Source organism: Pinus tabuliformis, chromosome 1_2 (genome assembly GCF_031772625.1).
Source record: "Pinus tabuliformis cultivar Carrire ecotype Pingquan chromosome 1_2, CPIR1, whole genome shotgun sequence".
Lineage (NCBI taxonomy): Eukaryota > Viridiplantae > Streptophyta > Pinopsida > Pinales > Pinaceae > Pinus > Pinus tabuliformis.
Window position 1 is genome coordinate 247525624 of NC_142298.1, and position 288358 is coordinate 247813981.

At 39.5% G+C, this 288358-nt stretch overlaps 1 protein-coding gene across 1 annotated transcript; it reads left to right on the plus strand.

Annotated features, from left to right (window-relative positions):
• Positions 1-8801: 8801 nt before the first annotated feature.
• Positions 8802-239988, plus strand: LOC149205299 (ubiquinol oxidase 4, chloroplastic/chromoplastic-like). The gene is made up of 7 exons (XM_089397368.1): positions 8802-8928; positions 9167-9282; positions 148780-148888; positions 188468-188536; positions 238731-238802; positions 239047-239094; positions 239242-239988. Exons 1-7 carry the CDS (start codon positions 8802-8804, stop codon positions 239472-239474), a joined length of 774 nt encoding a protein of 257 aa, XP_089253494.1. The 3' UTR covers positions 239475-239988.
• The last annotated feature ends 48370 nt before the right edge of the window (positions 239989-288358 follow it).

Below are 288358 nucleotides of genomic sequence, written 5' to 3' on the forward strand. Positions count from 1 at the left end.
CCAAATTCCATGTGGGTCATCTTACTTATGGGAGCTGATATTTTTCTTGGATCCCTCCGATCGAGAGGTGTAGGATTGATCTAAAGATCATCCGATTCTGATAAGTATTCATGGAGTTATGAATTTATTTGTGTTATAAGCCAATTCATCAATGTCGGCCAACAACCAAATAAACCCCACATGTGCTCAATGTTTTTGAATAAAAGGAGATGATTTGAGAGTCATTTTTCACACACACTTCTATCTTGATTTCTCTCCACTTGTCTTGGGTTTTAGTGGAAGAGAAATCTAGGAGTGGAAGCCCTAGACGTTGGAGGAAAAGAGGCTGCCCTAGACGCAGATAGAAGGCAGCCCTAGACGCAGATGGAAAGAAGCCCTAACGTTGTCCTAAAGAAGCCCTAACACTGTCCTAAATAAGCCCTAGATGCTGTCCTAAGGAAGCCCTAGCCGCAGTCCTAAGGAAGCCCTAGCTGCAGTCCTAGAATACCCTAGACGCAGTCATCTAAATGAGGTCTGTTCACACTAGGGTAGGCCGCATTTCATAAGGGAAATTCTGGGCCAGATTTGAGGATGGTTAGGGACTGTTGTGTGCCCTAACCAATCCCAGAAATTACAGCAGTAATGAAGTGACAAACAACAACGTTTGTATGGTGTGTTGGCAGCAAAGGAAGATGGGACAGCAAGGTCACATGGTGCTGCAAAGGAAGATGGGACAGCAAGGTCACATGGTGCTGCAAACACAAATGGGACAACAAGCAATCATAGGAGCAGCTAAGTCACCTGACATGGGGATTTAGGATTTGTAGGATACGGGGATTTGAGTGTTGGATTCGGACACGTTGACCCCCCAGAACAGGACACATAGGATTCGTTATATATTATTTTATTAATATATATATATATATATATATATATATATATATTAAAAATTAGAAATTTCTTACACAAATTCTCATTAATAATACAAATTCATTGATTTCAAACATAGATCTTCATCTAGATGTTAGTTTTACTGTTTACAAAGTAAGTTAGTAACATTATAGCATGCATAGTACATACAAAATTCAATATCTGCATAAACCCTCCCAAACCTCATAAAACCTCATAAACCCTCACAAACCTCATAAACCCTCTCTCCTAAACCCTCACAAACCTCATAAACCCTCATAAACCTCATAAAACCTCCCTCATAAACCCTTACTTTTTTGGGATTCGAATCCCAAAATCAGGACACGACCGGGATTTGATGGTGTCTCGTTAGGACACGTGGTGTCCCATTTTTGGATTGGAATTCCCATCGAATCGTGTCGGATTCGTGGGATTTGGTGTTATGAAACCAGCTCAAGAAAAGATAGAAAAGATAGATCAACGCCTTAGAATTCAGCCTCTTCGAGGGGGCAACCTCCTTTACATTACATAAATGAACAATTCTTCGATGATACAAATGACAAAACCTCTTTTCTATATATAGGAATCTAAGGAGTCACAATATAACCCAGCCGACCTAACAATAATAATATAAAGCCACAAAAATAACAATAGAGGGATTCTATGGGGCACAGTAATAACAATATGGGGGCAATAGGGGCACAACAATATTAATAAGGGGTATAACTACAATAGTAATGGGGTAATCACTAGTATTATAGGGACCCAACATGCCCCTCTCCTTCAAAAAAGTGTTGTCCTCAGCGCTTGAGTAGTTCTGGATACTTTTTTATAAAATTCTCATCTTCCCATGTGGAATCTTAATCAGATAAGTTCTTCCACTTGATAAAATACTCCGAAATTGACTGATTTCGTAGCTGTCGAGTTCTTGTTTCTGTGACTGTTTCCGGTTCCAATATAATTTTTCCTTCCTCGTCAAGTTCTGGCAAAATTGTTTGAACTAGGAGCTTGTCGCCTATAACCTTCTTTAAACATGAAACATGGAAAACTGGGTGCAATCGAGAAGCTGCAGGAAGCTCCAATTTGTATGCCATAGTACCAATCTTTTGCAACACCTTGTACGGACCATAATACTTTGGTGATAATTTATTATCCTTCTTAGCTTGCTTGAGGGACATTTGCTTATATGGTTGTAGCCGTAGGAATACCCAATCACCTACATCAAAACTTCTTTCACTGCGATGTTGATCTGCCTGTTGTTTCATTCTATTCTATGCCAACACGAGGTTATCCTTTAAGAGTTGGAGGACTTGTTGTTGATGTTCGATGTGATGTTTCACTGCTTGAACCTTAGAATTTTCTCTTAAATATGATGTGATGGATGGTGGTTGATACCCATAAAGTGCCATAAATGGGGTCATTTTTGTTGCTGTATGGAAGGAAGTGTTATACCACCATTCAGCCAAAGGCAACCATTTGACCCATTGTGTCTGTTTATCAGATACAAAGCAACGAAGATATCCTTCCAAACATTTGTTTACTATCTCAGTTTGCCCATCAGATTGAGGATGATAAGATGAGCTATGAGCTAACTGAGTACCAAGACAAGAAAATAATTCTGTTCAAAAATTTCCAGTGAAAATGGGATCTCTGTCACTTACAATAATATTTGGGTTTCCATGTAGCTTTTGAATTGTTTTCATAAATGCAGTAGAAACTATACTGGCCTTAAATGGATGTGATAATCCACAAAAGTGTGGATAATTGTTTCTCCTCCAATAGTTGTAGCACCCTATCAACATGTTCAACATGATCCTTCCAAGACTTGCTGTAGATTAGTATATCATCAAAAAAAACTAACACAAATTTTCTAAGGAATGGTTTGAAAATTGAATTCATCAAACCTTGAAATGTTGAAGGTGCATTGGTAAGGCCAAAAGGCATGACCAAAAATTCATAATGACCCTCATGAGTTCTAAATGCTGCTTTCAGAATGTCTTCAGTCTTCATTCTGATTTGATGATATCCTGAACGAAGATCCAACTTGGTGAAGTAAATTGATCCATGCGATTCATCCAGTAATTCATCAATGATAGGAATGGGGAACTTATCTTTAATAGTGAGCTTGTTGAGCTCCCTATAATCCGGACACATGCACCATGATCCATCCTTCTTGTGCACCAATACTGCTGGAGCAGAGAAAGAACTTTGACTCGGTTGAATTATACCAGCCTCTAGCATTTCTGCAACCATACGTTCAATTTCACTCTTTTGGACATAGGGATCTCTGTACGACTTGATGTTTGGAGGAACACTTCCTGGAATCAGATGAATAGCATGATCGTGATCACGCATAGGTGGGAGAGCTTTGGGAGTCTCAAATACCTTGGAATGATTGTCCAAGACTTTTTGGAGATCTGGAGAAATAGATGATTCCGATGTGGAAACATCTAGCGAACATAATTGTGCAATTACACCTCTTTGTTCCTTTTTTAGAAGCTTTGTCATACCATTAGAACTGATTATTTTTCCTGGTTTCCCTGCAATACCCCTTAATTCAACTTCCTTTCCTTCCGTAGAAAATTTGATGAAAGGTTCTTGAAAATTAAAAGATATTGTACCCAAGGATTGTAGCCATTGGACTCCTAGTACAACATCAGCACCTCCCATTGGAATGGAAAGCATTGGGCTAGTCAATACATATTCTCCCATGGATAGCTTGATATTATGGCACTTTCCAGAGCAATTTATTGTTCCTCCATTTGCAATCATCACTTGACACTCTGGTGCTGGATATAGGAAGCAATTCAATTCTTTTGCTACCTTATAATGAATAAAATTGTGGGTGCTTCCTGAATCAATCAACACTATTACCTTTTTCTTCTTGATTTGTCCTTCTATCTTGATGGTTTGGGGAGTGGTAATTCTCGCCAATGCATTACAAGATATGGTTGGATTTATTTGTTCTTCATCTAGGCTTTGTTCCTGGAGTATATCCTCTTCTTTTCACCTTTCTTGCTCCTTTTCTTCTTCCTCTTCACAATCTATGTAAAATAATTTCTTCTCAGCACACTTATGACCTTTAGTGTATTTGCTATCACAACTGTAACAAAGCCCTTTTGCTCTTTTTTCTTCCAATTGTTGAGGTGTCAACCTTATAGGTTGTGGAAGACTAGGGGCAACAACACTTCCATCTTTATAGTTGTGAGTGGTATGCTTCCTGGTTGCCATAATTTTGCTTTCCATTTTTCTTGCTAACCTGAATGCCTTCTCTAATGAATCAAGTTCCCAAAGGCGAACATCATGTTGGATATTATCTTTTAAAGACCCTATGAACACATCAATCCTATGCTCCTTTGGAATATCTTTTACCCTTATGTTCAATTTTTGGAACTCCTCAATGTGCTCCATTATTGAACCCTTTTGTTTGAGACTTATCAATTGGCTAAAAAAATTGTTGCTTTTTGTATCCTCATAATGTGCTATCAATTCTTCTGTAAAAATTGCCCAAGTGATAAATTGTTTACGAGAGCAAAGCCATTGATACCATACAAACTGATTTGGTTCCAAATATAAAGTTGCCATACGTACCTTTTGCGTGTTTTGCACATTATTGAGATCAAAAAATTGCTCCATCTGTAATATCCATGTTGCGGGATCCTTGCCATCAAACTTTCTCATATCGATTTTTGGAATATGGTGAGTCTTCGATCCAACATTAGAGTCTATGGAATCATGATTAACATTTCTTTTGTTCGCATCATGAGTTTCCTTTACAACCTTTTCACCATTAGTAAGTATTTCTTGTAGAAAATTTGTCAAATCTGTCTTCAAATCTGCCATGTCTGTTTTCAAATCTGTCTTCAAATCTGCCATGTCTCTCTTCAAATCTGTCTTCGAATCATCCATCTTAGCTTCCATGCCCTTTATCTTAGATTCCACGCCATTTATCTTAGATTCCATGCCATTTATCTTAGCTTCTGTTAGCTTTTGTGAGCGTGATATTTGTTGCACTTCTTCTTGTAATTTTGATATATCATGTAGCATTTCTTCCTCTTCTTCATGAGTCATGCTAGAGCTTTCAGGTTCCATACTTGGTGTTTGCATTTTCTTTCCTCGGGCCATCAGTTACCGATAATAATGCTTTACTATGCCCTTTGAATTCCTTCAAACCAAGCTTATGCAAAAATTTAAAAAAAAAACTACACACCCTTTTTCACTTCGTAGAAGCCTGATATTGAATCTGATATATCTCTGTAATTTCGGATCATCCAGTTCTGAAATTGTGACCTGTAGTAGCCTTCTGCGTCCTCTTTCCAATGCCACCAGTCTGATCCAAATTGGATTTTCCAAGGAAGAGTTATGCAAAATCTCCCACAGTGACCTGCTTATAGACTAGTTCAGTAGAGCCAACTTGTACGACGTGCCACGAATCACTGTTTCAACCTTTGGCTTTGAAAAAATATATACAAGAAACTACAGTCTGTCCTCTTTCTGTACCTTCTTACGAAATTTCAATCCGATGCTCAGAAAGAAAGTTATGACGATTTTCCCTAGGTCACCTGTTTGGAATGTAATTTAGGAGTCTGCAAAAAGACCAACTTCTTCAGATCATATCTCCGCAAATATAGCGCGAAAAGTTCTGAAATTCAGACCCGAGATTCAGCGCGATGTCTTGTCAAATGGGTTTTTTTTTTTTTAGCTTCTGAAACATCGCAGAAAAAAAGTTATAGTGAAAATGCCACGATGACCTGTTGGGAGCAGCGAAACCCTAGAATCCAAGGCTCTGATACCAAATGTTATGAAACCAACTCAAGAAAAGATAGAAAAGATAGATCAACGCCTTAGAATTCAGCCTCTTCGAGGGGCAACCTCCTTTACATTACATGAATGAACAATTCTTCGATGATACAAATGACAAAACCTCATTTCTATATATAGGAGTCTAAGGAGTCACAATATAACCCAGCCGACCTAACAATAATAATATAAAGCCACAAAAATAACAATAGAGGGATTCTATGGGGCACAGTAATAACAATATGGGGGCAATAGGGGCACAACAATATTAATAAGGGGTATAACTACAATAGTAATGGGGTAATCACTAGTATTATAGGGACCCAACATTTGGACACGTGGCCTGTTTTGGATGAATCTGGTTTCATAGAGGAGCAGTAGTGGCACAAGTGGGACAACTGCTAACTAGTGCAACAAAGCATGGGACAACAAGGTACATAGTGCTGTATAAATGCATGGGACAACAAGGTACATAGAGCTGTATAAATGCATGGGACAACAAGGTACATAGCGCTGTATAGATGCATGGGACAACAAGGTACATAGTGCTGTATAGATACATGGGACAGTTGTGACATGGCAGCAAAGGTACATGGGACAGTGGCAAGCATGGACAACATGACAAGCATGGTGCTGCAAGCACATGAGACATGCTGTATGACAACATGGTTATGACACATGGGACAACAGTGCAGCATAAGGTGCAGCAGTATGATGTGTACAACATGGTCATGAGGTCCAACATTGTGATGATGGGTGCAGCATGGTGCAGCACGGTGAGGTGCAGCATGATGACGGTATGCAGCAAAATGATAGGTGAAAGAGTCACCTTGGAGAATCAGTTGAAGTAGCATGTCTTCAACTGATCTCATGTATCATCTTCTTAGAGATGATCTATGCTCTTATCTAGATAAGTCAAAGTGTTGACTTCTGTTGTAAATGTACTATCTCTCTCTCTCTCTGCTGAACTATTGAAGAACATATAAGAAGAATTGATCAAGGGTTTCCCCACATTGGGGTTTGTCCCTGGCTAGCGCCACATCTTGTGTCCTCTTGTCTTGGCTTGTCTTCTGCGATTTATGTTTATGTTCTATCTGCAGTTATGTGATTGCTAATCTGGAAAAGATATTGAGCTAACTGTGAAAATTGATATAAATTGCTCTAAGCATAGAACATACCTAAAATTAACACAATGAAATAGAGTCCTAGGGGTTCAACCAAAAACTCACTATAGTCGCTAATTCTAAAGTGTTTCTCTAAACCCAAATACGAATGTAAGATCCCTTACAAATAATAGATCCACAACTAGCAAGCGACATAACAAAAATTTATATGCACCAACAGAGTATTAAGAGCAATAAATCAATAAGATTTTACGATAGAAGACGGAAGAAAAACACCACCAAGCATTAGCCCCCAAAGACTTTCTTTCTATTACTTAGAAAAATTTGAAGTACATAGTCCAACAAAGCTTCACTTAGCGAAGAGCTCGATTCCAAGTTTAGATGTTACAATGAGGAGCTTGAGCCTCCTTAAATAGAAAAATGAGAGGGATAGATTCCCCTTCCAAGTAGAAAATTGGTCAGGTCCAAGGTGTTACTCAACTTTGACTTGATCCCACAAAGAATTTCGACTTCCTCTAGAAGCCCCTACACAGATCATGGAGAGAGAGAGAGATATTTTGCTTGAAGGAGTCGACTGATTGCCTTGAAATTGATTGCTGGGGTGGTTTGGACCACTAAAAATTATTTTTCAATTTTCCTTCTCGAAAAATTCTCATTTTATCGAACCAACTTGGACCATCTTCTTTGAAAGACCGACTTTCTGGGTCATTAGTTGCTTTTCTGGACCAACAAATTTCTTTTGGGATTTTTCCTTCTTGATTTGTGGAGATTCTTTCACCTTTTGACTTGATTCCTTTCTTGGGAAAGTCCACATCCTTCTTTAAATATTTTCCACTTGGAGAGAATTTTATTTTTCTCTCATTTTATTTTCCGGCTATTTAATTGCTAGTTTTTGCCAAAAAATGGAAATAATACAATTTGAGGGTTATAGACTAGTGTTGCAAAAATCGTGATATAATTGCACAAGTTTTTCCTTGAAATGATTAAATCGACGATATTTTCATTTTGAAAAATCATTTGTATTTTAAATTTTTAATATATTTCTTGTATTTTTTAAATTTTGTCGTTTTTTTACTAATTTTATCCTGATTTTTACGAGTTTTTATTTTTATAGACCCTTGCCGATTTAATCCTGACCGCGATTATTGCAACATTGGTATAGACACATTTTTTGACCCCTAATGTGTGTCTAGATAGAAAGTTGAAGTGTTGATGTCCAATTTTGAGTACTCATACCCTTTACAACTTCTATAGACAACACTTTTTACATTAGATATTACATAAAAAATCTCGTTCAACAGGGGAATTTTGACAATTAAAACTGACATTTATACTCATCCAAATTCTTCGAAACTTTATGCATGATCTAGTATGGCATTTTACGTCAACTCTATACACTAGGACATTGTTTAGTGTTGATAAACACATATAATTAGCTAAGGAGAAAAATCTCCCTAGAGTGACAACTCTTTAGCAAAGATCTTAAGCTACCTAGATGTGTTACATGTCTTTATATTCATCATACTAGAATCATTTTTACATCATCCCTGCAGGGCCGCAGAATTTGGGATACAACATGATGACCTGAAGCTGAATGATGATGATAGAGTTCTGAAATCTGACTGTTGTGACCATGATGGAATGCTCTGAAATGTACTTTGACATGGAGTCTTTAACAAATTCATGTAGTTGACACTTGAGTGGTCAACAATGCCTATAATTTGTTTTCCTAACAGTAGAGTTACAAATAATAATATACAATTATTAGACAGTACCACTTGTTGCCTACTAAATTCACTGGCCTTTCCTTCTTATAATGATATTGGGTGTGCAAGATTGTTATGGTACTCTTCGATCTGAATGATGTTATTATATCATCTATTCTTAATGTCTTTTACTTGGTTGCACCCAGAAGCACTATTCTCACTCGTCCTAGATGTAGGTTCATCAATGAAGATTTACTTATTTATTTGATAACCTTTGGTGAAAATGAAATTGATTGCAACTTGCCTATATTTGCAGGAAACAGTCATAAAGATTTTAGATGCTTTGTACAGTGAGCGGCACTATGCAAGGTTCTATGTATTGGAAACAATTGCAAGGGTACCTTATTTTGGTATGTTTTATATCGTAAGTTATACTGCAATCAGATCAGAGATTTTCACTTTCTTGATATTAGTACACGGTCTTCTTATTCTAATTGCAATAGCTCTTTCTATCGTATAAGAAGCTGCAATGGTTGTGGTAATAATTAACTCGTGTTTATGATCACCTTGTGTCAATTTTGCATGGTGATTGAGATTTGCTTGCATCTTATTCCTTATAACTGATCAATTGAATTGACTGCTTCTCAGCATTTCTATCAGTACTGCACATGTATGAAAGTTTTGGTTGGTGGAGAAGGACTGATTACTTGAAGGTACATTTTGCGGAGAGCTGGAATGAACTACACCATTTGCTTATCATGGAGGTAAGGATTTTGTGCTTTTACACCTGTGATCCATTCTCATTTTGTTTCTTGATAGATCGATTTCTTATACCTTTTCAGGTATCTCCTTTTACCACTTTGCATTCGTGAATTTTATGGAGACGTCATTGCAATCTTTGATTTATTTTCCATTTTGAAGATCTTTTCTTTCATAAGGGGTTGTCTTCACATTTGGAATAGAAGGATTTTTCTCTTTTGTTTTTGCAATCTTAATACTTGAATATTCAAAAAGGACTCACTGCCTTTCCATTTTTTTAACATTTGTTTGTCTCTTAGGCGATATGCATCAAGATATAGGCATAATTTCATCATTCTTGTTGGAACAAGTTTTTTTATTGTGGAACGAACAAAGTCTGTTCTTCAAGTTAAATACTCCAGAAGACTTGGAATATATCGATCTCCATTGAGATACAAGAATTTATATATTAAAATTTATGAATGAGAATGATACAATTGAGAGTGAGGGTCTTGTATATATAGCTAGGTAAGTACCCTTTCACGAACGATCATCTCTGTAGAGACATGCCTCTTCCCTACTAATTATTAGTTAATTAATCATTGTTTATGTCTATTATTATTTATATTATTTTTACTATTATTATATATATATTTTATTCATAACATTGCCTTCCTCCTCAAAAAGCTTTGTCCTCAAAGCTCACTGACGAAAGGTTTGATCTTTTTTTTTTTTTCGAATATCTTCTTGTCTCGGAATTGTCATCTTCGTTGAAACAAGACGATATGATGCTTATTAGTTAATTAATCATTGTTTATGTCTATTATTATTTATATTATTTTTACTATTATTATATATATATTTTATTCATTTTTTTTTCCAAAGAAAAAAATGAACTTTTTATAATCATGATAAAAAGTTACATATCATATGCCGAAGCATTCCTTTTGCTGTATGATTGAGCATCATAAAGTTCTGTAGGAAGGCCATTCTACCTTCCTTCAGCTAAGAGAGATAGAGCTTCCTGAGCATAGCATGAGCCTCCTCTAAAGAGGAAAACAACTCCTTTCCTCGACATCATGAAAAAAGAGAGAGTCAACAGTTTCCCATATGTTTAGAGTCCATGGTAATAAAGAAAACAGTAGCAAGCATCTTTTCCTCGGGTCTCCTCTATCGAGGAAAACAACCCAAAAGAAAAAAGATGCCCAAGTCTTGCATGAAACACGAAACAGATTTATATATATTTTATTCATAACATTGCCTTCCTCCTCAAAAAGCTTTGTCCTCAAAGCTTATTGATGAAAGGTTTGATCTCTTTTGTCCGTTTCGAATATCTTCTTGTCTTGGAATTGTCATCTTCGTCGAAACAAGACGATATGATGCTCTAAGTGATAGAGAAAACTGTCGCACTAAGAATGGATTTGACCATCCTAAATTAATCTTCTGTGGAATCTTGTGCTTACTGGATACTTCGTGTGAATTGTCATCACAAGACTGAATTGTATTGACATTAATAGTCTTCGGAAAATAAGTTTGTTGTTTATGTTCAAAGTGATACAAATTTGTATATTGATTGAGATGTTTGTTCCTGTGATTCAGATATAGATAAAGAGTTCTTTTGGTCTGTCTTTCCCCTATCATGTGTGTGGCAGTGTCTTGATTTACTTCAGGTGATGATGTTGTTGAGTTGGTTACAAAACCTTCACTTGGGGTGTTTATCATCTAAACTGCAACATCTAAGTGCGTCTTTTCTTCAACCAATTTGCCTTTTTCTTGAGTAATGATATTCACTAGATCAGTATTTATTCCTTTCTCTTCAACTTGGACTTCTACATTTGATGCTTCCTTCTCGATAAGCTGTTGTACCTTGTTTTCCCATGACTTCTTGTCCTTTTTAAGCTTCTTAATTTGCGTCAGTGGTTTTTCACTATGGTCTTTAAGTCGCGAAACTTCATTTTTTTCGGCGATGGTCTTGTCAACTTCTCTTTACATATTTTGAAGTACTATTTTACCTTATTGAAAAATCACTTTTGAGATATCTACTATGTCTTCTAGTATTACTAAATTCGGCTTCACTGTAACATCTTGTAGCATTATTTTTTTCTTTTGTAAGAAAATGTCAAAAACTTTTTTTTCGTATTCAGGCTGAAGGAACCCAGGGTTGCCATCCAGGGTGAACCTAAAATAATGTCACCTTGATCGCTCCATAGGGTTTGAACTGTGAATTGTGATACAATTGTATAATCTCCGATGTTTAATTGTAAATTGGTTATGTCATATTTTTTGTTGTCATAATAGTCTAATTTTTCTATTATATTTGACTCGGGAATCACTAATTGGTTTGCGATTTTAGGTTTTATATAATTTTTATCTTCAGTTGGCGAGATAGCGATAGTAACATCTTTTCCCGCAATAGACCCTTTAATTCTAAATAGCACTGAGGCATAGTTATATTTAGTTTATGGGAATCTTCCAACCTTTATTTTTGAACTAGACTACATTTTACTCAACCTTAGGGTTTTAAAAGTAACCCTTTTTTTTATTAATCCTTCCAAACCTAATAATGAATCCTTGATAATCCTTTTTCTTAGAAGAACCAATTTTTTTTTAATATAGTGTTTTTTCTTTCAATTTTTTTTGATATATATATTTTTTTTTATAATGACCAAGGGCTAATTGGCAAAAATGGAGAAACTCCAACATGTGTAGCGAATGCTTTAGTTTTTACCTCAACAAGGTTGACAGAGGATTGATGGCCAAAGGCCAGGATCAAAGAGCGTGACTCTGTGCAACAGTGGAGCGGCAAGAGGATCGAACAACTCTGATACCAAATGGAACGAACAAAGTTCGTTCTTCAAGTTAAATACTCCAGAAGACTTGGAATATGTAGATCTCCATTGAGATACAAGAATTTATATATTAAAATGTATGAATGAGAATGATACAATTGAGAGTGAGGGTCCTGTATATATAGCCAGGCATAGTTATATTTAGTTTATGGGAATCTTCCAACCTTTATTTCTGAACTAGACTACATTTTACTCAACCTTAGGGTTTTAAAAGTAACCCTTTTTTTTATTAATCCTTCCAAACCTAATAATGAATCCTTGATAATCCTTTTTCTTAGAAGAACCAATTTTTTTTTAATATTTTTTTTAATATAGTGTTTTTTCTTTCAATTTTTTTTGATATATATATATTTTTTTTTTTATAATGACCAAGGGCCAATTGGCAAAAATGGAGAAACTCCAACATGTGTAGCGAATGCTTTAGTTTTTACCTCAACAAGGTTGACAGAGGATTGATGGCCAAAGGCCAGGATCAAAGAGCGTGACTCTGTGCAACAGTGGAGCGGCAAGAGGATCGAACAACTCTGATACCAAGTGGAACGAACAAAGTTCGTTCTTCAAGTTAAATACTCCAGAAGACTTGGAATATGTAGATCTCCATTGAGATACAAGAATTTATATATTAAAATGTATGAATGAGAATGATACAATTGAGAGTGAGGGTCCTGTATATATAGCCAGGTAAGTACCCTTTCACGAACGGTCATGTCTGTAGAAACATGACTCTTCCCTACTAATTATTATTTAATTAATCATTGTTTATGTCTATTATTATTTATATTATTTTTACTGTTTTTATATATATTTTATTCATAACATATTGATAACCTGGTTCACACAAATGAAAAAAGAAGGAAATAGAATATACCATTCACAATGCAATAATCACATCGAAGAATGACCATTGGTTGATTAGTGACTTCTAGAGTTGCATGAGGATATGCCCCCATCCTTTAGACTCTAGAGGGTCAGAAATGAGCACATCCCCATATAGGGTGTGTCGGTGCTAGCATTGGGACATCCCCCTCATTTAAGAGAAATTTCCCTGAAAATAGGGGATGCTCCCTATTACTACCCAGATTAGCATCCTTGGCAAGGTTTGGTCAAGGTGCTAATCTGTAAGCACACAAGTGATATACCTACTGTCACTTCAACACAATCTCCTCTCACTTTAGGCCAACTCCTACCATGCCATGGGGGGTTTCCCAATACCTAGAATCTAGATTGCTTCATCAACAAGTTAGAACTTAGTAGACTAGTGCCCAAAAACCCTATCTATGATGAAGTTTAGGAGTTAATTAAAGAAAAGTGCTAAATCTGATTTATAAATGAATAATGCAGAAAATACAAACCAGCTCTTGAGAAATAGTGAAATACTTCAAATAGATACTACCTTTAATGTCACAAGTTGAGGTAAGGGTTCATACACCAAGAGAGACGGTTTATCCTTGAATTCCTTTTGATCGTATGACCAAAAAGAAGACAAACTTGCTGCTGTCCTGCACTTCCAACACCTCTAAATAATGAAAGTCTACATAAAACACAAGGTTGGAGTGCCTTTTAAGAAACCCGAGAGTGTGGAAACACACCAAGATCAAGTATCCATGGTTACTAGTGCTAGGGCTATGAAAGATGAATAAAATAACATCCCGTCAACAGATTTATGCAATAAAATATGAATGTACAACAATTTGAAACATAAATTGCATAAGTCGGAAGGCTAATCCCCCTATGGTCAAGGGAAGATTGTTTCCCAATCAAGGTTTAACACATTCCATCTCTTTGAGAGGTTGAAAACACTTCTAAATAAGATGAATATGCAATAAAAACCAATCAGAAGTGAAACTAGAGTTTGTATGGTTAGATTTCACCTTGTTCTCTTCAAACCCTAGGCTGGGGCTTCATAAATCCTTGTACAAGGTTGCTGTAATTTTATTCCATATTTATGAAGACCTTGGAAAACCCTCAATAAATGATGCTAGATAAAAAATAATCCACAAAAGAAGAGGGCCGCTTTGTTCTAGGCTGCTAGATGTGGGAGAGGCACAAAAGCCAAACTTCCACATTCTATGAGACTATTTTTAGTTTTAATATTTTTGATTTTTTTTGTATTTTTTGTATTTCTATTTTTATGGATTTTCAATAATATAAATATTAAAAAAAATAAGAACTTGAATTTTGTAAAAAATGGTTAGTTTTTGGATTAGGGCTTAAATGCCTTATCTCTACTAGTGCATTTGGGGTCAAGATGAATTCTCCTTTTAAGTTGGTTACTCAATGGTTGTGGATTAGGGCAAGGAAGGTAGAACCCTAGAAGTTAAATTATCTCTGTGTTTAATCAAGACAAGTGATGGAACCAAGGCCTACAAGAAGGGATCCCTCGAAGGGGAAAACCTTCAAACATAAAATCAACTATGGAATGAAATAAAATCAAAACCCTTATTGAGGAAGCCCTAGGGTATGGCCCAACAAGGAGAATTAATTCTTACATCACGCCAACAAGATAGAAGTGAGAGAATTTACCCTAGACATCTCCCTCCAAATGACAAAGTTGTCCTTCAATGTATCGATCTTGATACCCTTGTAGTATTCTTGAATTAACCAAAAAGTTGCCTTTAAAAATATGTAAAGTAGGCAATAAAAAGAGTCTTCAAAGTTGAAATATTACATTATGGAAAAATTGATATCAACAATTCACAACAATTTGGGAGGAGAGTGAGCTTTCTATTTATAGAAGAGGCTGTCATCTTATCTTATCTTATCTCAACATATCACCCCCTTTTTCTCCTTAGTAAATGTCTAAGAAAGCTCAAAAAATTGGTTGACTTGTCATCCACAAAAGTTATGGAGACTAAATCATTACAAAAAATTGATTTTACATAGCTTAAAGCTCTTGAAAAGAGGGAATGTCCCATTCAGAGAGGTTCATCTTGTTTAAAAAGGAGGCCAATTTGCACCAATAGCCCAACATTCCCCTAAAAAATGGCTTGAATTGACTTGGGAGTCAATTTAGTAAGGCAAGGAAGGCTCAATGTCTCTCTTAAGATGCTCAATGCTTGCTTAGAGTTGACCTTCGACCTCCCAACGATTGCATAGAAGATGGAGAGCTCCTTGCTTTTGTCCAACATTTGCTAGCTTTAATGATTTAAAGCTTGGCTTGCTTGCTTTTCTTTTGATCTTGGTCCATGGGAGTGACCCTTGCTTGATGTGACTTTTGCTTTGCTCAAGAAAGGTGCCACGTTGTCCTATTTAACCCTCATGGCTGCCCCAAGAGGGGTCGCCCCACCTTTAGTGATGAAAAAATGCTTGAAAAGGCACTTTGAAGAGAGCATTTTGGGTGCTTTGACTTGGAGATGACTCGGATTGCCTTGGAGAGTGCAATGAACCTTTTTCCTTGCCTTGGAGAATGTGAAGCATTGCCTCATGGAGCACAAAATCTTCGTGAATTACGAGATTGACATGAAGAATGATGTCCATGTCTAGAGAGTTGTGCATTTGTAATGTCCCCATTTTCAGTTTCCTCTATAGTACAGCCAGGATGGATTTCTAGGGTATGTGCTAGCCAGGTCATAGGAGCAAGAGTACATCATCAGAGGTCCCAAATGGATTTTGAGGAGTTTTTTGGGGTCCAACGACATTCGCTTGGCATATTCCATCATCAAGGTCAGTTCCGTACAATTTGCTTTTGGTTCCGATGCATTAAGATAATTCCTGTAAAACGGGGTTATTATTGAGCCCAACTTAATTAATTACACTTAAGGTGGCATTCCAGGAGGAATATTTGATGGAACACCTTAGTGTAATAGATCGTTGGAACAAGAACGAGAAGATCTAAGGGATGGGATGATGATAAGTGACTTCCAATGGCCAGAGAAAGTATGGTTGGTGATTTAATATTTTCTCGGATTAAAAGTGACTTTAATTAATCACTTAATTAAATAAAAGAATGGGAAAAATTAATTAAAGGAAGAAGGCCAAAAGTGACTTAAGTAAATAAAATAATATTAAAAAGTTACTTAGATGAAGTCAAGGGGGAGCTTCTAGAATAATAATAAAATAAAATATTTCTAGAAGATTGGAGATCTATCTATCAAGCCTTTTAAAGGAGGAGGAGGAGATCATTTGGGACGTCTTGGATTTGTGTATTGTCTTTGTGAAGAGTTTTGAGAACTTGGTTCTTAGGATTTAGGTAGCCCTAGGACGGAAACCCTTAGGTGATTTGGTGAGGGTGGGCAAAACCCCTCTCATCATACAGAATTCACAGGTGCACTTGTTGATTTTTCAGTCAATTTTGGAGGCTGGGTTAGCATTGGAGCATATTATTTTGGAGGCCAGTTTATTCATCTCAACGATGTTCATGTAATCTTATATTTAGTAATTAAATAAAGCTGAGTTTTACAGTATTCCTTATGAGTTTACAACATTCGTGGCTTTCACATTGCAAATCTGTTTTATTTTTGTTGTAATTTCATTGTGCATATTCTACTATTGTTTGGAGAAATTTATGGTGAAAATTTTTAAACAATTTTCTGAGAGATTTAGGCAAAAATATAATCTAGGATATTACAGAGGTATCAGAGCTGTGCATCCTGCCAGCCTGAGGGTTTCTTATTTGCAGATCAGCCCGTGGATTATTTTCGGGAGTGCCAAAGAGAAATTAGTTTCGGTGATTCTTTGCAATCACCCTAGCTAAAATCTCGTCAATTGCGGTGGTTCTCTATAGCCACCCTAGTTGGCTTATCATTGGATTGCAGGTGGACTATATCAGATTGAATTGCTTCAGATCTGCGCTTCTTTCTAGAAGATCGAATGCCATTAAAATTTGCGGGAGTATTATGGATTGAGTTAAGGTCAATATTGTTGGAGATATCTTCCTACAGACCTTGTGAATCCTTTCGAATTACTGAGGCTATGGTCAGGTTTATGCTCCCATCAAGCTAATCGAATCTTGATCTATTGATGTGTGAAATTGTCTCTGACATATTAAGTGTTTGACAATTTCTATGTAATCAAATTGTTGAATTAATTTGGCCAAATTCAATGTTTTTAAAACCGGAACCGGTGACCGGACCGGTCCACCTAATGAACCGGTTTACCGACCGGAACCGGTCTAACCGGCACTGGTTTGGTCTAAACGAACCGGTTTTAAAAAAATACATTAAATAATTAATTTTTAATGAAACAAAACTATTTTTAAGATGTAAAACCATGATTCCAAGCCAATAGAGACAAAATATGCAAAGTTTGCTCATTTATATACCATGTAAAGGTGAATACATCAAAATGGCACCGAGTGCAATACATATCATCAACAAAATAGCAAAATACATAACAAATGAGGCTCTAAATGGCCTATAAAGTCCAAAAACATTGCTGCAAGCTATGAGGCCATTGGCCTACTACAAGTCTACAGTATACACATGATCAATCATCAAGTTCATTACCACTACTAGTAGTAGACACAAGATCATCATCAGGAGCTACATAGACATCATCTGGTTCAGAGTCTGAGGATGCCTCAGCCTGATCTGCAACCTCAGTATCAATGCCACCAATGACAATAGAAGTGGACCTAATGGAAGCACGAGTTCGTCGACCTGCATGACTAGTGCCTTCCATTGGTTCCTTGCCTTTCCTTGATGCCGCTATTGATCCTGGTTCTGATGCCACCACATAATCTGCTTCATCCCCCGCCAAAGCCATGTCGATATCAAAATCAGCCTCAAACACAGGTTCTTCAGTCTCCTCCACCCATTCTGATGTTGGATCAATATCGTCCAACACAATGGGATCTAGATCAGGAGTTTTTCTTATCATTTGGAGCTCTAATTGCATTTATTGTTTACCCCCAAACCATGAAATCCTGAAAACCATTAAGTCTGCTGAATTTTGAGTGAAATCTAAAATTCTAGTTTCTCCATATGAAATCCAATGAGGTCGAAACCACTCTCAAACATCCTGAGTCATTTCATGGTAATGTTAAAAATTTAAGTAAAAGGATGAAAATGAAAATTAAAGGAAATGTCACTTTTACTTTAAGAATTTAACATTACCATTAATTGCCAACATTGTTAGGGTTGAAACACCCTTAGTCCCCCCCCAAAACCCCTCAAACACAGTCAAAAACATGTTTTTTTAACTTTATGGTGGTTGTGCCTAAAACCGGCCGGTTTTCACCGGTTAGGGCCAAAAATCGGGCAAATGAAGGGTCTGACCGGGTTTTTAGGCCGGTTCGGACCGGCCAGCTAGCTAACCGGCCGGTTTGACCGGTTACCGGTTTTTCTGAGCGGTTTTTAAAACTATGGCCAAATTATTTTCTTTAAAAAGGAGGTCGAGAGCTAAATTTATATAAAAGGGGCAAATATTGGTCAAGCGCTAAATTTTTATTAAAGAGACAAACATTATTATTATTCAAAGGTTGAAATACTCTTGCTTTTTGAGGGCCACATACCCCAAATCCTTGAGGAGGATGAGTTGGCTAAATCTGAAGCAGAGATCAAATACACTTTTTTATGGCCAGATTGCCTTTGTAATAGCTATATTGAACCCTTGACTGGAAGAGGACCAAGTTTAATTATGAGCAAGTATTCAAATTCTTAAGAGGCCGAGAATAAGAGCAGAGGGTACTGTGTGTATTGCTAGGTTGCATGAAACGGGGAAATGGGTACGAGTCTCCGAAACAGGAAGCGATACGAAACGTGACCTCCCCAATTTTTGGAAACGGGGAAACACGAATATATATATATATATATATATATATATATATATATATAGATGTGCAATCATAAAGCATAAATGATACATTATAATTTATTACACTTAAACATTAAGATTTAATTTACATCACATTTACTCATGAATGATCACATAATGAAAATAAAAATATCGGAATATCCAAAAGCAACCTTTATTATATATCCAAATATCAAAATCAGCCTTTCTTTATATTAATATATGACGCCGCAAGTACAATAAAGACTATAAGGCTGCAAGAGAGAGATCCAAATCAGGATTTTCTACATCCACATCCCATTCTTTAGAAGGACCACTGTTGTATTGGGAGTCTCCTACATAGTCGAACGACCTTAGTGCTTGGTTCCTTTGCATAGAGGGCTTGGTTCTCTTGATTAAATACAAGTTCCATACTCTAGTACATGATAAAATCCAATGGAAAAATTGCATTCCCCCCAATCCTGAAATCCTGAAAAACAGATAAGTCTGCTGGATTTTGAGTGAGATCTAAAATTCTACTTTCTCCATATGAAATCCAATGGGGGTGAAACCACTCTCAAACATCCTGAGTCATTTCATGGTAATGTTAAAAATTTAAGTAAAAGGATGAAAATTCATCCTTTTACTTTAAGAATTTAACATTACCATGAACTGCATATGCCTCAAACTTCCTGATGAACTGCATATCAACACTAGGGCAAAAATTCACTTTTATAACTTTAGACACGCATCTAGAAGCAACTAGAAGTCACTAACATACCCTAAAAATAAATTTAAAAACAAATTAAAACAAAACACAAGTTAATGAGGAAACGTGGGTCGTACGGTCGTGAAACACGTTTCCGGCCGTACTGGCCACATTTCCGTTTCGGGAAATGTGGTAGTACGGACGGAAACGTGTTTCACGGCCGTACCAAACGCATTTCCACGTTCCGTACCAGTTTTCGTACGAAAACAGACCTCTATACCACGTTTCCTGCAACATAGGTGTATTGGTTAAGTTGTGGATTGAGACTCTTGAAGAATAGTACCAAAAAGGAGGAAGGGCGAATTCTAGGTATGAGTAGAACACGAGTTTCACATTTATTTGTTGGACGAGTTCATACACTGGGTCAAATTCCTTTATTATGGGTCAAGTATATAGTGGCGTTTTCTTTGAAGTGTTGGGAGCCACTAGTTGTTGGTATGAGACTGCTTTTCTCACTGTCATATCACATAAAATTTTGCTGAGCGTATAGTGCCAAAAACCCTATTGAAAAGAAGCGATATTAATCTTTGTTTTAGGGTCAAATCTACACTTTATATGCTGGTCATGTTGTCTTGTTGAAGGGTTCATTTTTTACACTAGAACAGGTCGAGTTCTCTCTGTCACTTGCTGGTTGAATGTGCCATCAACAAAGGTCGAAATCCTAGTCACATAGTGAGCCCAAATCAATAAGATTGTTGAAGGGGGCTATCAGAAGGGAGCACATGGTATTGTCCATTTGCTGAAGGTGTCCTGTGATATGTTTGTGGCTATAGCAAAGATTAAATAACAGAGAAATGGAAGGGCCATTCTCTTATGTTCCACGTTGCTGAAGTGAACTTCAAGCTTGAGCTTTGTATTGTTGCCATATCTTGTATCACGTGACGGGTTCCTTTCCTCTGCTATTTGCAATGTATATTCCATTATCAAGTTAATATATGCTTTGTGCACTTTCCAACTTGTTATAGAGATATCCTGTAACAATAATTTGTGCTATTTTTGAAGTATGATATAATGTATTAATTGTTGGTTAAAGTCTAGTTTTCATATTGGTGAATTGTATATTTCCAGTCAGAGATGTTAGACACCTAATCCTCTGGATTAAGGTTGGGTTAGTGTGTGTTATGGTGATCAGTGGTTAGAGTCCAAGAAAACCCAGAAACTGAATCAACGGTTTTCTTGTTGTATTAATATGTACACTATGTACATCATTCATAGACATCAATTAATAATATAGTTGAGTTTGTTTCCAATATTGTCCGTCTTACAATGGTCTTAGAGCACCTTCACCAAAATATGCAGTTGACTATTGGGTGCGCGGTTCATACCATCTTCTGGGATCTTTTGCCACTTGTTATTTGATCACAAACTGATACACCAGCTGCTACACGCAGGACACAACAACGAATTAAGCCTAACCTTCGACCCCAACTTCCGGTTGCTATTCATATAGTTACCTTCGTGGATTTTTTTGTTAGTGAATAAGCAGGGCTGTTTTCAAGTGACACCTTTGCACAAACAATAGAACAAGAGATTCCCTTAGGTGTTGCTTGAAAACGGCCTTGCTTATTCACTAACAAAAAAATCCATGATGGTAACTATATGAATAGCAACCGGAAGTTGGTGTCGAAGGTTAGGCTTAATTCGTTGTTGTGTCCCGTGTGTAGCAGCTCGTGTAGCAACTTGTGATCAAATAACAAGCGGCAAAAGGTCCTTGAAAATGGTATCAACTGTGCACCCAATAGTCAACTGCATTTTTTGGTGAAGGTGCTCTGATACCACTGTAAGACAGACAATATTGGAGACCAACTCAACTATACTATTAACTGATGTCTATGAATGATGCACATAGTCTACATATTAATGCAACAAGAAAACCGTTGATACAGTTTCCGGGTTTTCTTGGACTCTAACAACTGATCACCATAACACACACTAAGCCAACCTTAATCCCGAGGATTAGGTGTCTAACATAAGATGAGAAGACCGAGAGCTCTAAGATTATAAGAAGATGTCGACATAACTTTCGGTGTTTTTATATACAACTTGTATGATTTTTTATCTTGAATATTATCTGTCTTACAAGACAAAATTAAGCAAAAATGATACCTACAACAGTATGTCTTTTACATGTTTGACAAAATTAACCATATAAGACATCCGTTAAACTCAACAAAATTAGTTGTCATTGTGGGGCATTTTCCTAGTGATTCTAAGTAGAACAAGAGGGGTTGCGAGCCTAATTTCCCAGGCCAAGAATACTCCAGGAGGGACCGAGATCTTCATCACTTTGTGGAGACCGAAGTCTTTGAATCCTAGAACGAGGAGTAGATCTGTATTGTGCACAATATTTATAGTTGGAGCAAAGTATTAGATTGGAATTTGAGTGTGGATTAGTGACTTTGAACCATATCATCTTGATGGAAAAATACGTTGTTGAAAGTGTATCAGGTTTCTCATTGTATTTCTCTTGAAGCTGTTATTTGCCCCAAAACAATTACTGTGATAGTATTTTCGCTGCTTATGATTTGTTTGACAAAAGTTGTCATTGAGTTGTCTCTTAAATTCACAGTTGCTCAAACGTTTTCTGAGTTGTTTGCAATCTGTTTGACAAAACTTTGAGTGCAAACTGTTTGTAGAAATTCATCAATGATAATTGTTGAAGATTTTGGAAACATAAAGTTTTTGGCCTACTATACTGCTATTGTACTTTTTAAAGGTTTGGGGCTAAGCAGAGTCTATGCTGAGAGGATGTTGTACCTTAGAGCCTAAGTGATTGCTAGTATGTATTGCTAAAACTAACATTTGAATATATCAAAGAGTGATGACATTTTGCTGAGATTATGCCAGTAATAAAGTTTGTAAAACGCCTCCTAAATCAGCATAGTAGTACCTTAGTGGACTACAATATAGACCAAAGGAAAAAGTATAACAACAAACCCTTCTCAGAGGGGGACCATGCCATTCTTCAACAAGAGCAGCCAGGGGATTTGCAGAAAGAGCAAGAAATCAGACACAAATTCTTTGCACTTGGGACAAATTTGAAATTCATGAGCGCTACATTGAAATCCCTTTTCAAATTGGAAGAACTAGACTCACTCCTTTCCAAGGTAAACCATTTATGTTGGAAGAATTTAAGTTCGGCTCTCAAACTAGCCATGTTTGCTCTATTACAGCACAAGTTCTTGGAGCACCCTTGTGAAGGGGTCAAACTTTTGGTTGCCTCCTGTCTTAGTAAGATCATGAGGCTAATCTCTCATGTACCCCCTTACAACGATGATATCATGAGGGGAGTCTTCCAACTAATAGTAGAAACCTTTCAAAACTTGGATAAAAACATGGGTCCTACCTTTGGGAAAAAGCTCAAGATTTTAGAAATCATGGTTAGGGTCAAATCATATGACATCATGCTTGATCTAGAGTGTGATGATTTGATTCTTCAAATGTTCTGATGCTTCTTTAGCATTAAGGAACACCATCTTGATATGGTCAAAACAAACATGCAGTCCATTTTCTCCTCAGTTATGGGAGACCGTGATGCCATATGCAAGCAACTGCAATTTAAGTTGTTGGCTACTTGGAGGAAGGAACAATTGGTCTCACTTGCTGCTTATGAACTAGTCAAAAGGTTAGTTGAGTAGAACATAAAACTGTTAAGAAGACAACTGACCAAGGAGGATCTGTTGAGGATTTGTGGTGACGACAAGGAAACAAGGGTCTGACCATGCAACAAGAATGAGTTAAGGAGAAAACGTCTTTGATTCATTTTCAAGGAACATTAGGGGCCTAAACACTCATGCTTGAGTGACACAGAGGAGATGATAGTGGTAGATTAGGAGGAGATTCAATCGAACCTTTTTGATGAGGATTCTTCTATTGTTAAGTCCATCGATTTTCATGAGGATACCTTGCAGAAGCATGAGCAGGCGTGTGGAGATGTTGACAACAATCTTGATATGCATCCATGTCTAATGGATGAGTATGAGGAGCAACAAATTGTCTCCATTAATGAAGAAGACTGAGGAGACATTTAGAGTGATGAGCTATGACTGATGATCTAGTAGGGAGAGCACATGTAGGAGTATGAGTTAGATGAGGATGTTATGCATGATGAGCTATCTGTGGAGAGGCAGTTAGAGAGGCTCATGTTGAGCCCATGGTGGAGGAGGATGAGCGACCATTTTTGGGGCCAACCGTTGATGAGGAGCAGACAGATGCATAGGCAACCAACATGGTTGTGATACTTTCAGACGCTAGTTTGTAGGAGGAGATAGAGCATATCAAGACAAATGTTATGATGATGAAGCAACAGATTCAGTCACTCTTAGGCACTATCTTGTAGGAGATCAGTACATTAGAGGAGCTTTGAGTGGCATACGACAGGTCAGGGGCCAAGTTGTCTAGCATTGGGGAATAATTAACATCCCGAACTAGGCAACTAGTGGAATATTTTCCAGAGTTGTAGAGTAGCCCTCTTCAAGGGTACATTAATAGAGCTTGTAGCTCACCTTTATACACTAGAGGGGAAGGGGCAGAGTCGTCCCTATTAGTTGGCCGAGCAGAGAAGCATGGGTGGAATATGGAACAACATCGACATGATAGACTTGTTCCATGTCCAGGCATTCTGGCATTTGATCCTTCTCACCGGATGGATTGGAGGGAGATTATGAGTTAGAACTTGGTATCCTATTGAAGGAGTGATATTCTTAGTCAGGGGCATAATGCAACAAGGGCCCTTAGATACTACAAGCTCCAGTCGACAATGGGATGAAGGTCGAAAGTTCATTAGCTTTTCCATTGCACTAGCCCAACATCAACTTGGTGGGTTTCACCTTGGTCTATGCCTAGAGTTGGATTGGAGAGAAGTTGGTATTCAATTGATAGAGCAAAATCTCTAGCCAGAGAAAGAGCACAATTAGAGCCATGGGGTATGGGCGATGATGATTAGCCATTGTGGCATTGGGATCTATTGGTGGCAAGGTGAGCCAGAGATTTCTTTGGGATCCTGGTATTAAGGGATCCATGCATGATTGGATGACGTGAAGGCATGTGACACGATGGTTTGTATGGGATCCTGGTATTGGTATATAGTTGCCTTTACAATGGTTAGATATAGATTGCTCAAGGGCAAACAATCTTGGCGTGGGAGGAATTGTAATGTCCCTGTTGTTTGCCGCCTTGCACTCACACCTAAGTTAGTGAGAAAAAGCCCTTAACCCCACAAGTGTGGCTTGGTGGCAAAACTAAGATATGGGGTTCTCACCTATTCCTAACTCTCTTCGTTTAAGCTCTCTCCTAGTTAAAGCTAAGGGGGGTGGTCCCTATTACCCACCATTTTGTGGGTGATATCTCTAGGAGATTTTTTTTTTCTCCAAGATGGTCCTCAGCAGGCAGCGAACAACGCCTTACAACCACTAGCTAGCTCATTGTGCCATTTCTCCACCACTTGAGCCAACCATGTGGTCCCTCACCCATCTGCCATGATCGTATGTTTGAAGGTGGGCCTCCCGAACCTAAAGGTATGCCTTGTCATTTGGTAATTGAGTATTGTAGTTTGCTTATCATGGACACTTCTAGGCATGGATTAATGGGGGGATTCGGCGGAAAGAATGGGTTAGGTCTGTGCCCTTGTCCCCTAGACCCCTTTTGGATATTAACCTTGGATTCTAGTCCCGTGGGATCTCTTTTACTGACCATTTGGCTTTAGGGATGGTATTTCACGGGAAACCCCGATTTTGGTTGTGTGGTCCTGCTCCCTCATCCACTTATATTACCCCCTTTCCATGCATTATTACCCCATTCATCATTTCTCCCACCTAGGTCCACATTCCTCCACTAAGTCCACATAGGGTTAGCTTACCCCTTTCCCTTGCCCACACCTTGGGTCAGGCTTGGAATGATGCTTGGAGGTTGATGCGGCGAAAAAAAGACAAGCATATTTGGCCACATTGAATATGAAAATGTACCACAAAATGCAAAAGACGGCCGAGACAAAAACATTTAGCATGTGGGCAAAAGCCAATACATGAGCTCTACCCCATCATCATGGCCATCACCCTAGTACCTGCAGGTTCTACGAGCCTCCTTCATCATATAGGAACCCATGATTGTCCCAACCCCTGGTGGGCAATAAACTGCCCTACCTTAAAAGGGGGTATTCATTGTTATATCTTATGCATCATGCTCTTACCCCTTGAGCCCCGAGCAGTTAATCAAAGAAAATCATGAAAAGGCAAAAGGCATATAAAGAAGGGTGGAAAATCAAGGTCGGGGCATCTCATGTACCACGATTGCGCCCTCTTATACATTATAAACCCAAGTGTGGGTTTCCCTTTTATCAGCTACCCTTGTACCCCAACATGTGGCCTAGGGCTGCCCCTTCTCACCCCCTACTTCATTCACCTATTTGTCACATGCCATCACATGCCACCACCTTTTGAAAGATGTACCTTGAACATATTATCCCCTTTAGAAGTAGAAACTACCTAATAGGATACTTGGTTAACCCCATTTGGAGTTAGGAGACATTGGCACATTTGAAGCCCATTATGGAAGGGCGGGCCATTATAAGTCCCCACCTGTGGTCCATGGTTGGTAAGCTCATTTACTCGATTTCTCTAATGACTTATTGTACTGGAAGGTTAGGGGATACATTGGATCTTATGTAGGATTGCAGATGGTCTCCATCTTGGGTTTGGTCTCCCTATACGGGGTCCTAATCCTCCAAGGGGCTACATTGGCACATGTAGGGTGTGTGTTAAGGGCCATGGGCCTCCATAGCAGTAGACAACACTCCATGGATCCCCGAGGATGGTCAAAGATGCTTGAGATACTCCCATTGAACGAAGAAGATGCACCTGGTTCACATTTGTCCAGTTGGCCCCACAAATGTACCATGCACTTGGCAGTTGACCCAGGACTTGTAGGATGATGTGGCATCCCCTACACCATCATCAGAGCCCTTGCAAATGATCTACAAGCATCTTCGACCCATTTGGAGACCCATGAGGTTATTATTGTGCCCCCACACCCATTGGGAGCACCACAGGTTTATTGTTTGGAGAACAAGGGGCCAACCCCTTGTCCATCACTTTTGAGGGTCCTGCTTTTCATTATGGACCCATGGACCTCATCAGGCCTCTTAGAGGGCTCTACAACATGTAGTATTCATCATTCGACCTCTTAAGAGGCATATTCCTTCATTTGTGAGCTAGTTTGGTGGGCTTGTTACCAAAAGTTAGAATATTAGCACATTATTTTATTTTTGGGGCTTATGTAGGCCAAGGAGGCTAATTCGAACTCCTCATTAGTGTATAAATACAAGTGAGATGAGTTCATTTTCTCATCATCACTTTGGATTGGATCTCTTCTCTCTCTTGAGAATTTCACATGTTTTCTTAGAGGATGAATTGGAACTTTGTGGATGAATTTTGATGTGTGGATTTCGTCTGTCTTATATTGGAGCTTCTCTCTTGTCAAATTGTGGATGGTTGGATATATTCTATTACATGTAAGTACATGCTTTTAATGTTATTCTTGTTTTACTTTGTCATATACATTGGACTGGGATTTTCGCTATTTTTAGGGCTAATTGGTGCATGCATTTATTGCTAAAATTATGAAATTTTGTCTCTATTATAGAATCTCTCAATGTATGGGCCATGTAATGTGAATGAAATCTCCTAGGGGTAATTCTATCAACGAATTTATCTTGATAAGCTATCACCTTTTGCACATCGAAGTATAAAAGCTGCAAGATTGCTTCTCTTTGACCTAGAAGGCTAGCGAAGTAGTCTTGAGGCCTCCTTAACCAAGAACCAAAGGCCCTCACTCATATTCATCATAGACTCCATTCTCCCAAGATTATGACACTGATCTACCAAAAGGTGGTCACCTTAAACCAACTTCTTTCACCTTTTCCTGAGTCTAGCCAAGTTGGGTCACCTAGGGCATCATTTACCCGATGAACTAGCCCCCAGAAAAGTTTGATCTCCTAGCCACTCCTGCACTGGTGTTTCCTCTAGACCTCCTCCAAATTTGAGGCCATCTCGATGGTGGAGTTGTGAGAAAAGCCAAGCCCTAGCTCTGAGATCAAACTTTGCCCTGATATCCCCAAAGGCTAGTACCTTATTGGATCAATTCAACACCTTTAAAGTGAATATTATTTTTTTGATCCTTTCCCCTACCATGTCTAGGTTAAGGAGACCATTGGTTGCTAAACTACTTCCTCTTGACGTACACCAGGTCCACTCGGTCCCGTGTGGTCTTGTTCCTTTGAAAGACAATTCTTCAAGAACCATCCGGGATACCAATTTCAACAAGGATTTCAAGGATTGGGAAACTCCTTCACAAGTCATATTCCATAAACTTAACCCTCAAATGCTCCCTTCCTTTTCCTAGAAGACAGTGTACCTTGCTTAGAAAGCAAGCAAGCTCCATCTTTTCAACTCTATTGGGAAGAGGATTATTTGGGTCACTCCATATCCATTCTTTGATTTATCCTTCATCGATGACTCCATAATATATCAGGTCTCCTCCCATCAGTGAAAATCTGTAAATAGAAGGGAGCCTTAACTGAGGTGACAATGGGCTAAGTCTCCATTTGTTGCTCTTGGTCTAGCATCTTTGCCCTTTAGGTCCCTTGCTAGTTTGAGCGGTAACAGTTCCTAATGGAAAGTTAATAAAAAGGAAAAGTGAATTTCTAGGAGACTAAAGTTAGAGGGAGATGCTTATCAAAAAATAATTTGACTCCAAGATGTTCACAAGCATATAATATATGAGCATTATTCAATAATGTATTCAAAGTATAGAGTAGTGCGTTCAAGTAAATAACAATAGCTTGCCCAAAAATGAATTCAAGATACAATGATAGACAATCTTGCAAAATCAAATGTTAGACCAAGATGAGCATATATAAACATCAATTTCAACTATAAAGGATATAGTACTTGAAAGTAAACGCTCAAATGACAAGATAATGACATCAATGGCTTATGAGCAAAATGATCATTGAAGCAACAAATATATGAAATAACTTGAAATAGGGTTGCACAAATGAAAGATATGCCAACTACAAGAAAGCTAATTGTTGCAAAAGTAAAATATCCAAACACTTGCACTATAAAGCAAATGCCTCTTGAGAAAATGATGATATTTGCAAATATGACTCAAATAAATTCAAGATAGCATATATATGAGAGTTGTATTTGCAAATAAAGTGAAATTGTGATGTATAGATGCTCTTGGTTTATTTTATTAGTTGTATTCTAGAACAAAGTTTCAATTGAACTCCGGTCCCTAGACTCCATTCTCGCCCGGAAATCCGTATCTCACGATGAAGAGTCAATAGGGGTGGAGGGTCCCTAAAGTCTATACAACCAACTTAAGTTGGAGGTTAATTTTTGGAAATGCCAATTAGTAATAAAATGTGCCTAAGTGAGATGCTTGAGTAAATGTTGTTGCTTTCAAAATAAAGTATTTGTGCTTGAATACAATGAAAAATGCTTAAGTAAAAATACCAATATCTTCAAATGGAAATGAAAGTGAAACTTCACAAGTCCACAATTGCTTTGCAAGAAATAGAGTAAATGCCAAATTGCTTCAACACAAGAATGTTCAATAATAACCAAGATGCCACATAAATTAAATTGACAATGATAAAGCAAAGTGCTCAAGAGGCTTGTGAAACCAAGATGGCTACATTAAATTAGTTTAAGCTTGCCAATTGTGTAAAATACTTGCTTGTTTTAAAATAAAAATATTGCATGTGTTGTAATAGAAGATCAATGCAAACACTTAAGAAGTTGATGTAAACAAATGTAAAACTTGTGCTAAAATGAAAATGGATGTGAGTACTATGTTAGAAACTATTCGTGCATGAGTGAAATGAAATTAACAAATAGGAATTAGAGTAACTAAACTAAGATGATTAGTTCACCCACAAGCAAAGATCCTCCCTCTAAATGGGGAGAAGGGATACCATGGGAAAAATCCCAAGCTCCCTCACAAGAAAATTTAGTGTTTTTATTAGTGAATAGTTACAATGAAAAGAGACCTCTCAAGAGACTTCGAAAAGAAAGAAAATATTTACAAAATTTGTGCTTGTGATGCACTAGACTTCCTCCTTAGATGCCCAAAGTAATTGGCAAATGAATGGCATAAAGAAAATGCCTCTAAAGTCTGCAAACTTGGAGAAATGTTTACATGTAAAAATCAGATTGTGAAACTCCCAAATCTGCCCAATGTGTGGACTGTTTTGGTATTCACAAATCAACCACTTTACAATCACAATGCATGCAAGAGGAGAGAGGCTAAGCCTCCTCTAGCTATCGGCCCTTGAGAAAAAAATTAGTAGCCCTCACAACAACCCACAACCTCCCTTGAAATCTAGCCTTGAAGTGAGAGCCCAAGGTCTTGCACAAAACTTGTTAAAAATTTCAAACAATGAATCCCGCAAGCTGCCACAAGAACAAGTTAGAGAGGGCTGCAAAAAAAAAACCAAGTGTTAGCTATGAAATGAATCAAAAAAATTACAAATATATATGTAAAATAGTCTTCAAAGGCTAAGCTAAAGAGTATGAATAAACTCCCCTCTTTGCTTAGCCATAATTTGGCTCTAAAATAGCAAGATTATAGCAAATGAAGCACAATATTTTGAGGAATAAATATTAAATGGATTATGCTTGAGATATGAGCCTTGTTACCCACCATTTTGTGGGTGATATCCCTAGGTGATTTTTTTTTCTCCATGATGGTCCTCAGCTAGCAGCCAACAACCCCTTGTAGCCACCAACTAGCTCGTTGTGCAACTTCTCCACCACTGGAGCCAGCCATGTGGTCCCTCACCCATCTGTTATGATTGTATGTTTGAAGGTGGGCCTCCCAAACCTAAAGGTATGCCTTGTCATTTGGTAATTGAGTATTGTAGTTTACTTATCATGGAAACATTTGGGCATGAATTGATGGGGGGATTCGGCGGAAAGGGTGGGCTAGGTCTGTGCTCCTGTCCCCTAGACCTCTTTTGGATGTTACCCTTGGACCTTAGTCCCGGGGGATCTCTTTTATCGACATTTGGGTTCTAGGGATGGTACTTCATGGGAAACCCTAGTTTTGGTTGTGGTCTCGCTCCCTCATCCACATATATCACTCCCCCTCCATTCATTATAATCCCATTTTATCATTCTTCCCACCTGGGTCTACATTCTTTCATTGGGTCCACATAGGGTTAGCCTCCCCTTCCCCTTACCCACACCTTGGGTCATGCATGGAATGATGCCCCAGAGGTTGATGTAGCTAAAATGAAAACTAAAAGCATAATTGGTCACATTCAACAGGAAAATGTATCACAAAATGCAAAAGATGGCTGGGACAAACACATTTAACGTGTGGGCAAAAGGCAATGCATGAGCTCTATCCCATTCCCATGGCCATCACCCTGGTTCCTATAGGCCCCAGATGAGCCTCCTTTATCATTCAAGAACCCATGATTGCCCCAACCCCTGGTAGGTAATGAGTCGCCCCATCTCAAAGGGGGTATCCATTGCTATACTTCACACATCATGCTCTTATTCCTTGAGCCTCGAGTAGTTAATCAAAGAAAAATCATAAAAGGCAAAAAGCATATAATGAAGGGTGGAAAAATCAAGGTTGGGGTAACTCATGTACCACGATTGCTTCCTCCTATACATTATATACCCAAGTGCCGGCTTCCCTTTATTAGCTACCCTTGTACCCTGACATGTAGCCTAGGATTGCCCCTTTCAGTCCCTTTTCCATTCATCTCTTTATCACATGCCACCACTATTTGAAGGATGTACCTTGAGGCTTGGACATACTGCCCCCCTTCAAAGGTAGAAATCACCTAATAGGGTGCTTGGTTAACCCCCCTTGGAGCTTGGAGACATTAGCACATGCTAAAGCCCACTGTGGAAGGGCATGCCATTATGAAGTGCCTACCTGTTGTCCATGTTTTGTAAGCTCTTTAACTCGATTTCTTTAAATGACTTGTTGTACTGGAAGGCAAAGGGAAGCATTGGATCTTATGCAGGATTACAGATGATCTCCATTTTGGGTTTGGTGTCCTTATATAGGGTCCTAACCCTCTAGAGGGCTACATTGGCACATGTAAGATGTGTGTAGAGAGCCATGGGCCTCCACAGTAGTAGACAAGGTTCCATGGATCCCTAAAGACGTTCAAAGATTGCTCAAGATTCACCTATTGGACGAAGAAGATGCACCTGGTTCACCATGCCCAGCCGACCCCACAGTTGTACCATGCACTTGGTAGATGACCCAAGACCTGTATGATGATGTGGCATCACTTACACCATCATCCAAGCCCTTGTAGATGGTCTACAAGCATCTTCGATCTATTTGGAGACCCATGAAGTTACTTGTGTGCCCCCACACCCATTGGGAGCACCACAGGTTTATTATTTGGAGAACAAGGGGCCAACCCCTTGTCCACTACTTTTGGGAGTCCTATTTCTCATTATGGCACCTATGGACTTCACTAGGCCTCTTATAAGGCCCAACGACATGTACTATTGGTCATTCGACCTCTTGAGAGGCTTGTTCTTTTGTTTATAAGCTAGTGTTGTGGGCTTGTCATCAAAAGTTAGTTATTTTGTACATTATTTTATTTTAGGGGCTAATTAGGCCTAATTAACTAAATCGAACTCATTAGAAGTGTATAAATACAAGTGATGTGATTTGATTTTAGGATCATCACTTGGATTGGACTTGTATCTCTTTAGAGAACTTCACTATCCTTCTTGGAGGACGAATTTTGGAGCATGGAATGAATTTTGATGTCTGGATTATTTCTCTTGTCTTGGAGCTTCTTGATTGGCAAAGTCTTGATGGTTGGATATACTCTTAATATAGGTAAGTGCAATTTAATGCTATTTTCTCTTTCAATTTTTGTCACATACATTCTTAATGAGATTTCGCTATCTAGGGCTAATTTATTGCATCCATTTATGTGAAGTTGTGGAAATTCAGTTTCTAGATAGTGATGCTTCATGTATGGGCCATGTATTATGAATGAATGTTCTTAGAGATGCTTCTTCATTGAAATTCATCTTGATAAGCCATCTATTTTTGCAAAACGAAGTATAAATTTCTTGAAGTTGCTTTTGTTGCTACCCTAGTGCTGTGCAAAGTTGTCTTTGAGGCCTCCTTGACATAGAAAATTCAATATCCATAGTCATAATTCCTCTTGACTCCAAATCTCCGAAAAGGATTAGGCGCTGGTCCACCATAAAGGTGATCACCTTAAACTTATTTTCTTTTTCTCACCTTTTCTTTTCTAGGCCTAGCCCATTAGGTCACCTAGGGCATCATTTATCTCACAAACCATCCACTCAAAAAATTCGATCTCTTGGCATCCTCTGCGCTGGTGTGTTTCCTAGGTACCCTCCCATTTTGAAGAAATTTCGACAGTGGGATTTTGAGATATCTCAAGCCCTAGCCTCGAGATTGAATCTTCCCCTTGGTTTCCTTAGGCTAGAAACCTCATTGGGACCCTCATATTGCCTTGCACAAAAATTCCTTCTTTGGTCCCTTTATCCTTTGGAATGGGTCAAGCATATCATTGGTTGCTAAACCCTATCTCCTTGATTTAATCCTAGGTCCACTTAGTCCTATTGTTGCCCAGATTGTACAGGCACTGCGACAACACTCAAGACGGGGGCTGTCACTCTGATCCCCGTCCACTCCATTCTAGCTATCTCCCAACAACAAACTATGGGGGCTAGTCCCTATGGAATGAAGTGAAGGAAAACAAGTTGAGAATCTACTTACTTGGGAGACACGGATGAGTGGCCTAATCACTTCGTTGAGATTAAGCAAGATTATTGATTAAATTACATTTTCTATTATGAGACCAGTGCCTTAATGGAGTCACAAATTCTTGTTTCTTATGAATTGGAACCAAATGACAGGATGGACACCCGCTGCTTGAATGATTGACTAATCTATATGATATGCAAATCCTAGGACCTATGTGAGATGCAGTGATTTTGGTAAATTTTAGTTAAATGCCTAGTTTAAGTGTAACCTTTTTTTAACTATTTTGAAGTTGGGCTGCAAGGTAGGTTGTGGGAAGGAGGCTAACATGAAGTAGGCTAGGGCTTGGTTAACGATACCTTTTGTTAGACTTCTATCATCCGATGCCTTCGACACTGCAGGGGCTGTGGCTTTGACGACTGTAAGGTCACCGTGTTAACCACCGAAGAGTTGCCGAGGCCCCTCAAGCTAAATAAGAAGGGTTGTCCTGTTTCTATCAATCTAGCTTATGCTAGAGGTAAATTATTAGCGCAAATCTAGATCTAGTATGCTTATGCAAGAGATTATGAGTGAGATTTATCTTGAGCTAAGATTTTCTTAAGTTGTTTAAGTACTTAATTAGAATCCTTTTAAGAGTATTTAACAATAGTGAATTGCAATCTTAAACAAGATAAAATGCTTAGAGATACAAGTGCAAATTTCAATAATATTTCACAAGATGCCAAATGCTAACAATGTTGATCACAGATTTATGATAGTTTATACCAACAATACTACTTCCGAAGAATAAGATCTTATCAATGTATAACAGCAATGCATAAACCACTTTAAATGATGAAACTTGCCCAACACATGAAACATAAAATTTTCAATTTGGCCAACAATGTGAACTAGCTTGTTTAGATCACTTTAAGAGGATGTATTCAATAAAATTTCAGATCTGATTTCTTGATTTACAACAGTAAGCAAAGACAAACCAACAAGATAAAACTGCCAAAAACTAGATGGCTTATATGCCAAAAATAGTAAAATGCACTAGAACTTGAAAATTTCGATTTTAGGGCTTTCAGAGAGTTTGATTCAGCGAATTTTAGAACTGATATGTTTGTTATAACAATGAGTTAACCACAGATAAACAAATTAATCAAGCCAAAACAAAGATGCCCAATATTTCTAAAAATAGAAAATTCAAACTCAAATTCAAATTTTTTAGTCCTTATCAAGCATATATTTCAGACTTGAATTTCAAAGTTACGCAGTATATTACAACAAGCTAAAATGTTAGATCTAGGTCAAATTAGAGATGCCCAAGTGGCTAAAACTTGTGAAAACTTAGATTTTTCAATTTTAATCGATTTTGGCCAATTAAAATATGATTTTAGGGCTTAGATATTAATGATCTAACTGCTGTAATAAAATTGAAGCAAAACAAGGGTTTAAAGCAATGTTGCAGTTATCGTTATCGGGATATTATTGGCGAGGGGAAAAAATTAGGAAAAAATCGTAAAATACAAAAATATTCATTTTTTTTCAATTTTTTTTAATATCTAAAGCATCTACAACATAAAATAAATACATTGACACATAAATGTGATAAAAGAACTAATATATAAGATGTGTAATATCATTTCTAGTGCTACATCCAGTGTTCCACAGGGACTCGCCCCCCCCCCCCCCTTAGGGGTCTAGTTTCCTCGCTCCCCCGCGCTCCGGGGACTTGGGGACGAGTAGGGGACGTTTCCCCATGCTCCCAAAATGGAGGAAACTCGGGGGGACGTGCTAGGGAAACGTTTCCCTTCCCTGAGGGGGCGTTTCCGAAAAGGGGGACGTGGGGGGACGAGAGGGGACGAGGGGGGGCGAGAGGGGACGTGGGGGGACGTGGCACACTTTTAATGCATTAAAAACCATTTTAAATTTTTAATTAACTAAACACTGAACTTAATCTTTAATTAAGAGTTAATTAACGTTTAGGGTTTTGGAAAATCGTTGTTTCATGTTATAAAACCGGCACCCTGAACCATGAACAACACACTCACAGCGGCACAGCCTTTGCAAGTTCGCTGAGCGCTCCACTCACAACGTTGGATTTCATTGTTCGGATTCATCATTCCAGAGGGAGCTGATTTCATCTCATGTGAATATCTAACAGCCAACTGGCATACTTGAGTAAGGCCAGGTATTCATATATACATAAGAATTTTAAATTCAGTTCAATTTATCTAAAATATATATTTGCACATATGATCACTTTATTCTGTTTTTCTGTGTTGAACTTGGTGCAAATATCTAACTTCTCCAAGTTAAGGTCTCGTCTGTACTAGTTGATGTTTATCGAGGCTCTTTCTGAACATAAGATGTGCAAGGTGGAGTAAAGACCAACTTTCATATTTTCAGATTTGCGAATTTGCGGGTGTTTCAGAGATATAATATAATTCTGCATAAAAGCTGACCATATACTGTTTGTGCAGTCTATCTCTCTCTCCAGGTGAAGTGAGGGCCCATTATTAGGTTGCCTTCGTGAAAAGAGATCCATAATATATCATGTTGCGTTTCATTTCTTGCTGGAAATAAAAATCATATGCTTATTTCTCTCTCTCCAGGTGAAGCGAGGGTCCTTATTTGGTTGGCTTCATGAAAAGAGATCCATAGTATATCATGTTACTTTTCATTTCGTGCTGGAAATAAAATCATATGCTTATTTCTCTCTCCAGGTGAAGTGAGGGCCCATATTAGGTTGGCTTCATGAAAAGATATCCATAATATATCATGTTACTTTTCATTTCTTACCGGAAATAAAAATCATATGCTTATTCTGAGTGAATCATTTCACATCGACAATGGTGACATGGTCAGAGTGGACAAACCAGGGATCCACAATGGGAGAAGCACTGTACAAGTATTGTAAATACTAAAAAAGCTATGTTACAGTTCAGAACATCTCAGGCTCCCTAGAAGGTTTTATGGTGCAGTCAGGCTATATTCGAACAAGATAATTATAATAAATTGGAGATTTATATGTCTTACGCTTTTAGTTTTAATCATGTCCATATTTATCTACTACTAACTATTTGTCTTGTGATGCTGTTAAAGGTTGAAGTTTATTATATTGCATGAAACATATCATTGCAGTTAGATACACTTATAACTATTGGAAGCTCAGTGCAATGTTCATTTCAAATTAAAGAAAGTTTCTACAGCTGCAAAATGTGGCTTTTTCAGGGTAATTTCAGCCGTGCCTAATAATATAAAATTGTTTTCTATAAAAATTTAGAGCATATGGGAGCCTTTAGCATTTGGCATTTTTTGCCAATGATGACTCTTGATGTATCAAACTTGACTTTAATCTTTTATAAATTTGGATAATGTCAAATGATATTCATATCAATGATCATGCTTTGTAGCTTTTCAATTCAAACCAAATTGTCATAGTTGACTCAATTAATAAATTATATTTTATATTTATAAATTTTTAAGACCCTGACGCTCCCCCACGTTTTCTAAAAAATGGTAGGGAGCTTTTGCATAGGCCGCTCCCGCGCCCCCTCGCTCCCTCGCCCCCTCGTCCCGGAACCTTGGGGAACATTGGCTACATCACACATAACAGTGAATCATGTCTTGAATAGTAAGTCCTGACCCCTAAGTCCCAACTCAGCCTCAAAATATCAACAAAAAATATAATAATGTATCTCATATCATGAGTCATAATGTCATATACAATGAAATGAACCAAATAACTAAAGTCTAATACTATTGATTTCCTCTGCCCCTCTAGCAGGAAAATGCAATAGCTTTCCCTCTCCCTCTAGATGTAGATGCCAGTGGAGTTGGCAGTGGACTCTGTTGTGCTCTAGAAGCTGAAAAACTAGGAGCTATAGGAGGTAGATCACGTTCTCTACTGGTGGCAGGGGTAGCCGAAGTAGGTGGTGTCACCTCCTCCTCCTGTTGCTCCTCCTCCTCCTCCTCTTCCTCCTCCTGCTCTAACCAATCATCGACAGAATCCATGAAAGGCATCTCGACCTCAACCCTCCATGCAGCAGTGGTGTCAATCCCATCCAATGAGATGGCCTCCATATCAGGTATCCTCTCAAGTTGCCTCACCCACAATCAAAGATTGTAGTAGATGTAGACCATGTCATTAAGTCGCTGGGACTCCAACCTGTACAAAGATCATGAAATAATAATTATAAAAAAGATATTGTTAATGAATTCAAAAAATTATTTGGAAATTTGCAATATTTTAAGTTTTAAGCTTTAAGTTTAATCTGTTGCACTTCTTGATGTGTATTTTTTCAAATACACTCCAGTTGCGCTCGCATCCTGAGGAGCTACATATTTGGCTAAGGATTCGAATGGCAAGTTTTGGCAGAAGGGGTATCCTAGCACTATACATTCTCCACCATGCATCTACAACAAAATTACAAATAAAATTTTAAATAAACATAAGAAAAAAATGAAATTTGAAAGTTGAAGCAAAGTATGAAGTTATGAACTTGAAGAGACAATGAAATTTGAAACAAACTAAAAAATACCTAGCATTTTAGTTGTCGTATCAGTGACAACCATGTCAAAGCCAAATGTGCCACCTGTCATCCTGTATGTCTCAATTTCTTTGGAGATTTCTATACGTTCTGCTGGAGATCGCACCGTCCTCTGAACACAGGTTAAGAATCCATCCATGATCTCAGCATCAAACACGAACCCACATGGGTAATAAAATGCGGGGTTCAGGTAGATCCCTACAGCATGAATGGGATGATGGAGTGTGTTGTTCCATCGTTCATCAATCACTTCCCATAGGAGGAGTTGTCTATGAAACCCCTCATCTCCCTTATTATCATAGTAGGCCCGAATGGATTCTTTGGCCCTGTCCATGGTCTCACACAAATAGCCCATTGCGGGCTTCTCACGAGCAACTAACCTGCACTTCCACCTAGAAGTCTTCCTGGTATGGAACTAATCTGCATATGGCCTCTCCATCTGGTTTGCGGCTTATTGTCAAAGCACGCCACTCCTCTGAAAGAAACATTCTCTTCACATCCCACATAGAATTCAAGAGGGATTGAAGAGTATGAAACTGGTGGCAAACCGTGTAATGGCGGGGCGCACCAACTCTTTGTTGTTGGGGAATTTTCTCATCAAGCTAAAGCAAAAATGTATGACTATATATAAATTTTATAATGCTTTTTGATGACTCAACAATATCTTTGACAAAGAAAATTTTCCCTATGTCCTCCAACATCAAATCAATACAATGTGCAGCATAAAAAGTGTCCAAATTAAAGTAAGATGCCTTTCCATAAGCATCTTGCTAGCAACAACTTAATTTGCAGCATTGTTCGTTATGACTTGGACAACATGTTCTGCACCCACCTCCAAAATAAACACATCCAGCAAATCACATAAAGTTTTTGCATCTTTGATATGTAAAGATGCATCAATAGATTCCATAAACATTGTCCCCATGGGACAACTAACCAAGAAGTTTATAAGGGTTTTCCTCTTTTGGTCGGTCCAACCATCTGACATCACAGTGCATCCTGTTTGTGCCCATGATGCCCTAAATTCCAATCTTTTGGTGCAGTCAACCTTTTTATTTTGAAGAATCCGGCCTCTAAAGTCATCATAAGAAGGGATTTTGTACCCTGGGCAAACAGTTGCAATAGCATCAACAATAGGCTGGAAAAATGGATTATTCCTTGCAACGCTGAAAGGAATATCACTTCAAAGGAAAAGTTTGGCCAACAATTTGTCAGCGTGTTCTTTCTCAGTTTTTTTAAGCATTGAAGTGATAGATGGTTGTGAACCAGGCGTGGTTCTAAGAACAAAAAATGATGAGGCAGCTACTGGGTTGGTTGTAGATATTGATGCTGAAGTAGAACTAGTGCCACTTCTTTGTTCACTTGAGCCTAACACCCTCTTTGCTATTTGCTTTTTCATTTTTTTTGGCCTCTCTATTGTGCTCTAAATTTTCCAATGATCTCATGGATTTTCGGATGATTTCCGGATTTGTATTTGAGCAAGGCCCTACATCAAATCCAGGGATTTGTGCAAGGTGATACTACAATCTATAAACCCTCCTCTGACATATGCTGCCCACACAACTTGCAAGACAAGTTTATTCTATCAAACCCTCCATCTGGTTCATCAAATTCCCACAAAGGGTCTAATTTTCTTGGCATGTTTGTAACTTGGTTAAACTCTTGACTCTTGAGTTTTAAATTTGTAAAATGAAGTTTGAACTTTGAAGTTGAATGGTGAACCTATGGCAAAATAAGGATTGCAAGTTACAAAAATAAAAAAAAAATTACATACATGAGTAACATGAGAAAACACATTGAATTTTTGACAATTTAATAAACAAAAACACCATCAAATCAACTCAAAAATATTTGATAAACCAATGGGTTATCCAAGCCCAACCAAAAACAAAAAAAAACCAAACCAAAACACATAAATTTGGTGCCCGTGTCAGTTTGCCGGAGAAAATTGATCCTCTCCTCCTCAGCGCTCAATCCACTGGGGGTTTTGAGTCGTTTTCTCCTCCAATCAGCACCCAATCGACCAAGGTTTTTCATCTAGGTAACTCCCAATCCATCGCTGCCGCTGTCTGATGAAATGAATATATATATATATTTTTGTTTTGTTGTATTGTGTGGTGTTTATAACCTGTTGTCCGCCAGCCTGACGATAAAAACCACATCGAATTGCAATAAAAACGAAATTATTGCAAAAAAAAAACGCGTAAAATTCGGGCGATTTTATCATTGTTTTTAAAAAATCGCGATAATACGATAAAATTGCGATTTTTCTCATCATTGGTTTAAAGGTCAAACCCTAGGTCCAAGGCCTTGAAGATCCCATCGTTGAAACTTTGGGATCACGCTGCCGCTTGGAAAATAAGATTTTTGAGACCCTAATCCTGCGAAACACCAAGTATTTAGCCTTAAAACTTAAAATTAAGGTTTGAGGTCAATTTTGGGGCAAAAGAGGACAAAAATTGGAGAATGAGGCAAAGGGAAGCGAATTTGCAGGGATAATTAGGCTAGGATGATATATCGGGTTACAAGGATGAAAAATATGGCCAAAAATTGAAAACTTGTGATTCAATTTTTTTTTTTTTTAATCAAATATGAAGTTTTCCATCAAATCTTCAGTAAATGTCCCTGCAAAATTGTCTACAGACTAGATCTTATCGTCAAAGGCCTAGATCTAGCTCTTCTCTCACTTGATTCCTTGATCCAACTTGTAAAAATGAAAATAAAAACACTCAAACCCCAAATATATACAAAATACTAAAAATCCCCAAAACCCAAGTTAAAAAATAATTTGCAAGTTAGATCTACAAAATTATTCACAAGATCTACAAGTATACAAGGGTTTTAAAAATTTTAAATTTTTGATAAATATATTTTTATGGAGTTTTTTCCTTTGAAGAATGACTAAAAATACTTTAGAAACCCCAATGTATACTATAGCCTTAGCGAAGATTTAATCGACCATATAAATATTTGGAATCCAAGCAACAATGATTCTTGCCTAAGTTTGTGAACTTGGAGTCCAAGGATTGATGTACCTGCAAACACTATGAATTTATCTCAAAATAATTTGTTAGATCGCATAGGGAATCAAACTACCTAAGATTAGCCCAAAACTATCAATAGTATGGTTCTATCTCCATCTAATGAAAAAACAAATCTTACCAATATTCAACACAACATAGAGATACTCGTAGTCAAGCACATACCACAAATCAATAAGCAAGAACACCTTGAATTGCACCTCAAAGTCTTTATTATGATTGAAAAATGGTTCCCAGCTTGGACAATAGTTACAATGCTACTTCAATAGAAATTTTCTAGCCATAGATCAAGATGACTAGAGACTCAAATGACTCTCTAATTTATAGATAAAGCCTCCAAATGGAAAAATAACAGCTAGTTTCTTTGATCCTTGTCAAAATATTCTTGGTTGTTGATAAATATTTCAAGATCTTTTAATCTTGATCGTTGATTTCTTATTTTTGAAGAATTTTCGAATTTATCATTTAATTCCATTTTAATTAGCTCAAAATTAATTATTTAGAGCTAATTTCCTAAAAAAATTGACTTTGACTTAACCACCAAGGTCCAAGGGTCCAAATTTTCTTGAAAAAGACAATATTCCCTTGGTGGAGGACCTTTAAAAATTGATTCTTTCAAGACCCACGAATTTTTCCATTTGGAGAATTTATTTTCCTAGACAATTTAATTTTGACTCTAATTAATTAATTTTCTGGCTTAGGATTTAATTTTATTTTGCCAGAAAAATTAATTAATTTACACATGAGGGGATTAATTATTTTTCCAACTCTCCAATATATATGATTTTTCATTTACAAGATTCAATATACACTTTCGTCTTAGACCCTCAAGACATATAACCCATCTGCGACTCAATATGATCTAATAAACCAAGTGAGTTGTAATAAAATAATTTAGCCAATTAACTTAAATTATTCCCAAACCACTTTTACATCAGACTCAACTAAAACATTAGGACTCACCTAGTATTTCGACTACAAATTTCACTCTAGCTTTGGGGTTTTAAGCTGGAGGGAATAACTCTTCTGATTAGCCGTGTCGAAAAACACAGGTAATCAGTGAGGTTAAAAAAACCTCCTAGGATGGAATTCGTCATCAAATTATAGGCTTACCTAGGTTGTTACATAGACTTAGGGTTTTACTAAGATCATTTACAATATATAATTTGCAGAATGGGATGACCATGACAAATCGACTGCTGATATGTGATTCGATCCTTGTTGAAAAAAGTAGGTACTTTCGCTTCCTTGGAACTTTGACAAATCCAGTGCGACAGGTCCCATGTGGTCTCATACACCATTAAAGATAATCTTTCAAAGATCACTTGGAATCCAAGTCTTCATAAGAATTTTAGGGCTTAGGAACCTCCATTATAAGATACAGACCTTGAACCTAAACCTTGAAATTCTCCTTAAGCCCTTCCTTGAGAGCCTTTCAAACTTGCACACCGAAGCAAGAAAGCCACATATTTGAGCCTCTCTTGTGAATAGGCTTCTAGGATCACCCCTCACCCTATCATTGATCAATCCATTTTGTGATCCTTATTATAACGGGTCTCCTCCCATTGGTGAAAGTTCGTAAAGATTAGGGAGTCTTAGCTGTGGTGACAGTGGGCTGTTGCTCCATTGTTGCCCTTAACTTGGTAGCAACCCTTCAAGGATCCCCTTTTAGGACTCCCGCTAGTTTGAGTGGTGACAAGCCCAAAGCCTAAAAGAAATCCCTGCAAGACAAAATTGAAAGATGAGGCTTTGGAAATTGACAAATGTGGGTTCTCCTTGAGTATTTCAAGAGTGGGTTGATTCTTTTGAGAACTTCCCCTCATGCTTGAAGCTTGATCCAAAGGAATATTTTCTACACAACTTCACATAGACAAATTAGATCCTTATGGGGTTAATTACATGCAATAATGTGAAATTTTTAGAGATATATTGGACATCAACTAAAGCATTTTCTATCTAGAGCAAGTAAATAATCCTTATGCTATTGTAAGATAGCTATACATTAACACAACTTGAAAAACATAATGGAAATAATAGCATAATGAAATAAGTAGATAGACAAGCAAGAATATCAAGATATTACCATACAGAAGGAGAATAACACCTCAGATATAACCCAAAATTGTTTTGTATTAATTTTCAAAAGAGTGTACAATCCAATAGTGTATCCTTAAGCCCAATAGCTCGTATCAATCATTGCATAGTGAGAGCCCATTGCTCACTTAAATAGAAGTTTGGGTGCCAATCCCAAGGCAAATGGTGACAATCCCAAGACAAATAGGTGACAATCCCAATGCTCTTTCATACAAATTTGAATTTCCCAAGTGGCAACTCAATTTCTTCCTCAGAGGTCCACACAATCCTTGATGATGAGCTGGAATTAGATGAGAGTATATGTGGGAGAGTGAAGTGGAGTGGTTAGGAAACTGCTCTCCACCTCACTTAGGTAAACTCTAATCCAATCTCAAGTCAACTCATTTTATCTCCTTGAAGCTCGAGTTAACTTCCTCAAATCATGGATCTTGTTAGTGGAACTCGTTGTCTTCTCCACACAAATTTCGATTTGCTTGATTCGTGGCTTATGTGGAGTCCACATCACTTGGTAACTCAACTTTGACCTTTAGATGAATTTCCACCTCATTTCCACACCATTTGAGCATGTGTGGATATTTATTTTTCTCCATTTATTTAATTCTTGGGCTAATTTATTGCCATATTTTCCACAAAACTTAGGAAAAGTGGGTTTTGAGGGTCTAGAACTTATTTTTTACCCGTCAAAGTGTGTCAGTAGAAAGTTGAGGGTGAGAGGTGTAATTTTGAGCACACATACCCCATACAACTTCTCTAGTCATCACTTATTACATTTTACATTTAGATTTTATTCAAATTTCTGCCTTGCAGGAAATTAAAAAAATTAAAAAATTGACCCTTAGACCTAATAAAATTCTACAAAATTTTACGAGTGATCTAGTATGGTAATATACAATGACTCTAGACACTAGGACTCACCCAAAGCTTCGTCATCAAGTCGCACTCCGACTTTGGGGTTATGCTTGGAGGAAAAAGCTCAATTAATTATTAAGTCCCCATAAACACCTAATAATTAATCAAGTAAAAAAAACCTCCCAGAGTAAACTCACTTGATGACAAAGTCCCAAGTTACCTAGGCTTGTTACATGACTCAACTCAGTATACTAGCATCACTTTACATCACCCCCATAGGGATTTTGGAATCTAAGTACACCAGAAGAAGATGAGAAGAAGAAGTTAGAGTTAAAAAACTCTGATGATATATGAACTCTAATGGTACATGAAGCCTCTGACATATCCTCAGGAATGGAGTTTTCAAAAAAAAATTTCAGGTGCAACTTCAGTGGTCAACAGTCCCCATTTTTAGTTTCCTCTATAATACAACTAGGATGGATTTCCAGGGTACGTGATGGCTAGGTCACAGGAGTAGGAGTATGTCATCAAAGGTCGTAGAGGGATTTTGAGGAGTTTTCTAGGGTTCAAAGGTGTTCGCTTGGCATATTTCATCATCAGGGTCTGCACAACTTGCTTTTGGTTTCGATGCATTTTGATAATTCCCATAAAACTAGGTTATTATTGAGGCCAACATAATTAATTAGGCTTAAGGTGGCATTTCAAGAGGAATATTTGATGGAATGCCTTAGTGTAATAGCTCGTTGGAACATGAACGAGAAAATCTATCGGATGGGATGATGAGAAGTGACTTCCAGTAGCCAGAAAAAGTATGGTGGGCGATTTACCATTTTCGCAGATTAAGAGTGACTTTAATTAGTCACTTAATTCAATAAAAGAAGGGGAAAATAATTATTTGAAGGAAAAACGCCAAAAGTGACTTAAGTAAATAAAATAAAATTAAAAAGTCACTTAGATGAAGTCAAGGGGGAGCTTTTAGAATAATAATAAAATAATAAAATAAAATATCTCTAGACGATTGCAGATCTATCTATCGAGCCTTTAAAAGGAGGAGAAGGAGATCTGTGATGAACTAAAAGGATTTATGCCTTAGGGTTTCGGGAGGCAATAGATTTCCCGCTCACCGAATAATTAAATTCAACAAAGTTTTTAACAATGAATTCGTTTGTTTCCAAATGATATGATAACCTTAATATATATCATTCAACAATATCAATATTATATATATTTCCTTTTTTCAACAGGTATACGACAAAAACCCAATACTAAAGTAAATATATTATTCGATAGTTTCCAACAATGCCACAAATATTGACAGGGAGACGTGTCCAACCATTTGGCAGTTTCAATAAAGTTATTATTTGACAGTTTCCAACAATGCCACAAGAATTGACGGAGAAACATGTTCAACCATTCATCATTGATCAATGATACTATTAAACCCAATAGAATCGTGGATTGCACAATTTCTAGATTATTTATCAATTCTACAGGACATAAATTCGCACCACATAGTTCACAGTCAAACATTAATATATATTGCTATCCTAGCCAAAATTTTCTGGTTTCAAATCTATTTCCTTACCTGATTATGAATTGTTCCTGTCATATGCCATCTATTCCACTTCAGAAAATTCGCCACTACTTCAGGTAACTGAATTATGTTATAGGAATATATGGATTGTATGGTTCAAGAGCTTAATTCTTAATTATTTCAACCACTGTTGATAACATTGGCGATATTCGAAAATATCACGATATTTTCGGCAAACGATATATCACAGAGAAAATATCTCGATATTTCTGTTTTGAAAATATTGCGATATTTTCAAAATATCGGCAAAATATCGCGATATTTTGAAAATATCGGCTCTGTTTAAAAATTTGAAAAAAAATATTTTTTTTATGCTTGCCGATATTTGCCGATATTTTGACGATATTGCCGATAAGATATTTTCTGGAAATTGCCGATATTTTGTCGATACCGATATTTTCAACCTGTGTTGCACGGGTACCCGCACCTGGGGGTGGGGTTCTCGAACCCGTCCCGGGTTCCCGCACCCAAGTACCGGATTCGGGTACGGGTTCTTCCCAGACGAACCCAGAAGAACCGGGTTCTTCAAAAAAAAAATTTGGGTTCTTTTCCTTTAACGGGTTCTTGGGTTCTTCGGGTGCTTGGGTTCTTGGGTTCTTCGGGTTCTTTGGGTTCTTCGGGTTGGGTTCTTTGGGTTCTTCGGGTTTTTTGGGTTCTTCATAAAAAAAACTATATTAAAAATTTAATTTTCAAATAATTTTTTTTATTGAAATTTAAAAAATAACTTATAACAAAGGTAAAACTTATAACAAAACCTAAAAAACCCTAAATCAATTCTTGTAAATCAATTTGGAATGAAACATTCTTCCACGGTCCTTACCATCAAAACCTGTGTTGCACGGGTACGCGCACCCGGTTTTTAAAGTTTTTTACAAGTCTTGTTTTTTAAGAATTCTTGTAAATCAATTTGGAATAAAACATTCATTCCCGAGCCAAATAACCATCAAATTATAAACTGTAAATGCACACATACAGGTTCAGACATTTTCTGTCAAATAGAAAGTAGGATTGAGACCAGCCATAAGCGGTAATCAGCTGATGCTGTTAAATGGCGAAGGGCTATTTTGGACAATGGCTAAATTAAGTATCAAAATCTGCCAATTTCTCACAGCATTCTGATAACATCATGTTAAGATTAAAACTAGGAAAATATTCCTAAATCGTATATGGTCTCTACAGACTTGTACACCAAGTAATCTCTAAAAACTGCAAAGATCTTTTATTTTTAGATAATTAATATTCAGGCAGAGCTTCGCACTCAAAGACAAACTATCCCTCAAGCCATCAGATGGCTGCTGTGCATTTTATTGGGAAACAAAGACTGATAAGCGTGTTTTGTGGAAGGGTAAGGCTGCCACTGTTTTTGGGATTGCTTTACCACAGAGCACACCATGCATGGGGCAGGTGGATGATTAGACATCAAGAAAATTCTAGACCACTATCAGGTTGAGAAGAATCTCCTATGAAAAAATTGTGTTTTTATATGGGGGAGACTAAACATTCAAAGCAAAGTTACAAGCTCAAGCTCCAACGAGAATGAGCAATTCCAATGAGGAGAGAAGCTATCTTGAAATTAGAGCAGGAGGCATAAATGCTAACACTCCTTGGTTGTGTAGGAGGAAGGGTTTGTACGACCACAACCTGATTCATTGATAGGCATCCTTGCAAATGAACCTAAGCTGCATAGTTATTTTAAAGCCTGTGTGTGACAAAATCTGTCTCAAGTTTCACCAAAATAGCTGAGTCTAGCATTTATCCTAGTATGTATTTTGAATTTTCAGTGTTAGTAGTAGCCTTGAGCTCTCTCACATAGCTGTCACAGTGTCATGGTTACACGGAAAAGATTCAAAAGAACAGTTTTTTGGTGATAAATTTTGAAATTTCAATGTCAATGTTGAATGTTCAATGATGTGCATGTTTAAATGATTATCATTAAAGTTTTCTTGTTTAAAGTTGAAAAAATATACAAATTCAAATTTCATATATATTATTAATTATAAATTTATAATTTATAAGATATAATTATTAAACTTTAATATTATTATATTACCCGACGAACCCACTCACCCTGTTTCCAAAAATGCCGTCCCCGTCCCAGTCCCCGTCCCCGTCCCCGCACCCATGTTTCCTGGCAACATAGCTATTTCCGAGGCCTCTATTACAGCGCTGTTCAGGGTGTCGGATTACTTCAGACCGTGTGTAATTTTACAGACAACCCTATTGGGCTTTGACCCTCGGTTGATCGTAGTAATATTATCTTATCAGAGAGTTCACTATTCTATAATTTTGCATCTCCTCAGACCGCAAAAATTCGTATGACCCGAGACTATAATTCTTAGACCAGAATCTCGTGTGATATTCTCGTGGCAGAACAAAATTCAAGAACCTAACAAAAAACCCTTGTTGCCCTTTAGACAAAGTTCCTGTGCCAAACAAGGAATCAAACCAACAGAGAATTCGTTGCCTAAAGATGATATTGTCTATGTCAGAACAAAGAAGAAAAGGTAGAATGGTGCAACTAGGGTGGAATCTTTCACCACCAAAATTGACAAGAAGAAAGGGGTCTTAAAACCCTCAGAGCGTCAGGTTTAAAAAAAACAAAGACAGACAAATGATCCACAATTGATGCCCAAAACGAACTCAATCCTTCTTTACTTATAGCTTTTCTAGAGGGGTTTCATCTTCTTAAAAGATTGAGTGACCCTTACTCAAAACCACACATTTGGGTTTATTTGCCCAGCTGCCCCAAAACTCGCCCAGAATTGGAAATTTTGGGGTTTTCCCCTTTCTTGAGGACTTTAGCCTACGGGGATCAATAGGCTATTTCGTTCCTTAGGCCAATTAATCTCTTGGGAACATCACAGTCCCCCCTTCCCGACATTGCTTGACCTCAAGCAATTGCAAACGGGGACACACAACGTCTTCATCCTTGGAATCTACAACCTTGTTGAAATAAGACTTTGAATTTATTACAAGACTTTGAAGTGAAACAAGAACTTGAAGGATGCTTGAACTCACAGGGTCCCATATTTGATTCCTTCTGCCTATCCATGTGTTTAAAAGACTAAGACAAATCTTCCCATTTACATACAGATTGGAATTTAATTGAAGAGCTCCAGAATGATAGTGTATTGATGGTGGAGAGCGAGGATACTCTGTTGGAGGATGTATATCAAAGAAGGAAAGGTCATCTGGATATGGTGTGTCAGCTGCTCCAATAATTACAACCCTAATCAAACCTATCTGGTCCTCATATATTCTATCATAAATTGCATCTGACAAATTCTTTTCTAAGGCAGTCCCTTCTTGTTGTACCTTTTTTGCCCATTGACGCTGATCAGTGGGCTGGCTGGTTTTGTTTAAGAAGAAATGGTCCACGGTATCCTTCACAATATCACGATGCATTACGTATTCAGATTCATTGTTGTCAGCCAAATCAGACAAAAATCCTCCTTTTTCTGCTTCTTATCAGTACTATGTACATTCCCCTGAATCATCTACACACTTTTTGAAACACTGCTCTTGATTGTAAACCCTACAAATAATATATTTTGAATTCTCTTTTGGGGTATATAACTCTGCTTCCCCTTTCCCTTCTAGCATAGATGAGTCATCTATAGGGAACAGTGCATCCATCGATTTCAGCAGATGATACTGTGAACCTCTCATGAATTCTTTTTCCTTGAAAATATCCAATTCAACCCTATCAAGAATATGTTTATGGGCACACTGTCCATGATTACTCAAATTTGATGCATCTAACAACATTATGTATCATCGAAACCCAAGCAAACCCCTGGCAAGCAGTGCAACAATTTTAAAAGCAGCTTGAGAAATTGAAAAAGTTCCACTATTCCCTTGGTTCAATCATTCTTGTGCATGAATAACACTTTTCCTATGTGCAGTAGTATGATCACTGTATGCATCAATCTGGAACAAAGAATATTCCTCAACTTGTTGCTCTTGATCAGGTATAGACATTTCGTCAGAAACAACAATCTCCCAACTAGCAGCATCATTCCTATTATCTGGATTTTCCTCATCAGAGCCACTCTGGGTTGAATCATCTTCATATTCATCTTTGGGAACACCGATAATATCTTGTGGTCTAACATCCAAGACGCCATCCTGCTTGTTGCTCAAACAATGAAGTTTGTGATGTGCTAGTTGGATATATGCAAAAATTGCTTGTTGTACAACACAACCACAGATTGGGATGGTCTCAAACTTGGGAGATTCCTGCATTGCCGTCATTACAATTTCAACAACTGTAGGAAATTCTCCAATGCTATCATGAAGGTTTCTGGCGACATCCACTCCACTCAGCACTAAAAAGTCCTTTTTGGCAGTCTGCTGTCCTAAAGGAAAAATTTATGTAAACCCCTGGAGCTTGCAACCATGTGCATATGTCTCATAGCCTTGAACAGATTTTGAGCTTCTGAAAGTCTTCATTGCTCCTACCACGGATGTAGGGGTTGATTTGTATAGCTTGGGTGGTACTCCAAGCCCTAAGGTTCAGGGTTTGGAGGGCAAAGTGCCACAAGGGTCACTTGTGGGCTTGGAACCCAAGGATGGGGTTTTGCACCCAATTGTGTTTGGGGCAATTTCGGAGGCACATTTCTACATGTGATGGCATGAGACGATAGAGGGCAGAAAGGAGAATCCAATGCTTCGAGAATCATCGAATTCCGAGTTGTAGAAGTGGAGAAATGAATTTTTGAAGTTGACAATTAATTATTGGTTTTCAAGTCATGTAGGCTTGATGTAAAAATTAGCCAATAGATGTGTCTATTCATCTATTCGTTGGAGCCCCTCTTTAGGCTATAAAAAGAGGGTGATGGCATGTTGTTTTAGGCATCCAAAAGTGCAACAAACACTTGATCACAAATTCGTTGAAGAGAAGAACACTCTGATTTAGCCACAGCAAAGGAGGAAGTGACAACGTGGAGTTTAGGGCTGTTTCTAGGGTCTGTTTGAGGGTCGAGTTTGCTGGAAGGGAGGTTGAGGTAGCTCCCTAGAGGGCCGAGGCAGATGTAAGTGTTTTGAGTCTGTTTGGGCACTGTTTTGTGGGCAGATGTCTATCATCTTGCTGGTCGTAAGCTACAGGATTACTGTGTGCTAGGCCGCAGGCCATAGCACCACAATAAGGTGTGTGTAGGGGCAGATTAAGGGCCGATATATGCCTATGACAGCAGCGTGTTAGAGGAGGGGTCTGCTATGACTAGGCCGCATATTTTCGGAGGTTGCTAAGGGCTGTTCAGGGGTCGGTTAGTAGCTGTTGCAGCCGGCAAAGTATGCCTTAACCAGTGATAGTCAAGGGCAGTGCAAGGACAACAGACTTGGAGCGGAAGCTTGATGTGTGTTGGGTCAAGCAGTAACCAGATTGGATCAGTTTGACTTGCAGCCTGTGGGAGCCAATTTGGAGGCTTGTTTGAGTGACCATAAGCTTTCATCGGTGCAGATTCTGTAGTGATTGAATTGGGTACCATTGATCTGATTGGAGGGTAGTGTGTTGGCTACCCAAAGTATCCCTAGAGCAACATATATGAAGGACGTTATTTGGTGTGTGATTGGGTGAAGTTTGCAACCTTATGAGTAGCTCTTTGATGGATGGAAGAGGCTACTAGAAGGTAGATTGGAGCTCAGGAATTAGGCCTACCCAGGGAGCAGATTTATGAGCCTCTGTACATGCAATAGAAGTGACATGCAACATTGTTAGGTGGCAGCCCTCCTGGAGTCTCGATGTGTGTTGGCCTTGATGGACTAAGGCACTACTAGTATGCAATACGAAAACGAAGGATTGACAGGACAAGATACGACATAGAAGTTGCAATGAAGTTTGTCATTGTATCTTGTATAAGATAGACTGTTGTATTATCCAGAATTTGGTTTAATATAACGAAGGTTGGTAATTATACATATTGTACAATTTTGTTAAAACCGTGTATATTTGTGCATATGTGATTTACTGCTTTATATTTCCATTGTGCAAAGTAGTTTATGGTTGAGATTCTTGGTTTGGTAGCGTCTGTGATTTTAAGACTCTAACCTAAACCCAAGGTTTTGGAAATTCAACATGGTATCAGAGCATGTTTGAGCTACTTTGGAAGTCAGTGAATCAGAGTTGTGCGCAACAAAGTACAGTGTGAAAGTGAGTTGGTCACATTGTGAGTGAAGGGTTCACTACAATGTCGAAGTTGCAGGCAGGTCTTTGGTATGAGGATAGGTTGGAGGGGTTGTCCAACTATACTCCTTGGAAGGTAAGGATCAAGTTGGTCTTGCAGGTTAACAAGATTTGTGATTTTGCCACGAAAGGGATCAAGAAGCCAACCAACCCTAAGGAGTTGGAAATATGGGATGATTTGGATGCGAGGGCGAGATTGATCATCCTAGATGGTGTGAAGGATGCCCTAATACCTCATTTGTCCGGGAAGAACAATGCACATGAGATGTGGATGGCTCTTCAGAATTTGTTCCAGAATAAGAACAAGAACCGGGTATTGGTATTGGAGGATAAGTTGAAGTCCACCAAGATGATAAAGCGTTAAAGTGTGACCTCGTATCTGACGAGATTGTCTCAGGTCAAAGATGAGCTTGCTACCATCAGTGTGACTATCTCAGATGGAGATATGGTAAGGATTGCCTTGAAAGGGTTCACCGAGGAATGGAAGCCCTTCATCAAAGGGATCGTTTCCAGGGAGAAGCTGCCAAACTGGGATAGGCTGTAGGACGACTTCATTCAGAAAGAGTTGCAAGATGAGTATCTTCATCTGAAGAAGAGTGTTTCAGATGATGACATGGCACTTGTAGCGCGAATGAAGGGTAGGCAAAAGAAGGACTTGAGTAAAGTCAAGTGTTTCAACTCTGGCGAGATGGGTCATTATTCGCCGAGATGTTCGATGAAGAAGAAGGGAAATGATGAGAAGAAGAAAGGAAAGCAAGTCGCCAGTGTTGCCACTTCAACTGAGATAGATGATCTCTCCAGAAGCTTGGAAGAGAGGACTTTGCTATGTGTTGACCCCTACTGGTCAACTACCCATGCAGTACACCTCCTTTCTGTTGGCAGAGAGGGGTAGCTCCTGAGCAGCATGTCCGTGCCATCCTGCCATCATCAGTAGTTTGATCTTTTTGATTGTAAACCCAGTCTGCATGTATTAACTGTAAATAATCTTAGCAGACATGAAGTCATGTATGTAATTTGCCTAGGTGGACCTAACTTTCTGATGATAATCTACGTCCCGGAAGGTTTTTTGTCTCACCGATCCACGGATCGGCAGAGTTTTCCTTCAAACCTGACCCCAAAGCCGGGATTGATTTTGTCATTTGAACTTTAGGAGAATCCTAGTGTGTTGATCTGCTAGATTATCGTTGTGTCGCAGAGCTGGGTGTTTTGTGAGGGTCTGTATTAAATGGGTTTGTCCCTTAAGATGTAATTTTGTAAAAGTCATGATGTAATGTGTCCTGAGGGTCGAGAAATGTTTTAAATCCCCTCATGAGTCCTAAGTCCTAGGTCCTAGGTGATGTTTCCGAAGGTTTAGTTCAGTGATCCATTTTAAAATGAATTAAAAAATTAAAAAATGAATAAAAATAATAAAATAATGAAAAATAATAAAAAATTAAAAAATCAAGCAAAAACCCTAACTAATAAAATAATAATATTTTAAGTGAATAAATCGACGGATGAGATCAAGAGATGTCTTGATCCTCATCAACGGTCGAGATCATTTCCACATGGATCACTCAAACTAGCCGTTAGGATCATTTCCTTTATATAGGGTCTTAGGGGGTCATTTCAATTCATCTGATCTGTGAGTTTGTACTGAAAAAAACTCTCTTGTAATCTGATTTTCTGGTTAATAAAAAGACTTTGGGGTCCAAATTGTGTTGGTGTTGCTCTCTAGAATTGCTGTGAGATCTTTAATTTTCTGTATATTTCAGTTTTCAGCCATTAATCATAGCTTGTTTTTAGAGTAGTGTGAGCACAGGTATCTTGTTCACCTGCTAGGGTTTGAGGGCTGCTAGGGTTTCTGAAATAATGGCAGGTATCTCCATTATTTCCTGAGATCTAGCAGCTTTCTCTCTCTCTTTGTTGATGGTTGCTTGAGATGTGCAGGAAAACATTTTTTGAAGGAAATTTTGTGGGCGTTCGGGGAAGTTCTCGGCTGAACCAGCCAACTCCCGCAAGCACTTTCTGTGCAGAGCCCAGCTGATTGTTCCCTGGGTTAATCATTAAGAGTTTCTTTTCTGTTTTACATTGAGAGATTTTCTTTCTGTTCACAGTGAAGTTCAAAATTTCTGATATACTGAAAAAATTACTGCAATTATTGTCAAATCTGGCATTTCAGAGGCCAAATCTGTAAATTATTAAGCTGTCTTAGGGTTTCATTTTTTTAGGGTTTTCAAACTTCTGCTTTTCACATTTTTTTCATTAGGGTTTTGTATTTCTGTGTTTTCAGCTACAGGGTTTTCATAAACTATCTGTCAAAGCGTAGCTGCAAATCAGTTTTCAAAGGCTGTCAGCGTGGGTAATATACGTGGATCTGGTCAAAAGATTTAGTGTCACAAATAACGCAGCCGTCCATCTCCAGTGCGGCCAAGCAATACATGAAGGCTTACCATGAACCTGTGAGAGCTTCCAGTTCAGCTAAGTGGCTTTTGTCAACAAAGAGAGGTAGCATCTGCGTATCTCTATTCAGTACGAAAATTTCAAGATCTCAGGTATTTGCAAATCATCCGTAAGGCCAGGTACGCAGTTATCCCTCCACTGCTTGTTTGAAAATTCGGTCACGGTTCAATTACTGTACACGCATCATTTGACCCTCTTCGATTTTGCTGTTGATGAGTCTTGTTATTGCTACTGCGTCCAGTGAATGGTTTTCATTCCTCAGATCAGCTCGTCGTTTTCTATTTTTCTTTTGACTGGAGCTCTGTTTTCAGACTTGATTGAGATATTGATGGCAAGCGTAAATCCAAATGCTGTATCGTATAACATATACGGCTCAGTCCTTTGCACAGTTACGGCTATGGTCTCCCCGTAAAAATTCAGGGCCGCAGCTCCTTCCTCCGGTGGGCTGAGTCATTATCGTTCAGTTTTGGGCAGTTTCAACTGCGTATTACCTCAATTTAAAACTTTGCCTCTGTCGATTGTAAATGAAACACGACCATTTCGCCTGGACACCTTCAGTTCATATTCGTTAGCGTAGCATTTGCGTTTTTCTTGCTCTGCTGTTCTGGTGTTGCTCTCATTCAAGCCGTTCCACGCATCTGGCAATGCGTATAACCCCAACGAAAGCCGTCTCATCGTTCAGCATTTGAGATATTCGTTTGCCTGCGAATTTTAGAGCTGGGTCATGTCGTTTTTCCCTTTTATTTTGATGCGTAAATGGTATCGATTGAGCCTAGCGTAGGTTTAGTTAGGGTATCGTATAGTCTGAAGCTTTGGTTTATAATTAGATTGCAATTCGTGTAGTTTTGTTAGGATTTAATATAGTTTTTTTTTCCTTAGATTTTTTGTATAGTTACGTTTTGATTTAATGTTTTAGACTTTTAGATTTAAATTCTTAGTGAATCGTTTTCTTTTTAATAGATTTCCATGATATAAAAATAAAAAATGAAAAAGATATTTTAGGCATAGCTTTAATTAGATTTTAATGAGATGTTTTATTAGATTTTAATTTTGTTTAACTTTTAATTTTGTATAAGTTTTATTTATGTTTTATATTTTAGTTTTTATTTAGATCTTAATTAGATTAGATTTTTTTTTTTTTTTTTTATAAAAAAAGAAATAAAAATAAAAAGATTTTATTCAGTTTTTAGACTTAGGGTTATATTTTTGTATAGTAAATTTTCTTAGATTTTAGTTGTAGAATAGATTTTAAATTTTAAAATTTTTTAGATTTTTTATTGAAAAAAAAAAAAAAAAAAAAAATTTGAAAAAATTAAAATTTTGTGGAAAATTATTTTGCCAGTTTCAGTTGCTTTCGCGATATATCTTTCATGCTGAGATCTGAAATTTTCAAGTCAAAACACGAAATATGATGTCTGGTTAACAATTCATGGTTCTCAAGCTTTCATCTCTTAAAAAATTTCCAGTTGTCGGATATCATTTTTGGTCATGTGATTTAGCTGATGACAAATGATTACTGCTCACGGTTTATGCTTCTATACCATTTAAAAAGTAGTCATTTAAACATTAACTCCACAAGGCACTGGTCTATTAAAATCTCTAAATTCATCTAGTGCTTATCATATCGTGTGTCGTGTCTCCCACCCAGCTGTTTGGCAGTTGGTCTTCATTATCTCGCAGGGTCTACCCCCCTTAGCCGCGGGAGACAGGCTTAAACGGAGGGATCGGGGATCAGAGTGACAGCCCCCGGTCTGAGCATTGTCGTGTCAATCTGCGCGACAACATTTTTGGCACCGTTGCCAGGGACAGAGTTTTTCTGTTCCTGGGGTTTCATCGACATTCATCTTCTCATCTTCTCATCTCTCATTTGAGCTGGCAGATTCAATATTTTGGCATCTTTTCATCACATATCAGCAGCATCTCTTCGGTGTGTTTCTTGTTTGGGTGGCGACTCCATTTTTTATTTTTTCCCAGACAAGAAGCCTCCCACATATCTGTTTGTTGGTTACTTCTTGGATCTTAGAATCAGTTTTATTGTTCAAGTGGCGACTCCACTTCTTTCATCTTTTGATTTTCTTGAGCAAAGAGCTAGTTCTATCATCCATCTGATCCCTTATTGTTCATCATGGATTATTCATTTAAACCATGTCATTTTACTGATAATCTCCATGATCTTCCGAAAGAGGCCATTGGTAAATTACTTAAGTTCTCGGGTGATGATTCGGTCGCTGTTAAAAGGCATTTAAACATTTTTACTTGTGTAATGATCTTATACTGTAGATTTCCTCAATATAATAATGAAGATTTCAAGATGCGTCTATTTGTCCGTTCTTTAGAGGGTGATGCCTTGAATTGGTTTAATAACTTTCCTAATGATTTTTTCACTTCTTTACAAGACATTCTCAATGCTTTTAAAGATAGATATGATAGTCCAAACAGCTTGCCTTCTACTTCTAAAATTGTTGAACAGAAAGAAAGTAATTCAGCTGTTGAAGAAAGATTTCAAGGTCAGAATGTGTCATCCACCGGAAATATTGCAGATCATCATAGTGAAAAATCAGGGATAAATGACAATGAAAAGGAGGAGCAAAAGCAAATAATACAAGATTTAAAGATGCTGGTGAAAAATCTGGAAAGCAACCAAACTAATCTTATCAATGATGTTAAAACTTTACGCACCCATCTGGAAAAACGTAATAAGGAGATTGAGGACACGCAAAATCAGCATGCTAAGGAAATTGAGGCCATGAAAACTAAACATGAAACGGAAATTGGAAACATGCAAGCGAATCATGAAGAAGAAATAAATTTCATGCAACATTGCTTGATGGACATAGAGGAAAAGAATGATAAGGTAATAAAACACATGCAAGAAAACCATGCCATGCAAATCAGCGCTATAAGGGATGAATGCTCTAGTCAGATGGATGCCATTAGAATACAAGTTCAAAAGATTCAACAATGGTCAGATGATAAGAGAAACCAGGAGCCTTCTCATTTGCCGCAACAAGTTCCATCTTACTATGAGGAGGTCATTAAGTGGATAATTGAAGGTGATCCAGATAAGCTTAAAAACGATAAAAATCAGATGCAAGACACAAAAAGACTTAGCATGCATAACTTACACACTTCATCTGATAGTTTCGAAACAGAAAGTTCCAGATCATCAGTAATTCATCCTGCCAGAAAGAAGAAGCGCAAGAGGAAGAAGATTAGACGAAGATTTGATGCATCAGACGGCCGTGAGCAGCTTGATTTTCGGATGGGAAGGAGTCCTACCATATGCAAAATTGGACATGGCACATCCGACAAGCAGCCGACAGATTTGCCTGAAAGCAGGCAAATGCTCAGTATGCACTATATTGAAAACATTTGATGCCGTAGGGCATCCTTTGTATCGTATTTCTAACCCTACTCCTTGTTTTTTCCGCATTTTCGTTTCTGTTTTAGATAGTTAGTAAATGAAGAGCTTTTTTCTTTTCCTGTGCTTAACGTATATGCTGATCTTTGGATGGACGCTACTTATTTTTGTGTTGTATGGATGCAGATTCTGGATTCTCACATTCCTGCAAGCAGCAACGTGTCCCCAAGTAGAGCCAGATGTTGACCCCTACCGGTCAACTACCCATGCAGTACACCTCCTTTCTGTTGGCAGAGAGGGGTAGCTCCTGAGTAGCATGTCCGTGCCATCCTGCCATCATCAGCAGTTTGATCTTTTTGATTGTAAACCCAGTCTGCATGTATTAACTGTAAATAATCTTAGCAGACATGAAGTCATGTATGTAATTTGCCTAGGTGGACCTAACTTTCTGATGATAATCTACGTCCCGGAAGGTTTTTTGTCTCACCGATCCACGGATCGGCAGAGTTTTCCTTCAAACCTGACCCCAAAGCCGGGATTGATTTTGTCATTTGAACTTTAGGAGAATCCTAGTGTGTTGATCTGCTAGATTATCGTTGTGTCGCAGAGCTGGGTGTTTTGTGAGGGTCTGTATTAAATGGGTTTGTCCCTTAAGATGTAATTTTGTAAAAGTCATGATGTAATGTGTCCTGAGGGTCGAGAAATGTTTTAAATCCCCTCATGAGTCCTAAGTCCTAGGTCCTAGGTGATGTTTCCGAAGGTTTAGTTCAGTGATCCATTTTAAAATGAATTAAAAAATTAAAAAATGAATAAAAATAATAAAATAATGAAAAATAATAAAAAATTAAAAAATCAAGCAAAAACTCTAACTAATAAAATAATAATATTTTAAGTGAATAAATCGACGGATGAGATCAAGAGATGTCTTGATCCTCATCAACGGTCGAGATCATTTCCACATGGATCACTCGAACTAGCCGTTAGGATCATTTCCTTTATATAGGGTCTTAGGGGGTCATTTCAATTCATCTGATCTGTGAGTCTGTACTGAAAAAAACTCTCTTGTAATCTGATTTTCTGGTTAATAAAAAGACTTTGGGGTCCAAATCGTGTTGGTGTTGCTCTCTGGAATTGCTGTGAGATCTTTAATTTTCTGTATATTTCAGTTTTCAACCATTAATCATAGCTTGTTTTTAGAGTAGTGTGAGCACAGGTATCTTGTTCACCTGCTAGGGTTTGAGGGCTGCTAGGGTTTCTGAAATAATGGCAGGTATCTCCATTATTTCCTGAGATCTAGCAGCTTTCTCTCTCTCTTTGCTGATGGTTGCTTGAGATGTGCAGGAAAACATTTTTTGAAGGAAATTTTGTGGGCGTTCGGGGAAGTTCTCGGCTGAACCAGCCAACTCCCGCAAGCACTTTCTGTGCAGAGCCCAGCTGATTGTTCCCTGGGTTAATCATTAAGAGTTTCTTTTCTGTTTTACATTGAGAGATTTTCTTTCTGTTCACAGTGAAGTTCAAAATTTCTGATATACTGAAAACATTACTGCAATTATTGTCAAATCTGGCATTTCAGGGGCCAAATCTGTAAATTATTAAGCTGTCTTAGGGTTTCATTTTTTTAGGGTTTTCAAACTTCTGCTTTTCACATTTTTTTCATTAGGGTTTTGTATTTCTGTGTTTTCAGCTACAGGGTTTTCAGAAACTATCTGTCAGAGCGTAGCTGCAAAATCAGTTTTCAAAGGCTGTCAGCGTGGGAAATATACGTGGATCTGGTCAAAAGATTTAGTGTCACAAATAACGCAGCCGTCCATCTCCAGTGCGGCCAAGCAATACATGAAGGCTTACCATGAACCTGTGAGAGCTTCCAGTTCAGCTAAGTGGCTTTTGTCAACAAAGAGAGGTAGCATCTGCGTATCTCTATTCAATACAAAAATTTCAAGATCTCAAGTATTTGCAAATCATCCGTAAGGCCAGGTACGCAGTTATCCCTCCACTGCTTGTTTGAAAATTCGGTCATGGTTCAATTACTGTACACGCATCATTTGACCCTCTTCGATTTTGCTGTTGATGAGTCTTGTTATTGCTACTGCGCCCAGTGAATGGTTTTCATTCCTCAGATCAGCTCGTCGTTTTTTATTTTTCTTTTGACTGGAGCTCTGTTTTCAGACTTGATTGAGATATTGATGGCAAGCGTAAATCCAAATGCTATATCGTATGACATATACGGCTCAGTCCTTTGTGCAGTTACGGCTATGGTCTCCCCGTAAAAAATTTCAGGGCCGCAGCTCCTTCCTCCGGTGGGCTGAGTCATTATCGTTCAGTTTTGGGCAGTTTTCACTGCGTATTACCTCAATTTAAAACTTTGCCTCTGTCGATTGTAAATGAAACACGACCATTTCGCCTGGACACCTTCAGTTCATATTCGTTAGCGTAGCATTTGCGTTTTTCTTGCTCTGCTGTTCTGGTGTTGCTCTCATTCAGGCCGTTCCACGCATCTGGCAATGCGTATAACCCCAACGAAAGCCGTCTCATCGTTCAGCATTTGAGATATGCGTTTGCCTGCGAATTTTAGAGCTGGGTCATGTCGTTTTTCCCTTTTATTTTGATGCGTAAATGGTATCGATTGAGCCTAGCGTAGGTTTAGTTAGGGTATCGTATAGTCTGAAGCTTTGGTTTATAATTAGATTGCAATTCGTGTAGTTTTGTTAGGATTTAATATAGTTTTTTTTTCCTTAGATTTTTTGTATAGTTACGTTTTGATTTAATGTTTTAGACTTTTAGATTTAAATTCTTAGTAAATCGTTTTCTTTTTAATAGATTTCCATGATATAAAAATAAAAAATGAAAAAGATATTTTAGGCATAGCTTTAATTAGATTTTAATGAGATGTTTTATTAGATTTTAATTTTGTTTAACTTTTAATTTTGTATAGTTTTTATTTATGTTTTATATTTTAGTTTTTATTTAGATCTTAATTAGATTAGATTTTTTTTTTTTTTTTTTTTTATAAAAAAAGAAATAAAAATAAAAAGATTTTATTCAGTTTTTAGACTTAGGGTTATATTTTTGTATAGTAAATTTTCTTAGATTTTAGTTGTAGAATAGATTTTAAATTTTAAAATTTTTTAGATTTTTTATTGAAAAATAATTTTTTTTTTGAAAAAGGATTAAAAAAAAAAAAAAAAAAAAAAAATTTTGAAAAAATTAAAATTTTGTGGAAAATTATTTTGCCAGTTTCAGTTGCTTTCGCGATATATCTTTCATGCTGAGATCTGAAATTTTCAAGTCAAAACACGAAATATGATGTCTGGTTAACAATTCATGGTTCTCAGGCTTTCATCTCTTAAAAAATTTCTAGTTGCCGGATATCATTTTTGGTCATGTGATTTAGCTGATGACAAATGATTACTGCTCACGGTTTATGCTTCTATACCATTTAAAAAGTAGTCATTTAAACATTAACTCCACAAGGCACTGGTCTATTAAAATCTCTAAATTCATCTAGTGCTTATCATATCGTGTGTCGTGTCTCCCACCCAGCTGTTTGGCAGTTGGTCTTCATTATCTCGCAGGGTCTACCCCCCTTAGCCGCGGGAGACAGGCTTAAACGGAGGGATCGGGGATCAGAGTGACAGCCCCCGGTCTGAGCATTGTCGTGTCAATCTACGCGACAACACTATGATTTCCCATTTCTCGCACGGTACTATCAATGAGGATGGATGGTACGTGGACAGTGGTGCGACAGAGCATATGACAAGGTCACAGGAGGGTTTTGAGGCTCTAGCTGAATGGGACTTGAAGTTGCACATGATGTTGGGTGACAAGAGTCAGTTGGAAATCCGAGGATTGGGCGTTGTGCCATTCAGGATGGAGACAAGACGTGTGATGCAGGTCCAAGATGTATTGTTTGTACCAGGACTTAGATATAGCGTGATTTCTGTCTCAATGATCGAGAGGAAGGGGTTTGAGGCCTTGTTCCAAGATTGGAAGGCAAGACTCCGGCCCAGAGGCTCTAAGTTCGATGGGATTATACTTGGAGTTAGAGAGCATGGTCTCTACAGGTTGGCAGGCAAGCCTGTGGATCATGGAAAGAAGCAAGTGGAGTAGGTGCAGGTTCCAAAGAAGTAGGAGCAGGGGCAGGTGCAGATGCAGGGTTCAAAGGAGCAGGTACAAGTTCCTGAGAAGAAGGTAAACCTTCCCAAGAAGATCCAAGTTCCAGAGACTTAGAGGGAGTCTAGTTCGAGAGGGAGCTTGCAGATTCAGAGGGAGGCTCTGCAACCCAAGAAGAGCGCGTGGTCACTGGGGAGAAAGGGTGCTCCTACAACTGGCAAGAAGGAATCATGGAGAGAATGGAAGACGTTACAGGATAAGAAGAAGAAGCAGGGTGCTTCAAGCAGTGACAACGACACTTCCGAGAAGCGCGTAGTTCACTGTACAGGGATTGCTATGATTGTGAGTGCTAGGAGTTGGACAAGTGTTGTGAGCAGTGATGATGACGACGAGTTACTTCCTAGTCTTGGCCATAACTCTCTTGCTAAGAGGGAGTGTTGATTTGTGTAGCTTGGGAGGTAGTCCAAGCCCTAGGGTTTAGGGTTTGGAGGGCAAAGCGCCACAAGGGTCACTTGTGGGCTTGGAACCCAAGGATGGGGTTTTGCACCCAATAATGTTTGGGGAAATTCCGGAGGCACATTTTTACATGTGATGGCATGAGACGATAGAGGGCGGAAAGGAGAGAATCCAACACTTCGAGAATTGTCAAATTCCGAGTTGTAGAAGTGGAGAAATGAATTTTTGAAGTTGACAATTAATTATTGGTTTTCAAGTCATGTAGGCTTGATGTAAAAAATAGCCAATAGATGTGTCTCTTCATCTATTCGTTGGAGCCCCTCTTTAGTCTATAAAAAGAGGGTGATAGCATGTTGTTTTAGGGATCCAAAAGCGCAACACACACTTGATCACAAACTTGTTGAAGAGAAGGACACTTGGATTTAGCTGCAGCAAAGGAGGAAGGGGCAACGTGGAGTATAGGGTTGTTTCTAGGGTCTGTTTGAGGGCCGAGTTTGCTGGAAGGGAGGCCGAGGTAGCTCCCTAGAGGGCCGAGGCAGAGGTAAGTGTTTTGAGTCTGTTTGGGCACTGTTTTGTGGGCAGATCTCTATCATCTTGCTGGTCGTAAGCTACAAGATTACTGTGTGCTAGGCCGCAGGCCATAGCACCACAGTAGGTGTGCATAGGGGCAGATTAAGGGCTGATATATGCCTATGACAACTGTGTGGTAAAGGAGGGGTCTCCTAAGACTAGGCCGCATATTTTGGGAGGCTGCTAAGGGCTGTTCAGGGGTCGGTTAGTGGTTGTTGCAGTCTGCAAAGTATGCCCTAACCAGTGACAGTCAAGGGCAGTGTGAAGACAACAGACTTGGAGTGGAAGTTTGATTTGGGTTGGGTCAAGTAGTGACTAGATTGGATCAGTTTGACTTGTAGTTTGTGGGAGCCAATTTGGAGTTTTGTTTGAGTGACCATAAGTCTTCATCGGTGCATATTTTGTAGTGATTGAACTGGGTACCATTGATCTGATTGGAGGGCAGTGTGTAGAGCAGCATACAAGAAGGACGTTGTTTGGCGTGTGATTGGGTGAAGTTTGCAACCTTATGAGTAGCTCTTTGATGGATGAAAGAGGCTACTAGAAGGCAGATTGGAGCTCGGGAATTAGGCCTACCCAGAGAGCAGATTTATGAGCCCGTGTACATGCAGCAGAAGTGACATGTAGCATTGTTAGGTGGCAGCCCTCCTGGAGTCTCGATGTGTAGTGGCCTTGATGGACTAAGGCACTACTAGTGAGCAGTATGGAAGCGAAGGATCGGTAGGACAAGATATGACATAGAAGCTGCAGCGAAGTTTGTCATTGTATCTTGTATACCATAGACTGTTGTATTATTCAGAATTTGGTTTAATATAACGAAGATTGGTGATTGTACATATTGTACAATTTTGTTAAAAACCGTGTATATTTGTGCATATTTGTTTTACTGCTTTATATTTCCGCTATGCAAAGTAGTTTATGGTTGAGATTCTTGGTTTGGTAGCGTTAGTGATTTTAAGACTCTAACCTAGACCTGAGGTTGTGGAAATTCAACAGTAGGGTCCTGTGGAGCAAGTTGCCCAGCTTTTATCACAGATGTAATGGTCTGTGGTTCAAATAGTGCAGCGGTTGTGGTCACTCCAACTGTCACGGGGACCTGTGGATCAATTACCAGCTTTTATCACAGATGGAGGGGTCTGTGGTTCAAATAGTGCAGCTCTTGTGGCCGCTCCAACCGTTGAGGGGATCTGTGGATCAAATTTTGCAGTTTCTAATGCTGATGCAAGGGCCTGTGGTTCAAGTTGTGTAGTAGCTATAGATGATGCACAGACACATTCAACTTGTGCATCTACCATTGATGCAGGGGTCTGTGGTTCAAAATGCGCCTCTCCTATTACTGATATAGCAGCCTATGGTTCAAAAGGTGCATCTATCATTGCTGATGCAGGTGCCTGTGGTTCAAGTTGAGCAGTTGACATAGCCAATGTTGGGGGTTGTAGTTCAAATGGAGCAGCTCCTATGGCTGAAACAGAAACTTGTGGTTCAAGCTAATCATCACCCTCAACCAATGGTGGGGCCTGTGGCTAAAGTTGAGCAGCTGCTACAGACAATGGAGGGGCCCGTGGCTCAAATTGAACAATCCACAGTCAGAGCAGGGGCCTGTAGTTCAAATTCAACAGTAGCCATAGCCGATGCAAGGACTTGTGTATCGAGTTGTCCAGCTGCTACAAATTCCACTTCCATTCTGTTTACAGTCAGAGACCATTCCCGTTTCTTCTTTTTTGGCACCATATGCATGTCACTCACAACTGTTAGATAATTGTACAAAACTCTTTTGCTGCTTTGTTTCCTTGTCAAGTTTGACAAAATCAGGACCTTCTTCAAGTCCCTTGTGTCCGGGTAAACCATGCCAGAAAGGACAAACTCTTTGCCATTCATTTCGTTCACGAGCATTTACTCTGAAGTGTTCAAATTCTTTTAACTCCTCAATTGTAGGCTGATTTTGTACCACTACTTGGTCTCTGTGGTCTTCTTTACCCCATGAAGATTTCGGCTTACCAGATGTGTGCCTGGTCTCTCTAGTTTCCTCATATGCTGCAGCTTTTCTGTTTGACTTATTAGGAGAATGCTTTGTCAATATCTCGACTTGACCACTAGGCTTTTCCAGCATTTCAGAAGGTCTTGTATCCAGCTTCAACTGATACTATTCAGATTTGTATTCCATTTTGTAACAGTGCCCCATAAACCCCAGATCACTATTTTTAGCATGGAAGCTTCCATTTATAATTGAATTTTTAGAGGAAAATGTATGAACCTCTGTAGTAGATGACAGGAGCCGAGAAGGTTGAAAACTATCTGAAGGAAAATCTTGCCTACAGTGGAACTCTTCGCAGTCCATTAGGTCATCATGCCTTGTCAGTTTTGTGAGCTCTCCTTTCTGACTATGGGGTAGTTCTTGAAGCTTTGGGTTCCCTGCACTAACTACTGATTGACCCCCTAAAGAATTTAGTGAGCATCTGACCATTCTGTTCCATTCTTGCAATCTGTTAATGTTTTCTGCCTGCAACTCTTTCAGCCTCCTCCAAAACTCTGTTTGCCAAAAATTTACTTCTGGTTGTTCCATCTTTAAACACCATCTAGGCTGGCAGGATTTCTGCTCTGAAACCACTGTGGTGAACTAAAATGATTTCTACCATAGGGTTTCGGGAGGCAATAGATTTCCCGCTCATTGAACAATTAAATTCAACAAAATTTTTAACAATGAATTCATTTCTTTCCAAATGATATGATAGCCTTAGTATATATCGTTCAACAATATCAATATTATATATATTTATTATTTCCTTTTTTTCAACATCTATACGACAAAAACCCAATATTAAAGTAAATATATTATTCGGCAGTTTCCAACGATGCCACAAATATTGGCGGAGAAACGTGTTCAACCATTCGACAGTTTCAGTAACGATAATTATTCGGCAGTTTCCAACAATGCCACAAATATTGACGGGAAACGTGTTCAACCATTCATCAATGATACGATTAAACCTAAGTTGCACGAAACGGGGAAACGGGTACGAGTTTCTGAAACGGTAAGCGATACGAAACGCGACCTCCCCAAATTTTGGAAACGGGGAAACGCGAATATATATATATATATATATATATATATTGAAAATATTTAAATATATATATATGTGTGTGTGTGTGCAATCATAAAGCATAAATGATACATTATAATCTATTACACTTAAACATTAAGATTTAATTTACATCACATTTATTCATGAATGATCACATAATGAAAATAAAAATATCGGAATATCCAAAAGCAACCTTTATTATATATCCAAATCTCAAAATCAGCCTTTATTTATATTAATATATGAGGCTGCAAGTACAATAAAGACTAAGGCTGCAAGAAAGAGATCCAAATCAGGATTTTCTGCATCCACATCCCATTCTTTAGAAGGACCACTGTTGTATTGGGAGCGTCCTCCTACATAGTCGAACGACCTTAGTGCTCTTGATTAAATACACGTTTCATACCCTAGTGCCCTACATGATCTTGATTATTGGGAGTTTCACCTGCATAGAGGGCTTGGTTCTTTTCAGGGAAAATTTTAAGAACCCCCCCTAAATTTATAAATATAATAAATGGGCGAATCTCCATGGTATATAGGAAAAATGGAAGGCGATTTTATCAATAATATAATATGTATATATAATTTTTTGGCGAATCTCTCGCCAGGCATGGCGAATATTTTACTCAATTATAAAATCTTGTAAGATCTTCGCGAGTCTTTCACTAAATAATAGAACTTTGTAAAGTCCTAGTGAATCTTAGCATAGGCTACATGCTGGTTTAATTCCCCCATTTAAATAGGCTACATTCCAGGTGAATACCATGGGTCAATACCATGTGCCATTTTGGTGAATACCATGGGTCAATACCATGTGCCATTTTTATTTTTACTAATTCTAATATTAGGGTTAATAATGGTTTTTTGCATGGTATTAATAACAATCTAGTCCATGGTATTTGTCCCATAGTATTTTGGCCATAGGTTTCACCTAAATATAACCCATTTTTTGAGTGTTCGTAAATATAAGGTGAATTATGGAGTAAATATAAAAAAATGTTTTATTTGTTTACCATACCTCTCGTTTATTTATATTTTTATTAATTTACCATACCTCTTTTACAAATATGGTATTTGGCCCATAGGATTCACTTAAATAAAACCTCTTTCTTGAGCCTTCATAAATAGAACGAGGGTTATGGACTAAATATAAAAAGAGGTTTTATTTATTTACGATACATCTAGTTTATTTATATTTTTATTTATTTACCATACTGTTTGAGTAAGTATAAAAATACGTTTTATTTATTTACCATACCTCCACTTTACTTATATTTTTATTTGTTTACACCGTTACATGTATATAAGGTGACTTATGGAGTAAATATAAAAAATGTTTTATTTATTTACCATACCTCTCATTTATTTATATTTTTATTAATTTACCATACCTCTTTTATAAATATGGTATTTGGCCCATAGGATTCACTTAAATAAAACCTATTCTTGAAAATGGGCGAATGGAAGGTTGTAAGTCCTAATTTCAAGGGCTAAATTTACCTTTTTTACCCTCTCCCTTAAAATAAGGTGGGCTATTTGAGGTGATTTGTAAAAATGTACTATGATACAAAATATTCGCCCACTAAAAATTTAAAACCCCTTAATTTCGCCAAAGGGCGAACATTCGCCCCTAAACTTATCCTTGGTTCTTTTGATTAAATACAAGTTCCATACCCTAGTACATGATAAAATCCAATGGAAACATTGCAATCCCTCCAATCTTGAAATCCTGAAAAACAAATAAGTCTGCTGGATTTTGAGTGAGATCTAAAATTCTACTTTCTCCATATGATATCCAATGAGGGCGAAACCACTCTCAAACATCCTGAGTCATTTCATGGTACTGTTAAAAATTTAAGTAAAAGGATGAAAATGAAAAATAAAGGAGAATATCACTTTTACTTTAAGAATTTAACATTACCATGAACTGCATATCCCTCAAACTTCCTAATGCACTGCATATCATCACTAGGGCAAAAATTCACTTTTATAGCTTTAGACACGCATCTAGAAGCAACAAGAAGTCACTAACATACCCTAAAAGTAAATTAAAAAACAAATTAAAAAAAAATTAAAAAAAACACAATGAGGAAACGTGGGTCGTACAGCCCTGAAACGCGTTTTTGGCCGTACTGGCCACGTTTCCGTTTCGGGAAACATGGCAGTACGGCCGGAAACGTGTTTCACGGCCTTACCAAACGCGTTTCCGCGTTTCGTACCCGTTTCCGTACGGAAATGGACCTCTATACCACGTTTCCTGCAACATAGGTAATGACTCTCAGTCAGTATGATTTTGAAATTGAATTCATTCCTGGACATAAAAATTCTATTCACTCTTTATCATGCAATTTTATTAGAAGATCTGAAGAACATGTTGAAATAGAAGGCAGATAGGGATGGGTAAGATATGATATGAGAAAAAGCATTTTATACCATGATGAAACATGGTATCTAGTATCTGAAATTTGCTGGAGAGGAGTTCCCAATCTTTGGACCTAGCATGACCAAGAAATTGAAAATGATCTGGCAATCAGTGAACTAGATTATCTGGTCCATATAGGCAACATTTCCTATGAACTCTTTTACAAAGAAGATGACAATTGGAAATTGCAGGATTACTATTAGGCAGTTCAATAATCCTCTGCAGAGGACTGATTTTGATCTAGAAACGCAGGAGACTGCTTTTTTCCAATGCATGAATTTAGAAAATATTTCCTCTAACTACTTTTATCATCTATAGTTTGATTTCAGGTATGAAGATTGGCCAACTTCCCGAATGAATCATGAAGATCCTTTTCTGGCTTGGTTTATCAGGTGGTGGAAAATCTATGGACTCAGTGCTATCCTGATAAAGCCATATACCTTATGTCGACTAAAGATTGATTGGTTCTCAGAACCAAATGCACACCTGACAGGAATCTTGTACAAGCATGTCGAAGGCATTGTCAGAATTGAAGATGTTGATTTTATCAATGCCCTAAGAAGGTGTGGACATATTCATTGGTTCGTCACTCATGAATTCACTGCACGAATGCTGACACCCAATAGAGATGGGACTCAAATGGAATACAATGAATTCCACCTACAATCAGATCCAGAACAAAATCCTTTCATATCTATTAAATTTTTACAACCACCCAGAAATCACGAGAATGAGATTTGGGAATCTGAAAAAGAAGTGCATGTGCAGTACTTCACAAATTATCTTCTGGAAAGATTCCGACATCAGCACTATACTCATCCTCAGATTACTCATTTCGTACTCTAAATGTATCATGTCTTTTCTTACCGACAGTGGTGTAAGGACGTTTGTTTGTATATTTCTTCGTAAAATGAAATATGCGTCTGTATATTTCTCTTTTCTCGTAGGCTTTTGAGTAAAAGTATCTACTTTGTAAGATCGAGTCGTCCTTGATTCAATCCCAATATCTATTTTGTAAGATTGAGTCGTCCTTGATTCGATCCCAATATCTACTTTGTAAGATCGATAAGATTGAGTCGTCCTGGATTCAGTCCCCATATGCCAAATGGCTTTCCGAAAGGAAAAGGGACAAGATAATGTGAATTTGTCCATTCACATCCGAATCTAGACAATCTTTTGGTGGCAGTTGTTTTTCTTTTGAGTCATCAAGCCGTCTAGTCTATAAAAGAAAGAGGAGCTCATTTTGGGAAGGGGGTTGGTATGAGCGAGGAATGTATTATGGGCGAGTAATGTATTGAGAGTTAAGAAGTTTGTAACTGATTTTATTTTTGGTAATAAGCCATTTATTCAAGGAATCTATGCACGATCAAAATTACTCACATTTGATGAGCTATGGACTAATTGTGTTCAAGAAGAATCAAGATTATTGTTTAGAAATAACTCACAAATTCCATAAAATGAAGAAAAACAAGCCCTTGTAGTTCATAATAGAAAAGGAAAGGCTAGAAAGAATTTTGGAAAATTTGACAAAAAGGACTTTGAAAAATTTAGCAAGAAGAATTTAGGTAGAAGCCCTGCTCAAGATCAGAAGGACATGTCAAAGGTGAAGTGTTTCACTTGTCAAAATTTTGGACACTATGCATCCAATTGTCCTGAAAGAAAAAGGAAGGAAAGGCAACATGCGTCAGCAACCAACATTGATAATGATGATGATGTGCAACCACCTCAGAAGAAGCCAATTTTTTTTTTTTTCCTTCTTCTCCTTCTCTGCTTCATCGCAGTGCTTTAATTCGAATCCAAGAGCTTCTAGCTTCTACACTTACATTTACTTAGATTATAGATGTATTTTCTGCTTTTTAAAAGAAATGTTAAAGGGGACCATTTGGTCCACCGGCTTGGCAAAATGTAATCATTGTAACCGACAATCCCGTTGATCTATTATGGTCATTTGTTGGACATTAATAAAATTATCTTATCTTATCTTATCTTTAGATCTATAAAGGAATTGACAATTCCCTCCAATTCTCAATTGCTTCTTCTTAAATTAACAAATAAGTAATTTTCTCTCCCTTGATTATTATTATTTTTATTTAGTCAACCTCTTGTCTTTTCATTTTTTGTATGGCCTTGATATTTCTTTCTTACTTCCATTATGAATTTTCTTTTTCCATGACCTACTAAACAAGGTTTATGGAAAACAAGTCCCTTGTGAAGACTACCATTACAAGATAAGCGATATGATGTCTATTTCGTGGTGCAGAAGGTGTACATCAAACACCAAAGTTGGAAGAAGGTCAAACAGATTGGGGTTCAAGGCAATAAGTTGTACAAATTGCAGTTCAATTCTCTAAAGGCACTAATTGGCAGCAGCAATAATAATAGCAATAGCAGAGACTTGGAGAGCTATGGCATAGGAGGATGGGACACTTACATCATGGACCATTCAGGTTGCTTAGGGAGACCGTAACAGGATTTCCAGAAGTGATCACGAAACATGACAATGTGTGCAGAAGGAGCATGCTTGGGAAATTTGTGAAAAAAACATTTCGAAGGAGTAACAGTAGAGCCAGTGGTGTGCTTAGTTGATGCACTCAGATATTTGTGGCCTATTGTCTACTAGATCTCTCAGGAGTTGGGGAATATTTCATAATCTTCATTGATGACTTCTCTAGGAAAACCTTGATCTATTTCTCGAAGACCAAGGACAATGTCTTCAGTCACTTCCAAGAGTTCAAGGCTCTTGTGGAAAACATGATAGGAAGAAATATCAAGATGTTTTGGACAGATAATGGAGGCGAGTATACAGATAACGCCTTCACGGGATTTTGTGCAAAGGAGGGCATTAGGAGAGAGTGGACAACTCCATATAACCCACAGCAGAATGGGATCGCAGAGCAGAAGAACAGGATGATAGTTGGGGTAACAAGGGCAATCTTATATGACCACGATATGCCTAAGTTTCTATGGGTAGAGGCATGTAGCACAAAAGTGTACATTTAGAACAGAGTTCCTCATAGAGCGTTGGGAAAGATGACACCAGAAAAGGATTTTACAAGGAAAAAGTCAGAGGTTGGACACTTCAGAATCTTTGGCAATATAACTTATTGTCGTGTGCCAGATGACAAACGCACCAAGTTGGATCACACTGCAGAGAAGGGTTATTTCGTTGAGTACAACGAAAACTCCAAGGCATACAAGATCTATATTCTTGTTAGCAGCAGGATCATCGTGAGATGGGATGTCAAATTCCAAGAGGAGAAACCCTTCAAAAGATCTCACAAGTTGCCAAGAAATGATCAGAGTAGGCCAGCAATAGCCGCCGGGACAGTAAAGCATAAGTACTATTACCAATGTGAGCACTAGCTCAGGTGCAGGTGGTTCGGTGAGTTCACAACAGACAGAGCAGCAGGGGCAGGATGAGGAGCATGAATCTCCACCCAGCACTAGCAGAAGAAGAAACAGGGAGGTGCTTCAGACATTGAAGGATGTGCAAGAGTTCATGGGAGCTCATAGGGCGAGCACCAGAGAGCACAGACATCTAGACTGGTATAAGGTGTCAGTGACAAAGGTCACTGATAAAGAGCTTTCCAGTTATCAAGACGTTGCACAGCGTCAGGTGTGCTAGGATGCAATGGTGGAGTACAACTCCATCCTGATCAATGATGTATGGGAGGTTGTGCCTAAACCAATGGACAGGTCAGTAGTTGGCTCTCGATGGATCTACAAGATCATGTATGCTACAGATGGTAGTGTAGAGAAGTGTAAGACTAGGTTTGTGGCCATGGGTAATGGGCAGACAGAAGGCATAGACTGAGGAGACTTTCACTCTAGTGGCCAGATACACTTCTATCAGGGTTGTATCTCACTAACAGTGCAGATGGGATGGCAGATTCACTAGATGGACATCAAGACAACTTTCTGGAAAGGGGTGATAAGAGAGGAGGTATATACCGAATAACTAGAAGGGTTTGAAACACATGAGAGAGATATGCATGTTTGCTGGTTGAAGAGAGCACTATACGGACTCAAGCAAGCTCCTAGAGCATGGTAGGGTCGAATTGACAGCTACTTGCAACATATGGACTTCGTGAAGAGCGAGGAAGATTCCAACTTCTACTATTTGATGGTAGAAGGTGAGCCACTCATACCAGTACTTCCATTTTTGACAAGGTCATCAAGTTTCATAGAGGGCTGCAAGAGGGACTTGGAAGCTAAGTTCGAGATGAAGGACTTCGGATTAATGCATTAATTCCTAGCACTAGAGGTATGGCAAACAAATGGGGAGATCTTCCTTGGGCAAGGGAGATATACTATGGAAACCTTGAAGAGCTTCAAGATGCAGGACTATAAATCCATGTCTATGCCTATGATTACCAACTAGAGGAAGCTAGACGCATTAGAGGATGCAATAGTGGATCTCTCATGTATTTGGTCAAAGCAAGGTCAAACATTTGTTCGCAGTCAATACTCTTACTCAGTTCATGGTGGAGCTGAAGAGAGTACATTGGAGAGCAGCCAGACATGTATTGCGATATCTACGAGGTACAGTCGATTATGGATTGTGATATGCTTAAGGCGATGGTGTCAGTTTGTTGGGATATACAAATGCAGACTAGGGGCAGGCAGTTCAATGGATCGGAAAAGCACCTCAAGTTATTGCTTCAATATTGGATCAGGGATTGTTTCTTGGTGCAACAGGAAGCAGAAGTTTATGGCACTAAGCTCTATAGAGGTAGAATACATGTCAGCAAGCATGGCCACATGTAAATCTATTTGACTTCAGAAGATGCTAGTGGGATTGTTTAGTCAGTGGTTGGATTCGACCAATATCGACCATGATAATCAAAGTTGCATCAATCTCTCTAAGAGTCCAGTCTTTCATGATAGGTCAAAGAATATCAACATCAGATACCACTTCATCAGAGATTTCATATAGCATGGATCAGTTCAACTACAGTATATTCCCACAGATCAACAGGTTGCAAATATTCTCATGAAGGCCTTGGGTAAGGCAAAGCTTGTTTACTTCAGGGATAAGTTGGAAGTAGTTGAGAACACCTTCCTCGCTAAGAGAGAGTGTTAGCTTTTTAGTAGCTCAGACTGTGAAAATTTCGTAAACCGGAATACCTACTGCAACAACTGATTAAACATTTCCTATTTGTTAATTACTGAAACAAATTATTTAATGCTTTCTACAGCAAATATCGAAGCTAACACAATGCAGCCTACACCATTTAAATAATATGCCCAAAACAAGAACATAACAATAGAGAAAGATACAACACAAAGGACACAAAATTTTTTGGACAAATGTCCTCGAAAAACCCAATGCGGGGAAACCGATGCAACAGCTCTAAGGGTTTTTAATATTATGCAGTAATTTTCTGAATACAACTCTGGATGCCCTCCTGGAAATCCAATTACAGAGAAATACAATTGGCAGAAGAAATTTGTGAGATTAACTCACTCTACTCGACAAGTCACGACTGATACAACAGCTGAAACAACGTGTCCTCGACTATTTCTGCGTTGCCCCTACCGTGGGCCCTGTGTCAGCCTCTAAGGCTTTGCGTCAGCTCTGCGCTAGGTCGATTTGCTCTCCTAGAGCTCTGACGTCAACCCTCTCGGCTCAGACGTCAAACCCCAGAAAATTTTCGGACTTCTACTGGGAGGACTACGCTGCCTCTGCATGAGCTCTTCTGGCTCAGCGTCAACCCCTCTTGGGTACTGCATTGCCTCCTTCTAGTGTATCTTTGCCTCTCTGTTGCATATCCTGGCTTAGGAGAAGACTCTCCAACCAAATTATGTCTGCCCCTCACTGTAAAAGCTCACTATTGAAATTCTCCCGGCAGTTGCTCTGCTTCAGAAAATCGAACTTTTGAACTCTCTCTGTGTGTCTTTCCAAGTGACCCTCAAGCCTCCTTAAATAATCTCCTCGTTGACATTCAACAACCCAAATTAGAATCTAATCAATGGCTAAGATCATTTCAACTTGATCCTCGTATTCTTCTAGAAGTTACACCCACAGTTTATATTAATACCTTTTAACTATTTTATTTTCCTAAGTTTAGACTTAGGGACCCATTAAAAATAATTAATTATTTTAATAAAACTGTCTCCAGATGGAATTTCCAAAAACACTTTCTGGGTTTCTTTGGAATACATGTACCCAAGCCTCCCTGCAAAATTTGAGACTTAGAGCACATCCGATGCTACCAGAAATCAACACTCCTCTTAGTGAGGAACGTGCTGTAGCAATGCCTCCCACTGAAGCATCACCCTAACTTCATAACATCGTCCTCTGCACTATTGATGTCTGACATGTTGTCCACCAACTACTGCGCAAATGTTGCATTTGTACTGTTGTTGACCCTGCCACTGTGAACACTGCATCTGTACTATATCTCCCTCTGAATTTCTGCATACGTGATGCTGCTAGAACTGCCATTGCCAACTACCTCTACACTGCAAACTGTTGTTGTTACTACATCAACAACGAAAAAACATCCCAAATTACTGAACTAACTGTGTTCAGTATGATACCATGTGAATGTTGGAACCTGATTGTTGCTAGTCTCTACACTGACCCTCTGAATCTTCTGCACTGCTGCTGACCTCTGCTCTGTGCCATCTGCACTACTGCCAACTTTGCTCTTCGTTGTTCAGTATTTGGCCCTCCTAGCCACTGCAACGGTCTCTGCAACACTCCTAGGCACCATCTGACACTAGTCCATCCTGCTACTTCTGATTTGGGCTCTTGTAGCAAGGAATTGATCCGAGAGGTGGGTTTCTCAAGGATCCTACCCATCTGTAGCTCTTTCAAACTACAACTCCAAATCAGCTCACCTCCCTCCTAGAGGTATCTCGATTGTCATAGCGAACTCCTCCTCCTCGATCTTCACGGGTGCAGCCTTCGGATCGTGCTTCTCATCTTTGTCCTTCTTCCTAAGAGAACATTGTGTTGTGTAGTGACCCATCTCACCACACCTGAAGCACTTTATCTTCGAGACGTCCTTCTTCCGTCTCTGTTGCTCCTGTTGCCCCTTCCATGCAAGGGTTGCATTCTCCTCCTCCTCCTTGGGCTTAGACCCATTGTTGTTGCTTCCATCAAGCTTACACTTGACTAGATCTCTCCTCAGCTCCTCTTGCTTGAGAGTTGCCCACATCTCATCCCAATTTGGCAAAGTCGCCCTGCCCAGGATACTCTGGACAAAGACTTCTCACTCATCTGAGACAGAATTGAGGGCTAGTCTAACCAAATTGGAATCTTGTGGTGTAGAACCCACAGCTGATAACTCATCTCAGGTCTCTTGAAGCTTCGTGAGGAATGGATCCACATGCTCCCCCTTCTGCATCTGAGCAGATCTCAGTTTCTGCTCAAGGTACATCTTCCGCTACTCAGAAGATCCCTGATACAGCGTAGACAACGCATCCCACATCTCCTTAGCAGTCCCTCTGCTAGCGATGTGACAAACAACATGATCCTTCACTCCGTCGAGGATCATTCTCTTTGCCTTCGCCATTTCTGCCTTGTACTTCTTCAACAGATCTGCATCTGTAGGCACAGGCACCATGCTGTTGACATTCTCGCCTTTCTGATGATGTAGTTGGATGCCCCATCCAACCTGTCCTAATCTCTCAAGCCACTGGTTGCCATTTCTGCCACAAAAATTGTCGAACTGCTCCTCTTCTTATTGTTGTTGCTTAGCTAATAAGAGAACAGACTTCTTGGCGGGAAGTCTTCTGAGGAAAAGTTCCCTCACTATGCTTCTCTTCTCTTCTGACGTCTTTCTGCCTAGCAAAACAGCCTGTAGAAAAATTGCGTCCCATCAGCTCCTCCTCACGTTGAGGCTTCAACGTTGCTCCCTCTGCCATGACACGATTTCAATCTAGAAGCCCTTCTCTCTGTCGCTTCACTCAGAGAGAGACTTGCCTCGAAATTTAGTCCTCCGGCTAGGACTACGCAAACTCTCTGGGGTTTTGAACTGTTGCCTCCTGCAGCTTTTTCGACCTCCTTTCCTGCTCAGTGATGGGTTCTCTAGCACTATTATTCTTGCTTTGCCTGCACTCACTCTGATACCATGTGAAAATTCCATAAATCGGAATCCCTACTGCAGCAACTAATTAAACTTCTCCTATTTGTTAATTATTCAAACAAATTATTTACTACTTTCTACAGTAAATATCGAAGCTAACACATTGCAGCCTACACTAATTAGATAATATGCCCAAAACAATAACAGAATGATAGAGAAAGATACAACATAAAGGACACTTAATTTTTTGGACAAATGTCTCTAGAAAAACCCAATGCGGGAAAACTGGTGCAGCAGCTCTGAGGGTTTTTATTATTATGTAGTAATTTTCTGAATACAACTCTGGATGCCCTCCCGACAATCTAGTTACAGAGAAATACAATTGGCAAAAGAAATTTTTGAGATTACCTCACTCTACCCAACAAGTCCCATTGATCTGGCAGTTGAACCAACGTGTCCCCGGTTATTTCTGTGTTGCCCCTGTGTGGGCCCTGTTTCAGCCTCTAAGACTCTGCGTTAGCTCTGTGTTGTGTCGATTTGCTCTCCTAGAGCTCTGACATCAACCCTCCCGGCTCAGACGTCAAATCCCAGCAAATTTTCGGACTTCTGTTGGGAGGACTACACTACCTCTGCGTGAACCCTTTTGGCTCAGCATCAACCCCTCCTAGCTACTGCACTGCCTCCTTCTGGTGTCTCTCTGCCTCTCTGTTGCGTATCCTGGCTTAAGAGAAGACCCTCCAACCAAATTATCCCTGCCCCTCACTGCGAAAGCTCACTATCTAAATTCTCACGGCAGTTGCTCTACTTCAGAAAATCGAACTTGTAAACTCTCTCTGTATGTCTTTCCAAGTGACCCTCAAGCCTCCTTAAATAATCTCCTCGTTGACATTCAACAGCCCAAATTAGAAGCTAATCAATGGCTAAGATCATTTCTGCTTGATCCTCGTCTTTTTCTAGAAGTTACACCCATAGTTTATATTAATACCCTTTAATTATTTTATTTTCGTAAGTTTAGACTTAGAAACCCATTAAAAATAATTAATTATTTTAATAAAACTGTCTCCGGGTGGAATTTCCCAAAACGCTTTCTGGGTTCTTTGGAATACATGTGCCCAAGCCTCCCTGCAAAATGTGAGACTTAGAGCACATTCGATGCTACCATAAATCAACGCAGACAAGTTTTCTAGTCTCTATTGGTGTCTAAGAGGCTAAGGAACATAGGAGGATAATTATCTCCAAGACCCAGAAAATATTTCCAAGGAAAATGCCTTAATTAGATTACTTAGCCAATTATTAAATATTTTCCTAAGTATAACTTAGGAAAATTAGTTAATTAAATCAGATTAATTGAGGTAAATCAATTTTGCTCTAGAGACTTCCAAAAATGTCACTTGATAGGGTCAAGATGATCTTAGCCATCAGTTGTGATTAGATCATTTCAGATCTCATCTTGGCCATTTATTTCTCAACGAGAGATTATAAAGAAAATCAAAGGGTCAGTTGGAGACACATCAAGGAGTTTGAATCACCCAGTTTGCAGTGATAGCAAGGGCACAATTCGAGCAAGAGAGACATTAGCAGCAGGGGTTTCAGCAGTGATTGAAGATCAGGTTTCCAAAGAGAAAATTCTTCACATTGATTTCCCGATTCTCATTGACAGAGGGAGACAGATTTTCTGCAGAGAGGCCGAATTCCCAATAGTGGTGCAAATAGATCAAGGAGGCCGAGTTGCTGAAGGAAGAACAAAATTCCCAGAAGAAGATTTATTTTCCAAAAGAAGTTCAATTTTCCAAAGGAGTCAGATTTCCAGTGGAAGCCAAGCATATTTTCTCAGCTAGTGTGAGTTGCCAGCAGGGCCAAATTAATTTGTTAGGGTCGCACATGTGAGCCAGATCGAAGCTCTAGAGGGCTGATTTTGAGCACTTACTAGAGCATACATGTAGAGCTCTGATGTAAATTTATTTGTGGGCCACCATAGGATTGTTGGTTGGGTGGCAGTGAAATGAGGAGAAAAATCTTCTCCTATGGATTATCCACTTTTGGTAGGTAACACTTCCCATTCATGTGTGTACCATCTACATCACCTTTTCATTGTATTCTGGTAAGTTTTGCAAAGATGTCTTTCTTTGTCAAACCTCAAAATCTCTTAAAGAAATCATCTTTGAATCTGGCCCAGCTATAATAGCTCACCTTGGTCACAGACTTCCACATGTACCAATTATATGCATGGCCTTCAAGATGCATAGAATCATACATTAATTTTTCCTCATAGAGGTGAACATTATGTATTTCAAGGTATTATTCTCTCTTAATGATCCAAGCCACACTTTGCTTTTCATCTCCATCAAATTTAGGTAACTATGGTTTTACTTTCATTGGGTATCCAAATATTATTTGAACTGAATAGGGTGGTGCTTGGTTGACATTAACAATTGATAATTCATTGGGAAATGTGCTTGGTCACATATTTGTTGCACCCGAAGGACTAGGTTGTAGAGTAGTGGTGCCTGAAGAGCTTGATTGTAAAGGAGTTGTCTTCAGTGGATTTAAGTTGGCCACAGTTTCCTATTGTATCTATCCTTGAATCTATTTTGCCTTGTATTTCCATGTTGATTTCCTCTATTATCTCCATTTGCAGCTTATCCATGCCTTGTCTCAATTCGTTTTTTATATCTATAATGATCTGATTTTTGAGACTGTCAACTCCTGTTTAAGATCATTGTTTTTTTTGTCTAATTTCTCCCCTTTTCTCCCCGTTTTTATCCATTTTTCATCAAGTTCAATGTGATTTTGTTTGTAGTTTCTTTCTAGTTTCTCCATCCTAGAGTTAACATCTACCATTTTTCTAGTTAAGGGAAGTGCTCTTTTGATCAATTTTGATGGAGACAATTTATTGCTTATCCCACCTTTAAGATTCTCTGAAACTTTGGAATTAAGGGGATGATCAGCTCCATTGTACGTAATTGTATGGAATGTCCTAATTACCTGTATGGATTGTCCTATGGAAGCTATACAGAACTGTCAAGTGACTTGTACATGCTGTTAATTAACCTGTTCAGAAATTGCACAGCCCTGTCAATTGACCCATATGAACTATCCTATACTATCAGTTATCCATATAGATTGTCAAATGAGTTGCACAAGCAGTTAATTATTTGTACAGTATTGTCAATTGATTTTTACCATTATCATACAAAGGCAGAAATTCAAAAGGTGTTGACATACAGACTGGTGCATTCGATGGCTGGTATGGATGTCAAGCAAGTACAACAGATGACATCACACAAATTTGGCTACCATACCATTGTACATGTTGGCAGATATACTTACGAGCTGTACAACTTGATGATGTCACACTCCTTTCCTTTTACAGATCCGTAAAATTGGTTCCAATACCAATTGGAGCAACTGCATGCTCACTTTTTAATTTACTAAATGAGACGTGAGAATAAAAGTTTTTGAGATATAAAAGATGAATGAATAAAAGATAATGATTTTACAATGTGAGGGTCCCATATAAATATTCCTAGGCAGGTTCCTTTTTAAAAACCCATGTCACTTAATTAACATATGACCTTTCATTATTATTATTTATTATTGTTACTTAGACTTAATGTAGGTTATCATTGTTACTTAACTTTAGACTTTTGAGACATAAAAGATGAATGAATAAAAGTTAATGATTTTACAATGTGGGGGTCCCTATAATATCCCATTTCAGGGATATCCCTCAAACCCAATCAATCTCTAACCAGATAATCAAACTCTAACCAGATAACACACATGTGATATAGTAGCCGGAAAGATCAAAATAACAGTGATGCATCATACAATAACGTATACACAGAATACAAGCAGATACTCAAGAAATGCAAAGAGAAATGCTAAGCCATTTTAATGGAAAGAGTACAGGAGGTGATCAGGAAGATAGCACCTCGACTTGCACAAGGCGAGTGAAGAAATACACTCAGGATAGTAAGGAAATGTCCCCTCTCTGAACTGCGTCCAAGCTGCCAGAGAACTGTGCTGCTGCTGCTACTGCTGGAATCAAGTGAGTATTTGGGGTTGTTCCCGTCCTCAGAAAATGTTGAAACTTTGGAATCACCCTCTGCTCAATAAACCCAGAAAAGCCCAGAAAGCTTTTCTAAAATAGCTGACCCCCGAAAATCGCCCCCTTGAGGATCCACGCAATCCCTCAAGGCTCTGCGCTGCCACTGAATAGAACCCTCCAAAACTCTGCCTGAAACTCTGCCAAAATCCTCCAATATGCAAGGGTTGATCCCTTGCTCAATCTCCCAGCTCAAATCCTCCACAAAACCCCAATCCGAAACTCCCACCAGAAGTGACTACGTCCCCCTCTCTCAAGACTGCGCAGTCATCAAGTGCTCAGCTCCTCCACAACTCCAAAGATCGATCCTCCTGCAAAAGACTGCTGGAAACTACCTTGCCCGAGCAGGCACTCGAAGTTCCCCGGGGCTAAACAGCCAGCGTGCTCTAAGTCGAAGTGACTAGCTCAAATGCACATAATCGAATGCCAAAATGAGGAGGCTTCTCTCTCCTTTATATCATTGGCCTCTCTCAAACCCTAAGTCCCACCTCCTCCAACGTAGCCTCTCTCTCTTGCCACGTGATTCCCTCCATCTGCACAGTCCCTCCAAGTGTCTACGTGGGCCCCCTTCTACGTGGTCCTTTGGCCCCCCCTGGCTCCCCTTTAAGTTACAACGTTGTGCTACTAGGGAGTGACTTTATTCTAAAAGTGAGTTATGTCCCCCTTTCCTCACCTTTTTATATATAAATAACTATATAAGGCAAAATTGAGCAAAATCGAATATTCCAATTAGCCATGGCTAATTAGGAATATTACAGTCTCCCCCGGTAAAATGTTGCTTGTCCTCAAGCAACTGAAGTGATGGATGATGCAAAATTTTCTCACTCTCCCAAGTGGCATCCTCATCCGGTAAATTCTTCCACCTCACCAAGAATTCTCAAACCGTCCTGCTCCGCAGCTGCCACTCCCTGGTATCAATAATAGCCTCTCGCTACAACACCAAATGCCCCTCATCATCCATGGGTTGCTCATCTGTCACTGTCACCTGCTGCCCTAATGCCTTCTTCAGGCATGATACATGAAAAACGTTATGAATCTTGCAGCCTTGGGGCAGCTCCAACTCATACGCAACTTGTCTGATCCTGCATATTACCCTGTATGGCCCATAAAAGCGGGGCTTGAGCTTATCAACCCCCTTCTGCTTCAGTGACGACTGTCGGTATGGCTGTAATCATAGGTAGACCAAGTCCCCTACCTCAAACTGTCTCTCCACCCAACCCCTGTCAGCAAACAACTTCTGCTGGTTCTGTGCTATAGCCATATTATCCTTGAGAGCTCGGAAAATATCCTGGCTCTCTTGGATCCAAATCTTGGCTCTCAAAGCCTTGGTAGCACCAAACACCACGTCAGCAAAAGATAAAGGATGATATCCATACAGAGCATAGAATGGAGACATACCAATGGACATGTGATGTGTAGTGTTGTAGCAGTACTCCCCCAGATGCAGCCACTTCAGTCATGCTCACTACTGCCCACTGACATAGTTACGCAAGTAGCCCTCCAGCCACTTGTTAACTATCTCTGTCTGCCCGTCCGTCTGTGGGTGATAACTGGTACTCGGTGTCAACTCCGTCCCCACTAACCAGAAAAGCTCCTGCCAAAACCCGCCCATGAAACGGTTGTCCCTGTCACTGGTGATGGTCTTAGGAAGACCATGTAGCTTGAAGATCTCTTTGAAGAACAGCTCGACCACCCGCGCTGTTGTGTAGTGTGCAGATATGACGAGAAAATGTGCATACTTTGTTAGTCGATCAACGACGACAAAGATGCAATCCTTGCCCTGTACCATGGGCAACCCTGTGATGAAGTCCATCGAAATACACTCCCATTTCCCCTTCGGAATGGGAAGAGGCTACAATAATCCTGCAGGATGGCTCATCTCCCCCTTGTTATTCTGGCAAACATCACACTCCCGGACATGCTAGAGTACATCCTCCTTGAGGCCCTTCCATGAGAACCTCTCTCTAATGGCCCTGTAGGTTTTGGTAAATGTTAAAATTGGCAACCAGGGCAAAACTTCATGTGGGTCATCTTATTCATGGCTGATAATATTTTTATTAGATTCCTCTCGTCGAGAGGTGTAGGATTGATATAAAGATCATCCGATTCCGATAAGTATTCATGGAGATATGAATTTATTTTGATTATGGAATTATTATCAAGCCGACCTACAACTCATGTAGGCTCAGAAGCCCAACAGTCGCATCTATTCACCTACCAACGTTGTGTATAAATATAAGAGGACTTTTCCTCATTTGGACTCACTCATCTCATCACATCTCTCTCTCTCTACTATGGAGATATGAGTCTCTTCTCTACTGCGCTGAAATGGGTCTCTCTCTCTCTCACACATGTGAAGCCGGAAGCTGTTGAATTTGAAGCTGCAACTGCAGAAGTAAAGATTGACTTGCGTGGCCTAGAAGATCTCCTCTTTGGAACTGCGCTGTAGGTTCATCTGAACCTCCTTTGAAAGCCGCAACTTTTGGTGGTGGAATGAAGTCAATCCGACGAATGGTTTGCAAGATATCGACTGCCCTAATTTGAAGCCGGAAACTGCTGAAACTGAAGCTGCAACTGCAGAAGTAAAGATTGACTTGCGTGGCCTAGAATATCTCCTCTTTGGAACTACGCTGTAGGTTCATCTGAACCTCCTTTGAAAGCCGCAACTTTTGGTGGTGGAATGAAGTCAATCCGATGAACGGTTTGCAAGATATCGACTACCCTAGTTTGAAGCCGGAAACTGCTGAAACTGAAGCTGCAACTGCAGAAGTAAAGATTGACTTGCGTGGCCTAGAAGATCTCCTCATCTAAACTGCGTTGTAGGTTCATCTAAACCTCCTCTGGAAGCCGAAACTGTTGGTGGTGGAATGAAGTCAATCCGACTGTCGGTTTGTGAGATATGGTCTGCCCTAGTTTGATAATGAAGCCGCTAATGCTGATGCTACTGATCTAGGGTTTGCTACTGCTGATATGAATCAGATTTATTGTACTATTTCTCTCTGCTGAATTATTGAAGATAAAAGAAGATTTGATAAAAGGGTTTCCCCACACGTTGTGGGGTTTGTCCCTGGCTAGCCGCCACATCTTGTGTCTCTTGTCTTGGCTTGTTTTCTGTCGATCGTTTAATGTTCTATCTGCACTTTACTTTATGTACATGTGATTGCTAATCGGCGGAATATAATAAGAAAAAGAAGTAAACTGTTATAAGCATAGAACATACCATAACTTAACACTGTATCAGAGCTGAGGTGAAGACAAAGCCCGAGCAGGAGCAAGAGCAATCATTGAAGCGAAGATTGGCAAGGCTATCCTAAAAGAACTATGGGGTCCTCAACACTCTTTCATGCCGAAGACAAGCTCCGTGAGAAAGCTGACTATCACGGATGGAAGATGTCTATCGATCTAACCCTTGAGAATCAAGGAGTGTTGGAGGAAATATTATTGAGCCTCCATCAAATGCATCCGCTGCTGCTTGGAACAAATGGAAAAATGGAGAAGTCAAAACAATAGAAGATCATCCGGGATTCTATCAACAAGCACTTGGTGGCCTACATCTCTGAACTGGACACCTCCAAGGAAATCTACAATAGACTGAGAAATGGCACTCACAACTCTTGGAGGATTACCATCCGAATGGTACGTGTTCAAGACTACTCTTCTGAACTATAATGTAATTCCTGGTTTCGAGGAATTAATGGCTAGATGCATTCAAGAAGAAACAAGGGAAGAAGTGCAAGAAATGCCCATGCCTAAAGGTCCTCCTGCTGCGTTTTCTTCTCATGCAAAGAAAATAAATAATTCCGGGACTAAATAAAAAGGAAAGGCTGGACCTAAGGCTAGAAGAAAATGACGATGTTACATTTGCGATAAAGCAAGTCACTATGTATGAGATCATGAGCATCATGATGAATGAGATCATGGACATAAAGGGCAACATGAGATCATGGACATATAGGATAGCATGATGATGTTGCACACTAGTTTGAGCAACATTATGATGGATAAAATCATGGACATGGGCAGCATGATGATAATCATGATTAGAGAAGCATGGTACAGTATGTAGTGGTGCAACTCGAAATCCCTCTGATGGCAATCAAAGGAATGGCAAATTCAACAACAAAGGTAAGAGGAGAGCTAGGAATCAAGGAAGAGGGCAAGCATTCAAGAAGGCTAGAATTCTAGGATGTATTAAATGCACCTGACCTCAAAAGGAACCTAGTGTCCATCTTGGAAATGGAAGACAGAGGCTACAAGGTAACCTTCAGCAATGGCAAGGTATGTATATAGAAAAATAATGTTAAAGATGCCTTTACTCTTGGGTTTAGTGTTGATTCATTATATCAGGTCGATGGAAGTCCGCTAGGTGTCATGTCTTGTGACACAACTCTTTAGTCCGAACTTTGGCATCAGAGGTTTGCCCACCTTCATTACAAAGCTCTACCCGATGTAAGACAGATGGTAACAGGGATGCCCGAATTCCAAGTAGAGAAAGAAGGTGTATGTCCGGGATGTGCCAAAGGAAATCTCAAAAGGGGACCATTCCCCTCAAGCCAAAGCAAGACCTCCGATATATTACAATTGGTTTACTCAGGCATACCTGAGGTTGGCATTAAGAGGGAGACTACTACACCACATACTCCTGAGCAGAATGGTGTGATGGGAAGGAAGAACCACACGATGATGGAAGCTGTTCGGGCCATGCTACATGATCAAAGACTTCCAAAGTTTCTATGGGCTGAAGCTGCAAAACTGCCGTATATGTACAAAATCGATGCCCTCATCAAGCATTGGGTTCCAAGACTCCTGAAGAAAAATTCACCGGTAAGAAACCTGATGTTTCTCATTTTAAAATTTTTGGAAGCCCTGTATACTTTCATGTGTCGAAAGAGAAAAGAAATAAATTGGGAGCATCTGGAAAGAAGGGAATTTTCGTGGGCTATGGTGAAAATACTAAAGGCTATAGAATCTATGTAGCCGGTCAAAGGGAAGTCATAATTAGTCATGATGTCACCTTTGACAAAGATGTGGCTCTCAGCAAGGTGATCAATCTTCCGACTTTGAGGAGCTCTCAAGAAGTCGACACCAGGGAACCGAAAGAAAAGGACGATGAATCAATGCCTGATGTAGAAGAACCCATGGATCCGATTGATCCTCCTCCATATGAGCCTTCCTCTTCTAGGAAGAGGCCTTCATGGCTTAAGGGGTTACTTGATGATGTTGAAGGACATGCTGCACCCCGAGGAACCTTTCGTGAAAGTAAGAAACCTAATAGGTATCAAGGATACTTGACCATCATGAGCACGATCATACAAAATGAGCCTTCGTCATTCTCAGATGCCGTCAAGCATCAAGTATGGAAGGATGCTATGACCGAAGAATATGAGTCTATCATAAAGAATGATGTCTGGGAAGTAGTTCCCAGACCCTGGACAAGACAATTGTTAATGGCTCTACAAGATAAAGCATGCAGCAAACGGAAGTATGGAAAAGTATAAGGTTCATTTTGTTGCTCATGGTTTATCCCAGAAGGAAGGTATAGACTATGATATTTGCACCTGTTGCCAGATATACGACAATCTGCTTGATCATAGCCCTTGTGGCTTCACAAGGATGGAACCTACATCAGATGGATGTTAAGACCGCGTTCTTGCATGGTTCTATCAAAGAAGAGCTCTATGTGGAGCAACCTGAAGGATTTGAGATTTATGATTGAAAATCTCATGTATGCAGGTTGAAGAAGGCTCTCTATGGGCTGAAGCAAGCACCCCGAGCATGGTATGAGAGGATCGATAGCCACTTGATGAAGCTGGGATTCACTAGGAGTGAAGCTGATCCTAACCTTTACTTTAAGGTTGAAGATGACAAGCCTCTCATACTGGTGTTCTATGTGGATGACCTCTTTCTAATAGGTGCAAACCCTCTCATTCGCAAATGTAAGAGGGAGATGGCTTCTGAATTTGGAATGAAGGAGCAAGGACTTGAAGTCTGGCAGAAGCCAAGGGAAATTTTCCTATCTCAAGAAAAATATGTGGTAAATATATTGGAAAGATTTAGTATGATGGACTGCAAGCCTGTGACTACCTCGAGGATCTTAACTTTTAGAAGTTATATGGTAATGATGTCGGACCAGTCTTGGGAAATTCCTCTGAGTTTCAAAAACTCATTCGCATTGATGTTCTTGGTGAACCTTCGTCCGAACATATGTATTGCAGTTAGCATTCTGAGCTCATATTTGGTTGAGCCTCACTGGATTGATGTCAGGAATCTTCTGAGATGTCTTCAGGACACAATCTCTCATGGATTAAGATACACTGCCGGAGATGTGAGACTACTTGGATATACTGATGTTGATTGGGCAGGCAGTGTGGTGGACTGTAAGAGCACTTCCGGGTACTGTTTCACCTTGAGATCTGCTTCGATATCCTGGATGAGCAGGAAGCAAAAGTCGGTGGCTTTGAGCACCGCCGAAGCAGGATATATTGTTGCTAGCATAACCTTGTGTGAGGTAGTTTGGTTGCGAAAGCTCTTCAGTGAGCTGTTTGGATTTACATTGGATACTACTGTGATTCTCTGTAACAACCAGAGGTGGGATTCGATTATTGAGGAATCCCGTATTCGTCAATTGCTCCAGCAAATAGACATCATCTGGGATATGGTAAGTCGATGAGCAAGGAAGCTCCATCACATTAAGATGATGTACAGGTTGATACACCTTGTCAAAGTCCCGAGGAAAGATCTAATCTATGATTTTCCCAAACGACTTGGAGTCGGCAAGAAACCCTTGTACAAGGGTCCTGCATGTTGCATACATTGAGCTCTGGGAGCTCTAAGGGCTTGCGGTTCCTACTGGAGCAACATATGACCACAGGGTGACTCACCCTCCCCTAGTGGTGCACACTGGAACAAGATGATTCGCTCTCTTGTGGGACAAGATGATTCGCTCTCTTGTGGAACAGGATGATTCGCTCTCCTGTGTAGCAGGATGATTAGTTCTCCTGTGAGGCCTGGATTGATGTGTTCTCGATGGAAATTGTAGCAGGATTGATGTGTTCTCCTGTGAGGCTTGGATTGATGTGTTCTCCATGGCAGCCTGGATTGATGTATTCTCCATGGCAATTGTAGCAGGATTGATGTGTTCTCCTTTGAGGCCTGGATTGATGTGTTCTCCATGGCAATTGTAGCAGGATTGATGTGTTCTCCTGTGAGGACAGGATTGATTAGTTCTCCTGTCGAGGCATCCTACCCATGCAGTCTGGGACTCATGGGAAGTACCTCTCATCTGATCAATGAGTAGGGAAATGAAGTTAGGGACCATAGTAGTACCGATGGATGCATCGTTGTAACTACTGTACTCCCTACGCTAGGATGACCTCCATTGATCTGGGATCAATGATACTGGTCTGGGACCAGTGGTAGGAGTTGTACCATACTATGACGCTGACTTTGGGTCGGTTGAGACTGGTCTGGGATCAGTGGTACATTCTCTGAGACTGACTTTGAGTCAGTGGAGGATGATATTGGTCTGGGACCATTGGAGTTGTACTCACTATGGCGCTGACTTTGGGTTGGTTGAGACTGGTCTGGGACCAGTGGTACATACTCTGAGACTGACTTTGAGTCAGTATCATACATCCTCGATCATTTCTTCTTCTTCATAATTCGGACAAAAGCAGAGCAGAACAGAACAATGCAAGAGCAGAGCAGAACAGAGCAAAACAATACAGATCAGTGCAGGGCAGAACAAGACAAAGCAGAACAGGCAGAATAGAGCAGAGCAGGGCAAGGGTTAGGCTGTACAAGGCAGTGCATTTGATGGATGAATAGTAACGACCGATAGACAGATTGCAGATGAAGTTCTCCATGGTTGAGAGGGAGTGTTAAAATTGGCAACCAGGGCAAAACTTCATGTGGGTCATCTTATTCATGGCTGATAATATTTTTATTAGATTCCTCTCGTCGAGAGGTGTAGGATTGATATAAAGATCATCCGATTCCGATAAGTATTCATGGAGATATGAATTTATTTTGATTATGGAATTATTATCAAGCTGACCTACAACTCATGTAGGCTCAGAAGCTCAACAGTCGCATCTATTCATCCACCAACGTTGTGTATAAATATAAGAGGACTTTTCCTCATTTTGACTCACTCATCTCATCACATCTCTCTCTCTCTACTGCGCAGATATGAGTCTCTTCTCTACTGCGCTAAAATGGGTCTCTCTCTCTCTCTCACACATGTGAAGCCGAAAGCTGTTGAATTTCAAGCTGCAACTGCAGAAGTAAAGATTGACTTGCGTGGCCTAGAAGATCTCCTCTTTGGAACTGCGATGTAGGTTCATCTGAACCTCCTTTGAAAGCCGCAACTTTTGGTGGTGGAATGAAGTCAATCCGACGAACGGTTTGCAAGATATAGACTGCCCTAGTTTGAAGCCGGAAACTGCTGAAACTGAAGCTGCACCTGCGGAAGTAAAGATTGACTTGCGTGGCCTAGAAGATCTCCTCTTTGGAACTATGTTGTAGGTTCATCTGAACCTCCTTTGAAAGTCGCAACTTTTGGTGGTGGAATGAAGTCAATCCGATGAACGGTTTGCAAGATATCGACTGCCCTAGTTTGAAGCCGAAAACTGCTGAAACTGAAGCTGCAACTGCAGAAGTAAAGATTGACTTGCGTGGCCTAGAAGATCTCCTCATTTGAACTGCGTTGTAGGTTCATCTGAACCTCCTCTGGAAGCCGAAACTTTTGGTGTTGGAATGAAGTCAATCCGACTGTCGGTTTGCGAGATATGGTCTGCCCTAGTTTGATAATGAAGCCGCTAATGCTGATGCTACTTATCTAGGGTTTGCTACTGCTGATATGAATCAGATTTATTGTACTATTTCTCTCTGCTGAATTATTGAAGATAAAAGAAGATTTGATCAAAGGGTTTCCCCACACATTGTGGGGTTTGTCCCTGGCTAGCCGCCACATCTTGTGTCTCTTGTCTTGGCTTGTTTTCTGTCGATCGTTTAATGTTCTATCTGCACTTTACTTTATGTACATGTGATTGCTAGTCGGTGGAATATAATAAGAAAAAGAAGTAAACTGTTATAAGCATAGAACATACCATAACTTAACAGTAAACCCCTGATGGCCGGCCAATGGTGAGTCATGTGACGCCTGAAGTATCTTCTTCTTGAGCTGAGATCCCTCAGTCAAGAAGATCCGGTCCCTGTAGTAGATGATCTCATCGACCACCCTGTACCTATCATCCGCCACCTGACCATCTAAAACCTCACATGCAAATCTGTCCTTGGAGTACTCTACTAAGAGTCGAGCCCTCCAATCTGTATCCAAGCTCATAAGAGACAACGTGGCTGGTCTACGTGAAAGAGCATCTGCTACGACATTGTTCTTACCCTTGACATACTCAATGTCAAAGTCATACGCTTGGATCTTACTAATCCACTTCTGTTGCCTCTCTTGTAGCTGTTTCTGCTTCAAAAAGAACCTGAAGCTGTTGTGATCAGTCCTCACCCTGAACCTGTTACCCACTAAATACTGTCGGAACTTGGCCAATGCATGCATGATGGCCAGCATCTCCTTGTCGTATATAGGATACAACCTCTCGTGCGGAAGGAGCTTTCGACTCTCAAAGGCTATAGGGTGACCTCCCTGCATCAATACTGCGCCGATCCCCTCTCCCGACGCATCACACTCCAAAACAAATGGCTGCGTAAAATCCGCCAATGCAAGCACTAGGCAGCTGCTCATAACCTCCTTGAACCTGGCAAAGGCTCGCTTCACTATATCCGACCAACTGAATGCCCCCTTCCTCGTCAAATCTGTCAGGGGTGCAACGAGCTATGAGAAACTCTTGACGAACTTCTGTTAGTAAGTACAAATGCCAATGAATCCTCGAAGTTCTGTCACGTTCCTCGGCTCCGGCCAATCTCTGATGGCCCTGATCTTCTCCTCGTGGACCCTCACTCCGTCCACCCCTATGATGTGTCCCAAATACAACATCTCTGTCAACCCAAACTCACACTTGGAGAGCTTGGCATAGAACTTCTGCTCCTCCAAGATGCGCAACACTGTCTCAGTGTGCTGGAGATGTTCCTTCCAAGTCCTGTTGTAAATGAGGATATCATCAAAGAACACCAATACAAACTTCCTTAGGTGACTGCGGAAGATGTGATTCATGCGGGATTGGAATGTAGTTGGGGCGTTGGTTAGCCCGAAAGGGCATCACCAAAAACTCAAAGTGCCCATAGTGAACCTAAAGGCGGTCTTGGGAATGCCCTGTTCCCTCACGTGAATCTGATGGTACCCAGATCTCAAATCAATCTTTGAGAAGAACCATGCTCCTCTCAACTCATCCATCAACTCATTGATCCTGGGTATGGGGTACCTGTTCTTCAATGTCTTTTTGTTCAAGGCCTTGTAGTCAATGCACATCCTCAATGTGTCGTCCTTCTTCTTCACCAACACCACGGAAGAAGCGAAAGGACTCGTGCTCGGCCGAATGTGCCCAAGAGCCAGCAACTCTTGAATGGCCCGCTCAATCTCATCCCGATAGGCCTTGAGATGCCTATAGGGGGTAGTAATCACTGCCTGTATGCCCTGCTCAAGCTCAATGGTGTGCTCAAACCCCCGGTCCGATGGCTGTCCCGGCGGAATCTCCCCAAACACTGTGGCAAACTGGACAAGGATGGACTGTATCTCTGGATGCACCGTCTGTCCTGTAGTCCATGCCTCTAATGCACGCAACTCCACTGCCCACTCTATGTCTCCCTTCCGAAAGACTGTCTCCATCCGATGAGCCGAAACAGTCTGAGGCGGATATGTGTGTTGTCCCTGTATCTTCTCATGCCTCCTTATCTTCTCATCATCCCACTCCATCTCTAGGGCCTTCCAATCTGTCATGACCTTCCCTAGAGTGATAAGCCACTGAACACCCAGTACCATGTTGGTGTCGGGAATATTGACCACGAAAAAGTGGTTAGTCAGTGTGTAGGTGCCCATCGTCACTGATAACTCTGGGACATAACGAGCACACACCATGGTCTGATTTCCTGGGACCAAAACTGAAAATCCATCGAAGCTCTTTGTCTATATACCTCTCCGCTCAACCATCTGTGCATCAATGAAGTTGTGGGTTGCCCCACTGTCAACCAAAACTGATACTCGCTGGCCACGTACTGTCCCTCGTACGCATAGCGTCAAATACTTGGGAACTCCTCGTAATGCTGCAAGGGTGCCTCCAGTAGGTGCAAAAGCTGCACCACCTGCCGCTGGTGGTGGGAGTGGCAAAGGATCCCGCGCGGCATGACTATCTCCTGCCTCCACATCATCCTCCTCATCCTCTTCCCTACTGCTCTGAGAGAAGACCTCAATAAAATGTGCTTTGCCAGCAGCACATCTATGTCCCGGTGCCCACGGCTCCTGATAGGGAAAACACAACCGCTTCTTCTTCAGCTCCCTCCTGGCATCATCATCAATCTGTGCTCGTCCTGGATTCCCCTTTGGAGGCAGAATCCTCACATCCTTCCCCTTGGGCTGGAAAGCCTGTCTCTTGGGTAAGGTGTCCAAGTCCTGGGTAAGACATCCTGTAAGTCCCGGGTCCTACTAATAGCATCCTGAAGTGTGGCTGGTCTAGCGGATCTGACTAGACCCCGAAGTGGCTCTGCTAACCCCTCAACAAACATGTAGACCCTCCATGCCGCAAATAGATCTGGCACCATCACTGAAACCCGCAAGAAGTCTGCGATGTAGATCTCTGGGCTCCCAGTCTGTTTGAGCCTTGTCAGCTCAACAAAGTGCTATTCCGCATCCCTCCGGTCAAACCTCTCCATCAATCTCCTGGTGAACTCGGCATATGTCGTCACTGTGGAGTGTCCGAGTGTAACCAACCCATGGAACCACCAGTCCTGGGCCTCACCATCCAAATGTAATGTCGCCACCTTGATGGCCTCTGTCTCCGACATCTGGTTAAGCTGGAAAGAGATGTCCAGCTTCTCCACCCAAGACCTTGCCGAACTGTTTGATGAGCCATCAAATGTAGGCAAGTGGAATCTACTAGCTCTGTGGTGGGTGTCTCCATCATGATAATGCCAGTATCCTCTGTGATCGTCGCGGGGTCTGCTATCCCATTGGAGTTGAACAAAGTCTCTGAATGAGAGGGCATCCCTGAACTCCTGCCCATAGGCCTGGTACTCTGCAAAATAATCGCCCATATGACCGGGCTCTGCCTCCTGCTGGGCTCCGGCCCCTATGTTTGCTCCTAGGAAAGTGTGCATGGTAGAACATGTGCGGGCATGTGAGGCCATGTGCTGAGTAGTATCACGCTGAGTGGCACCCTGTTCTGGAAAATGGTGGGATCACCAACCTGGAAAACCCATGGGTTCTCATGTTGTCTAGCCTCTACTGTCATGAATCTCTGCCCCATCACCTCAATCTGCCTCGACAGATCCTGCGCTGATTTGAGGAGCATGTCCGCAAATCTCTTCCCGTCCTCATCTGCCATCAGATCCTCCTACTCTGCGCCCACCGCAGGCTCCTCCTGTTCTGTGTCCACCACCCGGACACGGTCTCCCTCTCCGTAGGTGTTCTCCAACCTACATTCAATATCTCTACATTTCCTACCTCTGTAACAGATGTAGGGCTTCTCCCTCGGTGTCATAGACTGCTAGCTCCACACGCTGAGCCAAATCTATGCTCTGATACCACTGTAATATCCCGTTTCAGGGATATCCCTCAAACCCAATCAATTTCTAACCAGATAATCAAACTCTAACCAGATAACACACATGTGATATGGTAGCCGGAAAGATCAAAATAACAGTGATGCATCATACAATAACGTATACACGGAATATAAGTAGATAGTAGATACTCAAGAAATGCAGAGAGAAATGCTAAGCCATTTTATTATACTGAGTAATGGAAAGAGTACAAGAGGTGATCAGGAAGATAGCACCTCGACTTGAAAGTGAAGAAATACACTCAGGATAGTAAGGAAATGGCCCCTCTGAACTGCATCCAAGCCGCCGTAGAACTGTTGCGCTGCTGCTACTGCTGGAATCAAGTGAGGATTTGGGGTTGTTCCCCTCCTCAAAAAATGTTGAAACTCTGGAATCAACCTTTGCTCAATAAACCCAGAAAAACCCAGAAAGCTTTTCTAAAATAGCTGACCCCCAAAAATCACCCCCTTGAGAATCCACGCAATCCCTCAAGGCTCTGCGCTGCCACTGAATAGAATCCTCCAAAACTCTGCGTGAAACTTTGCCAAAATCCTCCAATATGCAAGGGTTGATCCCTTGCTCAATCTCCCAGCTCAAATCCTCCACAAAATCCCAATCTGGAACTCCCACCAGAAGTGACTGCATCCCCCTCTCTCAAGACTGCGCAATCATCAAGTGCTCAGCTCCTCCACAACTCCAAAGATCGATCCTTCTGCAAAAGACTGCTGGAAACTACCTTGCCCGAGCAGGCACTCGAAGTCCCCCGGGGCTAAGGGTGAGATCTTCGAACGGAGACACTCGTTGCACTAAACAGTGTTGCAGACAGGCTAAACAGCCAGCGTGCTCTAAGTCGAAGTGACTAGCTCAAATGCACATAATCGAATGCCAAAATGAGGAGGCTCCTCTCTCCTTTATAGTGTTGCCCTCTCTCAAACCCTAAGGCCCACCTCCTCCAACGTAGCCTCTCTCTCTTGCCACGTGATTCCCTCCATCTGTGCAGTCCCTCCAAGTGTCTACATGGGCCCCCTTCTACGTGGTCCTTTGGCCCCCGCTTGGCTCCCCTTTTAAGTTACAACGTTGTGCTACTAGGAAGTGACTTTATTCTAAAAGTGAGTTATGTCCCACTTTCCCCACCTTTTTATTTATAAATAACTATAAAAGGCAAAATTGAGAAAAATCGAATATTCCAATTAGCCATGGCTAATTAGGAATATTATAGTCCCATATAAATATTCCTAAGCAGGTTTCCTTTTAAAAACCCATGTCACTTACTTAACATATGACCTTTCATTATTATTATTTATTTTACTTATTATTCATTATTGTTACTTAACTTTAGACTTAATGTACTAGCAGGAAGCCACACGATCTAGTTTATTTGTTGATATAAGAAGAGTTTAGCATCTCATTTGAATATATTAATAGGGATAGATTCATATAAAGGACTGAAAATAAATATAATTCAATTAAAATAATATTTCATCAGCACTTATTCAAAATGAAAATGAATGCATTTACAAACCAAGAAGTAAATCAACTCTTTTGTATGGCAACCATAGGTTCCCAAATATAAACATCAGTACAATGAACTTGTTGGCTCCCACCTATGACTTTTAGCTCTAAACATTTAAAAAGAAATTGCATTCTTGTTTTTGTCTTACATGTGTTTTGTAATGTTCCTAACCAGGAATATAAGTGATATACAAGCATGCAAACAATCCAGCAATCAGAAAAATGAAATATACATTAAGCACCCATTGCAGTGGAAATAGAGAACTACTGAGCAATTTTATTACTTCTTCAGGAGTAAATACAAAGTAAAATAGAATGGTGCACCTGGGCTTGTCTCAATGGACAAACATGACAAAACCCAGGTGAGAAAATGTTGAACTGAAGGCTGCTACAACTATTGCACCACACTGAACTGCGTTGCCCCAGAAAATTGTTCTGTCTGCTCAAAAAATTATGAGATTTCAGCTCCTTTCTCCTTGGCCTAAACTCAGAAAAACCCACGAAGTAATTGGCCAAATGTTGACCTCGAAATTTTAGCCCAAATTCCCCTTAGCTACTCTAGCATGTTGGCTCAGTTGGGATCCCTGTTAGACTCCTTAGATCTGCCCAGAAAATTCTATAAAATTAGGAGTGTGATTTTTGCCCAAAACCCAAAAAAAAACCCACGAAGGAATTTGGTTGGTTTAGACATCTGAAATTTGACCCCCTTCGAGCCCAGCGTCAGCTGCAACGGCAAAACTCGGCCTGCTGGAATTTTCCTATAAATCCTCTCGAAAATGGACGCAAAGTGCTAGGCTAACGTCTGCTATCAATCCCCTAACTTCCCGGATGGGTTTCCGACCTATGGCACCTGCTCCTTAGCTCCACGAAATTGTTGGACTGGCCCTTTGCGTTGTCCCCAAGCCCAGTAATTCGAACTGTTGGAATGTTGGCTCTATTGGCTCCGAAACTCACAAGAAAGGCTAACCCTTTGTTGCTCTCCCAATCCTCTAACTCTCTCCCACTTGAGAGATTTGTGGCTAAACAACCAGTTGACTCAGCTAAACAGCAGAGTGAACAATCAAGTAATTTTGATTACAAGGTGTAAGAAGAATCCAAAATGAGAGTTGCTCCCTCCTTATAACTCCTTGGGCCTCCCTAGCCTCATGTGTGCCCCTCCATCCACCTATTCAACTTTCCCTCCAAGCTGTTCGAATGGGCCAATTCGAACTCCCATGTCGGCGATCCCCACATTACACTGCCAACCAAATAAAGTCGAATTGCCTCTTAAGTCCCAAAGTCGAAAATGATGGGTTCTCTTCCTTAGCCAAAATTGTGTAGCAGCACCCTGTTACAAATGTGTTTGAGAAGGGACATGACAGTCCTCCCCTCCCAAATGTTGCTTGCCCTCAAGCAACCTCACAACTGGGTGCTCCAAAATGTGCTCACCCTCCCAGGTGCCATCCTCATTCGGCAAGCTCTTCCAATGCACCAAAAATTGTTTGTCCTCAAGCAATTCCTGAGAAAGCAACCTCTCTAATTTTTGCTCCCCACTGTCACTGCAAAATGTGCCAGGGTCCCAGACGTGCCACTGGATCGTGCCTAACTTCTGCACTGTCCTGATATGAAAGAATCCTTCAATACCAAGATCCCAAGCAATCTTGTTCAACATCAAGCTCCCCTCGCTCCACTCACTATCTTGCCTATTGAAAGTACCAGAAGTCTTGTTAGAGTCGGTTTAGTAGCCCTCCATCAGCGATCAAAGCTCTTTGCATTTGCATAGGTAGGTGTCTCATCAGTGTCATTCTTTGCATTCCGTTAGGCATGCCATAACCCTGATGGAGGAGCTGGTGTCTTTGCCCCCCTCTGGGCACTGTTGGATCAGCTTGTTTCAGTCATTAAACTTTGTCAAGGTTACTTGTCTATTGTCTTGAGATCAAATTTTTAGGTCTAGGGTTTTTGGTCAAGTTTGTCTTCAAGCTCCTGTCTCTGAAGGTCAATAAGTACCCAGCAAGCCAAAGGGATGATTATTAAAGTGTTTTTTCAAAAGATTCTATCTTGTACAGTTAATTTTCACCTTGGATTTAAAAACCCTGTTTTTAAAGCCAAAGTCATTTCTCAAAAATTTTGTGAAAATTGTAAAAATTCAAAATGATTCAAAGGACAGCATGTAACCCTGGCTCCCTTGTCAAGATCCCTCAGATGCTATCCCTGCAAAAATTATCAAAGAAAAGCATCAAATCAATCAATTTCAGGACAAAAGGAAACCAAAAAAGTCAAGTTTATAAAGTGTCATGAAAAAACATTATAAAGTGGGTTATGACATGAAATTAATTCAAACAAGGCTATAAAAGCCCTAATCTCCCTCCATCAAGCCTCATTGTGCATTCAAGTGATAGAGCAATTGTTTCCAAGAGAGTTTGAGCGAATTGTGTGAGTTGGGAAGGCGCGCGACCCGTTGAACCAGGCGCGCGACCCGTTGGAGGCGCGCGACCCGTCAGGCGCCCTGTGCCAGTGTTAAGTTATAACGCGCGCGACCCGTTGAAGGCGCGCGACCCGTTGGGTGTGGCGCGCGACCCGTCAGCACTCTCTCTGCCAAAACTGCCAGCAAACTTGCCAAGGAACCACAAATTGCCAAATTTTGCAAGGTAGGCCCTCCATCATAAAAAATTATTGCTTGCTACAGTTCAAGAAGGTCAGGATTGTATTTGTAAAAGTCTCCATTTGCAAGTAGAAGTCTCTATTATGCTTTGGTTTGAAATTGTAAAAATTGCTAGGGTTTATTATGCTGTTTTGAGGTATCCCATTGTTCTCATTTTTTCCACCTCCCATTACATTTTCCTTATCATTTTATGTAAATTTCCCTTCCAAATTTGTTAAAGAGCCCTAAACCCTACTCCTCTTCCCAAGAAATCAAAAAATTACACCCTAACCCTACCTCTCATAATATCCTTGTAAATCAAATTGTATAATGATGTATATGCAATAATTCTTCCCCTAAACTCCCTGTTTTATTATTATTCCCGTTTTCCCTTTAAAGTATCCCTCCCCTAACATTTCCCTCGTGCTCCTTGTCCCCTTGAAACAGCATTCTAATCAGCAGTTTGCAAAGCAGAAACAGCAGTACATTTCAACCACTTTGCTCCTAAAACAATGTCAGAAACCGAAACCAATTATGAGCAAAGTGATGACCATGCATCAGCTTCAGAGTTTGAGGAACAGAGGAGGCCTCACAAGGGTGGAAAGGGCGGTCATCATACGAGAGAGGAGCCCACCTCTTTGACCGATTTGCAGGCTTGTCCAATGGCAGTATCATGTTTCCGTTATATGTCTTGTTATGAGTTTTGCGAGAGGATCTCTCGGATTCAGCATCACAGGGAGTTGGCTCGCTTATTTGTTTTGCATTTGCATGATGGACATGTGAACCTTGTCGGGGTGGATTTTACATTGACACCCGAGATGATTGCTCAAGCCACAGGGATACCTAATGTCGGAGAGGTGTGGAATAAGCGCAAGATGTTGGACAGTGTTCAGTATGAGCCTTTCATTAGACTTGCATTCATGAGACACTTGACGGGTGTATTTCCTTTCAGATTTCTGAGGAGTGAGTATGCTCCCATGATGAGGCTTATCATGCTCTATTTCACCTGTGAGGGCAGATTTTCATAGGTATATTCGTACCATATTCGCCTGTTGATGCATTTCACACGGGTACGGATGATGAACATCCCTGTTTTCTTGTGCCGGAACATTGAGAGGATGGTGCCCTTGATGCAGAGGAAGAGCCCAGCACAGCAGTATAGGAGCCTCTATCATTACGGTTTGATTCAGCTTGTGGTCAGACATCAGTTGGCTCAGCAGGGAATCACATGGGAGGAGTTCATCTCTCGTGAGTTCTTTACAGCAGCACCACCACATCCGTAGATTGTTCATGAGGAGGGAGGACCATCACAGCAGCATGATATCCCCGGGACTAGCCATGTCAGCTCTTCTCCATTGGTCACTTATCAGAGAGGCCACAGGGCCTTATTTGCAGCAGCTAGGCGAGTATTTTCTCCACACTAGGTGGAAGGGGTCTCGCCTTCTTCATCAGCACCACGAGTGTTATCTCCACACCAGGTGGAAGGGGCCTCGTCTCCGACAGCAGCACAGGTATCAGAGAGGGGCAAACAGCCCAGGATTGATGAGGGGCCATCAGGTGTTCCAGATATAGAGCTTGTTGATCTTGATGTCAGTTCTCCTAGCCTAGAGTCAAAGGAGATCATTCAGCACCTTAGAGCTGAAAATGATGCATTGAAGAAGAGATTAGAAGGGGCACAATGGACTATCTCATATCTAGAACAACGCAACAAGCAGTTGGAGGATGAGCAAACTCTTGATGAGTTGTGGAGGATTCGTAGTGACCGCAACTTGAATCGAAGAAGACCCGGTGATTTAGTGCCAATAGAGCGAAAGGCTATGCTTATCCGGCTCAATGCTCATTTAGCGACGCTGTTGGCTAAGGCCAACCAAGATAAGAAATTGCTGAGAAACATGAAGAATCATTATTGGGCACAGATGCACGTGTGCAAGGCAAAGATGAAGGTGCTCCAAAGGCGGTTGGTCAAAGCACAAAAACGGAGAAAAAGGCCCGATCCCCTCCACATCTTGGCCGAGGCTTCCTTGAAGGAGCATGGCACTAAATAGCTCAGCCCCAGCACAAATTCCAAGAAATTTTGAGCATTTTGGGTGATTTTTGGTTTTTAAGGCAAAAAACAGGTTTTTCCGCTTGACGGGTCTCACCCCCCGCGCGACCCTTTCACTTGGCAACTCTATTTTTAAAAAGCTCAGCATTTCTGGATTTGGCATGAAAAGTTACACATGCTTACCCATTGCCAAGAGATTTTATGAAGTTTTGGGCCCCCTGAAAGTCAAAAAACAAGCAAAAAATGACTTTCTGCCACATTTTTAACACACAGAAAGCAGTCTTGGGATATTGCAATTTTGGAGGGGCAAATGACAACCAAATTCAGAAATTCCAGTTGGGTTGGAAAGTAGACTCACAGACCTTTCCAACAAGCCTACTCTTGCCTCATTTGGACACCTGGAAGTGCCCCAAAAGTGCTCTCAAAGGCGTGCGACCCGTCAGGATTTGGCGAGCGACCCGTCCGGCAAATTGCTCAGGATTTCAGCCTACAGCTCAGCAAAACGCAGTTTTGACTGTGTTTGACTTTTTGGAGTTGATTTTTATCCTTCTTGTTGTAAATGATGTAAATTGATGACACTTTTACACTTATGTATCTCTTCTGGAAGATTCATTCATGAGATAGGTGAAAATTAAATAAATGAATTGGTTTCCTAGTTTATAGAGGCAAGTTGTTTTGACTGCCGAGTTTTCAGTGCTTAGTTTAGAATTGGTTGAAACAGCTCTTAGGATAGTGAGCTTGACCCCTAGAGGAAGGGAAAGATGTTAGATGATCTATATTATGTACTCTCTTGCTCATTTCCATGGTTGGACTCTTGAGAGAGAAGCTCTTATTGTATTACTCACTGTATCTCTGTAATTTTTGGCAAAGGAAGACCAGGGTTTTGCAGTCCTTTTTGGGATTCTTGTGGTCACATGTATTGATGGTGTGTTTCTCTTTGTACTTGTAAGTGTGTTATGTGAATCATTTCCTTACTTTTCCTTCTGCACATTAGGCAAATGAAGTGTTAAAGTAGAACTCATGACTGTCATGCTCTGCTTTTAAGTTTGCTTAATATCAATGTTTTCGACTGTTTAAAGGGAATTCAAGGTTATTGCTTGCTCTCTTTAACTCCTCACCGGTCATTCTCATCCATCCATCTCTATTAAAGGCATCAATACTATTTCCTACCTCGCCCCAAAGAACCCCCTGCGAAAACTGTGTCCAATCCCCGCACCTAAAATTGCCATTTCCCCAATTTTCCACCAAAAACCCTAAAAATCCCAAATCAACCCTTTTGATCTTTTACTAGCCTAAAATCAGTGTTACCCTATTGGTTATCTCGCCCATTGAAGATCTTTATCGAGATAGACCGGAGAGAGCCCTCTCCTGCCCCGTAGGGCTAGCTACGAGGCTAAGTTGTTTGATGTTGCCTTGAGGTTTACCTTTCTCAGCCTGAGGTGAAATTTCAAGCGCTAACATATTGGCGACCATACTGGGGAGAACAACTTGTCTGTTGATTGATGTGTTTGCTTCATAAGTCTTAGACGGAGCCTGAAGTTATGCCAGGTAGCCTTCGAAACACTTTTGCTTTGCATAAACGGAAGTAGATAAACGCTGCTTCAGTCAATCTCCGTGAGCTTGTGAATACAGCACTTCATTTGCATTTTACCCCAATACATGTATCAAGTTCAGATCTGATTGTTGATGGTGGACAACGATCAGACACTGACAAGGCTGAAATCATTCACTAGCAACTCCTTCACTGAAAACTCCAGAGATCAATGCTTCATGGTGACTTCACTGTGAGATTTTCAAGATGGACCAAATCACAAGAAGATATGCTCCCTTGAGCCGAGATCACATTCCAGGTTTTCCGAATAAAATTCCGAAGGTAGATTGGTCAAGGAATTTGCCTACATTTAAAGATGATGGTAAGAAGGATGCTGCTCTACATCTGGTTAGATTTCATATGCATATTCGCAAGTTGAAGGTTGATTTTCCTGAAGATTGCTTGATGAAGATATTCTTGGCCACTCTGGAAGGTGAAGCCCAATCTTGGTATGAAAGTTTGCCGCCTGCTTGTATTTACTGTTTAAAGGATTTTCATGCTATGTTCATTGAACGATATAAGGACTCTTATCCATCATTAAATTTAGTTCAAGACTGTTGCAAGCATGCTTATAGTTTTATTGAAAGCCTTGAGAAATATTATGAAGATGATAATTTTATGGACTTTGAGATCATGGAGGCTCTGTATGAGAATCCATTTAAGCAACATGAAGAGAACCTAGTGGATACCCATCAAGATGATCAGGAAATTTTGCAGCATAATCAAGATCAGCAGGTTGAAGATGGTGTTGGAAATAACACTGAGAGGGGGGGGGTGAATCAGTATTATCAGATCAGTAAAACCTTTTCAATTTCATACTCAGAAACATATACGCTTCTTCAATTAAGTGAACTCGCGTGTACACGCTACTGTGTCTAATGCAACTAGCGTATATCCAGAGATCTTATAATTCAGTTAGCTTAATCTTCAGTAAATGCATCAGAACATTATTAAGCATATTAACAGGAAACATGTGCAGTATAACAGAACAGAACATCACACAAGAGCCACACACATGAACACCATGATATAAGGTGGAAACCCAATGTGGGTGAAAACCACCTGCTACAATTCGTCTCTTTCTTCTTTAATAAGAAACTTCTTTTACAATGTACTGGTGCAGTCCTTTACCAGTACGCAGGCTACAACCTGCAGAGGGCTACAACCCTCTCTCGTTTTCCAACTACTTTTGGAAGGGAGCTACAACCCCCACAGCTCTTGTACTAGCCGATCCATTTACTAGTACGTGGGTGCTGACCCTACAACCTTCTTTCCTTCAGGGACCACGTTTCATCAATTTTCAGACTGGATCCAAGAGTACAAAACAAACATTACTGTAATACAATCATCAACTTATACTTGCATCATAATTCATTAAACAACCCAATACTGAATCACTGAAACCCTGTCATCAAGAACACAGAACCCAAACCAGAGCCCAGAACTCTGCAACAACCACCAGAATCAACAGCAACCTGAAATATCAAATCTTATTATGCATACGCTACTTCACTGTAACAAAACCGCGTGTATACGCGCTTTCACCAAAGGCAACCCGCGTGCAGATCTAGAAATAATTACTTATACCTTCGCTGTCAGATCCGACCCTTGCCAAGCGTCCCGAACAGATAACCAGCAATACCAGATCTTCTCACTTCGTCAGACACCCAATGCATACACCTTTGCCTAATGATCTTCTCCTTATATAGCCTTAGGTACTTCACAATACCACGGTCCAAAACCATAGTAACACAATACCATCAACCTCAAAACGAGGGATCGACACGCCCGTCGAGACACCATGGTCCGAAACCATAGGCACAACTTCCAAGGACTAACCGCCACGGACCAAAGGTACTTTTCCACATACACGCTCTTTTACTGAAGCCGACCTGCGTACTAAGATCTGTCCTCTGATTAAGTTGCCATCACCTGTACCAACCTCTGAGCACCTGTATCAACCTCTGAGTGAGTTGCCATCAAGGACAACACTTGAATCATAATGCCAACAATCTCCCCCTTTGGACTTGATGGCAACCACCACACCAAGTCACTCTCCCCTTTTGACATCAAGGGCAAAGGGCGGACCAAGATATTTTCTTCTTTGGTATACCTTCTGCTGTCCATACTGTTGTCCATACTCTCCCTGAGTACATGCTGAAGTTTCTGATTTGGCTCCCCCTTTATTTATGCCAAAGTGTACCAATCTATCCACGCTCCCCCTGAGCAGATGCAGGTTCTAAGACCAGCCATTTAGATCTGTACCATAAGCATCAGCCTGCAATACTATTCCTTTGATCAAACAACAAGATGTATCATTTAGTTTCATCAGCAACTTCTAACCATAATGCCAACAATGAATGATTTGAAGTATATGCTCCCCCTGAGTGTGAGCCAACCATGACTGAACCATTTCCTGAGTCTGTTCTGCTCCCCCTGAGCCTGAGCCAACCATGATTGAACCTGGGTTTGTTCTGCTGCCCTTTCTTCATATACGCGACTTTGCAGCCTGTAACTCGCGTATATACGCGACTTGTCTTCATTATATCAGCGTATGCAGGATGGAATACTGAATTTCATCACTTTCAGATTCCCCTGTGTCTGTTATGTTAGCTGTCTGAATTATGCCACACCTTTCTGTCTCTGTCTTCTTCAGTTCCTGGAACTGTGATGATGTATGGTCCTCTTGTTTTGAATTTTGAAATCTACTCCTGCATTCCCTTGCTTTATGCCCATAGTTGTTGCATGTATAACACCTTACATTTTTCATATTCCTTCTATCACAATCAATTGCTTTGTGTCCATATGCATTGCAGGCAAAGCAATATCCTCTGAAATACCTGGGATGCGATGATCTTTCTTGAACCATTCTACTTCTACATCTAGCTGCAACATGTCCAAGATTATGACATACATAACATTCAACATTATTCAGTGGAGGAAATAATCGTCTATCACGTCCATAGTTAGGAGTAAAGGATCTTCCTTGAGGAATTTCTTTCCTTGGTTGTTCCTTGTTGAGCATTTCAGATTTCTCATTAGAGTTTCTTGCCTCACCTTGTGAACTAGATTCACCTTCAACATATTCATGAAAACCAAGACCAGTTTTGATAGCAGGAGACCTTTGGCTATTAAGAATATCATCCAAGACTTTAGTACTATCTTGAAATCGTAAAAGCTTATCCTTTTCTTCTATTTTACCTTTCAAGATATTTACCTCAACTTGATGTTGTTCTTCCTTTATCAGATACTGATTCCTTAGGTCTTCTTCAGCTTTTCTTCCTTCTTCCACTTGTCGCTTTAGTTTGATCACTTCATGTTCTTGATCTTCAAGAGCTTCTTTGTTCTGTTCTCTTGATTTTTTAAGATCTTCTTTTAGAGAGAGGATCTTTGATTCAAGCCTTTGAATAGTTATGCTCTGATCCTTTACTACATCCTGCAATTTCTCCCTTACCCTGGTTATTGTCTCCAATTGTTCATTTAATTTGGTAACTTCTTCAGTTTCTGCATTCTTCTTTTCATGTGCCATGAGACTTTTAATATCTTTGCTATTATTGGATGAAGCATTCTTCTTTTCATGTGCCATGAGACTTCTAATATCTTCACTATCATTGAATGGACTTGTAATATGGGTATAATAGCTTCTACCATCTTCTTCAGATATCTTTCCTTTGTTATGAGGGCATCTAGCAGCATAGTGACCAACTCTACCACATAGAAAACATTTGAAAGGTAGCTTACCTTTGAACCGTCCAGTTCCCCGTTCAAGATTCTTGACAAAATTTACCTCATCTTCTTCCTCTGACACTTCGAATGCGGCTTCTGGTGGTACCTCTTGTCGCATTTCAAAAGCAGTTAAGATCCCGTAAAGCTGTGACACGGTGATTTTCTGCACATTCTCCTTTTCTTCTATGGCAGATACTTTAGAATCAAATTTAGCAGACAGAGATCTCAAAACCTTTTCAACTAAGACAACTTCCTCAAATTCTTCACCCAGATCCCTCATACAATTCACAATCTCATCCATACGTAGGAAATAATTAGCTATGCTTTCATTACTATGCATCTTAAGAGTTTCATACCGGATTCTGAGAGTTTGAAGCTTTGCTCTTTTTACCTGATCATCTCCTTCGTAGCTTGTGACGATTTTGTCCCATATTTCCTTAGCTGATTTGAAATGCATGATCTTCATAAATTCTGATTGTGACAAACTACTCAATAGGACAGTAACAGCTTTGGCATTGAGCTCATATTGCTTTTTCTCTGCTGGATCTGTAGGAGTTGCTGATGGGAATTTGTATCCTCCTTCTACGATTCCCCAAATTTCTGCTCCAAGTGATTGTAGATATGCAGTGGTTCTTATCTTCCAGTGAGTAAAATTGTTCCCGTCAAAGACTGGTGGCCTGATGTGTGCCTCTCTTTCTGGATTAGCCATTCTGATGGATCTTTTCCTTCAAGCGATCAAGCTTCCTCTGAAGGACCTGCTCTGATACCAATTGTTGGAAATAATACTGAGAGGGGGGGGGGGGGTGAATCAGTATTATCAGATCAGTAAAACCTTTTCAATTTCATACTCAGAAACATATACGCTTCTTCAATTAAGTGAACTCGCGTGTACACGCTACTGTGTCTAATGCAACTAGCGTATATCCAGAGATCTTATAATTCAGTTAGCTTAATCTTCAGTAAATGCATCAGAACATTATTAAGCATATTAACAGGAAACAGGTGCAGTATAACAGAACAGAACATCACACAAGAGCCACACACATGAACACCATGATATAAGGTGGAAACCCAATGTGGGTGAAAACCACCTGCTGCAATTCGTCTCTTTCTTCTTTAATAAGAAACTTCTTTTACAATGTACTGGTGCAGTCCTTTACCAGTACGCAGGCTACAACCTGCAGAGGGCTACAACCCTCTCTCGTTTTCCAACTACTTTTGGAAGGGAGCTACAACCCCCACAGCTCTTGTACTAGCCGATCCATTTACTAGTACGTAGGTGCTGACCCTACAACCTTCTTTCCTTCAGGGACCACGTTTCATCAATTTTCAGACTGGATCCAAGAGTACAAAACAAACATTACTGCAATACAATCATCAACTTATACTTGCATCATAATTCATTAAACAACCCAATACTGAATCACTGAAACCTTGTCATCAAGAACACAGAACCCAAACCAGAGCCCAGAACTCTGCAACAACCACCAGAATCAACAGCAACCTGAAATATCAAATCTTATTATGCATACGCTACTTCACTGTACCAAAACCGCGTGTATACGCGCTTTCACCAAAGGCAACCCGCGTGCAGATCTAGAAATAATTACTTATACCTTCGCTGTCAGATCCGACCCTTGCCAAGCGTCCCGAACAGATAACCAGCAATACCAGATCTTCTCACTTCGTCAGACACCCAATGCATACACCTTTGCCTAATGATCTTCTCCTTATATAGCCTTAGGTACTTCACAATACCACGGTCCAAAACCATAGTAACACAATACCATCAACCTCAAAACGAGGGATCGACACGCCCGTCGAGACACCATGGTCCGAAACCATAGGCACAACTTCCAAGGACTAACCGCCACGGACCAAAGGTACTTTTCCACATACACGCTCTTTTACTGAAGCCGACCTGCGTACTAAGATCTGTCCTCTGATTAAGTTGCCATCACCTGTACCAACCTCTGAGCACCTGTATCAACCTCTGAGTGAATTGCCATCAAGGACAACACTTGAATCATAATGCCAACAGATGGCCATATGGCTGAAAATGATGAAAGAGGGTTCTATTTCAGATCTGCCCACAGAAGAAGACAACGTGCAGGGTAGTCAAGATTCATGTGATGCAATCAAGTCAACTATTTTAGATCAACATTCAGATCATGATGACCAAGAATACCTTGTGCTGAATCCTGAAAAGGAGAATTTTGTTGTTGAGATCATAGACAACGGTATGGATTCAAATGTTCTCAGTCGTGCTGCCAGTCTGTCATTAGAACCGAGTCTTCATGAGGAGGTCATTCAGTCAGTTCATGAACAGCAAGGTGAGATCTTTGCTCAAGCAAGTGAAAAAGTTGTGGCAGACGATGTAAATGATAATACTGTGCTTGATAATATTGAAGAATGTAATAAGGAACTTGATAATTTGGTTGTGATATCATATGAAGATGACCTACAGCACATTCACACCATAGAAGAACAAAACATTCAAGATTTCCATTCAGATTCCTCTTCATATGTTTCATGTGCTGAAATGCTTTTCCAAGAAGAAATCTGCCCATCCATTTGTTCAGAGTTTTTTGAAGCCCATGAGCATACTTTCACCGAAGCACATGATGAAGGCAGATCAGAATTTGAAGCAAAAGACACCTTGTTCTTTCAGCAGGAGGTGGCAGTGGCAAATCTTCATGATTTTCACGATCCTCTAGCAAGTTTGTTGCAACCAGCAATGATAGTGTTTATTGCAGTGTTCAGTGATGAAGGAGATCATGGTCAGCTATGTTTTTGGATGCTCAGTTATAGGTTTGTATTGTTGACCAGAAGATCTGATAAGAAGAATCAATCAAGAAGGCATCTGCTTGATTGGTTGCATTGGCATTTTGAAATAGTTTGATGGTATATTGTCTTGTAAGAAACAAGGTGGTTGTCATCATGATTTCAAATCTTGATGGACTGCTGCCCTTCAATAAGCTTTGTAAGTTCTTGTTTTAGTTAAGTCAGTCATGAGTCATTTGTGAGTCAGTTTTCAGTCATGTAGGTTTCATAATTGAGTCGGTTTGAATCAAGTTTCAGTCAATAAATGAGTCAAGGTCTTGTATTGTTTGTCAAATAATGACTCCATTGCCCAATGATGATAAAGCACTAGTCTGCTCTCCCAGAGGTCTAAGGTTCTTGGTACCTCCAAGGAGCTACCATCCCCATTGGAGCCAATGTTAGAGTCGGTCTAGTAGCCCTCCATCAGCGATCAAAGCTCTTTGCATTTGCATAGGTAGGTGTCTCATCAGTGTCATTCTTTGCATTCCGTTAGGCATGCCATAACCCTGATGGAGGAGCTGGTGTCTTTGTCCCCCTCTGGGCACTGTTGGATCAGCTTGTTTCAGTCATTAAACTTTGTCAAGGTTACTTGTCTATTGTCTTGAGATCAAATTTTTAGGTCTAGGGTTTTTGGTCAAGTTTGTCTTCAAGCTCATGTCTCTGAAGGTCAATAAGTACCCAGCAAGCCAGAGGGATGATTTTTAAAGTGTTTTTTCAAAAGATTCTATCTTGTACAGTTAATTTTCACCTTGGATTTAAAAACCCTGTTTTTAAACCCAAAGTCATTTCTCAAAAATTTTGTGAAAATTGTAAAAATTCAAAATGATTCAAAGGACAGCATGTAACCCTGGCTCCCTTGTCAAGATCCCTCAGATGCTATCCCTGCAAAAATTATCAAAGAAAAGCATCAAATCAATCAATTTCAGGACAAAAGGAAACCAAAAAAGTCAAGTTTATAAAGTGTCATGAAAAAACATTATAAAGTGGGTTATGACATGAAATTAATTCAAACAAGGCTATAAAAGCCCTAATCTCCCTCCATCAAGCCTCATTGTGCATTCAAGTGATAGAGCAATTGTTTCCAAGAGAGTTTGAGCGAATTATGTGAGTTGGGAAGGCGCGCGACCCGTTGAACCAGGAGCGCGACCTGTTGGAGGCGCGCGACCCGTCAGGCGCCCTGTGCCAGTGTTAAGTTATAACGCGCGCGACCCGTCAGTGTTAAGTTATAACGCGCGCGACCCGTCAGTGTTAAGTTATAACGCGCGCGACCCGTTGGGTGTTGCGCGCGACCCATTGGGTGTGGCACGCGACCCGTCAGCACTCTCTCTGCCAAAACTGCCAGCAAACTTGCCAAGGAACCACAAATTGCCAAATTTTGCAAGGTAGGCCCTCCATCATAAAAAATTATTGCTTGCTACAGTTCAAGAAGGTCAGGATTGTATTTGTAAAAGTCTCCATTTGCAAGTAGAAGTCTCTATTATGCTTTGGCTTGAAATTGTAAAAATTGCTAGGGTTTATTATGTTGTTTTGAGGTATCCCATTGTTCTCATTTTTTCCACCTCCCATTACATTTTCCTTATCATTTTATGTAAATTTCCCTTCCAAATTTGTTAAAGAGCCCTAAACCCTACCCCTCTTCCCAAAAAATCAAAAAATTACACCCTAACCCTACCTCTCATAATATCCTTGTAAATCAAATTGTATAATGATGTATATGCAATAATTCTTCCCATAAACTCCCTGTTTTATTATTATTCCCGTTTTCCCTTTAAAGTATCCCTCCCCTAACATTTCCCTCGTGCTCCTTGTCCCCTTGAAACAGCGTTCTAATCAGCAGTTTGCAAAGCAGAAACAGCAGTACATTTCAGCCACTTTGCTCCTAAAACAATGTCAGAAACCGAAACCAATTATGAGCAAAGTGATGACCATGCATCAGCTTCAGAGTTTGAGGAACAGAGGAGGCCTCACAAGGGTGGAAAGGGCGGTCATCATACGAGAGAGGAGCCCACCTCTTTGACCAATTTGCAGGCTTGTCCAATGGCAGTATCATGTTTTCGTTATATGTCTTGTTATGAGTTTTGCGAGAGGATCTCTCGGATTCAACATCACAGGGAGTTGGCTCGCTTATTTGTTTTGCATTTGCGTGATGGACATGTGAACCTTGTCGGGGTGGATTTTACATTGACACCCGAGATGATTGCTCAAGCCACAGGGATACCTAATGTCGGAGAGGTGTGGAATAAGCGCAAGATGTTGGACAGTGTTCAGTATGAGCCTTTCATTAGACCTGCATTCATGAGACACTTGACGGGTGTATTTCCCTTCAGATTTCTGAGGAGTGAGTATGCCCCCATGATGAGGCTTATCATGCTCTATTTCACCTGTGAGGGCAGATTTTCACAGGTATATTCGTACCATATTCGTCTGTTGATGCATTTCACATGGGTACGGATGATGAACATCCCTGTTTTCTTGTGTCGGAACATTGAGAGGATGGTGCCCTTGATGCAGAGGAAGAGCCCAGCACAGCAGTATAGGAGCCTTTATCATTATGGTTTGATTCAGCTTGTGGTCAGACATCAGTTGGCTCAGCAGGGAATCACATGGTAGGAGTTCATCTCTCGTGAGTTCTTTACAGCACCACCACCACATCCGAAGATTGTTCATAAGGAGGGAGGACCATCACAGCAGCATGATATCCCCGGGACTAGCCATGTCAGCTCTTCTCCATTGGTCACTTATCAGAGAGGCCACAGGGCCTTATTTGCAGCAGCTAGGCGAGTATTTTCTCCACACCAGGGGGAAGGGGTCTCGCCTTCTTCATCAGCACCACGAGTGTTATCTCCACACCAGATGGAAGGGGCCTCGTCTTCGACAGCAGCACAGGTATCAGAGAGGGGCAAATAGCCCAGGATTGATGAGGGGCCATTAGGTGTTCCAGATATAGAGCTTGTTGATCTTGATGTCAGTTCTCCTAGCCTAGAGTCAAAGGAGATCATTCAGCACCTTAGAGCTGAAAATGATGTATTGCAGAAGAGATTAGAAGGGGCACAATGGACAATCTCATATCTAGAACAGCGCAACAAGCAGTTGGAGGATGAGAAAACTCTTGATGAGTTGTGGAGGATTCGTAGTGACCGCAACTTGAATCGAAGAAGACCCGGTGATTTAGTGCCAGTTGAGCGAGAGGCTATGCTTATCCAGCTCAATGCTCATTTAGAGAGGCTGTTGGCTAAGGCCAACCAAGATAAGAAATTGCTGAGAAACATGAAGAATCATTATTGGGCACAGATGCACGTGTGCAAGGCAAAGATGAAGGTGCTCCAAAGGCGGTTGGTCAAAGCACAAAAACGGAGAAAAAGGCCCGATCCCCTCCACATATTGGCCGAGGCTTCCTTGAAGGAGCATGGCACTAAATAGCTCAGCCCCAGCACAAATTCCAAGAAATTTTGAGCAATTTGGGTGATTTTTGGTTTTTAAGGCAAAAAACAGGTTTTTCCGCTTGACGGGTCTCACCCCCCGCGCGACCCTTTCACTTGGCAACTCTATTTTTTAAAAACTCAGCATTTCTGGATTTGGCATGAAAAGTTACACATGCTCACCCATTGCCAAGAGATTTTATGAAGTTTTGGGCCTCCTGAAAGTCAAAAAACAAGCAAAAAATGACTTTCTGCCACATTTTTGACACACAGAAAGCAGTCTTGGGAGATTGCAATTTTGGAGGGGCAAATGACAACCAAATTCAGAAATTCCAGTTGGGTTGGAAAGTAGACTCATAGACCTTTCCAACAAGCCTACTCTTGCCTCATTTGGACACCTGAAAGTGCCCCAAAAGTGCTCTCAAAGGTGCGCGACCCGTCAGGATTTGGCACGCGACCCGTCCGGCAAATTGCTCAGGATTTCAGCCTACAGCTCAGCAAAACGCAGTTTTGACTGTGTTTGACTTTTTGGAGTTGATTTTTATCCTTCTTGTTGTAAATGATGTAAATTTATGACACTTTTACACTTATGTATCTCTTTTGGAAGATTCATTCATGAGATAGGTGAAAATTAAATGAATGAATTGGTTTCCTAGTTTATAGAGGCAAGTTGTTTTGACTGCCTAGTTTTCAGTGCTTAGTTTAGAATTGGTTGAAACAGCTCCTAGGATAGTGAGCTCGACCCCTAGAGGAAGAGAAAGATGTTAGATGATCTATATTATGTACTCTCTTGCTCATTTTCATGGTTGGACTCTTGAGGGAGAAGCTCTTATTGTATTACTCACTGTATCTCTGCAATTTTTGGCAAAGGAAGACCAGGGTTTTGCAGTCCTTTTTGGGATTCTTGTGGTCACATGTATTGATGGTGTGTTTCTCTTTGTACTTGTAAGTGTGTTATGTAAATCATTTCCTTACTTTTCCTTCTGCACATTAGGCAAATGAAGTGTTAAAGTAGAACTCATGACTGTCATGCTCTGCTTTTAAGTTTGCTTAATATCAATGTTTTCGACTGTTTAAAGGGAATTCAAGGTTATTGCTTGCTCTCTTTAACTCCTCACCGGTCATTCTCATCCATCCATCTCTATTAAAGGCATCAATACTGTTTCCTACCTCGCCCCAAAGAACCCCTGCGAAAACTGTGTCCAATCCCCGCACCTAAAATTGCCATTGCCCCAATTTTCCACCAAAAACCCTAAAAATCCCAAATCAACCCTTTTGATCAGTTTACTAGCCTAAAATCAGTGTTACCCTATTGGTTATCTCGCCCATTGAAGATCTTTATCGAGATAGACCGGAGAGAGCCCTCTCCTGCCCCGTAGGGCTAGCTACGAGGCTAAGTGGTTTGATGTTGCCTTGAGATTTACCTTTCTCAGCCTGAGGTGAAATTTCAAGCGCTAACAAGTCCCATGCTCCATCAGTGACTCGCTAAAGCCCAATGGAAGATCTGTATGATCTCCCCTGCAGTAGTCGGCCCATCCGTAAAGGTTATTGAGTTGTGAAGAGTTGTGATGCCCCAGTTCCCTGCTAGTCCCAGAGTGATGCAACCATGCTGACACTGCGCTGCTCTGACTATGTCATACTCCCCATCGTGTGCAGTGAGTGTCCTCCTCTCTTGGAAATCGATGGTGGAATACTAAAAGAGGCAAGACAAATCCTGCCTAGGCATCTGCATGGCACCTAAGCCTACCCATCCAAATCTAACTCTGAACCTATGCAACAACAGAAAATGTTTGCCTCCCCATATGATGAAACCCTCTGTGAACCCCCATGTGTCATCCCAAGAGCAAACTATATCACTCTCTGCCACGACTCCGCTCATCACAAGTGATCTATTAATCAACTGAAACCTTGCATACCATAGCCAGACCTGCTGCGACATAGCCGTGTCAACCGATGGAATCCCTCTGGCTCTCGTCTCTAGTCCTTGCATGTGATCACTATATAGGCTCCATATATCATGGGCTAATATGATGCATGCTAATCTACCCTGTGCCTGCCATTGTGTAGTACCAATGATCGTTGGAAGCCACGTGTGCCAAAGAGTTACCCCCTGAATGCAACCAAAAGATGGGTATTTGATACTCGTAATTGACTCAAGGTATGTGGATCCCTCCTGTCCCTGCCAACCATCTCCCCTAGCTCTGCCATCTGCCATCTCGATAATGTGCCAATATAACGTTTGGAGCCTGAACACATGTTGGGAAACTACCTTAGTCTTAACCGCTATCCTCTGCTCATGGTCAGTCCCGACATGCCCTGAGAAAAGAGTGACACATGTCTCCCTCAAGACTAGATCCCTAGACGTAGGTTCGGTGATGAACGATGTGAAAATTCTATCACTACAACAACTGATTTACTTTTCCTACTTATTACACCATAAGTTTATTCATGAAATCACTTCAATAAACATTAAAATAAATATTGTTGCAGATATCACACCGTAATACAGAAACTAACATATGCACAAGAATCAACACACTGACATAGATATTTTGGACTAATGTCCCCGGAAAAACCCAATGTGGGAAAACGGTGCAGCAAGGGAGGATTTTATTATTCAACAATTTTCTAGTACAACAGGGTCTTAAACTGGCTTACCCACAGATAGACAAATTCTCCAGCACTTCTTCTGATCTTAGGGTCAGCCCTGTTGACCTCTGCGTGGCCTAAAACCCTCTGTGTCAGCTTGTTGAGACCCTGCGCAGCCTCTTTGGCCTTCTGCATCACTCCTGCAGCCTTTGCGTGGATGACGCAGGCCCGCTGGCTCTACGCAGTCTCTGCTGCCTTTGCATGGCTCCCTCTGGCCCTGCATCTGCCTCTACGCTGATCTCCCTTCTCTCTGTTCTATACTTGCTGCCTCCTAACTGCTCACCAGACCAGTGGTTCAATTTCTCAGCTAACCCCGCTCCCGAAATTGAACTGACTAGTCTCCCTCAATGTGTTCTCCAAGTGACCCTCAAGCCTCCTCTTATACTTTTCTCGTTGACAAATCAATGACTGAGATTAAGTCTCTAATCAACGGCTAAGATTAGATCTCGCTTGATCCATGACTTCTGGACCATTCTAACACAGTTTCATATTAATTCACATTAATATTATTTTCCCTAAGTTTAGACTTAAGGATTAATTAAAATATTAATTATTTTAATATCTCCCAAGCTGTTTAGAATCTGCACAAACCCTTTCTGGGTATTGGAGATCTCATGTGCCTTAGCCTCTCCACTAAGTTTCGTGGCTAGAGCACATCCGATGCTACTCCAAATCAACACTCCCTCTTAGCAATGACTGTGCTCTAGCAATACTCCTCACTGAGCATCACCTTGATCATCTGACATCGATTCTTGTGCTGATACTAAGCCTTCCTGCCCAACATCCTCTGCATTGTTGTATCTTGTACTGCTGCCCATGGCTCTACCACTGCTGCATCTGTATGACAACACCCTCTGCATCTGTGCTGCTACTGGTCCTTTCTCCCAAAACTGCATCTGCACTGCAACTCCCTCTTTATTCGCGTTGCTAACACACTCATTTCTACATCTGAAAGGGGTTCTTTACCATCCCCATCTTTTCCCCGAAGTAGTCAAATTTTGACTTTCCAAGGGCCTTGGTGTGGATATCTGCCACGTGTTCTCCTGTAGGAGTGTAGTTGAACTGTACAACTCCTCGTTGGACACAGTCTCTGACAAAGTGATATCGAATATCAATATGCTTCGACCTATCATGAAACACTGGATTCTCAGAGAGTTTGATGCAACTCTGATTATTGCACATGATCCTGGTCGCCTCCACATTTCTTCTGAATAGGTTCACCAACAGTTTTCTAAGCCATATGGCCTCACACGAAGCTGTGCTTACTGCCATATATTCTGCCTCAGATGAGCTCAGAGCCACAGACTTTTGTTTCCTACTACACCAGGAGGTCATTCCAAATTTAATGTTAAAACAGTACCGAAAGGTACTTTTCCGATCCACTGAATTTCTTGCCCAATCTGCATCAGTAAATCCACTCAACCTGATATCCTTCCCCTTGGTGTACAAGAGCCTATACTCAACTGTTCCTTGCAAATACCTGAGAACGTGTTTGGTTGTTGCCCAGTGTGCCCTCTTTGGTTCCACCATGAACTGACTGAGGGTGTTGACAGCGTAGCAAATATCTGGCCTCGTGTTGACCAGATACATCAGGGACCCTATGAGCTGCCGGTATAGGGTGGGATCTACATCCTTGTCTTCGGATGCATCAATCTTCTTGCAGTTGGTGATCATTGGCGTAGGCATAGGTCTATAGTCTCCCATCCCAAATCTTTTCAGGATTTTTGTAGCATACCTCCCTTGCCCAAGGAAGATTTCTCCTTTCTGCTGCCAAACTTCCAGCCCTAGGAAGTAGTGCATTCATCCCAGATCCTTCATATCGAACTCTATGGCTAGATTCTTCTTGTTGTCTTCAATGAGTCTGGATGATCCTGTCAGAAAAAGATCATCCACATATAATACTAAGATAAGCGACTTGTTCTCTACGACTAGATAGTAGAGATTAGGATCTGCGTCACTCTTGACAAACCCCATCTTCTGCAAGTAGCCATCTATTCGACCATACCATGCTCTCGGTGCCTGCTTTAGCCCATACAAAGCTTTGTTTAGTCTGCGTACATGAGACTTCTTCTCATGAGTTTCAAAGCCCTCTGGTTGTTCATTGTATACCTCTTCTTCTATTACCCCGTTCAGAAATGTCGTCTTGACATCCATCTGATGGATCTCCCATCCCATCTGAGCTACAAGAGTTATCATGGTCCTAATAGATGTATACCTGGCTACCGGGGCAAAGGTTTCCTCATAGTCAATCCCTTCCTTTTGAGCATACCCCTTAGCCGCAAACCTGGCCTTGTATTTCTCAACACTATTGTCCACAGCATATTTGATTTTGTAGATCCATCTCGAACCTACCACAGATCTGTCTTGAGGTCTTGACACCACCTCCCAGACATCGTTCACCATTATGGAGTTATACTCCTCTACCATCGCATCTAGCCAGACCTGATGCTAAGCTGCCTCCTTGAAACTGGCAAGCTCTCCATCTTGAGCTACTAACACCTGATATCTGTCTGGCTGTTTTCGCTCCCTCTTACTGTTCCTTGGCTCACCGATGAAGTTCTCTGCATCACGCAGAATCTGACGAAGTTCCCTGCTAGTTCTTCCTCTGCCAGTAGGTGCTTCTGTTCGCTCCTCCTCATCCTGAGAATCTTCCTGACCCGAGGAAGAATTATTCACTTCTGTTGGTTGAAGAGGCATGACCAACGGATCCTTTTTCAACTGCTCCTCGGAAGGCATTTTGCGAGATCTTCTGAAAGCTTTGTCCTCCATGAACTTTACATCTTGTTGTACTACTAACTTCCTGCTCCCTGGAAGATAGATTCTGTATGCCTTATCATTTTCACTATATCCCACCAGATATCCCTTTTCCGGAGTCTAATCCAGCTTCTTCCTCTTTTCTTCGAGTATGCTACAATATGCTAAACTCCCAAATATCCTAAAATCACTGACTTTAGGTGTCTTCCCAATGAAGACTTTCTCTGGAGTAATCTTGCCCAATGCCCAATGAGGACTCATGTTCTGAACATAGATAGTTGTGTTGCATGCTTCCGCCCATAGGAATTTTGGCATATCATGATCATACAGCATGGCCCAAGCTGCTTCTACAATAGTCCTGTTCTTTCTTTCTACTACCCCATTTTGCTCCAGATTGTAGGGAGTTGTCTACTCTCTTCTGATGCCCTCCTTAGTGCAATAATCAGTGAAGTCCTTATCGACATACTCTCCACCATTATCTAAGCACAAAACTTTTATTTTCTTCCCAGTCAGATTCTCCACCAGAGCCTTGAACTCCTTGAATCGACAGAAAACCTCATCCTTGGTTTTCAGAAAATAAATCCAAGTTTTCCTCGAGTGCTCATCAATAAAGGTAATGAAATACTCAGCACCACTGAGAGCTTTGATGGACATAAGTTCGCAGATATCTGATTGTATCAGTCCTAGTACACTCTTGGCCCTGTGTTTGCTCCTAGGAAATGCTGCCTTGGCATACTTTCCTAGAGCACATCCCCTGCATACATCATCTCGTTCCGTACTCAGATCCGGAACCCTTGTTACAATGCTCCTAAGAATTCTCAGAGCTCCATGGTGCAAGTGACCCATCCTTCTATGCCATAGTTCGTTCAAGTCCTTGTCCCCATGACTGCCTATTAGTGCCATTGGTGATTCTAGTTGTAATCTATGCAACCGATTACTTTTGATCCCAATCTGCACTTTTTTTTCCAGCTCGGGTGTTTGACGTATACCTTTTCCTTGATGAAGTAGACGTCATAGCCCTTGCCTTGTGGTTGTGACATGGAAAGTAAGTTCATTCCCAATCCTGGTACATGCAGCACATTTGTGGCACGGAACCGCTCTCCGTTACAACCACGAACCAAATACCTCATCAATGGACGACGCCTCATAAATAGTTGTATGCTCAACTATCTCTTTGCCAACCATGGCCCCTTCAACTACTCTTTCATTTCTTTTCTTAATACTTCTCATCATCCCTGCAAAATCCCACTAAATCTCCATTGGTTTGTGCATACTCCTTAGTCCACAAAATTCCCAAAAATAGAGGGACGTCTGAATGCCATGACCCAATGATTGGTATGCCCTCCAGTTTTCCCCCAATAACTCCACATCAATTGCAATCATGTCCGGATTCCCAACTGAGGAATGAATCAACTTCTTCCCCACATCAATCATCATTTGTTGTATCCTCACCACCTCATTCCAGGTGACCGCCATGTTGTTTGATTCTAATCTTTCCCATAGGCTGAGCCAAGATTATGGCTTTGATACCACTGTAATGTTCCTAAACAGGAATATAAGTGATATACAAGCATGCAAACAATCCAGTAATCAGAAAAATGAAATATACATTAAGCACCCATGGAAACACTAGAAATAGAGAATTGTTGAGCCATTTTATTACTTCTTCAGGAGCAAATACAATAGTAAAATAGAATGGTGCACCTGGGCTTGTCTCAATGGACAAACATGACAAAACCTAGGTGATAAAATGTTGAACTGAAGGCTGCTACAACTACTGCACCAAATTGAACTGCGCTGCCCCAGAAAATTGCTCTGTATGCTTACTTCGAAGGGTTGGAATCACTGCTTCCCATGCTCAGAAAATTATGATATTTCAGCATCTTGTCCCTTGGCCTAAACCCAGAAAAACCCACGAAGGAATTGGCCAAATGTTGACCTCGAAATTTTGGCCCAAATTCCCCTTAGCTCCTTTAGCATGTTGGCTCAGTTGGGACCCCTGTTTGATCCCTTAGATTTGCCCAAGAAATTCTATGAAATTAGGAGTGTGATCCTTGCCCAAAACCCAGAAAAACCCATGAAAGAATTTGGCTAGTTTAGACTTCTGAAATTTGACCCCCTTGGAGCCCAGCTTCAGCTGCAATTGCAAAACTCGGCCTGCTAGAATTTGCCTATAAATCCTCCCGGAAATGGACCCAAAGTGTTGGGCTGACCTCTGCTATCAATCCCCTGACTTCCTGGATGGGTTTCTGACCTATGGCACTTGCTCCTTAGCTCCACGAAATTGTTGGACTGGCCCTCTACGCTGTCCCCAAGCCCAGTAATTCGAACCGCTGGGATGCTGGCTTTGCTGGCTATGAAACTCACAACAAAGGCTGGCCCTTTGCTACTCTCCCATTCCTCTAACTCTCCCAGCAAATGCTTGATCACTAATAGCTCCAAACTCCCCCTGCATATTCTCCAACTAGCTAGAAATACGCACTCCTTGTTCTGGTTGAAGGGTAGTGTTGTAACACACTCCCGAAACTCCTGAAATACTTTTGGAAATACCTCTATAGGGCGGGTAGAATGGTCCCCCAAAGTAAGAGGTTGAATCTCTCACTTGATAGATTCGTGGCTAAACAGTCGGTTGACTCAGCTAAACAACAAAGCGAACAGTCAAGTAATTTTGATTGCAAGATGTAAGAAGAATCCAAAATGAGAGTTGCTCCCTCCTTATAACTCCTTGGGCTGATCCGGATTTAAGCAGGAACGCAATAGATTACAGAGATAACCATAAATACAGAGATGCGATAACCATAAAAACAGAGATGCAGCGGAAATAATACTTCATTTCATTAATGGAGAATACTGAAATATGCTTACAAATAGAAATAACCCAGCTAGGGCGATGGTAGCTTATCTCTGAGAAGAGATGTGTCGGCTACATGCCTCTGAACTATTTCGAACTGTCTTACAATGAGGCTCGAGGGCCTATTTATGGTTGAGAAACAATGGAAAACCCTTCACATTCCAAAACCTAACCCTAGAAGATGAAACGCCAAATTATGGGCCCCGTTTTTTGGGTAAGTTGGTACATCAACTTCCCGGGGTCGTAACTTTGGCATATGATCTCCGTTTTACGTGCATGATAGCCCGTTGGAAAGATCTCTATGAGGACTACAACGGAAAAGACGATTTTTTACCTAAAAAATCGCAGAGCAAGATTTCCCAAAAAACGTCGTTTAGGGCCTCAAAACGGCTCCGGAAGTTTAGGACCCGAAAAACTGCTAAAAATAGTAAACTGCGCTATAATTAAGGAAACTGAAAATGTTGAGAGGAACAATGGTGGGGGTCCAGGTGGACTTGGCAGGTGGCCACCAATATCCACCTGGATCATTCCTCCCCCCTTAGGAAGCAATGGTCCCCATTGCGTTGAGTTCCTCCCTGAGATGAGGAAGCTTCTGCTGAGCTGGGTCTCTGGTGAGCTGTTCTGCAATCTCTGATGTGTCCAAAAATTTTGGGGAGCATGGTCGGAGACGATCCACATTGAACACTCGGTGCAAGCGAAGGAATGGCGGAATGATGTGCTTCAAAGCATTGTTTCCCGTAGCCTTGTTACTGGTGTAAGGACCATGTCGAAGTGGTCTGAGTTTCTGATGGGTTCTGGTAAGGCGCTCCCTCTGCAAATGTAACCAAACTTTGTCGCCCACCTGAAACTTGTGTGGTACCCCTCCGGGTAAGGAGAAGTTGTTCCTGTGTTGTGTCACGACTGTATCCCTCTGTTGCTGCTGCTGTGTGGAGGAACCCTTCGCGGGGGTTATGGATGTAGCAACGATCTTCCCCTTACTTTGGGAGCGAACCAGACAGAAAATAAATTTCCTAGTCTATGAGATGAGCTTGCTGCCTTTCTTAGCAGTGATCAAAGAGGTGGCGGTAGGTGGGGCTACCTCCGGTATCCTGTATAATGAATTATCCAAAGAAATGATGACGGCGCGAGGCCTTGACTCATACACAGCATGTCGCCTCCACAAGTATGGCTGGCCTAATAGTACATCACAAACATCCAGAGGTGTAACATCACACAATACCTCGTCTGTGAAGGGCTTGATGCTGTAGGGAAGGCGGCACTGCTGGCGAACTTTGAGATCTCGTCCTTCGTGAAGCCAACCGATACTGTACGGCTGTGGGTGTGGTGTAGTTGGTAGGCCCAACCGCTTCACGACCTCTACTGAAATGAGGTTCTTTTGGCTGCCACTGTCGACAATGAATTGCAGCGGCGAACCCTTCACCCACATCTGTGAGTGGAAAAGACATTCCCCCTCCTCTGGATCTTCGAGCTCATTTTTCTGGATCTTGGCAGTAGCAACAGTGGCGCTAGGATCCGCATCAATGATCTGCTTCCCTTTGTCATTCCCCTTGTCGGGTTCTGACTCAGAGTCGGAACATGCATCTGATTCGGAAGCCTTCAACTCGGCCACCAGCGACTGCTTGGTCCGACACTCACTTGTGTTATGAGTGGGACTCTTGTGGAACTCACACCACTTTCCTGTGTCCTTCTTCGGCTTCATGGTGTTGTTCTTTTCTTGCAGCTTAGAGGGGTTGTCTTGGGTCACCCCACCTTGGCTTTGTCCTTTGGGCTTCGGATTTGCAGATCCAAATTCTCGCTTCTTCTGTTTGAACTTTTGCTCGATTTTGACAGTGTATCGGTATGCTGTGCCGAGTGAGGAGATGTTCAAGAACTCCATCTCTTCCTGGATGTATCTGTGTAGGCAGCCGCGGTATTTGAGTACCAGATGCAGCTCAGAATCTTTGATACCCAACTGTGTGCGAAGGGTATGAAAAATATTTGTGAACTCTGGTACATCTTGGTCTCGTCCCTGCTGCAGTGTGGTCCATTTGATGTATTTGTCCTCATAGCTTTTGACAGGGTAGTACTGCTCCTTGATGGCATCCCGGAAGTCATTCCAAGTGGGTGCGGCTGAAAACAGTGAGTCTGTACTTTCATCCTTCTGCTCGCAGTATGTTTCCCACCAGTCCTTGACGTGGGGGGCTGCTTTGAGAAGAGCGAAAACAATCTTTTCCCGACTTGAAAATTCATGAACAGAAAAATACCCATCTAGCAGATTTAACCATTTATCTACGACATCTGCGTCTATTTGACCCTCGAAGATGGGGATTTCGAAATTAACTTGTACCTTAAATGGTGTGGCGTTTCCAAAGTAGCTGTTGGAAGCCGATGCGTCGCCTCTGGGTAGCCGCTGAAGGATCTGCGCAAAGCTATCCATCATCGCGTTCCTTTGCCGCTCGAGGGCTTCTTCGAGCAAGATTCTGATAGGATCTCCTGCCCCCTCGTCTTTCTTCTCATCCGCCATGGGAGGTCGTCGAGATTTGCGAGGCTGGTCTTGCAAAGGTTCAACCAATTCAAGCCCTAACTCCTTATATCCCGACCTCATTGGGGACATGCAAAGAAAAACAGAGAAAAAGCAGACCGCTCTGATACCACTGATCCGGATTTAAGCAGGAACGCGATAGATTACGGAGATAACCATAAATACAGAGATGCGATAACCATAAAAACAAAGATGCAGCGGAAATAATACTTCATTTCATTAATGGAGAATACTGAAATATGCTTACAAATAGAAATAACCCAGCTAGGGCAATGGTAGCTTATCTCTGAGAAGAGATGTGTCGGCTACATGTCTCTGAACTATTTCGAACTGTCTTACAATGAGGCTCGAGGGCCTATTTATTGTTGAGAAACAATGGAAAACCCTTCACATTCCAAAACCTAACCCTAGAAGATGAAACGCCAAATTGTGGGCCCCGTTTTTGGGTAAGTTGGTACATCAACTTCCCGGGGTCGTAACTTTGGCATACGATCTCCGTTTTACGCGCATGATAGCCCATTGGAAAGATCTCTATGAGGACTACAACGGAAAAGACGATTTTTTATCTAAAAAATCGTGGAGCAAGATTTCCCAAAAAACGTCGTTTAGGGCCTCAAAACGGCTCCGGAAGTTTAGGACCCGAAAAACTGCTAAAAATAGTAAACTGCGCTATAATTAAGGAAACTGAAAATGTTGAGAGGAACAATGGTGGGGGTCCAGGTGGACTTGGCAGGTGGCCACCAATATCCACCTGGATCATGGGCCTCCCTAGCCTCATGTGGGCCTCTCCATCCACCTATTTGACTTTCCCTCCAAGCTATTCGAATGGGCCAATTCGAACTCCCATGTCGGCGGCCCCCACATTCCACTACCAACCAAATAAAGTCGAATTGCCTCCTAAGTCCCAAAGTCGAAAATGATGGGTTCTCTTCCTTAGCCAAAATTGTGTAGCAACACCCTGTTACAAATGTGTTTGAGAAGGGACATGACATGTTTAAAACAACATATAGGATTAGAACTTAGGATAGTTCACTTTTCACTTCATTTTTTTCGTTTTTCTCATTTTCTTCTTACATTTTTTGGGGTCTCCCATAAGATGTGTTCCCACTTTGTCAGAAATGTTATCCCTCATTCAGTGTAGGTAACCCAAAATTTTTGACAAAGGACCATGTTATTTCCAAACCCAATTGAGTGCAATCTATGACCCTATAGGCCATGTGGAATGAAGTATGAAAGTGTATCCTAGTTTGCCCTAGGTGGGCAATGATGACCAGTCTTCTTAGCCTCATCTTCATGGTGCTTGGTTTTATGGCTTTGTTAACTACTGCCTGGTGGCTGGTAACTCCTTGCCTTGATGGACATGCTTATGTCCTATGTTGGTATTCAGGCATCATAAAGGTGGATCTATTAGGACACATGGCATAAAGGAACACTTCTTGTATTATCCCTCCAAAGATGATCGCACTATGTAAGGGTGGAAACACCCATCTCATCATTATCTTAGTGCACCTCTCAGTTATTCCCCATATGGATCATTCCTCATATGTATGTTGTAATATCCAGGATTATATTTCTGCTTAAATCTCTCCAAACAATTGAAGAATATGCACCATGAAATTATGACAAAAATAAAACAAATTTGCAATGTGAAAACCAGAAATTCCCATGCACACATGGGACTCCTTCCCATGCACCTCAAAGCCCTGTGGCTGCTCAATGTACACCTCCTCTTGTATGAAGACATTGAGAAATGCAGTCTTCACATCCATCTGGTGGATCTTCCAACCCATCTCTGCTGCTATCGATATAATGGAACGGATCGAAGTATATCGAGCCACGAGAGCGAAGGTCTCCTCATAATCAACTCCCTCTACCTGGGAGAACCCTCTAGCCACAAACCTCGCTTTGAATTTCTCAATGCTGCCATCTGCAGCATGATTTACCTTGTAAAGCCATCTGGAAGTAACCACGGATTTGCCCTCAGGCCTCGGCACCACCTCCCAAACATCATTCTTCATGATAGAAAAATACTCCTCCTGCATGGCCTCTCTCCAGACCTGCTGGCTAGCTGCCTCCTCATAGCTAGAAGGCTCAGAGTCAAGGATGCTGGTAGCCATTTCCATATAGCTACAAAACCTCTCAGGTGGTCTACTCTCTCTGACCGACCTCTTAGGCTCAGCAACAGATGTAGCATCTCTCAAGGTGTCCTGAAGCCACTTGGGCTTCCTCTTCCCTGAGTGCACTTCTCCCATAGGAGAATGAAATTCCTCCTCCCCATCATCATCAAGAGCTTGAATCCCTGACTGTCTGTCTGCTGTCCTCCTGCCTGCACCTGAACCTGTAGAAGCTGAGGTACCGTGTGAACTGTCCATCAGTGGACTCCCTAGTGAACTGCTCTGTGAACTGCTCTGCATGCTGCCCGGAGCACCACCTCTCTGGCTCGGCAAGCCACTGCTCACTGACGGACCTGACATCCTCATAGATGTACCTTCGGATCCTCCTGATCCCTGTCCACTGGATCCCTGCGACTGACTCAACTGCTGCTGAGGGTCTGGCTGATCCAGATACTCTAACTCCCATGATCTCCTAAAGCCCTGTCCTCCTCGAACTTCACATCCCATCTGACAACAACTTTCCTCTGTGCAGAAATGTAAATATGAAAGGCCTTTGAGGTCTCATTGTAGCCCACAAAGATACCCTTCTCTGCGGTGGGCTCTAGTTTGGTCCTCTTCTCCTTGGGTATGTAGGAGTATGTGATGCACCCAAAGATACGAAGATGACCAATATCAGGCTTCTTCCCAGAAAAATCCTCCTCCGGAGTCGTGCCACAAGGCACGATGCGGACTCCTATTTTGCAAATAAACAGCTGTGTTGCAGGCCTCTGCCCACAAGAACAATGGCAACCCCTGATCATGTAACATGGCTTTGGCAGCCCCTACGATGGATCTGTTCTTCCTCTCCGCAACCCCGTTCTGCTGGGGGTTGTAAGGAACAGTGAACTCCCTCCCAATGCCTGCCTCCGCACAATAGTCAACAAACTCTCCAAGGGTGTACTCTCCCCCATTGTCCGACCTCAGGGACTTGATCTTCCGACCTGCCTGTGTCTCCACAAGAGCTCTAAACTCCTGAAACCGCTTGAAGACCTCACTCTTGGTCTTCAAGAAATAAATCCAGATCCTCCTGGAGTGATCATCAATGAATAAAACATAGTACTCATATCCACTCAAGGGAACATGAGACATCCTACCGCTCACATCAGAGTGAATCAAATCAAGTATCCCAGTCGCTCTGTTGTCACTGCTGAGAAAAGGGGATTTGGCAAACTTGCCCATCGCACATCCTCTGCAAGTATCAAAGTGATCAGTACTGAAATCTGGCACACCTGTAGTGATCTCCCGCAATGTCCTCAAGGCTCCATGATACATATGTCCCATCATGCGGTGCCAAATCTCACACAGCTCAGAACTGCTAGCTCTGCTGTTGGTACTACTGCTCAATGCCACAAGGGATTGGAATGCAAACTTGTACACCTTTGCATGGCGTACACCTATCACTCTAGTTGAATCAGCTGGAGTGCCTCTGGATACATCAACACCTGTCCTCCCCTAAACAGTACCTCATATCCTCTGTCCTTCAAAGCTGAGACGGATATGAGATTCTTCCTCATCCCTGGCACATAAAGAACATCTGTCACCTTCAAGGGAGGTTTGGACTCCCTTTGAAATGTCAGTGTCCCCACACCGACTGCTCTAACAACTCTGTCATCACCGAGTACTACCTCTATATCAGTGCCACTCTCTGAAAGCTTTGAGAAGTACTCACGGACTCCTGTCAAGTGACGTGAAGCCCCACTGTCCACATACCAGATACCCGAAGATGCTCTACTAATCGAGGGAAAAGCATGCTCCCTTTGAACCTGTGTGGCAGGTGATACTACACTAGAGGACTCATATGCAGTGAACCCAAACTCCCGGTCAAAATGAACTGCAAAGTCCTCAACCTCTGCTGAAGTTGCCACGCTCTGGTTCTTCCCCTTCTTCTTCTTCTTCTCTGGACACACAACTGCATAGTGTCCCATCTTTTGACAATTCCAACACTTCACCTTGGAATAGTCCTTCTGTGCGTTACCCTATTTACCTTTACCTTTGCCTTTGCCCCCACCATTGCTTGTGGAAGCCTGCTTCTTCCCTTTGCCTTTCTTGCCTCCTGTCGATAGTGCTACATCCTCATCCTGCTCAACTGGCTTGGCTGCCCCATGCTGACCTTTCCTGATCTCTGTCTGAATGCAATCACCCCAAAACCTCTCCCATGTGGGAAGGGTCTCACATGCACAAACCCCATCAGCAAAGTTCATCCATGAACGGGGGAGGCCATTCACTGCAATCCGCACCAACTCAGTGGGTGGAATATCCTCTCCAACTGCTGCCAACTCATCACTCACATTAGTAATCTTTGTGAGATATCCGGCTGCACTATCATTGCCCATCTTAATAGTCTTCAGCTTCTCCTTCAGGACCATTTTCCGGTTCTCATTGGTACTCTGGTAGAGATTGGACAATGTTGTCCACATCTCATGGGCATTTCTCTTTCCTCTCACATGAGGAATGCAATGGTCTTTGACTCCGTCTAGAATCAGTCTCTTACCCTTGTCGTTCTTTTTATTATACTCAGCCAACTGAGTAGCATCAGTAGGCACAACAACAGGGTTCTATGTGGTATGCACCATGATGTCCCAGAGTTCTGCCTCCTCAAAGATACTTTGCATTCTCTTCTTCCAAACGCTGTAATTTGTATGCCCATCCAACCTATCCTCCACCCTCAATCCCAATGACATCCTATTGTCCTAAAACTGAAAAATAACACCGCTGTAGTAAAGATAAAAACTGTTGTTTGTGAAAAATCAGCTTGCTGGAATTTTCTGAGTGAAAAATCAGCAGGCTGTAATTTTCCTCCTTGCTGTCTCAAACTGCACTTCAGCACTCAAGCTCTAATACCATGTAAAAATTTCTCATTTCCCACCCTGGTTTTCAGTTTCACCTTATTTCTCCCATATAGTTAAATGCCCTTTCCCATATCCATACATTCAACCACTGAAAAAATAAATTTTTGCTGAAAACACAAATTCTGGAAAATGCAGAAATAAAAATCAGCAGGTACAAACAGCCATTTAACACATTTGAACACAGTGATTTTTGGTCAATGTGACCCTGGAAAAACCCCCTACAACTCTTGGGGAAAACCAGTTCGAGAGCTCTTTCTTATTTCTGAAAAATGCTTTTACAGTGAGAAATATTCAGCAAAAAAATCAGCAAGCAAATTTTACAACTTATCTCGTTTTCCGTGCCTCACAGCCAACTGGAAAATACTAGCAAACAGCAAAACAGGACAGCAATAAATGTTGTACGGCCTCCTCGATTTTCGTGCCCACTTTCAGCCTTAAATGCTGTTGTACGGCCTGCAATAAATATGTTGTACGGACCTCGATTTGCGTGCAGAAAAACAACAATACGCTATACGGATTTCCTTGGAAAATGTGCCAGCAAATTGCTCCTCGATTTTTGTGCAAACTTCTCCTCGATTTCTGTGCAAACAGCTGTACGGATTTCTAGAAAATCGTGCCAAAATCTGCCTTTCACTGTGTGCTAACTCAGCTGTACAGATTTGCTAAACTGCTGCCTTGGAATGTGTGCCAAGCTGCTGTCTCCTTCTCCTCCCTGTCCAGAAATCTCCCTTGCTCTCTTGCTCTCCTTCTCTCAATCTGCTCATGAAAGAATGAATGACCTTTTCCTCCTTTTCCTCCTTTAATCTAACCCTAAGTGACTTTTGGGTGATCCCTAAATCCAATCGCTGAAATAGATTGAGATCTAGGGCTGAGATTAAATTCTCATTTAAATCTCACTTTTTATTTTTTAATTCACCCCACTTTAATAAAGACCCACTTAGTCATTTCTTTCCAAAGTCATTTTTCCTTTCTAATTTTTCATTGACTTTAATAAAGTCACTTTAAAATTAGACTTTAATAACTTTATCACTTAAAACCACTTTTAAATTAGATTTGACTTTATAAAAATTATAAAGTCACTTTAGGAGAAAAATTAAATTCTTTTTGGACACTTTTCCCTAGGCCAAAGATCAAAGCCTTAGGGAACCACCTGTCCTCCAGTACCAAATTTCAACAACAATATATATTAACGTTTGACTGTGAACTATGTGGTGCGAATTTATGTCCTGTAGAATTGATAAATAATCTAGAAATTGTGCAGTCCATGGTTCTATTGGGTTTAATCCTATGTTGCAGGAAACGTAGGGCAAGGGAGCGTTTCCGTACGGAAATGGGTACGAAACGCTGAAACGCGTTTGGCGTTTCAGGGCCGTACGACTCACGTTTCAGCTTTTTACTTGTGTTTTTTATTTATTTATTATTAATTTAGTTTGTTTTCTAATCTATTTTTAGGTTATCCTAGTGACTTCTAGTTTCTTCTAGATGCCTGTCTAAAGTTATAGAAATAAACTTTTGCCCTAGTGTTGATATGCAGTTCATGGTAATGTTAAATTCTTAAAGTAAAAGTGATATTCTCCTTTATTTTTCATTTTCATCATTTTACTTAAATTTTTAACATTACCATGAAATGACTCAGGATGTTTGAGAGTGGTTTCGCCCTCATTGGATTTCATATGGAGAAAGTAGAATTTTAGATCTCACTCAAAATCCAGCAGACTTATCTATTTTTCAGGATTTCAGGATTAGGGGGATTGCAATGTTTCCATTGGATTTTATCATGTACTAGGGTATGGAACTTGTATTTAATCAAGAGAACCAAGCCCTCTATGCAGGGGAGACTCCCAATCAAGCACGAGACAAGAAATTAGAAATTTCTCGTGGCTGATTTTGGATATTTCTATTTTCATTATGTGATCATTCATGAGTAAATGTGATGTAAATTTAGAGACTTATAGTTTATGCATTGACAATTGACAATTTTATCATAATGTAATAAATTAGAATGTATCATATATGCTTTATGATTGCACATATTTCTTAAATGTCCTAATATATATATATATTCGCGTTTCGTATCGCTTCCCGTTTCGGAAACTCATACTCGTTTCCCCGTTTCGTGCAACTTAGTTTTTGAGTGAATCAACAGAATTAGAGACATTCGAGACTTGGATCTTGAGTATGTCAAGGCTAGAATTAACCTTAACAATTTCTCTTTTCTGGATAATTGTTACATCTTGAATTTTCTTTTCTGTGGATAACTTGAGCTTTTCCAGGCTTTCAACTATATGTTTATCATTTTCTGCAAGAGTCTTGACATTCTCATTTAAACATATAGTAGCATAGTCCTGTTTCTGAAGCATTCTAATCATCATTTCTTTTAGAATATTACTCATGTCCTCAATCGACTTATGCCGTGTTCTTAGAAATTTTTCCAAACTGGAAAGAGCAAGGTTCATCCAGTTTGTAGCTAAGATAGATTCTTTGGTTGAATCTTCTGTTTGAACTGGAGACAGTTTATAAATTTTTCCATCCTGTTGTCTGATAACAAAGTTTTTCCATGGTGGAAAATCATTTTCTGTTTGATAGATCTGTCCATAAAAAAGTTCTCATTTGTGTTTTGGAGGGGAACCAGATCTAATCATGTTTATTTGCAGACTGTTGCAAATTTCTTTCACCAATTTTTCTCCTTTTATCCTTATGACCTGCAAATTTTTGGGTAGGTTTGGTTTAGACAACGTTTTCTGTATTTTTGGAGAAAAGTCAGGACTTACTAAAGGAGATGGAATTATGACAGCATTAGATTCCATCTTTCCTTTAATGAAATTATCAACATCAAGAATCCTTTTTTGTTTTGCCTGATTTTTGAACTATTTTCTTAAGGATTCTTCTATCTGATTCGAGGAAGGGTAATACCATTCATAAAAAGAAATCCACTGGTTATTAGATTTCATCCAATTTCTCCATTCCTCATTCTTTTGTTTATTGAAACTTTTCTTTTCGGTTTTGGGAATAAGCTTCAGTTCTTCAACATATCTGTTTTCTGACTTGTGTGTGAAAATGTCCCAATTGAACATTTTCTTCTTCCACATATCATCTGGATCGTACGGACTAATTCCTTTAAAGATCTTCAAGAATGCAATGATCTCATTATCTGAAGGAATTTCCACACTGTTTGGAATTTTATTCATAGGATTTTTCCTGTATGATGGGATTTCAGATCCATCATTAAATCCTAGGCCTTTATGAGTATTCTGCTGTATTGACTGTATGATTATCTCTTCATGAATATTGAAGAGACGAGTTTTGGTATAGTCCTCTTCAGATTTACTTTTATCTTGTATAAAAGTAATCATGTTTATCCTATTTCTGTCTTCTTGATTATCTCCATGCAGGGTAGGTGGCTGTGAAGAAAACTGACAGTATGTTTTGGAACAGTGAGGATGGTCACAAACAGCAGCTAAAGGGTTGCTAGATGAGGCAACATGATTCATAACCAGATTTTTGATTGATTCTAAAAATGCGGGGTCTACTGAGTAAATGGGAGGCAGAGTATGTACAGAGTTGGAAATGGATATAGATGGTCCACCACGCTCAGCTCGTGACTCTGGGAAGATGGTATGAACATTTCCATCTTTAGAAGTAAAAATTGTGGAGGAATTTACAGGTGATGGTCTGGTAGGTTTTCTAATAGATTCCCATTTTGTAACCCATTCTGCAGGGGGTTTTAAGGCGGCTCTGGGAATCATCTGTGGTGCTATGAGATTCATTCCATAATCATGAGTGATTAATGTCGTGAATTCTGACTGAGAGGAGACAGATTTAACTACTGAGGAGTAGGTTTTTGTAAAATTTTACCACAGAGGACCACCAGATGGCAATATTTTTGCTATCATCATCAAAGTCATCATATCCATGTATCTGCAATCCGAGCATAAGAGAATTGATTACATTGGGATCTGACAGGGATATGGAAAAGTCGAGGACACATGACCATGATGCAGGGCCATAGGCAAGAGTACCTTGGCATCCAATGATGAGAGCTTTTGGAAAAGCTCTCCATCGTCGATCAAATATACATGAAAAGAAGGCCACATCTTGTCCTTCCCTGTGTAGAGGTTGAGTTCCCACTTGGACATGTCCAAAGTGGGTGAAATTATAACCTGCTTTCCGGGCAACGTCAAATTCAGCTTGGTTGATAATGTTTAAAGAATTAAGGATGTTATTGTTAGGGGTAGTTTGCAAGACTTCCTCTTTCACCTTATATCTCCAAAACTGGATAATGTCCAGTAATCCTAAATTCTGGATCTATCTTTGGAAGAGACCAAGATCCAGAAGGAACAGGTTCAGAAAATAAATTAACAGACTTTTCTTGTATAACAGATGCATGTGTAACAGAATTTTGTCTTTCAATATCTGCATCTTCGTGTTCCTTTAAAATTTCTTCAAATGATTTATCACCAAATTCATGACGAGAACTAGTAGAAGGACGAGAATCCATAATATGAAACTTATACAGAGTGATAGATATATGTAGCGGATTAAAAATAACTTGCGCGAAACAGAGTACTGTGAATCTCGAAAGTAAATACCGATTATTGCTGGAAATATGATCGCAAACAGAGCTGGTTTTGCGGCTTCCTCTTAGAACAAAAGTTCAAGTTCTACATCCAAGTCTTTCAACGTCTTCAAGCGCCATCCATGTGGCATAACAGACTACAGACCTATTCAGGATATCAACGAACTCAAAGAGATATGCTCAAACAAAATGCAACTTGGCTCTGATACCATTCTTTATTGCCAAACATACAATCGGTTACAAACTTCTTAACTCTCAATACATTACTCTCCCATAATACATTCCTCGCTCATACCAACCTACAAACTTCTTAACTCTCAATACATTACTTGCCCATAATACATTCCATGATTGAGGAAATCCATTGAGAGTAATTGAAACAAGCTGTGAATCTTCAATGGTATCTCCAGTGGCTACAAGCTTGTCTTTGATCTGTGAGATATTCATAAGATATTGAGACAACATAATCTGATCTAGTCATTGTGATATTATGGAGACAATTTTTGAAGGCTAACTTCCTATTGGTGTTGCTACTTGCATACAATTTCACTAGAGCATCATATACTTCCTTAACAGTCTTTACTCCAATGATAGGAGGAATCAAGTGATCTTTTATGGAATCTACCAAGATTCTCTTGGCCTTAGCTTCATTCTTCTTATATTTGGCTTTCTCTTCAACTCCCTTTGGCTCTGGAATGACTTTCTCCACATGATCCTAAAGTTCATTCTCTTCCAAAATGAGGAGTATCATGGTATTCCAAGATCTGAAATTGATGGCACCATCCAACTTGTCTTCAACTCTAAGACTTGGTGCCATTTTAGGCAAGAGACCCAAAAACCAATTAAGTTGCTTGAATACTTGTCTTTAAGGCTAACTTCAATGGCTGCTCTTTCAACAAAGCTCTGAAACCATGTTGAATTTTCTACGAGAATGAATTGATTTTCTAATATGATAATTACTTCCTAATGATTTCCAATCAATTTATCTTATGTCACTTATATCATTAAGCAATTATACATAGAAAATCTCAACAATTATGAAATAAAAACAATAGGATCATAAAGAGACAAGCAAGCACAATAGAAACAACAAATTTACCCTAGGAAAATCCAACCTTGGGAAAAACCCAACAACTTTTATTCTAAGGAGAAATTGTTCTTCAACAATATTTATAATTTTAAGAATACTCTAGAAATCTGTGCCAAAATCCAAGTCCAAGATACCAGTCAATACTGGTCAAATATCAGTGAGTCACTGTTGGTCAAAACCCCTCCAAAGAACAAAGAATTCAATGCTGGTCAACTTTGGTCAAAGATTAGAAATTCAGCCTAATGTCAAGCTCAGACCTACGGTCAACTGTGGTTGATTGTCCTTCAATTTTACGGCCAAAATTTGAATTCTGTGGGGTCAAACGTGGACAAAATATTGGTCAATATTAGCTTGAGCCTCGGTCAAAGTCAGCAAGTCAAAACTCGATCAAACGTAGTTTTCAATGCTGGTAAACTTTGGTCAAAGATTAGAAATTCAGCCTGATGTCAAGCTCAGACCTACGGTCAACTGTGGTTGATTGTCCTTCAATTTTGCGCCCAAAATCTGAATTCTGTGGGGTCAAACGTGGACAAAATATTGGTCAAGATTAGCTTGACTCTCAGTCAAAGTCAGCAAATCAAAACTCGATCAAACGTAGTCTTCAGTTTTCCTTCTCTTGACTTCGTAGGAGTGGATCAGAAATAGAAGAGATGTGTGATGATTCAAATTGGTTCAAATGACGAGGTCAACTTGTGTTTTTATATTTGTCAAATGGGTGATTTTTGACCAAAATTCACACCCCGTCATGGTGGGGCCAACTTGGCCATTTTGGGCCTACATGTAGCCCCAAAATACAAATTTAATTTTTCATTCCATAATTTTCTTTGGCTGACTTGGAAGGCCTTTTAGCGTGTGGGAATACCTCTCAATGCTACACAAAAATCAACATATATGACCTTTGGGATGAGATGCACCCCTTGGGTCCATCCATTGCACTTTTTACTGAGAGACACACCTTTTGGAGGATGATGTCACCCTTGGAGAGATTTTAGCTCCCACGTGTGGGTTAAATTGAGACTTATTTTTATGTTCTATCATTGGCTTAGCTATCTTTGGGGGTCGATATGTGACCTATCCAACTTGTAAGCACAATTTAATATTATTTCCGAGCTTTTAGGCTAAAATTAAGAGAATTTGACTTGGTTTCCCTCATGCAAGTAAAGGGAAGTTGAATCTCTTGGAATCATTGTGTCACACTTGGTGATCAATGCACACTATCTATCCTAATCTCTCTTGTGCACTATGGAGCACTAATGTAGTGAACTTCTTGGGGAGGATATTTCATTCGATGGTTCTCTCTCTTGGATGATTATCAGTGATTCTATGATGATATCTGCTAATTTATTTTAAGTATCTTTTTCCATCTTGTACTTGTTGAAGGTTTAGGGTTTAATGAAATTGTCATCAAAGTGTTGTTGATGTTTTGTGGATTTAACTTCTCCTTGAACAAGATTTTCATCAAGTTTCTCTTGAGGAACCTAGGTTTAGCTTCCTCCCTTTCAATTTCCAAAGAAAATAGAAGGATGTTAGGGTTTAAGGAATTGAGAAACGCAAAGCTTGTTTTTCTCTACTTGAAATCACTTCCATCAATCTTCTTTCGTAAATTTATTTGCTCTTATACTTTAGTAGTCCTTGATTGAGAAAGGCACTAGTCTTATTTCTTTTTCCAATCCTATAAAATAAAAATAAAACCCTATTTTTTTACTCTTTATGTTTTCTAAGGTAAATTAAGGTTAGGTTACAACAAAATAATTATTTTTCAACATTATTTGTCTTGCACTTGTTACCCACCAAAATTGGGTGACTCTAGAGGCGAAAATATTTCTCCTACACTCCACATTTGGCTGGCCAGCTAGCAACCCCTGACAGCCACCACTAGCCGATGATGTGCCACTATTCATCTCTGCCACCTACATCAGTCATATGCCTCACCCATCTCACAAGAGCACATGAAGAATGTGGGCTTCCGATCAAAAGGTACTTTATTCATCTTGCAATCAGGTGCTTATGCTTGTTTGCATTTGGGCTTTGATATGGATTATGGCGTGACCTGGAAGGAGCGGTTTTGATTGTGATTTTGTTCCCTTGCCTTAAATGGGAAGTGAATCTTTGACCCTTGTCTAGTGGGACCTCCCCTATGGCCCAATGGGTATAGGAGGGGCATAACTTGGGAAACCTTGATTGAGAATACATGTTCCATCTATGCCGATTCTATACTTACCACTTTCCATCTTACATTACAAGCCCTATATTCCACTTCGATTCTTCGGGTTCAATTGACCATTGGTTCTTTGGGATTTGGTACCCATACATCCTCATACCTAGCTAGGGATCGAAACTTTGCCCTGGGAGGTTGATGCAGCTAAAAGAAAAGGAAAAAACATATTATGGCCACAAATTGCAATAAAAGAATATCAAAATGCAAAATATGGTTGGGACATACACATTAGCACATGGGCAAAAGCCTAGCATGAGCTCTACCTCACTCATTATGGCCATCACCTGGTTTTTGAGCACATGTTGCTCCTATACATCACAAAAGGAACCCTTGCATGTCACAACCCCAATGCGAAATGAGTTGCTTCATCGTCAAGGGGTAATACGACTACTATACATAATTCAAAACAAGCTCTAACCCTTTGAGCTATGAGCAATAATACAAAGAAAAATCAAACAAAAGTAAAAGGTGCACAAAAGGGGTGGAAAAACAAAAGCCGCATTGGTAATTAATGCATCCATGTTTGCTCCCTCCTCGCATCTATATACTCAGTACGTGGATCCCCATCACACTAGTCCCTTTGACCATGGCACTTGGCCATGAAGTCTTCTCCCCTCTGTTACCATCATTGTTCACATAAGACCTATTGATTGAAGGATGGAATGGGGAAATGTCACTTCCCCTTAGGGTTTGGAAACACTTAATAGGGTTGTCCTGTAGCCACTCCTACCAAGGGAGGAAACACCATGGCAAGTTCAAAGCCCCAAATTTTAAGGGAAGCCTTGTATGAATTAGAAAATAACCCTTTACATTCAAGCTTGGTCCACTTCAATGCAAAAATGATTATTGTATGTAATGATTTGTTGCTTGTTACACTGTGTGATGTGATTGCTAGGTGGTTCCACAACCATGACTTGGGCACCTTAATTAGGACCCAGGCCTTTAAAGAAGCATATTGACACCCATAAGTAGAGAATTGAGAGCCACAGAACTCCAAGCAGAAACAAAGAATCACACACACACTTGGGCAACTCTAGTACCCACAATGTTTTGGCACTTTGCCCTACATTTGATGACTTTATGGGATGATGCACTTGGACCCAATAGGCCCCCAACTGGGTTAGCACTTCATGAAGGATGGTAGCTGATCCAGGACTGAGATGAGGATAGTCTCACCCCTTTAGACATGTGAGGGCTAGGACCACCTTGGAACCCTCAATGTTGGAGCAGAGATTGGCACCGTGGCCATTTGAAGACCCATGAGACCACCTTTGTGCCCCAAGATGATATTTGGGGTCCACATAAGAATATTGATAGAGATCTAAGGGTCAACCCTCAGAGGACGATTTTAGAAGGCTTCTATACCCAACTTGGCACGAAGAAGCCTCAACGCATGGCTCATATAGCCCTACGCATGGATGATGTCAACCCTACGACTCACACGTGTGGGAAAATCTTTATGTTTTATGTCTTGGCTAGTGGGTTGGCTTGTAGCACAATTCATCACTGTAATTTTACTTGAGATTTAGAGGCTTTAAGGCTAAATTGGATTGTTCTAGAGGAGAGGATCACTTTATTAATCATCATCACTTGGAGATTTCGACCTCTTTTAAGAGAATTTCTGTCCTCTTTTCTAGTGGGAGAGATATGACCTATGGAATGTTATTTGTATTGGCACTATTTCTTTGTCTTTGGAGAAGTTATCTTGGATTAATGGTGGATTATTTCATGCATGTTATCTTGTAAGTGAGCCGCGTATTTGATAAACCTTTGCTTTATGCCTATTGTATGGAATATATTGGTAACCTAGGGTTTTTCTATTGTGCTCTAATTTGTTGAAAATCAATTGTATAGGAGCTATATATCATTATTGCATGCATTACTCATTATATAACATGTGAATGGTATTCCCTTTGGGAACTTGTGTTTTAGCTCTCCCAAGTGCCTTTGATACCTCACAAAGATAATAGTTAGGGTTTTGATGCTAGGGCATAAAAATATCCTTACTCCTTTGCAGAGCTTAGCTAACCTTAAACATCAATAGATTCCACCCTGGGGCTAGGCATCCATTGTTGGCGATTAAACAAACTTTTATCCATAATTTTTCTTCTTTTCTCTCTTTTGTCTATTTTGGCCCTCTTAAGGCCAAAGCAACCAACTAGGGCTTGGAGCGAATTTCTTGGGAAGAAGAAATTTTGGTGCTAGAGAGTCTAAATGCCAAGGTAAGAGTGATTTCCATAAGATTATTCTCCTTGGATAGGCTTTCATTTTAATTTCATCCATAATTTCCTTTGCCCTAGGGTTAACCCTAGTTTGGTTTTAGCTTCAACTTGGAAGCTTCTTGAGGGTTTCCTATGCCATTTCTTTGTTGGAATATATTGTTGGAAACCCTTTCTTGGCATCTTGACCTTTGGCCATCCCAACTCTTGACCTATCAATCAAGCCCTAGGTCTTGTATTACCCTAACTTGGTCTTTTCAAGGAAAGCGATTTGTCTCTTGGAGCCTTGTGCTTGAAACTGTCTTTCCCTTGGAGACCCCTTTGTGTCACCTCATACCTCAAACCTGGAATACGTATTAGGTGACCTATATACATATGGAGTCTCCTCCCATCGGTGAAAGTCCATAAAGAAGAGGGTGATTTGGCTGTGGTGACAGTGGGCCATCACCCCATTGTTGTCACTTTGTCTAGTAATAGCCTTGTAGGTACCCCTCTTCAAAGCCTGCTAGATTTTGCTGCAACAATACCCTATTGTCCTAGGGTTAGACTTTGCATGCATTCATTTGAAAAAATAAAAGTAATATTTTTCATGCATTTTTAGCCATAAATTAGGGCTGACTTATTGGGTTTCTATTGTTGTTATATGTGTTTCCAACAACTGGAAATTGTTGTAATTTATTGTCTCGTTTACTTATTGATCAACATTAATCTTACACTTGTTTATCATAGATTCTGTGGCTGTTTTCTTACTGCTGTCATAAAACTTCTGCATGCTGTGAATTGCTGATTTAAATCCTAGTAGTGAAGCGTAATTTCTTGATTTGATGTGTTTGGGTACCTATTTGAGCCTCTTTTGGTTTAACTAAACCCTCTAGAAGTAGCCATAGTGACCTTTGAACTCGTTCTCTTGAAATTACACCCCAAATTACCCAAAACCCTAACCATTGATTAATTGTACTTGGGTGAATCTTGTAGTAGAACCCTTGGGGGTATTTAGCATAAGACCATTTGGGTTACTTTATCCCTAAGATTTGCTGGGGAAGACTCCATTATGGGGATTGTATCCAGCCACAGAAAGTAGGGTATTAGTTGCAGAGGTGACAGTGATAACTCTCTTGTTGTTGCTCTTAATCTAGATTGCTTAGTGAGACTTCGCACGGAGGTGCAAGATTTTGCAGTAACAGGCACCTAACTACTTGATTTGGAATGGGAGATGGTCGTATGCCAAAGCAGATTGGCTAGTGAAAGTAGGTCACTCCCTAATAGAATGAAATAGTGGGCAATGTCTCACTGACCTGTTCTCGGTATCCATGGCTGGAGGAAAAAAATCAAATTTTAAATCCTCTTACTAGTGTATCATATACCGTACAAACAGCTTGACCATAAACATCAATATCGTTTTTAATTTCTAGACTAATATGGAAGATGTGAGGGTGAATTGAGATGATATGCAATCAATAACACATCATACCTATCTTTCATATAATCTTTGATTTCATCCATATTCGGTGTCCAAACATGTTAAAAGTTGCATACAAAAACTGCAATAATATTTACATACTAAACTGCAAAACACACATATATTCAAGCTGGAAAGAAGCTATAAACTAATGACATGGCTCAGGACTAGTGTGCACCATAGACTAGTATTTTGTCAGGAGTTCCCCTAAAGATGGTATTCTCTTGGAAACTTCTTTCAAGCATAATGATGCTCCGTCTGAACAATAAAGAAGGGAAAAATACCTCTTTAATGTCACAACGAATGTTTGTATCTCTTCACCATAGCTTTTCTTTCTTTCCTTTTTAGGAGTGTTCTTGACAATCCCATAATCCTTGGATTGCTGATTGTATTTTATAGTCACATTGACCTTTTCCATGGTCATTTGTGGACATTAATAACATTATCTTGTCTCATCTTATCTATGTCCTTCTCATAATGTCTTGGACAGTGCCTATACATACAAATTCTTTAACAACTTTGCTGACAGTACCTACCTTGAGAAGTTTAATCTTATGTAAATTGATTACAGGCAAAATTGCCCAGAAGCATGAAACCCGTACATTCAAATAAGCATGACAGTCAGCCAAAACATTCATAGACATACAATTACATTATGGCTCCATTCAGCACATAGGCTACTCGTTTTGATTTTTAATAGATTGATGAATGTCAAGATGATGGCCAATGCCATTTAAGGATTTGTTTAAGGTCATTTATGTAAAACTGTTCCAAATCATTGAAGCTTAAATGACCTACCTCCCTAGGGTCAGCTAATAAGTCCCCAGCAGGGTTGTGGGGGAGCTCCCCTCCCCCCCAAATCCACTCTTTGAATGCACTCCCTAAAATTATTTTCGCTTCCTAGTTTTTTTTGCAATTTTTTTTTGCAAACACCTTCTAAACGCAATTTTTGAGTGGAGCAGCCTAATGATCAAGCCTATGGCCCTAGTATTAATATGAAATTCATGGTAATGTTAAATTCTTAAAGTAAAAGGGACTTTTTACTTAAATTTTTAACATTACCATGAAATGACTTAGGATGTTTGAGAGTGCTTCTGACCTCATTGGATTTAATATGGAGAAAGTAGAATTTTAGATCTCACTTAAAATCTAGCAGACTTTTCAGTTTTTCAGGATTTTAGGATTGGGGGGATTGCAATGTTTCCATTGGATTTTGTCTTGTACTAGGGTATGGAGCTTGTATTTAATCAAGAGCACCAATCCCTCTGTGTACCTTTGTTAAATTATGGTATGTTCTATGCTTAGAGCAGTTTACTTCTTTTCTTCTTATTAGCCACAGATTAACAATCACATATATGTTAAGTAAAGTGCAGATAGAACATTAAACAATCAACAGAAAACAAGCCAAGACAAGAGACACAAGATGTGGCGGCTAGCCAAGGACAAACCCCAATGCGGGGAAACCCTTCGATCAAATTTTCTTTTATCTTCAATAGCTCAGCAAAGAGAAATAGTACAAAATCAGAATTCTGTAATTTTATATCAGCAGCAGCAAACCCTAGATGAGAAAAGTCAAACTTGGTCAAACGAATTGAAATTGACCTCCAATATGCTTGGTCAATTTCCGGTCAACTAGCCCTCGAACAGCTTGAAGAAACAACTCTTGAACAGCCCCAAAAACAAAGTCAAACTGATGTTGACTGAAGTCAACTTGCTGCCCAAAACTAAGGCAGTCAATGCTGGTCAAACCTGTAGATGGATTGCCTCGATTTTTGTGCCAAAATCTGTGGCCTGCCTAGGAGAGGCAGCCACACCAAAACCGCACCCTTGATGAGTCAACGCTTGGTCAACGTAAGTCAAAGATGCCTTCAGCTGCCTCAGTCAAACTCAATCAACAATCTCTACGCCCTCTTTTAGCATGTCTCTTCTTGCTTCCCACGTGTGAGAGATCCTTTTCCTTGTGTATACCTAATCGTACAAGGAGAGAGAGAAGAATGAGAGATGATGAGATGATTTGAAATGAATCAATCTCACTTGTATTTATATGATTTGTGCCACACATTTAGTTGTTGGCCGACCTTGACAATTTGTCAAGTAATTACAAATAAATTCATATCTCCATAAATACTTGTCGGAATCGAATGATCTTTAGATCAATCCTACACCTCTTGACAAGAGGAATCTAGGAAAAATATCAGCTGTCATAAATGAGGTGATCCACATTGAGTTTGGCCCTAGTTGCCAATTTTAACACTCCCTCTCAACTAGGGTGAACTCCATCTGCAATCAGTTTGACTGTCGCTACTATCCTAGCCATCAAATGCACTGCCCTGCACTGCTTGGCCCTGCTTTGCTTTGCTCTGCTCGAACTATGAAGAAGAAGAAATGATCGAGGATGTATCATACCATCCTCCACTGACCCGAAGTCAGTCTTAGAGTGTGTCATACCACTCTCACTGATCCCAGATCAATGGAGGTCATCCTAGCATAGGGAGTACAGTAGATACAACGATGCGTCCAACGATAGTACTACTAATGGTCCCTAACCCCATTTCCTTTGATCAGATGAGAGGTACTTCCCATGAGTCCCAGACTGCATGGGTAGGATGCCTCGACAGGAGAACTAATCATCCTGTCCACAGGAGAACGAATCATCCTGTCCAACAGTCGCCACAGAGAACTAATCATCCTGGCCCACAGGAGAACTAATCATCTTGTCCTACAGTCGCCACAGGGTGTCACAAGGGAAGGTTGAACCTTTCACCCTGTACATAGTGCACCAGCAGGGGATGGTGAGTCGCCCTGTGGTCACATGTCGCTCCAAGAAGTACCCTGCACCCCCCCGGGAGCTCCTAGAGCTCAATACATCATACTCGACCCTCATAAGAGGGTCTCTAAATGACACCATGTCGTTCTCGGAAAGTCAAGAATTTGACCTTTCCCAGGGGCTTCGTCAAAATGTCGGCGACCTATTCATTTGTACCGATATGTTGGAGCCTTATTGCCCCTCGCTGCACCATATCTCGAATATAGTGGTACCTGCGATATGCTTGAAGTGATCATGAAATATGGGATTCTCCGATAAATGAATCCCGCTCTGGTTGTCACACAGGATCACGGTGGTATCCAATGTAAATCCAAACAGCTCACTGAGGAGCTTTCACAACCAGACCGCCTCACAAGAGGCCATACTAGCAGCAATATACTCTGCGTCGGTGGTGCTCAAAGCCATCGACTTTTGCTTCCTGCTCATCCAGGATATCGAGGTAGATCCCAAAGAGAAACAGCCCCGGGAAGTTCTCTTTTGGTTCACCACACTGCCTGCGTAATCAGCATCGGTATATCCATGTAGTCTCACATCTCCGGCAGTGTGTCTCAACTCATGAGTGATTGTGCCACGGAGATATCTCAACAGATTCTTGGCACCAATCCAATGTGAGTGGTGAGGCTCAACCATATGTTGACTCAACGTGTTGATTGCAAAGCATATATCCGGACGAGAGTTTACCAAGAACATCAGTGCTTCGATGAGTTGACGATACTCGGTAGCATTGCGTAAAATGGGTCCGGCAACACTTCTGCTTAACTTCTTGAAGTCAAGCTCCATGGGGGTAGTCATGGGCTTGCAGTCCATCATACCGAATCTCTCCAATATCTTCACTACATATTTTGCCAGACTTCTAGTCGTAGGAAATAGTGCATCAGTCTTAGATCGTTCATCTCAAATTCAGAAGCCAACTCCCTCTTACATTTGTGAATGAGAGGGTCTACACCTATTAGAAAGAGGTCATCAACGTACAACACCAGTATGGGAGGATTGTCATCTTCAACCTTAAAATAAAGGCTAGGGTCGGCTTCACTCCTAGTGAATCCCAGCGTCATCAAGTAGCTATCAATCCTCTCATACCACGCTCGGGGTGCTTGCTTCAGCCCATAGAGGGCCTTCTTCAACCTGCACACATGAGATTCTCGATCATGAATCTCAAATCCTTCGGGTTTCTCTAGATAGACCTCTTCTTTGATTGAACCATGCAAGAACACGGTCTTGACATCCATCTGATGTAGGTTCCATCCTTGCGAAGCAGCTAGGGCTATGATCGAGCAAATGGTGGTATATCGGGTAACAGGTGCAAATATCTCATCATAGTCTATACCTTCCTTCTGAGAGAAGCCACTAGCGACAAAACGAGCCTTATACTTTTCCATACTTCCATCAACTGCATGCTTTATCTTGTAAAGCCATTTCGAAGTGACAACTGCTTTGTCTTAGGGTATGGGGACCACATCCCAGACATCATTTTTCATGATGGACTCATATTCCTCAGTCATAGCATCCTTCCATACTTGATGCTTGACAGCTTCTGTGAATGACGAAGGCTCATTTTGGATGATCATGCTCATGATGGTCAAGTATCCCTGATGCCTGGTCGAATTCTCACTTTCCCAGAAGGTTCCCTTAGGTGCTATGTCCCCGTCAACATCATCAAGTGTCCCCCTAAGCCATGAAGGCCTCTTCCTAGAAGAGGAAGGCTCTTGCGGAGGGGGGTAAATAGGATCCATAGATTCTTCCACATCGGGCATCATCTCATCTTCCTTTTCCTTTGGTTCCCTGGTGTTAGCTTCTTTAGATCCCCTTTGAGTAGGAAGATTGTCAACTTTGCTAAGAGCCATATCTTCGTCAAAGGTGACATCATGGCTAATCTCGATTTCCCTTTGACCAGCCACATAGATTCTATAGCCCTTAGTGTTTTCTCTATAGCCCACGAAGATTCCTTTCTTTCTAGATGCACCTAATTTCTTCCTCTTCTCCTTCAACACATGAAAATATACCGGACTTCCAAAAATTTTAAAATGAGATACGTCAGGTTTCTTACTAGTGAACATCTCTTCGGGAGTCTTAGAACCCAATGCTTGATGAGGGCATCAGTTTTGCACATATATGGCAGTATTCGCAGCTTCGGCCCATAGAAACTTCGGAAGTCTTTGATCGTGAAGCATAGCACAGACGACTTCCACAATCGTACAATTCTTCCTTTCTGCCACACCATTCTGCTCAGGAGTATATGGTGTTGTAGTCTCCCTCTTAATGCCAGCCTCTTTGCAAAAGTCATGGAACTCATTGGATTCATACTTAGTCCCATTATCAGTCCTTAAGATCTTGATCTTCTTTTCGGTTTGATTCTCGATCAAGGCTTTGAAGTGACAAAACCAAGTGAACACTTCATCCTTCTTTTTCAAGAAGTATATCCAAGTCTTGCAAGAATAATCATTTATAAAAGTGAGGTAATATAAATATCCTCTCAAAGAGTTCACAGGCATCATACCAGATATGTTTGAGTGAACCAACTGCAATATATTGGAGGTCTTGCTTTGGCTTGAGGGGAATGGTCCCCTTTTGAGCTTTCCTTTGGCACATCCAAGACATACACCTTCTTGCTCTACTTGGAACTCGGGCATCCCTGACACCATTTGTCTTGCAATGAGTAGAGCTTTATAATGAAGGTGAGCAAAACTCCGATGCCATAGTTCGAACTAAAGTGACATGACACCCAGCGGACTTCCTTCGACCTGATATAATGAATCGACTGGAAACCCAAGAGTGAAGGCTTCCTTAAAATTCTTTTTCCATACACGTACCTTGCCATCGATGAAGGTTACCTTGTAGCCTTTGTCCTCCATTGCCGAAATGAACACAAGGTTCTTTTTGAGATCAGGGACATATAGGACTTCTCGCAAATGAATTGTATTACCTCGATTCAATTGAAGAGTGACATTCCCTACGCCTTTCACGGGATATTTTGCGTTGTCCCCAAGAACAATTTCTAGGTTGGTCTCCTTTTCTATCAGATTGGAGAGAGCTTCTTTGTAACCAGTGAAGTGCCTTGAGGCACCACTGTGAATAAGCCAATTTCCCAGCGAGTCCGGGGGAGCAGTAGTAGGTGTTGCTGGTAGACAATATTCATCTTGCTTATTGTTAACAACATTAGATTCATACCTAGAGTTTCTTGCCTTCTTGAAGGGTTGTCCTCTTCCTTGATTTCCGGCATTTCTTTTACCTCTGCCATTGGACCTGCCATTCCTTTGATTGCCTTGAGAGTGATTTTGGTCATTGTCATGGTGTGAGTCCCTTTTATCAGGGCACTCCCTCGCATAGTGGCCCATTTTGTTGCAATTGTAACATCAACCTTTTCTTCCACCCTTAGGTCCATCCATTCCTTTGGATTTAGCCCCAGAATTGTTTCTTCCTTTAGCATGAGAATAAAATGCAGTGGGATGGCCTTTAAGTGCGGGCATTTCTTGCTCTTCTATCCTTGTCTCTTCTTGAATGCACCTAGCCATCAATTCCTCAAATCCTGGGATGACATCATTGTTGAGAAGAGTAGTCCTGAATATATACCATTCAGGTGGTAGTCCTCCAAGAGTTGTGGTAGTCATTTCCCTGTCAGGAACTACTTCCCCAATAGATAGGAGATCATTCTTGATCTCGGTGATCCTTAAGAAATATGCTTGCATTCTCTCATCTTTGCCCTTCTTAGTTTCCTTTAGCTTATTTCTAAGGAACAAAACTTGATTTGCATCATTAACTTTAAATAAACTCACCAGTTTATTGTAGATTTCCTTGGAGGTTGTCAGCTCGGAAACATAGGCCACCAGGTGCTTGTCGATAGAGTCCTGGATGATGTTCCTTGCTTTGACTTCTCCCTTGGACCACTTGCTTTTGGCAGCAGCGGATGCATTTGATGGAGGCGCAATAATATTGCCTCTCACATGGTCCAACACTTCCTGATCTTCTAAAGTCAGATCGAGAAACATCTTCGATCCGTGATAGTCAGACTTCTCACGGAGCTTGTCTTCGGTAGGAAAGAGTGTTGAGGACCCCATGAAGTTTTTAGGATAGCCTTGCCAACCTTCTCTTTAGTGATTGCTCGCTCTTGCTCTTGCTTGGGCTTTGTCTTCACCTCTGCTCTAATACCATGTTAAATTATGGTATGTTCTATGCTTAGAGCAATTTACTTGTTTTCTTCTTATTAGCCACATATTAGCAATGGCATATATGTTAAGTAAAGTGCAGATAGAACATTGAGAGCAGTCCCATTACTCCTAGGATCTATGGGTTACGAAATTTTCACAAAGAAGGGGCCCCTTTGAGGCCTATCGTCAACACCATTGGTGGTCCGACCTACCTTCTAGCTAAGTTCCTTGCCCTTAAACTTAAGCCCCTGGTTGGCCGCACTGAGTCCTTCGTGAAAGACTCTGCATCCTTCATTAAGGAGCTTAAGGATATTAAACTTAACCCTGAGGACATTCTCGTCAGCTTTGATGTGGTCTCCCTTTATACTTGCATCCCTATAAAGGAGGCCTTGGAAGTGATCTATCGCCTAACAGATCCCGATACTGCGCATCTGGTTGAGATCTGTCTCACTTCCACTTTCTTCTGTTTCGAGGGTGAGTTCTTTGAACAGACCTGTGGTGTTGCCATGGGCTCCCCCCTTTCCCCTATTGTTGCGAATCTTTTTATGGAAGATTTCGAAGCCAAAGCTTTAGCCTTGGCTCGTCTCCTTCCCAAGCTATGGAAAAGGTATGTAGATGACACTAATGTCATTTGGTCCCATGGCCAAGAGGAGCTGGATCTCTTCTTCTATCACCTCAAATGTTAGTCCTCTGCCATTAAGTTCACCATGGAAAAAGAGGTCAATGGTTGCCTCCCTTTCCTAGATATTCTTATATCTAAGAATAAGGACGACTCTCTCTCCCACTCTGTGTTCCGGAAGAAAACGCATACTGAGCAGTATCTTCATGCTGATTCCCATCATTTCCCTGCTCAAAAGATGGGTGTTCTTAACACCCTCGCTACTCGTGCCCTTAGGATTTCTGATAATGAGAGCTTTGATAAGGAGAGATCCCATCTCCTTAATGTCTTTGTGGAGAATGGCTATAGTAGGCGCCTAGGTCAAAAGGCTTTCCTTAAAGCCTCTAAAAATGCGTTAATTAAAAAGGAATCGAAGGAGCGCCGACTAGGTGTCCATCTTCCCTATGTCCAAGGAACCACTGACAAGATTGCTCGGATCCTTAAGAGGTATGATATTCCCTCAACGTTTAGGCCCCTCAACACCATTCGTAAATCCCTCTGATTGGTGAAAGATCCCGTTGACCCTAAGGACATGAAGGGGGTCTACTTGATCCCTTGTTCTTGTGGGACCCCCTATATCTGGGAAACAGGGGCGCTCCATCCTTTAGAGGATCAACGAACATGCAGCTGACTTAAGACATGGGAGAACCAAGTCTTCAGCGTTAGCAGAGCATGCGGAAAAGACCAAGCATCAGGTTTGTATAGAGGAGGCCAAGGTTGTGGCCAAAGTTGCTCAGTTCCATCATTGTAAATTCAGGGAAGCTATTGAGATTGAAAGAAGGCCTAACAATCTCAATAGAGATGACGGCTGGAAGATCAGTAGCTGTTGGATCCCTGCCATTTCGTCCTAGTTTTCCTTTCCTTCCCCCCCCACCCTGTTTATCCTTTTCAAGCTTTCATTGTTCCCCCTGGAGCCTTCCTTCCTCCTAGGGTTTATCCTTCTTGCTCTGTGTTTTTTAATGGTCTTTTTTCCTGTCCTTCTCCTTCTTTTTATTTTGTGATGCTCTTTCTATTTATTTTTCCTGATAGATATTAATAAATATAATATTCTTTATTATTAAATAACCCCCTCCCCCTTTTTTTTTAAGATATATTTATTTATTTATTATTATTATTCTTATTATTATTATCATTATTTTTTTTCTCGGATATATTTATTTGTTTATTATTGTTATCTATTTAATTTTTATTTTTTTAATTTAATTTAATTTATTTATTTATTTATTATTTATTATTTATTTTTTATTTTTCAACTAACTTTAACCTTTACCAGCTATGTTCTTAATTAATTTTATATATCTTATTTTATTTATTTATATATTTAATTATGTATTTTTATTTATTATTATTTTATTTTTAATTTTTATTTATTTATTTTTTTAAACTTATTATTGTCTCGTTCTAATATATATTTATTCTAACTAACTAATATCTTAAAATTACCTTATATATATTTATATTAAAAGAAAAGTCTTCCCTATAACTAAATCCCATTTAAATTACAAATAACTTATAATTTTTAATTTTTAATTATGAAATGATACCTTTTTAACTAACTATTAACTTAAACACCAATTAAAATTATTTTATTTATTTATTTTTAAAGGTATGGTCAACTAATATAACTAACTTCCTTTAAGTTATGAAAATGACTTTATGACTCTGGTCCCTAAGTCAAAACTAGCCGTTGGAGGCTTTGCTCATACTATTTAACATGCAAAGCTGGATCTGTTTCTTCAACTTGTCCTGACGATGAACCACACTGGTTGGTTCGAAACGCATCGACAAAGGTCTTTCTACATGTGATGTACGCCGAAGTTCTTCTTATAAATATTATGGATCATAGAAGCCTCAATTCAACAACATTAAACGATCAACAAAAAACAAGCCAAGACAAGAGACACAAGATGTGGCAGCTAGCTAGGGACAAACTCCAATGCGAGGAAACCTTTGATCAAATCTTCATTTATCTTCAATAGTTCAGCAGAGAGAAATAGTACAAAATTAGAATTCTGTAATTTTATATCAGCAGCAGCAAACCCTAGATCAACAAAGTCAAACTTGGTCAAACGAGTTGAAATTGACCTCCAATATGCTTGGTCAATTTGCAATCAACTAGCCCTCAAACAGCCTGAAGAAACAGCCCTTGAACAGCCCCAAAAACACAGTCAAACTGCTGTTGACTGAAGTCAACTTGCTGCCCAAAACTAGGGTAGTCAATGCTGGTCAAACCTGTGGATGGATTGCCTCGATTTTTGTGCCAAAATCTGCTGCTTGCCTAGAAGAGGCAGGCACACCAAAACCGCACCCTTGATGAGTCAACGCTTGGTCAACGCAGGTCAAATATGCCTTCAGCTGCCTCAGTCAAACTCAATCAACAATTTCTGCGTCCTCTTTCAGCTTGCGTCTTCTTGCTTCCCACGTGTGAGAGATCCTTTTCCTTGTGTATACCTAATCGTACAAGGAGAGAGAGAAGAATGAGAGATGATGAGATGATTTGAAATGAATCAATCTCACTTGTATTTATATGATTTGTGCCACACATTTAGTCGCTGGCCGACCTTGACAATTTGTCAAGTAATTACAAATAAATTCATATCTCCATAAATACTTGTCAGAATCGGATGATCTATAGATCAATCCTGCACCTCTCGACAAGAGGAATCTAGGAAAAATATCAGTTGTCATAAATGAGGTGACCCACATGGAGTTTGGCCCTAGTTGCCAATTTTAACAACCTTGATGTTAGTGATATTGGTTGTCAAGCTCCTCTATCATGAACCTACTAAAAATGTACCCATCATTCAAACAAAATCTTGACTCTACCTGCTATGTTTTTTCTATCTTATGTTAGTGCTTAGAGGGTGATATTAATGACAAAGTTCCCAATATAGGCAATGATTTTGATGATATGTAGGTATGTGTTGTATTTGTATATGTTTATCTTCCAGCATTTGTGTTGTACATTAACTATTCTTTTACAGCATTAACTTAATATCATTGCTGATGTGTTTATGGTACCATTTAAAGGGTTGGCATGTTGAAGTTGCAAGAAATACAAACTTATCTTGTTTGCACTTTGCTTTGTCAGGCTTTGGGAGGAAATGAAAGGTGGTTTGACCGGTTTTTGGCTCAGCATATCGCCGTGTTCTATTACTTCATGACAGCCTTTATGTACATATTGAGTCCAAGGATGGCTTGTAAGTAATTAGAGGATGAAATGCCCAGCCATGTTCTAAATGATTTCTCTTGTTTTATTTGAATTGATGCTTAATTTTGTTGATCTAATAATGCTTTTGGAGATTTACTTTTTTTTTCCAGTTGCAAGGGACTCATGAAATCAATCCCACAAAAGGATAATGATGAATTATGTATCTGGATATAGACAGACCATGTTCTAAATACAGCACACCAAAGATGATTAGGAACAATAACAGTGAATGTAGCAGTTGTACACATGGCAAACACTCAATCCTTCTAAATTTTTCCCTGAATATGACATCAGAGAATCATAGAATATATTGCTAAGTTGCATGAAACTTGGAGATGTGTACAGGTTTCAGAAATACGAATTCTCTGGACACATGACGCCCCCAACCCGCAAATAGCTATGTTGGGGAACACACACACACATATTAGTAACACATTACCTTGCAAGAAAATAAGAATGATACACAAGAATAACATTCTAGAAGGAAACCCATCTCTGTATCAATGCCCATAGATGGTTATACTATTCAAAAATTCAAAAACAGTCCTTACAGAGAAGGCTATACGTTGAAAATTAACCTCTATATTGCCAACATATGACATGAGCTAAAGTCTCATACATATCTATCTCATCTTCATCATCATAAAAAAAATTAGAATATGATGCCTGCTTATCACTAGATCGTCAATTGGAAGAAGAAATAGATCCACTTCCACCTGCATTACCATCAATATTAAGAGCAGCAAGAGCGAGCAAATGAAGGAGGAGGTTTCTTATAGGAAAAGAAAGGGTATTAGGATTTCTAGATATTTTTCTCAAATGGATGTAAAAGTTGAGTATCATTAGAGAATGAATTAGAGGTTATTTTGTCTTCATTTTCCATAGATTAGGGGATTTTAATCTTCCTATGGGTTTTGTTACACTTCATATTGTATGAGGTTCCATGTTGTGATTGTCATTGTTGAAATATGTAACTAAACTCAATCTTCATAATGACAAATGTAATCATGATTTTATGTATTTATTGTAAAAAGAAAAATAAATTTATTATTATTATTCTTGAGGCATGAGTTTCATGCTCATGGGAAATTTATTTTTAAGTCAAACACCCATTGAGTGCTTCTAGGGCTTGTCATTGAGTCTACAAGTCAATTGAGTCATTGTCATGTATGGAAGATCCATTTGGGCATGTTACATATTGTAGGAAATTTATTTGAGTCAAAAGACCCTCCAAGACCTTGTCATGGTGCCTTAAGCAAGTCTGCCTACATAAAAGAACAAGTCAACCTCAAGGAAGCAATTCGTACCCGAAGAACGACTATAAATAAGACAGAACTTGACCTCATTTGTACACACTACAAGCAAGTTCGATCTCCTCAAGATAGAAGTTGGAAAAGAACGAAAAATAAGAAGAATGACAAGATTGAAGTTTTGGGTCTCTCTCTCTCTCTCTTGTATTAGGGTTTCTAAAGTTGGGAAATTCTAGTTGCTGGAAAGTTGTTGGGTAAGTCGAAGTGTTGGAAAGTTGTTGGGCAAGTCGAAGTTGCAGAAGAAACAGTTGGGTCGAAGTTGCTGAGGTCAAAATTGCTAGAAAAAAGCTCATCAAGGAGAAAGGTTGACTTGGTCATGGAGGGGTATTTGTCAAGCGTCTTAGATATTGGAATTCGTCATTTGAAGATTCTATAAGAAGAGGAGAATTCTTGTGGGTTTTTCTCTCAAGAGGAGAGGTTTTGGCCCTGGCTAGCAGCCTACTTTTTGTGTCCTCTTGTCTCTTTGATCTTTATTGTTTGATAACTATTTGATGATAGAAAACATAACAATAATCAAGTTAAAGAAGAAGCTAATCAAGTTGAGTAAAAAGACATCACAAGCAGTTATCAAAGTAAGAGATATTTTAATCTAGCTGCCCTAGATTTCTCAACATGGTATCAAAGCTAAGGTGACAAGACAAGGAAAGGCAGCTTAAAGAAGGACCATCAAAAGGAGTATAAAGAAAGGTCAAGACATCAAAGAGGACATTGAATCATCAAGAAGGGATACATAAGGGCCAAACAATCTAAGGAGCATCAAGAAGGACTACCCATTTCAAGGATCACACCATCTAGAAGCAACAAGAAGAAGAAGACCTCAAGGACCCCACCTCCACTCAAAGAAAGAAGGTATACACATTGAAGCATCTTGAAGTCTCTACATCAAAGAAGAAGCATCAAAGGAATCAAGGTGTTCTCCCTCTATTTGAATCAAGAATCTCATCACAAGCATATTTGAAGAAGGACATCTCTAGAAGAAGCATTGTCATCTTCAAGAAAGAAAATATCAATGATCAAACTCAAGAAGGCATCAAGTTGAAGATATCACCATCAAAGGAGCATCTTCACTTGACAAGTATCCTTATATCTATAACTGAATCTACTATCAAAATGACTTCATTTTGCAAGGAGAGCAATAAGTTGGTTGGGTCATCAAATTTCCTTGCATGGAAGAAGAGGACAAATTTGATCCTCATAGAAAATGAAGCCATTGGACATATTAAGGGTTTAATTGTTGAACCACCAAAAGAAGAAGCTCGAGCTCTAGCAAAATCTATGAAGGGGGAATTAAGGGCTCAAAGAATCGTTATAGAATTAATCAAGGATTCCCTCATCCCTTATGTAGAAAAATTAGAGAAGTCAAAAGACATAACAAACTGGTAGAATTATTCTCCATAAGCACAACATGAGAAGTGATCATTGAGAACTGAGCTCTACAAGATGAAGATATCAAAGTTAGAAAGAATAGCCTCATACTTTCTGAGGGTGTCACAAGTAAGAGACCAACTGCAAGAGTTGGGGGATATATTGTCCAACAAAGAGATGACCACCATTGTTCTTAATGCACTATCGGAGGAATGGGGCAACTTTGTATCAAACATCATTGGAAATAAGGAAGCCACCCCATTCAATTAACTTTAGTCATTATGTAAGATGGAGGAAACAAGATTGAAGGCAAAAAATGATGTGGGATCAAATGAGCAAGTTCAAGCATTTGTTGTCATGGCTAGAAGAAAAGGAAAGTTTGGTCCTCAAAAAAAGAAGAAGATCGATATGTCAAAGATCCAATGCTATGGCTGTCAAGAATATAGCATTTCAAGAGAGATTGTCTGAAACTCAAGAAGGACAACAAGAAAAGGAAAGAAAGAATTGAAGCCCATATCACCGAAGAAGTAGAAGAACCTAATGAGAAGAAATCTAAGAAGGAAGGAATAGATCTTCACTATTAAGGTCTCTCAAGTACATAACAAGGAAATGTAGAAGGTGAAAAGACCTCTACTATGATTAAGAGATTACTGTCAAGATGAGAAGCATTGTAAGTATGATAGGATGCATCATATTAGGAGATGGCATCATATTAGAAGCATATGATTGAAGAAAGAGCTCATGACATCATTATAGAAGCTTGAAAGGATAGCTGAAGTAAAAGTCTACATGGTTGTAGCAATCATAATGATAGTAGCTCATACCGAAGTAGTAATATGATTGGAAGAAAGTCATCTAGCATAAAAAATAATCATCATACATTGTCTTTAGAAAGGGGCATTTGTAGGATGTGGATAATCAAGATCCTCCATTGGAATCTTCATTAGAAGGTTCACTTCTACTTGGAAGAAGCAAGTGTCTTGTTGATGGTCTACATTCCACCTTGTGTGGGATCTTTTGTTTAGAAGGATGATGGTATGATGACAAAGGAGTGCAGCATGTCAAGTACTTTCAAGCAAGGAAAGGAAGCTGCCAAAGGAGGTCTAGATGACCAAAAGGAGAAAAGAGGTATGTATGCATGTATTTGATAGATTAAGTCATGTCATCATATAGTTGTAGATAACATGGGTAAATGCTCTATCTCATGAGCATGATTGAAAAAGAAGGATCTCTTCCTTTAGAAAGATGCATGAAGGCATATACCTTGAACTAGTTCACATATTGATAAAATGAAGTCAACATAATATGTCCTCATATGGAATATGAGGTAGTTGACAAGATGAAGGAACTATGTATGGAAGTTCCTAGGGAACAATATGTGAAGAAAGGAAGGAGAGTCCATGAAAGATGCAACTATGGTCACATAAGATAAGATAAGTGATCAACATCCAATGACTAAAAGAATTGGCTATGATATCTCCATAGAAAGGATATGAAGACTTTGATAAAGTCTGTAAAGAAAAGAGACCCTTGACATTGAAAGTCTTGGAGATATATTTATGAATGTGTAGGATGTTGATGTTGCAGAAGCAAATGTCATGATGAAAGGCCATCACAAAAGGTAACTTTGATTTGATGTTAATTTTTAATTTTTGAACAACATTTGGATGGGTTGATATAGGGCTACCGAAAGAGAGTTGTAGATGTCACCTACAACTAGCACTCATGTGGTTGGATGGAAGATCTTGAAGGAAACATGACTTGGAAGAGGTAGCTATATGAAGAAAAGCCAGATGTGGACTAGAATATCACTTTCTAATGAAAAGAAGGATGACATGAATATTGGTTCAATCCTATGGTTTGTTGAACTAAAGTGATGGATGGTCGATGCCCTACAAAGAAAAACTAGAAGATGAAGGCTCCATAATGAAGAAGATGAAGTTCATGACATTGAAAGGAGGAGCTCTACTAGCAGCTAATAGTACCATGATCTCCACCAAAGAGCTATTGTTGAACAAGTCCCTAGTTAAGAGGGAGCTTGGGTATATTCCTTTTATAGGAATGAGTTGGTGCTCCTTGGTTAAGAGGGAGTGACAAATATGGTTCTCTACTTCATGTGTCACACACTAGACCATGACTAACAATCGTAAGTCTTAGTGAAGGCCATGAGGAGAGATAGACACATCATTCTTGTCTTCATATTGTGAAGAAAGAATGGAGGATTGGGTAAGCATCTGAGATTGATTATGATACTCTTTGAGGATGTGGTAGGGCATCCAAGATGTAAGAGTAGTCGAAGAGGAAATTCCTTGAGGATGTGTTATTTCAAGATAGGAGTTGTCCTAAAAGGACATATGTTTTGAACACCTGGGTGGGGTATGTGCCTTAAGAGATAATGATGATGGTGTTTGTCAGTGATTGGTCTCGCCATCTTTGTGCTCTAATCTTGTGGAGAGATAGAGCTATTAGTCAAGGCCTTGCTATGTGACAATGTTGGTTGGTATGATAAGATGCTCTGGTATAATTTTATAAGATAGCTTACATATCCGACTCTTCTTATGAGAATTCTTCAGTTTGAGAATGTTCAAGTACCTTGTATGGATTATGAATACCTCCCTAGTTAACAGGGACTGTTGAAATATGTAACTAGGTTCGGTCTTCATAATGAGAAATGTAATAAGGATTTTATATATTTACTGTAAAAAGAAAAATAAATTTATTATTGTTATTCTTGAGGTATGGGTTTCATGTTGAAGGGAAATTTATTTTTAGGTAAAGCACCCATTGAGTGCTTCTAGGGCTTGTCATTGAGTCTACAAGTCAATTGAGTCATTGTCATGTATGGAAGACCCATTTGGGCATGTTACATATTGTAAAAGGAAATTTATTTGAGTCAAATAGAGTCAAAAGGCTCTCCAACTTCCAAGACCTTGACATGGTGCCTTAAGCAAGTCGACCTACATAAAGGAACAAGTAGGCCTCAAGGAAGCAATTCGTACCTCTAGAATGCCTATAAATAAGAAGGAACTCAACCTCATGTAGGCACACTACAACCAAGTTCGGTTTGATCAAGATAGAAGCTGGAAAAGGATGAAAAAGAAGAAGAAAGACAAGATTGAAGTTTTGGGCCTCTCTCTCTCTCTCTTGTATTAGGGTTTCTAAAGTTGTTGGGCAAGTTGAGTTGCTGGAAAGTTACTAGGCAAGTTGAAGTGCTAGAAAGTTGTTGGGCAAGTCGAAGTTGCAGAAGAAACTGTTGGGTCATAGTTGCAAAAGAAATGATTGGGTTGAAGTTGCAAAAGAAACTACTAGGTTGAAGTTGCAGAAGAAACTGTTGGGTCGAAGCTGTTGAGGTCGAAATTGCTGGAAAGAAAACTCATCAGGGAGAAAGGTTGACTGGGTCTTGGAGGGGTCTTTGTCAAGGGTCTTAGGTCTTGGAATTCATCATTTGAAGATTCTATAAGAAGAGAAGAGTTCTTGTGGGTTTTTCTCTCGAGAGGAGAGGTTTTGGCCGTGGCTAGCAACCTACATTTTGTGTGCTCTTGTCTCTTTGATCTTCATTGTTTGATAAATGTTTGATGATAGAAAATATAACAATAATAAAGTTAAAGAAGAATCTAATCAAGTTGAGTAAAAAGACATGACAAGCAATTATCAAAGTAAGAGAAATCTTTTAATCTAACTGCCCTAGATTTCTTAACAGTCATCACGTTGGAGATTTCTTGTTGGTCTTGTTACTGACCAATTTTTTTTCTCTTCTTTGGATAGCCAGCTGGCTAGAAACCCTGTCATGGTCTGCACATAACAATATGCTAGGACTCTTCGCTTGTTGCTTTGGTTGATCTCTCTCCATAATGACATTTCTTCTTGAAGGAATATGGGTCATCTATCAAGAAGTACTTTAACCAGTCTTGCAATCATGTGCTTTCATTTAATTTTATGGGCATATTAAGATGGGTCACAGGGAAAACCAAATGATTGACTGATCTCGTTTGTATCCTTGCTCCCATACTTCCACTGGGAGGTTAGTCTTTAACTCTAGTCCAATGGGACCTCCTCTGAGGCTTTAGGGTTTAGGAAGGGCACTGTTGGGGAAGCACTGATTGATGTAGCGTGTCAAAGATAATCCATACTTACGACTCTCCATCCCTCTCTATTATCCATCTCCATTCTTTGGGTTGGTGGTCATTGGTCATTGTGATTGGCACATTTCATCTAGATCCCTGAGTCAGGGCTTGAAGAATTTTCCCCAGAGGTTGATGTAGCTAAAAGAAATTTAAAGCATATAAAGCCACAATGAAAGGAAATGTAAAATGCAAAAGATGGTTGGGATATTATTTAATGTGTTGGAGAAGCCTAACATCAACTCTACCCTCCTCATTAGTTATCACATAGTTCCTCAAGCATTTAATGCTTCATCTAAAGAAAAAAACTCTTGAAAGTCCCAACCCTGACGAATGAGAAATTGCTACATCATAAAGGGGTATTGAGGTACAAAAGCAAACTTGGGATTCTGAGCTATGCACCAACTCAGACAAATCATCAAAGTAAAAGGCGCACGAAAGGGTCTGAAAAAGTAGGCTGAGGAAAGGGGTAACTCATGCCTCCACGATTGCTCCCTCCTTACATCTACAAACTGATATGTTGGATCCCCATTAGCTAGTCACATGGCCATGGCACTTGCCTTGAAGTCTTTCCCACTTCATAACCATCATTATCACGAATACCTATGGATTGATGGGCTAACCTAGGACATGTCATTCCCCTTAGGGGCTGGAATTACCTAATAGGGTTGTTAATTATCCCTAATATAAGTGAGGTAACTTATTTATAGGTCTCGAGTTTGTTAGACATTTGAAGTTGAGTTTTGTGTGAAGTATTCTTGTTCCCTTAACATTGGATACAACCCACTATGATGATTTAATGGTTATTGTCCCTAATGATTATTGATCTTACTTGACCTTGAGAGGGTTTTGTTAGATGGTGTCATCATAGTAGTGGAGACCCCCATTCTGAGAGTAGTACCAACCTTCATGATGGAATGTTGCCCCTCCTAAGATGAGCGTTGGGCTATGAGATGATTCCACATGGTACTTGAACTCCATATGTACCCCTAGATGATGAAATGTTGAGCCAATGGGGTTCGACGTTGCACTGCTTGATGATGTGCCCAGATGGACCTAGGATGCCCCTAAACTAGCGTTGACACTGTTTAATGGATGTTTTGCTCTAGTGCCCAGATGATGGTTTTTTATTATTTAGATGACTTGGGAGGGCTTGCACATCATTTTTGGACCCCAACACTTGTCCATTATGATGTTAGCACTCCTATTGACCCTAGAATGGGGACATAGGGCCTGATTTGGATGACATCATGGTTGAGGATAAATTTTTTGGAGACATACCCATGCAGTTTGGGTTTTTCATGGAGTAAGGAGAACTCATGATCCATTTTATCACTCGCTTGAGGCGCCTTAAGCATTTATGGAGGATGATGTCACGGTGGAGATCATTATTTGCGGTATATGTGGGCTATTTTTGGGATTTATGTTATGTTTTTTAGCTATATTGAGGTCCAATTGTGGCTTTAGTCTTGTTGAATGCTTAAACAAACTTTTTTTAGGGATTTGCTTGTAAAATTATTGAAATAAGGCTTGTTAGACCTCATATAAATAGAGGCCTTGTCATTTTATCATCATCAATCACTAATCACACTCTCCTTTCTTTTGGAGTGGGCATTAGTCCTTGTGTCTTTATCTGGCCAAAATGTGATCTTTTGTGGTGTGGATTTCTCTTGGAGATGGTATTTTTCTCAAGGATGGTTTCCTGGGATTGATTGAAGTGATTCTTATGGAAAATTTTGTAATTTTACCACATATTTTCGATATTTTGCATGTTGTATTTGTGTAGTAGGGTTTCTACATGTGCCATGATATAAATTGTTGAATTTATCTTGAAATCTTGCTCCTTTATGATATGTGAAATTGTTTTCCTGGAATCCTTTAAGAGAACTCTGAGTGTGCATATCTTAATTTTTAAAATTTCCCTTCAGAAGGAAATTGCTAGGGTTTAAAAGTGGATGCCCCAATCATCCTATCCACCTTAACAAAACCATTCTCATTGGATTTACCCTAAGGGACTCCATTAGTCCATTTAGAACAAGGAACTAGTCATAATGATGTTGATCAAACCTTATTGTTTAATAAATCTTTGTTAAAATTGGCAACTAGGGCCAAATTCTAGCTTGGGACAACTCATTTGATGGAGATGATGATTGCATTGAATTCCTCTTTTCAAGAGAACCAAAATTGATATAAAGATCATCTCATTTGGACAAGTGGAAGTGTGATTTTGAATTTATTCCCACACTGTGCAAATTGTTCAGGTCGGCCACATCAACATGTAGGTTCAAGAAGCCCAATGGACGTGTCTCCTCACCCAGAGCAAATTGTATAAATACAAGTGACCTCACACCTCATTTGGCATCATCATCACTCACACATTCTTCTCTCTCCTTCTCTCATTGGTTCGTACAACTACTGGGTAGCTTCTCTCTCTCACACGTGTGGTGTCATGTCCCTTCCTAAATTAATTTGGAACAAGACTAATTATTGCATTTTTGGGCCAATTTTGGAGATAGTGGGGCCTATTCAATTTGATTAGGAGATTAGACTTAGGAGAAGTTATTTTGAGGTGGTTAAGTTTTGCATGGAGGTGGTTAAGTGAGGGCCCACGATGGAGGTAAAATTGGAGGGAAAGGTGCTCCACGAAATCTATATAAGGAAGGCAGCTCTCCTCATTTGATTCCTCTTTGGCATATCAAATTTCTCTTTGGTTGCTTGAGCTGCTTAGCCGAGTCACTTGCTGTTTAGCAAGAGTTCTTCAAGCAGAGAGCTCACCCTTTCTTCGGGGGACTTCGAGTGCCACCCTAGAGAGGTTCATCTACATTCTTTCGGAGGAGGTTTTCATTGTGATTTCCAGTAGTTGTATCCAGTGTCTCCAGGTGGTGCGTATTCCTGGAGGATGCAGTGAGGAGAGGCCGAGTTGTGATTTCGACATCTCTCAAAGGAGCTTTGGCCGGGAGAAATTCTGGAAGGGAGGCTTGGGTGTTTTGTTGCATTTTGGATGAGTTTTTGAGCTGAGAGAGAGCTTCTATTCAGTGGGGTTTTCACACTTCTTGGGCTAGCGCAGAGGGAGAATATTGTGCACACGTGGGAGGTGGAGTCTCAACTATTGAGGTTGATCCTTGTCGGGAGAGACAAGGGAAACACTAGTGGAGGTGATTGCTACTTTTCCGGAGCATTGGAGGAGGATTTTGTTGGTATATTTGTAGGTTGTGTGCTTCAGTAGTTTTGGAGGGCGTAGGGCCTCTTGGGGGTTGATTTTGGAAGGTCAAAATCTGGCCAAACTATTTCTGGGTTTTTCTGGGTTTTCTAAGAGGAGTCTGTGGTTAAAATTTCAGAATTTTCCAGATGATATTCGGGCCTAAAATCCTAATTCTTATAACAGGGTGAATTGCTAGTTAGCTGGGGAATTTGCACCATTTTGTGGGTTCGACTTTGGCTTGGAGATAGGCCAAACCCTTTTTGGGTTTTTGTGGGTTTTGGTCAAGGAGTTTGCAGCTAAATTTGCAGCTTTTTCTGACCACCGGAGGTGGAGTTTCGTGCAGTCCCTTTTCAGCCAACAATGTAGTTTTCTACGCAGCGCAGAGCATTAGAGGAGCAGTTATTTCCAGCATTTGAGATCATTGTATTTTCACCTGGGTTCTGTCACACTTGCCATCGAGGCAAGCCCAGGTGCTTTCCTCCATACTATTGTACTTGCTCCATTGATTAATAAAATGGCTCAGCTGGTTCTTACTTCTAGAGTTTTTATGTGAATTTCCTGATTGTTTAAAATTTTTGTGTTGTAAATCGATTTTGCTTTGCATATCACTGTTTATTTAAGTTTGGAACATTACAGTGGTATCAAAGCATGATCTTGGCCTAGCTGTGGGTAACTAGTAAGATTATGGGAGATTTGGGCATGTATGCACAGTGACAGGTTACACCATACACCACCCATGGCTCAAGGGAGATTCAGTATGCAAGAATTCTGGGGTGGAATCCGCTGGAACGATGAGAGGTTGGCTCAGTTGAGGAAGGTGTCAGACCAGATCCATGCTTGCCCTTGCAACAGAGACACTAGAGGAGCACAAGGCGTGGGAGTACAACCACCTACACCATGTGGGGAAAGCTGACAGAATCTAGGCACCAGATCTCTTGAAAAGGAGTAGGCAAGACAGGGACAGTTAGAGGGTGAGACCGGGGGCGCTTTTACTGGGGGAGACCTGGCTTTAGATATCAGGAGCCTGAGGAGGAGGTTGAGCATGATGCTAATAGCCCACATGATGGTGAGGAGCACATCGATTTACGCGGTGTGGTGCAAGAGTCACCATTATTCAAGACCTCTTTGATAGCCCTAGTTGACACCTTGGTGGAGAGGATAGAGCCTACACACATAGAGCCATTTGTTAAGGAGCCACCCATGGATGAGATGCCAATAATTGTCGAGTTATCCAGAGCTATGACTGAGTCTGCGGGTGATAGATACCCATGGCAGTTTCATCAGTTCCAAGTCGACCTTCTAGCATTGAGAGAGTAGGTCACCACAATACGAAAAGCCATTTTACAACAAAACGAGCTGGAGGGCATGAGAGTGGTTTGTGCCGAGTCAACGACCAAATTGACTCACGTTGGGGAACAATTGGATTCCCTAATGGTACCACTAGAGTGCACTTTAGAGCATCAGAGCAACCCTCTTCAGACATACATAGATGGGGCTTGTAGCGTCAATAGTTTGCCTCTGCACCTTGGAGGGAGAGAGGCAAAGCCACTTCGACATATTTTATGTGTTGACCAGGTCGATGAGATGAGACAACATGAGCAGTGCAGGGTGCAACATTCGCTAGATGGAGAGCTTGTCCTACGTATGAGAGTTCGTATATTCAATCCCTCTCTTGGGGTTGGATGGCGAGAGATTTTGAGTTGGTACTTATTGCAGTGGGCTATGGAGATGGTAGTGGACCGGCATGAACAAAATAACAAGCCTCTCAAAAGGTCGAATGATCAATAATACATGTCGTTGTACCCTCTAAGAAGCCTGATGAAACCCATAAGTGCCATACTGATGAATAGAACTCCTAAATGTAATGGACAAGTGGTTGGCCTCTTGTTCTCCACATAATAAACCTGTGGTGCTCCCAATGGGTGTGAGGGCATACAAGTGACCTCATGTGTCTCCAATTAAGTCGAAGATGCCTATAGACCATCTGTAAGGGCTCAAATGATGGTATAAGTGATGCCACATCAGCATACAAGTCTTGGGTGATCTTCCAAGTGCATGGTACAACTGTGGGGCTAGTTGGGCAAAGGTTAACCATGTGCATCTTCTTTGTACAATAGGTGAATATCGAGTAATCTCTTCACATCTCTGGGGATTCATGGAGTGTTGTCTATTGTTGTGGAGTCCCATGGCTCTCAACACACATCTTACATGGGCCAATGTAGCCCTCTGGAGGGTTAGGACCCCGTATACGGAGACCAAACCCAAAATGGAGACCACCTGCAATCCTGCATAATATCCAATGCGTCCCCTAGCCTTCCAGTATAACAAGTCACCAAGGAAGTCGAGTAAAAGAGCTTACAAACCATGGACAATAGGTTGACACTTCATAATTGCATGCCCTTCCATAGTGGGCTTTGGCATGTGCTAATGTCTCCAAGCTTCGAATGGGGTTAACCAAGTATTCTATTAGGTGGTTTCTACTTTTAACGGGGATAGTATGTCCAAGGTACATCCTTTAAAGGGTGGTGGCTTGTGAGAAAGAGATGAATGGAGTAGGGGATGAAAAGGTGTAACCCTCGGCCACATGTTGGGTACAAGGTTAGCTAATAAAAAGGGAAGCCCACACTTGGGTATATAATGTATAGGAGGGAGCAATCATGGTACATGAGGTGCCCCGGCCTTGATTTTTCCACCCTTCTTTATATGTCTTTTTCCTTTTATGATTTTTCCACCCTTCTTTATATGTCTTTTTACTTTTATGATTTTTCTTTAATTCACTTCTTGGGGCTCAATGATGTGTAAGATATAGCAGTGGATACCCGCTTTAGGGTAGGGTGGTTCATTGCCCACCAGGGGTTGGGACAATCATGGGTTCCTGAATGATAAGGAGGCTCATCTAGGGCCTATAGGAACCATGGTGATAGCCATGATAATGGGGTAGAGCTCATGTATTGGCTTTTGCCCATGTGCTAAATGTGTTTGTCCCGACCATCTTTTGCATTTTGTGGTACATTTTCCCTTTGAATGTGGTCAATTATGTTTTTACTTTTCTTTTCAGCTGCATCAACCTTCGGTGCATCATTCCAGACTCGACCCAAGGTGTGGGCAAGGGGAAGGGGAAGGCTAACCCTATGTGGACCCAATGGAGGAATGTGGACCCAGGTGGGTAGAATGATGAATGGGGTTATAATGAGCGAAGGGGAAGGATATATGTGGATGAGGGAGCGCGACTCCGAAACCAAAATGAGGGTTTCACATGAAGTACCATCCCTAAAGCCCAGAGGTCAGTAAAAGAGATCCCACAGGACTAGGGTCCAAGGTTAACATCCAAAAGAGGTCTAGGGGATAAGAGCACAAACCTAGCCCACTCTTTCCGCCAAATCCCCCCATTAATCCATGCCCAAAAGTTTCCATGATAAGTAAACTACAATACTCAATTACCAAATGACAAGGCATACCTTCAAGTTTGGGAGCCCCACCTTCAAACATACGATCGTGACAGATGGGTGAAGGACCAGATGGCTGGCTCAGGTGGCGGAGAAATGGCACAACGAGCTAGTTGGTGGCTGCAAGGGGTTGTTGGCTGTCGGCTGAGGAGCATCTTGTAGAAAAAAAATCTAGGGATATCACCCACAAAATGGTGGGTAACAGGTCTGATGCCAAAAATCAAAGTGATGTCCTATCTCTGGTATGTGAAAGCCATAATAAAGGAACCGCGCAAGAGTTATTATAAAAGAAGCCTTGTGAGAGACATCATTGATACCATGCTTAACTCATATGTAAGAACATACACACACACACACATACACATATGGCAAGAGTCGCCCAAAAGTATAAAACTTGTAGTAAATGCGAGATGAACATCAAACATGAAGTTATATGCGAAGGTATAGTGTTGTTACCAAAGTGTAAAATATAGTCTTGAATTTAGTGTCCCAAATGAAATAAATTTGGAACAAGCAAAAATTTTCTTCAAATTGTAACTCAAAATTTCTTCAAATAAAAACTCTATTCAGAAACAAAAGATTGCCATGTAAAATAAAACGAATAGAACGTTGCAATCCCATAACACAATGAATAGGAAATTCTCAGCTTTATTATATTAGGAGAATTGGGGTTTACATGCACATACAATCCATATAGCTGAGATAAAATGGCCTTAAACAAATCTACAATAATGTTGCAATCGACCTCCAAAACAAATTGGGAAACAATAAACTGCAACCTGTGAACCCTGAATGGATCCACCAAGGGAAGAGATGGGTGCTCACCCACTCTCACTTAATCCCCGAGGATTTCTGTCCTAGGGCTACTGCGGAAGTAGAGAACCGTGTTCTCAAACCTCTCCACAAAGACAATACACAAATCCAAGATGTCTCCAAATGACCTCCTCCTCCTCTTTTATAGATATGATGGATAGATCTCCAAGCTTCTAAAAGCATCTTATTTTATTATTATTCTAGAAGCTCTTCCATTGACTTTATCTTAATTGACCTTTTAATTTTATTTTATTTCACATAAGTCACTTTTGGCCCATTTTCTCCAATTAAATATTTTTCAATAATTAAATGACTAATTAAGTCATTTTTAACTAAGGAAAATGGTAAATCGCCCACCATACTCTCTTCGGCGATTGGAAGTCACTTCTGAGCATCCCATCCTGTAGATCTTCTCGTTTCGGTTCCAACGAGTTATTACGCTGAGGTGTTCAATCAATTAATGTCCTCGGAATGCCACCTCGAGCATAATTAATTAAGTTATGCCAATAATAACCCCGTTTTATGGGAATTATCAGAAAGTCCCAGAACCAAAAACAAGATGTGCGGAACTGCTCATGATGATGAATATGCCAAGTGAATGCCATCAGACCCCATAAAAACTTTTCAAAACTCCATCGGAACCCCTGATGATATAAACCTGCTTCAGTGACCTGGCCATCCCTTGCCCTAGATATCCACCCTGGCTGTACTATGAAGAAGAATACAAATGGGGACATGACAATCCTCCAACCCCAAGATTGCTTTCCCTCAAGCAATCCAAATCTATGGACCAATCTGGTGGTCAGAGGCAACTGAGACCCAATCCTTGGATCCCATTCGAACCATTGGGTGATGCTCTGCTCTGTTGTCATCTCACCATGAACGGACCCCTCAATGCTCGGATCCCAAACCAATCTCTCAGTGACGATGTCATCAACAAATCCTCCTGGATCCCAATGCCACCAAGAACAAGGATCAAGGCTCCAAGCCTCCAGTTGTGCTATAACTTCGGCTGTGAATGTTGCCCCACCAACTGCGTACCAACTCATCACCTCTCTCCAGTCCAACCCCTGACTCAATCTACTGCTAATCTAGCTCTTCTGATGCCGGGAAGGAATGCTGAAGAGTCATCGACCTGTATCCCATTGCCAACTGGAGCATGTAATCTTTGACATCTCTGGGAGTCCCCGCTCTATTACACCCTTGACTAAGGATATCACACCATCAATAGGATACCAACTCATGATCTCTTGCCAATCTAATGTATGGACGCTTGTGCAAGGGATACATCTGTTATGCTGATATTGGTCCATGCTTAACTCCCGATGCTCTGCTCGATCAATCTAAACATGTCCGAGATATCTTGCCTCTCTCCCTCTAATGGGAAAAAGTGGGTACACTATGCTGCAAGCACTATCTATGTACTTCTGGAGAGCGTTTCTCCCTGAAAGTCGAGCAGCTCTGCCAGCTACCTGTGCATCTACCCGCACCGCATTAGTGGGTCGGCCCAAAGATGGATGCACCACCATCTCCCTCGACTAATAGGAAACTCCACGCTCCTCCAGTCCACCAATCTCCTGCAAAATTGTCCTATCATTCTCCAACATCTTCTGAAGACATGTGTCTGCAAATACTACCACCCTGTTATCTGTTTGTATATCTATCTGCTCCTCATGAATGGATGACCCCAAGGGTGTTTGCCCAGCCACCTCCATCACAGGGTCACTATGAATCTCCAATTGGCTCTCCCTAAAAGTCTCATCATGCATACTGTGCACATCATCCTCCTCAGCTGACTCATGCTCCATCATATGTTGTTCATGCTGACTCATCACTGGTGACACACTATCCTGAATGTCTCCCATAGGATCCACTCACTACCCACCATACACACCCGAATATAAATCTGGCCTGTTGTCAACAACTCCACATGACTCATGCTCCTTAGAGGCATCCTCGAATTAACCCATGGACTCATCTAAAGAAGAATCCTCGCCTTGAGAGTCAAAAGGAATCTCCTCCTGCTCTACCTTTGTCATCTCCTCAGTGTCACTCAAGAATGAGTGGTCAAGTCCCCAAGGTCCCCTGCAAATGAAGCAAAGTCCATTCCTCCTTAGCTCATCCCTACTGCATGATCCCCCAAACGTGACTAGCTCCTCCCTGTTCAACTGTCTCATGAACAATCCAATATTCTGCTCAACCAACCTTTTGGCTAGCTCATAAGCAGCAGGTGAGACCAACTTCTCTCTCCTCCAAATAGACAACAATCGAGATTGCAACTCCCGACAAATGGCATCACGACCTTTCATACATGATGACAAAATGGACTGCATGTGTGCTATGACTGTGTGTTAAGTTTAGTTATGTTTTATACTTAGAGCAATTTATTTCAATTTTCACAGTTAGCTCAATATCTTTTCCATATTAGCAATCACATCATCATTAAAGTAAATTGCAGATAGAACATAAACATAAATCGTAGAAGACAAGGCAAGACAAGAGGACACAAGATGTGGCGCTAGCCAGGGACAAATACCAATGTGGGGAAACCCTTGATCAATTCTTCTTATATGTTCTTCAATAGTTTAGCAGAGAGAGAGAGATAGTACATTTGCAACAGAAGTCAACGCTTTGAATTATCTCCAATGTATTTCTTTTGAGAAAGAAATATGGATTTTCGATGTTGGGTTACTTCAATGCCAAGATAGTAATGAACATAGCCCAAATCAGTCATTTCAAAACTTTTCCCCAATTCCTTCTTTATGGATGCAATGTAGCTTTCATTGTTCCCTGTCACTAAAAGATCATCTACATATACCACAAGATACACAACTGTTTTGCCAACTTTCTTGACAAATAAAGTTGCATCATCAAGATCAAAATGATTGAAGTTGAGTTTCAGAAGATGCTCAGTTAGTTTTTCATACCAAGCTCGTGGTGCTTGTTTGAGGCCATACAAGGACTTCACAAGTTTGCATACTTTATGTTCATGTCCTTTCACAGCAAATCCTTCAGGCTGGGTCATAAAAACATTCTCTTTTAGATCTCCATTCAAGAATGCAGTTTTTACATCCATTTGATGGACTTTCCAACCGTTCTGAGCTGTTAGTGCAAAGAGTGTCCGGATGGTGGCCCATTTTGCCGTGGGGGCAAAAGTTTCCTCATAATCGACCCCTTCCTTTTGTGCAAAACCTTTTGCCACAAGCCTAGCTTTGTGCTTGTCAAGTGAGCCATCAGCTTTGTATTTGTTCTTGTAGACCCACTTGCAGCCAATTGGTTTGGTTCCAAATGGAGGATCAACCAGCTTCCAAGTGCCATTCTTTATGAGGGCATCATACTCCTTTTTCATCGCTTCTTTCCATTCATCATGAGAAGCATCTTCTTTGAAGGAAGTTGGTTCAAAATCTGTAGACAAGTTCAATTCACAATCATAAGTAACATCCATATCAACAGGTGAATTAGAGTCATCTACATCACCTCCATCTTGTCGGTTTGAATTTCTGGTCCCTGTTTTTCCAATTTCATCAGGATGAACACTTTCAAGTGTCTTTGTCAGCCACTTTGGGGGACCTTTCTGAGATGGTCCAGGCTGCTTTGTTGATTGAGTTGGGACTGAATCAAGATTGAGTCTCCCAATTCTATCAATTACATCACTTAAAGCATCATCCGTTGTTGGAGTTTCATGCAGAGGAGATTGTTCTTCAGAAGAAGATTCCACATGTTGTTCTAGTATAGGAATCCCCCCTTCAAGATGTGGAATCTGATGATCGAATTCTTGAAATGATTTCGTTTTTGCGAATCTATCCAAGCGATCAAGTTGCCGCTCAACAACATTGTCAGATTTGGATGATTCAAGAAAAATTACATCTCTAGATACAACAAACTTTTTATTTACTTCATCATAGAGGCGGTATGCTTTGGAGGTGTTTGAATGCCCCAGGAAGATACACTTACGACTTCTAGCACCAAGTTTGTTTCTATGTACCTTTGGTATCAAAGCATAACAGGTGGAACCAAAGATCCTGAGATGTTTTACCGAAGGAACATGTCCATACCACAATTCATAAGGAGTCTTGTTTCTTATAGCATTAGATGGACATCTATTCTTTATATATGCAGCACATAGAACAGCATCAACCCAAAACATTATCTTTACATTTTTGAAGAAAAGCATGGATCGTACCATATTCAAGATTGTTCTATTCATTCTTTCAGCTACACCATTCTGTTGGGGATTATAAGGCACAGTTGTTTGATGTTTGATCCCATGTTGGCGAAGATAGTTTTCAAGTTCATTTGATGTATATTCTTTTCCATTATCAGTGCGAATAGACCCAATATGAGATTGTGCATCATTTTCAATCCATTTATGAAAATTCTTGAATGTTTGAAAGGCATCAGATTTGTTCTTCAATAAATAAACCCAACACATTCTGGTGTAATCATCAATAAATGTCATGATATATTTATTTCCATTTGCAGAAGGAACCGGCATTAGACCACATAAATCTGAATGAATGAGTTCAAGCTTCCTATGTGCTCTTGAATGTGAATCATGAAAAGATTGTTTGCTATGCTTTCCTAGAATGCAAGCATCACATTGCTTATGTTTCCTAGGAATTGTAGGCAAACCAGCAACACCATTTTTCTTCAATAAGCGGAGACTGTCATAGTTTAAATGTCCAAATCTAGCATGCCATAATAAACTTGATGGAAGTGTACCTTCTTCATGATGAGAAATATATGAGAAATGTTGTGCATGAGCAGAGGTTCCTTACAGTTTGAGAAGCCTTTCTTCTTCTATTCCCCTCATGACAAGTGAGTGGTCAGATGCTTTTCTTACCTCAAGCTTGCCATCAAACATATGAATGGAGTGACCTTGCTGGCGGATGTGGACCAAGGACAGCAAGTTTCTCTTGAGCTATGGGAGATATAGAACATGATCCAGAAGAAAGTTTGGAAGACCAGGCAATTTAAGCCTGATTGTGCCAAGCCCTGATGGCTTGATTTTTGACTGATCTGCAAAGTATACTGCTCCATCAACATTGTCAGTGAAATCTTCAAAAAAATCTTTTCTATGAGTCATATGACAGGTTGCTCATGAATCAAGCAACCAATCATTTTTCGAAGAAGCAAGTGAAGCATTAATCAAATCTTCATTTACTCCAATGTTACATTGTGCCTCAATATAGTGAGCGGATTCAGGTGCTTTACCTTTATCTGTATCATCAGTTTTACCTTTCTGTTGGTTTCTTTTCTGCTCAATTTTGTCCCATGGTAGCTTGCATGTAAAGGCATCATGTGATCCATTTCTTTTGCAGCGAATGCAATGTAAGTCTGCCTTTTCTCCTTGAGAATGTCTGCCCCCCTGCCTCTGAAGTATCTTCCTCTTCCTCTTTGTCCACCTCTTCCTCTTGTAGAATCTTGAGCAGGATGCTTTTCTTTATGAGCAAGGCACACAGTCTCTTCAGAAGATTCAGGAGATGTCTTCTTTCCAAAGGCTTTCTCTATTTTAGCAAACTTTTTCACAAGAGAGTCAAAGGTTATATCTTTAAGATTTCCATTTGCTTGTAAAGACTCAAGATAATTGGAGTAGGTAGGATAGAGTGCCTTGAGAAAAGCAATAAGAGGGATATCCAGCTCAACCTTAGTGGATTTAATATCATGCATTATAGACTTTACTTCAAATGCAAGAGCAAGAGGATCATTATTTTTCAGTTCGAGAGTGAAGAGTTTAGTCATGAGCTGAACAACTTCAAGTGCAGAATGTGAGTCATAGAGTTCTTTCAGCTTTTGTAAAGCTTCAAAGGCAGTTGAATATGATGAAATATGGCGACTTACTTCTTCATTTACAGATGCTGCGATTAATGCATAGGCTTTGCTGTTCTTGTTTTCCCAAATGACGAGCTTTTTGTCTGATGTAGGCTGCACTGGGTCATTGTCTCCTTCTCCGACACACACTCCCTTCCACAACTCATTGAAGATGAGGGTGTGTTTTATCATCCGGGACCATTCAGGATAGTTCTCCTTGCCAGTGAGAACTATTCCTACCATAGAGATGATTGAATGCATTCTGTAAAAAAATACTTCTGCTGATAAAAAAAAAACTTCTGCTGATAAAAAAAAACTTTCTGTTGATATAAAGTGAAGTTGTACTCAAAAAATTTATGTGGGAAACAATTTTGGTTGTTTAGAAATAATCAGTCATTCACCGCGAGCTCTACAAAGATGGAGCAGCAACGGTATTACAATCACCATAAATCCCTTTGATTCTCTAGACCAGTAATAAAAATATGGCAGCGTTAAAGTTCAGACATTCTCTCTAGATTTCACAAGAAAGGATGACAGGCGGGAGCTCTGTTTTCTTGACTAATTGCTGCTATTAAATGATAAAATCTATGTTCAAAGAGTTTGAAGAGTATTTCATTCGGAAAAGACTGAAACCAATCGATACCAGAAACCAATCGATCAGCACATCCATTATTCGAAAATTTGCTTTTGCAATGGCAGAAGCATGTCGCCCTTGGCAGAAAGATCACAATAAAAAAAACTTTTCACACGCATTTACATATATGAACAGTTATATGATTTAAATGCACTGTTCAAGACCTCAAGCTTTCTCATATCCTGCGATCTGAACTATCAATTACAAAGGCCAGTTCATAACTTTTATTCTGTCTGGATTTGCCTAAGAAAATAATGATAGCTCAATACAATGCTGACACAATGCACCCGTCTATTATCAATTCTGTCTGCAAGATGTAACTGTTTACTACCCAAAGATCTACTTGAATTTCATGAATACTCTCAGCTGCTCCATAGCTCAATGCATGGTGCCAGAACTTTACGTAGTCAGAGACAAAGGAAAGAATTGATCACACAAAAACAAAAACTAGAATATCCCTGCTCGGGTTCGTGCTTCTGATCTCCACGAGTTTAGTTTCAAAGTCTCAAAAAGCTATACTCAGCTCACAAGTCCGAATGTGAATTCACCTCAACTCCAAAAAATCTATCAAAAAAATTTTGCAATTAAAGCTACAGGATTAAATTTGGTAAATAACGCACGTCTGGACAACTTTTCAGGTAGAGACCACCGTGAATCAAGGAATGCCGAGTGAAGATCCTCAAGTGAGGCATGCGCATGCTAACAAGTAGCTCCACGGCAGAACAGATCTACGCCGAACGAATGCGTGCCGAACGAATGGAGTCTTGTGAACAAACAAAAGTCTATTCGGATGAGAAAACCAGAGGATATTACTACAGATGCGTTAATACAGATGACAGATGCGTTAATGGACAGAGGCGTTAATACAGATGACAGATGCGTTAATGGACAGAGGCACTAATACAGATAACAGATGCGTTAATGGAGAGAGCCCAGTGGCGCAGGAATATGGAACGATTTTGGATTCTGAGTGTATTCAAATGAACAGGGCGCAAGAAATCATAAATAGAATATGTCAGGGCAGCGCAGAGACAGAACGTAGGTAGGCAGATAGAATTATAGAAAGAGCAATGGAGCAGATCAGGAGTTACAAAGACATAAAGGGTAAACAGGGAGTTGGCTCTGATACCATGTCAGGCCAGGCAGTAACTCCACAAAACAAACAACTGATTCGTATATTATTCCATAGGTAACCCATTGTTATATACAATAGGGAGTGATTGTTCAGTTCATCTCCCGATGACTGTTCACCTTCCCAATTTATTTATTTACATAAAATTCCCAATCATGAAGATTAGGTGTCAACAAAAACAACCCTCAATTCACTGCATGCTATTGCTGATTTCAGCCTAAGGTTTTGTGCATGTACTTGACTGGTTAGGGCACACCAACAAGCCTAACGTATAGGGAGAATACCCCTGTTTGCCTCGCTGTCCTTAGAGATGACTGCGGCCTAGTTAGGAGGTCCTTTCTCTCCCAACAACTGCTGTAATAGTCCCTTATTGCATCCCTATAAACAGAGATATACACCCCAATATCATGCATAAAACAATCATGAAACTCACCACTAGTCTGCGGCCTGATTTGCACGGTAAGACTGCTCCAATGTGTCACCTCAAGCCATCCTTCTTGCCTCATGCAATGACTAAGAGCTGCAGCTCTTCTTCTCTGAAATTCACACCCAAAACAGTGCACAGACTCGGACCTGCCTCAGCCTTCCTTGCTCCAAATTCACACTATATTTCAGACCTTAGGATTGCATCAGGGCATCCAGCGTTAGGGCTGCTTTAGGTCTGTGTTAGGGCAGCCTTTAGGTCTGCGTTAGGGCAGCCTTCTATCTACGTCTAAGGCAGCCTTCCATGTGTGTCTAGGGCAGCCTTCCATCTGCATCTAGGGCAACCTTCCATGTGTATCTAGGGCATCCTTCCATCTGCGTCTAGGGAAGCCTTCCATGTGTGTCTAGGGCAGCCTTCCATCTGAATCTAGGGCAACCTTCCATATGTGTCTAGGATAGCCTTCCATTTGTGTCTAGGGCAGCCTTCCATCTGCGTCTAAGGCAGCGTCTCTTCCTCCAACGTCTAGGGCTTCCACTCCTAGATTTCTCTTCCACTAAAACCCAAGACAAGTGGAGAGAAATAAAGATAGAAGAGTGTGTAAAATGACTCTCAATTTATACTAAAACGTTGAGCACATGTGGGGTTTTTTTGGTTGCGAGCCGACCTTGACGAATTGTCTTATAACACAAATAAATTCATAACTCCATGAATACTTATCGGGATCAAATGATCTTTAGATCAATCCTACACCTCTCGATGAGAGGGATCCAAGAAAAATATTAGCTGCCATAAATAAGATGACCCACATGGAGTTTGGCCCTAGTTGCCAATTTTAACACTCCCTCTCAATTAGGGAGAGCTCCATCCGCTGATCCATATGTCCGATTTTACTATCTCTGCCATCAGTGCCTTGCACTGCTTTGCTCTGCTGAGCCATGAAGAAGAAGAATTGATCGAGAATATCTCATACCATTCTCTACTGACCCGAAGTTAGTTCCATATGAAGAGAGTGTCATATCACTCTTACTGACCCGAAGTCAGTTTTATTGATCCTAGGTCAATATCACAAGAGAGTGTCTCAAACCACTCATACTGATCTCAAATCAGTTTCATTGATCCCAGATCAATGGAGGTCATCCTAGCATAGGGAGTGCGGTAGATACAACGATGCGTCCATCGATAGTACTACTATGGTCCCTAACGCCATTTCCATGCTCATTGATAAGATGAGAGGTACTTCCCATGAATCCCAAATTGCATGGGTAGGATGCCTTGATAGGAGAACTAATCATCATGTCCACAGGAGAACAAATCATCCTGCCCCACAGTCGCAATGGGAGAACTAATCATCCCGGCCCATAGGAGAACTAATCATCCTCTTTCACAGTTGCCACGAGAGAACTAATCATCCTACCCCACAGGAGAACTAATCATCCTGTTCCACAGTTGCCATGAGAGAACTAATCATCCTGACCCATAGGAGAACTAATCATCCTGTTCCACAGTCGCCACGGGGTATCACAAGGGAAGGTTGAACCTGTCATCCTGTACATAGCGCACCACCAGGGGAGGGTGAGTCACCCTGTGGTCGTATGTTGCTCCAGTATGCACCCCAAGCCCCTCAAAGCTCCCAGAGCTCCCAGAGTTCAATGCATGCAACATGCAGGACCCTTATAAGAAGGTCGCTCAATGACTCTAAGTCGTTCAGGAAAGTCACAGATTTGACGTTTCCCCAGGGCTTTAACAAAATGTCTGTGACCTAAACATCGGTCTCAATGCGATGGAGCCTCCTTGCTCATCGACTTACCATATCCCAGATAAGGCAGTATCTGATGTCTATCTGCTGGAGCAATCATCGAATACGGGATTCCTCAATAATCGAATCCCCCCTCTAGTTGTCACAGAGAATCACAGTGGTATTCATCATGTGTACAAACAACTCACTTAAGAGCTTCCGCAACCAGGCAGCTTCACACGAGATCATACTTGTAGCTATGTATTCGGTCTCGGCGGTGCTTATAGCAACCGACTTTTGCTTCTTGCTCATCCATGATATCGAAGCAGAATCCAAAGAGAACCAGCACTGAGAAGTGCTCTAGTGATCCTCCACACTGCCTACCTAGTCAGCATTCGAATAATCATGCAGTTTCATATTTCTGGCAGTGTATCTCAATTCATGAGAGATTGTGCCCTGAAGATATCTCAGAAGATTCTTGGCACCAATCCAGTGAGGTTCAACCAAGTATGAGCTCACCATGCTAACTGCAAAACATATATTCGGACGGAAGTTCACCAAGAACATCAATGCAAATGAGTTGATGAAACTCAGAGGCATTTCCCAAATCTGGTCCGTCATCACCACCATATAACTTCTAAAAGTTAAGATCCTCGAGGTAGTCACTGGCTTGCAGTTTACCATTCCACATTCGGAATCCAACTCCCCCTTACTTCTGCAAGTGAGAGGGTCTGCACCTGTCAGAAATAAGTCATCCTTAGAAGGTGCTGGTAAGAGGTCTATCATCCACAACCTTCGAGTAATGGTTTGGATCGGTTTCACTCCTAGTGAATCTCAGCTTCATCAGACAGCTATCAATCCTCTCATACTATGCCTGAGGTGTTTTGCTTCAAGCCATAGAGGGCTTTCTTCCACCTGTATACATGAGATTCCCGATCATGAATCTCAAACTCCTCGGGTTGTTCGAAACTTGTGGACCTGCTACATGAGGGGAATGGTACCCTTGTGAGATTTTCCTTCGGTACATCTCAGACATGTACCTTCATGCTCCTTTTGAATTCAGGCATCCCTATCGTCATCTTTCCATTGATGAATGCCACCCTGAAACCTTTGACTTCCATTGCCGAAATGGACACCAGGTTCTTCTTGCGATCAGGTACATAAAAGAGATTCTGTAAATGAATCGAGTTACCCTCATTCAATTGAGGAGTAACATCCTACACCCTTTTCGGAATAGGTGGCATCGGCTCCAAGTATAATCCCATGATTGTTTCCATCTCTACTAGATTCGAGAGAGCACCCTTCTATCCGATGAGGTGCCTTGAAGGCCTACAATCAATAAGCCAGATTCCCAAAGAATCTGAAGGAGAGGGCCAATACAAGATAACGCTTCTTTATCTTATCAGAAACAACATTTGATTCTTCATACCTGGGGTTCCTTGCTTTCATTGAAGAGTTGGTTGTATCCTTGATGACTTGCATTACCTCTCATCCCTTTGATCATTGAAGATGTCCTTGGAATGATTGTTATCATCATCAAGTGATGTGTCCTTGCCAGTCGGACACTTCGCATAATGGCCGAACTGCCTTTCTTTCCATCCTTAGATCCGAACTTCCCATAGAAGTGATCTTTAGGTAGGCCATTAGAAGCTTTCATTGCGCCACTCTGATAATATTCTCTGCTCCGACTTCACCCTCGGTGAATTTGAAGAGGGATGAGGAACCCATTGATCCTTTTGTCCTTTCCCAACTGTCTTCAGTGATTGCTCTTTCACTCTTGCTTGGGCTTTGTCTTCACCTCAGGTCCGATACCATGTTAAGTTTAGGTATGTTCTATGCTTAGATCAATTTATTTCAATTTTCACAGTTAGCTCAATATCTTTTCCAGATTAGCAATCACATAAGTGTTAAAGTAAACTGCAGATAGAACATAAACATAAATCGCAGAAGACAAGCCAAGAGGACACAAGATGTGGCGCTAGCCAAGGACAAACCCCAATGTGGGGAAACCCTTGATCAATTCTTCTTATATGTTCTTCAATAGTTTAGCAGAGAGAGAGAGAGAGATAGTACATTTACAATAGAAGTCAACACTTTGACTTATCTAGATAAGAGCATAGATCATTTCTAAGAAGATGATACATGAGATTAGTTGAAGACATGCTGCTTCAACTGATTCTCCAAGGTGACTCCTTCACCTATCATCGTGTTGCATCTCGTCATCGTGTTGCACCTCACCATGATGCACCATGCTGCACCCATCATCACAATGCTGCATCTTATCATGCTTCATCAATCATGATAGTACCCACCACTATACTGCATCATGTACCCTCGTGCCATCGTTGCACCTTGTTTTGTCCCAATTGCTATTGGAACACCATGTCTTGCTGCTGTCCCAATTTCTATTGCAGCACTATGTCTTGTTGCTGTCTCAATGCTCACTGTTGTCCATGTGCCTTTGTTGCCATGTCATAGTTGTCCCATATATCTTGACAGCACTATGTACCTTGTTGTCCCATATATCTTGACAGCACTATGTACCTTGCTGTCCCATATAGCTTGACAGCACTATGTACCTTACTGTCCCATATGTTAGCAATGTTGTACTAGTTTCCTTGCTGTCCCATGCATCTAACTATCAGTCCACAAACAACCCTCAATTCTCTGCATGCTACTGTTGATTTCTGCCCAGGGTTCTGTGCATGTACTTCACTGGTTAGGGCACACCAACAAGCCTAACGTACAGGGAGAATACCCCTGTTTGCCTCGCTGTCCTTAGAGATGACTGCGGCCTAGTTAGGAGGTCCTTTCTCTCCCAACAGCTGCTGTAATAGTCCCTTACTGCGTCCCTATAAACAGAGATATACACCCCAATATCATGCATAAAACAATCATGAAGCTCACCACTATTCTGCGGCCTGATTTGCACGGTAAGACGGACCCAAGGATACTCAAATAAGACTCAGCAGTGTGCTCAATACTCAGTTATGACATAATAACTTGACCAACATCATATTAGATCAACAATATGACTATATTGGACACATTAATAACAATGTTATCCCAACAATCTGCCAAACACTCGCTCAATCAACTAACACAATTACTTTCTCTTGCAACATTAGACCCCAATAGAATAATAATTCAATACAAAACAAAAATGAGAGAACCTGGTTTAAAGGTAGTTGCCAATAGAAACGTGGTCTTCTGGAGATGACATCCAACAACTTGATTCAAAGATACACTACCTAGATGAATGTTAGCAGATCAAATTCCCACTGTTCCAGCCACATAAAACTATAGTGCGTCCTTCCCCAAGGGTGTCAGCAAGAATTATCCAGCCTTGTCCAGCAATTAGATTACCGCTTCACAAACTATGGACATCGAACCACAATATACTATAAAATCCACTGCCAATGCACAAGAAATATTCGGCCTCTATATCACTCTTTCTTTGGCTGAAGCATTCGTGGAAGAAAGACTTTGGAACGCCCTCGTTCCACCAGAAAGATAAACACAACTACAGGTTGCTCGATCTGTTTGTCCAGGAACTCGGCTCAATTTCGCGACATTTGCATGTAGCCTCATGTTCCTTCTAAATTCTACTTTTGCACTAACACTCTTCCAACAAACGATTTGATGCTTAATCATTCATCACAGCTACAGCTGTTGGATCACGCGCAACAACTCTTGTTAAGAAATTGATTGATAATACAAATGTCGGCTTCCTGGTGATGCGTCCCTTGAGAATGAAAACAATATGCCACAACCCAGACAATTAGATATTCGGCCTCCTGGAGAATCGTAAAGCTATGGCAATGGAGAAATAGATGATGGTCACCAAGGAATGTTAAATTTTCTCCTTTTGTAATAACAAGACAGTTGGCTCCTTAAGAATCTTGAAACTGTTAACTAAGCCACTTCATTAGATGGAGTTGGCACCGCATACATTAAGAAATACAATTTTGGGGATAGGCAACAAATCTGCCCAAAGGATTCACGTGACTGTTGTGGCATCTATTGCATGCACAAATGGTCATCACTGCGACGAAGATCCTTGCTATTGATGATTCAACTGGTTTGGTATCAAACTTGAGAGCACCTCTAGCAAATCGCAGGCCACCATTCAAAGGCGCACTGGTATGTATTTGGCTTAGAGGGAAATACGCCTTCTGCAGATTTGGCCTTATGGCTATTTCGTGACTAAAAAAAACGACCGGTTCGACCCACGGATGTCGCAATTGCAAATTTTGTCCACTCTGTGAAATTTATTTGGCCCTTTGGACTACATAGCATTACAATTTTCGGCGCCAATTCGTTTCAATCGCCCACTGACAATTGTGATGCTTCAAAAATTTTCTGGCAGCTTAAGAATTCAGAGAGATGTGCGGTACTACAACCCTAGGGAGATTTGCGTGGACTTGTATTAAATCCATCGACGAATAAAAAAGATGAAATTCAGTTGCTAATTTTGAAATAATACGATGGCCCCTCTTTTACAAATAATATTTCACCGCCCTTCAATTAAACATATTGGGCCAACTTTATAATATTGTAAACCCCTTTAAAAATTTAATAGACAACCTTCACTAAATAATGTGCCACGGTATTTACTTAATTTTCTTTTCCTCCGATTGGTTTTGACTTTTGCGGCAACACAAAATTTGTGTGATTATTTTAATAGAGATATCGAACTCGCATATAAAAATCGGTCTTCCAAGTAGAGATCACAATCTCTGTCTTCAAGCTACTTTGAACAGTGTTGACGAGGATGGATTTCAAGCAGCTCCACGCGGCCTGGAATCAACCAACCGCTCCAAAACAAAGTATAATGGTCCTCCACTTCTTTGGACTCGGCTCTGTTTTAAATAATAAACCCTAGGCCCATCGATATATGCTACAGTGCCACAAAAACTTGATATAATTTGATCGGCAACGACACTCTCTGTCCGTATAAAATTTGTTTCACGGCCTTTTGAGAAATAGTGCATGCATCAAATATCTTCTAGCAAAATATATTCTTTTTGATACAGAGAATCACTAGCAACAACAATCTTGGCACAAAAATAAAAATTTTGCAACAAAGGATGGCTTTGGCACTTCCAAAGTAAACCCTCGAATACTTAAAAATGAAACTGGAAAACCGAACCCGCAAGGTGAGCCAAGCTCGATGCTCTGATACCACTGTAGTGTCCCAAATAAAATAGATTTGGAACAAGCAAAAATTTTCTTCAAATTCTAACTTAAAATTTCTTCAGATAAAAATTCTATTCATAAACCGAAGATTGCCATGTAAAATAAAAAAAATAGAGCACTGCAATCCCATAACACAATGAACAGGAATTTCTCAGCTTTATTATATTAGGAGAACTGGGGTTTACATGCACATACAACCCATATAGCTGAGATAAAATGGCCTCAAACAGATCGACAATAATGCTGCAATCGGCCTCCAAAACAAATTGGGAAACAATAAACTACAACCTGTGAGCCCTGAATGGATCCACCAAATCACCTGAGGATTTCCGTCATGGGGCTACTGTTGAAGTAGAGAACCGCATTCTCAAACCTCTCCACAAACACAATACACAAATTCAAGATGTCTCCAAATTAAGGTTGCGGGGGAGCCGGCCCCCCTCCCCCCACCACGAACCCGCTCCCAATTTGCTATTTCGGGAGCGTGTTCCCTTTAAAAAAAATGCTCCCTAGTTTTTAAGGAGCGATTAGGGGAGCTCCCTAGCCTTTTTTGCAAAAAAAAAATTGCGGTAACATTCCAAATGCAATTTTTTTCAAAGAAACAAATAATCTTTGAGTGGTGCAACATAATGATCAAGCCTATGGCCCTAGTATTGATATGTGATTCATGGTAATGTTAAATTCTTAAAGTAAAAGTGACATTCTCCTTAATCTTCATTTTCATCCTTCTACTTAAATTTTTAGCATTACCATGAAATGACTCAGGATGTTTGAGAGTGGTTTGGAACTTTGGACCTCATTGGATTTCATATGGAGAAAGTAGAATTTTAGATCTCATTCAAAATCAACAGACTTATCAATTTTTCAGGATTGGGGGGATTGCAATGTTTCCATTGGATTTTGTCATGTATTAGGATATGGAACTCGTATTTAATCAAGAGCACCAATCCCTCTATGCACCTTGATGTTAGTGACATTAGTTGCCGAACTCCTCTATCATGACCCTACTAAAAATGTACTCATCACTCAAACAAAACTTGACTTGACATGCTATGTTTTTTCGATCTTATGTTAATGCTTAGAGGGTGATATTAATGACAAAGATCCCTATACAGATACATAGGTAATGATAAAGGTACCTCTGGATTTTAATGCTTAGAGGGTGATATTAATGACAAAGATCCTGATTTTCCAACAAGACTGAAAACTTAGACATTTCTTATGGCAGCAAGAGGCCCAAGCATTAGCAATAGATAATAGATTTACTTGTCTTTTATAGTTTCTAGTAGTTTTTATCACTGTTGACTCTTTCATATTTATTATGATATTTTTTGTAAACAATATATGACAATTTAAGTTTGAAGTTTGAAGTTGGAAATTATAACTCATTGGTAATGAATTATGAATATGATGCTTCGTTAAAGTTGAAAGTTGTTTCATTTCATTTCATTTTATAACATTTCATTTCATGTTAGATATTATTTGTTGTAATGCTTACACTTAGCTTACAAGTACAACTTTGGTGATCAATGATGATAAATGTTAGATATTGAAATTTGAAAGCTTCAAACTTTAAGATTCATGAATCATGAGAATAAATATGTTGTATGTTACTATGTTACTAACTTCAAACTTGTGGACGTGGTTGATGAAGATTATAAATTCTAGATGATTGTTGTTATATGGTTCAATCTATGTTTTTATGCTTTCTATATGTAATTCATCATTCTACATGCTTTTGTTGACATATATGCATCAAAATATCATATATATATATATATATATATATATATATAAAATCACTCCCTGAATCGCTCCCAAACCGAGAACTTTTGAAAATGTCGCTCCTACTCCTGCTCCCAAGTAATCTTGCTCCAAATGACCTCCTCCTCCTCTTTGATAGATCTGATGGATGGATATCCAAGCCTCTAGTGTTGATTTGGGATAGCATCGAATGTGCTCTAGCCACGAAATTTGGTGGAGAGGTTGGGGCACATGAGATCTCCAATACCCAGAAAAGGTTTGGGTAGATTCTAAACAGATCAGGAGATATTAAAATAAATTAAATAATTAATATTTTTAATGGAGTCCCTAAGTCTAAACTTAGGAAAATAAAATATTAATGTGTATTAATATGAATCTGTGTTAGAATGGTCCAAAAGACATGGATCAAGCAAGATCTAATCTTAGCTGTTGATTATGGACTTAATCTCGGTCATTGAGATGTCAACAAAACAAGTATAAGAGGAGGCTTGAGGGGCACTTGGAGAATACACTGAGGGAGACCAGTCAGTTCAATTTCTGGAGCAGAGTTTGCTGAGAAATTGAACCAGTGGCCTGGAGAGCAATAAGGAGGCAGCAATTATGGAACAGAGAGACGAGAGATCAGCGCAAAAGAGGCAGATGCAAAGCCAGAGGAAGCCACGCAGAGGCAACAAAGACTGCGCAAAGCCAGAAGGGCCTGCGTCATCCACACAGAGGCTGCAGGAGTGACGCAGAAGCCCAGAGAGGCTGCACAGAGCCTCAGTAGGCTGATGCAGAGAGTTTTAGGCTGTAGCAAAGGTCAGTAGGGCCTACGCTGGTTTTAGGAAAGTGTTGGAAGTTTGTCTATCTGTGGGCAAGCCAATTTGGCACCCTGTTGTATAAGAAAATCGTTGAATAATAAAATCCTCCATTGCTGCACCGGTTTTCCCACATTGGGTTTTTTCGGGCACATTTGTCCAAAATAACTGTCAATGTGTGCATATTTTTGTTTTTGTATTACGATGTGATATCTGCAGCAGTATTTATTTTAATGTTTGTTGAAGTAATTTTATGAATAACTTATGATGAAATAAGTAGGAAAAGTAAATCAGTTGCTGTAGTGGTAGAATTTTCACATGGTATCAGAGCAAGTAATTAGAGACAGAAAGGGAAAATCAGTTATGGGTCGAGACCACGATGTAGAGGCATCCACCTTAGGGGACTCACTCAGATTTTTAGAAGATTGCACAAGAGAGAGAGAGATTTCGATTTCTCTATGTTGGCATCTAGGTTGGAAGAAGAAGTGGCATGCATGACTAGTGCTGCATCATCAGAAGTATGGTATATAGACAGTGGAGCCTCGTGGCATATGACGGGAATCAGGGAGTGTTTCTCAAAATATCGAGAAGAGAAGATGAATTTTCAGATCACCATGGGGAACAAGGCATAGTGTACTCTAATGGGAAAGGGTACCATAGTTTTTCAGATAGAATTGGGAGAGTGGTTCCATGCCACAAACATGCTGCATGTGCCAGGATTGGGGATGAACTTACTTTCTGTGTCACAACTACAAGGCAAGGGCTATGACGTCTACTTCATCAAGGAAAAGGTATACGTCAAACACCCGAGCTGGAAAAAGAAAGTGCAGATCAGGATCAAAAGTAATCGATTGTACAGATTACAACTAGAATCTCCAATGGCACTAGTAGGCAGTCATGGGGACAAAGACTTGAACGAACTATGGCACAAAAGGATGGGTCACCTGCACCATGGAGCTTTGAGAATTCTCAGGAGCACTATAACAGGGGTTCCAGATCTGAGTACGGAACGAGATGATGTATGCAGGGGATGTGCTCTAGGAAAGTATGCCAAGGCGAAATTTCCTAGGAGCAACCATAGGGGCAAGAGTGTACTAGGATTGATACACTCAGATATCTACGGACCTATGTCTGTCAAAGCTTTCAGCGGTGCCGAGTATTTCCTTACTTTCATTGATGACCACTCGAGGAAAACTTGGATCTATTTTTTGAAAACCAAGGATGAGGTTTTCTGTCGATTCAAGGAGTTCAAGGCTCTAGTGGAGAATCTGACAAGTAAGAAAATAAAAGTCTTGCGCTCAGATAATGGTGGAGAATATGTCGATAAGGACTTCACTGATTTTTGCGCTAAGGAGGGCATCAAAAGAGAGTGGACAACTCCCTACAATCCAGAGCAGAATGGGGTGGCAGAAAGGAAAAATAGGACTATTGTAGAAGCAGCTAGGGCCATGCTGTATGATCAGGATATGCCAAAATTCCTGTGGGCAGAAGCATGCAACACAACTGTCTACGTTCAGAACAGGACTCCTCATCAGGCATTGGGCAAGATTACTCCAGAGAAAGTCTTCACTGGGAAGACACCTGAAGTTAGTCATTTCAGGATATTTGGGAGTTTGGCATATTGTCGCATACCTGAAGAAAAGAGGAAGAAGCTGGATCAGACTGCAGAAAAGGGGTATCTAGCAGGATATAGCGAGAACGCTAAGGCATACAGGATCTATCTTCTAGTAAGTAGGAAGGTAGTAGTATGACGAGATGTAAAATTCATGGAGGACAGAACTTTCAGAAGATCTCGCGAAATGCCTTCCAAGGAGTAGTCGAAAGAGGATCTATTGGTCATGCCTCTTCAACCAACGGAAGTGAAGAATCCTTCCTCAGATCAGGAAGATTCTCAGGATGAGGAAGAGAAGCAAACAGAAGCACCTGTTGGCAGAGGAAGAACCAGAAGGGAACTTCGTCAAATTCTATGCGATGCAAAGAACTTCATCGGAGAGCCAAGGAACAGTAAAAGGGAGCGAAAACAACCAGACAGGTATCAGGTGTTAGTAGCTCAGGATGGAGAGCCTGCCAGCTTCAAGGAGGCAACTCAGCATCAGGTCTGGCTAGATGTGATGGTGGAGGAGTATAACTCCATAATGGTAAACGATGTCTGGGAGGTGGTGTCAAGGCCTCAAGACAGATTTGTGGTAGGTTCAAGATGGATCTACAAGATCAAATATGCTGCGGACGACAGTATTGAAAAATACAAGGTCAGGTTTGTGGCTAAGGGGTATGCTCAAAAGGAAGGGATTGACTATGAGGAAACCTTCGCCCCGGTAGCCAGGTATACATCTATTAGGACTGTGATATCTCTTGCAGCTCAGATGGGATGGGAGATCCATCAGATGGATGTCAAGACGACATTTTTGAACGGGGTAATAGAAGAAGAAGTATACATTGAACAACCAGAGGGCTTTGAAACTCATGAGAAGAAGTCTCATGTATGCAGACTGAAGAAAGCCTTGTATGGGCTGAAGCAGGCACCAAGAGTGTGGTATGGTCGAATAGATGGCTACTTGCAGAAGATGGGGTTTGTCAAGAGTGACGCGGATTTGAATCTCTACTATCTGGTTGTAGAGAGCGAGCCACTTATCTTAGTATTATATGTGGATGATCTCTTCCTAACAGGATCATCCAGACTCATTGAAGACTACAAGAAGAATCTAGCCACAAAGTTCGATATGAAGGATCTGGGACAAATGCACTATTTTCTAGGTTTGGAAGTTTGGCAGCAAAAAGAAGAAATCTTCCTTGGGCAAGGAAGGTATGCTACAGAAATTCTAAAAAGGTTCGGGATGGGAGACTGTAGACCTATGGCTATGCCAATGATCACCAACTGGAAGAAGATTGATGCATCAGAAGACAAGGATGTCGATCCCACCCTATACCGACAACTCATAGGGTCCCTGATGTATCTAGTCAATACCAGGCCAGATATTTTCTATGCTGTCAACACCCTCTATCAGTTCATGGTGGAACCAAAGAGGGCTCACTGGGCAGCGGCCAAGCATATTCTCAGGTATTTATAGGGAACAGTTGATTATGGGCTCTTGTACAACAAGGGGAAGGATATCAGGTTGAGTGGATTTACTGATGCAGATTGGGCAGGAAGTTCAGTGGATCGGAAAAGTACCTCTGGGTATTGTTTCAACATTGGATCAGGAATAACCTCCTGGTGCAGTAGGAAACAGAAGTCCGTGGCTCTGAGCTCATCTGAGGCAGAATATATGGCAACAAGCACAGCTTCGTGTGAGGCCATAAGGCTTAGAAAACTGCTAGTAGACCTATTCAGAAGAAACATGGAGGCGACTAGGATCATGTGTGATAATCAGAGTTGCATCAAACTCTTTGAGAATCCAGTATTGCATAATAGGTCAGAGCATATTGATATCCAGTGTCACTTTGTCAGAGATTGTGTCCAACGTGGACCTGTATAGTTGAGCTACACTCCTATAGGGGAACAAGTGGCAGATATCCTCACCAAGGCCCTTGGAAAGTCAAAATTTGACTACTTCAGAGAAAAGATGGGGATGGTAAAGAACCCCTTTCAGAAGTAGTGTGTTAGTAGCACGAATGAAGAGGGAGTTGCAGTGCAGATGCAGTGTTGGGAGAAAGGACCAACAATAGCACAGATGCAGAGGGAGTTGCAGTGCAGATGTAGTGTTGGGAGAAAGGACCAACAACAACACAGATGCAGAGGAAGGTGCAGTGCGGATGCAGTGCTCGGAGAAAGGGCCAACAACAGCACGGATGCAGAGGGAGTTGTCATACAAATGCAACAGTGGTTGTGGCAGAACCATGGGCAGCAGTACAGGATGCAGCAGTGCAGAAGATGTTGGGTAGGGAGGCCTAGCATCAGCACAGGTACCGATGCCGGATGATCAGAGTAATACTCAGTGAGGAGTATTGCTAGAGCACAATCCTCACTAAGAGGGAGTGTTGATTTGGGTAGCATCGAATGTGCTTTAGCCACGAAATTTGGTGGAGAGGTTGGGGCACATGAGATCTCTAATACCCAGAAAGGGTTTGGGCAGATTCTAAACAGATTAGGAGATATTAAAATAATTAATATTTTTAATGGAGTCCTTAAGTCTAAACTTAGGGAAAATAAAATATTAATGTGTATTAATATGAATCTGTGTTAGAATGGTCCAAAAGACATGGATCAAGCTAGATCTAATCTTAGCCGTTGATTAGGGACTTAATCTCGGCCATTGAGATGTCAACAGAAAAAGTATAAGAGGAGGCTTGAGGGGCACTTGGAGAATACACTAAGGGAGACCAGTCAGTTCAATTTCTGGAGCGGGGTTTGTTGAGAAATTGAACCAGTGGTCTGGAGAGCAGTCAGGAGGCAGCAAGTACGGAACAGAGAGACGGGAGATCAGCGCAGAAGAGGCAGACGCAGAGCCAGAGGAAGCCACGCAGAGGCAGCAGAGATTGCGCAGAGCCAGAAGGGCCTACGTCATCCACGCAGAGCCCTCGGGAGTGACGCAGAAGCCTAGAGAGGTTGCGCAGAGGGTTTCAGGCTGTAGCAGAGGTCAGTAGGGCCTACGCTGGGTTTAGGAAAGTGCTGGAAGTTTGTCTATCTGTGGGTAAGCCAGTTTGGCACCCTGTTGTAGAAGAAAAATGTTGAATAATAAAATCCTCCCTTGCTGCACCGATTTTCCCACATTGGGTTTTGGCGGGGACATTAGTCCAAAATAACTGTGTCAATGTGTGCATATTTTTGTTTCTGTATTACGATGTGATATCTACAGCAGTGTTTATTTTAATATTTGTTGAAGTAATTTCATGAATAACTTATGATGAAATAAGTAGGAAAAGTAAATCAGTTGCTGCAGTGGTAGAATTTTCACATCTAGAAGTATCTTATTTTATTATTATTTTAGAAGCTCCTCCATCGACTTTATCTTAAGTGACCTTTCAATTTTATTTTATTGCACTTAAGTCACTTTTGGCCCATTTTCTCTAATTAATTATTTTTCCTTAATTAAATGACTAATTTAGTCATTTTTAAATAAGGAAAATGGTAAATCGCCCACCATAGTCTCTTCGGCCATTGGAAGTCACTTCTCAGCAGCCCATCCTGTAGATGTTCTCGTTCCAGTTCCAACAAGCTTTTACACTGAGGTGTTCCATCAATAAATCTCCCCAAAATGCCACTTTGAGCATAATTAATTAAGTCATGCCAATAATAACCTCGTTTTACAGGAATTATTAGAAAGTCCTAGAACCAAAAACAAGATGTGCAGAACTGTTCATGATGATGAATATGCCAAGTGAATGCCATCGGACCCCATAAAAGCTCCTCAAAACTCCATCAGAACCCCAGATGATATAAACCTGCTCAACTGACCTGACCATTCCCTGCCCGGGAAATCCACCCTGGCTGTACTATGAAGAAGAATACAAATGGGGACATGACACTGCATCCTTGCGTATTATCTCCTACTTTTACCCTTGCTAGTTGCAAAGATGCATCCAAAGGCCTCAGAAAAATAATTCCAAACCATATGCTTTTGTCAACCTTAATGAATAATTTATAGTGGATTGCTATTTGAAATAGATGCCTCTTGGGCCAGTCCGACATTAGGCCGACTTGATATTTTAGAAGGGAATTATTTCAAATTTGAATTTATCAGTGTATTTAAATATGTATTTTCAAACCCTCGTATAATCACTTGCCCAAATAACTATTTTAACCAATATGTAATTATTTCTTTGCTTGAAATTCCTTTAGCTCAATTGAGTTCTTCCTTTGGGGCAAGATGGGCTTCATATGGGGCGTTAGGGTTTCCCATAGGGAAATTCCACCCGTTGCTGCCCAATTTTCAACAATGCTCCTCCCAATTTATGTGTAAAATCCTCCAAAAGGAATGGTACCTATGTTTCATGATATGGGGAAATGGGTATCAAATCCGAAATGGAAACACACTAGAAACATGAACCCTCAAACAATATATATATATATATATAAAGCATTATGAATAAATGAGTAAGAAAATTTAAGTGACAAGCAATGTTCCACCATATTTATATTGGGATCCTCATTATTACTATCACCCTCTATCACCTCATCTAGCCTTTGGCTCTGCCCCAATCCTCCGAGGACATTAGTTAACACCATCCAATTTTAATGAAACTGCCCATTTCAAGCCTTAAAATATAGTAGAAAAAGCTTAGCATGCCTAGTCAATGATTTTGTCTTGAGTGAAGGGTATATTTTTGGTAAGGCAATGACAAAGGAATTCAACAATCAATGCCACCAACATCGCGGTACATAAAGTGCTTGGTACTCTTGATTAAATGCCAATCCCATACCCTCATACATGATAGAATCCATCAAAAATGCTACAATCTTGCCAATCTTGAAATCCTGAAAACTGTTAACTCTGTTGAATTTTGAATTGGATATGAAATTCTACTTTCTCCATATGAAGTCTGATAAGGTTGGAAGCACTTAAACATCCTTAAACACCTACTGATAATGTTCAAAATTTATAAAAAGATAAAAAATTAAGTTGGAAAGATAAAGGAAATGTCAACAGAAAAGGAAAGATGGAAAGATAAGGGAAAATGTAAACCTGTACTTTAAGAATTTAACATTATCATTACTTCCCAAGCTCGTGTTTTTGTTAAACCCAGTCAAAATTTAGCCTCTAATTAATGATTAATCACCTTAGTGGATTCCAAATTGATGGGCCCCAACAGTCAAACCCATTCAAAATTGGCACATTTACTCTTGGAAATATGACTTGTGGATGGCAAGGAAACATGTTATTGGTCATTTCCCACATAGAGGACATGTTTGTACAGTGAGAAATTTTTTCCAGGGCTGTACCACATGTGTTTTCGCATTTCCATACATAAACATACATGGTACACCCCCATTCTGCATGTTTCTTGCAACCTAGGATGGTAAACTCCCTCAGACATTCTCTAGAAAGGGATGCACCATCTCTATTAGCACCCAATCAAACAAATGAAGCACAAAACTTAGGGAGGACCCTTAGCTGATGGGTATCCTTCTCCATGCAAGCACTAAGGCCCTAAGGGCTAACAAATGAGTAAACGTGTATGCAACACGCTCATTAAGAATAGTGCTCCATCAAACTAATATGCTAGCCATCCAACATATGTGATGATGATGCTAGAAGATGATGCACTATGAATAATCACAACCGATTGGCTCTCAAGCCAGTCTCTTCAAAACACAACTTGCTTGGGTAGGGTCCTTATATTGGGACAATCCTCATGCTACATGACGGGCAACAAAGCTCCAGTTTGAAAATGTCAGACCATAATTGCCTTGTCTGAATGAATGGTAATAGTGTTGATATTGGCTTCTTGTATAATGTTTCATCTACCCCCTTTTGTCTCTTGCTAGTAATTTAAGATGGGAGTGCTCTAAGGAGGAATTTCAATTTTTATCTGTTGATATTAGACTTTTATATATCTAGTGTAAGAATACTCTATAAATGGAAATGCTGGGTCATCATATGAAGAACCTTAATTACTAATGGACTAGTAACTAATTTTATTCTTGTAGTATAACGGCAAGTGGCATAAAGTTCTAAATCCCATCAAATTCTCACCTAAGCATCCGACCTCTTAATAAAATTTGAATAACATACTACAGTCTTATGCAATGTAAAATGATTTTCAAAACCCTTCTGTCAACATGAAGGCACAACTACTGTAACATGTCTATATTTATCGATAAATGTTTTCTTTTTGTTTGCAGCATACATTAATACTTTTGTGATTTCATGACAGATCACTTTTCTGAATATGTGGAGAAGCATGCCTACTCGACATATGATAAATTTATCAAGCTCCACGGAGGCAAGTTTATTTATCAATTTCTTTTTTTATTCGTTTCATAAAGTTTTCTTTCATCCTTCCAAAATTTGAAGTTAGCTTTTTTTTCCTATTGTTGTCCCTGATATCACCTCGAAATTCCCACTTCCTTAAAACCTAAGGGAGTCTGAGTAGCATTGGAAATCAAGCCACTATCACTTGTTTGAATTCACTCACTTCAAAGTTAGTTCCTGTTAACTTCATGAAGTTATTCCTAATTGATCTTGAGCTATTAATTGTGAATTATTAAATGATTAGAAGTACCTTTAAACCAACAAAAGAGTGTTGTTCCCTCTAAACTATGTGATAAAATATAAAAAGCAGATAGCATAAACTTATCCAAAACAATCCTAAATGCACGGAAAACAATGCAGAAGATTAATGCTAAGTATGGGCTCAAATCCAAATGCAAAATATAAAGTAAAATGCATAATTTAAATGCCAAAAACAACAGGAATAGCAAGCTGTTTAGACTGTTTTTATGCCTTTAAATGCATTTTAAATACTGTTTTCGATGTATTTTTAGTGTTTTTAATGCCTCATAAGATGAAAGGTTTCTTTCACTTTCTGCATGAAAAGGAGAAGACAACAAGCTAATCTTTCCGTTTTATGATGGAAAAATGAAAATCAAAATAGATATGCCTAATCCTATATGTTGAAAATTGTAACTAGTTTCGGTCTTCATAATTGTCATTTCTGTCATTCTTATGTATTGTCAAAAGAAAAGTAAAAGGAATTTTATTGTAAATTAAAATTGACTTATTAAAGCATGGGTTTCATGCTTGGGTCAATGGTCATTAGGTCAAAGAACCCATTGTGTGCTTTAGGTTTGTAACAAGGTCTTAGTCATGATGTAAATAACCCCAATGGGCACTTGTAACAAAAGAGAAAAATATTATTGATAACTAGAAAAGTCTAAAAAACCTCCAAGATCTTGTCGGCCAGCTACTGTACAATTCAGCCCAGATAGGCCTGTTCTAGCCCATACAAAGACTATATAAAGGAAGATTTTGAATCCCTTGAAGGATACACTGGATACATCACTCACACTGATCTGCGGCTAGAAGATAGTGCAAAGTCTTGGAAAAGGAAGGAGGACCAGCGAAGGAGAGAAGAAACCCTTGAAGATATGAATTTCTGATGTCTGCCTTGGTTCAGCCCTCACATGTGAGTTTCTCTGAAGTCTTTTATCTTACCACAGGTCTGAAAAAGTGCAGAAGCTATTGCAGTCTCATTTGAAGGTCTAATCTCCTTGAAGGTGGCTGGCTTGATCTTGGAGGATCTTGTCTTTAGGTCTTTGGTCTTTGGTCTTGGAAGTATCATTTGAAGTTGACAAGAAGAGAATTTCTCGTGGGTTTTCCCCTGTTCGAGGGGTTTTGCTCTGGCATGACGCCTACATCTTGTGTTCATGTGATCTACATTGCTTGGCATTTGTTTGATGATGAAAGAACACACATAATAAAGAAGAATATAATCACAAGTAACTGTCATGAATGGAAAACATAAATTAACATGCCGCCCGAACCAGTTTTCCAACATGGTATCAGAGCTAAGGTTTACATTGAAGGCAGCTGGAAAAATCACTAACTCATGATCATTATCAAGATTGCACAATCATCTAAAAACTACAGGTCCTATAATCCGAGATTGAAGAATTCCAAATTGAGTATGGGAACCCGAGTTCAAGGTACAGGAATCCGAGTTCAAAGGTACAGGGAAGGTACAGGTCCAAGAATCACAGTAATCTGAAGTTCAGACATAGAGATAAGACAAAATAAGGACGAATACAGGAAGTCTGCTCATAATACACAGGTCTAAAATTTTAAGAGTATTACACAGGTCCGAAGGTATATTACTACCACAGAGTGTAGTTGCTTTAATATAAGGACCGAAAAGAGCCACCCGAAGCTACAGTGTTCATGTATTCTGTTCATATCATCCATCCGAACCTACAGATGAAGAGCCATCCAAAGTTACTGTTCGTGGAAAACAATGATGGATAACTTTGCCCAGATCTTTTTGTGGCTACCCATAGGTGACGCATCTTCATCTAGTAGCCACTTTGGAGGCTCCGCTCCCTTTAAGGTACAAGTCAACTTTGACATTCCCATATTTGAAGGCCAGATAGATACAAATGCCATAGATAGATGGTTAAATCAGTTGGAAGGATATTTCTCGGTTCATGACTTTTCTAATCGGGAAAAGATTACTTTTGCACTCCTCAAAGCCACCCCTCATGTCAAGGACTGGTGGGAAACGTACTGTGAACAGAAGGACGAGAAGGAAGCCTTAGTGTTTTCAGCCTCACCCACTTGGAATTCTTTTCGAGACACCATAAAGGAACAATATTACCCTGTCGGAAGCTATGAAGATAAATGCATAAGTGGACCACGCTACGGCAGGGAAGCGATCAACAGGTGTCGGAGTTCACAAATATTTTTCATACCCTTCCCACGAATTTGGGTATCAAGGATTCTGAGCGGCATTTGGTACTCAAGTACCACCATTGTCTACACAAGTACATCCAAGACGAAATGGAGATCCTAGACATCTCCTCATTTGTTGTCACCTATCGATACGCTGTCAAGATCAAGCATAAATTTAAACAGAAGAAGCGAGACCTTGGATCTGTGAATTGACCTAGGACAACCTGTCGAAGCCAAGGCGGGGCGACCCAAGACAACCCGCCAAAGCTGTAAGCAAAGAACAACACCACAAAGACAAAGAAGGACACAAGGAAATGGTGTGAGTTCCATAAGAGCCCCACTCACAACATGAGTGTCAAACCAAGCAATCACTGGTGGCCAAGCTGAAGGCTTCCAAATCAGATGCATGTTCTGACTCTGTGTTAGAACCTGACAAGGGGAATGATAAAGGGAAGCAGATTATTGATGCAGACCCCAGTGCCACCATTGCCACCACCAAGATCTAGAAGATTGAGCCTGAAGATCCAAAGGAGGAGTGACTCTTCCCCTCACACATGTGGGTGAAGGGTTCTTCGCTGCAGTTCATTGTCGACAGTGGAAGCCAAAAGAACCTAATTTCAACAAAGGTCGTGAAGCAGTTGGGCCTATCAACCACACCACACTTGCAGTCGTACACCATCGGGTGGCTTCACCAAGGACGAGATCTTCGTGTCAACCAGTAGTGCCACCTTCCCTATAGCATCAAGCCCTTCACAGATGAGGTACTGTGTGATGTTGCTCCTCTTGAAGTTTGTGATGTATTATTAGGACAACCATACTTGTGGAAGTGACATGCTGTGTATGAATCTAGTCCTCGCACTGTCATTATTTCTTTGGGAAATAATTTATATAGGATACTGGAGGTAGCACCACCTACCACCATCTCTTTGATATCTGCGAAGCAATGCAGTAAGATCATTTCCCAGACCGAAAAATTTTTCTTCCTTATGATCTGCCCTCAGGGCAAGAAGAAGAATGTGGCCATATCCACAGCCTCCAAACAGGGCTCCTTCACACAGTAGCAGCAAATGGACAAGTTCGTGGAGTACAAGGATATCTTCACCTCACCCACAGCGGTACCCCTGCACTGTCAAGTCAAGCACTCCATCGATCTGACCCCAGGTGCGCCACTACCCAATGGACTAATCTATCGATGCTCTATTCTAGAGAATGATGAAATTAAGAGGCAGATTCAGGAGTTGTTGCAGAAAGGGCGCATCAGGCCAAGTTCATCACCTTGTGGGAGCCAGGTCGTGTTGGTATAGAAGAAAGATGGCACTTGAAGACTCTGTATTGACTATCAAGAGTTGAATAAGAACATTGTCCGAAATAGGTATCCAATGCCATGGATTGATGAGCTTCTAGGCCAGCTCAAGGGGGCCAAATAGTTCAACAAGATTGATTTTAAGTTTGGTTATCACCAGGTGCCAAGCGAACCCTCCGATGTGAGGAAAACTTTCTTCAAATCCAAGGAGGGCCTTTTTGTATGGTTAGTCATGCCTTTGGGGTTGAAAAATTCCCCAACAACCTTCATGAGGTTGATGGACGACATCTTGTGACCCATCACCAACTCATTCGTGGTAGTTTATTTGGATGACATCGTGATCTTCAGCCAGAGTTGGGAAGAGCACCTACACCATATTCGGTAGGTCCTCCAAACCCTGCGACACCACAAGTTGTGTGCCAATTTGGAAAAATGCACTTTTGGTATGACCCAGGTTCAATATCTTGGGTACATCAATGATGAGCAGGGTGTGCATGTGAACCCAACCAAGATACAAGTTATTTGAGATTGGCCAGCCCCAGCCACTCTAGCAGAGCTGCACAACTTTCTGGTGTTTGCCAATTTCTATCGCAGGTTTGTGTTGGGTTTCTCTCATATCACTTAGCCTTTGAGTCAAATCACCAAGGGCGAAGCGGAAGCAAAGTTCTTTTGGTTCGAATCCCAACATAAGGCATTTGTCGAGTTGAGGCATTGCCTCTGCTTTGCACTAGTACTCACATTACTAGACCTGCAACAACCATTTGAGATTGAGACAGATGCTTCTGACTATTCTATCAAGGCAGTTCTTACTTAGCAGGGGCATTCGGTGGCATATCACAGTGAGACACTTTCAAACATAGTCCGAAAGTATCCCACCTATGACAAAGAGGTGTATTCCATTGTGTAGGCCTGTCGAAAATGGAAGCATTACATTCTGGGGAAGGAAACAGTCATCCACACAAACCACCAACCCTTGCAATTCATATAGACACAAGGAAAGTTGCAGAATGATCGCCATAAAAAATGGTCCACATATCTACAACAGTTCCATTTGAACATCAAGTACAAGAAGGGCAACACCAATAATGTTGCAGATTGTCTTAACCGACCACCGATTATGGCGTTGACCACTGTGCTCGGATCTTGTGGACACAAGACTGCGGGGTGGCCGCACCTTTACAAGAGCGATCTAAAATTCAACAACACATACTAGATGCTCTTGGAAGGCAAGCAAGATCCAAATTTTCACCTCGAAGGCACTGTGTTACGCCACCTGGGACACCTCTATGTTCCTTCAAGCAAGCATGCCAAGATGATTTGAGAGGAGCACTATAGTCGGGTCACTGGACATTTCGAAGTAGAAAAAACAGTGGCAGTGTTGAAGAAGTATTTTTATTGGCCGAACTTTCGACAGGATGTTGGGAAGTACATCAGATCTTGCACTTCCTATGCCATTGCCAAACCAACAATCAATAAGCAGGGCCTATATACTTCTCTAGCTACTCCTAGTCGGCCTTGGGAATCCATCTCTATGGATTACATGCCAGGCCTTCCTTCTACTAAGCATGGAAATGACTGTGTTTTCGTGGTCATCGACATATTCTCTAAGATAGTCATTCTGGTGGCCTGCAAGAAGAGTATTAGAGCAGAAGCCACTGCTAAGCTCTTCTTTGAACAAGTGTGGGTACACTTTGGGATCCCACAGTCCATTATCTCAAATTGGAACAACAGGTTTCTAAGTACACTAAGTCCACGACCTTCCTTCCACAAACTGATGGCCAAACAGAGGTCGTCAACAGGATGATCGTGCACATTTTGCGCATGTACAACTCGAAGCATCCACGCACATGGGATGAAAGCCTCCCCTATGTCCAACACAGCTACAACAGAGCTCTCCATAGTTCAACTGGCCACAACCCCTTTTAGGTGGGATTAGGATTCCAGCGACTATGTCCCATTGATGTGACCATACCATTTGCAGCTACTCAAACAGATTTGATTCATGTCCAATCCAAAGCTAATAGGGCTAACAACTTCATTGAGCGCGTTCAGCACATCTGTCAGTGGGTCCATGACATATTGGACAGAGTCAATGATAAGTACAAGCAACGTCATGATCAACATCAGGTACCACACAAGTTCTAGGTGGGCAACAAAGTTTGGTTACATTTGTAGAAGGAGCGCCTCGTTGGGCCCCACCGCAAGCTTCGCCCGCTCCAATATGGGTCGTACACCATCACCAAGGTTGTAGGGGATAATGCCTTCGAGCTCAACATTCGACCATTCCTTGGCCTGCACCCAGTGTTTAATGTGGACCGACTGCAACCATACTTTGCCCCATTGTTGGACACATTCGACGTTGTTGAGTAGCTAACACCAACATAGCTCAACCCAAGCTACATCGGACAGGCCACAACTGATAGGATCATGGACACACAGATCAAGAACACTCGCCTCAAAGGATCCAGCTATATTGAGTTGTCATAGTAGGCCAACTCCACCAAGGAAAATGGTTCACCAGGGACCAAGTTCAACAGAAATTTCCTCACCTCATGGAAGCTCTGCACGTAATGGGGACCATTGCTTCCTAAGGGGGGAGGACTGATCCAGGTGGATCTTAGTGGCCACTTGCCTATTCCACCTAGACCTTCATTCGGTTTCATCAGTGTCCTTGATTATAGTAGCATTTACTATTTTTAGCATTTTTTCGAGTTGTGAACTTCTGGAGTTGTTTTGACCCCCAAAACGATGTTTTTTTGAGGTCTTTCCAACGAGGTATTTTATGCACCAAACGGAGATCATATGACCAAGTTATGACCTCGAGAAGTTGGCTGCCCAACTAACCCCAAGGGGGTCCATGAACTCTTAGCATTCCATCTCTTGGGGTTAGGGTTTTGGTTGTTTAGGGTTTTCTTTTGTTGTTCAATAATAAAAAGGCACTTGAGCCTCATTGTAACACAGTTCAAAGGAATGTTGCCGCCACATCTCTTCTCAAAGATAAGCTACCATCACCCGAGTTAGTTTATTTCCATTTTGCTTGTAAGCATCTTTCAGTTCTTTGATATTATTGAAATGAAGATTTATTTTTGTTGCATCTCTGATTTTATGTTTATATATGTATTCTATTGCATTTCTGCATAAGTTTGGATCAAGTCTCCGTGAATAGGAGCAAGATCTATTCTCTGATTAAAAGGAGAAAAGTGATGACTTCCTTATTTGAGAGGGAGTATGGTTGGACACTGGTTCTCCTTGTGTCATGTACTAGACTAGGACTAACAGTCGTAAGTCTAGTGCATGCATCACAAATAAGGAGAATGTTGACTTGTTTGGTTCTCCTTGTGTTAAGCACCTTGATAGATTAGGACTGATGTCCTAAGTCAAGAACATAGACATGGATAAAGAGAATGTCGGATTGAATAAGCATCTTGGACATACATTCTTAGAGTCATGTAATGTGATGGATTAGGATGGAGATCCTAAGTCACATGGACTTGGATAAGAATGGTCTGATGGTAGGATTACTTTGGGTATCCTAGGTGGAGTATGTACCATGATGAGGCGGTATGGTGTCCTATGAAATGCTTCCTAGCATTGTGCTCTAATCTTGTGAGAGATAGAGTGTACCTGTTAAGGCCTTGGATAATATGACAATGCTGGCTATGATGAGTGATGTGTTGTTGCCCAAACTGTACAAGCAAGATGAGGCAACGCTCAAGGCGAGGGTTGTCACTATGATCCCTGCCCTCTCCGTTCTAGTTGTCTCCTACAACAAGCTATGGGGGATAGTCCCGATGAAATGTGAAGATAGAAAATCCGTTGACAACCAACAAATCTAGGAGACACAACTGAATGGCCTAGCAACTTGGTTAATTTTAGCAAGTTGAAAATTAAATTGGATTTGACTTGAAAGATCAGTGCCTTATATGGAGTCAGTTACTTGCTTAAAACAAATTATTTACCAAGTCACCAGATGAACATTTTTTGCTTAAGGATGCTTCACTATCCTAAATGAGATGCACCTACAGCGCAGTTCAGATGAGATCTTCTAGGCCACGCAAGTCAATCTTTACTTCTGCAGTTGCAGCTTCAGTTTCAGCAGTTTCTGGCTTCGAACTAGGGCAGTCGATATCTTGCAAACCGTTCGTTGGATTGACTTCATTCCACCACCAAAAGTTGCGGCTTTCAAAGGAGATCCAGATGGACCTATAGCGCAGTTCAAAAGAGGAGATCTTCTAGGCCACGCAGGTCAATCTTTGGATCTGCAGTTGCAGCTTCAGGTTCAACAGCGTCCGGCTTCACATGTGTGAGAGAGAGACCCATTTCTGCGCAATAGAGAGAGAGATGTGATGAGAAGAGTGAGTGCAAATGAGGAAAAGTACTCCTATATTTATACACAACGTTGGTGATTGAATAGATGCGACTGTTGGGCTTATGAGCCTACAAGAGTTGTAGGTCGGCTTGATAATAATTCCATAATCAAAATAAATTCATATCTCCATGAATACTTATCGAAATCGGATGATATTTATATCAATCCTACACCTCTCGATGAGAGGAATCTAACAAAAATATTATCAGCCATGAATAAGATGACCCACATGGAGTTTTGCCCTGGTTGCCAATTTTAACACTCCCTCTCAACCAGGGAGAACTTCATCTGCAATCTGTCTATCGGTCGTTACTATTCTTCCATCAAATGCACTGCCCTGTACAGCCTGATCCTTGCCCTGCTCTGCTCTATTCTGCCTGTTCTGCTTTGTCTTGTTTTGCCCTGTACTGATCGATATTGTTTTGTTATGTTCTGCTCTGATCTTGCATTGTTCTGTTTTGCTCTGCTTTTTTCCGAATTATGAAGAAGAAGAAATGATCGAGGATGTATCATACTGACTCAAAGTCAGTCTCAAAGTATGTACCACTGGTCCCAGTCCAGTCTCAACCAACCCGAAGTCAGTGTCATAGTGAGTACAACTCCACTGGTCCTAGACCAGTATCATCCTCCACTGACTCAAAGTCAGTCTCAGAGTGCGTACCACTGGTCCCAGACCAGTCTGAGCTGACCCGAAGTCAGCTTCATAGTAAGTACCACTCCTACCCTTAGTCCCAGACCAGTATCACAATCTCAGAGAGTGTACCATTGGTCCCAGACCAGTCTCAACCAACCTGAAGTCAGCGTCATAGTATGTACCACTCTCACTGGTCCCAGACCAGTACTGCACTGACACGAAGTCAATCTCGGAGTATGTACCACTGGTCCCAGACTAGTCTCAACCACTCTTTTACAAAATGGCCGAATCGACTCCGACTCAGCCGAGTCGAACCGAGTCGATGGCCTGGGCAATGAAACGGTGTGCAACCCGGCTCGGTTGACCGAGTCACATATGACTCGGCCGAGTCATATGTGACTCGGTCAACCCGGCCGGGTCCGTTATGACTCGGCCGAGTCAATGTAGGGACGGCTGGGCAGCGTAACAGCTAATAAAATTTCACTTTTTATGTGATTTTTGCAAAAGTTAAATGCAGTTAATGGATTCTAAAGGGTAATTGTAATTTGTTAAATGCTTTTGGGGTCCATTTCCCCCTCCCAAACCCTATTTAAGACAGCCAAATGCTCTCATTCACTCACAGCAGTCTTATGCATTTGAGTGAGAGTCTTCTTTGAGAATTAGTGAGCAGTTCTTGAGCTTGTTTTGGAGCAGCAGTGAGGAGTCTTGGAGGAGCATTGTAGCTGGAGTGAGGAGCTTCTTGGGCAGCCATTTGGAGCAGCATTGAGGAGCTGATTCTTGGAGCAAGCTTGAGGAGGCAGTTTGTGCCTGGAGGTATTTTTTTCCACCTCTATAAATCTGTTTTTGCTTAGTAAATTTTAGGTGCATATCAAGAAAGCTTAGAGAGTGTTTTTTGTCAAATAAATGAACATTGAATCAATTTTATTTTTTTTTTTCATTTTCAGATTGTTTTCCTAGTCAAAAAATGGCACCTAGAGCAAAAGATCCTGCTTGGGCATATGTTGAAATGGTTGATAGTCAGATGCATTGCAAATTTTGCCATAGGAAAATTAAGGAAGGTCCTGGGGGGATTAATAGGCTGAAACAACACTTGGCAGGGATTAGAGGCCAAATTACCGCATGTCCCTCATCAGAAATTGAGGAGATTAGAAAGAATTTGTTGGCCAGCTTTGAGAAATTTAAAGAAGATAAGGCTAGGCAAAAAGAGATACAGGCTGAAATTGGGAGGAAGAGGGAGATACAAAGAATGATGGCTACCAACCCCCACTATGATTTTGAGGGTTCTTCCTCTATCCCTCAAACTGAGGCATCCAACCCTTTCCGTTATGTTCCTCCCTCTTTTGGTTCTGTTCAAGATAAGGGAAAGGGTAGAATGAATTTGACAAAGGGTGATGTGACTATCAAAAGTTATTTCACTCCCTCCTCTCCATCAGATGCACATGGTCCTGAAGTTAGTAAAGGTCAAATTCAGCCCACTTTAGATGACCATTGGAAGAAAGAATTGAGGGAGACTGCTTGTGACTACATAGCTAGATGGTGGTATGATGCTGATATCCCCTTTAATGCTGCTCGTTCACCATATTATGAGCCTATGTTTGATGCCATACATGCTGCTGGAAAAGGCTTCAAAGGCCCTACTATGCAAGAGCTAAGGGGGTTTCATTTGCAGAAAGAAATTCAATCCATTAATGAGTATTTGCAAGAGTTCAGGGACTCATGGGCAAGAACAGGGTGTACCATCATGTCAGATGGATGGACTGATCAAAGAAACCGTACCATCATAAACTTTCTTGTCTTCTGCCCACAGGGAACCATGTTTTTAAAATCAGTTGATGCATCTGATAAGGTAAAAGATGGCCACTTGTTGTTTCAGCTATTGGATGAGGTTATTGAGGAGGTGGGGGTGGCTAATGTTGTTCAAATCATCACAGACAATGCCTCTAACTATGTTCTTGCTGGTAAACTGTTAGAGGAAAAACACAAGACCATCTTTTGGACCCCATGCGCTGCACATTGCATAGACCTCATGCTTGAGGATATTGCAAAATTAGATTGGGTCAGAAACACTGTAGATAATGCCAAAAGCATAACAAAATTTATCTACAATCATACACTGGTTTTGAGTCTCATGAGGAAACACACTGGAGGCAAGGATATTATTAGGCCTGCCATCACTAGATTTGCTACACATTTTTTGACATTGCAATCTATGCTTTCCCAACATAGAAACTTGCAAAAGATGTTTTCCAGTGATGAATGGAATCAAAGCAATTGGTCTAACAAACCAGAAGGCAAAGAATTGAAAAGGAAAGTCCATGATGAAACTTTTTGGAGAAAGGCAGCAGAGATTGTGAAGCTTGCTGAGCCACTAGTTAAGGTGTTGCGGTTGGTGGATGGGGAAAGGTTGGCTATGGGCTTCATTTATGAGGCTGTGGATCAAGCAAAGGAGCAAATAAAGACAGCATACAAGGATAGAGTGGCAAAGTATGGGCCCATTTGGGCAATCATTGATGAAAGATGGAACAATCAACTCCATCGCCCTATACATGCAGCTGGGTATTTTTTGAACCCACGGTATCATTATAAAGCTAAGGAGTCAGGAGCTTTGAGGGGGGAGGTCAGAGATGGACTGGTTGATTGCATTGAACGCATGATCCCATCGGAGTCTGATCAGCTGGAGATACATCAACAGGTCACATCCTTCAGCAATGCAACAGGTACCTTTGGGAAGAACCTAGCAAAGATTGCAAGAGAAGCAGATGAGCCAGGTAAACAAAAATTTCAATTTTCAATTTCTTAATGGTTTTACAGTTTTACTTTTTTAATTAAAGTTTGTTAAATCATTTATAATTTGAAAGTTAGATATAATTTGTAATTTTGTTGAGCTTCAGCCTTCATCTAACTCATAATTCATTACACTCCTATGTTTTTTGCAGCACAATGGTGGGAGGCCTTTGGTGGCCAGTGCCCTCAATTGCAAAGGTTTGCAATTCGTATTTTGAGTCAAACTTGCAGTGCATCTGGGTGTGAGCGCAATTGGTCTGTCTTTGAGAGGATTCACACAAAGAAGAGAAACCGTTTGGAGCAAAAACGGTTGAATGATCTAGTTTTTGTCCAATACAACCTTCGGCTCAGACGGAACCAATTGCTGAACAAAAGACCTGATTCAGATCCCATTGTGTTGGAAGACATTGATCCAACATCAGATTGGGTAGTGGAGAGTCGTCCACCAGAGTTTGATCCTGATGAGGATCTTGATGAACTTGAACATCCACTTCAGCCTGTTCAGTTGAATGCAGATCCCAATCCACCAGCCTCAGTCTCACAGCCAGCAAGGAGTAGGACTCCAGTTGTAGGTGCTTCCTCTGCTCAGCCACGACAGAAGCACAGCCGCATATATACTCTATCTCAGCTTGCATCTGCTGCACAGCCTGCTAGTGGTACTGGCACCTCTTCTACAGTTGTAGTTGGAGACGATGATGAGGAGGAGGAGCCATGGGGCCCCTTGTCTGACTCTGATGATGATGATCCAGAGATTGGTCGAGATGATCTTGGCTCCTCTGGCAGTAGCTACTAGCCAGTAGTACTAGTATTGGAGTCTGGTCACCATCACAGTTTACTTTTGTTGTAGAGGCCATTTCTAGCCTCCTTGGTTATTTGTATTTTGTTTTGAGTCTTTGATCATGTATGACAGTTGACTATGTATTGCCATTGGGTACCATTTTGATATAATGGATTGGTTCATGAGCCTACTTTGATCATATGTTGTCTTCCATCTATATTATAATGCTGTGTGTTTGGAAACATGAATGAAAATCTTTAAAATTATGTTTTTTATAAAAAAAATAAATATTTAATGTATTTTTTACAACGACCGAGTCATTGAAATCGAGCTCATTACCGAGTCGGAGTCGGAGTCGGAGTCGATCCTCGGCCGAGTCGGAGTCGGAGTCAGAGTCTTATAACATTGGTCTCAACCGACCCGAAGTCAGCGTCATAGTATGGTACAACTCCTACCACTGGACCTAGACCAGTCTCAACCGACCCAAAGTCAGCGTCATAGTATGGTACAACTCCTACCACTAGTCCCAAACTAGTATCATTAATCCTAGACCAATGGAGGTCATCCTAGCGTAGGGAGTACGGTAGATACAACGATGCGTCCATCGGTACTACTATGGTCCCTAACTTCATTTCCCTGCTCATTGATCAAATGAGAGGTACTTCCCATGAGTCCCAGACTACATGGGTAGGATGCCTCGATAGGAGAACTAATCAATCTTGTCCTCACAGGAGAACACATCAATCTTGCTACAATCGCCATGGAGAACACATCAATCCTGCTACAATCGCCATGGAGAACACATCAATCTAGGCCTCATAGGAGAACACATCAATCTAGGCCTCACAGGAGAACACATCAATCCTGCTACACAGCAGAGCGAATCATCCTGTTCCACAAGAGATAGAATCATCTTGTCCCACAAGAGAGCGAGTCATCTTGTTCCAGTGCGCACCACTAGGGGAGGGTGAGTCACCCTGTGGTCGTATGTTGCTCCAGTAAGAACCGCAAGCCCTCAGAGCTCCCAAAGCTCAATGTATGCAACATGCAGGACCCTTGTACAAGGGTTTCTTGACGACTCCAAGTCGTTTGGGAAAATCACAGATTAGATCTTTCCTCGAGGCTTTGACAAGGTGTATCAACCTGTACATCATCTTAATGCGATGGAGCCTCCTTGCTCATCGACTTACCATATCCCAGATGATGTCTATCTGCTGGAGCAATCGACGAATACAAGATTCCTCAATAATCGAATCCCACCTCTGGTTGTTATAGAGAATCACAATGGTATGTGTTCAAACAGCTCACTGAAGAGCTTCCCCAACCAGGCAGCTTCATACGAGATCATACTCATAGATATGTATCCGATCTCGGTGGTGCTTATGGAAACTGACTTCTGCTTCCTGCTCATCCATTATATCGAAGCAGAATCCAAAGAGAAACAACACTAAAAAGTGCTCCAGTGATCCTCCACACTACCTGCCTAATCAACATTCAAATAATCATGCAGTTTCATATTTTCAGTAGTGTATCTCAATCCATTAGTAATTGTGCCATGAAGATATCTTAGAAGATTCTTGGCATCAATGCATTGAGTCTCAACCAAATATGAGCTCACAGTGCTAACTGCAAAACATATGTTCGAACGGAGGTTCACCAAGAACATCAACGCGAATGAGTTTTTGAAACTCAGAGGCATTTCCCAAATCTGGTCCGACATCACTACCATATAACTTCTAAAAGTTAAGATCCTTGAGGTAGTCACAGGCTTGCAGTCCATCATACCAAATCTTTCCAATATCTTTACCACATATTTTCCTTGAGATAGGAAAATTTCCTTGGCTTCTGCCATACTTCAAGTCCTTAGTCCTTCATTTCAAATTCATAAGCCAACTCCCTCTTACATTTGTGAATGGGAGGGTCTGCACCACTTAGAAAGAGGTCATCCACATACAGCACCAGTATGAGAGGCTTGTCATCTTCAACCTTAAAGTAAAGGTTAGGATCGGCTTCGCTCCTAGTGAATCCCAACTTCATCAAGTAGCTATTGATCCTCTCATACCATGCTCGGGGTGCTTGCTTCAGCCCATAAAGAGCCGCCTTCAACCTACATACATGAGATTTTCAATCATAAATCTCAAATCCTTCGTGTTGCTCCATGTAGACCTCTTCTTTGATCGAACTGTGCAAGAACGCGGTCTTGACATCCATCTGATGTAGGTTCCATCCTTGTGAAGCCGCAAGGTCTATGATCGAGCGGATGGTCGCATATCTGGTAACAGGTGCAAATATCACATCATAGTCTATACCTTCCTTCTGGGAGAAACCACGAGCAACAAAACGAGCCTTATACTTTTCCGTACTTCCATCTGCTGCATGATTTATCTTGTAAAGCCATTTAGAAGTGACAATTGTCTTGTCCTGGGGTCTGGGAACTACTTCCCAGACATCATTCTCCATAATAGACTCATATTCTTTGGTCATAGCATCCTTCCATACTTGATGCTTGACGACATCTGAGAATGATGGAGGCTCATTTTGTATGATCGTGCTCATGATGATCAAGTATCCCTGATACCTGTTAGGTTTCTTACTTTCACGGAAGGTTTCTCGGGGTGCAACATGTCCTTCAGCATCATCAAGTATCCCCCTAAGCCATGAAGGCCTCTTCCTCGAAGAGGAAGGCTCATGTGGAGGAGGATCAATCAGATCCATGGGTTCTTCTACATCAGGCATTGATTCATCATCCTTTTCTTTTGGTTCCCTGGTGTCGGCTTCTTGAGAGCTCCTCAAAATCGGAAGAATGTTCACCTTGCTGAGAGCGATATCTTCGTTAAAGGTGACATCATGACTAATTACGACCTCCCTTTGACCGGCTACATAGATTCTATAGCCTTTAGTATTTTCACCATAACCCACGAAAATTCCCTTCTTTCTAGATGCACGCAATTTATTTCTTTTCTCTTCCAGCACATGAAAATATACAGGGCTTCCAAAAATTCTAAAATGAGAAACATCAGGTTTCTTACTGGTGAACTTTTCTTCAGGAGTCTTGGAACCCAATGCTTGATGAGGGCATTGATTTTGTACATATACGACAGTGTTTGTAGTTTCAGCCCATAGAAACTTCAGAAGTCTTTGATCATGTAGCATGGCCCAAACAGCTTCCACAATTGTGCGATTCTTCCTTCCCGCCACACCATTCTGCTCAATAGTACGTGGTGTAGTAGTCTCCCTCTTAATGCCAGTGTCAGATATGCTTGAGTGAACCAACTTAATATATCAGAGGTCTTGCTTTGGCTTGAGGGGAATGGTCCCCTTTTGAGCTTTCCTTCGGCACGTCCTGGACATACACCTTCTTTCTCTACTTGGAATTCGGGCATCCCTGTTACCATCTGTCTTACGTCGGGTAGAGCTTTGTAATGAAGGTGGGCAAACCTCCGATACCAAAGTTCGGACTGAAGAGTTGTGTCACAAGACATGACACCTAGCGGACTTCCGTCGACCTGATATAATGAATCAACACTAAACCCAAGAGTAAAGGCATCTTTAACATTATTTTTCCATATACATACCTTGCCATTGCTGAAGGTTACCTTGTAGCCTTTGTCTTCCATTGCCGAGATGGACACTAGGTTCTTTTTTAGGTCAGGTGCATTTAATACATCCTGGACTTTCTAGCCTTCTTAAATGGTTGTCCTCTTCCTCGATCCCCAGCTCTCCTCTTACCTTTGCTGTTGAATTTGTCATTCCTTTGATTTGCCATCAGAGGGATTTTGATCATCGTCCCGGTGTGAGTCCTTTCTATCAGGGCACTCCCTTGCATAGTGACCTGCTTTATCACAGATGTAACATCGTCCTTTTCTTCCACCCTTAGGTCCAGCCTTTCCTTTTGATTTAGTCCCGGAATTATTTCTTTTCTTAGCATGAGAAGAAAAGGCAGTAGGAGGACCTTTAGGCATGGGCATTTCTTGCTCTTCTTCCCTTGTTTCTTGTTGAATGCATCTAGCCATTAATTCCTCGAAACCAATAATTACATTATAGTTCAGAAGAGTAGTCCTGAACACGTACCATTTGGATGGTAATCCTCCAAGAGTCGTGAGTGCCATTTGCCAGTCTATTGTAGATTTCCTTGGAGATGTCCAGTTCAGAGATGTAGGCCACCAAGTGCTTGTTGATAGAGTCCCGGATGATCTTCTATTTTGACTTCTTCAGTTTTCCATTTGTTCCATGCAGCAGCGGATGCATTTGATGGAGGCTCAACAATATTGCCTCTTACATGGTCCAGCACTCCTGGATCTTCTAGGGTTAGATCGATAGACATCTTCCATGCGTGATAGTCATCTTTCTCACGAAGCTTGTCTTGGGCAAGAAAGAGTGTTGAGGACCCCATAGTTCTTTTAGGATAGCCTTGTCAATCTTCTCTCCGGTGATTGCTCTTGCTCTTGCTCAGGCTTTGTCTTCACCTCAGCTCTAATACCATGTTAAGTTATGGTATGTTCTATGCTTATAACAGTTTACTTCTTTTTCTTATTATATTCCACAGATTAGCAATCACATGTACATAAAGTAAAGTGCAAATAGAACATTAAACAATCGACAGAAAACAAGCCAAGACAAGAGACACAAGATGTGGCGGCTAGCTAGGGACAAACCCCACAAGTGTGGGGAAACCCTTTGATCAAATCTTCTTTTATCTTCAATAATTTAGCAGAGAAAAATAGTACAATAAATCTGATTCATATCAGCAGTAGCAAACCCTAGATCAGCAGCATCAGCATTAGTGGCTTCATTATCAAACTAGGGCAGACGATATCTCACAAACCGACCGTCGGATTGACTTCATTCCACCACCAAAATTTGCGGCTTCCAGAGGAGGTTCAGATGAACCTACAACGCAATTCAGATGAGGAGATCTTCTAGGCCACACAGGTCAATCTTTACTTCTACAGTTGCAGCTTCAGTTTCAGCAATTTCCGGCTTCAAACTAGGGCAGTCGATATCTTGCAAACCGTTTGTCGGATTGACTTCATTCCACCACCAAAAGTTGCGGCTTCTAGAGGAGGTTCAGATGAACCTACATCGCAGTTCAGATGAGGAGATCTTCTAGGCCACGCAGGTCAATCTTTACTTCTACAGTTGCAGCTTCAGTTTCAGCAGTTTCTGGCTTCAAACTAGGGCAGTCGATATCTTGCAAACCGTTCATCGGATTGACTTCATTCCACCACCAAAAGTTGTGGCTTGTAGAGGAGATCCATATGGACCTACAACGCAGTTCCAAAGAGGAGATATTCTAGGCCACGCAGGTCAATCTTTGGATCTTCAGTTGCAGCTTCAGGTTCAACAGCTTCCTGCTTCACATGTGTGAGAGAGAGACCCATTTTTGCGCAGTAGAGAAGAGACTCATTTCTGCGCAGTAGAGAGAGAGAGATGTGATGAGAAGAGTGAGTGCAAATGAGGAAAAGCCCTTTTATATTTATACACAACGTTGGTGATTGAATAGATGCGACTGTTGGGCTTCTGAGCCTACATGAGTTGTAGGTCGGCTTGATAATAATTCCATAATCAAAATAAATTCATATCTCCATGAATACTTATCGAAATCGGATGATCTTTATATCAATCCTACACCTCTCGATGAGAGGAATCTAATAAAAATATTATCAGCCATGAATAAGATGACCCACATGGAGTTTTGCCCTGGTTGCCAATTTTAACACTAAACTTCTCAAGCTAGATGAGAAAGGTGGGCCTATATTTCTATTGACCAAGCTTATGCTTGGAAGTAATTTATTAATGCAAGAGGCTATCTAGAATGCAAGTGCAAGAGATGAGTGCTCTTAAGGTGAGATTATTTAATTACTTAAGTACTCGATTACAATGATTTTCAATTACCACCAATGAAGTACTTTGACAAATGGATGAATTACAATCTCAACCACAAGAGAAAAGTGCTCAAACTTAACGGTGCTAGAAAATGTGGCAAGTAGAGAATTTCTCAAAAGACGAGATCAATGCTACTTGATACAATTAGTAATTACAACAATGAACTTATCAATATGCCAATTAGATACACAATTAGATCTCTTATCTGTAACGAATAAAATATATAAATAATATAAATATAATGTAAATTATAATAATCAAAAATAATAATTAATTAAGTAGTAATTAGGTTGAAGAGGCATGTCTAAATGAGACATGACTCTTCATGAAGAGACACTTGCATGGTATAGAATCAAGCCTCTCGTTCTCATTGTAAATCATTCTTATTCTTATTCGTATTTAATATAATATTTATATCCTCAATGGATAATTTCATATTCCAAGTATTTTGGAGTAATTAATTTGTAGAAGGAACTTTGTTCGCTTCATTTGGTATTAGCGCAGTTTGGTCCTCTAGGTTGCTTAACCGGTGCATAGAGCTCGTTCTCCGATCCAGGTCCTTGGCTATCGAAATTCGTTAACCTTGTTGTCATACAATTGAAGCATTTTGCTCAGAATTTGGGAGTTTCTCCTTTTCTCCGTTTTTCTAGGCCTTTGGTCATTAAAAAAAAATAACCAAAAAAAAAATATAAGTAAATAAAATAAAATAAAATAAAAAGAAAAAAAAGTAAAAGAAAAAACAAAACGGATACAAAATCTCATACCAAGTATATTTAAAACTTTTTTCGTGGAGAAGCCTGTGGTTTTAAAAACAACCCATGGTAATAGCCCACGGTATTTTAAAAGTTAAAGAAAAAACAGGAATACAAAAGCTCTTACGTGAAAGGTAAATATTACTTTTTATAGGAGGTTATAAAAACAACCCATGGTAATAGCCCATGGTATTTTAAAAGTTAAAGAAAAAGTAGGGATACAAAAGCTCTTACATGAAAGGTAAATATTACTTTTTACTTAAAAAGTATTGTGAACATCGTGACCGTGTCATATGAAAAGACGTGACCTTTATATTTATTAAGTGTGGTGACATCATAAAAGTTTATATTAAGTGTGACTTTTATATTAAGTGGAGTGACATTAAAAGTTATCAAGGGAGTAATTAAGTATATAAAAAAAGGGACCAATTTATTATTTAAAAAAAGAAGTGAAACTATTATTATTATAAGATAATAAAGTTATTTTGAAAAGGGGTCTTAATATAAAGAAATACATACATATATAGAGGGCAACAATATAAAGGAGTATTTTTTTAATAAAAGGGTATTCAAGTTTTAACAATCCACATTAAAGGAGAATATTTGAAAGATATATATAGAAGAAATAAGTGATATTTTATAATAAAAATAGCTCCAATTGACATATTGTTTACGTAAAAACATCAAGGCAAAAATGGAGACTAGTAATGAAAGGTTTCCTGAAACCCATAGTACATGTGTTTGCACACTATTTAACATCAAAGGATCACTCGTAGGAAGAGACATCATAATCTCTATCAGTCCTACTGAAAGAAGTAATTATGTTAGTCCTAAATGTGCTAATCAATTGGTGATTCCTGAATCAAATATAGTTGAAACAAATATTTTTAGCAAACAATACGATATAAGCAATCTACACATAAATATTGGAGATTATACTTTTATCTCACAATTCACTGTAAAAACCTTAAGTTTTAATGATAGTGACATTGTTTTGGGATCACCATGGATGAAAACTCTAGGTTCCTTTATTCTAAATACTAAGAAATTTTTTTTAACATTTTCTTACAAGAAGAAGAAAATAGCACTCCAAGATGTTACATTGAAACCTAATTCAGTAGCACCAGAAGATATATCTGATATTTCAAAAGTAATTTCTCAAGAAGGTAAAAAGGTATTACAAAATATGCAAAATGAAATTGACAAAATCACTATTGACAAAAATGAAGAAGTTTCTCGACTTAAAAACCATAGTGAAAAATTATTGACGCAAATTAAGAAACTTAAGAAGGATAAGAAGTCATTAGAAAACAAGGTACAACAATTTATCGAGAAAGAAGTATCAAATGTAGGAATTCAAGTTGATGACAAAACAACAAATACCGATCCAGTGAATATAACAATTCAAGAAGACAAGTCAGTTGAAGAAACGACACACGTAGATGTTGCAGTTCAGACAATGAACATCCCAAGTGAATGTTCCATATCCATCTCAACAGCATCTTTGCCAGAAGAAAATATAAAAATTGGCACACGCCTAGTAAGGAGAAATCAAACCAAAAAAGTTCCATATCGGAATCCGAATCATGAGAACAGACGAATCAACCATGCTACATATTTGAACCAGTCAGAACCGAAACAACAAACTGATGTTCTGGATAATAGTGATGTAATCTCAATCCAGTATTATGCTAACAAGTCATTACAAAATTCCAGTGATCAAAATACTATACAGAATATTAATCTCCGATGGTCTAATCCCTTCTCAGTGCGACAATTTTGTTTGTCACTAAGAAGATCATATCAACTTGTATCAATGAAGATGACTATTTCGAGAGAGAAAGACATTCAAAGCCGAAAAAGAGATCAAGCCTTTTTTCATCGACAAGCTTTGAGGACAAAGCTTTTTGAGGAAGGAGGCAATGTAATGAATAAAATATATAAATAATATAAATATAATGTAAATGATAATAATCATAAATAATAATTAATTAAGTAGTAATTAGGTTGAAGAGGCATGTCTAAATGAGACATGACTCTTCATGAAGAGACACTTGCGTGGTATATAAACAAGCCTCTTGTTCTCATTGTAAATCATTCTTATTCTTATCCGTATTTAATATAATATTTATATCCTCAATGGATAATTTCATATTCCAAGTATTTTGGAGTAATTAATTTGTAGAAGGAACTTTGTTCGCTTCATTATCACAATTAGAATTTAGTTTGATTATGAAACTCACAAGAGATATCCAATTTCTCAATGAACAAGGTATCCAATTATCCAACAATAACAATAAGAAACAAGATCTTCAATGGCAATGTCACTTAGAGCAATTAAACATTTATCCACTTGATTAGAGCACTTATGTGTATTAATGCAAGAGTGCAAATAGATGCCAATGATTCAGAAATGCAATATGGATCAGCCAGTAAACATGTGATTGCAACAATAAGAAAATCACCCAATTCCTCAAATAAACACTTATCCAAGATCCACAAAATATAAGAAACAAAGGCTAAATGAGATTAGATAACTTTCACCCATTTTTATAACTACTGTAAATTTTATATTAGACCTTATGCAGTAAATTTCAGACCTCAAATAATCATTTCAACCTTCAAAAAAATGATAAAAAATGCATAGAGATGCAAGCCTAATGAGGGCAAGTGACAATATAATGATACAATATGATTACAGATGATTTATTATGCCACTATTATGAAATTTAATCACTGCTGCAAGTGTTTTTAGGTTGTTGTAGCAAACATATCAGATCTGAAGTAAACCAAACAGTCCACAAGAAAACCACTTATATGAACTCAAATTAACTTAGGCTTACTTCTTAATTGACTAGGTGATTTATTGATGAATTTAGGGTTATTTTAAAATGTGTTGGGCCTTCCAATATACTGTTGTCATGAAATACTTTATAATTTAAATTTATGACAATGATAAAATTAGAGGGTTAGAGAGCAAACCAAGAGGCCTTAGGGCTTAGTTGATGGCTAGTTTGACTTCCAATGAGATTGGCCACCTACAACCACCAAGTTAGCTCTAATATTTCCTGCAAAACCAAAGATGACTGAGTACAAGGCTAGCGCTGTTGAGAAATCTAGGGCATGAATAGTTAAAAAAATTCTCTGCTTGATAATTGCTTGTGATATGCTTTTACCTTTTAGCTTATAGTGTATTCCTTGTTATGTTATTATTGTATTCTCTTCAGCAAGACAATTATCAATATGCACAATAAAAGACAAGTGACACAGTATGTAGGCTTCTCAGTCAAGGCCAAAACCTCTCACTTCTTGAGAGGAAAACCCAATCAAAATTCTTCTTCTAGATATTCAATTGATAAGTACCAAGACCATGACACAGACCCTTGACTCTAGTATCCTCCCAAGAACCTTGTCACTAACCTTGATGCTCTGCCTCTTCCCTTCCTCACCTTTCTTCTTGATCTTGAACTACTCTCCTCGGCTCCTTCTAGAGAAACTCAATCTCTATCCTTCACACTGCCTTTTCTTGACTTCCTCTAGAGAATCTCGGTCTCTAGGTCTTCACTGGTCTCCTCTAGAGAAACTCGGTCTCTAGATTTCTATCTCGGCCTCCTAGAAGAATCCTTCTCCTTTGCTTGCCCAGAAGAAACTTCGTTGTCCCAGAAGAAACCCTTCTTTGCATTGCCCCACAAGAAACTTCACTGTCTTAGAAGAAACCCTTCTTCGCACTGCCCAAGAAGAATCCTTATATTCGCACTTCCGAGAAGAAAGATTCATTCTCTCGTTTTCACACTTCTCTTTTACCCTTCTTCGCACTTTTGTTCTCCTTTCTCCTTCGCACTTTTGCTTGTTGAAATTAGGTTGAATTGCTTGCTTCAAATGGAGGACGAGTGTGTGTGTATATACACCTCACCACATGTACTTTAAGCCAACATGACCGCTGGAGGTAGGTCGAATTCTTCTAGAGAGTTCCTTCATCATTGTAGGCCGATTTGAAGAGGATAGATGGCAAGTTCTTGGAGGATACTTTACATAGACAAGATTGACCTTTTACAAAGTGTAACATGACTTCATCACATGACAATGACTAACATTTTATGACTAGATGACAAATAGATCCTAAAAACTCTCAATGGGAGCCTTGATTCGAAAAACAAATCCCTTGCTCATGAAACCCATGAAGCAAGTCAATAAAATAATTTTATTTTTCTTATTTACATCTCATTACATAAAATCATATTTACATGTAATTATGAAAATCGAACCTAGTTGCACTTTTCAACACTCCCTCTTAACTAGGGAGGTATTCATAATGGTTCTTGGACTTTCTCAATCTGAGTAATCTCTCATAAGAAGAATTGGGATTTGTGACTCATTTGTATAGCATCATATCAACCAACATTGTTACATAGCAAGGCCTTGACTAACAACTCCATCTCTCCTCAAGATTTGAGCTCAATGTTGGCAAGACCAATGATTTATAGACACCCTCATCATTGTCTGTCTCGGAACATACCCTGCCCAGGTACTCAGGATATGTCCCATGAGGACTATTCTTTTCTTGGACTCCACGATCCCACAAAGAATATCGGTCCTCCTCGACTACTCTTATTGTTGGATGACCTATCTCATCCTCAAAGAGTATTGGATGCCAAATGATTACACAATCCTCCATTCTGTCTTCCCAGGTGAAGACTAGAACGACATGTTTATCTCTCCTTTTCAAACCAGGAGGACATATTCCATTAAAGGAATGTACTCATTCCTATCACAAAGGAATGTACCTAAGCTCCCTGCTTAGGAATTTTCCAAGTTTCTTCCAAGTAAGAAACTTCTTTTCAGGCTCCCTCTTAACTAGGGACCTACCACAACTCCTCATGTGGAGATCCTGGAACAATCAGTTGCTTGAAGAGCTCCTTCCTTCGATGTCATGAATTTCTTCTTCGTCAAGGAGTCTTCATCTTTTGGGAACTTCTACATAGGGCACAGATCATCCATCACTTTTATCCATGAGTTAGTCATGTCCTCAACTCATCAGAAAGTGATCCATCATATTTTCCATCTGGCTTTGCTTCATGTCATTCTACTTTCATGCCATATTTTTCGGAAGGACATTACATCCTTCTATATGGTCCACTTGGAAGTCATCCACAAATTTCCCTTTGGCAGTCCTACATAAGCCCATCCAGATATTAGTTCAAAAATAATAAATGAACACTTTAAATCAAAATTACCTTTGTGATGATCTTTCACCATGACATCTTCCTGTAGTTATTAACATCCTGCATGCAGATTGACACAACTTCCATAGATATCCATTGTCAAGGGTCTCTATCTTTTTTGGACTTCGGATGTTGAATTCCTTCTACCTTCGTTACATATTATCACGATCTCTTTCTATCTTTTCACACTTCATTCCCAGGAGCTTCCAATCAGAGTTACCTAATTGTATTCAACTTCCTCATGATTCATATGAGAATATATTATGTTGATTTCATCTAGTGCGACTTATGCCTTGCTACAATCTTTCGAAGGAGAAGATCCTTTCTTCTTTTGATCATATTTCCCAAGATGGAAATAGTGATTCATATTATCTGCAACCATATGACATGACTTTCATAATATCTATGTAAGCATACATACCTCATCTTTCTTTCGGTCATCTAGACTTCCTATAGCAACTTCATTCAAAAGAACTTTATCCTTTAGACCTGCTTTCCTGTTATGTCATCATACCATCATCCCTTGAATCCCATAAGATGAAATCCTTGATGAAACATTTGCTTCCTTTCTAGATCAGTGAATCCTTTGATGAGGATTCCATCAGAGAGACTTGAGGATCTTTCATATCCTAACCCGACAAATGTTTCCTTATTGACCATGATGATCCCAATTGATGATGGCCTTTGTTTCTTTTTATAAGTATCAATGAGGTTTCCTAAGAGCTTCATATTCTTTGTAATCAGTAGAATTTGTACCAGACATACTTTCTGCTTCCCATGTCACGAGTTCTTACTTCTAATGCTTCTATCATGATGCTACTTTCTAATTTGATGCATCCTATCTTATTTACATTGCTCCCTATCTATAAATTATAAGTCAAAGGTACCTTCTAATGAAGAAGATTATCTCAGTCATAGTAGAAATCTTTTTGCTTCTTCCTTCTTAAGCTTCTTTGTCTCAGGTTCTTTCACTTCCTTAGTAGAATAGTCTTCTTCCCTGTCCCTCTTACGTTTAGGACAGTCTTTTCTATAGTGCCCAAGATTTTGACAACCATAACATCTTTCCTTAGCCATGTTCTTCTTTTTCTTCTTTGGAGTACCAAACTTTCCAAATTTTTCTTTTCATCTTGTCACTAAGTGTTCCCTTTTGTCTGATCTTTTCTTACTTTATTTCTTCATCATGTCTTCCTTTACCTTGCAGAGAGACCATAATTTGATGAATGGGATAACTTCCTCTTCCCTAGTGGATATGAGGTTACCTTGTTCATCAGTCAATACATTTAGAATAACGGAGATCATTTTGTTATCAGATACCATCTCACCTCGATCCTGCAATTGACCTTTTATTTGAGATGCCTTTGAGAGACATGATGATATCCCTTCATCATTTGACACTTTCAATTTATGTAGATCAGATCTAAGTGATATGATCTTTTCTATCGTGCTTTTAGAGAAAAGTTCTCCCAACTTATCATATATTTCTTTAGATGTCTCCAGCTCGGCTACATAGGAAATGAGTGGATCTTTGATAGACTCCTTAAGAATCTTTTGAGCCTTGAGATCCCTTTCCATGTATTCAGATAATGCTTGTTCTTTGGATGGCTTGGAGACCTTTCCATGGACATGATCAATGACTTCATTTACTTCGAGGACTATGTCTATCCTTCTTTTCCATACAAGGAAGTTTGATATCCCAACCAACTTTTGGTTCTCCTTGAAACATGAAGTCATTTTTACTAGATTAGATTATAATAAAAAGGTACTTACTTGTGAAGATCGAATCTTCAACTTGATGACGAACTTGCTGCTTCTTACTTCGAATTTTTAAGAAGATTCTTACTTCGGTGAGGGAAGACTGTCTTCTATGAGATCTTTGCTTCAATAGAGAGAATATTTCCTTTCAATCTAATCTTCCTTAGATTTGAAGAGCTTCCACTTCCTTGGTGAAGTATGAGTGATGATCTTCTGAAGTGCTTCTAGGGTTTCGGTCTTTCTTCTTGCTTCCTTCTTGAAGATAACTTCAAGATTCTTGCTAGAGTATATTTCTTCGATCTACGGTTTCTTCAATGTAGATCTTGATCTTTTGCTTTGATAACCTTCGACTTGCTTTGATGCCTTTCTTGAAACTTGATCCTTGAGTGTCTCTTTGGTTAGATGCCCTTCCTTTGACTTCAACACCTTGCTCTAAAACCATGTTGAAAAATCTAGGGCATGAATAGTTAAAATATTTCTCTGCTTGATAATTGCTTGTGATATACTTTTACCTTTTATCTTATAGTATTTTCCTTGTTATGTTATTATTGTATTCTCTTCATCAAGACAATTATCAATATGCACAATAAAAGATAAGTGACATAGTATGTAGGCTTCTTAGCCAGGGCTAAAACCTCTCACTTCCTGAGAGGAAAACCCGATCAAAATTATTCTTCTAGATATTCAATTGATAAATACCAAGACCATGACACAGACCCTTGACTCTAGTATCATCCCAAGAATCTTGTTACTAACCTTGATGCTCTTCCTCTTCCCTTCCTCGCCTTTGTTCTTGATCTTGAACTACTCTCCTTGGCTCCTTCTAGAGAAACTCGGTCTCTATCCTTCACACTGCCTTTTCTTGACTTCCTCTAGAGAATCTTGGTCTCTAAGTCTTCACTGGTCTCCTCTAGAGAAACTCGGTCTCTAGATTTCTATCTCGGCCTCCTAGAAGAATCCTTCTCCTTCGCTTGCCCAGAGAAACTTCGTTGCCCCAGAGGAAACCCTTCTTCACACTACCCCAAAAGAAACCCTTCTTCGCACTGCCCTAGAAGTATCCTTATCTTCACACTTCCCAGGAGAAAGATTCATTCTCTCTTTTTTTCACTTCCTTTTCACCCTTCTTCACACTTTAGTTCTCCTTTCTCCTTCGTACTTTTGCTTGTCGAAGTTAGACCGAATTGCTTGCTTCAAATGGAGGACGAGTGTGTGTATATATACACCTCACCACATGTCCTTTAGGCCAACATGACTGCTGGAGGTAGGCTGACTTCTTCTAGAGAGTTCCTTCATCGTTGTAGGTCGACTTGAAGAGGATAGATGACAAGTTCTTGGAGGATACTTTACATAGAAAAGATTGACCTTTTACAAAGCATAACATGACTTTGTTACATGCATTTTATGACTAGATGACAAATAAATCCTAAAGACTCTCAATGGGAGTCTTGACTCAAAAAAAAAATCGCTTGCTCATGAAACCCATGAAGCAAGTCAATAAAATAATTTTATTTTTCTTATTTACATCTTATTACATAAAATCATATTTACATGTCATTATGAAGACCGAACCTAGTTACAGTTTTCAACAAGGACAAGGATTAGAACGCTAGGAAATCCCAAGACTAGGGCTAGAAAATGGCCAAAGAAGGGCTAGAAGAGGCAAACAAGGGCAAAGAAGCGGGAGAAGAGGCCAAGGATCAATGCTCCAAATGAATTCAATGTCCTTCCTTTTATAGGCTTCTTGTGGGGTCGAATAGGGTCTTAGGCCGACTTGATCTTCCCCTAGGCTGACATGGTGTGGAGGTTCCATAATTCATATTTGACTCAATACTAAACCTTTTTACATGATTCAAAATCCTAAGAAGGGTCTCTTTAAATGTACAATAATTCTATAGACTCAGAATAAATCCTAGGAGTTCTCAATGGGGACTTTGACTTAAAACATGGTGAGCCAAGCATGAAACCCATGCTTTAATAAGTCACAATAATAATAATAATTATTATTTTCTTTATTCTTTTGACAGGTACATTACATAATGACTCAAGTACATTATTGAAGACTAAACATAGTTACTTTTTCCAACATTACATAGACTCAAGGTTTTACTAAGATCATTTACATTATACAACTTGTAGAATGGGATAACCATGACACATGGGTTGCTGATATGTGATCCAAAAATGGATCTTGGATAAAGCTCTAAGTCTAAAAGACTTCATATAAGAGGTAAAAGGTGCCAAATGGCACAAATCCTTTGTGAATCAGAGGAAAATGAAAGTCGCAAGCTGCTCTCAGAAATAGTCTCATTGCAGAGATCTCTTCATTCTAAATCCAACGCAACTTGAATGGGCGAAAATGGACTTGAGATGAAGAAGTTATCATAGGAAGAAGTTTCCCTTTATCCTTTGAAAAAGGGGCAAATTCCATTAAAAATGGCCTAAAAGGCTATTTGAGGAAATTTCATTGCATAAGGCCAAGAGGAGGACTTAAGGTCGGGCGAAAGGGACCCCCGATCAGTGATCTTCGATGATCGGATCGGCGGATCGGGTCGGAGGCAGGCATATGCACCCATAAGGCAAAAGCCTCGGGCCAATGTGATAGTGCGACTTGCGACTACGATCACCAATATCGGCGGATCGCTGTCGACGATCCCAAAAGGGAAGGACCTCGGGCCATTGCGATTTGCGATTGCAATCAGGACTGAACCCGATGGGGTTTAAAAGCCCGATTTCATAAAATTTCAAATCCGAAAAGTCAGATTTTCCTTTGTATTTCCCGTTTAATGGATTTTTGGCCATTGGCCATGTCGCCAAAGCGATTGCGATATGCAATGGAAGGCGGACTCGATAGGGATTTTAGGGGCAATTTAATGAACTTTCACGTCTGCATTTCACGCCCGATAGTGCTTTTCCTGTGTATTTCCATTTCAAGCCCGAAACGCAGTATTTCGTGGATTTTCGCTTGAAAGGAGGCTGTCGGTTCATTTTCCATGGGAAAACAGCCATCATTCCTTGTGCCACGCTGTAGGCGGGCGTTTCTGCAACAGGGATGTGTTTTGAAGCACGAAGAGACAGAGCCGGGAAGAGGAATGATTCCTCATGATCACGGTTGATAGAGGAACGGTTGAGGAAGCCGAAGAGCCCGAAGGGGAAAATGAACAGACAATCACCAATTGGCTTAAAAGCCATGAATGTTAGAGACAGAAGGAGGTTTTGTTGTTGGAGTTGTTTTTGAAAGCGAAGCCAAAGCGGGAAGCTAAGGCGTAAGAGAGTAGCGCAAAAAAAGGCAGCAGCAAAACAAGCAGCACAGAAAGCAAAAGCTGAAGCGCACGCAGCCAAGGGAGTCACTTGGAGTTCAAGTGGAAAGCCAGAGAGCTGTAAACTGATAGAGGGCCAAAGAAGCTAAAGTCGAAGAGCCAGAGTCAGAGCCAAGACCTAGAACCAAAGAGCCAAGAGCCAGAGCTTCAAGAGCCAGAGAATGACATGGTTTCTGGACCCACTGTTTCTGTGTAAAACAGTAGGAGTTGAGCCAAGAGCTTGTAAAAAGGACTTATACCATAATCCCAGAGAGCCTAGTTGAGTTGACTAGAGCTCATGGAGACATACCCCAAGAGTTGTGGGTGAACTCCTAATTAATATTGTTGTTCTGTGTGTGTTTTATTGTTGCATTGTCTTTGCTGCTTTATTTACTGTTATATGTATTTATATATCAGTTTGAGCACATTAAATCACAGCTCATAAACAGTTTTAATAAGCAACACCAGCATACACCTTCTGTTCAAGCACATATTTAATTCCGCACTAGTTAATCATAAAGACTTGGGAATAATTTAAGCTTTGGAAGTGGGAGAGGTTCTTGTAAGTTAGACAAGAAGCCTAAGTGCCCCATTTTCAGATCAGGTGGTATCAGAGCTTAAATTTGTTAACCCCACCTTCAAAGAAGGTTATATCAGAATGCTTGATTGACAAAGCAAAGATTGCTTGTCTGAAAGGTGTTTAAACAGTCAGAGGTTGATTGTATGCTTGTTGCAAACTGACTATTTTCTGAGTTTGCAGAGGTAAAGAGGAAGTTGTTGATAGCTCAATCCAGGAAGAACAAGAAGGAAAGAGGGCTGAAGGCACTCTTCTTATCCCAAAGGACCTCAAGGCAATCTTTGGAGCACAAGAGGTTTTTTGCAAAAGATTGTTGAATAAGCTCTTTATTTATGTTGTTGAAGTTTTTTTATTCATTGACATAATGACAATTTCTACAAGTGGGTCCTCAAATTCTGCGTTCTTCACAAGATTCTTTGATGAAAACATGAAGCAAGAATTGTGCACCATGATGGATATGGTGAGAGAAATGTATGAGGATGGAAGGAAAAGCAGCATGCTTAGAGAGCAATTTAATTCCGTGGAGGAAGAGAAGCAGTTGCTTTCTGACAAATTGCAGGAAATGGAGAGGCAACTCCATATTGCAAATATGAACATGAAAAGGATGCATGAGTTGGAGACACAACTCTTTGTTGCCCAATAAGCCTTGGTCAAGTATCAGCTTGAAGAACAGGAAAACCATTCCAGTTTGTCTTCAAATTCCTCTAAGGATGCTTATATTGGTTCTTTTGAAAAACATACTAGAGGCATAGGTTCCAAGCTAATGTCCAAGATGGGCTATGAAGGAAAAGGCTTAGGTAGACATGCACAAGGTATTGTTGAGCCAATAATAATTGAGGAAAGGCCTAAGTATTTGGGTCTTAGCTATGGAGAGTCTTATGGAAAAAGTTCCAAGGCTTCCATGAAGGGCATTGAAACAGCTCCAAGAAGGAGTTGCATTACAGAGTGTGAAAATTGTATTCAGGGGGAATGCAATAGCTTGAAACATCATTTGCAAAATGCAGGTGTTCAGAAGCACACACTTGAACCAGAGAGTTGGGGAGACTCTAACAGCCTTGAAGAGATTGATGGTGTTCCAAAGGGAGCCACCTCTTCATTTGCTTCACCTCCTCATGAAGGCAATAAAGGTGAAAGAGAAAGGTATAAATCTGGTTCTAAACATTTTCCTTTTGATTTTGCAAAGCTTGATAAATTTCCACATAAGTATGGGAAAAGAATTGCATGTTCCTTTTGTGGGTTGGATAACCATAATGTTTCTAGATGTTGGAAGAGAATGACCACATACAGGAAACTTTTGAAGGAAAAGAAGCAAGAAGCCAAAGATCCATTGGACAAGGCAAATGATGCTGTCAAGAGGATGCACGTGTTGCACTTACTACTATAGGCAGGGACATCTTGCTGCAAAATGTTGGACTTTGAATCTAGCAATGCTTCCACAAAAGCTAAAGAAAGTGGAAAGAGAAGATGGCAGAAATGGAAGTGAAGATTCCATGAATGATGTGTCTCAGGATGATTCACATGATGACGCTGATGTGTAGACAAAGGTAGTACCTGTTAGGCCCCTATACCAATAGGTGTCATATGTCATGATTGACTTGATGAGCTATGTAATATGTTCATACCTTTTCTTGTTGCAAAGGTTTTCCATATTTTCAAAAAAAATCAAAAAATTTAAAAAATGTAAAGAGGGTATACCTTAAAAGAAAAATTAAAGGGTAAAAAGAATGAAAATGGTCAAAAAAAATGAAAGAAAATGAACCCCAACAAAAGAAAGACTAGGAAAGTGTGCAAGTCTAAATGCCACTACTTTTTACTGTTGTGTAATAAACAATTGTGTGTAGTTTGTCACTTATGCCACAATTTATGAATAGTCAAACAGTTTAAACTTGGCTAGTTTATATTTCAATTTCATGTTGTAGAAATAGAGAATAAATATCTGACCAAACAGTATAATCTTGGCAGATAAGTAGATAGATAGAGTGAAAAAGGAGCTCAACAGTTTAAGCTAAGCCCTTGGATGTAATAAGTGTAGACTTAGATAGGCTTTGCCATGTAAAATAAAAGAAAATTTGATAAGGGTTTGCCAATCTAAGTGCACCCAAATAAAGAAGTAAAAATGTTAGGATAAAGTAGGTAGGGTAGGTAGATGTTGGTTGCAGAATCATATATGATGGATGATGACTCTAAATGTGTTAATCTCTTACTTTCATCACAAGGTCAAGGCATACATTATATTGAAAACATCTCAAGCAAAGCAAAGTCAGAATAATTAACTTCCCCATTCATTTTCCCTAAATTTTCACTAATTTCCCCTAAAGCACTAAGGTATTTACTAAATTAGAGGGGCTTAGAGCATTTCTCTGACTTCTAGAGGGACCGGACCCTCGGCCCAATAATTTATAAAGCCTAAGAACTTAAAACCATTCATAAATCATTCATTCCTCTCCATAAGTCTTTTCGAAAATTACAAAATTTTCCATAAAAACCCTTTTCATTTTAAGCCTAAGTTAAATACACACAACAAATGTTTTTATACTTAGCGTTTTTTGTTCATTATCATATTAACTATTAACATATTATTATATAAATCCCTTGTAAAACTTTACCCTTTTTTTTTTGTTCATTATCATATTAACTATTAACATATTATTATATAAATCCCTTGTAAAACTTTACCCTCTCCTGTATTATTGTAAACTATATAAATCCCTGAAATATTACATATCCCACCCCTCGGTTAAATTATAACCATAATATATCCTTAATCGGGATTAATTAGTTAAACAGTAACTAATTAACAGCCCTAAATTCCCCGCCACATTAATAAAGGATTAATTAACCCTCACGGTTAATTAACAGCCTCCCTGTCCAATCCCGTCAACCCCGATATAATTAATTAATCGTTAATGTATCGGGCTCGCCTCCGTTATAACCCCGTCATTTCATATCCCCCGACAACCATCCGATCAGGTCCTCAAGATCTGACGGCCTTTATGCATATCGCGTGGCCCTTTGTGACCATCACAAAGCAGTTTCCTGAACAGTACCCCGCCACGCGTCAAAAGATCTATGGAATCGCTGGCTCGAGGTCTATTACCGCCTGTCCCCATAAGCGGTGCGATATCAAACCGCTTACCGCCTCCCCACAATACGACAAAATGTCATGTCGTTTGTCATTAACGTCACCCGTCCAAAACCAAAAACCCGCCAATCTTTTGACTTTTGCCAATAAAACAAAAACAAAATCATTTTCACTGTTTTATTCGGTAAACTTGTGCGCCCATGCAAAAGAACGTCGAGGTCCGCCAGTCGAGTTTTCAGTCGCCAACCTGCTCCCAAACCTTGCAGCCGACACCGCCCAGAACCCTCCAGCCGCACCAGTACCTGCATTTCATTGTTCATCCCCCAAAAAGAGGTATTTATCAAATTCCCAACAAAAACCCTACAAATACTGGTTTTCCACTGAAAATTGACGAAAAAGGACCAAATTTATAATAATTCAGTCATTATTTTTGTCATTTAAGTCCCCCATAGCCTCTGTGTTCCCCATTTCACAAAGAAAACCACAATTTCCTTCTGAATCCACAAGAACCAGAAATGGAAACCCTGGTGGCTTTGAATGTTGCACCCATTAATGCCCCTCATCGAGATTTAGACCATCTACCCTTAGCAGATAAGGACTTCCAAATAAAATACCTTTCCTCTGATAAAAATCACATCAAAGTCTTTTGCCAAAGTAGAGATAACCACCTAAATGGTTCTGATGTCCTAGGGCTATGGGAATCCAATCTTCCCATATACTTTCTCCCCTTAGTCCATGTTTTCCCTGATATAATTCATCAATGCCATGCCAATTATGACCCTAACCGCAGAGCAGTTATGTCTCCCAGCCAAACAATCCTTTTCCCAATAACTGTTGAGTCAATCAATGAGATGTTGCAATTTCACCCCAGTCAAGCTCTCACTCCCATTTCCATTGGGGATTTACTTGAGAAATCAACTAAATTATCCCAATCAGAACTTAATCGCCTCTGTCAGACTTTCATATTATAGAAACATCAGCCTAAGGGCCCACCTCCTTATATGCAAACTTTCTTCACAGATATGGGAAGACTCATAGTTGATATGATATCTTTAGTTATGGGATTCAACACTAGTGAGTTTGTTGATGAGTTAACCCTAGTGTTGTTGTCAATCTTTACTTCTGGACAGCCCCCCGCTGTTAAGTATGATTATGCCTCCTTTATTGCTAATAAAATTCATGAACAGTTCATGAGACTGGAGAATGTAGGAGTTTTCAAATACACCACCTTCATATATCATCTCATGCTTTATTATCAGTCAGAAAATTTCCCTTTCCTGTCATAAAGCTTGATACCAAGGGCAATCCAAGGTCTGTTATCTTTTGGACTTCCATCTTCCATAAATCCTTTGATTCCCCTTACTCCTATAATGAGTTCATTGATCAGTTTGTTCATCTAGCAACCACCTTATTGACAGGGATTTCCCCTCCCAGGATCAGTGGTGACATTAAAAGGATCCTTCAGCTCTCCAAGCAGTACAGAATAGGTGACTGGTATTTATACCAGAATTATACAGAAATCAGGATATATGGGTGTGAGCTTTTCCCTTTCAAGCTACCCAAATATGTTCCAATGAGACTGTTTGCATTGGAATATTTCAGACAAATGATACATTCAGACTTGGTTCATTTTCACAAAGCCAAAAAGAAAGCACAACTCAGAATCAAGAATCAATTAGGCCCTTTCATCTACAACAATAGGGAAGCATGGAGAGAAGCAGAGAGAATTTTAGAAGATCACCTTAAATTACACAAAAGTTTTGGTTGGGTTCCATATGACCCTCATAGCTTTATCTGTGATAGAAGAATGAAGAATAGGCTGTCACCATATATACACCATAGAATCCCAGAGATTGAACAATTTGCCAACATGGATGAATGGAGGGAAGGGACCTTAGTAGAAACTGATAGTGAGCAGGTCAACATAGAAAATGTAATGAAAGATCTTGAAAAGACTCTTGACCTAGATTCTTTTGGACAGGTGCAGTTTGAAACTTCTCAGAAGTCAGCATCAGGGATAAGTGCCTCAACAGTTGGGGACTCTCAAAGGCACTCACAGCAGACCAATACACCACTCACAGGGACTTCCAAAGGTAAAGAAACAGAGACAAGCACTCAGGCTACAGAACAGTCAATAATGTCTAATCAGCCTGAAACTTCTAAGGAACAGGCCCACATGCACACTCCTCCAACTCAAGTCAATGTGGGAGAACCCCCAATCTTGCAGACTCCTCTGAATGAGGAAAAGAACAAAAAGAGAGACAGGGAAGTAGCTACCCTTGCCAGTGGACCCTCAGAACAGCCTGGTGCTAAAAGGCAAAGGCTAAATCCTCTTTCAGAAGAGGAATTTTTTGAAGAAACTACTAATAGTCAAAGAAAGGTGGTGTAGATAGTCATCAAACTTTCCCAGTTGGTGGGACATCTACAAGCTCACAAAGACAGGAGCTGGAGAGACAGCAAAGTGTAGAGGTATCATCTTTTAGGCCACCAGGACAAGACAATCCGGATATCAAATAGAAGTTTAAGGAAATAAAAGCCAGAAATGAGCCATTAAGGATCCAGGTCTACAATCAATATTTGAAAATGGCTCCCACTAATCAAAACAGGTTGATGTCAGCCTATGACATCAAAGAAGGTAAAATGATAATGAGTTATTTCAAACCTAAAGTGCAACAGCCTCAATCAGCAGCAGATTACCTCAAAACCAATTTTGAGGTCATGGCAAAGGACATTCATCCCTTGGACCAAATTGAGTTACACAAACAAACAGGGGAGATGGTCTACTCTACATTGACTGGTAAGGCCATGATGGCCCATAGACTAGAGAATTCTTTGAATAATACAACTGCCCAATGACAGCTAGAGAAAGCCTCCTCACAGGCTAAAGACAATAGAATAAAATCTTTAAAGAATTGATCATTGGGTTAGGTCATGATCCGAAATATGTGAAGGTTGTAGAAGCCTTAATTAAAAAGAAAGATGAAGACATAGCTGCCTTAAGAAAGCAGCTAAAGTTGCCTCCTTCAAGGCATCCACAGACTGTTGAGGTCATACAGCAAAGGTCTGAAGAAGAGTTGATGGACTTAGTCCTAAAACTTAATGAACGGCTGAAGGAGACTAAACAAGAACTGGAAAAATCATTGAAGGACAAGCAGGGAGAGTCGACCTCTCAGCCTCCCAATGTAATACCAGTGGTTTCCACTACAGTCCCTTCAACCCTTGGAACAGCTCTGGCACCAAACATTCCAGTGGTCACAGCAGAAGCAATAGTAGGAACAACAACAACAGGAACAGCACCAACAGAGACTACAGGTCTAAGTACAGAGGAATTAATAAAATCAATGGAGGAGATGAAACTCCAAGTTTCAGAGTTACAAAAGGTAAAGGAAAAATATGTTACCTTAGAGCAAAAATATGATCTTTCAAAGATAAATTTTGCAGAAAAGGTGAGGGAAATTAAAGGATTAGAACAAAAAGTGAAATCATTAGAAAAAGACCTCACATTTGACAAGCCTTTGGCAGACATTAAGAAGATTCTTTGGACCAACATCACTCAGTCAATAAATGATGTTTGGCCATCAATACAAATAATTTTTGAGCAGATTGATTTGGTAAAGGCAGCCTTAGAAGAAATTCAGAGGACAAAAGCAGAATTAGGAAGGATGCCTGAGGAAGCCACCAGGCTCATAAATTTTTTGAATAGCAAGAATAAGTATCAGCTTGAAGAACTGGGCATTGAAGATAGAACAGGGACTATTCTGGAAGTCAAAAAGGTATTAACTAAAAGGTCTTTGATGCAAAATTTGGAAAGAAGATGCCAAAACATGCAGGAGGAAATTAATGCTTTTATGGAGAAATTTGGTATTTTGCAGAACAAAGGGCTACCTAGTCCTTTAGTTATAAATGATAAATTGATGAGGCACATAGATTATGTTGACAAACTGGATCAATATGCAAATAACCAAGCAAGTTCATCAACCAGCACATCAGCACCAAAGGCACTGCCTACGGGCAGAGTTCTCTATGATAATCTGGAGAACCTCTTCTATGTTGAACATGAGTTAAAGCATTTGTTTCCAGTTCAGCCTACCTTTTTCAGGTACACCGAGACTGATGAAATCCTCAGGAAACTTCAAAGAACCAAAATACCACAGCAAAAATGGTGGGAAGAAATGCTAGAAATTTTGTAATTTGTCCTTGGTAAAAAGTAAATTTTGGTTATTTACTACAGTCAATGATGGTAAAGAGGATAAACAGAGATCAAACAGGTAAAGAGTATCAGAGCAGGTCAAAGTGTATCAGTGAGAAAGTAAAAAGCAGAACAGCCAGCACTAATTTACGAAGAAGACAGCAAGATGCCAAATCATAGGGCCTGACTCCAGCACACTCCCAAGAAAAGGGACAGCAAACCATCAGTTTGCCTCTATCTGCTATCTACGAGACCATCTGTCTCTATTTTTATGTAACATATAGTTAGTCATCCCAGAATATATCTCACTTTGTTATGAGATATTTTATTGTAAAGTTTTTGTATAAATACTCCCTCATTCAGAGTATTGAGGGTGGATTCTTAGACATTGCTGTAAAACTGATTATTTTGGAATAAAGTGTTGTTGGACCAAATCTTGCATGGCTGGCTGGATGTAGAATTGATACAAAGGACTTTTCACAGGATTCAAGTGCAATACATCAGACAAATAAGTATTTTATAACTCATGTGTTATTGTTTTCCTGTTTAAATATTTCAATTATGTTCCATATCTGAATATTAAAACGAAAAAGCTTAATTCAAAAAGTGCTTTAGTGCAATCTGTTTTCAATCGTTTTTATTCTTAATGTTTTCCTCTGAACTATGATAAGTAAGGAAATCTTAATTGCTCCTGCTTCTTAGTTTATCATTAAAGTCATTTAGTAAGAAATCCTTAATTGCTTTTTACTGGTGATCATCCAAATTCCCTCTTATCAAGACATGTGGAAGGATCCTTAATTGCCCTTCTTCACTTTTGAGCCCATCTCACCCTTTTAAATCATCATTTGTTCCCTGTTTAGCTATATTGCCCTGTGAAGCCATCCTTTGCAAAGAAACCAAATCCAGTTGAGCCATCTTCCTTTGACTCCATTAGCCCAATGGCCTGAAGTACTCAGTGATACCCCTCTGCTATTGAATTTCACCAACAAACTCAATCAAAATCCCAAAGCTCTAATAACTAGCCTAAAACCTTATAAAACAAAGCTAAAACTTAAAGAGAGAGCCCTCTCTAGGTACAGATTGGCTAGATTCTGTACCCAAAAGTTGGTTTGTGGTTACCTCGGACCCCTTTCCTCTTCTTACAACTTCTAGGAAAATCTGAGTGATAACAGTACCTTTGAAAGGGATTGGTAAGAAACGGGTAGAGTTCTTATCCGATTAAGATTGCATGTCTATTAATGCATCTACATTATATTTCATTTCAGCTTCGAAAGTACAGTGTGCTTAAGTAAAAGTTGAAGTATGAAATGCATGCATGAGCAGGAGATGCATGAACACAGGGATGTTGATGATTTCCTTGTTTTTGAACATTATTGTGTAATTAACTTGCAGGGTTGATTGCTTTAACATGCATGTGATGCCATGTTGACTTGGGAAAAGTTAACTTGGTCTCCAAATGGAGATAATGATGAATTGTTTCATCTTTTGAAAAAGAGTCCTAATGGTCTTTTTCTACATGCTTGACTTGAAGAGTCATTTGTTTAAAAGCATGTTTTGTGGACTTGTTATCTAGTCCATCATTTGTATGCAGATGAAGATATGGAGGTGTTCACAAGCTGTGAAATCTGTTTCTTTTGTTGAAGCAAGAGTTTAGGCCATCCAGTTATTGTCTGTATTTTTGTTGTTGTTAACAGTTGTTGTTGACAGTTTGTCTAACACATACAAATGAAAGTTTTGTGGAGCAGATGTACTTCACATTTGTTTGAGCCACCTTGGATTAATGATCAAGGCAAAAAAGTTCAAACCACCTTCTATGACCAGTTCAGCAGAAGTTTTGCAGGAAGGCAAGGAGGAAGACAGTTCTTCCCAGGAAGACCAGCCCATCCAAGAAGGGAAGTGGTCAAAGACTTTGGTTAGAAGCACTATGCAAAGCAAGTGTAAGGAGGCTGAAAGAAGAGGGTGAGTCACTCTCATTTACTGTTCAGAACAGTATATCAGTCTTTTGGAGACCAAAAGTTCTTTTAGTGGGAAGGCATGATCCAAAAATGGATCTTGGATAAACCTCTAAGTCTAAAAGACTTCATATGAGAGGTAAAAGGTGCCAAATGGCACAAATCCTTTGTGAATCAGAGGAAAATGAAAGTCGCAGGTTGCTCTCAGAAATAGTCTCATTGCAGAGATCTCTTCATTCTGAATCCAACGCAACTTGAATGGGCGAAAACGGACTTCAGATGAAGAAGTTATCGCAAGAATAAGTTTCCCTTTATCCTTTGAAAAAGGGGCAAATTCCATTAAAAATGGCCTAAAAGGCTATTTGAGGAAATCGCATCGCATAAGGCCAAGAGGAGGACTTAAGGTCGAGCAGAAGGGACCCCCGATCAGTGATCTCCGATGATCGGGTCGGAGTCAGGCATATGCACCCATAAGGCAAAAGCCTCGGGCCGATGCGATAGTTCAACTTGCAACTGCGATCGCCGATGTCAGTGGATCGCTATTGGCAATCCCAAAAGGGAAGGCCCTGGGGCTGTTGTGACTTGCGATTACGATCAGGACCAGACCCAATGGGGTTTAAAAGCCCGATTTCATAAACTTTCAAATCCGGAAATTCGGATTTTCCTTTGTATTTCCCGTTTAATAGATTTTTGGCCATTGGCCATGCCACCAAAGCGATTGCGATATGCGATGGAAGGCAGACCCGATAGGGATTTTAGGGGCAATTTAATGGACTTTCACATCCGGATTTCATGCCCAATAGTGTTTTTCCTGTGTATTTCCATTTCAAGCCCGAAACACAGTATTTCGTGGATTTTCGCTTGAAAGGAGGTCGTTGGTTCATTTTCCATGGGAAAACAGCCATCATTCCCTATGCCACATTGCAGGTGGGCGTTTCTGCAACAGGGATGCGTTTTGAAGCACAAAGAGGTAGAGCCGGGAAGAGGAATGATTCCTCATGATCACGGTTGACAAAGGAATGGCTGAGGAAGTCGAAGAGCCTGAAGGGGAAAATGAACAGACAATCACCAATTGGCTTAAAAGCCATGAATGTCAGAGATAGAAGTGGGTTTTGTTGTTGGAGTTGTTGCTGAAAGCAAAGCCAAAGCAGGAAGCTAAGGTGTAAGAGAGCAGTGCAAAAAAAGGCAGCAACAAAACAAGCAGCACATAAAGCAAATGTTGAAGCGCACACAGCCAAGGGAGTCACTTGGAGTTCAAGTGGAAAGCCAGAGCGTTGTAAACTAATAGAGGGCCAAAGAAGCCAAAGTTGAAGAGCCAGAGCTAGAGCCAGAGCCGAAGAGCCAAAGTTAGAGCCAAGAGCCAGAATCAAGAGCCAAGAGCCAGAGCTTCAAGAGCCAGGGAATGACATGGTGTCTGGACCCACTGTTTCTGTGTAAAACAATAGGAGTTGAGCCAAGAGCTTGTAAAAAAGACTTATACCATAATCCCAGATAGCCCAATTAAGTTGACTAGAGCTCACAGAGACGTAGCCTAAGAGTCGTGGGTGAACTCCTAATTAATATTGTTGTTCTGTGTGTGTTTTATTGTTGCATTGTCTCTATTGCTTTATTTACTGTTATATGTATTTATATATTAGTTTGAGCACATTAAATCACAGCTCATAAACAGTTTTAATAAGCAACACCAGCATACACCTACTGTTCAAGCACATATTTAATTCCGCATTGGTTAATCATAAAGACTTGGGAATAATTTAAGCTTTGGAAGTGGGAGAGTTTCTTGTAAGTTAGACAAGAAGCCTAAGTGCTCCATTTTCAAATCAATATGTGATCCGATTCTTGTTGAAAATGTTGGTACTTCCGCTTCCCTGGAGCCTTGACAATTTGAGTGCAACAGGTTCCACAAGAATGATAATATAATGAGGGTAGATTCAATCTAATGATTAATCACCCTAACAAGAATCGTTGTGATTCAAAACCTTAGACATAACGATGTTAGTAATGTAAAGCTAATTTTAAAAGAAAGAATGACCATACCTTTTGCATGAAGAGAACTTTATAACAAATATTATAGTTGAAGACATACCTCGAGTTGTTCCTTAACAAACCTTGTATGACATCAATTCTTGAAGGGTAGAACTTCTTCCATGCTTCAAGTCTATCCTTTGAAGTCTCCTCCATAACCCTTGAGTATTTAGCAAGCTTTCCTAACACGGAAAATATAAAAGGTTATTAGCATATAATTCAAACAAGTCTTGATGTGAGAAACCAAACCTAAAAAGATGAAACAAAGAACAAAATACTTATCTTTTGGTAAATTGGTGGAGGCTCCCTCTTAATCCAATCTTGGGGGAAACCTACAATAAAAGTTGTTCTAACAAGACATGTTAGGCCTACAAGTTTTAGAAATCAAAACACAAAGGAAAAAAACTCAAAACTTAGAATAGAAGTATATGTAAGGAATAGAGTCCCTAAGAGTCCCTAGCAAATAAGTCTTTGACTTTGGATTCTTCCATCTTGTTCTTCTCTGGTGGAGCTTCATCGACAATATTTGTTTCATCCCTATCTCTCTTCTTATTCCTTGGACTCTCTGGACAATGAATTTTGTAGTGACCCATCTTGTGACAATTGTAACATTTGATCTTTGATAAGTCTACTTTCTTCTTTGGTCCTTTGTACTTCTTGAAGGTTCCCTTTTTCTTGTGATAAGCGGAATAGGCATTTGAGATGTTCTCCTCTTCATCCTCCTCCTTGTTGCTTACTAATGATATTCTGGCTTCTTCTTGACTACATGCATTCCACATTTGTTCAAATGTTGGAGTATCCTTCCAACTGTTGATTCCTGATGCAAAGGCACTCCATGATGTTGGTAGTCCTAGAAGGGCAATAATCACGAGCTCTTTTTCTGGTACAATTTCATCTATTGCTTGAAGTTCGTCTCTGATTCTAGATATCCTTATAAATAAGGATGCCACAGTATCGTCCTTCGTCATCTTAATAGTTCTTAATTCATTCTTGAGGCTTGCAATTTGACCAATGTTCTTGATTGTGAATAATTTGGATAGAGCCTCATACATTTCTTGAGTGAAATCTATGTTGGATATATATGGAATGAGGTTGTCCTTTACTCCATCCACTATTAGGTTCATGGCCAATATTTTGGTTTCTCTGAACTTTGCTTTCTCTGCTTCACTTGATTCATCTGTAGGCTTCTTGATTTTTCCTCGAACTAAATCCAAAACTTTATTCTTCTCGAGGATGAGATCTATCCTCTTTTTCCATGCCCTGTAGTTGGAGGCTCCTTCTAGTTTGTTTTCTCCCTTCATTGAGTTAGACATAGTTCTTGTAGATAGTAGGCTTATCCCCTTATATGATCCCTTTAATGATCTTCCTTCAATCTCCTTTTTCTTTCAATAGATCTTTAGGCTGCCTTTTTCTTCTTCTTCACCTTAGCTTTGATACCATGTTGGAAAATCAAAAACGCAGAAAGATTTTCTCTTGTTGATAATTACTTGTGATTTCTTTGATTTATTATTGTTTTTTTATGTTCTTTTTTATCTTAGCTCATCAAGCAATTACCAAACCGAAAACATGAATATCAAGGACACTAGATGTAGGCGCACACCCAGGGCAAAACCCCTATATAGGGGAAAACCCAGTCAAGAACTCTTCCTTCAGTTATTCAAATGAGATAGACCCAGACCCTAGACCAACATACTCCTCGACCAAGTCAACCTTCCAAGATGATTTAGTAGTATCTTCTTATCCAACAGCTTCAACCCAACAACAATCTAGAAATTTCGGCTTCTCGGCGACAAAACTTCGACCCAGCTTCAAGACTGCAGTTTCGATCTAGCAATTTAAATAGTTTCAGCCTAGCAGCTTCACAACTTCGACCTTGATGCAGCAACTTCACAACTTCAACCTTGATGCAGCTTTAGAATTTTGTTGCACATGAGAGAGAGAGAGACCCAAAAACTTTGTTTCCAGCTTCCTTCTTGAATTTTGCACCTTTTTTACTTCCCAGCTAATTCAATTCAAGCTTGTGTGAGATCTCCTCCAAATGAGTCAAGTTGTTGCTTATATATAGTCATCTTAGGTGATCGAATTCTTCTAATGAGGTCGACTTGTCCTTCCTTGAGGCCAACTTGGTGGAGGCGGCCTAATTGACCTAATTTATGTTAAAATGATTTTCTTTCTTGACAAATATTTTCCAAGAAGGGTTCTTTACATTGTGACATGGACAAGGACACTAAACATAAACCCTAGAAGTCTTCAATGGAGACTTTGACCTAAAAACAATTGACCCAAACATGAACCTCATGCTTTAATAAGCCAATTTATTTAATAATAAAATATATTTTTCTTTCTTTTGACAAATACGTTTCAAATATAGTTATGAAGACCGACACTAATTACATTCTTCAACAAGAAATGCTTTCTCTACAATTGGAATGCAAGTCGTGTAACCCAAATAGCCCTATATTGAGTCCTTCATTATCCTCTTTAAGAGGGTTGGTCCTCCTTCAGGTATCTTCACATCACCATCTGCATTAAGCCACTTCCCCACCCATCATGGCAGCCTATTATTATGAAGCACAAAGTGAAATTTTCCCATGGGGGGGTTCATTAGCTAAATCCAATGGTCCGCCTAGTTCTTCTCAAGGAAATACTTTCAACTTTTTCCTTTTTCCAATTTATTGCTCTTCTAGCCCTATATGCAGTCAGACATGCTATTTCCCAAAAATTACACAATTTTTTGTTGCAAGGAGGTAAATCTAATTCCACAATGTATGATTTAGTAAATTGGGTTGTGGTAAGAAGTCCCATAAGCCATGGAGGATTAGGAGTTAGAGACACCTCCTTTATGGATGTCACTTTTAGGGATAAACTCCGTTGGTGGCTTATTTCAAATAGTTATCAGTGGTGGAGACAAGTTATACATCAAAAATATCTAGCTAGGGATAGGAAGAGAAGTCTAGTTTAGCAGCAGCAACTCAAGGGGGCTATTTGATTTGGTAGTTTATTTCAACAACCCCCCCTGTTATTAGGTCTAAATTATCCTCGGTTTGATGGTAATGGTAAGCATATCAATATTTGGGTAGATAGGATATTGGGTAAACTCTCAATTGGGCGGAATCTAGATCTCCTTCCTCTTAAGGTTTGGATGGATAGTGCAAGTAAATGTTTAGTGTTTGACATTTTGTGTTGGTCAAGTCAAGGTGACTAGCTTGGTTGGCACTTGGGAATGGTCACATCTTCCCCTAGTTCGCTCCCCTATTTCCTAATTATGGAACTCTCGTACTATGCTCCAAATCACTTGAAGGATGATGACTCATGTTGTTTGGGTTCAACCTCTTATTTTGTAAAACGAGGATATGAAGCCCAAATATTCTTGGAAAGGTCTCCTCCCATCTCTAGCTCCTAGAGATATGTTTGGAAATCAGATGGGCTCCCTAAAAATTAACATTTTCTACTAGATTTTGTCCCATAAGAAGCCCCTTATTGCTAAGAATCTAGAAAAGCATGGTATTCACAACCCCTCTCAATGTGTCTTATGCGCTTCATGTAGGGAGTCCTCATCCCACCTCTTTTTGGAGTGTGATTATACTGAGAATGTTTGGGCTATGTCTTCCAAAGCTTGTTTTCTTGTTTACAGATGCAAATTGCATTCATCGACTCTTCAAATCAAGGTGTAAGAGGTATAAGGCACATTTTCGAGGAAAATCTCTTTGCAAATGGATTTGGCAAGTTATTCCTAAATTCATATGCTAGCAGGTTTGGCTAGCCTGAAGTAGGGCCATCTTTCAAGGCATATCAACTTAGCCAACGGTGGTAGTAGAGAGCCAAATCCCTTTTGGTAGAGCACTTACATGCAGGTCAAATTTTGTCTCATTTGAGGGGTGTTTTACAAAGTGTATATAGTATCATTTCCCTAGTTTGATATAGTTTAGTTATAGAATAGATTGTTTGGATCTGGACCAAGATGATGTTTTTCCCAAAATCGATGTAACAGCACTAAGTTGATCTCTATGTAACTTTGTTGTGCATCCAAGCACAAATTTTGTTGAATATAATTTCAAAGTTACCATTAAAAAAGAAAGATAATTAATGGCAGTTGGAAAGTTTATTATTATTTTGAAAATAGATGCAGAAATGTTGAACTCTAGGATTAGCATAAGACAAATTGTTCTCCAATACTTTAATATGGTTGTAAATCTTGGGCATGCAACGTCTCTCATGAGAATTTGAATAAATCTAAACAAATTCAAAAATGTTTTATATCCTAAAATTTTAAATTTAAATGCAACACTTCTTACCCCATTTTCTTGATTGACATTGCATGTACTTCCACAGAGTATATACTATGAAGCCGTGATTAGATACTTAGAATATAAACATAAACTAGTGAGATTAAGCAAGGATAGGTTCCTTGTTATTGCTTCCAGCACTGCAACAACCACTACAAATCAAAAGAAGTTGGGCTAGAAGTTGCACAAAACGTGGAAATGTTTAGAAGTTTCCAAAACAATAATGCCTGGAAATGTGAACCCTCCCCCCTGCGCCACAAAAAAAGGATATGTCGGGGAAAAAAGGATATATATATATATATATATAGAGAGAGAGAGAGAGAGAGATTATCTTGCAAGAGAAAAAGAATGATACACATAAATAACATTTCAGAAGGAAAATCGTGTCTATATTAACTCCCATAGATGATTACATGATGCAAAATCGAAAATCAGCCTTTATACATGAGGCTATGTGTGCTGAAAATGAAATAAAACCTGAGTTATAGACAAGTACAGTTACATATCCTAATACAAGTCATCATCATCAACAAAAATAGGACAGGACACTTGTTCAACAGAACTAGAGCATGGATTAAAAGAAGAGGTAGCTCCACTTTTGGTTGCATCACCACTGATATCAAGAGAAACAAAAGATAGTTCCAGGTTAGGGCATTCTGCATCCATATTCCATTTTTATCAGGCCCACTTCTATATTCTTGATCCCTACAAGACACAAGTCATAGGTTTGAATGCACATATACAGGATCTTCAATCTTTTGTGATCCCAACCTGTTGTACTTCATGGAATGAATGAAACCATAGGTGCACCAACTTCTTTCTGTTGATGAAGAGTTTGCTGCTTGTGATAAAATACACGTGACAAGGTTATACACCATTTTCCCATTCAGAAGTCCACCATTTAACTTGGTTCATGCTCCTCCTCTCATCCAAAGATGATATGTCTGCAAAATCCTCTAATCCAACATTCCTCCTCTGCTGCAATTTGTAAAGAAGCTGGAAACAACCTTTGAAAGGTTTTCTTCACTCCATTTGCCACCTGCTTGTCCCTGTGTAGGGCATTCCTCTTCCCATTACTTTGAGCAATGAAATTTTCATCATAAAGTCTTGGATGTAGAGTATGTGCCCAAGTGTGCAATGGAATGTTAAAGCCATTCCACCTTGTAACAATGATTGCATGCTCTACAAAATCAGCATCTGAAAAGAAAAAAGGTGGGAGCCTCCTATGTAATAATTTCCATGGTTTTCTCAGCTATGTCATCCATGCCATCATAAATCTCTCTCAAGAAAGGTTTGTGTTAGGATATTCCGACACATAGGAAATAGTTAAGTTCAACTTGGTCTAGTATAGAGTTAGGTAAAGTGTGTTTCTTTACCGTTGTACATTTTGTAACTTACAATCCGACGGTCACGATATGTAGTGATCCGACGGTTCATTCTCTCCTCGGTATTACCGACACTTGATCCGTGGCTTGACACCCGATTGGTCCATGAGTTCTATTTAAAGCGCATGGAGGGTCATTGTTCGGGTAATCCGTGCATGAGAGAAGCTTATGTAAATTTTCATTCTTTGATTAATAAATTGCCTGTAATACCCACGTTGGGACAGGGCGTGGACTGTTTCCCTCTTTGAGGGTTTTAACCACGTCAAAAATACTGGTGTATTGATCTGTGATCTGGTTGTGAGCGGTGTCCTTTTGGTATTCTTTCTGAGGAACTTACCCTGTAAATTCCTACATGGTATCAGAGCTATTTGAGGGCCGCGTCCGTTGGTGATCCAAATCTGAAGCCGGTAGAATTGCATGCGGCTGTCGTTTCCTAGATCTGCTGTTTCTGACTGCTTTCGGGCCGAGAGGACTGCTCTGTTGCGTTCGTAGCATCTGTTCCAGTGAGGAACCCCTTTCGTTTCACGCGAAAAGGTTTCCGGTAGCCCTAGCTGCGTCATTTTTCAGATCGGGAGGTATACAGTGTTTTTTGCAGTTTACTGTTATTTTCTCTCTGCTTATTTCGGTCCTTCAATCCTATCCCAAGTTGTTCTTAAGGGGGGATGTTAGGATATTCCGACACATAGGAAATAGTTAAGTTCAACTTGGTCTAGTATAGAGTTAGGTAAAGTGTGTTTCTTTACCGTTGTACATTTTGTAACTTACAATCCGACGGTCACGATATGTAGTGATCCGACGGTTCATTCTCTCCTCGGTATTACCGACACTTGATCCGTGGCTTGACACCCGATTGGTCCATGAGTTCTATTTAAAGCGCATGGAGGGTCATTGTTCGGGTAATCCGTGCATGAGAGAAGCTTATGTAAATTTTCATTCTTTGATTAATAAATTGCCTGTAGTACCCACGTTGGGACAGGCCGTGGACTGTTTCCCTCTTTGAGGGTTTTAACCACGTCAAAAATACTGGTGTATTGATCTGTGATCTGGTTGTGAGCGGTGTCCTTTTGGTATTCTTTCTGAGGAACTTACCCTGTAAATTCCTACAGTTTGTCTGTGTTTGCATCTCAGAGAAGTTCAAATGTAGGTAATGTGAACTTGAGCAAGAAAACTTTTTTTCTCCACCAATTCTCATCAATCAACACCCTATGCACCATACTTGCCCTCTCTAAATCTGTTTGTCTCCACTCAGCCTGAGTTGCACCCCACACCATACTCATGAATGCAGACTTGACCTCAACAAGGCAGCACAACATGAGGAAGTTTGAGGCATAACTTGTCTCAACAACTTTGAGAAACTCAAATTTGGAGTGTTTTTGATATATTGCTTGAGATTGGTGGTGGTTGGTGATGAATTTTATGATCTCCCTAGCCTTTCTGAATCCCTGTGACCTTAATCCGTGTAGTTTTAGCATTATTCTCTTCTAAAATCCAATTTAGACTATGGAGAGAGCCTAAAAGATATGATTATATCTACTCTCAAGAATTGAGCCTACAGTTTTGAAAACAGGTGCAATAATAGAAATAAATCTACTCGCCAAATAAATCTGCTGCCCACACCCTTCTTCTCGCTGGAAATGCACCAAGGCTTGCTCCCAATGCACCAAAATGCAAGTAAAATGCTTGCTGCTGCTGTAGAAAGCTCTTCTTGTTGAAGAAAGTGTGAACAATGAGTGAATGAAGTGCTTGAAGTTACAGTAAAAAAGAGGTTGTTAGGGCTTATAAAGAATTCTAATTTTTTTTAAATAAATGTAAAAATCAAAAGATTGAGTATGTTGAGAGATTAGATGTGTTTATTAGTGGTTAATTAAGTGTTTTTTTTGCCATCTAGGGCTCCCATGCCACTGTTGGGTATTTCAGTCGATCCATAAAACAACAACAAAAAAGTTGTCAAAATGGCTTGTATTTGCACAGAAACAGCCCTGAAATGTCATCGGTTTCACTGTATGGCATTTCCAAATTGGGAAATGCCATACATTATAGCCAGAAGTGTTTTCAGGCAGTTTTGTACCTGTTTCACTGTTTCCAGCTATTTTAGATAATGGTACGGCAGTTAGGAGGGTGTTTCCTGCAACATAGCTTGCCATAATTATTGGAACATAAAAGAAGACAGTCAAATTAATAGTGTCAAATATTAGATCTCGCATCCATCGAATGAGAATGAAATCATCAATAAAGGGAAGTTGAAATACTACAGCAAATTTACAAATCCTAATTTGTTCTACTCTTTCTTTTCGCCTACTTGTGTCTTTGCCTAGGTGGCAACATGGGGGAGGCAAATGGGAGTCCAACATCATGAGCTTAAAAAAATTAAAAAATAAAATGAAAATGCTAAAACCAGGACCAATGCTCATGACCCCTATAGTGAAACCGGGTTTGCTGCACTAACCCAAAACCTCCTTGAAGTGAATGAATTTGTAAAATATGTGATAGAAAGGAGGTTGAGAATGAACAACTTCTCCTTTTAACTTGTCCTGGTCTTAGTAATATAAAACATAACAACCAGTTTCATGACCTAATTACTCTTCAAAATCTCCTAGATTATGAAAATCATAATGAGATTGGTACTTTCATTTCCACCATGTTTATATATAAAAATGGCATTATGAAGAATATTTAGTCTAATTCCTTTTATTTGTTAAGAGGCCTTCTCGATCTTAAGCGACTGTTAATATAATCATCACCATTATAATCACAAACACCACTTTTGTTCTAGCTGATTTGGTTAAACAAACTACTTTTCCATCATATGTTTGACTCATTTTGTTTCTTTTTGTTAAAGAAGCCCACCATTCATTTTTCAATTATTTCACTTGATGAGTTTCTGCCAAATGCCTCTTCTTGCTTTTCATTTTTAAAGCTATTGTTATTGAAAACTATCTAAGTAACATTTGTTCTTTGGAGAATTTCTTTTTGGCTTTCTCTCAATAATTTTACATCTAATCAGAAATCTATAACTAGATTGTTTAGAATGTCACAAGAAGTACTTTCTGAAAATTATTGTTCCAGATTTACTACTACTTATTTTTCCTCCGAACCTTAACCAGAGGAGCCCTTTCAATCACAAACTTAGCTTGCACTATACACCAGTGTACCATATAAATAATCTGAACACAAATGGTACATGAATTTATGGATCGCCCTCTCATTTCAAATTGAAAGGAATAAAATAAAAGGCTTGCTTTAAAAAACACTTCCATATTTTGCAGTGAGATCTTTGTGGTATCGAGATTGCCCCATCTTCAAATGGGATCTTTGATGTTAGTAGATCAAATGTGGATGTATTTTGCAAAATAAGAAGAAAGTACTAAGGGGAAATCTCTACTTTAATTTGATTGAATGGTTTCTTTGACTTTGTGTGTTTCGGAAAAATCAGAAACATTTGGTTCATTCATGTCAATGGATTGCCTTTTGTCTCACGCAGAAGAGTTGAAAAAACTGCCAGCACCTGATGTAGCTGTGAAGTACTACATGCAAGGCGATCTCTATCTCTTTGGTAAGTCACTTGAAGCACAGAATGGTTTGACCCTTAAGAGGTTAGGATGAACTTAGCATGAATAGCACATGATTCTCTATATGGGGAGAGGTAGAATTCTGAAATGGGTTAGTTCATGTGGTGTGGAACTGAGAAACCCATTTGAAGGTTACAACTTCAAGCAGTAGACATGCCTGACTAGCCCATGGACTTTCTTGTTTCATAATATTGCAACCTAAGGAATTTATTCTAATATCTTTGACAGATGAGTTTCAGACTGACCGTACACCTTGTTCACGAAGACCAAAAATTGGTAAGTAGTAGTAGTGATCTGTAGAATAATTTCACGTGTAAGTACAGCTGTGTTAGTGGAAATTAATCCTCTCTTCTTCACTGTCCCCATCAAAGTTGTAAAGCTTACATGATTTCATGTGTGATTGTTTGTGGCCTTGTGTTGCAGAAAATCTTTATGATGTGTTTTTTAATATTCGAGATGATGAAGCAGAGCATTGTAAAACTATGAAGGCTTGTCAAACCCATGGAAACCTCATTTCCCCACATCATGATACAACATCAACAGAAGATGATACGGAGTGTAGTCTACCTCCAGCAGAGTGTGCCGGAATTGCAGATTGTGTGAGAAAGGCAGTTTCAAATCCTCCCCGCTCAGAAAAATCGAGTCGCAGGCACTGATCCTATCCCCTGGACTAGAGTGTAGAATAAATGCCGATTTAAATTGGAATTTGTCTAAACCATTATACTTGAGTATAATGGTTATCCAGGGCCAGGTTTATGCTAAGGATCCAAAATGTAAGTTATAAATATATAGATTTTTTTTGGTAATGTATAATTTGGACTTAGACTTGAATAAAGAACCTGAACAGTAATCTGATGAAACATACAAGAGATTTTATTAATCCAGACCAAAGCCCAAAATTGATTGTACAATACATGACCGGGTTTCCTTATAAAGGAAAATAACATGTACTCAACTGTAATTGACTCATTTACTTAACTGCGGCTGACTCATACTGAACAAAATGAGTTTATTATACTCTAGAATATTCAAGACTCCAGTTCTACACAATCTAGAGAGTTCTACACAATCTAGGACATTCTCATGAGTTCTACATAATCCAGAACATTCTATTTCTCCATTAACTCCAAGTTTTCCCTAATGGAGAAATGAATTATTTATCACACCTAATTTGTCTCTACATAACAAGAACTTGTATTTTCCTAAAGGCTTAGTAAAGATGTCTCCCACATTATCATTTGTATTACAATAGATCAATTTAATTTCCTTTGACTGTATCTTTTCTCGTATAAAATGATGTTGCGTCTCAATGTGCTTTGATCTTGCATGATAGACTCGGTTGTTTGCCAATTTGATAGAGCTTTGATTGTCACACTTGATAATTGTTGGTCCTTCCTATTTTTCTCCCATGTCTTCAAGAATTCTTCTTAGCCAAATTGCTTCACAGGTTGCATTGCATAGGGGCTTATACTCTGCTTTAGTGGAAGAAAAAGAAACAGTTGGTTGTTTCTTGTTGCTCCATGACACAATACCATATCGAATACTGAATGCATAGCCAGAGGTGGACTTCATGTCATCTGGATGTCTTGTCCAATCAGAATCTGAATAACATGTCAACTCAACATTCAAATCATTAGTATATTCAACACCAAAGTTTTTAGTCTCCTTCAAATATCGAAGGACTCTCTTTGTTGTTTTCCAATGACTTTCATGTGGCTTTGCCATGAATTGACTAAGTATGTTGACTGAATATGCAATATTTGGTCTGGTTGTAGTTAAGTAATTCAAACTTCCCACCAATTGTCTATATAATGTGCCATCCACTTCTTTTGTTTTATCATCACTATTGAGTTTAAAATTTTGTTCCAATGGTGTAGATATTGCTTTACATCCATTCATATTGAATCTCTTGATTAATTCATGTGTGTATTTTCTTTGTGTGACAAAGGTTCTACCATTATCTCTCCAAACTTCAAGGCCTAAACAATAATGCAACTCTCCAAGATCCTTCATTTCAAATTCCTGTGACAGACTGCTTTTTATCTTTTCAATTACCTTGGTAGCACTTCCTGTTATGATAAGATCATCAACATATACAGAATTCAAAACAATATGCCCTTTTTCATCCCTCTTGATATAGAGATTTGGATCTCATTTACTTTGAATAAAACCTTGTTGAAAGAAGAATTTATCAATCTTCGCATACCAAGACCTTGGTGCCTATTTGAGTCCATATAGTGTTTTCTTTAATTTGCAAACAAGATGCTCTTCTCCCTGCTTTACAAAACCTTTTGGTTGAACAAGATAGACTTCTTCTTTCAATTCTCCATTCAAAAATGTTGATTTGACATCTAACTAATTTAGCTTCCAATTATGCTTAGTTTCCAATGCAATCATCATTCTAATGGTGATTTTTTTAGCTACAGGTGCAAAAGTTTCTTCATAATATATCCCTTCTATTTGTGAATAACCCTTTGCTACAAGTCTAGCTTTATATTTATCAATAGTTCCATCAGCATTAAATTTAGTTTTGAACAACCATTTTGATCCTATGGGAACTTTATCTTTAGGTAATTTTGTCAATTCCCATGTATCATTTTTTATAATAGAATCATATTCTTCCTTCATTGCATTTCTCCATTCTGCATGTTCATTAGCTTCTTTAAAGTTCAAAGGCTCTAGTACATTCATCACTTTAGTCATCAAGGCATAGTCTTTATACCTTACTGGTGGTTGAATTTGGTGTGAGGACCTTCTTGGTTGTTCATTGCTTTCATCCTTTCTTTTTCTTTGTGGTGATGCTTTTCCTCCTCTAGGTGTGCTCTCACTACTTGAGATGTGCATATCACTAGATTCTTCCTCTTGTTTTTGCTCCTATTTGTCATCAACATTTTCTGTAATATCATCACAATCATAAGGAATATGCCATGCATCATAACTATCATCCTTATGGCCTTCATCTACATGTTCATGAAACAAAACATCTTTGCTTGCAAAAACTTTATGAGTAGAAGGATCAAACATCTTATATGCTTTATGATCAGAACAATAACCAATGAAAATACACTTGATAGCTTTGGCATCAAGTTTTCTCCTATCTTCTTTTGGAACATGAGCAAATGCTTTGCTTCCAAATATTCTTAAATGACTTACTGCTGGTTTATAACCATAAAGAACTTCAAATGGAGTCTTATTATTTAGAATTTTTGTGGGACTTCTATTTTTTAAATAAACAGCAATACTAATAGCTTCTGCCCAAAAAGCATTAGTAAGATTTTTACCTTTCATCGTGCTCCTTGCACATTACACTAAGGTTTTGTTCTTCGTTTATGCTGCTCCATTCTGCTGCGGAGTATGTGGCATTGTGTATTATTGTACAATTCCATGGACTTTCCAGTATTTGACAAATTCTCCTAATGTATATTTGCCCCCTTGTTCAGATCACGGCATTTTGATGTATTTTCATGTTTGCCTCTCAACCAAGTCTTTAAAAACTTTGAAATATTCAAATACATCATTCTTCTTTCTCATGAAATAAATCCAAGTATATTTTTTGCAATCATCAACAAGCATCAAGAAATAATATGTTCCTCCTAATGATCTAGTCTACATAGTCTCACACATTTGTATGCACAAGTTCAAGAATATCCCTTTTTTTTCTATTTGTATGAGTAGGGAACTCTTCCCTATGCATCTTCCCTAAAGCACACCCTTCACATGTTGAATATGCATTCTTTAACAATGGAAGTCCCTCTACCATTCTTTGTTTATGTAGTAGCAACAAGTCATGATAATTAAGGTGACCATACCTTTGATGCCAAAGTGCTTATGTTGTCATGGTAGTAGATGCCGACGCGTGATGACTTTTGATGGTCACATCAAGCTTGTGTAAGCCTCCCATTCTTAGTCCTCTTGCTATTATGTTGTAGCTATCTTGTATATCCTTGATGACACAATGTGACTTAAGAAATTCAACTTTGAGATTTTGATCTACAATAGTCGACACAGAGATTAGATTATTCTAATCAATGAATGAATTACAACGAGCAATGAAGCTCAAATAAATAATACAAATGTATTTACAGAAACAACAAGTTTCTACTAAGAAATAGAAACAGCAAGTTTCTACTAAGAAACTACTAATAAGATCACAAACGATCTTATCCGAATAAAATACATAAATGAGCATTAAACATTAAAATAGCATTATTCTAATACCCTCCTTTAATGTTCAATCTATTTACAACACCTCTAGACCCCCTGAATTTTACAAACTTATCAGGACCAAGGGGCTTGGTGAAGATGTCTATTGGCTGCTCCGTTGTGGAAACATACAGCAACCGAATGGATCTGTCTTCAACAAGTTGTTGAATGTAGTGACAATGGGTTTCCACATGCTTTGTTCGTTCATGGAAGACTGGATTCTTGGCCAGTTTGAGTACTCCCTGATTATCACAGAACAAGGGAGTAGGAACTGCCTGGGAAACATGCATATCCGCAAGCATACGTCGAAGCCAAACTGCTTCACAAGATGCCTTAGCTGCTCCCCGATACTCTACTTCTGTCGAGGAGAGAACCACTGCTTGCTGCTTCTTACTAGTCCATGTGACAGCACCGGATCCCAGACTAAACACATACCCAGCTGTAGATTTATGATCATCAACCGAACCTGTCCAGTCGGAATCTGTGTGACCACTAAGTGTAGGATCTAAACTCCGAGTGTACAGAAGTCCATAATCAGGAGTGCCACTCACATAACGCAGCACACACTTCGCTGCTATCCAATGATCAACCTTAGGAGCTGTCATGAAGTGTGAAATGTATCTCACTGCAAAACTGATATCAGCCTAGTGGCGGTAAGGTAGATGAGGCTACCCACTAATTGCCTGAATAAAGATTCATCCACAAGTGGTGAGGATGACTAAGCTGAAAGTTTGAGCCCTAGTTCCATAAGAGTTGTGGCAGGTTTGCAATCCTGCACTCTGAACCTGTCCACAAGACTTCTGGCATACTTGGACTGAGATAGAAAGATGTTGTTCTCAGTCTTCCAGACTTCAACCCCCAAACAGTAATGAAGAAGTCCCAAATCTGTCATATCAAAAGTGCTGCACATATCCTGTTTGATCCCATGGATCAAATGTGTTGAACTGCCGGTAATGATAAGGTCATCCACGTAGACAACCACAAACAGAATATCATCACCAGTATGCTTGATATACAGGTTTGCATCAGATGGACTCCGCTGAAAGCCATGATCTGTTAGGTACTTATCAATTTTCATGTACCAAGCCCGAGGGGCTTGTTTCAGACCATAGAGTGCTTTGACTAATCTATAGACTCTCTGTTCTTGATGGCAACCTTGAATCCTGGAGGCTGCGTCATGTAGACTTCTTCTTGTAAGTCACCATTCAAAAAAGCACTCTTTACATCCATCTGATGGACTTTCCAACTGAATTGAGCTGCTAAGGCAAGGACGAGTCATATGGTACTCATCTTGGCTATAGGAGCAAAGGTCTCCTCATAGTCTATGCCTTCCTTCTATGAGAACCCTCGAGCAACAAGGCGAGCCTTATACTTGTCTAGGGTTCCGTCAGCGTTGTATTTCACTTTATACACCCATTTGCAGCTAATGGGCTTCTTCCCTGCAGGAAGATCAGAAAGGGTCCAAGTGTGATTCTTCTGAAGACTCTGGAATTCAGCTTCCATACCCTGTTCACACTCAGGTATACCCTTAGCCTCTGAATAGGTTTGAGGCTCAGAAACATTGTGTAGGTTAGCCATAAGAGCAAAATTTACTGTAGGTTGTTGTTTTCTCTTATTTCTGGAAGTTCTACCTTCAAGGAGCTCATTATCCTGGAGATCACTAATAGTTTTAGCCCACCATTTAGGCCGGAGAGTAGAAGAACCAATATCTGGAGTAGGTGGAGGAGGCTCAGGAACAACAGGAGCAGTGAGAGGAGGATTATTTTCCGGAGGGAACTCAGGTAGTGCATCATCAAATACTGATGTTGCATTATCCCTCCCATCAGGTGGACCTAACGGAAGAAGAACAATGTGAGGTTGATCCTCAAAACACTGTTCAGCAGGAGGGGACTAAAAAAACCCTCTGTCTTCATCAAATACTACATCTCGACTGAAGATAAGACGATCAGTGTCTATATCTATCAGCGTATAGGCCTTGTGGTGATCACTGTACCCTATCACATGAGTTTTTGGCTTTTGGAATCAAACTTAGAGCGCTTAGCAACTGGAATCCAAACATATGCAACCGAGCCAAACACTTTGAGGTGGCTGATCGTAGGCTTACAGCCAGACCAAACCTCTTCTGGAGTATTCCCCTTAACAGCCTGAGTAGGTGATCGGTTAAGTAGATAGATAGCAGTAAACACTGCTTTAGCCCAAAATTTGTTCGGAACACTCTTGTGTTGTAACATGGAACGAGCCATTTCAGCAACCGTATGGTTGCGACGTTCGACAACATTGTTCTACTAAGGACTGTAGGGTGTAGTTAACTGGTGTTTGATGCCAATAGGTATCACAAAAGTTGGAGAAAGCAAAAGAACAAAATTCCCCCCCATTATCTGTCCTAAGAGTTATGATATTACAACCAGACTCTTTTTCAACTAAGGATTTAAACTTTTGAAAGATACTAAATACATCAAATTTATGTTTTAGAAAGTACACCCACATCTCTCTACTGAAATCATCTACAATAAGCAAAAAATATTTGCAACCAGTAACTGAAGATGTATTCATAGGACCACAAATATCAACATGAATTAACTGGAGTACCTTAGATGCGCGCCAAGATTCTCCATCCTTGAATGAAGACCGATGTTGCTTGCCAGCTTGACAGGTGTTGCACACTCCCAAATGTTGAGTCTGAATATCAGGTAACCCTGACACAAGTCCCTCCCGAGATCGCTGAGAGAGACACTGAATGTTAAGATGCCCATATCTCTAATGCAACAAAGCGTTGATGGGAGAAACACAAGCTGCTAGAGCCACTTCTGGAGAATCACTAGTGTCAAGAAGCCTATATAGGCCATGATCCTCTAGGCCAACAGCAACCATAAGACGAGTTTCCCTGTCAATAATGGAGCACTTGTGCGCACTGAACACCACATCGAGCTGAGGAGAGTTCCTCATAATCTGGCTGACAGACAGCAGATTAATTTCCATACCAGGAACATAGTACACATTCAGGAAGATGAGTGTGCGCCCATCAGACTGGATCTGAACTGTACCTCTGCCAACCACTGTGTACTCCTCACCTCCGCCGAATACCACGGAATCACTGAAAGATGAGAAGTCAGTAAACCAATCACGCCTGTGAGAGAAATGACGTGATGCACCAGAGTCAATGTACCAGGCAGAAGACGGGGCATGATCTGAGGACCTCTTAGCCATAAAGGCATAAAAGGCAGATTCCTTTTACTCGAAATGTTCTGCAACATTTGCTTTCTGATGAGACCCTCCCTGCTTCTTCTGTTCAGAAGCAATCCTCTGTCGGCAATCTTTCTTCATGTGGCCGAACTTGTGACAGTAATTACACTGCACATTTTTCTTCTTAGCAAGATCAGAAGGCTGAGAAGAACCTTTCTGCTGAAAGGATTGAAAGGACTGATATTTGGCAGCAAAAGCATTTTCTGAGGAGGTTGGTGAAGCACCACTAACAAACTGTTGTTTCTAATGATCCTGCTACAGGAGTTTGGTGCATAACTCTGGAAACTTCATATCAACATTAGTGGAGGTAATGTTGAGTGTTTCTATGAAGTGCTCATAAGGTTTTGGTAGACTTTTTAGAGTGATGACTACCATATATTTTTCCTCCATGGTCCGAACAATGGCTTCGAGCTGATCTCAAATGTCTTTAATCTTATTAAGATGTTCCTGTAAAGACATACGTTCATCCATCATGATGGAGAACAACTGATCCTTTAGAAAGAAAGCTCTGCTCTTGTCGGATGTTTCGTGCAATTCCTTCAAATGTTGCCAAATTTTGGTAGTTGTCTTGTCGGAAGGAATCTGTGGTAACTGATCATCAGTCACAGAGAGTTTGAGAAGCATAACAGCCTCTCGATTTCGATCATCAAACTTATCTTGATCTGCACCAGGTGTTCCAGGACTGAGCTCTTTGCCCAAAACGAGCTGGTCAAGACGCCTATATTCAAAAATGGTCAACATTCTCTGTTTCCAGATGTTATAATTGGTTCCATTAAAGCGATGACTGCCTTCCAACACCAGGTTGGTTAGCGAGGCCATCTGCACGTTTCCCAAGACACGGAAAACAACAAAGGAGTCCGATACGAATTTCAATGCAGATGTCGGCTAATCCGGACAAAGTCTGACAGGTGTTGGTGCAATATGAAATAGAACCATAAATATATACTGAGAGAGATTGATATGGCCTGGCGTGGGCAAAAAAAAATTGTAAGTCAGGGCTACCATGCATTATTCAATCTGCAATAACTGCATTGAAAATGAACGGACAGTGGCCATTTTCTCATACGCGGCCTCTGTCGGGTCGGTGTTTGATTATGGCTCCCCGGAAATCTAAAATCTCACCGCCTGATATCGACAAAAGTTCTCATTTATCGCAGCGATAATGGCAGCCACAGGAAACTCAAGCCGAAATCCTACAATTCTAGTGGGGCAAAAAAAATCCAATGTAGATCAACGAAGAACTGTTAAAGATGGCAGAAAACCCAGATAGAAGTGCAGAGACCACTGCAAAAAAACCATCACCCAAGCACGCAACGATGGCCGACGAGAGCACCAGCAGAGAAGGTAGCCACGGCAGTGAAAAAAGAGCCCGAAACCAGCGACAGCATACCCACTACGACCCCCAAAACGAGCCACGCAATATCGCCAAAGAGAAACACACCAGTGGTCAGGAAATAAATTATTCTTGGCAACGTGGACAGGAGGAAAGAAGCGGCAGCACGAACCAAAACACGCAGATTACAGAGCAAATCGCTAGTCGTGCTTCTGGCGTTCAAATATCGAGCAGGCACGAGAAGAACAATGCGTAAACGTTGTTGCAGAGACCAAACAAAAGGAATCAAACCACGCCTTAAACAGATCTATTCTCAGACCTCCCCTCTTTGCAGATTTAAATTCCCCGACTCGCGTTGGCGTACAGCGCCCAGACCCAGTCCACAAAAAAAAAACAAGAGCCGCTTGGCGTCTGCAGACAGGTCCACGGGCTTCCTCCCACACGCCACTTCCAACAGCAGGAACTGTCCACTTATTCAAATTCCTCGTACCCAAATCGTCCGCTTCAATTCGGGATCTCGGGGAGGTTGAGGATATTTCTGAGGCATTTGCGTAAGCTTCAGGCGGAAGAATGATGCAAACCACAGCAGGCGTTGGCCCTCCTTTCACAAACCCTAATCAGAACCACCCTCAGCAACAATGGTTTCAACAACAGCAGCAAATGGCGATGGTAAACATGAAGAGGTTTTCCGTTACACCAAAACCCGCAGGTGTTGGTAAACGTTCCAAACCAGTAACTAGGATCCCCAGGTGGAAATTACGCATTCCATAGAGGTGCAGTGATTCTTCCAACACGCCCCGTCAAATGCAACTCATGGGAATCGAACCTGGGTCCAGGCTCTGGTACCATAATCAATGAATGAATTACAATGAGCCATGAAGCTCAAATAAATAATACAAATGTATTTACAGAAACAGCAAGTTTCTACTAAGAAATAGAAACAGCAAGTTTCTACTAAGAAACTGCTAATAAGATCACAGATGATCTTATCTGAATAAAATACATAAATGAGCATTAAACGTTAAAATAACATTATTCTAATATCTTCTTGATTCCAAGAACATTTTGTATTTGTCTTACATCACCATAACCTTTGATTTAGTTAGATAGATTATGTCCTAAATAGATGTGAGTACCATTATTATTTTCATGATAGGTATTAAACCATTCCTTTTTGCCTGCCATATGAATTGAAGCACCAAAGTCACTAAACCATACATTATCATCATCAGTTTTTGTTGATAAGGCGACTTTTGAAATGAATAATTGGAAATTATTGATATTACCACTAACTGAGACTTCTTGATCAACAAAGTTGCTTAAATGTCTTCTATGCTTAGACTCATCAAATTTATTTTTATGGCAATCTTAAGCAAAGTGTCCAGGGTTACCATAGTGGAAGCATACATCGTTCCCTTTCATATAGGTATTTGTCCTTGGTGGTGTTGTGCCTTGATGTGATTTTGGATATGACTTGCCTCCTTTGTTCTTGTTCCATGCATTTCCTTTGTATGGTTTCTCCCCTCTTTGTCACCAATGCCAAATCTAAATTTGGAGATCTGTCATTGATATTCTTCCTTCTCCCTTCTTGCAAGAGAATACTTGTTAATTCATCAAAAGTAGGAGCTTTTTCCCTTCGCTGGAATTCCAATGATAAACATATGATAATAATCTAACATCCCATTCAATGTAATTGTCACTAGATCACTAGAAATCTTTTCACCAATAGCACCAAGCTTATCAGAAATTTCTTTGATTCTAGAAAGAAAATTATTAATAGTTTCATTTACCTCCATTTTAATTGAGAAAAGCTCTTCTTTAAAAATAATACACTATTAATATTGAGAGTTTCATACAACCTTTTAAGTGTTTCTCAAGTTTTTGTGTGATGTAGCACAATCCCCAATATGTGGAATAATATTGTCTTTTACAAACATTCACAATAGTACCTTGGCCTTGGTCTCTCTTTGCGCTCAATCTTGAATTGAAGTTCGTCGTGTTGTTAGTTTGGTTTCATCTCCTGTCATGATTGACCAAGCATGGGTTCCTTCCAATATCCTCTGCAACTTAAATTTCCAATTTGTATAATTTTCTCTGTCTAGCTTGGTTCACTCAATTACATATGAATCAACAAATGGATTTGTCATTTAAAAAAAATCCAAATTTCCCCAATTAACCAATCAACAAAACTTATAAAAACTTTTTCCGCCTTTTCAAAATAACCAAATCTCAAATAATTTTTATTTTTATTTATTTTTAATCAACCATATAAGCATATAATCACCATAAATAAAAATCTTCTCTAACAAACTTTATGCCACAATCATCGTTCAAATCCTTATACCATAAATACTTTTTTGGTGAAACTGAACCCAAACCTCAGTTAATTCATGTAAAACTAAATCACTTTTCACTTTCACTTTTATTTTTATTTTTAAATGATGAAATCTTAAACATTTTAAACAATTATGCTACTATAAAAATTCCTCCTTTTAAAATAAAGATAAAGAAGAAAAACCCCTTTTCAAATAAGTGATGAAAATATCCATTGTATGACTTTTACCAAATTCACAAAAGGCTTACTCCAACCTCACAACGAATTGCTCCAACAACATTTGCCAAACTTTGACCTTCCAAAAAAAAGACTTTATGCACGTCACTAGGGACCTTGCGGGACTTTATCATTTGTTGATCCGGGGAATTTTCGTGAATACTTTCAAACAAAAATCTCCATTACAGAGGACCTTTTACTGACGCTTACATTTTCTTTGTGAACTCATGAAAAATGCATATTCTAACAACACTTTAGAAAACCATCAACATGAAATAAGGAACATATAAGAAGCCATAATTATGAACAACCATAACTTAATGATATGATAACAGAGTTTGTCTAGTGTGGACTACGTCTTTGGGCTCGGTGTCGAGAGTAGAGAGGTCGCTTCATTAGTCGTTGCAAGAAGATGATGAGTACATGAAACAATCTTTGTCAATTCAAGGAAGAACTCCATTAACTAGAGTGGCATGTATAGAAAGCTCCACAGTAGATCACCTGATAATGCAATATACTAAAGCAAAATACTTGATCTACTTCTACAAACAAACTTGCGGAAGCTGAATCGATTTTGAGCAAGATCAAATAGAACACATATAACAGATGAATAGAAATCAATCACACATGAACACAGAAGAATACTATTGGGAAAGCCTCAGCGAAAAACCCCGCTATATGTATTATCATACAAGTGGAAATATCTCTGGATTACACAAAGCTTTAACTCACAAGCTATCCAGCTCTTAGTAAAATCCCTCAATGCTACTCATGGACTGAATAGACAACATATATGCCTTCCTTTAGTCCTCCAAGCCTCCTATTTCCTTGTGCAGTTTCTCCTGGGTCCTCTGGCTACCACCTGTGTGAATTCACCTCTCACACAACTCACCAAACTCATAAATAACTACGCAATCCTGAAGGAGATGATTCCTTCTACATGGATGAGTTTCCTATATCGGAAAATTCCTCCAACTGATAGTACATTGTCCCATCCTCTGATCTCAACTGGATCTCTAGCTGAACTGACATGCATGAGTTATTTATGAGAGAATATTCATTTATATGAAGTACACTAGTTACATGCATGCATGCATTAACTAACTGAACTCACAATCAGTTTCACAAATTGTTGGAACTAATCTAACTAGAGTTAAATCAGTTAATTGAGCTAACTAATTACAACTCAAAGTACAACTCATTTTGATCTACTTAATTAAGGGATAACTTCCTCAATCAAAGGGATAATTGTTGCATGTCTTCACATAGACTTCATGTTTGATTTTCTCCAACTAATTAACTCCCGTAGCAAGGTCTAATTAAAGAGGCTGGGTACCTCAAAGATCCTACCCCTATTTCAGCCTTCTTGGGACTGTCACTCCACATCGCCCCACCTCCTACCTGGAGGTATGGATGCATGTGATCCATTTGCCCACTTGGCTCGAAATTTCCCCCTACTGGAGGTCTTTGCATGAGTGGATGCCTCCACTTGATCTCCTCTCGGCTTCTCCAGTTGTGGCTTCTCCACAACCTCTTGAAGTTGCTTCACCAATTGTGGCTCCTCCACAATTGTCTGAGACTTCTTCTGGCACTGCATGTTGAGAGGTAATGTATTCTCCCTCTCAACCACCAAGTCTCCAACAGTTGCCTTGCTCTTCAAGGCTTTACATGCATCTTGAACCTCAAGAGCATACAGGTTCTTGACTCGTGAACCGATTTGCTTCACTTGTCTCGTGGTGATGTGTCTAAGGAAAACCTTTCCCTTACTGAAGACTACATCATAGCCTTTGTCTTCCAACATCGCGATCGATACCAAGTTCTTCTTTTGTCCTGGCACATACTTCACATTTGTCAAGGTAATGCGAGCTCCATGCTCCCTCTGAAAAGAAACCGTGCCCACACCTGAAACATTATACTTTTCATCATTACTCATCTCTATACACATCTGGAGTGTTAGGATATTCCGACACATAGGAAATAGTTAAGTATAACTTGGTCTAGTGTAGAGTTAGGTAAAGTGTGTTTCTTTATTATGTATTTTTGTAACTTACAATCCGACGGTCAGGATATGTAGTGATCTGACGATTCATTCTCTCCTCGGTATTACCAACACTTGATCTGTGGCTTAACACCTAATTGGTCCATGATCTCTATTTAAAAAGCATGGAGGGTCATTTGTAGGGTAACCATTCATAAGAGAAGCTTATGTAAATTTTCATTCTTTTATTAATAAATTGCCTGAAGAGGCCACGTTGGCTCACGCCGTGGTCTATTTCCCTCTTTGAGGGTTTTAATCACGTCAACAATACCGGTGTATTGATCTATGATCTGTTTGTGAACAGTGTCTTTTGGTGTTCTGTCTGAGGAACTTACCCTGTAAATTCCTACATGGTATCAGAGCTATTTGAGGGTTGCATCCGTTGGTGATCCAAATCTGAAGGCGGTAGAACTGCATCTGACTGTCGTTTCCTAGATCTACTGTTATTGGTTGCTTTCGGGCCGAGAAGGCTGCTCTATTGTGTTATGAGTATCTGTTCAAGTGAGGAACCCCTTTCATTTGACGCGAAAAGGTTTCCGGTAGCCCTAGCTACGTCATTTTTAAGATCTGGAGGTATACAGTGTTTATTTGCAATTTCTAGTTATTTTCTCTCTGTTTATTTCGATTTATTTAGCTCTTTGTTTTTTGTATTACCAGATCTATACCTTTCATTTCTGTGTATGCTCTTTGCCCCGTGACTCTGCGTGATCTGGGCAAATCAGAAATAGAAACGAAGAATTTTTCTCATGCGTATGCTCTTTCCCGTCGCGCCTTAGTGTGATCTCGGAAAATCAGAAACATTGAGGAAAATATTTAGTTTCCGGTTAAAGCTAACTTCAAGCCGTAAGGTTTGTTTTTTTTATGTCCATGTTGGGTTTTTTGTTTTTTGTTTTACAGGCAAAAAAGAGCTTTCTCAAGTAAGCATGCACCCCAAAGTTTCAGTGACTGAGAAAAACAAAAACCCTTCCTCTTTTCCAAAAATTAGTAACTTTTTAATCTATCTCACTTGGTCCAAAGCTACTTTATGAGAATGGAGGTTTTGAGTTCAAGTCTTTCTTTTTGTTGAGCTAATTAGATTAAGTTTGGAAAGGAGGCGGATTTTTTAAATATAATATTATCATTCGTTTCTGCACATTCCCGCAGTTTGTCGGCATCTTCAACAACTTTTCTTCAAAAAGCCACAACTTTTTCATCCAAAAGCCGTTTTTTTTTAATCAACGTAATTTTTCGAGATCTTTCCATTGGAACACTTAGTTTCAGCATCTATAGCTTCAGTTTCTGTTAAAATGGACAGACCATGCCAAGTTATTCTTGATAGCACCAACTACTTCCAATGGTGGTCCTACATTGTGGATTTACTTAGAAGTAAAGTTCTTTACAGAATAACCTCAGGCCAAGAAACCAAACCGAAAGATGAAGATAAGGCGGCCAAATGGGAAAATAGGCAAGATCGAGCACATGGGTTGATAGGGATGTTTATTTCTCCAAACTTTAGATTTCATATCGCAGAACTTGATACTCCTAATGAAGCAATGAAACAGATCACTAAAGTTTTTGGAATTAAAAATGAACTTAGAGCCCATCAACTCGAAAATGAGTTGCTTACATTGGACCCCAATAAATTTTCTTCCATTGCAGTTTTTTTGTCCAAGTTCAAGACCCTTAGACTTCTCTTAAAAGGTGTTAAGGTTAAGAAAGAAAACGGTAACCTTATCTATTCCATTCTTACTAAGTTGTGACCAGCCTACTTTGTGTTTGTTTCCACCTTCCATTCTATAAGAGAAGTCTTCATTTCTCAAGGAAAAGACTACAAGTCCCCTTCCTTTGATGCCTTTTGTGATTCTTTAATAAGATAACAAGAAAAACTCTTACATCTTGGTCTTCTTAATCTTGGAAACTCTTCTAAGAAAGCCTTATCCGCCCAGCAACAACCAAATTCAAAGAATCCTAAGAAGTTGTATCCTAAAAAGAATGGTCATAAACCAAACAAGGGTCCTAAGCCATTTCAATCTCAAAATAAAAAATCATTTCAACAAAATGATAGGAAAATAAAAACAAAAGGAAGAAGACTGATAGACATTGCCACTTTTGTAATCGAGATGGCCACTTAGAATCCAAATGCTTTAAGAAGATGGAAGCCTTGGAAGCAGCAATGAAGAAGCATAACATCCATTTGGAGCACTCAACGACTTCAACTTCATCTTCAGGAATAGCACTTTCTGCATGTGGTTTTCATGCATCTCGGTCTGGATATGCACTAAATGTATCTTCTTCTTCTCATTCTCATCAGTGGCTCATTGATTCTGGAGCTTCTTATCACATGGCCAAAAACAAAGCCATGTTTTCTTCTTTAAATTATTGTAACACCAAAAATATATATGTTGGTGATGATAGATCTCTTAGTGTTGTAGGGATTGGAAATGTTCATATAGACAATGGTCAATTCAATAATGTATTATGTGTTCCAACCTTATCCTGCAACCTTCTATCTGTATATCAAATAACTCATTCAGGTGAAGGTAAAATCATTGAATTTTCACCTCATGATGTTGTAATTAAGGACCTAAGAGATCCTAGACAGATTTTAGGTACTGGCATTGCCGATGATTCTACAAGGTTGTATAAGTTTAACAACTTTGGGTCATCAAATCTTCCCTCGGTATTTGTTGCTCATAATGATGAAGTGAACAAACTTTGGCATGAGCGATTTGGACACTTAAACTATCGCTCCCTTCAGAATCTATGTAAAGAAAATATGGTGACAGGTCTTCCAATGGTATCTTGCAGAGATGGTGTTTGTTCCGAATGTGTACTCGGAAAACATCATCGAGATAGTTTTGAAAAACATGCCTCTTAGCGCGTCTGAGCGCCTTTACAGCTTGTGCATAGTGATTTATGTGGTCCACTTCCAGTTGTTTCATTCTCTGGCTACAAGTATTTCTTAACTTTCATTGATGATTTCTCCGATGCACTTGGATATACTTCTTAAAACTCAAGAGTAGAATATTTAGCATGTTCTTGGCCTTTAAGGCCTTTGTTGAAAAACAATCTGGACATCAAATTGTTACGCTAAGATCTGATAATGGCGGAGAATATGTTAACAACAAATTCATCAACTTTTGCACTGAGAATGGAATTCAAATGCAACATATTGTTCCATATACTCCACAACAAAATGTTGTAGCTGAAAGGAAGAATTGCACCTTAAAGGAAATGGCTAATTGTATGCTTCAATCTAATGGACTTAGTCTTAATTTTTGGGCAGAAGCAATTAACTGTGCAAATTACATAATAAATCGCACTCCTACTAAGGTTTTAAAGAATATCACTCCAGAAGAAACATGGAGCTCAATTAAACCAAATGTACGTCACTTTCGTGTTTTTGGAAGTGAAGAATGGGCCCATATTCCAGATGAGAAACATAAAGCTTTAGAACCTAAAAGTAAAAAATGTATTTTTGTTGGATATTCTGAAGATGTGAAAAGATACAGACTTATTCCACTTGAGTCCAAAAATGTTATCATTAGAAGAGATGTAAAGTTTGTTGAAAATATATCGGCCTACGGCCTAGTACGGTGGATGTGCCACCTCTCTCTATCCCTTCTACTTCTGAAAATATTTCTTCTTCAGACGATGACAACGAGGATGACAATCCTCCCCCACCTTCTCAAGATCCTCCTTCAACTCCTCAGCTTCCAAAATGGGTCCGTGCTACTCGGGATGCAGCAGGTGCTCTTGTTGGTGATCCTACAGATCAGTGACGTACACGTTCTCAGTTCGATAGAGCCTCTTCATTACTAGCTCAAGCTTCAGCTAATTATGATCCTGACACCTTTGTAGAAGCTTCAGGCCATCCAGATTGGGACGCAACTATGAATGAAGAATATCGTTCATTATTAGCAAATGTTACATGGGATTTTTTTCCCCTTCCAAAGGGACGAAAACTTGTTAGATGCAAATGGGTTTACAGAACCAAGTATGGAACAGATGGAAAAGTTGATAAACATATAGCTTGTCTTGTTGCTAAGGGTTTTTCACAAGTTGAAGGCATTGACTACACTGAAACCTTCTCCCTTGTTGTCAAAATGAACTCTATCCGCCTTGTTCTTTCCCTTGTTGCCTCTTTCAAATGGGAAGTCCATCAGATGGATGTTAAATCTGCCTTCTTGCATGGGGACTTGCATGAAGAAATCTATATGGAACAACCTATTGGCTTTATACAAACAGACTCCAGCCTTGTATGTCGGCTTAAGAAATCCCTTTATGGTCTTAAGCAAGCCCCTCGGGCTTGGTATGCCAAAATGGATAGCTTTCTTTTAGAAACTAGATTTTCTAGGTGTCATTCTGACAATACTGTCTACACCAAGAAAGCGGGCAAGTCCCTTATCATTCTTGTTCTTTATGTTGATGATCTTATCCTTACTGGTAATGATCCCAACCTTATAAACCATGTGAAGTCCAGCCTTAAAAGGAAGTTTGAAATGACAGACTTAGGACACTTGCATTATTTTCTTGGTCTTCAAGTCTTGCAATCCAAGGAAGGTATTTCCCTTTCCCAATCCAAGTATGAATGTGATCTTCTACACCATTTTCACATGGAAGCTTGTAAGCCAGCCCCTTCTCCCTTTCAGTCTGGAGCCAAACTTTCAGTCACTTGTACTTCCCCTGAAGTTGATGCTACCTTATACCGTCAACTTGTAGGAAAACTTTTGTATCTGACCCATACTCGTCCTGACCTTTCCTTTGTTGTTGGCCTTATTGCTCGATTTATGCAAAACCCACATAAAAGTCATTGGAAAGCAGCTAAAAGAATACTTCGTTATGTTCGAGGTACAGTTCAGTTTGAGATTCATTACAGTGCAGAAGCATCTCCTCTATTGGTTGGTTTCACTAATTCTGATTGGGCTAGTGACCCTGATGATCAGAAGTCTACTGCAGGTTATGTGTTCACTCTTGGTTCAGGACCTATTACGTGGGCTTGCAAGAAACAAAGTGTCATTTCTCTTTCTTCAGCAGAAGCAGAGTATCGTGGTGCCGTAGAAGCTAGTAAGGAAGCCCTGTGGCTTCGTCAGATCCTGTCAGAGTTTGGCTTTCAGCAGCAGCATCCGACTACACTTTGGTGTGATAATCAAAGTGCCATTCAACTATGCAAAGATCCAGTCCAACATCAACGCAGCAAACACATTGAACTGCACATGCACTTCATCAGAAAGCTCATAGAATGACCGGAGACTCTAGAATGGCCAAATTATATTGGATTTTCCACCTTTAAAATTTTAGTAGATAGATTATACCTTTTTAAAAAATCCGATATAATTTGGCCATTCTAGAGCCTTCGGCCATCCTTGAACCTTGAACCTTCGGTAGTTTAGTTGGAGTTCGGTGCAGTAGTGTTGTGTAAATTTAATCCAAGTGGGATATTGGGCTGGTGGGCACTTTTAACAAAAGGGCTCATTGAAAAAAAGGGATAACTGAAAAGTTGTCTCTTTGAGCAGAGGTCTATTGTGACTTCCTGCTGGACAGTTTAACGCATGATGTTAGAATGTCAAGATTCAAATCAGCTTGACCCTTCCAAACGGAGGTTGCCACATTACTGAATCAGGAGAATAATGTGGTCCCGAGGGGGCTGACTTGACACCCAACCACACGGCTGTCCAAATGAGTTAAAATCACGACCATGTTCTTGAAGTGCAATATTGTTCAACAGATGATCAGGTTGCAGACATCTTTACAAAGGCTCTCACAGAGGCGAAGTTTACTAAACTTCGATTTATGGTTGGAGTTCAGGAAGTTTTCACTAAGGGGGGATAGGCTCTAATACCTCCTTCCTTCTCCTATTGTGTCATATTTGTACATCCTTCAATCCTATCCCAAGTTGTTCTTAAGGGGGGATGTTAAGATATTCCAACACATAGGAAATAGTTAAGTATAACTTGGTCTAGTGTAGAGTTACGTAAAGTGTGTTTCTTTACTATGTACTTGTGTAACTTACAATCTGACGATCACAATATGTAGTAATCTGACGGTTCATTCTATCCTCGGTATTGCCGACACTTGATCCGTGGCTTAACACTTGATTGGTCCATGATCTCTATTTAAAGAGCATGGAGGGTCATTTGTAGGGTAAATGTTCATGAGAGAAGCTTATGTAAATTTTCATTCTTTTATTAATAAATTGTGTGAAGTGGTTGCATTGGCTCAGGTCGTGGACTGTTTCCCTCTTTGAGGGTTTTAACCACGTCAAAAATATTGGTGTATTGATCTGTGATCTGTTTGTGAGCGGTGTCCTTTGGTGTTCTATCTGAGGAACTTACCCTATAAATTCCTACATGGAGGTCCTTCTCCTCCAAGGTACTGAATAAACTCTTATCGTCGGTCATGTGGAATGAGGCTCCACTATCCAGGTACCAAACACAACCCACCATCGATGAAAACATGCATGCGATGAGGGTGAAATCCAATTCGAATTGTGAGGCCAGTGCCTCACCATCTGATCCTTTCGAGGATCCCTTCTTGGATTTCTTCGGTGGACAATTCGTAGCATAATGGCCCACCTCATGACAGTGAAAGCATCGCAATTTCAATTTGTCAATCTTCTTCCCACCATGGGAAGAACTCGATTTGGAATGGAAAGCCTTCCCTTCCCTTTCCTCGCCTTACTCGCTAAGGCTAGATTTTCTTCATCATCATGCTTTAATGAAGATCCATCCCTGGTGCTTCTCCTTATCTCCTCCTGCATCATATCCAACCACAGTGGTTCCCAAGCTGGCAGTTTGTCTCTTCCATTTACCGAGTCTATGTAGTTGTGCCAGCTCTTAGGAAGACAGAGGAGAGCAAGACTCACCATGTCATCATCGGCTGTCGTGATTCCTACACTTCCAAGCTCATCCCTGCTAGTGGTGAGCTTGTTTAGATATGTAGAGATCGTGTCGCCCTTTTCACACTTGATTTTTCGAAACTTGTCTTTTAGCGCCAGCTTCCTCTGATCGATGTTGTTCTGATATAGATCCTTCAATGTTTTCCACATTGAAAACGGTGTCTCCTTCCCATGGAGACTTGAGACAATGTGGTCTTGAACTCCCTTCAGAAGAATCCTCCTCGCTCTAGCCACACATTTCTTCCATTCTGCCAATTCTTGAGCATTAGCAACTACTGGCTTGGGGACTTCTTGATCAATGAAGTCCTTCAAACCATTGTCCTCTAATACCGCTTCCATGTGATCTTTCCATGCCATATAATTCGAGTTGCCATTCAGGCATACTTGAGTCTCAAACCATTGAACGCCATTGGTGAAATTTGAGATGGGATAAGAATTTGATTTCTATAATCAGGAACTTCAACCTTCGAACTTCTCCCTTCTTTGTATATTGTTCTCCGCTTTGATCACCTTTGCTCTGATACCATGTAGAAATTCTCATTGTAGATCACTTGATAATGCAATATACTAAAGCAAAATACTTGATCTACTTCTACAAACAAACTTGCGGAAGCTTAATTGATTTTGAGCAAGATCAAATAGAACACATATAACAGATGAAGAGAAATCAATCACACTTGAACACAGAAGAATACTCTAGGGAAAGCCTCAGCTAAAAACCCCGCTATCTGTATTATCATACAAGTGGAAATATCTCTGGATTACACAAAGCTTTAGCTCACAAGGTATCCAGCTCTCAGTACAATCCCTCAATGTTGCTCATAGACTGAATAGACAACACATATGCCTTCCTTCAGTCCTCCAAGCCTCCTATTTCCTTACTCAGTAACTCCTGGGTCCTCTAGTTGCCACTTGTGTGAATTCACCTCTCGCACAACTCACCAAACTCTGAAATAATTGCGCAATCATGAAGGAGATGATTCCTTCTGCATGGATGAGTTTCCTATATAGGAAAATTCCTCCAACTGATAGTACATTGTCCCATCCTCTGGTCTCAACTGGGTCTCTGACTGAACTAACATGCATGAGTTATTTATGAGAGAATATTCAGTTATCTGAAGTACACTAGTTACATGCATGCATGGATTAACTAACTGAACTCACAATCAGTGCCACAAACTGTTGGAACTAATCTAAATGGACTTAACTCAGTTAACTGAGCTAACTAATTACAACTCAAAGTACAACTCATCCTGATCTCCTTTATTAAGGGATAACTTCCTCAATCAAAGGGATAATTGTTGCATGTCTTCACATAAACTTCATGTTTGATTTTCTCCAACTAATTAACTCAAGATGAATTAATTAATTATTTTTCAAACAATTGCTAAGATCAAATTCGAATTTTAATTCTCAATTTTAGTTCAGGGACTAACTAATAATGGAATGTATCCCGAAATGTTATTTATAACAATGCTATTTTTAGCATTTCTATTTTATCAGTCCTTGTTACTATTTCCAACACTGGTACCTGAAATGGTATTTATAGCATTTCTTGTTGTTATTTTCAACAGCATGGCTCTCCACAAGAAGTTCTCATATAAGAACTCTCACTCATAAAATCTCTCCTCCAGCGTGACAAAGTAACAATCTCTAACACAGTGACATACAGTGATCCTCTCACAAAGTGGCATACGTGGATCTCAAATGCAAATTATCATCTTAGCAAAAATCAAATGAAGACATGGCAACAATGCATCTTATACCTCCAAATCTGGGGATGCCCTGAAAATCAGTTACTCGGATGAAGGAACTGCCTACGCCATTGCGTTTCTTGAGAAAAATCATGAAATATGATTGTTAACTCAACTTCTTTCTAACTAGGTCAAATCTGGGCTCCCCGGGGATCTCAAAGATTATCTTTTGTGGGTTTACTGAAATTTGGCTACTCATATGAAGAAACTCATTATGTCATCGCATTCCTTGCGACAAATTGGTTCAAATGAGTATAAACTTGACATATTTTTTACACCCTCAAAATTCTGCCCATGGGGAATCTTAAAGATTCTTCATAGAGAATATTCTTTGAAATATTTCCTAACATATGCTCTAACAATATTCCTAGAATCTTCTTGAGATTCATGACTTCATTGCCCTGTTTTCACCTTCATCTCTCATGTATTATCCATGGTTCCCTTTGAACCATTTGAATGACATTTTATAACAAAGTGTGAGGGTGAATAACACAAAGTGTGTGGTTAGCACAATGGTTGGCATAGTCATATTAAGTTACTTGTTGTTGGAGAGGTTTTAGGGTCAAAATTTTGATTTAATATGGTTTTAAAGCCCAATTTTGGTTTCAATATAGTTTTCAAACCATATAATATATGGAAATCGTATGTCCATATTGTAACTACTCCCAAAACCATGAGAATAAGAAAAAAATGGAGGTTGCACCATGCCAAGGCCACTTGGCCCTAATTTGAGGTGCCATGTGGTACCATGTGATTGGGCCATGTAGGAGGCTCTCATTGGTCCACATCCTCTGCCACCTACTTGCCATATGTCAACTTGTGGTGTTGCCATGTCGCTTATGGGTCCCCTTGGTTTGCTGGATAGGCTGCCACATCAGTTTTGTGGGTCCCACCAAACCTGTTGACTTTTCTATCATGTGGTAGCGTAGGCATTGTCACGTGGCACCCTGGGTTGACTTTCACTTTCACTTTTGCCTAGTTTGACCAAAACTTTGACTTGCCATAACTTTTGCATACGAACTCAGATTGAGGCGTCATTTGCGTCGTTGGAAAACTCTAGCTGAGATCTATAACTTGGTCTTGATTTCATAAGTTTTTGAACACTTTGATTTTGGAGGTTTCCTAGAGCCACCTGGATCATTTGTCCCTTTGAAAACTTTGTTTGGAGGAAATCCTTCTGCATCCTTATTTGTGCTTTTGAAATCCTCGCTCGGAGAAAATCCATCATTATCATCGATTCTTTTGAAATCCTTGCTCGGAGGAAATTCATCACCATCCTCATTTCTTCTGTTAAAATCCTCGCTCAGATGAAGTCCTTCACCATCATCATTTGTGCTTTTTTTATCCTTTCTCAGAGGAAATAGATCATCATCATCTGTTCATTTGAAATCTTCGCTCGGGGGAAATTCTCCACCATCCTCATTTCTTCCATTGAAATCCTCGCTTACAGGAAATCATTCACCATCATCATCTATGCTTTTGAAATCATCGCTTAGAGTAAATTCATCATCATCATTTGTGCTTTTCAAATCATTACTTGGAGGAAATCCTTCACCATCCTCATTTATGCTTTTGAAATCATCGCTCAAAGGAAATTCATCATCATCATGAGCACCTTTGAAATCCTCACTCGGAGAAAATGTATTATCCTAATATGTGCCTCTAAAATTATCATTTGGAGGAAATTCTTCATCCTCCCCTTCGTCTGTGGTGCTCTCATAATCCTTAAGATTGTGACTTTCTTGATTAATATGATCAATATCATTACTTCTACTTTCATCAAACTCTTTACTAAGTGAAAATTTTGACTCTCTATTCATTGTGAAAAAATTCTTGTTATACTCATCAATATGAATAGAGTTGTTGCGTGAAGAAGATGGTGATGATGTAGAAAGAGAAACTTCACTATCACAAAAATCCATGACCTTTCACAAAAGATGTTGAATGATACAAGTGCATTCTCTCTGAATGATAATATATAACTTAGAGAATGAAAATTTCTCTCCAAAGTTTCCCCCAAAAAAGTTCATTCTAAAGTTTCCCCCCAAAAAATTTGGCAAAAAAATTTCCATCCAAAAATTTCATTTGAAATATTTCCCTCCAAAATTTATTTCAAAACATTCTACTAAAATTTTGTCTTAAAAATTTTGACCCTACTTTCTATTCAAAATTTTCTACACAAAATTTCTTTTAAATTTTTTCCTTCAAAAATAATAATAAATCTTTTACTTTAATTATTTAACATTAGCTAGGTAATTAAGTTAATTTTTATAATTTCTATTTTATTTTTTACCCCACATTTAACAAAACTTAATCTAAACCTATAATATTAACTATATGTTATTATTTTTTAATTTTAATTTTAATCTCACATTCAACAAATGTTAAAGTAATCCCAAAATCTTCGCTATATAATAACTTTCATTATTTCTATGTCTCACATCACATCAAATCTTCTGGAGCATTTGTTAAAAAGCTTAAAGTGATTTATAGAGGAGTTATAGTGTCATCGAGAAGGCTTTCAATTCAAAAGATTAGTTTTATTTCTATTTTCATCATTTAAAGATGAATTTGGTAAAATATGTTGTTTCAAAAATATTTTTTTTTCTACTATTTTCTTTTTTTTTCAAAGTTTTTTTCTTAATATCACATATTTTTTTGAAAGTTTTTTTTTAATATCATATTTTAGGGGAAAGGCCAAAAAACACATTTTAAAGATTTTTATAGGAAAAATACTAAAAACTACCTATATTTTTAAAAAAAATTAGATAGAAAAAACATAATTTTGAAGCCATTGAAAAACTAGTTTTCAAAAAAATGGTTTTTATGATAATTTTTTCTTACTCTTTATATATATAAATTAAAATATTTAAGTTTAATTTTTTCTTACTCTTTATATATATAAATTAAAATATTTAAGTTTTCATTCTTTTCCGTCTTTATTTTTTACTTCAACTATATTTAAATTAAAATATTTATTTATTTATTGTTAATCCTATATATATATTAAATTATATTATTTTATATTTTAAATTCCATTATTTAAAATTCAAAATTTTGTTATTTTAAATTTTAATATTGTTTATTTGAATTTTATTTAGTCATGGTTAATTTTTAAAATTATGTTATAGTTTTGTTGTTTTATTTTAAATTTTTTAATGTATTTGTTTTTAATTTTGAATTTATATATTTTTTTAATTAAATTGGTTAGTATAAAATTTTAATAATTTTTCAATATTTTTTATTTTTTATTTTCGTTTTTAAATTTTTATTTGTTAGTTTTTTATTTTGTTTTTTCATTTCAATTTTTAAAATGTGGTTTATGTTATAAACAAAATTAATATTTTAAGTTTTTTTTAATGTTATTTTACTTTTATGTTATTTTTATTTCAATTAATGTTTTTTTTTAATTATAGTTTTATGTTTTTCTAATTAATTTTTTTGTTTTAGTTTGTTTTATTTCATTTATTTTTTTTTACATTTTTATAATGTTTGTTTAAAGACGTTATATTGTTTGGTTGTTAAGTTGATTTAAAAAAAAATAATAATAATAATAATAATATAATTAACTTTTTTTTAAATTTATGGTGTAATGAAATTTTAGTTATTTTTTAATATAATAATAGTATAATTTCTTATCATAATAAAATATATAATTATATTTTTTTTTTTATTAAGAAAATGGCATCAAAGAAGGTATTTGTGAATGTTTTTGTATCAAGGGCAGCGATTACAACATTTAATGTTGCAATTGGACCTTTTATGAATACTACTAAATGAAACTGAAGTGAGATACATGATAAAAATCAAGCAATTGACCCCTTAAAATCACCGAAGATTATTTGAGAATGGAAGACGGCACTAGAAATAAATAAAATAAAATATTCATGGTTTATTAAAGATAGAAAAAGCAACGAAAGTGTACAAATATTTCGATAAGGTGGTTGGCAAAGTATGAGACATATGTTTGATGTCTAATGCAACGATCGTTTGTGTTCTTGTAACACTACCCAAGACACATGACAGGGTTAGATATAATTTTAAAAAGATGAATTATGACTTGACAGAAGATTCTATGGAGATGTGTCATGAAGTCATTGTCCACATTATGAATAACTTTGTAAGTCCGCTTATACATATTTATGTGTTATGCATTATTGTAAGTATCACTATATTTTTTTATAGTTTATTTATCATTGACATATTATATTTTATGTGATAGGATTTTTCTAAGAATCTTTCAATTACATTGGAGGGAATTTATTATACATAGACAAATATTATGAATGTGACCAACGGTTTTCACACATATACAACAGAAGAAGAAAGGAGAAAGAAATTAAAACTATAGATCCTAAAACTACAAGAGTAGATACACGGAATCAGGAAAGAATGGCTAAACTGCATCAATCTAGTAAAGTTATATGTGTTACTTTTGAAGATGTGGAAGTTGAAGCTAAAGAAGATGTTGCCATTGGTGGCAATGAGATTAGAGGTCTTGTTGAAGGAGAAGAACTATAACAAACAAACAAAAAAGAATCCCCACAAATGTCTCTATTTCAATTGATGATGAGGAGATAGCTTACTTAGAAGAAAATATGTTAAATGATAGGAGGAAGAAATTAAAAAAATGGTCATTTTGAAAAAAAATCATGGGTACCAGTGAAGATCATAGTGAAAGTTCTAAAGGAAACACGGAAATCATAACACCGTGCATTGATTTATAGGATGAAATTATTAGTGACAAAACAAAATGTGATTGAAAATCAATTGATGAAGAGCAACTTAGTTGATGGCGGTCATACATTTTAGCTTAATGTCAAATAAATTTATAAGCCAAATGAAGGACAATCTAAATATCAAATTTGAAAGTCACACTACTTGAATGTGCATAACTTGAAAGTGTTGATTAAGTATAATCCACATGCACATGTGGTTGATTATGTGGTTCTTGTTGATCCAATTGAAATTCCCAACAATGAAACATTTGATAGATCAAATTTTTTTGACTATAAATATTATGTAATTGGGGGGAAACCATTCTACAAAGGCTAGAAGACAATTGATGCAGGAATATCCCAATAACCCGCTTTTTGAAACAATGCAATGTATCACTTATGTTGGTTTAACAGATACAGAAAAAAAATTACTGGCATGGGATCATAATACAGATAATGAGTATAGAATGTCTATGACTTTCATCCAAAGGGTCAGATTTATTCATAGTTAATTTGAAGAAAAATGTGGTGGGGATAAGGAAAATGTTACTCAAAGCTTTCAGAAGCAATGATGTATGGAAATAAGTATCAAATTGAGGAAAAATTAATGCAAAAGGTGGTAGAGTAAGTGATGTATTCAGAGGTATGGATAATATTTCCAGTTGGAATTTAGAACTAGGGAGATATGGGATTTGATTGATGAGATTTTCAACATGTGGGAGAATATCGGCATAAAAATTAAAAGGTTAGAAAGTGTAAACCCTTAATATGTATTAGCAGTAAGACAGGTCCTTAAGAATTTCCTAGATGATATGACTATCACACTTTGGAGAACAATGCAAGGAGTAAAGGATGACACACTTGTCAAATCAATATTATCTCGTGTGAAGTCAAATTAATTATCATTCGAAGAAATGTGCCAAGAATTTCAAAAGTAAGTTTGTTGAATTATTTTTACTTATTTTTGGATTATAATTTTCTTTTAAATATAACATATTGTTGAACATGGTAATATTTTTTATATATCATTTTCTTAACATTTTTTATTTTATTTGTTTATTCATAAGGTTTATATGAGAATACAAGAACAAATGGTTAAATGTCGAATGAAGATAATTGGGATGATGTTGTACACAACTACTTAGATTACACTAAAAGATTTTTATGTTGCATTCAAAAAGGTATGTTGATTTAATACATTCATTTTATTCATATGTAAAATATTTTCATTTTATTACTTATACATATACTTGTTTATTTCATTAAAGATGTCGAAGAATGATGCAAATGAAGTACCAAATACTTTCAAAAGTTTTATTCAAAAAAATTAGTTAGAAAGACAAAGAAAGTAACGTTTTCAGAATGTTTAACTTGATCCTAGTCTTAATCAATACATTGGGAATTGCCTCAACATTGTCCAATATCAAGTAGTACTAGGTGATTGTGAAGACATTGAAAATCTCATACCTAAAAGGGAATATTCCCTAGTTATTGCAAATATCCCTCATGGTTTCATTTTCCCAAACATTGGATATCATAGTGAGCCTTATAGTTATCAAGCTTTAAATAAAGTGGTTACGGGATTTTAAGAAGTCACAACATCACCACTTTGGAGATTTGTGACATTTCATTCAAATACACGATTTGGATTGGTATTATCAAGATTCAGGGGAAAAGCAAACTCAAGCATGTAGCTTACATGGTAAGCTTTAAGCCAAGAGTCTAATGTACCTTCAAAGCCAGCTATTATTCTTCTCGTAGCATTTATTGGACCAATGTCATCTGCAAGATAAGTGCGATAACATACAATCATAGAATGCAGAACAGACATGAATTCGGCTTCGGTACAATTGTCAATGTTCCATGAATAAGTGGAACTTGCTGACCAATCTTTATGATATTCTGATTTCATTAAATCACGACAGTCAGGAGCAGGATTCCAAGTTGAAGTCCATGTGGATCTAGAAGTAGTAGCATGGACTTGCTGGTCAATTTCAGAAGTCTCTATTTCTTCAGAAGGATTCAATGCTGAAATACCAAATTTTTCTTTATCCTGCTGAGAGAAATTATTTATGCATCTTTCTAACTCTTCAAGTTTAGGTGTATCATCTATCTTATTGACACTGGTAATTGTTGCATATGACTTTTCTTCTTCTTCATCATGACTAGATGAAGCAAAGAATTCTGAAAAACTTCCTTTGAATTCTTTAGAGTCTTCTTCTTCTTCTTTCTTTGAACCAAGAGTGACTTTAGAAACCGACTTTGAAGTTGCCTACTCTGCTTTCACAGTGGGAACAATCAGTCATTCTAAATGCAGATGGCACTACATACATGGACCCCGTCACTACTCTCCTTGTAAATAATATGATAGGTTGTTTGATTTATGGCATCACAGTTAATTTCATTGGATTTCCTTAGATCACCAATGATATAACTGTCATTACTCTGCTTGCAATGAAACTACACAACATGCAGCACTTTGATGAATATTTTAATGAATATCTGCATCGTCTCCACACTCTTTCTCCTTATTTAATTCTTGAACCAAAATGGAAAGAGATTTTTGTTGCCTCCTTGTCTAATTGGGTATCTTCAGCAATTGTAGCAAAACTTCCAGGCAAAATTGGCGACTACAAATTTGGCATCATTCATCAAGCAGCCAAAGCAGTAATTGTCGAACTTTGCTCTCAAATGAAGATTGCTCGAACAACCACCAATCCTAAGAAGCCACATGGTTATCAGCAGCTCTGTAAACAATGGCATTTGGGCAAAGCTGGCAATTCTGAAGGGGTGAGAAGAAAGAAAAAGAGATTTTCCAAGAAGAATTCCCCGCTTCACCACAAAAAAGACGCTCAGCATAGAAAACATAAGCGATACAGAAAAACAGAAATGTTTTCCAAAGAAGTAATCTGTTACAACTACCAGAAGAAAGGACACACTGCTAATAAATGTCCTGAGAAGAAGAAAGAGTTCTCTAAAAAGAAAATTGCTTATAAGAACAAGAAAGGTAAAGTAAATTACTTTGACCTTCCAAGCAGTTGTGATGAGCTAATCTCCTCTTATTCAGAATCAGAGAATGAATTAAACTTTGCAGATGACTCATCCTCAGAAGAAGAAGAATACTGCAAAGACCCCTATTGCACAAATTGCAATGATTGTGACTCTAGTGACCCTGATGTTTGCAAGTGCAATATGATAAGTATGATGAAAAGTGAAGATGATGAGATTAGCAGAAATCTCTTCACCCAGATGATGGCAGCAAGTGATCAGCAGCTAAAAGAAATGTACAAAACTATGCTAACAGATCACCTTTCAAAGAAAACCTCAGTCATCTTCAAATCAAGGTTATGTTCCCCCTGCATCATTATTTTCAATAGAAGCACTAACGAGACAATTCAAGAATGAAGAATTTGGCGAGGATCTACCACAGACATTGCCTGCTATGCATATGGCTATTAAAGAACTGAGAAAATAGTAAAAGAGAATAAAAGACTATGCATAGAAAATCACAAAGATCTTTCTATCAAATTACTTCATGCAAATGAAGCTTCTACTTCATATTCAAAATCAGAAGCCTCCAAGAAAGAAGAAAATTGGGCTTATATTGCTAAACCAGGTCCTAAAAAGAAAGATTCAGATGATGAGTCTGAAGTAGAAAGATCGGGTTTGAGTTGCCACTATGTAAACCAAGATGTAATGTACTGTGTCAAACTAAAGGTACAAGTTGGCAATCACACAGAGTTTTGGAAAGTTTTGATGGACACTGGATCTCGCCTAAATATTGTCAGCGATACAGTTGTTCCAGCACATCTAAGAAGGCCTACAGACTGTCCAAAGGTAATAACTGCCAGTGGAACTATTCCTACAAAACATGAAGCAGATGTAAATATTTTTTTGACAGAAACCACTGGAGTTCATCTTGTCTGTCCAATAGTCCTAGGAATAGACTGTGCCATGTATCTTGGGACTCCCTTCTGAGAAACATGGCACCAAGCTAGATCGAGCATCAGGAAGGTATGGTTATTTTGTTAGCTTGGATGAAAAAGAAATTTTCTTTCCTTTTATTAATCCTAATTCTCCAAATAGAATATCTAGGATTGAAAGGATGGAACACCTCTTAGCCAAAATGGAGGTGAAGAAAGAAGTTCTAAAAGCAGAAGAACTTAACAATGGAAAATACGCCAGAGAAATTGCAAATGTCACAGCCAATTTTAGAGAATGTTGCTCTGATGATCCGAATGCATTTTGGCATATAAAGAAGCAAAAAGTAGAGTTGCCACTCAAGAAAGATTTTAATGGCAAGCTCAGAAGATCTAAAGTTGTTGCTATGAATGAAGAGCAACTAAAGACATGCAAAGCAGAAATCAAAGATCTCTTAGAAAAGGGATTAATCAGGAAAAGCAAGAGCCCTATAGCTTGCTTTGCATTTTATGTAAATAATCATGCGGAACAGGCCCGGGGTAAACCAAGACTAGTTGTTAACTATAAGCCCCTGAATTCCATTTTAGATTATGATGCTTATCCATTACCCAAACCATCAAGCATTCTGGCACAGATTTCTAAATCAAAAATCTTTTCTAAGTTCGATTTGAATTCTGGATTCTGGCAAGTTGGGATTAAAGAAGAAGACAAATGGAAAACAGCCTTCTCTGTTCCTGAAGGTCATTTTGAATGGAATATTATGCCATTTGGCCTAATCAATGCTCCATCCGCCTTCCAAAGGATTATGGACGAAACATTCGAAGGTATGGATGAATTTCTAAAGAAGTATATAGATGATCTTTTGATTCATTCTAATAACATTCCTGAACATATCAAGCATCTAAAGATCTTCTATAAAAGAGTAAAAGAAATGGGAATAGTCCTCTTTGCGTCCAAGATGAAGCTTTTCAAAACCATGATAGACTTTCTTGGATACAATATTCAGTATGGTTCCTACAGTGTGATACAAAGGAGTCTCAACTTTGTTGATCATTTTCCTGATGAGATAACTGATAAAAATCAGTTACAGAGGTTCCTAGGTAGTTTAAATTACATTTCAAAGTTCCTGAAACATTGTGCTCAGGAAAGGAAACTGCTAAATAAGTGTTTACAGAAAGACCCTATTCCCTGGAATAAAGATTGCACTGAAGCAGTCAGAAGAATTAAAGAAAGAGTGAGAAATATATAGCCCCTCTCACCTATCAGAGAAGAATGGAAAAAGATCATAATGATGGATGCAAGCCATGCCGGCTGGGGTGCAGTTTTATGTCAAGAAAACCCCACAGATAAAAGAGCACTAGAGGTTTGTCAATACTCCTCTGGTCTTTGGGCTAAAAACCAGTTGAACTGGTCTAGCCTTGAGAAGGAGCTGCGAGCAGTATGCCTTGGCATTTTCAAATTTAAATACTTTTTCATTTACACACATTTTATAGTAAGAATAGACTATCAAGCCCTGAAGTTTGCTATTCAGAAGTGTGAGTTTGAAGACGCAGCCATGGTTCGCTGGGGAATGCAACTCAGCCAGTACTCTTTTGATATCGAGTTTGTCAAAGGCGATAAAAATAGTTTTGTTGACATGCTCAGCAGAGAATTTCTTGAAGAACATTCAATTCATGCCTTATCCTTGAATTTTATCCGAAGAAATTCAGAAGAAGTAGAAATTGAAACGTCAACTGGATGGGTTTCTTTCAATTTACAGAAGAATTTGTTAGATCATGAGCATAACTGGATCCCAATCAAAGAAGTCAGACAGAGAATTGGTATGCCATACAAATGGACAAATCCGCTTCAAGATGAAATGAATGAAGAAGCCTTGGAAGCTCTTGAATATCTAAGATACATTGGAAGTATTGCCTACAGGATAGAAAGAGATGAAGAAGACAGTTCTCGCATCACCAGTTGTCATATTACTCTTAGAAGATTCTGCAATTTTCTTGATCATGACAACTTTGATGAAGAACGACAAGAACAGGCATTCTACACAGGTATGGGATTACAAAAAATTTTAACTAATATGTTCTATTCTTTGCAGTTCTCTTTTTGGTATGAGCATATGCCAGTTGAAGATATGGAAGAAGACGACCCACTTCCAGAATGGTTCATGGACTGGTGGAAGATTTATGGATTATCCCCATTAATCTTAAAACCATATTCTTTCACCTTATTAAAAATCCCCAACTTCACTCCGCAGACACCATGCCTTACAGATGTCCTAAGAAAAACAATCAATGATCTTGTCAACTTGAGTGATCTTGATTTCCTACAAGCAGTACGAAGATGTGGCCAAGTGCGTTGCTTCGTAATGAATCATTACAAAGAAAGAATACTTCGTACCAACAATAATTCCAATTATGAAGATTTTCCTCAGCAGATAAATCCAGAACACAATCCATTTCTTCACCTTAGCTACTTGGAATTACCAAACCCTCATGACACGAATACTTGGGAAACAGAGAAAGAGATATGGGTCTAGTACTTTTCAAATTACTTGATTGAATGATGGAATCTCCAGTACTATAGCTGGCCTCAAGTAGATTACTACACCATGTTGTAAAGTCTTTCCAACCGACATTGGAGTTGGACGGGTCTTGCGTAGATTCCCCGATCAAGAATATCTACTGTGTAAATAATGAGATGTGCAAATCTCATCTTTTCAGTCTGTTAGTGTCAGTCTTCCCAGCCTTCCTCCAGTGATCAAATATGCTCTTACAAAGTGGTCTCAGAGTTTCCAAGTCAAATTTTGTCATTTCAAAGAGCTTTCAAGCAAAATTTGGTCACTAGGCATTAGGTCTAGGGTTTGCCTTAACTCCTTCTAAAGTTGTCAAAATGTTGGTCCATGTCACCATTCAGCTGAGTCTATCATCATTCATAGGGTTTTCATGGTCATGTCAGAGTCTAATGAGTCATTTTACATCTTGTTCATGCTTTAGTTGTGCCTTGGCAAGGTCATTTCCCTCTCCTACGGTTTTGAAAACCTATTTCTCTTGGATGGTAAAATCATCGGCAAAACTTGTTTCCTGATGTTCATACACCTTCCCCTATCCTTAAAGTACCTTATCAAACACTTCCCATCCCTTAGATCCGCCAAATTCCTCATTTTTGCACAAACCCTAGTTTCTAGCTACAACCTGACAATTTTCTAGGTTTGGCCTGTGTTTTGCCCTTTTGGACCCCTTCCCCTCACTCAATCTCTGAGATTCCACTTTCCCCTGCTTCCTAACATCCCTCCCTACTTCCAAAAATTTCCCCAAGAATTTAGAAGCCCCCTATCCCCTTCATTTCGCTCCATTTCGACAAAATTCCTTGTTTCACACATCGGGACAAGTCGCACTCAAATGATGTTCCAGAGCAATAAAAGATGAATTTTGGAACACTGAGAGAGGTTTTTGTCCACAACATGCCAAAGAAGAAAAACCTCCTTCACTTTTTGCACAGGTGTCATGGTTTTAGAGAAATGTCAAAATTACAATCGCCGGATCCAAGGCGGTTGGCCAAGGCACAAAAAAGGAGAAAGAGGCCCGATCCACTCCGTATCTTGGCTGAGGCTTCACTCAAAGATCATGGCACTCAATAGCCTAGCCACAGCTCAAATCCCAAAAAATTTTGAGAATTTTGGGTAATTTTGGCATTTTTTGGAAATTTACAGGTTTTGGCTCCTCAACGGGTCTCACCCCCGGTGAGACCCTTTGTCATGGCAACTCCTTTTTGCAAAAACTCAGCATTTCTAGATTTTTCATGCAAAGTTACATATTCCTATGGATGGACTTGAGTTTTTATGGAGTTTTGGGCCTCCAGAAGGTCAAAATACATGAAAATTTTGACTTTCTGCCACTTTTTTGAACTGCAGAAAGCTGTCTTGGGAGAATTGATTTTTGACAGGGCAAATGAACTCCAAATTCAAAAATTCCAGTTGGGTTGGAAAGTAGACTCACAGACCTTTCCAACGAGCTATCCTGCACCCAATTCTGACACCTGCAAGTGCCTCAAACAGAGCTCCAAAGGGGCGCGACCCGTTGAGCAGACTTTGCCAGATTTCACTGTACAGCTCGAAAAAGCACAGTTTGACTTGGTTTGACTTTTTGGGGTTGAAGATGATTGTCTTTGATGTAATTATTGTGACTCTAAGACACTTTTACTCTTGTTTAACACTTCTAGAAGATTCATTCATGTCAAGGGTAAATATTTAATGAATGGATTGGTTTCCTAGCTTATAGAGGCAAGTTGTTTTGACTGCCTAGATTTTAGTGCTCAGTTTAGAATTAGTTGAAACAGCTCCTAGAAGGATGAGATCGACCCCTAGAGGCAAGGGAAGAGGTTGGCTTGCCTATATTATGTATTTTCTTAATCATTTCCAGGGGTTGGAAGGTTGGACTCTTGAGGGAGAAGCTATCATTGTATATTTTCACTGTATCTCTGCAATTTTTGGCTAAGGAAGACCAGGGTTTTGCAGTCCTCTTTGGGATTCTTGTGGACTCATGTGTTGATGGTGTGTTTCTCAATGTTCTTGTAAGCTTGTTATGTGATTCATTTCCTTTCTTTTACTTCTGCACATTAAACAAATGAAGTGTTAAAGTAAGAATTCATGCTTGCCATGCTCTGCTTTTAAGTTTGTTTAATTTCAATGTTTTCTTCTGTCTAAAGAGAATTCAAAGTGATTGTTTGCTCTCTTTAGCTCCTCATCTTTCATTCCTGACCATTCATTTTAGTTAAAGGCATCAACGCTGTCTCCTACCTCGCCCCAAGGAACCCCCTGCAGAAACTGTGTCCAATCCCCGCACCCAAAATTGCAATTCCTCAAATTGCCACCAAAAACCCTAAAAATCCCAAATCAACCTTTTTAATCAGTTTACTAGCCTAATATCAGTGTTACCTTGTTGGTCATCTCATCCCATTGAAGATCTGTCGAGATTGACCGGAGAGAGCCTTCTCCTGCCCCGTAGGGCTAGCTACGAGGCTGAATGGTTTGATGTAGCCTTGAGGTTTACTTTTCTCAGCCTGAGGTGAAATTTCAAGCGCTAACATATTGGCGACCATACTGGGGAGAACAAACTAATCGTTTGCTCATTGACGTGTTATTTCATAAGTCTTAGACGGAGCCTGAAGTTACGCCAGGTAGCCTTCGAAAACGCTCTTGTTTTACATCAGCGCAAGTAGATAAACGCTGCTTCAGTCAATCTCCGTGAGCTTGTGAATATAGCACTTCATTTGCATTTTACCCCAGTACATGTATCAAGTTCAGATCTGATTGTTGATAGTGGACAACGATCAGACACTTGCAAGGCTGAAATCATTCACCTGGCGACTCTTTTCACTGAAGAATCCAGCAACCTGTGCTTCATGGTGACTTCACTACAGAGAGATCAGTAGCTTTGAGATTTTCAAGATGGATCGGATCGCAAGAAGATATGCTCCCTTGAGCCGAGATCACATCCCTGGTTTTCCAAATAAGATTCCCAAGGTAGATTGGTCAAGGAATTTGCCTACATTTAATGATGATGGTAAGAAGGATGCTGCTTTACATCTAGTTAGATTTCACATGCATATTCGCAAGTTGAAGGTTGATTTCCCTGAAGATTGCTTGATGAAGATATTCTTGGCCACTCTGGAAGGTGAAGCTCAATCTTGGTATGAAAGTTTGCCGCCTGCTTGTATTTACTGTTTAAAGGATTTTCATGCTATGTTCATTGAAAGATATAAGGACTCTTATCCATCATTGAATTTAGTTCAAGACTGTTGCAAGCATGCTTATAGTTTTATTGAAAGCCTTGAGAAGTTTTATGAAGATGATAATTTTATGGATGTTGAGATCATGGAGGCTCTGTATGAGAATCCATTTCAGCAGCATAAAGAAAACTTAGAGAATTCCCATCAAGATGATCAGGACATTTTGCAGCAGAATCAAGATCAGCAAGCTGAAGATGGTCATATGGCTGAAAATGATGAAAGGGAGAATGACATTTCAGATCTGCCCACAGAAGACAGCAGTATGCAAGTAAGTCCAGTGCTGATTGTAGATTGTGATAATGCCCAGTCAGCTACTTTAGAACTAGATTCAGATTGTGATGACCAATCATACCTTGTGCTGAAGCCCATCAAAGAGAGCTCTACTATTGAGATCATAGACAGAGTTTTGGATTCAAATGTTCATGAACAGCAAGGTGAGATCTTTGTGCAAGTAAGTGATGAATCTCCTTTCAATAGCTCAGTAATAAATGATAGTTTGAGTGCCTTATCGTATGAAGAAAATTACTGTTTAAGCAGAAGAGAACAAAAGGCATTGTCTCCTTTGTCTGAAGAGGAGATAGATCAGCTTTTGAAAGGTCTTGTTATAGCCCAAGCTACAGCAGATTTGCAATGCACACATAGTCAGAAAAGTGTTGGGGAAACTTCTTCCTCTGTTGAAAAAGATGATTGTCTTGTAGATCAGCAAATAGATAATGTTTTCCTTCACAAAGATGATAATCCGGTTGTGATATCATATGAAGATGACCTACCATATTGTCAGACTACAGAAGATCATAGCATACAGGATTACCTTTCAGATTCTTCATATGTCTCATGTGCTGAAATGTTTTTCCAAGAGGAGATCTGCTCATCTACTTGTTCAGAATTTTTTGAGGACCAGGAACATACTCTTTCCAAAGCACATGATGAAGGCATATCAGAATTTGAAGCAAAGGATACCTTGTTCTTTCAGCAGGTGGTGGCAATGTCAAGTCTTCATGTTTTCCAGGATCCAATGGCAGATTTGTTGCAGCCAGCAGTGATAGTGTTTATTGCAGTATTCAGTGATGAAGGAGAATATGGTCAACTATGTTTTTGGATGCCCAGTGATAGGTTTGTATTGTTGACCAGAAGATCTAATCAGGAGAATCAATCAAGAAGGCATCTGCTTGATTGGTTGCATTGGCATTTTGATATAGTTTGATGTATATAGTCTTGTAAGAAACACCGGTGGTTGTCATCATGATTTCACATCTTGATGGACTGCTGCCCTTCTCTTCGTTTTAGTTAAGTCAGTCATAAGTCATTTGTGTTTGGTCTATTGAGTGAGTTTTTTCAAGTTATTTCAGTTTGCCATCGATTCGGTTTGAGTCAAGCTTCAGTTAAGTTTCAGTCAGTTTTCAGTCAAGTTTTCATTCAATAAATGTGTCAAAGTTTTGTGTCAAAGGTGTAAATAATGACTCCATCGCCCAATGGTTGCAAGCACTGGTCTGCTCTCCTAGATGTCTAAGGTTCTTGGCACCTCCAAGGAGCTACCATCCCCATTGGAGCCAATGTTAGTGTCAGTCTTCCCAACCTTCCTCCAGTGATCAAATATGCTCTTACAAAGTGGTCTCAGAGTTTCCAAGTCAAATTTTGTCATTTCAAAGAGTTTTCAAGCAAAATTTGGTCACTAGGCATTAGGTCTAGGGTTTGCCTTAACTCCTTCTAAAGTTGTCAAAATGTTGGTCCATGTCACCATTCAGCTGAGTCTATCATCATTCATAGGGTTTTCATGGTCATGTCAGTGTCTAATGAGTCATTTTACATCTTGTTCATGCTTCAGTTGTGCCTTGGCAAGGTCATTTCCCTCTCCTAGGGTTTTGAAAGCCAATTTCTCTTGGATGGTCAAATCATCGGCAAAACTTGTTTCCTGATGTTCATACACCTTCCCCTATCCTTAAAGTACCTTATCAAACACTTCCCATCCCTTAGATCCGCCAAATTCCTCATTTTTGCACAAACCCTAGTTTCTAGCTACAACCTGGCAATTTTCTAGGTTTGGCCTGTGTTTTGCCCTTTTGGACCCCTTCCCCTCACTCAATCTCTGAGATTCCACTTTTCCCTGCTTCCTAACATCCCTCCCTACTTCCAAAAATTTCCCCAAGAATTTAGAAGCCCCCTATCCCCTTCATTTCGCTCCATTTCGACAAAATTCCTTGTTTCACACATCGGGACAAGTCGCACTCAAATGATGTTCCAGAGCAATAAAAGATGAATTTTGGAAAACTGAGAGAGGTTTTTGTCCACAACATGCCAAAGAAGAAAAACCTCCTTCACTTTTTGCACAGGTGTCATGGTTTTAGAGAAATGTCAAAATTACAATCGCCGGATCCAAGGCGGTTGGCCAAGGCACAAAAAAGGAGAAAGAGGCCCGATCCACTTCGTATCTTGGCTGAGGCTTCACTCAAAGATCATGGCACTCAATAGCCTAGCCACAGCTCAAATCCCAAAAAAAATTGAGAATTTTGGGTAATTTTGGCATTTTTTGGAAATTTACAGGTTTTGGCTCCTCAACGGGTCTCACCCCCGGTGAGACCCTTTGTCATGGCAACTCCTTTTTGCAAAAACTCAGAATTTCTAGATTTTTCATGCAAAGTTACATATGCCTATGGATGGACTTGAGTTTTTATGGAGTTTTGGGCCTCCAGAAGGTCAAAATACATGAAAAATTTGACTTTCTGCCACTTTTTTGAACTGCAGAAAGCTGTCTTGGGAGAATTGATTTTTGACAGGGCAAATGAACTCCAAATTCAAAAATTCCAGTTGGGTTGGAAAGTAGACTCACAGACCTTTCCAACGAGCTATCCTGCACCCAATTCTGACACCTGCAAGTGCCTCAAACAGAGCTCCAAAGGGGCGCGACCCGTTGAGCAGACTTTGCCAGATTTCACTGTACAGCTCGGAAAAGCACAGTTTGACTTGGTTTGACTTTTTGGGGTTGAATATGATTGTCTTTGATGTAATTATTGTGACTCTAAGACACTTTTACTCTTGTTTAACACTTCTAGAAGATTCATTCATGTCAAGGGTAAATATTTAATGAATGGATTGGTTTCCTAGCTTATAGAGGCAAGTTGTTTTGACTACCTAGATTTTAGTGCTCAGTTTAGAATTAGTTGAAACAGCTCCTAGAAGGATGAGCTCGACCCCTAGAGGCAAGGGAAGAGGTTGGCTTGCCTATATTATGTATTTTCTTAATCATTTTCAGGGGTTGGAAGGTTGGACTCTTGAGGGAGAAGCTATCATTGTATATTTTCACTGTATCTCTGCAATTTTTGGCTAAGGAAGACTAGGGTTTTGCAGTCCTCTTTGGGATTCTTGTGGACTCATGTGTTGATGGTGTGTTTCTCAATGTTCTTGTAAGCTTGTTATGTGATTCATTTCCTTTCTTTTACTTCTGCACATTAAACAAATGAAGTGTTAAAGTAAGAATTCATGCTTGCCATGCTCTGCTTTTAAGTTTGTTTAATTTCAATGTTTTCTTCTGTCTAAAGAGAATTCAAAGTGATTGTTTGCTCTCTTTAGCTCCTCATCTTTCATTCCTGACCATTCATTTCAGTTAAAGGCATCAACGTTGTATCCTACCTCGCCCCAAGGAACCCCCTGCAGAAACTGTGTCCAATCCCCGCACCCAAAATTGCAATTCCTCAAATTGCCACCAAAAACCCTAAAAATCCCAAATCAACCTTTTTAATCAGTTTACTAGCCTAATATCAGTGTTACCTTGTTGGTCATCTCATCCCATTGAAGATCTGCCGAGATTGACCGGAGAGAGCCTTCTCCTGCCCCGTAGGGCTAGCTACGAGGCTGAATGGTTTGATGTAGCCTTGAGGTTTACCTTTCTCAGCCTGAGGTGAAATTTCAAGCGCTAACACAGTCTTTCGAGGATTCTCTTGTACGAATCTCCTCTGTGTAAATATAAAGTAAATCCGGTCCCCATATGCCTCTGGCTTTCCGTATCGGAATAGGGATGAGATAACATGAGTAGTCCACTCATGCCCGGATTTGGGTTCTTTTCAAAGCATCTTGCTTTTGATTTTGTCAATCTGTACATAGCCCACTCACGGATGTTTGTTCCCTCCAAGATCTATAAATACATGAGAACTTCGGAGTAAGAGGCATTCGGGTTTTGGGAAGTGAGAGTCGAACTTTTCTCCTGCTCTGCATCTGCGGACTTACAGTCTGAACTGCTTGCATCATGAGAAGAGCTCAAGTCTTTAGGAGAATTGAGAAGCCTGCGCATTGGTTCTTGAAGCCAGTGTGAACCTAAAGTGGCCAGTTCTTAGTTTGTCTCTTGAGTCTGTAAGTCTGTTTTAATCTTGAGACTCAGTCTGTTGGTATGCCAGGTAGCCTGTAGATTTGTTACGCTTCGGCTAACTCATATCTACTAAATGCTCTAGCAGTCAATCTGAGGAAGATATTTTTGTAAAAGATCAGTTCTGATAATATAAATCAAAGCCTCTGGCTATATTCTTCTATTCCGCATCTGTGTTAATGGTCCTGTGTTGAATGTTTGATTAATGTTAAGAAAAAAATATATGTAGAAGTTATGAATTTTTGCTATTTCATGTTACAGGAAAAAAAGTCAAATCTTATTGGTTGCAAAGATCAACCAATTATAAGTGAGAGTGATTTCATTCATGTTGCATCTTGTACAAAAGACGATAGTTATAAGCCTATTCTTCTGAATCTAGTAGATGGAAAGAGTGATAGCCAAGTATTGGTTCATGATGTTGTTGTAAGAAAACTAACATAAGATGATAAAGATGAAAAGAAAAAAGAGATAGCTAACATTTATCAAAAATCATAAGCATTGATTATTATCTTATAGATTTATGTTCAACTGAAGGAGATTCGGTTTTGGATTTGTTCTCATGTTCAAGGAAGTTTTATGATATAAAAAATCAATTTCAATATTTTCTTTTTTAATTTTCATGTATTTATACTAATTTACTTAATTATTTCTTTTGTACTTGATGATTAAGTACAACACTAGCATGTTGCCTACAAAAAAGAAAGAATTGCATAGCCATTGAAAAAGACTCGCTACAATGCAGTTTAATTCAACAAAGAATTAATATTATTAAGTTCTTTCGGATGCAATGCAAGAAGTTGGTTTTAGGAAAGGGGATTTTAATGAATCATGTGTGGTACAAAAGGCAAAAGAACCTTAGCCACAGTTAGATGACATGATTGGAAAGGGACACTTTGGGAGATTTTTAGACATTAGAGATCCAACAGAAGAGAAAAATGACCAAACTGAGATGTAGAATATTATGGAAGAAAGCAATATAATGAAGCTCTTGAAGATGATGAGCACGGATTACAGGATATTGTTAATTAAATTTAAGTTATGCTTGGAAATCAAGCTCAATTTTGAGAGTTATTCATTAGTTATACTTTAATGTTTTGACTTGCAGATTTTATGATAAGAATAAGTATTTAATTATTGTTGTTATATGTCTAATAATTTTATTATGGGATTTTCATTTTAATTTTTATGTGAATCATTATTTTTTGAAGAATAAAAAAATGTGAATATTATTATTTTTTGACATAAAATTCCATAAAAATCATTTATTTGACATGTATTTTTAGTAAGAAAAGTCCCAAAATTTGTATTTTTTTATTATATCTATATTCAAAATGTGTTTTTTTGTCAAATCTTTAAAAGTATTATTTTTTTAGTAACAATTATTTGATGTACATTGAAATATTAATTAATGATACATAAATGTGTAGAAAATCCTAACTTTAAAATATTGACTTTTTATTAACTAAAAAAAAATCATGGCAAAAAAAATTGAGAAGAAAAACAAAAAAAAATACAAACCTGAAAAACACTTAAAAAACAAACATCTCGGGGAAAAAGATGAAAAACACTTAAAAAACAAACATCTCGGGGGAAAAGAAGAAGAAGACTACTTCAAAAATTATTAAATAACCACTATTTAATAGTAATAAAAATCATACTTAATACATTATAAAATTTAAAGTGTCAAAAATAAGTCCAAAAAAAAGGGTTGATGTTGCATCAATAAATTTTGAAATTATCATGAAAATCACTAACATTAAAAAAAAAAAAAAAAAAAAAATCATACTTGATACATAAGAAAATTTAAAGTGTCAAAAAATATGTTCCAAAACAAAAGGTGCATTATGAATCAACACTTTTCAAAAATAGATGATTTTTTGTAACCCATAAAAAAGTGAGAACTCGGTACAATTTATATTAAGTTGGTAACTTTGTTCAATCTCATTTAAGAGTACACATTTCCAACTCACTCAAAATATTTGGAGGAAAGGCAAAGAGGGAGGCGTGGAGAAGAAAAAAATGTTAAAGGCTAAAAGCAACATGAGTATTCAGAAACTCATTTAAAGAGGATCAAGCTCAGAGAATTTATGAGCACCCTAATTTGGGAAATATTGAACAACAAATAAAAGAAATCAAAGACCTAAAAATGCAATAGAAAATATCAATTCAATTAAATTCAATGTTGAAACCCAATTTATGTGAATCCAGAAGCTAGGAAGCATTAGGAATGATTTCTTCAAGGTTAAGAAAGTAAAACACATATGACCAAAGAGACTCAAAATGCAACTCTAGAATATGAGCGATTTGAGAAGAAGGTGACTAGAATTTTTCCATATTTTAAGTGAAGTTCCAATGCAATATATGTAAATTTGTCAATGCCAACAAATGTTTCAACATTACCCATTTTGTAACTCAAATCAATAGATTTAGTGTATTATGCTCCATATGTATTCAACAAATCACTTCCATATAACTATATCACCTCCATGTTTAAATATGTTACATTACACACACACAACAAATATAACATAATAAAATAAACCATATCCAAGTATTGTACTTGGAGACAAACATAATACCATAGTTTCTCGCCAAGGAAAATTTTAAGGATGGAAAATTTTCTTGAAGTTTAAAACATTGGCGAATCTCACTAATCCCTAATATGCAAATTATAAATGTTTATTGATATATTTGTAAAATTAATCAAATTTATAATTATTTTATATATAGTCTCTCTATAATGTTGGCGATTTTTAAGGTAAAATAATTTTATATTCTAAAATTTGGGCGAATCGTCTTTTATAAAATTGGAAATTGGCGAATCTTTTTTGTGGAAAAATCATGGAAAATTAGCCCACTGGGCGAACATTAGCCCCTAAAATTTTCCATAAATTCTCGCCATTATGCACTTGTGGAGTCCTTTCATAATCGAAAAAACCAATAATGACAAATCCATAATAGAAGTAGGATAGAAAACATTAATGTCTCATGAGCTTGAGAGAAAAAATCAATACATATAGGAACCTCGTGGTGAAAATGATCAAAAGAAAAAAGAGGGATTTACAAGGGTGTATAGTAAGAACCCTAGCAAATTCAACCCATGATGCTTGCAATATTGTCTTGATGAGGGGCGCATTATGTTTCTTTTTACAAATATGGAAAATGAGTCAATTTCATTGATTAATTTTTTTCATGTTATTTATATGGTTGTATAAATTACCAAAAAATTCACCATAACTTTACATCATTTTATAGTTTAGTGAAAAATTCCCTAAAACTTTAAGAGATTTTATAATTCAATGAAAAAATCACCAAAACTTTACAAAATTTTATAATTAATTAATATTTTTTTCAAAATTTTATATATAAATATCATATCATTAATACGATGTTTCAAATTTTCTCATATATTATGTAAATTCATTCACTTATTTCATATAGATATTTTTAGAGATTCTTAAAATCTTCATCATATATTTTGTTAAAAATACATAAATATACATTTTTATTAAAAACCCCAAATAAAAATATAAACCAGTTATAAAACATAATGAGATTATGTATCAAATCTACCAAAATGCACAAATGTACATAACTTGTTTATCGCATATCAATAAATATGTAAACAAATTTTAATTAAATTAAAACATGAGTACATATATGAAGAGATTAATTTTTCCAGGTAACTCTAGCATTAACATTATAATCCCACAACCCATTAAATATATCTTCTTGCCATATTGAAAATAAAAATATCCCCACCAGTTTGGGGATAGTGAAAATGAAAACTCTAACCTTCAGAGGCATTACGAGTGTAATTTACTAATATTTGGGAAACAATCAAAATATGTTTAATTTTATTCTCTTTCATCTTATTTTCATTTTTTTTAATTTTTCTATTTGTTTTTAGAAATAGTGAATATTTCTGAAAAGGATGAGAAAAAAGAAAAGGTGGAAACATTACATGAAGAATTTAAAGAAGAAATCTATATATTTTGGATTTCTTTGTTGTCGAGTTGATGTCACATTTGGAAATTTTGATTTAATTGAGAAATGTTTTTTTCTCTCAATTTTTCTTAAATGATATTTTTTAGATTTGTTTATAAAGATTTTATATTAGTGAGTAATATTTGGCTTCTTTCTTAAAAAAAATTAAGTCATGGTATATTTATATTGATAGGCACGTTAGTTTTTTAGTTTCAGTATGGAGTATGTTTTTTATGGTTAAGAGTAATAAAAAGGAGTATTTTTACAAATATTTTTGTAGAAGTTTTATTTTAGGATCAGTTTTTGCTTTAACTCAAGTATTAGAGAAAAGTCTCTACTAAATTATTTTTCTCAAATGTAACACTCTTATCTCCATTAAAAAAATAAATTCTTGGTGTGAAAGTTGCATATTATCACAATAATTAATTAATTTGTAATATTGAAAATAAAAATATCCCCACCAGTATGGGGATTGTGAAAATGAAAACTTTAACCTTCAATTTAGTGGAAGAGGAATCACAAGGAGAGTGTAATTCACTATATATCTGCGAAACAATCAAAATACGTTTAATTTTATTCTCTCTCCTCTTATTTTCATTCTCTTAATTTTTCCTATTTGTTTTTAGAAATAGTGAAAAGGATGAGAAAAAAGAAAAGGTGGAAACATTATATGAAGAACGTAAAGAAGGAATCTATATATTTTGGATTTCTTTGTTGTCGAGTTGATGTCACATTTGGAAATTTTAATCTAATCTTTTTTGTATTTTAATTGAGAAATATTTTTTCTCCCAGTTTTTCTTAAATGATAAATGATATTTTTTAGGTTTGTTTATAAAGATTTTATATTAGTGAGTAATATTTGGCTTCTTTCTTAAAAAAAAATTAAGTCATGATGGGCACATTGGTTTTTGAGTTTCAATATGGAGTATGTGTTTTATGGTTAAGAGTAATAAAATGGAGTATTTTTACAAATATTTTTGTAGAAGTTTTATTTTAGGATCAGTTTTTGCTTTAACTCAAGTATTAGAGAAAAGTCTCTACTAAACTATTTATTTTTCTCAAATGTAACACTCTTATCTCCATTAAAAAAATAAATTCTCGGTGTGAAAGTTGCCTATTATCACAATAATTAATTAATTTGTAATATTGAATCCTTATATTATTTCTTTTGTGGCACTTACCAATGCTCAATTTTTAGGGGTCTAATGACAAGGGATTTATTTATTCTCTCCAAATGCACCTTTCCACGATGTTGGTGTGAAATAAGACTCCTAAAAGAATAAAAGAAACAAGAATCATACAAAGAGCACTTGTAATAACCCCCATGACATCCTCGCTTCTTGTTGAATCACCCATTGAGAATGATTCTAATACCAATAAGTCCTCGTATGTTGGTGATAAAAACAATGATACATCATTTTGTATGGATGGCTTTTTATGGAACACAACTACCATGGCTCATTGTCAATAAATTCATTTGAGAATGATGGATTTGGAGATTATAATCACGTGCATATGAATTTCTTCATAACCTAAAATATGTTGCCATCACACGTTGTTTCACAAATGGCCTTAGTGAAATATGACACGTCAAAAATATGTTTCCTAGCACCATTGAGATACTTATCAATCTAATTGCTTTCCTTTGAAATTAAGAGTGTTAGCATAATCACATATTTGAAGAAAATGGTGATCTCAAGATAGGAGGTCTTAAACATACAAAAATCATGTTTTTACATCAAAAAAACATGAAAGAAATCTTGAGATTGAAAACAATGTTGTAAATAATATTCTCTTTTTCTTTTGTTTTGGTAGATGGAGGGAACAGAGACATTATTAACCTTTTGCAATCATAATCTTAAAATCACATAATGTTGCTAACAAAAACTTTCAGTTACTTCTTGAATTGAAAAGTGGCGTTAGGGAGGGGTTTTAAATTAAAACTTAGGTTAATTCAAGGTTTTAATTACTAATCATTACAACCAAAATCTTAGAATAACCCCTAAATTGAAGAGTGGTGCTATCAATAACATAATTTTGTGGCTCAAAATTACAACATTTCATAAACAATAACTTTAACCATCAATATCATTAAAAATAAAATCCTAAAATCAATATTCAAATCATGCAACCAATATTATCTCTTTTATTTTTAATAGTAAATATTACAATATTTTAAAACCATTTTATTATACCTGCCGAAGCAGGTATATAGATATCGCTTTGACTACGAATTAGTTTCGTTTGACTTTTTAAATATCAACCGCTATTCAATACTTTAACCAAAGTTTTACGCAAAAAGTGAATTTTTAAAATCATTTAAATATTTTTCGATGGTTTTCATTGGCCATTCAGCTTTGGGGTCTTATTGCCGACGTCGAACTTGCTTTTAAGCGAAGTTTGGCCTTTATCCAAAGTTTTTGGAGTATCATATTAATTTGGGTGGACTGATCTATTTACCCAATGTTTTTATTTTAAAAAACATTTGGTCAAACAAAAATTTTATCCAAAGTTTTGTTACGGAGGTCTTATTGCAGGGTTTCGTTTTCATATGTAATCGTCCCTTTTAACATATGCTAAGTTGCTAAGTTGCAGGGTTTTGTTTTCATCTTGGGAATCTTTTGTTTTCATATGTAATCGTCCCTTTTAACATATGCTAAGTTGCTAAGTTGCAGGGTTTTGTTTTCATCTTGGGAATCTTCAATGAAAACTATACGACGATCCTAACCTTACATTTGGATCCTAGCCTTACATTTGGAGAACCCTAAATCTAAGACCTGTCACTCATTAGGGTTGGCTTCGTAACTCATTTCACGGAATAGGCTCCAGATGGCTAACATGCTCCGTCTCGTACGTAAGTGAAAACTTCACATAAACTTGAGCTTTCCACTGGTAAACTTCACCCTCTTCCAGAAAATTTCAAATTTCAAGGAAGGGTGAACATGGAACTGGAAAATACTTCAAGGGTGAACATGGAACTGGAAAATAGGCAAACAGATTCCTGCAACAAAGCCATACATTACATTTCAAGGTGCAGGGAAGGAATTCAAGATAATTGAATGGCACAACAGAGCCAGCGACCTGGACCCAACGGGGCAGCAGCTGCGTACATACCACAGCGCTTCTGTCACAGTGCTGGCCAACAATTTTTCTGCCAGGAATATCAGTTTCAAGGTGCAGAAATGGTTAATGGTGAATTCTAATAATTGTTATAACAACTTAATTTGATTGTAGATTTCATATAAAAATAATGCTTAAATGGTGCTGTCAATGTCAATGCAGAACACAGCATGTACTCTGTTACTATGAATTTCTGAGATAAGAATTCCCATCATCTGAGTGGTGTACTCTATTTTTTTTTCTCATATCATATCAATGCATAATCGTTATTTTTTGTTGGCTGCAGATAATGAGGCATGATTAGTTACATCCCATTTGGATGAATCAATAATTATTTTCCATGATTTCAAATGGGCAATTTAGTTTCAAAAGAGTGTTTAGAGGATGCAGGACATGTATTTCCTGATTTCATGTGCAATTTCGTTTGGAGTAGTCTATAATGCGACTTTTTGGAGATTCCGATCATCCAAAAAGTGCATTATTCCGGCCAACCACCCAACCGGCCTTTTCCTCTCCGTCTCCGTCACCTCGCTGGAAAGTCAACTCCGTTACCTCCGTCACCGTCACCTCGCACGCCGACTACCAAATTTACCAACCCCGCCAACCCCGCGTACAAGCGTATTGTGCCAACTCGATTTGAAAATTTCAGCCGAACCGGAGCATCCCCTGCTACCCCGCCCTTGCCAGAGCAGAACCACCGACTGAGCGAACCCCGTCTTTAATAACAGTTTCTTGTAATCGTTTCAACTTTCACTCCATATGCGTTTCTAAGAAATCTGTCATTCAGTTTAGCAGCCAAGCACATCTAAAGTTTGTGATAAATGATACATGCATATAAATATAAGCTTGTCAGGCCTTAAAATAAAATTCACTTCTGCGACAATATATTTTAGGCTCGACCAGCTTCAACGTTCTTTAAATTCTCATATTGTATGTGGTGATCCTTATCAAATTCCAAAGTCTCTGTTCGAGGGTGTCGATTCTGAAACTTTCAAGATCAGATACCTGCAATATCATAAAATATCAGGAAATGTGTGTTTTATATTCTGGTAGAGAACATAGAGAAGAGGAGCATTGCCACTTATTAGTATTGGGTATTACCTTGGTGTGTACGGTATGGTAGACTTTGTTGTCAATTGCAGAAGAAGCAGCACATAGAACTTCATGTTAATGCGAAGTTCTATGTCTCATGTTAATGTTAGCTTCTAGTACATTTCCTTGAAAGCTGAAGCTACTGTGGTTCCCACATTCCACGCTATGAATGTATCTGCAAGTTGTGACCATAAAAATCCCATGGTATCAGATTCTGCGGGCATCAGGTACCAATCTGACATCAAGTTGACCATAAAAATCACGTGGTATCAGATTCTGCGGGCATCAGGTACCAATTTGACATCAAGTTGATGATGTTAGTTGGTCCATTGTTGGCAATTGGTTGGTCCACATTTTTTTGCAGACATTGAGACAACATGGAAAAGAAATGGAAGACTATTATGGGCCTTGAGGTGCAAGACCCTAAAGAGAAAGTCATATTTTCTAGTAAAGATTTAGTTTGGTCTGAAGTATACAAGACGAACATGAATATTGACCGCGTTGCAAAAATTCCTAAACTAAGAATTAATGATTTTATTCAAGGAGAGGAATCGAATCCAGA

Excerpts from the sequence above, each read along its gene's own strand:
- LOC149205299 (XM_089397368.1), top strand. The coding sequence starts at position 8,802 with ATGAAATTGATTGCAACTTGCCTATATTTGCAGGAAACAGTCATAAAG. Across the intron at positions 188,537-238,730 it reads ATTTATCAAGCTCCACGGAG|AAGAGTTGAAAAAACTGCCA; the intron begins GCAAGTTTATTT and ends TGTCTCACGCAG. Across the intron at positions 239,095-239,241 it reads TTCACGAAGACCAAAAATTG|AAAATCTTTATGATGTGTTT; the intron begins GTAAGTAGTAGT and ends CTTGTGTTGCAG.